The sequence below is a fragment of the Lissotriton helveticus genome, chromosome 10, assembly GCF_964261635.1.
Source record: "Lissotriton helveticus chromosome 10, aLisHel1.1, whole genome shotgun sequence".
Taxonomy (NCBI): domain Eukaryota; kingdom Metazoa; phylum Chordata; class Amphibia; order Caudata; family Salamandridae; genus Lissotriton; species Lissotriton helveticus.
This window is the reverse complement of record NC_136071.1, coordinates 200770262-201058619: the sequence shown is the minus strand read 5'-3', so window position 1 is coordinate 201058619 and position 288358 is coordinate 200770262. Positions and strand designations below refer to the sequence as shown.

At 44.6% G+C, this 288358-nt stretch overlaps 2 protein-coding genes across 4 annotated transcripts; one reads left to right on the top strand and one right to left on the bottom strand.

Moving 5' to 3' along the window:
- Window positions 1–67611: 67611 nt before the first annotated feature.
- Window positions 67612–287250, bottom strand: METTL9 (methyltransferase 9, His-X-His N1(pi)-histidine). Of its 3 annotated transcripts, none has more exons than XM_078665131.1 (6): window positions 286811–287249; window positions 215045–215235; window positions 205356–205565; window positions 138288–138472; window positions 75300–75362; window positions 67612–68317 (listed from the first exon to the last, which is right to left on the bottom strand). In XM_078665131.1, exons 1-6 carry the CDS (start codon window positions 286967–286969, stop codon window positions 68115–68117), a joined length of 1011 nt encoding a protein of 336 aa, XP_078521257.1. In that variant the 5' UTR covers window positions 286970–287249; the 3' UTR covers window positions 67612–68114. The 3 variants fall into 3 exon arrangements, with proteins under 3 accessions (XP_078521257.1, XP_078521259.1, XP_078521258.1); XM_078665132.1 differs by having other exon boundaries at window positions 67967–68317; window positions 75321–75362; window positions 286811–287104; XM_078665133.1 differs by lacking the exon at window positions 75300–75362 and having other exon boundaries at window positions 286811–287250.
- Window positions 80482–119910, top strand: IGSF6 (immunoglobulin superfamily member 6). Its single transcript, XM_078665130.1, has 6 exons — window positions 80482–80617; window positions 99822–100178; window positions 107587–107684; window positions 116088–116144; window positions 116231–116314; window positions 116810–119910. Exons 1-6 carry the CDS (start codon window positions 80563–80565, stop codon window positions 116846–116848), a joined length of 690 nt encoding a protein of 229 aa, XP_078521256.1. The 5' UTR covers window positions 80482–80562; the 3' UTR covers window positions 116849–119910.
- Window positions 287251–288358: the final 1108 nt, after the last annotated feature.

The following is a 288358-nucleotide window of genomic DNA, read 5'->3' as shown; positions in this document are numbered from 1 at the left end:
CTTCTGCAGCCATCTTAGAATGGTAAAACAAGTGGCGGCAACACTAACCCCCTGTTGCCGCATTGAAAGGTTGTTATCAATAATAAACCCAAGATTACGGACTTGGTTAAAAGGTTGAGGGAAAATGCCCATTTCCAGAGGCCAATGTTGAGGACCCCAAAGATGCTTGTGTTTACCTAAAATAACAACCTCGGTCTTGTCTCCATTTAGTTTCAAAAGATTGGCACACATTCACTCCGACATTCGCCGTAGCCTCACCTGAGGACAAGGAACCTTCCTTCGTAGAAGACAAGGAAAAAATAAGGTGCGTGTCGTCGGCGTACGAGTAAAGGGTTAACCCCGCCTCCTCCACTATGGACGCCAGGGGTCTCACATAGATATTGAAGAGCAACAGGCTCAAAGTGAACCCCTGGGGCACTCCATATGCCGATGTCCTAACAGTAGATGAAGATTTAGAGGAAAATACCTGGAATATGCGGTCACTAAGAAAGGAGGACAGCCAGGTTAGAGCGGGCCCTTCAACTCCTACCGACTAACCCCTGACATCAGCAAACCCAATCTGCACACTCTACCCAGACATTTTTAACACATAAGGGTGATAGGCAAGCTGAATGTGAATAACTTTGGGAATGTTCGCGAATACACAAATGTATGAGTGTTCACCATTCTCCCAATGGCTACTTCCCTGTCCCTCAAAAACAAATTGAGAGAGAAAGGGAATTTTAAACAATGTGTAAGGTAGGAACTCCTGGTCCCCTGGTACAGTATTAAACAACAAAAGGAGGAGTACCCCCTGGATTGGTAACAAAGAAAGGCTTTGAACCTGGAGCTTAAGGCTCACTAGGGCAACAGTGTACCCAACTTTAACGCCAGACAAGGCATGTCCTTTCTTGAAGACCCCTCACTCACCAACCTAGTTGGTGACATGCTTCATCATCGGGGTCCCACCCCGAAGGCCGAATGCCAACAGGGTGTGCTGCGACACCTGATTACAGTGGAGCGGGTTTTCTTTCATTTATATGTGCGGGGTGTACCGACAGGAACCAAGTAGGTTTCCAGTCCGATGAGCAGCAGCCACAAGTGACGTGTGCTAGACTCTTGGAACACGGACACCCATGTAGCGGCTTATACCGCTATCCCAGTTTTTCTTCCAGAGTGGGGAGAAGAATATTTTGATAAGGTTCACAATTTTGTGCACCTACATTTCTCACGAGACCGAGGGCAGGGCGCACCTTAGCGTGTGCGTACCACCCAGGTCTCCCTTTCATGGTCCTGACGAAAACCCACAATTACAAGAAGGTTGAAACATGTAGACCTATTTTTTCAAATAATCACATAGCACACTTCGCTATTTTTAATCACTATACGTCTGAGACACCGAAGTCTACTTAATTAGACATAGGTGTCACACTTTATTTTATTGGGGGTTCAATCACTCGAGAATAAAGTCTTGTTGTGAGTAGTTTTGTTCCCTTTTTAAACCACTTACTTCCCTGTCCCTCCCATGTGAACATATATGGTCCTATTGCTGTGCCTGGACGTATAATTATGGAAAATGGTAGGTTTTCCATGTAAGTGACATCTGAGATGTGCAAAGAACTGACATCATAAGTCTGTGCCTCAGCGTTGCATAATTCTGATAATAAATGAAGGTGGGTAGACAGCACAGATGTTTTCAAGAGCTATTGCTTACACTATGCATAAAGTGGGTTTTGGGTCAGCCCCCTTCAATCATTGGTTTATTTGGATCACCCTCCATCGGGCATAGGTATCAAGGTATCAGTCATACAATGTCAATCACATCTGAGATCAGCCCAGAGGAGTATTTCTTTCCCACCATCATGGTGTTGGCTCATTCTCATTCTGCCACCCATGGAGTGCTCACATTGAAAAGCGTGAGGGACCATTTTACATCTAAAAATACACTCCACATCACAGTTCTGTCACAATCATCTATTCACTTTAATGAACTCCTGCATGCATTGTACACAGAAAGCAGCATTTTTTTCTTGATCACACTAGGTGGTCATTTTAGTGTTAGGCCATTTAGATGTGAAAAAATCAATTAGAAGGTAAAAGAAATGTACATGTGTTAATATGTGGGTGCCTGATGCACATACAGTAGGGCAGGGCTATAATGAAGTCTATTGAGAGACTTCAGTACAATTCTGCCAATACCACCGCCACCAATGTCTCTATGACCACAACCAACAACCAATGCCACACCGACAAGTGCTGAAAAAGCAGATAGGGTCACCTTTAAAGCACCATCGCATTGAAAAAGAATTTCTCCATACCTGTGTTTGAATTAATTTTCACATTATACCATGACCTATTGGGTTTGTAATTTTTTGGTTCACTTGCCAGTTTTGTGCACGAGGGTCATTAACAGCTTTTCTCCATCCAACTTCACAGACTTCAATTATCTCAGTGAGGTGATCCAGAATTTACACAACCCTTTTATTATTTCCATGTAGTACTGTATTGTATTGCATTTGTATTTATATAATGCTTACTACCCCTGATGAGGCATCAAAGTGCTTCTCAGTCAGTAGCACGCTACTCCGGAACCCAAAAAGGATTAGTGGTGGATTAGTATAGTGAAATATGAGTTAATTTGAGCGGTGGACATGGTTAGTTAGTTGGATTGAATAGGATAATGGAGGGATAGAAGAGGGAAGAGTCTCGGAAGTGTTTATTGGGAAGATTATAGTAGTAAGATGAGGTTTGGGATGAGCATAAGGAGAGATGGAGGGAAGAATCTCTAGAAATGGATTAGGGAGAACATGGTAGTAAAATGAGGCTTATGACATCATCATTAGCCACTCTCCTGTTCCTGAACACCTCCCGACTGAACAAATTCCCCACCACAGTAATTTTGCACATGCAACAAAAATACATTATTATCAAAACAACTTCAACATTTCAGATGTGCTGCAAATGAACATATGCGTGTACATTTTAACCCACTCGTCCCTACATTTAATGTAGTCTGAAGGTCAAATAGGTGGCACAATGATGATTTAAGAACTGACATTCAAGTTTAATAACGTTTTATTTATTTTATTATGCTTATACCTGCACATTTTACAGTTTTGTTCTTTATGGGGTTTTTTCTAACGCAAACATTTGAAATTCGTGATACCCATGCCCTGGAACATGTGCCTGTTACCACCCAGATGCCATGCTGGCACGTTATAAACACAGTATTAGATGACCTTACAATTTTAGGTGCCCACCAGCTTTCAAGAAAGGCTCCGCTTGGCTCAGGTGGGTTCCTGCCACCCCCTATGCCCTGTGGCGGTGTCTCGGTGCAGGCAGGAGGCTGGGTGCACGAGAAGGGGCGCTCAGTGCTTACCTGCGGGGTGATGAGTGCTGGGACGGGTCTGGAGAGGGTCGGTGCAGTTCCCTCTGCTCTGAAGTCTGAATATCTCTGCTCCACCAGACAGACGTCTATTTACCAGTCCCAACAAAGGCCCAGGATCAAGTGTTCAAACACAAAAATGCCAAGTGAGAGAGGGGTGCCAGGGCTTGGGACGAAGGGAAAGGCAGAGAGAGCAGCGACGGGGCAGAGAAAAGAATGAAAGACAGTCAGAGGGAGAAGGAAGAAAAGAGAAAGCAGTCAAGACTCCAGGCAGGCGATGGAAAACGACAGATTTAGGTTAGATGCAGACAGCGTGTGATTCAGACAACAGTCAGACAATGCGTGCACAGACACGTGCCACATCCACACACACAGTGCCATAGTTCACATATACATACCCGTATGCAAACTGATGAACATATGCACAGATGCTGTTTGAATAATGCTGCAAAGACGCTAAGATCCATTCTTGAAGTTTGATCTTTGTAACCAAACCAGTCACAAAGGCATCCTTTCCAAATGCAATACCACTTGCCCTTATTTCTATCTTATTTCTGAATTACTTGTTAGCATTCATTAAGTGGAAACTTAAAAAGCTGTGTTTGAAATAAATAGTTTGAAAATCCAAAAGAAACAGGTCAAAAGCAGATGGCAGAGAAAGGATTACACGTGTACAGTAAACAGTAAACAGAGCAGGAAAGGTACCAACTCCTGTAAGTTAATATTTGCACTAGTTCAGACATAAACAAAACACTCAATTTGATATGGACATGCTGCATAGGTGGACTAATCTCACATCAATTTACTGTTTTGTTTATGAGTTTTTTCTTTTTTCTTTAAGAGGCTTACCAGTAGTGCATCCAAAACTACATTTAAAATGACCTCCACAAGATTCGGCAATCTTCCACAATCTGTACAACTAAGGTAGAAAATCTTTATTTGGATAAAAAGAAAAATATCCTTAAAAGCATTTCACAGTAAATCCTCAGGTCAGTACATTATTTTTTTTTTATTAAAAAAAAAAAAAAAAATTCGAAACATATTTTTGCCACAGTTGATCCGTGAAATCGACCGACGCCTGTTACTCAATTTATGTTGTACCTTAAAATTTAGAACAATTGTGTAATAGACAACAATAACACTTAATAAAGGAGCAGGAGGATTTGATATACTGACATTTGACGGCTAAAAACTCATAAAACCCCACAATTTTAAAAAATTGGCCGCTAGTGCCAAAACGCAGACCATGAAAGTAGGTCGCTAATCGGTGACACTGATATGATAAAATGCGACTAATTATAAACCTGTTATTGTTATTTTTTTCTTTTAAAACTTAGGACTAAAATACAGCTTAGATTGGACCACTAGGCAAGTCAGAGCGGGGGGTTACTGTTCCTTCCGCCTTTGCTGTAAAGAGGGGATGTATGACGTTATAACGCATACTATTACTCCGCAGACCATTACAACGCGACTTTTACTCCGCATACCGTTACAACGCATAGCGCCTTGGGGCGCTGGATAGTGGTAAGTATAATTTACTATTCTAACTCCAGTCCCCGTGGACCCTAGGGAAGGTGTTGGATAGTAAATTATACTTATTCCCTATCCTAGAGCGCCCCCCAGCGCAATGCGTTGTAATGGTATGCGGAGTAATGGTCGCGTTGTAATGGTAGTGCGGAGTAAAAGATCCGTTGTAACGGGTGTATACCGTAAAGAGGCGGTGTGCATGCCGAATGTATATTGTAAAGGCAATATTTAGAGGTATGTTTTCTGGGCACAGGGAGGTGATAATTGCCTGTCTACAGGTCCGAACACCCAACCTGTTCCACTCTGCTCTAAGTTTTCGTCTGTGTTGGAACATAAGTGCGCGACATAAGCAAACCACGTGCTCTAGCTTTTCGGTTGTCTCGCCGCACCCTCTACATGTTAGGTCTTCCGTGGAGCGCAGCCATGTGGGCTGGTCTTTTAAGAATCGCCAAACCACCAGTCTTATGGCCAGTTCCGCTTTAAATGCAGTGAATAAGTACAGGAGAGGTAGGTAGCGGGAGATATGCGCCCATAGGAATTCATGACTGACCATGCATGTCTGTACAACTAGATGTACTTACATACATAGACAAACAAAACTCGGAATACGTAGTGGCGTTTCCATAGGAAAACATTTTCTGGTTTGCTAATAACATTTGCACCGTTTGGCAAATTTTTACGAAACGTTCCAAAAAAAAGTTCAGCCACCTCAGTTACTTCCTGGAAAGTTTGGGTGATCCATTAAGCTGGGGCAGAAAATGGGTTTGTTCCAAAACATGTTTTTCTCATTCATTTTTTCATAGGTAAATTAGACGCAGCTACTTCTCAAACGGCTGAAAGGAACTCCACCATATTTGGAAGAAAGTAAGATCTTGGTCCAGAAAATGTGCTTTTGTGATTTGGTGTTCTTCTGTTCAGTATTTTCAGAGAAATTAAGATAAAAAATATAGATATTTCACTCTGAGAAGGCTCAGTGGAGCCAACAGATCTCAAACTGCGATCTGATTGGCTGCCACCTCATCAACAAATAATCAATCAATTAGACATTTGTAGAGCGCACTACTCACCCCGAGGGTCTCAAGGCACTAAGGGGGGGGGGCTGCTACTGCTCGAACATCCAGATCTTGAGAAGTCTCCTGAAGGTCAGCAGGTCCTTGGTCTGGGGCAGGTGGATGGGAAGGGTGGTCCATGTCTTGGCGGCGAGGTGGGAGAAGGATCTGCCCAGGTGGTTGTTTGGTGGATGCGTGGAACGGTGGCGAGGGTGAGGTCAGCGGAGCAAAGCTGGCGGTTGGGGGTGTAGAAGATGAGTCGTTTGTGAGGTATGCTGGTCCGGGGTGGTGGAGTGCTTTGTGATGGCAGCCATTTTAGTGCTCAGGAACTCAGTCCCTGTTATAGAAAAAGTAAAACCAAAAACATTTAGAGGGCAGAGTATGGATACACTGACACCTTGGGGCCGAAAGCAGATTTTATTTATTAATTGGCGCAGTGAATCTGTTGAAAATCTGCATCGCCAATAACAAAAAATGGCAGTCTCCCGACTCTGATGGGGTAGGCCAGGGGGGTAACCCAAACACATTTTTGGGGAAGGGGCACGTGACCCACCATCCAGAGCCTCCAAGAAGCCCCACGGACCCCCATGTCTGGGGCCATATTTACAATTAAGGGGATGGGAGCTTCATTCACACCCCCAAGCCTCCACGAGGCCCGAGGACCCCTTCCCTGGAGCCATAATTTATTGAGGGGAGGTGGACATGATGCCCCTATCCCTGAGCCTCTATGAGGCCCCAGGGACCTCTTCCCCCAGGACTGTATTAAAGATTAAGGGGATGGGGCGTGCAGCCCCCTCCCAAGCCATATTTAGGCCCTAGGGACCCATCCCTCTGGGCCTGTATTTACTACAGACGTAGAGGGGCTAGTCTGGCCCCCCTCACAGAGCCTAGATCAGCCATAGGGACTCCATCCCCTGTGGCGCAATACAATCAGTGTCCCAGTGACACTGCAGTTTCCTGCCCCTGCCCTCTCTTGGGCTGGAAACACAAGTTTGCTCCAGACCAGGTGGGAGCAGAATAGAAGCTGCTTTCCCCCCAGGTGGGAGCAAAGGAGAACAGTGCAGCTCCCACCAGCTCCACTATGGGTGCTGGCTGGTAAGACGGCTGGGGCCATGGGGGCCATGGCACACCCCCAGCGGCCCTCAATACATAGATAAATGTAGGTGCCCCAGGTGGGCATCCACTTACAAAATTTTAAAAAAAACAATGGCCATCTCTTGCCACAACGGTGGCTGGGGAGCCGACCAGGGTCAAAGGTGTCTTGGGGCTTTTCCCACAGCCATTTTTAGGTACATGTGGGCACCTCAGGTTGGCACTGACGCGGTAAACATCACAACGCGGTCAAAACACCGCGGTGCCATTATGACGCATCTTTTACAACGCAAGTCGTTACCACGACTTGCGCTGGAGGGCGCTCTAGACTAAGGAATAGTAGATTTACTATTCCAATACCTTCCCTACTGTACGTAGACTGGAATTGGAATAGTACATTGTACTATTCCTAAGTCCAGCACCCTACAGCGCAAGTTGTGGTAACGACTTGCGTTGTAAAAGATGCGTTGTGGTGTACCGCAGTCATTTTGATCGCGTTGTAGCATCATACATCCCACTGACGCACCCACTTACAAAAGGTTTAAAAAATCCAAAGGGCAGTTCATGCTACAGTGGTGGCCGGCAAGTCGGTTCGGTATGAGGGTCTTTGTGGCTTACCTGTGGCCCCCAACATGAAAACAAAAGGTGTGCTTTCAACAGAATGGACAGCGGGCCACTTAAAATCATTTAAAACAAAAAAAGAATAATAATTAATAAACAGGAGCTGGCCTTTATTATTCACAGCTTCAGACAAGGTGCGTCCCCTAATGCCCTGAAGGATTTTTTGTTTATATTTTTATATCCTGGTGGTTCCCTAGAAGGGGTAGGGGCACCAACAGACTTCTTTTTAAAGGTGTGGGTGGCTGCAGGGCATGCAGTAGCCCCACAGCAAAAACAAATTAAAACAGTCTCTTGGGTCATTAAATCCACAACCCCAGGAGAGTGTACCATATTCTTTACAGTACTCTGAGCTGCAGCTGTATGCTCTCCACCTAGAGTGTAGAACCCCATTGTGGCTGGTTCTATGACTGCATTTTAGGGCCTGAAAATGTTAATAGACTCAAATATCTTGTTTAAAAAAAAACTTTTTGAAACCATTTTATCATAATCACTTTTATTAAATTTTGCAATGTGTCAATTTATATAATATACTTCAAATACTATTACTGCTGACTTCTTGACAAATACAGGAGGTGTGCATTATATGTTAATATGCTGATGTCTTAATAATGCCAATAGGCCCACTTTTTATATTTTGGTGTTCTGACCTCTTCATAAAGTCAGCATGTCAGCCTTACTTTAATTGACACCCTTTATATTTTTACATCACATAGTCAGCGGTGCACACCTGTGGGGGTTGAGCGCAAGGCCTGGCTGCAAGCCAGGCCCTTGGCCCAACCTCACATCACCGAGGTGGTAGGCCGCACACAGGGGTTGGGTGCAGGACCTGGCCAGAGGCTATGCCCTGCACCCAACCCCATGCAACGCACAGCTAAAGGTGTACTGCGGGTGGGTAGTGCACCCACAGGGGGTTGAACACACAGCCCATGCCATGCACGGTGATTCCATCTTACCTTACATTAAAAAACCATAGAAATTCACTCAAAAAAAACAAAGGTTATAGGGACATTATAGTTAGCTGAAAATGTCATTTAAAACATACTGTTTTAAAAAAACAAGGCTACTGAAATTCACTAGTTATAGCTATCTCAAGTAAATATAACTCATGCCCTAAAGTAACTATAACTCACACTCTCGCCATGCACTGCTAATTACCTCCAATATTACATCAATGACATCATTGATGACAACACTGGGCACGAGTTATAGGTACTTCAAAAGCGAATAGTAAAGTTTGCATGAGGGTTATCATGATATTTTTGCCACCAAGAATCTGCTTCATCAGAAAGTGTGGTTTCCTTTTCTTGACCGGAATTTTGAGAGAATGCAAAGGATGCTTCAAGTATGCCAGGGTTTAGAGAAAGACAACTCAATAGAATTACTCTGGATTCTTCATCTGGCCTTCAACCTCTGGAGTGAAGTGGACATCACATTTTTTCGATCTATTGCCATTGCACTTTTTACTTGTCTTAGGTGCGTTTTTAACTTTTCCGGAAGTAATGACAGTCCCCAACACATCAGCAGAAGTTTTTGCACCTGCTGATCTTCTCTACTTTTGGAATACCAGATGTTATAAAATTGGAAATGATCCTGTTTTATTTAGCAATAACTTTGCTACCTTGTTTCTGAACATCACAACATTACTTATTTATGGTCACCGGCTAAGGGCATTGTGGAGGATTTTATGGAAACTTTAAAAAAGACGCTTCAGATTGTCACAGACACAAACTTGCCCATCTCTGAGGTTCTGTATCACATTTTATAGGACTATTTTGACGCTCCTCAAAGAACTACAGGTGCCTCACCAGAACAACAGATATTTGGGAGGAAACTCTGGCCGAACATACTACTATTTCCAGAGGAAGGAAATCATCTTATATGTAAAAGTCTGCTTCAGCTTGATTCATTTCAAAAAGATGTGTTGGCTGACCAGAAGAGTAGAGCTCAACCATCCAGACTCCGTCAAGGAGACCGGGTTCTTGTTAAATCTAGGGGCATTCTGAAGGATAATACCAACTTTGAACTACAGCCCTATGTAGTCACTGATATCAAAGGATACATGATTATTGTATGGAGAGATGGACATACTATATTCTGTAATCCTTCATATTTTTACACAGTTGAAGGAGATTTCAGTGATCTGCAATGAACAAAGGAGATATCAGATCTTCACATGACTCTTGAAGAAGAAATCTTTACCTACCTTAATGAAGTGGATGATTCTGTCTTGATATCTAAAAGCCCTCCCTCAACTACACCTCAAGAAACCACTGATTTTGTGGGTGGTCCTCTTTCTCCTCCCCCTCTTAAATGGTCACCCTCACAGAAACGTTAGGCCTTCAGAGAGACTCATCACTGTCATGGATTAACCTCATGTTAATCTTTGAATTCTGGGGGTAGGTGATGTTTTGTCTGGCCTGACGTACACATCATCATGATGTGCCTATAATAACACATTTTTTCCTCTCGTCTCTGCAGATGAATAAGTAGGAAAAAAGGAGCAGAGTAGGTGATTATCTTTCATAATTGGGTTACGCAACCAAGGGTCACTAGAAACATGATACGCATTTTGACACTTATTTTAAAATAGTTATCTCAGAATTACTGAATCTAGTGCACACAATATTGAATGGTAACATCACATAAGATAACATTTAGAAGCAGGTAAGCATTTCATTAACAGCGAAAACAACAGGGTAAAACTGTAACATCATAATCACAATTTGTAGCCCTAACACCCTCACTGTGCTGTCTCTAGGTGCTATGCTTGTTCTGGCAAAATCAATAAATAAAATGCCAATTTCTTCAGTTATAAAGGTGGTGCGCATACCTAGGAAAACAAGATTTGCTCACTGGCTTGAATAGCTTTCTATCTATTTTGAGAGCAAAGGCATTGTGTTTGTTCAGGGATAAACATTGCCCTGGCACCATTCAGTGCAGCCTGAGCCTCGGCAGGGGTTTTGCTGTAACCTTCTTTGGTTAAAGTTGAATCTGGTTCCACACCATCTGGATCTGTGACTTGGGTGAAGTTTCTCAACGGTCAATTCCTGCGGTTTATAAAGGGTATTGACCACCACTGGCTCTTAGCTTATGTTTGTAGAATCAAATGGGGATTTTAGGACACTAGGGGGTCGATTCCGATTCGGGAAAAAAAACGTCCGTACGATTTGTATCCGGAGCCTTCTCCGTACGAATCGTACCTGTCCGTCCGAGTCGCGTAGTACGATCCGTATTCCGTGAATCCGTCCGAATCGTCACGATCCGTACGTATTGCAAGTCTGAAACCGTGAACCGTATGACTCGTACACATGCAGTACGACTCGTACACATGCCGCACGACCCGACGAGTACGATCCGGACCGGGGTATGAGGACGCGATTCGTACGGTCCACTTCAGGTAAGGGCGAGTCGTACGGAAAAGCATACAAACACATACACACCGTACGGTCCGTACACCCCATGATCGCAGGGGTACGGTGCGTACCCCTGCGATCATGGGGTGTACGAGCCGTACCCCATGTACGATGGGTGTACGAGCCGTACCCCATGTACGATGGGTGTACGAGCCGTACCCCATGTACGATGGGTGTACGAGCCATACCCCATGTACGATGGGTGTACGAGCCGTACCCTATGTATGACGGGTATACGAGCCGTACCCCATGTACGATGGGTGTACGAGCCGTACCCCATGTACGATGGGTGTATGAGCCGTACCCCATGTACGATGGGTGTACGAGCCGTACCCCATGTACGATGGGTGTACCCATCGTACATGGAGTACGGCTCGTACACCCATCGTACATGGGGTACGGCTCGTACACCCCATGATTGCAGGGGTACACACCGTACCCCTGTGATCATGGGGGGTACGCACCGTACCCGGGGGGGCCGTTCCGTACCTGTTTCGGCGCGAACTCTGATTTTACGGCTGTTTTCAGCTCCCGTAGAAAAAGGGTCGTACGGTGCGTACCCGACACGTATCGTACTTGCTGGGTCGTAAAAACCAGCCACGAACCGTACAGATGTCGCGTACAGCGGGTTCTGAGGGAGAATCGTACGGAGATTAGAGTCGTACGGTCTCTGTACGACTCGTACGGAGTACGGCTCCTGGTACGAATCGTACGAATCGTACGTACGGGGGATGTTGCAGGGTACGATTCGTACAGGAAAAACGCTCCAAGCGACTATTCGGAGCGGTTTTCCCGAATCGGAATCGGCCCCTTAATCTAACCAGACTAAACTAGTGGGTTGCAAAATACTTCACCTATGTAAAAAGCCCCTATGCATTTGCATCATCTTTATTTCATGTTCTCTTTAAGTGGCTATTTTTAAAACTATGAGATGTAAATAAAGACAGCATGCACTAGACTTGTGGTGCCTGGTGGTATCACAAGTTCAGCGAAGGATTGCACAATGCTGACTGTCAACTAAAAGTGTAGACAGGCTAACTAAAATCAGGCTAACTGAAATAGAAACTGTAGCTAAAATGGAACCTGTCCAGCATGTGTTTAAGAACCTCAAACTTTCTACTAAAATAAAAATAAAGAAGCCTAAAAGCAAGTGATTACAATAACTAAAATAATAATACTAAGAAGGGAAATGTACATAGTGTTTATGACATCCTGGAATAACTTTTAAAGTAAACAATCTACCGACCGAATGTGTTTTGCATAAGCTTGATTATCATAACTTTATGACACCTTTACAGAGCAGACAAATATTCTAGAAACATGCATTTTAGTAGAATCACAGTTTATTGCTGGCTGTACATTCAACAACACATGTTTTCATACTGAAATGAAAGGGGTCTCTGCATTGTAAGATACAGGATCATAGTAAGCTACACATAAATGGAAGGTGAAGTTCTTGAAAGAGTGGTCAAGACACTTCCAAACATACAGGAAAACTGCCAAATACAAAGACAAAAAAGGAGCTGCTAGAAGAGGATATATAGTGACTGATGGAAAAAATGACAAAAGCATAAAACTGACCAGGAAATGCCTCTTGGAACTGTAGAAGTAAATGACTTTGATTTGATCCGTTCCTGCTGCACAAACTAGTCTCAGCCACACAAGTGGTACAGCATTTTTTTGGGCACAAGTTGGGTAACACTGGTTGGTAGGATTTTTGTGGATTTATACAGATTCTGGAAGTTTCCATCACAGAAATGTAAGGAAAATATGTGATTTGAAGCATAGTTTGAGGTTTTCGGGGCATTGTGGGTAAGAAAACATCTTGGGATCCGCACAAGGCGCACTATACCACCCTGGAATCCCCTGGCTGCCTAGTTTTAAAAAATGTCTGTGGTTCGTAGGTTTCCATGGGTGGCGGCTGAGCACGTCCCCAAATACCACAACTACACATATTGCTGATCTCGCCACATAGCGCTTTAGGGCCTTCTGTGTCAAGGTCACTTGGCTCACCCACACAAGTGAGGTACTATTGTTATCGGGAGATTTGGGTGAATGCTGAGTGTTAGGAAATGTGTGGGTCCCTCCAGATTCCAAAAGTTTTCATCACAGACGTGTGAGGAAAGTGTGTGTTTTTAGTCAAAGTTTGCGGTTTGCAGGGCATTATGGGTAGGAAAATATTGTGGAATCCACGCGAAGCACACCACCCTGAACTCCTCTTGGTGTCTGCATTTCAGAAGTGTCTGGGTCTGATAGGGTTTCACAGATGGCAGTCTACCCAAGCCCAACAAGTGCAGTCATTCATCATTGCAAATGGGACAATATTGGGAGGTAGCCACACTAAACAGGCTCATATGTAAAAACTACAGCCAAAGGAATTAAATGTCCTCTCATTTGAAATAGGGATGGGATTTTTTAGTCCACAGGGGAGCAGAAAGACTGTTGAGGCTTTAGGGGTGAGGGTTGGGTGGATGTTAGAATGAGCCAGACTCACTCCATTATTTTATGAAAAAATATATTTCTACCACACAGTGGGCTTTCTCGCCTCCAGGGTCAAAGTTAGGTAAACCTCCTGCCTGTCCCAGGAGGGCTAAAAAGCCGGGTTGTCCCTTTTGTGGGGGTGAGGGTGTGGCCAATGCCAGAGTGCAACATCTATACCACTTTCTTTTGCTCCAAAGGTAAAATCCTTGGTGTCAGATGGACTTTCTACCCACCGGGTGAGCATCTTTGGGGAAATCTTCTCAATTGGGACAAACCTGCTACCTGCCCCCCGGGGGGGGGCAGAAACCCACTATTGCCCCTTCTGGGAAGTGGGTATGGATTGATGCAACCATAGGATACACCATCCTTTTGTTTTGGCTTTGTTTTTAAATGCATGGTGTTTAGATTGCCTTTCTGCCCCCTAGGGGGACAGATTGGGGGGTGAATACACCTATCCAACCCTCAGGGGGAAGAAACCTATTGGGTCGCGAGGTGGGAGAGACTGTGGGCTCTTGACCAGTGGGTCTGCTGCCTCCAAAACAAAATACTGCATAAATGTAGTCCCTGGTGTCTAGCGGGCACATTTAGGGTAATTGCCCCAATCCACCTCTGAGGGGGGCATAAATACTGTTAGTACACTTTTGGTGTAGGGGGCATGGACATGCCCATGGTATATGGCCCCCACCCGTATATTGTTGTTTTGGTTTTTTAATTCCATGGTGTCTAGTGGGCTTTCTACTCCCGGAAGGGCAGATTGGGGGTAATTTCCCCATCTGTCCTCAATGGGCGGCAGAAAGACTGTCACCAGATTTTTGGGGGGTGGGGGCACAGCCGTGCATATAATGACCAGCCCCCACCCCTATATTTATTTTTATTATATATCCTGATGTTTAGTGGGCTTTCTGCCCCTCACAGGGGGGAGATCAGGGGTAATGATCCCCACCCTCCCCCCAGGGGTTGGCAGAAAGACTGTCTGTCTTCTTGTTGGGGGTGGGGACATGACCGTGCTCATGGTGGGCAGCCCCCATTCCTATACTTTAAAATAAAATAATTCCCTTGTGTCTACTGGGTTTTCTGCCCCCTGGGGGGGCATGTTAGGAATGATCACCCATATGTTCTCCTGGGGGGGCAGAAAGACTAACTATATTGTTTTGGGGGGTGGGGCATGGCCATGCTAATAGTGGGCAGCCCCTACCCCTATATTTATTTTTAATATATACCCTGGTGGCCAGTGGTAACTACCCCATCCGCCCCCAGGGGTGCAGAAAGACCAACAATATTTAAGAAGGGATTGGGGGAGCCAAAGCCCTTGCCTAAGGGACCTTGGGATAGATGTAGGTAATAGCAAATTACCGAATGGTAAATACCGAATTTTACCGATTCGGTATTTACTAATCGGTAATTGCTATGTAGGAAAAAAAATCGGTAAAAATACAGAATCGGTAAGATTCGGTTATTACCGATTCGGTAATTACCGAATCAGTATTTGCCATTGATTCCTATGGGCCTTGAAGCCCATAGGAATCAATAGCAAATACTGATTCGGTAATTACCGAATCGGTAAAAATACCGAATTTCCAAGGGGGACAGGGTGTCACTTTGACACCCTGTTGCATCCCTGTTTCTGGCTTGTGTGCCATGTGGCACACATACATGCCCTAAGGGCATGTATGTGTGTCACATGGCACAGGTGTACATGCACAGATGTGCATGTACACTAAAATTCGTTATTTACCATGCAGTAGTATTACATGTACAGGGCTGTTTGCAGCCGCCATCTTAGGTGAGTGAGGGAAGCCAGGGAGCGCCGAATTGCGGGCGCCATTTTGGCTGGGGGGTCTAGTGCTCGCACTACAGGACTGCAGAGTCTACGGCTATTTAATATGGCTAACATACAGGCGCGCAGCGTGGGCGCGCAGCGGGAGAGCTGGCGGAGCGCCGGAGGTGCGCCAGAGGTAAGCCCGTTTGCGCCCGTTCGCGCACGGGTCGCACCGGGGGCCGGACGGAATGCCTCTGGACACATAGGTTCCCCCCCTCTCTCGTACACTTGCGCGGAGCTTCTGAGTGTTAACTCTGGTCAGGCCAGCATTTTTAGGGACAATGCCTTTACCAAGCATCCAGCTGTGGTATCCTGCGGACTGCTAAATGTGCGCTCGCTCGTTAAACACTGCGATGAGATTGCGCTACTTATAGAGTCACGGAATATGGACATATTGTTCATGACAGAGACGTGGACAACATCTACCAGCTCTGTGGAATTGGGGTCGGCGTGCCCCCCGGGCTTTAAAATAGTGCATACTCCTAGAGCGGGAGGTAGAGGAGGCGGAATTGGCATCATATTCAGGCAGACTTTACATCTCGTTCAGCATAATGTGAAGGTTATTGCTGGATGTGAATCGCTGGCCTTTTCTATCAAGGATCCAGGAGGTGTGCTACTTACAGGTCTATTATGTTATAGACCTCCAGCTGGCCCGCTAGCGGCCGTTCCTGAGCTCATTGACTTGATATAAGATCTCGCCCACTCCCACATCAAGATGATGGTGTTGGGGGATTTCAATTTGTGCTCAGAGGGTTCAACTAAGTCGGCCTATGAAGATCTGGTACAAGCCTGTATTAACATCGAGTTACAACAACTAGTGCTATCTAAAACCCATGTAAAGGGTCACATACTTGACCTTCTTTTCGCGGACCCCGGCAATACTTCTATTCGGGATGTTCAGCCGCAGTGTTGGACGGACCACGCCCTTGTTCAATTTTCTCATGTGTGCACCAGCACCCCTCCGAAGAGAGAGAGTATGATGGGCACGAGAACGGGGAGATTGTGGTCCAGGCTCCTTAGACAATCCGCCCGCCTTCTTTGTTGCCGGACGGTTTTGTGCTGGGAGAGAGCGTGGACGAGAGCTACGAGACTCTCTGCCAGAAAATCTCCACAGCTCTGGACTCCGTGGCCCCGAAAAGGAAAATCAAAGATAGGCCCAATCTTGCCATGCCATGGTACTCGGAAGATCTCCGGCCGCTCAAGCTACAATGTAAACGGGCTGAGCGAACCTGGAGGAAAAAGTACCTGAAACCGCACAGGGTCCTCTTTAGGCAAGCACTGGCACTTTATAAGATCAAGATCAAGCAGGCTAAAGCCAGTTTTTTAGAAAGTTCTCTGCTGGCAGCGGCCAACAAATCTCAGGCCCTATTTAAGATCGTCAAGGACCTGGCCCACCCCGGATGTACCAAGAATGCCATCCCGCCTCACAGGCTTTGTGCGATCAGCTAGCACTAGCCTTTGAGGATAAAATCACCAACATCTTAAATAACCTCCCTTCTCCAACTGGGAGTACTATAGATGACTTCATCCTGCCCGAAAATGATAGGGAGCGCACTAAATTGGTGGAGCTAAGCACGTTCCCGTTACCATCTTTTGAGGATTTCTGCTCTTTGGCTGATGGGGTGTCCTCTGGCTCACCGCTGGATCCTCTACCACCCAGATTTTGGAAATTCTATTGTGATGAGCTGTTTCCACCATTGTTTCTCACATGTTGCCAGTCCCTCACCTCGGCACGGGTACCAGATTGCTGGAAACTGGCGGTGGTCTCCCCACTGCTCAAAAAGGAAAATCTGGTTCCCACATGTCCAGCTAACTTTAGGCCCATCTCCCTCCTGCCATTTCCCATCAAGATCCTAGAGAAACTGGCCACAAAACACCTATCCAACTTTCTTGAGAAGAACGATTGTCTGGATGTGGCTCAGTTTGGGTTTCGACCGGCACACGGGACAGAGTCAGCTTTGGTGTCCGTTCTTGATGATCTTCGGACGCGGGCCGACATGGGTCAGGCAGCCTTTCTTGTGCTGCTTGACATGTCGGCCGCGTTCGACACGGTCAACCATGTGACCTTGATCAGGAGATTGTCGGAGGCGGGGGTGTCAGGGTCGGCCCTGGAATAGTTGGTGTCTTATCTTGAGCAAAGACATCAGGTAGTTGCACTACCGCCCTACCAATCTAACATCAAGAGGGTAGGTCAGGGAGTTCCCCAGGGCTCGGCCATCAGCCCCATCCTTTTCAATCTGTACCTCCGGCCCTTAATCACACTGATCAGGTCTTTTGGCATTACGGTCACCAATTATGCTGACGACACCCAGCTTATCTTCTCGTTTGAGGGTAAGGGTGGGGTGTCACAGGAGGTGTTCCACCAATGCATGAGGGCCACGGCAGACTGGTTAGGGAATAATTCCCTTCAATTCAACAGCTCAAAAACAGAGGTTTTACACTGCTCCTTGGATCGGATTCCCAGGGCCCTTCCCCAGGGTTTTTGGCCTCCTGATTTCTTGGGCTCAAATCTGCCGGCTGATTCAGTTCGGAATCTAGGGGTGTTGTTTAGCTCCGATTTACAACTGGACACCTCAGTAAACAAGACTGTGGCCACGTGCATGGGCCTACTTGGATCCCTGAGGAAGATTCTACCTCTGCTCCCAGCATCGGTAAGACCAGAAGTAGTGCGGAGCATAGTCCTTAGTCGTTTGGACTATTGCAATGCATTGCTTCTGGGGGCTCCAACTACCGTGCTTGGGAAACTCCAGCGGATTCAGAACTGCGCCGCTAAGTTGGCGCTTTCACGGCGCCGCTCGGACTCCTCCACTGAGGCACTCAGGGATCTTCACTGGCTCCCAATTTCTCAACGGGTGACCTTTAAGGCTCTGTGTATTGTCTTTAAGGCTCTGCACCACCAAGGCCCGGTCCCATTACAAGATTTATTCTCTTGGTATACCCCCGTAAGAACTCTTCGGTCGGCATCGGCATTTCTGGTGGTGGTACCCAAGTTTCGGAGGACTCTGATGGGCGGTCGTTCCTACAGGACGGCTGCGGCACGATTGTGGAACTCCTTACCATTGAGCCTCAGGAGCCTGGAAGCTCTTTCCATCTTTAAAAAGGAGTTAAAAACGTACCTGTTCCCTAGGATAACGCAGTAAGAGCAGTAGTTGGTATAATCTTGCTTTGTGTCAGAAACAGTCATAGCGCCAGGATGCCCGGTGGGTGACAGTGATAGCGCTTTATAAGTACGCCTATACATATACATACATACATGGTAAATAACGAATCGGTAATGGCCTGTGGCACTGTTTACAGTGCCACCTACATCTGCATTTACCGATTTGGTAAATTTACTGATTCGGTATTTTACAGAATCGGTAAATTTACCGAATCGGTAAATATACCGATTCTGTATATTTTCAGGCACCTACATCTCCATTAGCAAATACCGGTCGGTAACGGCCGAAATCGGCCGTTACCGACCGGTATTTGCCGACCTACATCTGGCCCCATATCCCCTATCCCTGGTACCTTGTGGCTGGACCTCTGCTGGGGGTCGCCCTACTGTGGCTATCCTCAAGCAGAGATCCACTGGGCAGAGGCACCATAGGAAAAGGGAGATTCTCCCCTTTCCAAACAATACCTTTCCCAAGAGAATCAGTGCTTGGGGGGCTGAAATATGCCCCAAAGTACTGGTTCAATGAAAGTAAAATGGGGCCATTAGCTCGTTTTACTTTCACTTTCCTGCATGACGTCAGCATGCCCTGCATGTTGTTCATCATTACAGTAAAGGAAAAAGAAATACTCAGGCTAATCAGGATGTCTTCCTGAGCAGCCTGAGCTAAAAATAAAATAAAGGAATCCCTCTGGTACTGAGCAACAGAGGGGCCTTTATACCCCTCCCCAGTGTTGGGCAATGGCCCACAGATGCACTAGAGAGTTAGTGCGGGTGTTGGCCATTGGCAGACACCCACACCTAAGTGGTCAGAAAGTAATTTTGGTTAAAATATAACTAAAATGTTTTCTTTAAAAATAAAAAATGCATCCAAAAATAAAAAAAGCTGCTACTGTGACCAAAACAATCTGGAAAAAATACAATATACTTAGCCTCACATACCAAACACCTAAAATACAAAACAAACACTATAACAATCATTTACATATATCACTCACATACTAATACTAATAATCAATATAAGTAACAGCGCTAGACCTACTACACTAAAGCCTGCCAAGGGACAGTACATAACACTGAAGCACAACCTAACACTAAAGTACACAACTTCTAGAAGCCAATATAGTACTCCACACTTACTACCCCTACCCATAGCCCTCGCCTCAAAAATTTTAAATAATAATTTAAAAGTTATTTTATCTTATATGTAGACTCGCAACATAGAATCCCGACCAACAGGAACTAAAAATCGCCGAACAATGATGGAAGCAGACAAAAAATATAGTTAGCAGTAAAAAAACATTGCCGCTAAATGAAAATAAAAAAATGGCATGCTTATATACAAATCAATACGAATGTAAAAGCAATGATTGAAAATATAAAATAAATGTATGCGTTAAAAGTTTATACAAATGTTAAACATTTTTAAATATATAATAAAAATAGAAAATTATTTGCAACATTTTTAAAAAGTGCGATAAAATAAATATTATTCAATAGTACTAATTAATAGGCCACCAGACTGCTTAGCGGCACTAGGAAATTCGACCACATTTCTCCACACCTAAAAGCGCTGAACTGGCTTCCTCTTGAGGCCAGAATACAGCTTAAACTGGAAAGCATCACACACAAGGCCTTATACTCTAACTCCCCTGCATCTCTTGCTCAGAAACTTGTGGTATCAGGAGGAAGTAGAAACGCCCGGTCTTCCAGAGACCTCTTGCTCCAACCTGCACGTTTTCGGGGGAATAAAATGTACAATCAGGCTTTCTCTAGGGCCGCACCAAGAATTTGGAACTCTCTCCCACCCGCTATAAGAAGAAACCCTTCTCTGGCACACTTCAAAAAAGATGCCAAATCCTTCCTCATGGGTAAATTCCTCGTTTAAAATGTGTCTCCAACCACCACAGAGACCCTGAACAACTCCAGACTATTGCCTCCCCCGGATTACCGCAAACACAACAATGATGGACAGAATGTGGAACAATGTCACACATTCACCCCAGTCAAAAGATCTGGGCCGAAATCCATCGTTTTTCCACTCCACACCACCCTGGGTTAGACAATGGCGATATGCAAATCAGCGCTGACCCTGTTGCCCCATGGGAACAGTCCAGTCCGAACTACAAAAGCCATGTCCTTCCCAGAACGGAAACAAGCATCCGAGGACCGGCCCGGTTTCGAGGTAACACCTCTCATCAGCCCGGCTAGCTTGATTCCAGTGGTGTGGAGTGTCTGGGACTCACGTCTGAGCATCCCCAGTACACTTAGAGCGGTAACTGCAAACACAACAATGATGGACAGAATGTGGAACAATGTCACACATTCACCCCAGTCAAAAGATCTGGGCCGAAATCCATCGTTTTTCCACTCCACACCACCCTGGGTTAGACAATGGCGATATGCAAATCAGCGCTGACCCTGTTGCCCCATGGGAACAGTCCAGTCCGAACTACAAAAGCCATGTCCTTCCCAGAACGGAAACAAGCATCCGAGGACCGGCCCGGTTTCGAGGTAACACCTCGGCTAGCTTGATTCCAGTGGTGTGGAGTGTCTGGGACTCACGTCTGAGCATCCCCAGTACACTTAGAGCGGTAACTGCAAACACAACAATGATGGACAGAATATGGAACAATGTCACACATTCACCCCAGTCAAAAGATCTGGGCCGAAATCCATTGTTTTTCCACTCCACACCACCCTGGGTTAGACAATGGCGATATGCAAATCAGCGCTGACCCTGTTGCCCCATGGGAACAGTCCAGTCCGAACTACAAAAGCCAGGTCCTTCCCAGAACGGAAACAAGCATCCGAGGACCGGCCCGGTTTCGAGGTAACACCTCTCATCAGCCCGGCTAGCTTGATTCCAGTGGTGTGGAGTGTCTGGGACTCACGTCTGAGCATCCCCAGTACACTTAGAGCGGTAACTGCAAACACAACAATGATGGACAGAATGTGGAACAATGTCACACATTCACCCCAGTCAAAAGATCCGGGCCGAAATCCATCGTTTTTCCACTCCACACCACCCTGGGTTAGACAATGGCGATATGCAAATCAGCGCTGACCCTGTTGCCCCATGGGAACAGTCCAGTCCGAACTACAAAAGCCATGTCCTTCCCAGAACGGAAACAAGCATCCGAGGACCGGCCCGGTTTCGAGGTAACACCTCTCATCAGCCCGGCTAGCTTGATTCCAGTGGTGTGGAGTGTCTGGTACTCACGTCTGAGCATCCCCAGTACACTTAGAGCGGTAACTGCAAACACAACAATGATGGACAGAATGTGGAACAATGTCACACATTCACCCCAGTCAAAAGATCTGGGCCGAAATCCATCGTTTTTCCACTCCACACCACCCTGGGTTAGACAATGGCGATATGCAAATCAGCGCTGACCCTGTTGCCCCATGGGAACAGTCCAGTCCGAACTACAAAAGCCATGTCCTTCCCAGAACGGAAACAAGCATCCGAGGACCGGCCCGGTTTCGAGGTAACACCTCTCATCAGCCCGGCTAGCTTGATTCCAGTGGTGTGGAGTGTCTGGGACTCACGTCTGAGCATCCCCAGTACACTTAGAGCGGTAACTGCAAACACAACAATGATGGACAGAATGTGGAACACCAGCATAAACAGCCAAGAAACTTGGGGCCTGCTGGAGCAATTGTAAATGCAAACTGTACATACGTGTCCTTCTATCCCTTGTATACCCCCTCCTAATTGTTGTGTACTCTTTGATTGTAAGCCTATTGCACATTGCTATGTCTCCTGTAAAGCGCTCTGATACCCTAACGGGTCACGTTCGCGCTCTATATAACACAAAAATAAATAAATAAATAAATAAAATATTTTAAAATTATGTATATTGATTCAAAAATGTTCATTTTCTATTTACTTTGAAATAAAAATGTATATGTGACAATTCAATTATGTAAAATTTGTATAAAACATGTAACTATGTGAACAGCATAAATATGTGTTATGAAAAATTACAATGCAACATGTTTGAAATTATTAAAACAAATATATAAGTGTATAACAAAGCAGCAACATGTGAAAAAATGTATTAACCTCTTTTCTGTAAAAAGAAACTATGTGTGCAACATAAACTACACTAATCTATGCCAACCTAGAATGAATAAAAGCAACCCCTGACACATGTTTCAGCAGGCTAGCTCATTAGAGAGGTACAGCTTTGTCCAGACTCCCTTGTGTCTGACCAAAGCTGTACCTCTCTTATGAGCTCTAACAAGAGCAAAATCTATGTGTTAAGAGTTGCTTTTATTCATTCCAGGTTGGCTTGGATTATATTTTACTATTCCAAAGCTGTGATATTGTGCCTGGAGTGGTAAAGGCTTTTGTCTTTTTTCAGCTTAATGTGGATGGCACTGTGCCAATCCCATGCTTAAAGACTTTGCTTTAAAAATGGCAAAAGGCTTTGTCCCTTTCTAGCTCAGCTTAGATGGCACTGTGCTAATACAATGCTTAAAATTCTGCTAGAAAAATAGACATTTGAGGTGAGCAGATACAGAGTGTTGCCGGTGCTGTAGGGTGCTCCATACAAAGGAGCTGCTCTCCGCCTAAACTTTTTGGGGGGTGAAGGCCTGGCTATGCCAATGGTGGGCAGCCCCACCCCAATATTTATTTTTATTATCGACCTTGGTGTCCAGTGGAGGAGCCACAAACCCACGGCAAAATAAAACATTTTAAAAAAAGAAGCAGATTCTTCTGCCCTTCTTCTTTAAACCCCCTGGGGTGGACTAGGGTCCGGGGAGAAAACGCTTTTCATTTTCTGGGGGAAGGAGGTCAAGGTTGTCCCCTTTTGGCCATAGGGACCCCATCCCCAGCGGGCTGAAGTATTTTTGTAGGGGGTGGGGGCACACAGCCCCGTCCCCTAGCTGATTTTCAGCCCCAGGGACCGCATCCCCCAGGGCAACATATTTTTTTAGGGAAGGGGTGTGCTGCCCCCATCACTAGGCCACATTCAGAACTGGGGACCCCATCCCCTAAGGCCCACTGTATTTTTTTTTAAATGGTGGAGAGCCACGCTATCTACCTTCCTTAGCCAGTAACGGCCCTGGGACCCCATCCCCCTGGACCCAGCTAACATGCTGTGTCCCGGGGAGCCCATCCCTGGGACACAGCAGGTTCTCTGCCTGCACTGGAGCGGGCAGGGGAAACTATGTTTGCTCCCATCATGCAAAGCAAACACAAAGTCTACTCTCAGCTGGCAAGAGCTTTGAAAATCTGCCACCAGCTGGGAGCAGACTTTTGGTCTGTTTCCCTGCCCTCACTGATGGGAGCTGGTAAACAGATCAAAATATTGCTCCCACCCAGAGGGAGTAGCTGCTTTCTGCAGGTGGGAAAAAATGCCGTCTCCCGCTGCATGTGGAGAGCCAGCTGGGGCCTTGGGGCTACCCCCACAATCCCAGAGTGTATGGTGGGTGTCCAGGTTGGGCAACAGGGCACTCAACTTTAATGCAGGTCATGGGAAATGGGGTCCCCGGGCCCATAATGGCTTCGGAGGGGGCCCTATTTTTCAGGAACCCCTCCCATATGGTACAGGGTATTCCTTTGTATTCCCACTGTTTTGATAGGCTTTACTTTATTTAAAGTGGAAGAAACCTTTCAACTCAGATATCTCTCCCAATGAGTTCACAATTAATTCACTGTGCATTGGCCAATCTCTCAGATATCTACTCCTGTGTGTTATTTTGAGTGTATCCCCTACAATATTGCCCATGATGGAGACACACTTTAACATATGCCAGTTTTTTTTGTAAAATGGTTCTAACCTTCCTTGATCTCCCAAAATAAGTGGAGAAGAATTTGATTTCCACATCTGCTGTTTCTTGAGTCTTTGCAGTCTCACTGAACAACATAGGACCTCTTGTCTTCTTATTCATCCTGCGTCCCGTCCTGTGCAGCCTCCAAAGTAGAGCTCTGAATGAGCATGAACATTATCCAGAGAGAGCACATATAGTAACATATCTAGTTTTTAACAAGAACTCAGCTTTGAGTGACTCTTCATTATCAGAATCAGAGTTCCACAAAACTCTAGATATTTGGAAGAATAAAACCACTGTTCAGATTTTATTAAAAAACACATGTAGACCTTTATAAGGTCATGGCACAAAACCTTGCTGAGCCTGTTCATTTTAAATCATTAAACAAACAAGAAGCACAACAATATACTCTCTAAAGAACTATAACACCAAGCTTTCAATATTACTCTAAATGAGCACAGGCAAAAAGTAGGACCTAATGCTATTTAAAATACAGATATGCAGATAAAACTCATTAAACAGATTTCTATGGTGAATATATTGGATAAAATATTCAGAGTCTATATTTGATCTGCATCTGATATTTTGATTGTCATTTTTCCATAGCACAATATTTCACTACACCATTACACAACAGTAATATAAGTCATTGTTTTTAAAAGATCTAGTGTTCCTCGCGGGCTATTATTTGTCCTTACACAGCATGTATTGGAATATCTTTTGTTCAGCTTTTCTGCCATGCCTATACTGTTTATGCTGGTTGCTCGGACTACCACCTTATCACATAATGATTCAAATGGACATACGTTGGATATGAAATCCTAGCCGTGGTTTCCCCCCAACTTTTTGCCATCCAACCTCCTGTTTTTGATTACTTTGTTTAGCTGGCTTTAGGACCCTATACACTTTACCACTTCTAAAGGGATAGTGCTCTCTCCTTTAAACAGGGTAAAACTGGCTTATACCCAATTGATATATTTAATTTGCTTGTAACTCCCTAGTAAAGTGGTACTACAAGTACCCATGCCCTGTAAATTAATTGATGTGTTACCCACTTAAGTGGCCCTTAAAACATGTCTCAGGCCTGCTGGAACACCACAGGCTTTGCAGCTCGGCGCATGTCCACGCAAGGCCTCAGAACCACGGCTGCGTGACGCATCCCAGATGCAGAGCCTCACATCGCAGCCTATTGAAACCACCACTGCATGAAGCATCCTCGATGCAAAGCCCCACATCTTAGCCGCCTTTCCTTGGAACAGTCGCTGAGTTACACATCTTCATCGCCGGACTTTGCATCACAGTTGCAGCATGTCATAACCTCCACTACTTGTCGCCTCTCAAACTGCAAGACCTGGCATCAGAATTATCACTGTTCAAAGCATCCTTGTCGCAAGTCTTCGCATCGCCACTGCAGCTCTTCGGAACCACTGCTGCACGACGCATCCTCGACGCAGGACCACACAACACTGCACAAATCAGGATTAAGGTACTTTGCTCAGCCGGCCTAAGTTGGTCCTTATTACAGCCCTGCATGCCACTGTGGTTGACCTGAACTTGTGACTTTATACAAGTCCAGTTTGACCAGCTTATAAGGGCTTTATTTTCACTGAAATCTATAAAATTGCATATCTCCGGTTCTGCTGATTGGATTTTTATTGTTTTGGTCTCAAATAATTTATTAGATTTTACTCTATTTTTCTAAATTGGTGTGGGATTTTTCTTGTGTTGTGTTTTCACTTTATTACTCTTTGTGTGCTGCATAAATACTTTACATGTGCCTCTAAGGCGGAGGTCTTCAAACTTTTGGATGCCGAGACCCCCCTGTCAACATTTTCAGGTGTAAGGACCCTCTCATGACAAAAAATTCCAAAGCTGTTGGCAGAATCTGCATATTTATCAAACTCCAGCTCTGGTCCAAGCAGCACAACAAGTTTTGGTTCCAGAGCAGGAGTGGGCAAAAAGCCTGGATTCATGGCTCTGCCAGTGGTTAACAAACGGTTTCCTAAGCCTACATATTTAAGGGCAGATTTACGTTACTTGGCACATCCCTGGAAATCAGCAGGGATGCGCCAAGAAACGTGCGACACGCAATGCCATTGTTGCGCCACAACGGATGTGCCGCATTTACAATGCGGCATGCCATGGCGCAAGGATAGGCAGATGCGTGTCGCATCTGGTGGCTTCAGGTTGGAGCAGTGCTGGAGTTGTGTCGTGGGCGCGACGCAACTCCAGCACTGTGCCAACCCGGCCTATCTTACACATAGTGCCTCAGACCTTACGCCTGCTTCAAGCAGGTGCAAGGTTTTGACGCAGCGGGGTCGAAAATGTGACAGAGTGAAATCTTGTAGATTTCATTCAGGCACTTTTCCGAGGTATTCTAGCGCCGGAACGCCCACCCTGCGGCGGTATGCCCAGATGAAACCTGATGCAGTGAGAAGTGACGCAATGGCTGCGCAAAAGTGGCGTAAGTGCTTGTAAATCTGCCCCTCAGTGCTTTCATTTTTTTACATCTCCAGCACATCCACAGGACCAAATTCTCATGAGTTGGAGTGCTGAGATACAATGGGACTTCTATATAATGTTTTTATAAGATAAATTGTTCTTACAATAGAAATTGGCAAAAGTGAAAAACATTTTGGGGCAGATTTACAAGCCCCTTGCACCACTTTAAGTCACTTTTAACATGGGAAAAGGGACGCAAAGGTGGCACAAGTGGCTTGTAAATCCGCCCCTTGGTGTACAGAAAAAAACCTTTTAAGATGTATGAATGTTTTTTCTGTTCTTAGTTAATTTCATTTGTTGAACTGTGACATTCTTCACTTCCTGGAGTTTTATTCACAGCTGCGCTTGATAGAACTGTTTAAATGTAAGGAATAGGCAGAGTGGGGACCCAGGGGGTACTGGAACCAGAAAAAAAACGAAGTCTTGGTAACCTGTTTACAAAGGCATGTAAATACACAAATGTTCTTTAACGACCTGTGAAAAACTCGGGTGTGCCGGAGATAAGACTTCAGACACTGCCCAGCCGATCCCACAGCAGCTCGAGCTGCGCTGCAGCAGCCCGGGCTGAGACACAGACGGAAAGGAGGGGGGGCTGAAGCCCTTGGGCCTGGGCAGAGTGACTGGGAAGGCGCAACCCCCTTTCCATCGCTCCGCGGCCCCCCTGGGGGCTGCGCCCCACAGTTTGAAGACCCCTGCTCTAAGGTAAGCCTGGCTGTTTTTGTGCCAAGCTACCAGAGGGTTCAGCAAAGGTTAATATGGGATTTGCACGTGTTGCTACTTGGGTAGGGTTTCACCCCCTACACCTTTATCCAGTAATCCAACTTGCAACAGCATATCACAGTTTTTGGAGAGGAATGGGCTGTGTTATGATGATGGGGAAAGTAGAACAACAATTTATTGTGAAGTCCCGATTTCAGTAGTATCAGCATTAGAGATTCGAAAGCATCTATGCATTGTTCAAAACAGAAACTTGGGTCAAAGAATCTACCTCAACCATGGGAAGAGATAATTTTGAGTGACTATGTCAATTATCAGGATCATAACATTGATGGAGGCTGAATATGATCAGGAAGAATGTGCTTCATAAAGCTGGGTATTCTAAGCAGCAGAGTTTGGAGTAATTCTCTGTATGAAACCGAGCACAGAAAAAATCTGGGTATGAATAGAAGAGCTCTGAACAAATCTCGTTTGTGCATCCCGCAAGGTTCAGCTTGGCTGCCACATTTCTAACGAGCCATTCTTGGAATGCGATGCACTTGGAAAGACTCACTTGTACCCACTGTGCATCAAAAAATGTCACCACGCTCCTGTGGAAAGGATTTCCACGTTCCACGGTTACTTGTACAATGACACCTTAGTTGATCTTGCATAACACAGGGCATAACAGCCAGCAGCTGTCTTAACGATAATGTAAGACGCTGAAAACACATTTCATAGAACTTGCCCTTTATTAAGATAGGAATTAGATTGCAATAAACGTCACATTTCTTACTTATAAGCATTAATATGTAGAAACATCATGTGGTATTAGCGCATTGGTGTTGTCTGATTCTTGCGGTCAGTGCGCCCTCTAGCGGATCTGAGAAGAACTATGTTGACTTCCAAGAGAACCTTCGTCTACAGTTCAGATTTATTCTCATAGCGTCATTCAGTGATGAAGAAAAATGAGCCACAGCCCACAGATATAATCAGGGCTTTAAGTTGGATGAAAAAACTGGGGGGTTTCTCAAAGGGGCGTGGGCAATGTAATTAAGGGTGTGGCTTAAAAACACGTGAGCTAAAGATCTGTGTTTAGCATAGTGTGCCGCCCGACTTGTTTTTTTGCTGTCTCTGTCATTGCATACAGGTATGATACAACAAGTAAGTAACATCATACCTACAAAGAGTCAGGACTATTGGCTTTGTTCAATGGTTGTAAGTTGCACATAGGGTGACCAACTGGCATAGGTGCAAATTCAGGACGGTGAGTGCAAAAATTCAGGACAAAGGGACTAAATTCAGGACAAAAATTCAGGACCAAAGGTCAAAATTTAGGACAAAAATTTGGGACAAAAGGTAGGTTTTACAGACACGTCAGAGGTGGTCGTGCAATAGTATATAAGTAAGTAAATAAACAACCACCTAAGTACAAGTCAAAATAAGTTTATATTAGGTTGAGACAATCGTGCACTTTATGGTTTTTCAATATAGCCGCAGATTGCTACCTTAGACGATTCAAAATTTGCATCTCGCTCCAGCAGGTACATTAGCCACCAGCCAATGATGAACCACACCTGAATATAAGTGAGGCCGCTTTTATTGTTGATTAAAAACTACTGGATATATAAGGAACTTTGCAGCGCCAGCCCCCAGTGACAAACCCCCCCCCCTTTCCAGCCTCCCAGGAAAACACCCGATGCCCGGTCCGGCCTTGCTACCACCCTCCAGTGGTGTCCCTCATCTTCACTTAGACCGTCTCTCATGTGTATTTAATTTCTTTTATAGTGTTACTCATCCCAAGTATGTAGGGCAGGGTGTCGGAGTGCGTTACATCACACACACATTATATAGAGACAATGATTCATATGAATGTGAATTTTATTCAATTTGTATAGGAAATGTTACTTAAAATAATGGGTGCTACAAGGTGTAATCATTCTTTCATCCATCATTCAGTTTTTCACCATTCATTCTGTCCTTCCATCTATCCAAACATATTCATCCATTTGCAAACCTATCCACCATATATCCTTCCATCTATCATTTCACTCATCCATCCCTCCATCCACCCTTTCACTCATCCATCCATTATTCATCTACCCACCCTTTCACCCTATCCATCCATATAGTCATCCATCCACTCTTCCACCCATCCATCTATTCACTCATCCATCCAGCCATTTACCCTTTTACCTATCCAGCCATCCATTCACTTACTCATCCATCCACCCAATCACTTATCCTTCCACCCATTCACCCTTTCAGTCATTCATCCTCCCTTTCTCTCTCCATTCATCCCCCTTTCACTTATCCATCCATCCACTCACCCGTCCATCTACTCATCCATTCATGAATCCATCCATTGATCCTATTACTCATCCATCTTTTCACTCATCCATCCCTTCTCTCATCCATCCACCCTTTCACTTCACTCCTCTATCCATCCTTTTGTCCATCTACCCCATTTCACTCACTCATCAATCCTTACATCCACCCTTTCACTCATCCGTCCATCCATTCACCCTTTCACTTATCAATTCATCAATCCATCCATCCTCTCACTCATCCATCCACCCATTCACTAGCCCATCATCTACCCTTTCACTCATCCATCCATCTATCCTTTCACACACCCATTCACCCTTTTACCCATCCATCTACCCTTCCACCCATATATCCATTTATTTACCTTTTCTTTCAGCCATACCTCCACTCATTCACTCATCCATCCATCCTTTCTTTCATTATCTATCCATTCACCCTTTCATTCATCCATTCATCCTTTCAGTAATCCATCCAGCCATTCACACATTCCTTCACTTGTTTACTCACCCACCTTTTCACATTATGAGCTGAGCCTTTGTCTGCAGAGTTGCAAACAGAAGAGGCCCATCAAGAATGTCACCTTGCTGTAGTTCCTGAAGCAAGGGGTGGGGTGCGGTGGGGGAGAGTTCACTATGCCCCTGCACATAGGCAGTGTGAAAACGTAGAAGTCATGAGTCATGCATGATGCACAGTGCCAGGATGTGAGGTGATTGTGAAATGGTGTTGTTTCCAAGGCTTTAAGTGGTGTAAAAAAACTGGGGGGGGGGGGGGAGCTCTTCAAAGGGGTTGTTGGTGTAATTAAGGGCATGGTTTAAAACACCTTGGCTAAAAATCTGCGTTGAGCATAGTGTTCCCCCCGACTGGTATTATATTATTTCTGTCATTCCATCCAGATATATAATACAGCAAGGGTCATTACACCAACAACAAGCCAGGACTATTGGGTTTGTCAATGGTTGTTAGTTCCTTAAAATAAAAAAAGCAGCAACCATGGCGTTGTTGAATATAATATAGAAAATACTTCAGTTCTAAAATGACGAGACAGTGAAAGCATGATAACCCGTTCTTTTTAACTTGTTTTACAGTCTTCTTTAAATAAACTGTTCCCCAACATTGCAGCATGGACGTTTTACCGTTTATGTTAACAGAACGCTCAGCCCTACACTGAGGCAGTAGGAGGCCACCACAAGCTTGAACACCTCAGACTGCCCCTTTGACATTCTGTATAGGGCAATTACCCAGCATACAGAATGACAATGGGCGGGTGGGGCTACTCTTGTGCTCCAGGAGGAACGCGAGGCGCCCCCATCAAGGGGGGGGTGAGGCCTCTCACAGGGAGCAGTGCTGCTCCCTGTGATGGCCAAAATTACGGACAAAAGGTGTGCGTAAAAGGGATCCTCACGGACAAAGGACGTGAGGCCCCAATTACGGACGGTCCGTGAAATTTACGGATCGTTGGTCACCCTCGTTGCACAAGCTAAATAAGCAGCAACTATGGCTTGCATATAATATTGAAAAAGCTTCCACTTAAAGCCCTGGTGACACCATGACAATGTTGCTGCTCCTGCGTTTCAAAAAGAGAAAGGAAATCCAGAGAGAAAATGACTCTCTTTAAAGGATTTCGCTTCCCCTACAGCGCTCACCTGGCATGTCCTCATGCCATAACTTCTCCAATAGTGAGAAGTGAGCAGGCGCACATGATGTGCCTACTGTCACTGCAGTCCAGAAAAAAACGGACCACCTGTGCCAGGGCACAAAACAGAGCCTGATAGAGACCCGTTTCGAGGTCCCCTTAAAAAAAACTGCTGGTGCTCAGACTCGGCCCACTTAAAGCCCCCGCTCATGCCGTACCTTCTTCACTAGTGAGAAGTGAGCACACGCACATTGATGTGCCTGCTGTCTCTGCAGTCTGGAAAAAAACGGACCGCCTATGCCAGGGCACAAAACAGAGCCTGATAGAGACCCGTTTCAAGGCCCCGTTTAAAAAACCCGTCCCACTTAAAGCCCTGGATATAATATTGCGGGTATCCGTAAAATAAGTATTTAGCAAAATAATGCGCAGACGTTTAGGAAAATAAATTATCATAAGTCACTGAAGGGAGTATTGACATTGCCACTATAAGATAATATTTTGGGCTAAGATAGATCTTCCCATTTTTAGGTCGAGTCTGGCCAGCGCATGCGCTGCTCTGCGAGGCATGCTGTATTAGAGTATCGACTTGAAGGCCCGCCCACTCTCCGCTCATATTGGTCATTGGCTTGTGTCAATGTCCTTCGTAAATGCTGGCTTCTAATTCGTTAATAGGCTTGTTAGTCCCTCCTTAGCACTTCCTTGTCTTCATTGGTAACCTTCCATGAGGACTGGCCTTTTTACTTCTGTTGTTACACAGGATGTCTTATTTAGTCTGTAAGCAATATTTTCTGTAATGAGTTTCTCCTAATGCAGGCTGCCTGCATGCTTTCCTGCAACATCGAGCGCGCCATGCGCGCTTTTACTTTCCAAGCATCCTGGGACAATAACGGCCGCTTATTTGGACTCAAATGGGTCTTGAATTTACAAGAGTTTGAGCTATTGGCATTGTAAATAACTATGCCTTTTATTCATGTGTTAATTATAACGACAGATAAATAAAAGGTATTGTCATATACAATGTCAATAGCTTAAACTCTCGCAAATGTGAGACCTATTGCATTGCAAATACTTGTTAAGTCTTACCTACGGCTGTCTTTTGTTGGAGACCTCTTGTAGATCATACAAAAACTAACAATCGGTTGCTTTCTTGTCACCCTAATTTGTTTACTTATGTTGTAGCTATCCTTTCACTGCTTCGGTTTGTGCAAACCCACAGCATAACTAACTTTTTTGCCATCCTTCTGATTGGATGACCTGTATCTTTTCACTGCTCATATGCAGGGAACTACACTTTTCATTGTCTTTCAGCATTCCATGAGAGTGGATGTGTTTTCTTGCTCGCTCCCTTGTGTGCGCTTCCCCCTTCGAACAGGGCCCCCATGTGCCCCATGTTGCTTTCTCTTTCACTAGACCTCAGCTCCTCTATTGCTTCCCCACACCATCTTTGTTGCTTTGCATTTTTTTTTATTGATCTCTCCACTGCTTTTAAGTACTGTAAGTAAAAAAAGTAAATGCAATTAGAATAACTCAAAGTTATAGTCATATTATGTTTCCATGCAGCTTTGCAGGCAGGTGGGGCTGCTGCTCTGCTCTCAGAGCAGGGCAAGGGAGGAGTGGTTTGCCCAATCCAAGTGAGCAATGACTTTTTGGCCGTCCCTCCGGGGCTGGCTAGACAGTCATGCGCACTTCGTATGTTTATCTTGAACTTTATGTAGCATATCGACAATGGTTGTTTGTCCTTTTAATTCTGCACAGGACACTATCTTCCCATGAGTCTTTTTGAAACTGGGGAGCCAAGAGAGATACCAAAGAGAAAAACTACAAAAATCATTTCATATGGCAACCTCATGATATATATGGTAAATATACTCTTACATGTCCTCACACACCATTCTCTTGGTTTCAAACAGACTATAGATCCCTGATTTTGTGCCCATTTCTGCCTATCATTGAACATATAGTGACGCTTTATATGGACGCCTGCTTTTATGTGTCTCTTACCATTCGGTCAAGCCGGAGAGGTCATACCTCAATTAGTAACTATTCCCTGCATTACAGCCTGCGTGGAGAACATGCCCAGGCCCCCAGTCCCTGTCTGAGCACGGAGCCACGGCACTCAGGCCAATCACAATACTGTATTGCAGCGATGTGATTGGTCAGGGGAGCCTGGGTGCTACCTAGTTCCTGTTCAGCCGAGTCCTGACACGGAGGAGAGACGCAGCAGCTAAAAGGTAAGCTATTTTATTTTTGTTTTGTTATATCCCCCCTCGCCCCTGCCCCCGCCCCGCCATACCCAATCGGTGCCGACCGCCACTGTATCGATCCCCTGCTTCAAGCTCCTCTGTTGCTTAGCCAGCCACTCCTCCATTGCTACATGGCAAATGCTACAAACCCGTAATTATCCAGCAATTACTGCAGCTACTGAATATACAGCAGCCACTGAATCTCCAAAGTCCACTGATTGCCCTGGCTGAATGGAGTAAAGTCTGCAAACACGAAATCTCTCCTTAGTTTTGTAAGGTGAAAGACTGATCGTATTTAAGAGAATTTTTTTTGGGGGGGGGGGGAGATGAAAGACTGCCTTTATTCAAGAGGAATGTTTTGAGTAGTTCCCAAGTTCTCGTTAATGTTAACATCTATCCTTCTACATTTTTAGGTCGAGCCTGGAATTTCGCATCCGAATGATGCGTCCAGGTGGAGACTTATAGTTAGCTGATTCGGGGGAATGAAGGACAAGAGGGTGTTACGAGCTTGAAAGCCGGATTTGGGTGCGCGCACGCCCAGCCCGGCGCCCCCACCCCCACACACAGGAGCGCACCTACACACACACACACACACACAGAGCCCCCCCCACCGCCACCGCCACCGCATACATACAAGCGCCCCGCCCGCCCCCCGCCACCGCATACATACAAGCGCCCAGCCCCACTTACCGCCATTCTAAACTCTTGTGCTTTATTCCCCTCATTTTACCGTGTGCTGCTCTCAGTCGCAAAGTTGTCCATCATTTATTTCGACCGCCCTTTCTCCGCCGCTCGTCACGAACACCTCCCACTTTCGGTTCGAGTCGCACTCAGTTGGTTTTGTTTCATTGCAATGGTCGCTACCTCTGCTCCTCACCTCGCCTTCCCCTTCAGTCCCAAGCTTTCGTCATCTCGTGTCTTTGACACCCGCCCTGTTTCTGTCTTTGTCGCTTTTCCTCCCCCTAGCCCAGCCCTCCAACTGCCATGTCTCTCGCCCGCCCCTTCAACTCTTTCCTCCCACTTCCGGTCCTGCTCTCCCTCCCCCGCCTTTCCTTGCACTGGATGCTGATCTTCTTCCTTCTTCGTCTTATTGTGCGGGGCGCGTGCGGCTGGGAAGCCGTGACAGCACCCGGGCTATGGCAGCGAAGCCCAGGGGGCGAGCGTCGCAGTTCACGGATTGTGGTTTGTGGAGACAGCCAGTTGTCGTTGAGTTTGCACTGCTTGTATACATACTGATTACACACGCGTGTCTTTGAATGGTATCCGTGTGAAGTAGTCGGTCTGGTTCAACTCTTGTATCCTGTTTGCTCTGAAGTTTTTTTCTGTGGTTTTATTTTTTCCTTCCGCGCTTTTTCTGCCTGAGATTTCACCTCGTGAGCGCGCCTTCACTGCTGTCTGTGTGGGCACGCTTACGGTTTCGTAGCAGGCACACTCACACGCACGCAGGCAAGCAAGCACACACACACGCAGGCACACACATACAGGCACACACATACAGGCACCCCCCCACCCCACCTAACCGGGCTCGCACCATCTGCCACAGACACACACACAAGCGCAGACACGCACACACACACAAACAGAGACACCCGTCGCACACACACACAAGCGCTCCTCCCCCCTCCAACTAAGCTCCACTTACCGGTTTTCTGGACGTCTTCAGACTCCGCGGGTCTCTCCCTCGGGCATGGGAGCCCCGCGTCACCAGTACCACTGCTCCTCCAAGAACTGCGTGGGTGCGGGCTTCAGAAGACGGAAGTCCCGCCCCACGATAGGTTTCGTTTTTGGGAGTGCGCGCGCACTCCCAAAAGCGAAACCTATCCCGGTGGATTCGTGCGAGCGCCATCAAAGCTTTCTCTGTTGATTCCTCTTGTTGTACTATTTCCTATAGACATATTTACACAGGTAAGATTCATCCCCTCTGTATAACGCGTATATAATGTGTATTGAAAACGTTGGAGGGGTAAGAGGAAGCGAGGGAGGTTGAGGGGTTCCACCAGACGCAAACCGAAAAAAACGAGGGTGCGGGTACCCACAGTCTTCCTAAGAGTGTTTATCCAAGGTTTTTTTTTAGCTACGTGGAAGGGAGAGAAATGCATGCAGCTCCTGTGCACCTCTGAAGGCCAGCGCATGGGGCCATCTCGTCCATGTTGATTACAGGGGCAATGCAGGCTAGTAACACATTGAGAAAGTAACATCGGTGACATCCGTGGTGAGATGATCACCTGTGAATAGTACCTTGTGTGTGAAACTTTGTGACATCGTGCGAGAGCAGCCTGGTGACACCACGAGAGTGACGACTAATTATTTCACGAGACACCACCATGGTAAATAGTGCATCACCGTGACTCAGCACAAGAGCTTCAGAGATGAGAGCTTGGAAGGTTGCCAGAAGTGGATTAAACTTGCATTACTGGCTACTCTCCCTCGAAAGCCAAACAATTAGAAATGTCTACAAATTAATAAAGAATCCTTTGCGTTGCTTCTATTGGTCTCACCTCAGATGCCTTAGTTGTTTAAAAATGTATAAAATCCCAGGAGGCAATACAGGCGCACACTGTGTAGTTAGATGAATTAGAGAGTGTGTTATCTTATGTGTACATTCACATCATATTAATAAGACAGCATGATAGCGGCTTATCACACCGAAATGATTGCCATGGTGCTCCCTGGTGAGCGAGCGCATGCGGAGTTGGTTGTCTCAAAGTCTCAGCATTATTTGGTCCATTTTGTCCCACCAGCTTACCCCCCGCCCAGCTGAGCTGTAAGGCACTTCGTGTCTGAGGTCTGATGGGCTGTATTTATACAGAGTGAAAGGCGTGTTGCTTTGTTTGATTGAATAAAACTCTCTGAACATAATCTTCACAAAAGTTATTTACAAATGTTTAAGCTATTGCCATTATAAATTACAATAACTTTTATTTTATTTAAGTATTAATTATTTAAAAACATTAAAAGCCATAGTTATTTGTAATATCAATACATCTAAGTCACGTAAAGACAACACATATTGCATTACAAATGCTATAGGTGTCACATTTGCGAAAGTTAAAACTATTGGCATTGTAAATGACAAAGCTATTCATTTCGCTATTTTCAAAACCAACACAGAAATAAAAGAATTGTCATTTACAATACCAATAGCTCAAACTTTCTTAATGCGAGACCTATTGCATTGCAAATGCTTTTTTTGTTTGACTCTGCTTGTAATAGCTTGAGAAGATCCTTAGCTATGCAGATGCCCTTCACATAACTCTTAAAGAATTTCTAAATTGTAGCTTGTAGTACGTTTGACCATAAAAGTAATTCTATAATAGATCAAACATAAAAAAATATTTATTGGTTGAGGAATTCCAGATTAGATGAGAAGTGGAGATGCAATAGTAGATCAAGTACAATGAAAGGTTGTATAGTTTGTTAAAATCATCATACAGCAACTATCCCCCTTTTTGAATTATATATGCTTATTTATTTGGGTGTAGGTTTTAAATGTATATGATTTTTTGATTAATATCCTTATTTCTTACAGCGTGATAATTCAGTCTGCTTTAATATATTCATGTTTTTCTGCATGGTTTGAATTGTTTAAATAATTAAGACTTCACAGAAACTCATATTTTGACTTCTAACTTATTGTTTTTAGACAATAAGCCTCGTTGTGCAGAATGTAAGTGAAAGGCTGCAAGTGCGTTACTACAAATTGTTTATTTTGTAAATGTTAATCAGTGTTGAGACAAAATATATAAATCAGAACAGAGGGGTATATAAATAAGACAGGAACGTCGTACCGCAGACTCAAGGCTAAGAGTTATACAAAGCAGTAATCACGTTCCCTTGCTAAAGTCAAAGGGAAAGGAACATACAGCCTTCGCTCCGCTATCAGCCGACTTGCAGATGTAGACCGCGACAGTAGCTGCTGCTGTCTTTTCACTGAACACTGGTTCCACTGTTCATAAACGATATGTGGGTGTGAAACATATATGAAATTCTAAATAGGCCCCTTTTGGTGCTGAGTTTAGCATAAGTTAGATGCGAACAAGCAGAGCGGGAACTGTTATGGGGATTGTTCTATAAATGGCTTAATATACGAAAAGTGTTTTCATCCTGGATTGTCATTAATCAATGCATCGTTTTGCTGACTGTATCAATCGCTTTTTGGATTTGACTGCCAATAAAAAAAAAAAAATTCAAAAAAAAAGTTAGATGAGAACAAAAGTATGGCATGGAACATTGATTTAAAAAAAGCCATATGATACTGTCATAACATTACAATGTTTTTTACTATTTAATCTCTTGATTGATAGGTATTATTGGTAGTATCTTGTTTGTTTATCTGTTACCATTCAAATTGTGTGCACTAGGATTTTTTTTAATGCATCTTGAAAATATAGCCTTGATTTCCTAGTGTTCTTAAATTTGCCTATCTATGATGAAAGAAAGTTTGGATTCCATAATACATTCATAAGAAATGTTGCAGGGCTGATTGTTATCTTGAACGCACCTCACTCAATGGTCCGTAGGTGGTTGCAGTCCACCAGGTTGTGTGTCTCAGATTGGCATTTTGACTGGGTCAATAGTCAATAGTGCCAAAAGGTCTAGAAAACCCTATCTTGTGTTCGGGAAAGAAATCCAGAAATGTATCACATTTAACTATATTGGTACAATGCCTTTTGAGCGGTGCCTTCAGAAACACTTCACTTGCATATACACTAGTCATAGATCATGCAATCAGACAGATAACCTAAAGGCAACACACTACAAGCATTCATATATACAGATGAAAGGGTTTGAAAGCAAACAGTTCTTATGCACACACAGTTATAAATATACAAACGCTAACAGAAAGATACCTATAGATACCAATGTATATGCAGGAACTGATGAATACACAAACAAGCATTCACACAAGTCCCCAGTTGTCAAAATACAAGTTGACTAGCAGCATAGGCTGAATTTCAGGAATTAATATTTATCCACCTACAAATGTCCATAAAATATATAAACTCCTACTTCCAGAAACTCCAGATTTACTTCTACATGGAGCAGGAATTATGTGCATTTAAAACTTCAAAACAAATCCTATGAAATAACCCAGCATTCACATACAACCACTGTATAATAGCAGAGATAGAGGCAAAAGCTTTGGCACTGCGTACACCAAATCTTTAGACATAATCGCAAAAGGTGACAGTGCCACGTTCTGACTCAGTCACTCAAAAAAAGTTTATCCTGTCCAAATGTTATCCACTCTTTTCAAGCCGGACCGGAGGGTCCTATGATAAATGGTATCAAAAGTCAAAGAAAGGGTTAATAAAATAGGGCATCCACATACGGTATCAACTATGTTCTGCAAATCATCTAGTACTGAAATGATATGCAATCCCCTTCATATATCTACAGAGGAAACACATGTACAGTGAAAACATACACAAATACATCCATGTAGAGACGGATGATCAGAAAGATGATAGACACATGGATGCCTAATTGGTCCTGGAATTTCTTTAACCCATCCGTGAACTCTCTTGTATAAGCACACATCTGTAACACTGCAATCCATTACTTGTATGAACCTGGCAAGAACACGTGTTACGTTTTGGGTTGCCAGATTGCTCCATGTACTTTGAATATCACGTATACAGTAGTGACTTTTCTTTTTACAGAGCACTGTCCAATTGATGCAGCAGAAACAAACCAAGAAGGCAGTAATCTGTTAAATGAAAGACCAATGGTGTTTGGTGTAATGTAGTAGGGCACACCAGGCCTAGAAACGATGCTAGAACACCTTTTAAGTGTGGTGGGTATTTATTCAATCATCCACAAATCAAGTCTGAATTACATTGCAGGAGCGCCGGTTCGGGCTGCTGCTGGCATCGGAATCCGCGCGCCAATGGTGACAGAATGGCCGTTGCCGGATATCCGCTCACATCCCTCCCGGGGTGACGCGAAGCTAGACCGCAACACGACATCTCCCCCCTTTACACTTTACAATTATAAACAGTCTTACTTGCGCTCCATGTTGAATTCTTCAAACCTCCTAGGTAGCATGATCTTCCTGCCCCTCCGGGTCTGTAAGTCCTGCTGGGAGTTACTGGGTGACAGTCTCACATTTCCCGGACTGGGCATAGCATTCACTGCAATCACCGCTATCCTTCCGTTCATCTTCTTGCACCAGTCTCTCAGGAGTCCAGGTTCCTTGCACTCCCTCTCTCTCCTTCATCCGCGGTGTTTCCCTTTGGGTGACAGTCTCTCTGCTTCTCATCGGGCTCCTGGTGGCTCCTCCTGTCCTTGGCGTACTGCTCTCTCTCTCTTTCACCACGTCCCAGTTCTCTACACGATTGCATTTCGCCATACGGTCCTGCGACCATATTTTGCCATCGCTGAGTAATGCAGACCTGGAGTACGGCTCCACGACTTGGAGTGGGGGGGTGAATTTGCTGTCCCCTTTCTTCCTCTAAATGGGTTGCTTGACTCTCACCCATTCTCCTTTTTCCAGGCTGGTCTCTTGTGCATTGCGTCTTTTATTGTAATGTTCGGTATATATTGCTTGGGCGCTCTCCAGGTTCTTACGGACTACCGCTCTACCAGTGGCTCTGGACTGTGAGGCGCTTCCAGGCAACATTGTCCTTGGTGAACGGCTCACGTCCTCTCAGTATCCTGAAGGGGCTGTAGCCCATGGCTGTAGGTGTTATATGGTACGCCCATATCAATCGCTTCAGCTTCTTTTCCCAATCCTTTCTTTGACTGATAGCTGCTTGGATGGAGCCCATGATCACCCGGTTAAATCTCTCCTCCAGGCTGTTACGTGCCGGGTGATATACTGGTGTATGCCTGACCGCAATGCTATTACGTTCCATGAACGTGACCCACTTGGCTGATGCGAATTGTGGTCTATTGTCGCTTAATATCCCTTTAGGGATACCTTCCCTAATGAAAATGTCCGTTAGAAATGTTAGTACTGTCTCTGTTTCTGTGTCTTCTGTTACATCAATCTCGGGGCACTGATAATATCGGTCGATTAGCACCGTGATGTATTTGTGCGTGCCTTGTAGGTCTAGGACGGGCCCTAGGATGTCTATTGCTACCTCCTCCCACAGATTCTCTGGGTGTTCATGCATGCCTAGGGGAGGGCGTAACAGCCTCTGCGTTTTGTCGGCATTGCTGCAATGTTCGCATGTCCTGACATATCTTTCAATCTGTTTGTCCGTTCCCGGCCACCAATAGTCTTCCTTCAATCTCCATTTTGTTTTGACAATGCCTTGGTGTCCTTCGTGTCCTATGCACAAGAGATGTTCAATCAGGGAGTTTGGTGGTATTACCTTTTCACCTCTCAACAGGAAACACGGGTTGTCCCCAGTTGATAGTTCTTCACGGACCTCCCAGTATTGCTTTAGTTCGTTGTCCAACGTCTTCTTATCTGGCCATCCGGTAGCTACATAGGATTTGACTGCGTCGAGCTTGTCATCTTTGGAATACTCAGCCTCCCACTCCTGAATGCTTATGGCCTTCTCCGGGTCGGCTGTCGTCGCTATTACGTAATTTCCATCCTGCTCCTCTGCTCCTTCTTTGGCTGTGGCTCGGCTCAAGAAATCGGCCACTTTGTTCTTGTGTCCCGGCAGATATTCCACATCGTATACATAGTCAAGAAGCCTCAACGTCATCTTCGCAATCCTGGGGGTTGCCCGCTCATGACCGCACGACACAAGCACTTTTATCAATGGTTTGTGGTCGGTGCGTAGTGTGAACCTTCCTCCCCACAAAAACTGCCTGAAACTCTCCATGGCCCATACCGCTGCCAGCATTTCCTTCTCAATGACGCAGAATTTTTGATCATTGGGGGCCAGTGCCCTTGATGCGAAGCATATCGTGGAAACCAAACCTTCAGTTGATTGTTGTGTGAGTACGGCACCCAATCCCCGGTCACTAGCGTCCGTGGTCAGAATTGTGAGCGCATCTTGGTCGAACCCGTGTATGGGCACCGCACAGATGTTCCGTTTCATCTCCTCGAACTCCCTTTGTTCCTCTTCAGCCCATCGGAATGCCGATTTGTCCTTAAGTATGTGTCTCATGTGGTGGGTCATTGACGCGAAGTGTGGCACAAACATTCCGTAGAACTCTGCCATTCCCAGGAATGTTCTTACGTCTTCCTTACTCTCTGGAGTGGGCGCGTGTTTGATGGCGCTGACATTCGCCGCCTTGGGTTCAATGCCCCGATTGCTTATCTCGTGCCCCAAATAGGTGACTTTGTTCACTCCGAACTTGCATTTCTCCCATTGGGCAGTGAGCCCATTTTGTTTCAGTGTGTCTAGCACGTTTCTCAACTTTTTATCATGGTCCTCTCGCGATGTTCCCATTACCAAGATGTTGTCTTGAAAATATTGGATGCCGTCCTTTTTGTGGAACAGACGATACATCAGTTTTTGGAAGACGGCCGCTGCGGAGGCTAGACCGAACGGCATCCTCAAGAATTTGTAACACCCGAAGGGCGTGATGAAAGACGTCAAGTGGTTGCAAGATCGGTGTAGCTCAATCTGGTGGTAGGCCGAAGTGAGGTCGATCGTGGAGAACCATTCTACCCCCTTGGTCTTTGCCAGCATCTCGTTGATTCTGGGAAGGGGAAATTTGTCCACCACGATGCAATTATTGAGTTCCCGAAGGTCAACACATAATCTCACCTTTCCGTTCGGCTTCTGCGCCACCACCAGCGGCGCCAACCACTCTGCGGAGTCAATTGCCTCTATCACACCATTCTCCTCCAACCTCTGCAGTTCTTCTTGCACTGCCGTCCTGATCCTGAATGGGATGTTTTGCACCTTATGACTAATGGGTTTGGCTCCATCTTTCAGGCAAATCTTGTGCGTGAACTTCGTTAAGCGACCTATGGTGCTTTTAAAGACCTCTGGGAATTCCTCTTTACACATCTTCGCCTCGTATGTTCCGGTTTCCTCCATTGCGAGTACTTGTGTGTCCCCCAGGGTTCAACTGGTCCCTTTTCCGCGACGTAAAACTTTCCTCCTGTTGCTCTGCCCTTGAAGGTAAATGTCAATGGGCAATACCCTACCATGGGGATAGGTTCCCCGGTGTACGTCACTGGGTGAATGTCTGGCGGTAGGAGTTGACGTCCGACTGCGTCTTCATTCTCCTGGGTTGACTCTTGTGCTACGTACTTGACTTCGTTCCTTGATGGTTTCCTTCTGCACACTTTCTCATAGTGCCCTATGAGACCGCAGAACGAGCACTTGGCTACAAATGCCGGGCATCCCTTGACATTTGCCGCGTGGCTGGCAGTACCGCACCTGTAGCTCGAGTTCCTTTGTCCTTGGTTCTTGTATGATTTCTGGTTCTGTCTCTTGTACGTGCGTGATCCTTGTTGTCCCAACTGTTGCTTGGCATCTGAACTTCTTTTGTCTGCTACCCTGCATACCGCTGAACTTTGACTGCTTTCTTGCTTTGCCGCTTCCGCGCACCTTTTTGACATCTCCGCCTTCTTCACCAACGCCACGACTTCTTTCAGCGGTGCGTCGCCATTTACCCACAGTTTTTCCTGGATAGATGTGATGACGGTGTGCATGATTATTTGGTCACAGATCAGTTCTTCTTGCAACACACCGAACTTGCATGTGATGGCTAACTTCTGCAATGCAGCCACGTACTACGATACCGTTTCACCTTTGGGCTGTTTTCTGAAAGAAATTGTACCTGTCAATGGCTGTGCAGACTACTGGTCTGTAGTGGGCATCCAGATCCTCCAATGCGTGCTGGAACACGCGTGCGTCGGTGGCTGGTCTCTCCGGTTTGACTAAGTTCAGGTATACTCTTTGGCCTGCGGGGCCTAAGTTGTGCAGTAGTATCTTCTTGCGCCGTGCCTCTGTAAACTCGTTTTCGCCTTCATCCTCCAAGGCCGAGAGATAATTTAGGAAGTACTGCTTCCAGTCCTCCCAGGGCATCTCTGGTTCGCCCTTCTTTGGTAGGAATGGTACCGGGTTCATCGGTGCCGAAGTTTGTGCGCACATGGTCGGGCCTGTGGTGCTACTGACCGCTTCCCCGTCGCTCTCTTCTGGGGCGGAGGTGCTGGGTGACGCCTCGTCCTGCTCTGCGCCTTCTGGGTGAGCTTGCTCTCCCTCCTGCACTTGGCTTCCTCTTTGGGGCTCCAGCGCCGCCTTCCTAAGGAGGCCTAGTGCCCACATGTTCTTTAGGTGACAGTGCTGCTCACTGCACTCTGGTGCTCTCTGAGGGTGGACTGCTCTGACCCCACTTGCCGCCCGACACTTGCCACGCTCCTGCTTGCACTTGTGGGTGCCTGAAGGTTAATGCCTGGTACCTGTGCTTCTCTGGTGGGTTCTGGACCTTCTCATGGGGTCGAGTCCCGTCACCTCGTCGCCATTGTAATGTAGTAGGGCACACCAGGCCTAGAAACGATGCTAGGACACCTTTTAAGTGTGGTGGGTATTTATTCAATCATCCACAAATCAAGTCTGAATTACATTGCAGGAGCGCCGGTTCGGGCTGCTGCCGGCATCGGAATCCGCGCGCCAATGGTGACAGAATGGCCGCTGCCGGATATCCGCTCACGTCACTCCCGGGGTGACGCGCAGCTAGACCGCAACACCACATTTGGGTGTTAAGGGAACAACCTTGTCTAATTTTCTGACAAGTTCACTTATTTTTGATTCTCTGCTTTTAAAGGCATTAAATGCTTGCTGCAACTACATTTTGAGACAGCATGAATGTAAAACACACTTTCTACAATAGGAATTTAGCTTATGTGTCAAACATTTTCATTATCATTTACTCACACAGAGGGCTTCATACAAATAATCATTTGAATTTTAAGACAAAATGATTCAGTAAACTACTTTGAAATTAATTGTTTCAGTCAAGTGAAGTAAATATATGCATACAGGCTGTTTAGTTAAATGCATGAACCAAAATGCATTCCAGGTGTGTGTTTTTAATAGCATACATTCATGACAATAGAAAAAAGCTGCAATATAATTGTGTAACAGTGAAATGTCTTTCCTTGTGCATCACCCCGTACAAATCTTTGCCGAATGCACCAGTCTCCAAGCCTACTATCTTTACATACTAGATCTCTTTCTTCACATACTTCCCATTCATATTTAAAATTAGTGTAACCAGAGAACCATTCTATAGGCTTAACCCAGAAAGTAGACCATGAGCAGATTCTGGGCAAATGACTTAATCTCCCCATGCCTGAATGTTTTCCTTGTGTAATGTGACAGGTGCTCATGTGAAGCGCTCCAAAACCTTCGGGTCGAGTTAGCGCTTTAGCAATCTGCATACATTTTTTTTTTTTTAAATGATGACTATAAAGCAGGGCCTTTTTGACATTCCCACAAACATGTTAGTGTAATGCAAATTCATATCACTGAACAGATATAACCAATTGTTTTAGTTTTGCTAGTTTGTGGCATTCGTTTTAGGAGGATTTTACTTTAAATCCGCCCCGGCTGTACCTAGTGATAAGGAGACATGAGGTGAGAGAACCTTACACTAAATACCTCATCATCTTAGCCCTATACTGCAGGAACCCCATTGGCCTTCCTGCTTTGCTCTCTGCCCACTCCATTCTTTTTTAAAGATAAGGCTATAGGTAGAGATGAAAATGTCCATGTGAAATTAGTGGAAAAGACACCATTGTGAGTCACTAATTTGGGCACTTTAGATAAATCTAGGTGCAATATGAGATAGTGTTCTTTTGTCAGTGATCCTGAAAGCATCATCAATCAACTACACTTCTGTCCAAGCCGGAGTTGAATGTTTTGGTGACTAAATCAGTAGAGTTGGAAATGTTGGTGACAATAATTGTGATTTTAACCCCTTCCATGCTGCCGTCAGCCATTGGCCGACGCCAACACTACCTCGCTGGTGCTGCCGTCGGCCAATGGCCGACGCGGCCCCGCCCATTTTGCGGAAGTGCCGCACTGCCGCAAAACGGGCGGCTCATGGGAGGGGTTAAAGTTGAATCACTTCAGCTTTTTCTCGATTTTGCACAGAGAGTGATTTAGTGGCGACTGGAAAGTTAGCCCAGTCGGATTTCTTTTTTTTTTAGTGAGCAAGAGATAGTGCTCATCAAGTGTAAGGAATCAACTGTGCATCTGAGGAGGAGAACACTTCATCATACATGGCTGATTCACAGTGGTGGCTCCTGTGTAATGGCAGAGGAGCATCGCCCCACTGCTCAGAGCCAGCAGTTGAAAAATAAAATGATAATAAATTAATCTTATTATTATTTTATTTTTCACTGACTGAGCCGATGCGAGTCTAGGACAGGGCAGGGCCGGGCCATCCTCTATGCCTACAGTGGCAGGGAGAACGAGTGGTGGGCACTTGTAAGTACGCATGTCAGTTTAGCCAGCTGTCTTAGGCTGGCCAAAGCAACATGCGCACTTATATTTCTCCAACCCAGCTGTCTTGCACAGCCGGGTGAAGAAAAGGCACAGGCTCCCTGTCCCTGACCAATCATCAAACTAGCCAGCTCGTGCCAATCCTGACACTTCTCTTCTGTCTGCTTGGTAATAGCATGAGGACAGGGTCTGGATTGGGTGGAGGGTCTGGGAGCCTGTGCTGTGTGGCTCATGGACTGCAAGGAGCAAAGGAGAATTGAGGTGGCGAGCAGCGGCAAGTAAATCCTTTAAAAGAAAATTTATTCTCTCCCCCCTTGCTGCTTCACCACTTTTATTGGCAGCCACCACCACTGCTGCTTCAGTCCATCCATAAGGTAAACAAGGGAGCTGTTGGTCATTGTTAGACCTGACATCATTGGCGTGAGTCTCCCTTCCATTTTTGACGGATTGCCTCCACTGTTTTGATATGTTTTTGCTGGATTTATGCTTTGGGCACTGTGCCACTGCTAATCAGTGCCACAGTGCAAGTGCTCCCCATGTTAAATTGATGTATTAATTGGATTCCATGATCGGGTTATTTGATTTATCTGCTAGCCCCATGTACAGTGCACCATGTGTGGCCAGGGCTTGTTAATCAAATGCTGCTGGTGGGCTTGCAGCACGGGTTGTGCCACCCACAGAAGCAGCTTGTAAAGTGTGTCTCAGGCCTGCCATTACAAGGCCTGTGTGCAGTCTAGCACTGCCATGTCGAACTGGCCAGGTGCACCCACTTGCCAGTCCCTAAACCTTCCCTTTGCTTCATATTAGACACCCCTATGGTAGGCCCAAGGGCAGGGTGCATTGTAAGTATAAGGTAGGACATGCCCTGATGTGTGTAGCATGGTCTAATAGTGAATTACAGCCATTTTCGTTTTTCACTATTGATGGCTACCTGTTCTCATAGGCCAGAATGGGCAGTTAAGATTATTACATTTTTATAATCCTAACTGACTCAGGGAACATGGTTGAAATTCGAATTTAGTATGCCTGAACTCAGAATAATAAAATACATATTTTAGTGAAGTTTATTTTAATATTCTATGTTTGCAAATACCACTTTTAGAAAGCAGGTATTTGCTTGCCTAACCATTTGAGCCTGCCTCTGCTGGGTTGTGTAATCCTTGTCTGGGTCTGTATGTGACAGGGCTGGGGAATTCCAGGAGACAGGCTGGGGCAGCCCAGTGGTGAATAGAGAGATCTGCATCCAGATGGGAGGGAGGAGTTACACCTGGGACCTGAATAGGGCTGGGCCTTCCCTCTACAATGCTGGCTCCACCCCCTGTGGTTTGTCTGATGTCTCTGCCCTGCACTGCGAAAGGAGAGGAGGAATCATGTCAACAGAGTGCTCCAGAGCTGTATCTTCCCTCCCCTGTGCTGGCTCCACCTCCTGTGGGGCGGCTGATGTCTCTGCCCTGCATAGTGAAAGGAAGAAGAGAGTCATGTAAACAAAGTGCTCAGGAACTGGTTTGGACTAGGCAGAGGCCTCTCTGCCTTCAGAGAACAAAGGATTTTGGGGTATAAATATTGGGACCCTGATCCCAAGAGATTTGATCACTTCTGGAACAAGAAACCTTTCTGCCAAGAAGAAGAACCAAGGAAGCTGCAGGAGTTTGGACTGCCCCTCTGCCAGTGTGCTGTTTGCTGGGTTGGCCTGCAGTGGTTGCTTCATTGAGGAGGAACTTTGTAAGGACTTTCATCTACAGAATATTCTCCAAGGGGTTGAACTGTGCTTGCCTCCTGCTGAAGTCTGAGTGACAAAAGTCTTCACCACCAGCTCCCTCCTGAAATTCCTTGCTGGGAATTCTGACTCCAGACACTTGCGTGCCGCTGGGAGCTGGAAACGCGATGCATCGAGAAGAAGTGTGTCGCTGCTGCAGCTGAAATCATCGCAACGCCGGATAAGCTAGCCTTCGTCGCATCTCCCTGGAAGTGTGTGTTCATCGAAGCTGTCTGCTGTTGCATCACCGGAGAAGCGTGACGCCATTGAGAGAGTCGCCATCGCATCACCGGGGAAGTGTGTCACAGGGCCTGTCGCGGCTCCCAAGTACAGAGTCGTCGCAAGGCTGCCAGGGCGTCATCGCATCGCCGCGTCAAGGGCACCATCTTCTCGCATCGCAACTGGATCGTCACATAGCATCAAGGCACCATCTTGTCCATCGCAATGGGCCCGCAGGCCGAGAATCTACGCATCACCTCCGCACCGGTAAGGCTCACGACGAGTCCCCTACTCTGTGCAAGCATTGAGGAAGGACCCAACCATTCCCCCGGATCACGGAACTGACGCATCTCCCCTTTTGCGTGCCTTTTTTTCACTTTGCGTGACGCATCCAGGTACTTTGTTGAGAACTTTGTCGCATTTACCAACAACTTGAACTAAGAGACTTTAATCATCTTTTAAGTAAATCTTAAGTGTAGTATTGTGGATTTTTGTCGTTTGTGGTCTTGTGTTAAGTCTATATAAAGAATACTTGTTTTTATAAAACCTGTGTTGTGTCCATCTGTAGTGTTATCACTGTATTACTGTGTATATTCACAAAAGCTTAACACATTGCCTCTGAGATAAGCCTGTCTGCTCGTGCCAAGCTACCAAGGGGGTGAGCAGGGGTTATTAAGGAGTGCAATCCCCTTATCCTGACTTAGAAGTAAGGGTCCCTATTTGGACAAAGGTGATAACCATTGCCAACTAGAGACCCCCAGATCTAACATTGGTGGTCAGCGGTGAGGATTTGGACTTTGCATTTGTGTTTCATATACAGTGATTGGTGTACACTACTAGTGAGTGCAGACCAAACGCGACCACATACTTTTTTTAGAAAACTTTTTCCGTTGGACTGTTAGTTTGTCCTGAAAAACTCCCAATTCTTACTACCATGAGTAAACCAGCATCTGTTGCATCTATTGATCTTGAGTTTGAGGAAAAGAGGTTGGAAACCTACACTGTGAAACAGCTCAAGTATCTCTGCAGGAAATTGAAAGTTGCTACGCCAGGCATTTCTAAAAAGGAAGACTACCAAAAGGCGTTCAGGGCCTGGGTAGAAGCAAGAAATGCCCCTGATCTTGTGGTGGAGCCTGATGGGGATGCAAATGGGCAAATTGATGGGCCAGAGTTTCCAGCCAGGGGAGGGGTGCCGTCCCCACCTGGCAGCAGCATCTCTTCCAAAGACCTGTCCCCCAGAGAGTTGGAAGACAGGGAAATAAATAGGGCACACAAGCTAGAGATGGCTAAGCTTAAAATGGAAAGTCAGAGGGAAACAGAGAATAACAGGTTGTCTTTGGAAAGAGAGAGTATGAGAATGGAGCATGAGAGAATGTTGAGGGAATTAGAAATCAAGGCCAAAGGCTTAGAAATCAATCCCTCTGGTGGCAGCACACCATCTGTGCCTTCAGAAGGCAGGGAACATATTCCCAAGGATGTCATCAAAGATTTTCACAAAGGTGAAGATATTGGTCAGTGGTTTGCAGCCTATGAGATAGCAATGTTGGCCCACCGGGTCCCTAAGAAGGATTGGGGAGCGGGGTTGTGGGGCCGCTTTCTGACTGAGGGGAGGGATACTTTGTTAGACCTACCCAGTGAGCATAGGATGTCTTATCACCACAAGAAGGAAGCATTGATGACAAGGTATGGGTTAACTCCAGAGCTCTATAGACAGAAGTTCAGGAATTGTAAGAAACTGGAAGGAACCACTTGGGTAGAATATGTGTCTTTCTTTTGCAGAGCTATGATGGTTGGGTGAGGGGTAGCAATGTTGATAATTTTCAAGCGCTCTATAATTTGATTGCCAGGGAGCACTTGTCTGCTAATTGTTTTCCAGAGCTACGCCAGCACCTTATTGATTGCAAGTTGACTAATCCTAGAAAACTTGCTGAAGAGGCGGACCGCTGGGTCAGTACCAGGGTCCACAAGGGTCTTGTGGGGAACTCCACCAAAGGTGGGCAGGGTCCCCAGAAGAAGAGGGGGGGCAAGGGTAAACAGAGAGAGTTCCAACAAGGTCCCCAAAGTAAATCCCAAGGGAACCAAGGTAAGGGTTCCCAGCCTCCCCGTGAAAAGAAGTCAGGACACCCAAAAGGTAAACCTGTTCATAGGGGGCCTGTTACCTGCTTTCAGTGTAAGCAGGTGAGACACTGTTGGTATGATCCCCAGTGTCCTCAGAAAGGGCAGTATGTGCCACCCCGTGCACCACCCGTCAGATGGCCAGTGTAGCCCTGGGTGGGGAGGAGATGGGTGCCCAAGGTGGGTGGGGTCCCACAGAAATGTCCCTTGTCTCATTAGGAGACTTTGAGATGGTCCCTAAAACTCAGCTGCCTGAGAACACTAAAAAATACAGGCAGTGGGTGCCCCTCAATGGCCATAGAGTGGAGGCTCTCAGAGACACAGGAGCAAGTGTGACAGCTGTCAAGTGTCACTTGGTCTCTGAAGAGCAGGTAGTCTCCAATGCATTCTTCCCAGTTGTTGCCGCTGACAACACAGAGAGCCATTGCAAAGTGGCTCACGTTCCCTTTGAGTGGGGGGGGGGGTTCTCTGGTACTCTTAAAGTAGCTGTGAGGCCATCCATGCCTGTTGATTGTCAGTTAGGCATTGATTTGGAAAGCTTCCCTTGGGCTAAGGTGGAGAGGAAGGCGCATTTGGAGATGTTGGGTCTGCCTGAGTGGGCATGTGTGACCACTCGGTCTATGGCAGCTAAGGGTGTTCAAGAGACCCTGGAGCCTGAAAGTATGACCCAGGGACCTGCCTTAAAGAGAAGAGGTAGGGGGCGCGGGAAACCAGCCCCCATTGTTCCCTGGGTCCAGGAGGAGGCAGACCTTGAGGGGGATGCCCTGGAACCTACAGGGGAGCAAGTTTCTTAACTAGGGAACCTTCTTGAGCTGACCCATTGGCAGCAAGAAGGGGGTCCCTCCAGGGAGCAATTTTTTGAAGAGCAGAGGAAGTGCCCTTCTCTTGTGGGTTTGAGGCACCAGGCCACAAACCAGGCAACAGGTGATCAGTCTGGATCACATTGGATCTACTTGGAGAATGGTCTCCTGTATAGCGAGCCTAAGGTTACTGAGCCTGGGTCAGCCCGTGTGCTGGTGGTACTCCAGCGCTTCAGAGCCTTCCTACTGGGTTTGGCTCATGATGTTCCTTTAGCTGGTCATCTGGGGCAGAACAAGACCTTTGAAAGGCATGTCTCCCACTTTTATTGGCCCCAGATGCGGAAGAGTTCAGATACTCATTGTAGGACCTGTCAAACTTGCCAGGCAAGTGGGAAAAGTGGAAGGAGGCACAAGGTCCCTCTCCAACCTTTCCCTGTAGTAAGTACCCCCTTTGAACGGGTGGGCATTGACATCGTGGGGCCACTGGACCCCAAGACAGCCATGGGCAACAGGTTTATCCTGGTCTTGGTGGACCATGCTACCCGGTACCCGGAAGCCATTCCGCTCAGGACAGTGACGGCCCCCTTGGTGAGACGTGCACTGATGGGGATCTTCTCCCGTGTGGGGTTCCCCAGAGAGGTTGTGTCTGACCGGGGTACAAACTTCATTTCCAATTATATGAAGTCTCTGTGGAAGGAGTGTGGTGTTACCTACAAGTTCACCACTACTCACCACCCACAAGGAAATGGGCTGGTTGAAAGATTCAACCGGACCCTTAAAGGCATGATCATGGGTCTTGAAGAACCAATGAGGCGTAAGTGGGACGTCCTCTTGCCATGCCTTCTGTTTGCCTACCATGAGGTGCCACAAAAGTCTCTAGGGTTCAGCCCCTTTGAGCTTTTGTATGGTCGCCCGGTAAGAGGACCTTTGAGTTTGGTCAAGGAAGGCTGGGAGCAATCTCCCAGGAAACCTCCCCAGGATGTATATAGCTACATGCTGGCCTTCAGGAACCAGACTCGGCGTTTCAGGGATCTCGCTCAGGTGAATCTGGAAGCCAGCCAGGAGCAAATGAAGCGGTGGTACGATCAGAATGCCACTCTGATTGAGCTTCAACCTGGACAGAAAGTTTGGGTCATGGCCCCTGTGGAGCCTTGTGAGGTCCAGGACAGGTGGACTGGTCCATATGAGGTGGTGGAGCGCAAGAGTGATGTCACTTATCTGGTGAACTTGTGGTCTCCCAGGAACCCCTTGCGGGACCTGCATGTTAATCGCCTGAAGCCCCACTTAGAAAGGTCCGAAGTGGGCATGCTCCTAGCAACAGATGATGGAATTGAGGAGGAGACAGAACCTCTTGTCTGCAACAGAGCAAGATGGGTCAGTGGATGGTGTCAGCCTCTCTGCCACACTGACCCCTGATCAGCAGCAAGATTGTCGCCAACTGTTGGGGCAATTCTCTGATCTATTTTCCTTGGTTCCTGGTGTCACAGAGTGGTGCGTCCATGATGTGGACACTGGACACAGTCCTCCTGTGAAGCACAAGGCCTACAGAGTGACTGACAAGGTTAGGGCTTACATTAAGGAAGAAATCTCCAAGATGTTTGCTTTAGGGGTAATTGAGTCCTCAAACAGTTCTTGGGCCAGCCAAGTGGTCTTGGTCCCAAAGGCTGCCTCGCCGGGTGCCACACCCGAACTCCGGTTCTGTGTGGACTACAGAGGGCTCAATTCAGTCACCAGGACTGATGCACACCCCATCCCCAGAGCTGATGAGCTCATAGATCGGTTAGGGGCTGCACGGTACCTCAGCACATTTGATTTGACGTCTGGGTACTGGCAGATCACCTTGACTGATGAGGCTAAGGAGAGGTCGGCATTCTCCACACCAGATGGGCACTACCAATTTCGGGTTATGCCCTTTGGGATGAAGAATGCACCTGCTACCTTTCAGAGGTTGGTCAACCAGGTGTTGGCTGGGCTGGAGGATTTCAGTGCCGCCTACCTGGATGACAATGCAGTGTTCAGCGCCAGTTGAGAACATTTGCAGCACCTATGGGAAGTGTTGATGGCACTGTGCAAGGCAGGCCTCACGATCAAAGCAAGTAAGTGCCAGATCGGGCAGGGTTCCATGGTGTACTTGGGTCACCAGGTAGGAACCGGCCAGGTGGCGCCCCTACAACCCAAGATTGATACCATCCTGGCATGAGAACCCTCAAAGACACAGACACAGGTGCAGACACAGGTGAGAGCCTTTTAGGGACTCACGGGATACTACAGGAGGTTTGTCAAGGGGTATGGCAACATTGTTGCACCCTTGACTGAGCTAACTTCCAGGAAGCAGCCCAAGAAAGTGAACTGGACTGACACCTGTCAGAAGGCTTTTGAGGCCCTGAAGATTGCCATGTGCACAGCACCCGCGCTTCAGGTGCCCAACTTCTCAAAAGAATTCATTGTACAGACAGATGTTTCAGAGCATGGTCTGGGGGCTGTTCTATCACAAATTAATGAAGAGGGCCTAGACCAAACTGTAGCCTTCATCATTAGGAGGTTACTTCCACGGGAACAGAGGTGGAGTGCAATTGAGCGTGAGGCATTTGCTGTGGTCTGGGCACTGAAGAAGTTGAGACCATACTTGTTGAGGACTCACTTCGGAGTTCAGACCGACCACAGGCCCCTCAGATGGCTGATGCAGATGAGGGGTGAGAACCCAAAGTTGTTGAGATGGTCCATTTCCCTACAGGGTATGGACTTTAAGGTGGAACACCGCCCTGGTACAGAACACGCCAACGCTGATGGTCTGTCCAGATTTTTCTGCCTCAGTGAAGGGTAATTCTACCCACATTTCAGCTGGAGGGGACACGTGTTAGACCTGACATCATTGGCGTGAGTCTCCCTTCCATTTTTGACAGATTGCCTCCTCTGTTTTGATATGTTTTTGCTGGATTTATGCTTTGGGCACTGTGCCACTGCTAATCAGTGCCACAGTGCAAGTGCTCCCTATGTTAAATTAACGTATTAATTGGATTCCATGATTGGGTTATTTGATTTATCTGTCAGCCCCTAGTACAGTGCACCATGTGTGCCCAGGGCTTGTAATCAAATGCTGCTGGTGGGCTTGAAGCACGGGTTGTGCCACCCACTGAAGCAGATTGTAAAATGTGTCATCAGGCTTGCCATTGCAAGGCCTGTGTGCAGTCTAGCACTGCCATGACGACCTGGCCAAGTGCACCCACTTGCCAGTCCTAAAACCCAAGGCCCAAGGGGAGGGTACATTGCAAGTATAAGGTAGAACATGCTCTGATGTGTGTAGCATGGTCTAATGGTGAATTACAGCCATTTTTGTTTTTCACTATTGAAGGCTACCTGTTCTCATAGGCCAGAATGGGCAGTTACGATTATTACATTCTTATAATCCTAACTGACTCAGGGAACATGGTAGAAATTCGAATTTAGTATGCCTGAACTCAGAATAATAAAATACATATTTTAGTAACGTTTATTTTAATATTTTGTGTTTGCAAATACCACTTTTTTAGAAAGCAGGTATTTGCTTGCCGAACCATTTGAGCCTGCCTCTGCTGGGTTGTGTATTCCTTGTCTGGGTGTGTGTGTGTGACAGGGCTGGGGAATTCCAAGAGACAGGCTAGGGCAGCCAAGTGGTGAATAGAGAGATCTGCATCCAGATGGGAGGGAGGAGTTACACTTGGGACCTGAATAGGGCTGGGCCTTACCTCTACAATGCTGGCTCCACCCCCTGTGGTTTGTCTGATGTCTCTGCCCTGCACTGTGAAAGGAGAGGAGGAATCATGTCAACAGAGTGCTCCAGAGCTGTATCTTCCCTCCCCTCTGCTGGCTCCACCTCCTGTGGGGCGGCTGATGTCTCTGCCCTGCACAGTGAAAGAAGAAGGGAGTCATGTAAACAAAGTGCTCAGGAACTGGTTTGGACTAGGCAGAGGCCTCTCTGCCTTCAAAGAACAAAGGATTTTGGGGGATAAATATTGGGACCCTGATCCCAAGAGATTAGATCACTTCGGGAACAAGAAACCTTTCTGCCAAGGAGAAGAACCAAGGAAGCTGCAGGAGTTTGGACTGCCCCTCTGCCAGTGTGCTGTTTGCTGGGTTGGCCTGTAGTGGTTGCTTCATTGCCAAGTGAAAGGAGAAGGAATATTAGTTAGACAAGGGAAGATTGGGTTTGAATTGATAGAACAGGAAGATTTGGCGCTCTCTGCTGTATGATCTCTGTTAGCGTGACCATCACGCGGTGCAAACAGGTCAGGGGAAAACAAACCCAGACAGCAAACAACCCCTGCACTGGTTTAGGAAACCTATACCAAATTTGAAGAGAAACAAATCCTGTGCACACGCTTAGACAATAAGTGGTCCTGAAGTCAGGACTCGAAAGTTCAGAGCAAATCTTTTTGATGATGAAATGAAAGTCACACACCAAAGGTTTGTGTGTGAATAGGATTTATGAATCAGTTAAGTCAGTACAAATAATAACAGCCAGCCGACACGTGTTTCGTCACACCGTGAAGGAGATGTGACTCATCAGGGCTGTAAAGACTTGAGTGCAGTCAAAAGCGTGGTGGCGGTTCAAGATAGTTTCCGGCCACGTGTGAGCAATGAAAAGTAATCCAGGTGTGCCCTGCTCGTCAGGTGAGCGAGAGAATAGAGTTTGGACGGGTGCGTCCCAGACTCTAACAGGGACCTAGTAAAGCGCACAGGTATGTGCGGGCGTTCTGGGTCCTGACTTAGAAGTAAGGGTCCCTATTTGGACAAAGGTGATAACCATTGCCAACTAGAGACCCCCAGATCTAACAGTCATGGTATGTTGAGAAAGCTGCGACCTACCCCTCTCTTCACCCTGGTGGTAATGAGGGAGCAGAGGATGTGGTATATATGCTGGAGCAAGTGATAATTATCACGAACAGATGTGGTGAAGAGGCACAGGTGTGGGTAATCACCTTCAGTGTCGATCTAGGATGTAATTCTGATGTTCCAAGTATGCCGCCAGATTGCAGAGAGAATGCAAAAAGAACAATTGATGGACAGAATGCTGCACAATTGAATTCACCCCAGTACAGAGATCTGCGCCCAAATCCATCGTTTTTTTGCTCTCCATGCTATTCCAGTTCAGAACCAGCCATATGCAAATCAGTCTTGACCCTGTTCCCCATGGGAACAGTCCAGCCCGAACTTCTAAGCCAGGTCCTCCCTGGACTGGAAACAAGCATCCTGAGACCGGTGTCGGGGCATCACCCCTCATCAGCCAGTCTCTCTTGACTCCAGTGGCATGGAGAGCATGTGACCCACGTCTGGGCATACCCGTCCCATCTTGGGGAGGGCACAAGGGAAATTTGTGAATGACTCTTATTAGTAAAATGCATGGACTCCCCACTCAGGGGTTAACGGGTGCTGGGTGTGCCCTCAGCCTCATTGCAGGGCCAAGCCATGAAGTAAGCGGGTGCGGAGCCTTAACTAAGGGTAATCCCAGCTGCAGTGACGACCATATTGGAATGGTTTGTGTAGGGAAGAATGGAACAGAGCCATAATTGAAATAAAAATAAAAAGAACGCCATAGAGGTAATCTCCTCGAGAAAGGAAGCAGAGTCCCAAAAAATAGAACAAATCCTCATATTCAAGATGAACACCAATATACACATTTGTCACAGGTTGGACCTGTATAGAAATTATTAACACAGGTGGGTGGGTATATTGACAAGAAAATGAGGGGGGACGCAAACAGGTGCACCGCTTCAGTATATCTATATTGGGAGTATCTGTGTTGGAATGCCAGCAATCATCTAAAGACAGGATAGCGCCTCTGTACTCTAGTCAGGGCTTGGTAATATGGGTTCACTGGAGAAAAATGGTACCCAAGAGCAAAAGAGAGCAGGGCTCAATGTTGAAGAGACTATGATGAAATGGCATATATAACTATTGGAAGGATCATGATGGTGAGCCATATATGTAGTAATAAAGTATGAAAAGTACAGACGTATATGTACAGGACCAGGGATGCTGCCTTGTCTCATGGGTTTGTATGACAGAGGGTACATAAATTCTCCAGTTCACACCAGGGAATATCATCATTCAGGTCTGTTCTGTGGGTGGCTAAACAGAATATCTAATTTTGCTCCCTATGAAAGAGGCTTTGTTTGTTCATGTTATGATGTAATTCAAGGATGGTCTAGCATACGTTCTCCAGTGTGTGGTTGTGGATGAGAAAGTGGGTGTACATTTTGGTGGCAGTTTTTTTGCACTGGATACCACGCCAATGTTCAGTAACCCTCACCTTGACAGGGCTGGTGGTCATGCCAATATATCTTTTGGTGCTGGGGGCAAGCGATCATGTATACACAGTTCCTGGTGTTACAATTTGTGTGATTTTTCTGTGTCCATGAGTGGCTCTGATTAAGGGAAATCTCCTCTGTGGGCTCAGTCAGATCACAAACCCCACAGAAGACATATAGATAGGGTCCTGTAATGAGGAGTAGATCCCAGAGGGAACGTTGTTCAGACCTAGGTGTCTATTGTGGTCTGGTATGGACGATCATGTCTTTCAGGTTATGTATTTGTTTGAACGCAAATCGTGCTCTAGGAAACTCGAGTGAGCCTGTTGTAGGATGTGCCCTTTGCTTATGTATGATTTTCTGTATCTGGTTTGAATTAGGTGTAAAAGAAGAAATACAGGTGATAGCGTTGTTTTGCTGTGGGGTTCTACAGGTGCCACCCAATTGTTGTTCCTACAGGTGATAGCGTTGTTTTGCTGTGGGGTTCTACAGGTGCCACCCAATTGTTGTTCCTAGTCCTTTTCTGTGCTATAATGATGGATTATGGTGGGTAGTGGCATGCTGTCAATCTAGTAGTCAGTTATTGTGCCTGTAGGTTGAAGGTAGGAATCTTACTGTAGTTGCAACATAGTCGCAAGAACTGGCCGTAAGGCAAATTGCCCCATAAGGCTTTAGGATGGTGGCTGGCAGTAAGCTGTTGCAGTCAGTTGGCTTTTTGTATGCGGTGGTTGTGAGTTTCCATTAGTGATGGCGATTAGTAAATCAAGAAAGGGAAGACTTTTGTCAGAGATGTTTTTGTAAACCTTAGGAATGGATTGAGGAAATTAATCCATGTATGGAAATTGTGGCATTCGGCAATATCTCCCTGCCAGAAAATCAAAATTTCATCAATATAGCGACGCCATAGGAGTATATTGATAGTGTAAGGATTATTTTCACAATTTTGTTTTTATCTTTTTCAATGATAGCCATATAGAGACATTCCAGACTTGGCGCAAAGGTACTTCCCATGGAAGTACCTTGTGTTTGGTGATAGATTTTGTCTCCAAATTGGAAGTTTTTTGAGAGGAGTGTGTTCACTACCACTTCAAGTGTTGCATCTTGGGGTATATTTGTGTAGAGAGCCTCAACATCAAGGGTCATGATGAGATCAATGTTACTGGTGTGGTTTCTTTCATCAATACAATTATGGACATCCCTAGTGTCCTTAGGCAAAGATGGTGTTTTCATAACCAATGGCTGTAAGAAATTATTGCAGAACTTAGACAGTGGTTCTAGAAGGGAACCTATGCCTGACAAAATGAGTTTACTGAGAGGGGTGTAACCCCCTTGCGTATTTTGGCCAGGGCATAGAAGTGCAGGATCTTGGGGTGGGTTTTAACCAAGAATTCCACCTCATTTTTGCTTATCCAGCCCTGGGTGTCAGCACTAAGGAACTGATCTGAATAGTAAGTTTTGTGGTGGGATCCTGGCTGAGGGGGCCGCAATATCTCAAGTCAGCCAATTGTTGGAGACATTCTTTATTGTAGTTTGGGGTAGAGATAATGACAATCATGCTGCCTTTGTGAGCTGGTTTGGTTGTGATTGAAGAATCATTAGCCAATTAATTTACTGCTGCCAGTTCCTGATTCGACATGTTGTGGAATGGATGCCTAGTTCGATATGCCTGTCTTTGAGGACTGCCTGCTTGAACGTTGGGATTTCATGGGTAGTCATCCCTACTGAGGGAGGAAATCTGGACAGGTGGCGTAACCTGGTGTCTGTCAACTCATGTGTGGGTTTGTCGTGAAAGGCGCGAAGCCTGATTTTCCTAAAGGAATTTTGGAGCTCACAATTCAGCCGGAATCTATCCTCTTTAGGTATGGGAACAAAGCCCAAAACCTCCTCCGTTGTGTTTTGGTAGATAGGTTCACAATCAATGTCTTTTTGTTTGACTCCTTGTCTGCATCTGTGGTTCCGGTTGTCGCCACTGGACCCGTTTTTGCCCCCTTCTTCTGCCTCGGCCCCAACTGTGGTCTATAAAGGTTGGTTAAAGAGCTGAGGGAAAAGAGTATGGGGGTTTTGGGGAAACAAAGGATGATGCAAGGGGGTACATTGGTTAGGGACCCTAATATGGGGCCGTAGGGGACCCATTTAGAGGTGGGGGGGGCCCATCGCCATCACTGTTTGCCCTAGTTGGGCAAACAGTGATGGCGATGGGCCCCCCCCACCTCTAAATGGGTTAGAGATGCTGCTGAAAGAAGTGTTCTTCTTACGTTGGTAGTTGCTAATATCGTCTGAGGAGGTATCACCACCTCCTGCAGAGGAATCCTCTTTAATATAGGGGTAGACTTTCTCCATATCAAATCTTTTGATCAAAAACTCTTTATGGCCATGGACTACTGTGTTGAACTCTGCCAATTTAGATTTGTAGGCTGAGATCAATGTTCCAGTTTTTAGGGCATTGTCTGCTATATTGATCTTATCAGAGAGACGTTTTGCTGTATTGATTATTAAGATCTACCTGTATCTGGTACACATTCAGGTGACCTGGGCTCATTCACGTCTAAAGATGTTGTCTTCTAAGAAGATACATGATGCATTTACCACTCCAAGCCATTGGAAGAGATGACTCTGAGGTATTCAGTCATCATTGCCTAGTGAAGAGCTATTTTTACAAGCTGTGTTTTGAGAGCAGTGATGCAGTTCCAGTCCCGGTCAAAGCTGCCTGATGGGCATTTCCATCTGCTCCCAATAGTGATGGTGTTCTAAGAACTTCAGCTACAATGTCATTGCCGCAGTGGAGGCCCTGGTTGTCATCCATGGGCAGGATGGGATGTGTAAAAACCTGCCTATGGTCTCTGCTCCTCCCTACCACCAGTGTGGCAGAGAGGGGCAGGTCACAACTTTCCTAGCGTGTTGGACAGTGTATTTTGAATAGTTCTTACTTCATGTACCTTTCTCCACTATTCAAGTGCTGACTGTAACTTCTTTCTACTAGTTCCACCCGCAGCTAGCACGGTCTCTGTAATGTGCTTGCTTAGATTGGGTAAATTCTTCCGCTCATGCGGAATTTTACTGCATTATTGCCTCCCTGATTAGCTACAATAGTATGTATGTGGATGATGGGGCTTATGTGTGTGTTTGTTTTAAGTCATGTGTATCACCTGCTTGTTGACTTATTTGTTTGTTCTTATATGTACTTGCATGCTCACGGACAGGCGTTATTCCACCTATGGCATGGATATTTTCTACAATTGCCTAATGCATTGCTATGTGACAACAGGATATAACCTACTGAACACCCGCCTGTTTTTTAATTCTCACTCTATAAATGTTTCTTTTCAATTGCAGGTCAGATTATAGATATCATAAGGTATACCCTACATTTTGAGGGCGACTTTTGAGATTGGGTATTGTTGCCAATTACCACTGATATAACCCCAATCATTGCTAAACTTGGTTACATGGTCCTGATGAAATGCCCAGATCCGCAGAGACTTCACATGACACGAAACATGTTGACAGACGTTCTCACTTCCCCGCAAGCTGTACCGGATCATTGTCTCCAACACAGCCACCCTTTGTTTTTATTTATAATAAGAAGTCCCACATATTAAAACTTTCAGGGTCTCTCTTCGTTATTTTTATGCCGCACTTACATCAATCTATACACACAGCACTGCCACTTAAACTTCATCACTACGTCTTATTTTAAAAGATGTCCGGCAAAGCGCCCCATCGAGCGAGCCACTGGACATTGCAGCACTGGTCCAACGAGGAGCTGCCCCGATGCCGAAACATGATGCCCATCTGGTTGTGTGAGGGCTCTTGCTTCTTAGAAATCAGATCCCACCGATCTGCTTGCTCAGACTCTTCCCGACATACTGCCTTTTCTGATTCTTTTAGGAACTGCATACTCCACTTGTATACCTGTTTTGAACGTAGTAGGGACACTGGAGCCCTGTTTGTTCAAATATGTTTCCACTGTGATTTCAACTCAGATATACTAGTGTTGGGTGATTTAGTTTAGAAGTTTTTATTGTAGAGTGAAGAGTGGCTATGAGTTTACATAGGAGGTGCTGGTATTGGCTGTGCGGGTGACAGGGCGAACAAATGCTCTCATGGTGTTAAGGGGAAAGGCTTTGATTCTGGTGGTGGTTTGTCACTGAAGGCTGAACTGATAGAAGTCAAGAGGCTAGGGAGAAGGTATGTGAATGGTACTGCTGTTTCAGATTTGCTGTGCCCATTTGTAAAGAGGTGACTGGTAAACAAAGACTGTGTAGTGCGCCTGAGGAAAATTTTTGTGAAGAGCAGTGAGCAGGCTTTCTAGTGATAACAGTGTGCTAGGTAAGCCCCATACTGACAACGTGTTTGATGTATGAAAATGTGGATAATTAATTGCAGGCTGGCGTCACTTTTCTTGATGTGTCTTCTGCTTGGAGAATGGGAGAGTGATTTACGAGACATGGTTCCTTATATCCATGTTGAAGAGCAGTGAGTGGTTCAGATCTTTCATGGTGCTTAGTGTAGGCTTCCTGAAGGTAAATCTCAAAAGTCATCTGGTGGTTCTGTGGCTGTGCAGGAGCCAATCATGCTGCAGGTTAGTGGCAGCCACAGGAATGCATGAGGGGGGTGCCTGAAAGAAGTTAGTCTAAGAAAGTAGTAGGATAGTGCTTCCCGGGTTTTTTTAGGAAGTGAGCTCACTAACAATGTGGTTTCTAGGCACTCAGCCAAAGAAAGGAGAACTGTTTGCAACAAGGGGCAAGGGTCATTATGTCTAGAAAAACTGTATTTTTACATCTTTAAAACCAGGAACTTGAGAGTTTAGCAACCTATGGTTAAGAAGTGTCCAAGTTGCAAACAATAACATCTTCTCTCTCAATGTTAAATGTAGAAATGAGGAGTGAAGTGGGTTTGGTGACAGTGGAAGAGCAGGTGTACCTCCTGGGAGCTACAGTAATAGGAGACTTATGAAGAGTGGCTTAAATGATATCAGTTTGACAATTGACATACATTATAGGGGAGGAAGACTCCTGTGATATGGTTATTTCTCTTGAGACAACACCTTTGAAAAATGAAAGGAGGAGACTGATGTAAATACTTTGGCTAACGTGGTCTCAATGAAATTAGACCATTTAATACAATTTTTCTGAGGGTAATTACAAAAGATGCTTGAGTTACATAATTTTGTGTCTTTTATTTTGGAGATTATAAATGGTGCTGCTCTTTCATCATGTTAACGTAGACTGTTGTACACATTACTGAGGGGCAATTGAGAGACGCTAACTGTACACTTCAACCCCTGTCACACCAATAGCGACCCCACTAATAGTAAAACTTCTCAGTGGAATAGTAAAAAAAAAAATAATAATAATTATATATATATACACATACACATACATACATACATATATATACACACACATATACGTGTGATCTGAGCAAGGCCGAGATATACAGGCAAAATTCGTTATGACAGTGTCTGAATGAAATATCACTGTATGTAATTGCCTTGGTGTGCTGGTTTCTAACCTTGGTGGAAAGGTGACTGGAAAAAGGTGGATTTTAATGCCAAGTCCAACTCTGTCGTGCCAGCATCCTCGTTGTTCAGGTACACAGTGGCAGACGGCAATTTGCGGCAGTATTGCAGTATCGGTATGCAGCAGTATTGCAGTATCAGTATGCAGCCGTATTGTAGTATTGGGTATATATATATATATCAGTCACTCCTCTTACTTTTGCGAGTAAGAATTGGGCACTCCGAAGCCTGCTGAAAAATGCTTTTATTCCATATGAAGTGGACAGAGACCACGTCAACGCGTTTCAGCTTTGCAGCCTTAACGGAGTGAATAAGGCTGTAAAGCTGAAAAGCGTTGATGTGGTCTCTGCATTGCCAGTGGAATAAAAGCCTTTTTCAGCAAGCTCCAGAGTGCTGAATTCTTGCTTCAGTCAAATCAAATCTTTCTTTATTCGGCATTTACAAAATACCATAAAAGTGCATAAAAGGCTTAAAAACTTTAAAATACAATTCAATTCATTAGATTTCATTTGCACAGGGTCTTGCTTCAGTCAGTGAAGGATTGAAAGAGTAGTGGCAGCTGTGTAATATATCGAGCACAGCTGGCGTTCCGGTGCCCGACAGCAACCTCTATAAAGGAGAGCAAGAGTGAGTGAGAATGTTTAAAATTAGGGCAAAGAATGGAAAAATATATGTTGTTGACTTCATTGTTCTTAAATACGTAGGATTACGTCTTGCATATTGAACATAGCAATGTAACCACTATTTGCATCTGAAGTGGAATGTTGGAAGCAGGTCAGAATACTTCCTTTGAGGGCTATAATTACTGTTACAGACCCCTTCGGAAGCATTAAAGTGGAAGGAGTTCCCAATTCTTTTTCGGTGTGCTGCTGTGCCCTGCTCCCATGGCCTTATGGTTAAAAGGACTCCTTTGTTTTTCTTTTTCTTCTGCTAGGTGTACCTCTGGTCCTCGGCAATGGGTGGGAACTAATGCTTTCTCCATTTCAGTGGAACGTGTCTTCAGTTCTTCTGCAACCCCCCTTGTGTTCATGAAGAAAACAAGCCCGACTTCCACAGAGCAAATGGGGATAACAAAACAAAAACTAACTGGTATGTTTTTCATTCACATGTTTTCTGGAGGAAAATTCGTGTGTTTTCCCCTTTCACCGAAGTCCCATAATTTATAGGACTGTAGGGCCAAAGTAAATACAAGCTCCTGTGTTCACAGTTTAATATTTGCAAGTAACTTAATTTGATTCAAGACTGATTGTATACACAAGAATTACACTCACTGTCAGCATCCTCATAACAATACTCCATTAACATAATAATAATACTCAACACACATTGTAACGAGTGAGATTTTACTCAGACAGAGGATATCTATTTCTGCTCCCTCTTAGGGTTCTGAAGAAAACATAGCGTTGAAGCATGTTGGCTCTCTCCTCTTCTGTCATAGGATCTCAATATTCTCCTGGAGCTGGAACACTGGGCTTCTTTCAAAGTCGTCTCTTGCTTCCACCAAAACTCAACCTACATATTTTCTCCTTGAATGGTGTAAGTTGTTTATATCACAGGTTTACTTTGACAAAGTTAGTTTACAGACAATTAAGTGTATGTACTTTAATACAGCATGTTTCAAGCAATGAGATTTGCTCATTTTTTCAAGTAATTTTAATTGCTCATTTTCTACAACAACCACCACAGCTCATTAGTGTATTTAACTAGCACCAAACCTTTAAGACTTATTTAAACAATCACTCAGAGAGGACAATAAGGAGGTCAGAATTCTTTAAAAAAAACAAAAAAGTGGATGTGAAAAAAGCTGGACAGGAACAGAAAATTTAATTGGGAGCCTAATAAGGTGTATGTGTGCATATTCATGCATTGTTTTTAACAAAGCAGATGTTCTGGATGGGGGCCAAAGGTTCAGATGGAAAAAGGCCAATACCCAGGGCCAAGAGTTGGGAATTAACACATAGACTTTGCATTTGTGTAGCGTCATGTATTTATTGGATACCCAGTAATGGGTAATAGCTTTGCACTAATGGCAATTGATGCTGGTGAAGTTAACACTTTTAGGTCCATCCTGGCCAGCATCCCTGTATCGCAGGTCAAGTAATAGTACACAAGGATGATTAAGCACATGAGTGCCAATGGTTAAGGACTGGATGGGAGCCAAAGTTTCTTTCTGTCAGCAGATGATCCGACAGATTCGATTTAACTATGGGGCTTGTGGATCGAAGTCAGGGATTTGTCAGTGGAGCAGAGAATTTTTATAATTTGGGCAAAGCTGCTAAGGGACAGGAACAGAGGGGGTTATACAATGACAGAACATTGATACTTTGTCTATAAAGACTGTTAAAGATTTGAAAAGGGTATTTGAAGGGGTTAGGTTTCCTGGACATCTTAATAATGAAATGGGCTTTCTTAATAATCCTATTTTGTAGGCTTTTTTGATTAGAGGAAGGCAAACTTGCAACCGATCAAGGCCGATTCAGGTCTGTGATCATATGGTTTAGTGATCCGTCAATGCCAAGCTACTAGGCTGTATTTCTTCTAAGTGTGGTGCATGAGCAAGAACGTGGGCCCTTCAGACCAGTTCTCTTTAACAAATATAGGTCAACTGCATTTGCAAAGGGCACAAATCTTAAAACCACTGATATTCACCAATATTACAACTACCACCAAGATGCCCAGTAGTTGTTAAGCAGTAGAGGTCCAGACTAGGGTGGGCACCCAGCAGACTCACCATCCTCCAACCACGGTCGCTTCTGAACACTTTCAACCCTGGGACATGCAACAACAAAACTGTCGATGGTGACAGACACTTGACAGAAGCAGTGCAAGGTATGACATCAAAATGCAAGCTAGTAAAGATTATTTGAAGGGCAGGCATAATACAATGTTTATAACTTGTTACAAGTCACAAGGTCACGAAGCAAGCTGACATTTTCTTATTTTTTTTATTGCATCTGCATGAAAACAAATATTCTGGAATAATAAAAATAGCAAGGTTTTTGTTTAGGTACAGGCACTTACATAAATTAAGAAAGAGAGTGCCTAAAATATAAAACAATAAGCTTGAGAAATAGTTGTAGACTAAATCCTAACTTCCAGATACAGGACACAGTTCCATTCTGGCTGGGCTAGAAATAAATAAAGGTTTGGTGTGAACTGAGACATAGGGACTCTCACATGTGACCTGAAATGTTTTTGTGGTTACATCTTGCTCTAACATGAGTTATTTCACCCACTTCACCATTCATAATCACTTGTGTCTAGTGAAAAATCCACATTATCATACGTCTGTAGCCACCATTTACTACTTCCGCATATATTTCTCTCACCCAGTTTCGATCCACGTGCTGTAACACAACAGCATTCTGAACACCATAACAAGAGTAGATGGCAATCACTGCGAAGGCTCTGTGAGTTAATGATCAATATGCAATAAAAGTCTGCACTTATTATCCGCAAAGGAAAAATGTGCTTCATAGCTTCGAATGTATTTTTACTTTTCAATTGTTTCACTTATCTTTTCAATTATTTTTTATATTTCATTTGTCATTTTTTATCATTTTGAGTTTCACCCCGTCCCCTATTTTCCGAATACATCTTTTTTAATTGTCCCTGTTTATCCTCGAGGGTTGCAACTGCAACGCCTTCTTTTACTGTCGAGGCTCCTAGACTGTGCATGCTGGGTCTATTGCAAGGCATATGCCGGCTTATCAATAACAGAGTCTTGGAGCTCGCCCATTGCTTACCATTGGCTGGCTTTCCTGGTCACTCAGATTTTCTTGATTCTTATTCATGTCCTAGCCAGCCAATCTTGTGTTTGTCCCTCCCATGGAGCATTGCCGCTTTACAATCCCTTGGACTGGATGGCATCACTGCTTACACTCCTTGCTTTTCAACACTACCTTTTTCTTTTGTGTGAATCACTCCATTAGAGTGTGTGTTTTTGAGCCATCTCCCTAGTGTACCTCTCCCTGTCCCCCTGCACTTAGTGGTGCTCTGTGTTGCACAACTGCTTATCCCCGCCCTCCTCCCTCTTGCAGCTGTCCATGTGCTGCTACCTGCGGCTTCCCCCAATCGCACCGTCAGTGTTGCTTCCCCCAAATCCTGTGTTGCTTTAGCTCCTGCCCTCCCCCATGATGCTTTTACATACCCCCCACACCTCTCACCCTCCTTGCTTTTGCATGCCTCCCGTGTGGCTTTTGTGCCCAACTCAGATTGGTAACTAAAAAGTAAGAAAAGCCACGTTATTGTGTAGGCACAAGTCGGCCTGGTGCGCGCACCTACAAAACATTACATGGACTAAACACCATTGGCAAAGCCAATAAGTTACAAAGGCAAGACCTATTGGCTATGCCAATGCTCATTTTCTCTTCCCTTCCATTTTATCGGATTTTCCAACCTGTTCCTTCATCTCCTTTGGCTTTTTTGAGCTATTTTTCTTTTCTGCGTTTCTTACAGGAGACCCCAGGCATTCCTTTTTTTATTTCCTCCCCTTTTATTCTCTTTTTCTCTTGATTTCTCTTTTCGGGATGACCTCCTTCCTAATTTTCTGATTAGCATTCATTTTGGTCGAATATTTTGAATTATTTTTTTTAAACATCACTTATCGAGTGTTGGATTGAGAAGCAATATATTGAAAGTGTTGCTGTGATATAATGATAAAAGATGATGATCCAGCATTACCTATTTTTAGAAATTAGAACATTGTAGAGATATTATTGAGAAATGCAATGCATTCATAGAGTAATACCCTTTCAAGTTTTTAAATTCTTCTTAAACCTGCAGGGAACAAAATGATGGTTATATATTTAATTAAAATAAAAACAGAAACTTAAATTTCCTCGTCTCCAAAACATTTATTGGCATAATTAAAAACATGTGCTTGAGAATGAAGATCAGAAATACTACTTTGTAACATGGAAGAACATTTGCCAAAACGCTATATATTCAACAATGCTTTGAAGTAAGTGCCAGTCTTCACTTGTTTTCCATAATAAAAAAAAAAAAGAAAGAAAAAGCAATCTGTCACACTGTATTGATTCCGTTTGGTTACGATCTATAGTGCAGTTAAGTATAAAAAATATGTCCACTATTGTCGGGAGCGCAGTCTGCACTGTCGGGGTGCGAGCTGATAAAAATGATGATTCTTGGGTTTGAATATTCCGTATAAAACAATGTCCTTCAGCCACACTAAGAGGAAACACATCTTTATTTTGGCCTTTGAAATGGTGACATGTTTGCTTAAAAGGATCACCCCCAAGTCCCCTCCCACAAAGTAATCATCAAGACAAATGCTTTACTTCATAGACTGCTTCCGGGTCGTGATTTTCAGGATGCGGTTACACTGGCTTGAGGATGAAAACGGCATCGTCTAATACATAGTAGTCATTATACATATCACCTTCACATAAATAGGGCAGTCTGGTGAGGGCCTCGACGGCGAATCCTGCCTCATGGAAAACTTCAGTCAGGCTGTTCACCTGCTCCTCCCAAACCTTCCCGTTGACTTCCATAACTTCGGACGGTTTCTCCCACTTTCCACCTGTTGAGAAACACACGGTTAGGTGAAATCCCAAACAGCCTTCAATATTTTCCAAATTTCAACAGTACTCTCAAATGTGACAAATCTGGCAAAAGGTTGAGCGACATCAGAAGCAACAAAGATTTCCAACGATTTATAATAATGTCAACTTCCATGCAACCAACACAAGATATGTCATAAGCAAACTCCAAACATATATCAACAAAGCCCCCATATTTACTACAGTTGCCTATCATTGCAGTCAACAGCACTAGACACAAATAGATAACATTGTTCCATATGCCGGGCAATGTCTAACTCTACCGACCTAGACTATGCACAAGCAACTAGTAAGAATCCCAGGACGCAGCCATGAGACACCAAAATCATACACAGACGGCTCATTGTTTAAGAGACTGCTTCCAAATCAGGGAATCACAATGCAATAGTGCCAACATAACAAGGAGAATCACTGTGGTCTGTGACGGCAACGTCTGCATTATCAGAGAAAGGGAACTTGTCTACTGATGACTTCATCCGGCCACACTAAATGACAGTGTGCACACTTTCTTAAACCATTACATTATTATTATTACACTTTGATGCTCCACTTAAGTGTTACCTCCCTTGCTCAGGGGAATACCAGCTGCTTGCCTAACCAGCAGCTACAGGTCAGACTCAAACAAAGGGGGGCATAAGGAAGAGAAATAGAAATTAACTTAACTCCTCGCAATCTTTGGGAAATAAGTTTATTCACACAATGCTGATCAATTAAGGTCTTCACGGGCCTCAGGATGCAGGTCACAACAAGAGAGAAATAATAAGCGCACTTAAAAAGCACACTTACCTTTTGTCTCGTCTCATATATTGGAGTTTTTCCCACAACAAAATATAGCCCTGTCACACAGATCCAAGAAGGTGCTGTCCAAATCGACTCACCTATCTCATGCCACCCAAGCTGAAGCTTTAGCGGTTGCTGGGTTTTGGGCACTCAACAAGTAAGGGGCTGTATGGCTCTACTGACGTACTGAATGATTTGTCAGATGCTGGGGTTAGGGGGTAAGACTGCAGCGGCAGTCATCATGACGCACAAGAAAATTCCTCCTTGTGTATGATGGAGAACCCTGCACCAAACTGCAGGGAGAGCAATGCACGTTGCCCCACTTCTGCCCCTACACTGCACCCAGGTGAAATGCACTTTCACCTGAAAAACCAGGAGATGGAGCGCCTCATGTGGACAGGACTGGATCTGATGAGAAGTATAAATAATTGTTATACTTATCTCCTGGCTTTATTACTCTCATTCAAACATGGCCGGCTTCTAGAAACGGACATAGGTAGGATGCATCTTGCAGTTCAAAGTTGAACATTTATATTCCATACTGATAAAACAGAGACAGCCACCTATGAACATCTTTCCCTGTAGAGTACTGCTCTTGCAAAAAAAAAAACACAGCAGCTTACTTCTAGAGTAGTTTATACACTTGAGACTTTTCATTAACTAGCCCAATCATACACCCCCAAACATCAAGCTCCTACTGTAATATGCACAGATTTAACTCCACGTTCTGGTTCATTTGCCACCACCTGGATTCAGCCTGCTGTCTAACCCTGCCAAATGATAACCTATGTCACTTCCAAGCCACACCCAAAACCATAGGTAGTCCTGGCTCCATTTTATTGCTTGCACTCTTGGGAATCTGTTTCAACACCAAAATGTGATTTTGATTTTTACTATTTGGATCACCACTTGACAAGGTACATTCACTTACCAGCTGTCCAAACTGGTATCAAAAAGTTGCTTTAAAATCTGTCCAAACTTTATCATCCACTATAACAAGATATTGATTTGCAAACTATATGCTGTTGCTGACCCTCAACGTTCTGTCCCATGACTGAACTCAATTCAGCTATTTAGAAAAGGCATAAACGTTGCAATCCATACCAGGTGTAGACTCAAGTCACTCTGCAAATTCTTAAATCTGATTTACAAGTCGGTTCCTAACCTTGCCCTGTCCCACCATGCTCCGAGCAGCTTCCATTACATGATGTTCCACCACTCAAACTTACAAAATGGCCACACCCAATCTTCTAGTGCATGGCCATTTCCTTCCCAACAATACAATACTGGAAGGCATTCACTCACACCAGAGATCTGCCCCTCCATCAGAACTTCCTAAGTGGCCACCAAAAGCCAGCTGGTTCATCTAGCAGTTTGCCCGTCAGCTTAGGCTATGGCTGACACAACTTTAGCAAAGTACCTCTTGCCGATTCCTGCTTCCTGACTTTGTGTAACCAAGCATGGAAAACCTCCCAGGTAACACTTCCCATGCAATCTCTGTATAGCATTTCTGCAAGAGAACTCTACCAAATAACGAAAGCAAAATACAAATACTACTTCGGTTTCCTTTAGTTGCTAAATTAAATGCAATGAATAAAGAAGGGGGAATCAGAAATCTCTTGTAGCAGTGCTGTAGTTTCATTAAATGCACTGAATGATTGAAGGCACACCAAATAAGTCAGTAACGGCGGTGAACTATTTATTGCAAGCGTTCGAGAAAACCTTTCTGCTAAGGAAACTGTACAAAAATAAATGTTCAGTATTTGTGACACTCCTTAAAAATGCTTTTTTTACTTTCTTTTTTCAGAGTAACATCCATCACCATTATGAACAAAATCTTCCATAAATCCAAAAACTCCATGTTGCAAATTAACCTTCAGGCACAATGATTAAAAGATGCTAATTCATGAGATAACAAAGCGCTAATTTACATTTCGAACCATTAAGCGACCTTGATCTACTTCAGACAGCAGGGACGATGAATATAATTTCTTAAATGAATCAGTTGAAAAGTAATTGCTGTTAAAAGAACGCAGCTGAAATAAACCTTTATTCTGATGACTTCCAAAGAAATGTGAAAATTGGCACTAATGCAAGCCATAAAAACACTCGCCTCATCGAGAAGCCCTTGCTTCTGCAGTTCATCTTCTAGATTATTGCACAGATGGCTTTTTGGCGCCATTTGCACGATTATGGAGAAATATAGCTCAATAATCAACATCCAAGGCCTTCCCAATGAAATACTCAAGACGGTTAACAGTTATGGTTATTAACTGTGGTTTAGAGGCAGCAAGTCTTTAATGAAATGCTTGCTCCATCACAACTTACATCTACTTCTTCCTTCCAGGGGTTCGGTCCCAAACCGCGAAACCATCAATACCAAGAATGTATGCGGACTGTTAGTCAAAATTCTAGGTGGTCGATTCACAAAGACCACCAACTACGATTCTCATAAAGTTACTCTTTTCTTGGGACTCACAAAGACAAACTTAAATCAGCACAGAAACTATGAAAATCAAAATATCGGGAGCATGCATTCAAACCGGAATGCACGCTCCCATTGTAAAAATGCAAGATGCAGTTTATCCCTGCACCCCATGGCAGACACCTTAAGGTGCCTGCCACAAGGTGCATGGACCAAAAGGAGGACACCATAGGTGCCCCCTCAGCCTCCAACCGGAGGCCGCAAACCAAAGGGGGCCCTGCTGGGGGCCCCCCAAAGTTGAGTTCAGACAGCCTTTCAGTGTCGGAAAGGCCGGCACAGAAAGGCTGTCTCCACCCGACATTGTAACCCCAGGGCAAAAAAGAACCACTTTGGGATTACTGGCTGCTTTCCAAATGGCAGACGGGCTTTCCGGGCCCGTCGGAAAGCCCGTTCAGATTCCTTTCCAACTGACTACATCAGAATAGGTCGGTCGGAAAGGAATCCGACCAGCATATTACGATGCGGTCGGAACAGTTTCGACCAACGGTCGGTGGCGTTTTCAACCGCATTGTAATTAGGCCCTGGGTTTATAAGTGCATTTTGAGACTCAATTTCAAGAACATTCAAAAACGTTTAAGCAAAATCGAGGAATTAAAAATGTTCATTGGCCATAACAAAGCCAGATGGATCCTCTTCAGCACAACAATGGATAAGCTTGATCTTAGGCAAGAGAGGAAATGTCTTCGTGAGAAGGAAGGAGGGGAAGAGGGCATATGGGTTATTGCTGGGGGCCAGGACTTTCCCTCCTTCATTAAAGGTTTGGGTCATGCTATGAGAGATGACTTGGCAATACCCCAAGAATAAAGAAATACTGACAAGTCAAAGATTGAATACACTTCAGACATCTACTCTTTCCGTGTTATTTTTGTATTTTTGATTCTAACAATTTTTTAAATTTCGTAATCATAACTTAGAACAGAAGACTTTTCTAAATACATTTAAAAAGTAAACAGCCTAAAGTGCTATATCTTTATCGATGCTTACCATTAGAGATTACTTGTGCACTCATTTTACAACTGCAAGCAATCTGTATGAGGTTCATGTGGTCTCAGGGGAAAGAGCGACGGGCTAAGAAATATATGGTGCTGCCCAGGGCAGTGGGTGGCTGGGCAGTCCCTGATTTTCTTTTGTATTATTATGTATGTATGCTGCAGCGAATGAATATCTTATTAACTGGTCAGGGACCCGTGGAGCCAGCACTGCAACCTTCTATATACTCTTTACTTTTAGGGGCTGAAGCTAGGAATCGGCTCTTTATCGACATAGACTGGAATTATTACAAGCGCACAAGGTTTAAGGCGATTGCTGCTGCGTATAAGGTATGGAAGGCAATAAGGAAGCAATATAATATTGGAAGTGTGTCCATTTATACCCCATTAACTGCACCGATCCTGCACCCCAGTATTTGCTGGGATCGCATAGTGGTCAACTGGCGCTCAAGAGGCTTAATAACAGTTGGAGATCTCTATAATACAGATGGGTTAAAATCTTTCTCCCAATTGAAGGAACAATATCAGTTGTCTACTCTGCACTTTTTTAAGTATCTTCAGCTGCGTGAATATCTGACTAAATTGAACATAGTGAACGTGGCTAATCCTCTTATTGAGGCAAATAAAAAACGTGCACGCATCGGGGAATTGTATAAAATAATTATAGAGGCAATGCCCAATGATTTGGAATCACACCGAATAAAATGGGAAGAAAGATTAAGGAACCCTGAAATATCGTTAGAGCTCTCGATTGAATTGGCTGGCCGGTTATTTATGTCCGCCAACTTGAAGACACAACATTATAAGACTTTGTTTTATCTTTATCGTACGCCTGATAAAATTGCTAAGTGGGGGGGAGACCCAGATGGAAAGTGTTTTAGATGTAATACTTTACACGCTGATGTAGTGCATATCTTTGGTACTTGCACGAAATTATTAGAATTGTTCAGACACATAAACGGGTTTCTAACCGAGATTCTGGGTGTCCCTATACAACTTTCAACAAGTCAGATTTTGTTGGGTATAGATACGGGTGGATTGCGTACAGAACACGGCAATGAAGTTTGTTATTTGATATTCATTGCATCAGCAGTGCTAAGGTTGTGTATTGCCTCAGCGTGGCTACAAACTAAGGCCCCTTTATTTGATGTGTGGAAAACTCGTTTTCTCTTTATGTATAATATGGAATACAATCTGTATATTTTGAAGGGGAGGCGGAAAAAGGCACTGGGGCAGGCAATTTGGGGCGCTGTTAGGGCATATGTGGACATATAAGATTGTGAGGTTAAGCTATCCAGTGTACCTACATGGCTTCTGTTCTTTTTCCTTTTTTTTTTATTGTTTTTTTGTTTTTCCTTTATAATCATCTAAGGACAATTTAATATAAACTGATCAGTCATATATTTGCTGTGACTAGGTAGGATTTAATGTAGGTGACTTGACGCTGGTATTTTGACTTGATCTTATCAATACAAGCAATGAATGATATAAGGGAACGGTTTATTTTTTAGTAGCATACGTTGTCCTCTAGTCTTAAACATTGTGTATATATCTGTAATCTCTATGATCCGATCCTGCATTGTATAATCCACTATAATTGAATGTTTGGATATTTTTGTATCTGTGGTCTCTATCTAATAAAGAAATAAAAAAATTAAAAAAAAGTAAACAGCCAGTGAGATAAGCTATTTGGCATTTTTAATTAAATGACATGACCTGGGCAACTAATTACTCCGGATTTACCTATAAGCCTAGATCACAAAAAAATTAGAAAATGTTTAAGAGGAGTTATAATGGTAAAAGCTTGAGTAACACACTGTACAACGAATTAAATGTTGCTACTGCCATAACTCACAGCAATCAAAGAGGAGTCAAAAAGATTTTCTCAAATGTTATAAGCAAACACAGTGTTAACCCAAAGAGCATCACAATTCAATCTTTTTTAGAAAAATAGGATTTTACACCTTTGTAGCTGAAAAATTATCAAGGACTGTTCTGTTTGGTAACACTAAAAAGAAACGATACTCTCACTGTTCCCCTATGTAATCGAGTAAAACTGGTTTCACAGCAGTGTTGTTACCAAGATGAAAACATTTTTTACCCATCTTTCTTGGTAGACGCTAACATACACCAAAAATATTTTAATGTGGTGGCATTAAATGACTGCCACTTCCTAATGCCAAGATCGTTTTTTCATTTTGAGGCAAAACAAAAAAAGAATAAAAATCTCTTTACCTTATTATAAGTAAGGACTCTACCATTCAAGTAAAAAAGTTACATTCTTTTAAAACCATGAGACATTTTCCAATGCAACATCTTCATGTAACAAAATATACTCCTCATACAAGTCACATTTATATTGACTTAAGATTAAATGTTATATTATCTATGTGAAAGCAGATCCTTCTGGTATTTAAACCTGAGTGACAAAGAAACCCATTGTGCTAATGTGATTAGATCACAACATTATGTTAAAACTTCATTTGTCACTTAAAGATTGCCTATTAAAATAATAACAAAATACAAACCAAATGTTCTATACACGACTATCAGTCAGAACTTTAAGAACAATGAACATTGGGGGAATACTTTCACAAGTACTAAAATTCAACACTTCTAAAAAATAAAAAACACAAGATATTAACTTTTTTTCTTTAATTACGTTTATAGGTCAGAAGCATAATTTACTTGAATTTGGAGATGACCCACGTGCAAGTGAATGAGAGCACTGCTGTACAGCTTGTGGTAGATCTGGAAAACGGAAAAAGTGATTATGTGCCGTAACACCCACAAATTGAGCATGATACACAGTTAACATGTTTCACCATAAGAAAAATCACTAGCAACTAATACACAAAATAATGTATAATGCAATAACCTATCAGAAAATTACAGGAAAATACTAGAAATGTGATGTTATTTAACCGCTTCCAGTAGCAATAACCAATCATACTATATCACAGAAGATAAACAGGTCTACAGTAGGAACACATTTTGCCAATGCACATTCTATCAGTAAATAGATCTGTACATGCTCATTAATGAAAAATTACAAGCTTGTTTGATATAAAAATGTACATGTGGAGCTCCACACCATCCTGACAAACATTTTTACCACCATTGCTCCAATACAGAAGAGTAGTCAGATGAGGTACAGAAGAAAAACATTCTCCTACAGCATGCAAATTATATGTTGAATATAGATCTTACAGTACGTGCCCAAAAACACACTCTGTGTCTGCCTTTAACTACAGTGCTCTCCAATCTGTCTGAGTCCCACTGTAAAGTGAATAAGATTCTTCGCTATCCAAGGAGAGAAAGAAAAAGGCTTGGCAAAGCCAATAGGTATGGCATCTGAACAGAGTACCATTGGCTTTGGCCCTGTATGTGTACTATGGAATGAGAGTAGACTAAAGTTTCAGATGCTTTTGCCAGAGCTTGCTTCCCACTGCCTCAAGTGACTCGCTAACTGTAAAATAGTCCCTCGTGCATTGCACTGGTAGGAGTCCTACACAGGACACACGAAAAACCAGCAGAAAAACAGTGAGATAGAAGTATTTATGTGGGCCGAGACAATATTCGATTGCCAATGTCTCAAGCCAAAGGCTGAACGGTCAGGAGCAAAAGAAGCTATTGGTTCAAGGAGGCCTAGCTAAACCCTTAAAGTAATTATAGAGTACATTATGATTGCCATGAATAGCACAAGTGTTGTACATGACACACATAAAAAAGGATACACAACACAATTACAAACTGAGCATTAACCTGGGGATAATCACATCGCCATTCACACCCTTTGAACATTTTGCCTGGTTTTCAACATATACAGAAATGGAAGAATGTTTAAGAGAGATTTTTGTTAAGAGAGAATAGAGTGGAACTGTTGAATGAGGGATATATAGGTGAACATTGCAGTAATGGGTTGTGCCATTATGAGTTGAGCCTTGTCAATAAAGCTGGGTGTGGGGGGAGAGTAAGGCACGTGCAAGATAATGGCAGGAGCCAGGGTGCTTTGGGGTCTCTGTGTATGCCTGACAATAAGATATTATTCTAGCACACAGGAGTGCCCAGGAAGTGCCCAGAAGAAGTGTGTTTATTTATTCACATGTGAGCTAGAGAATGAGTTATAAAGAAATTTGTAAAGAGCAAGGTTCCTTAGCTATAACTTATCCATTATAAATGAACTCAAAGTAACCATATAGGATCTTCTACCTCAATTGATATTCATTAGTATTCATTAGTATTCATTAAATTATAAAGCCATTTTCAAAAGATGATGAATGAAGAATTATTGTGCGTGGCTGGTCCCAGCTAACCTTCTTTTAAACCAGCAACGAAAACTCATTAAAGTACGGTTTCATTAAGGGTTTAACAATGGCATAAATAACAATTATGACACCACTACTAGTTTGTGGAAGAGCCCCTATCAGCCCGGGCTGGCAAATGGTGTTTAAGGTCAAAAGCCTAGATTTAAAATGAGAAATGTATTAAAAGATCGGAGCAACTTATCTAAAAAGGCTCCTCTCATAGCTGGCTATGATTTATGCACAACTTTGTACTTAATTATCTAACAAGCGGAGCTAAAGTTCTTCCTTCTGTCAAGTACATGCCTGATTCTGTCTACCGGAAGAGGGTTGGCTGCACTACACATAGTTGTAGATGCAACTGCTACTTATGGTGACAAGGAGGAGGTTAGCTGGGTACTCGCACTTTTTCTTTCACTTTAAAGAACATCTAGATGAAGAACGCTTCAAAAATACTTTCATAGTGGTGAAAAGCAAAGTTCAACATTAGCACCTCAACAAAGCCAAAAGGAATTACCAGAATTAAAAAGACCACGTGATCAAAGTTTAAGTATGGTGCTATCACACCTTTCGAATGAGAACAATCACTTCTGGCGGAGGCGGCTAATTCAGTAGCTTGGGCCTGAAAACAGTACCACAAAGCAGAATTAAGAAATGCACTGGAAAGCCTTTAAAACAGTAAATCCAGAACCAAAATGCTGGTCTGGGACATGTCCATTAATGCGAATACAACCAACAAAAATCACCTAACAAGCTCTGCAGCAAGTAACTGAAGCAACAAAGAATGTCAAACAAATATCTGCATTAGCAAAGGACCAGTGCAACTATGGCTGCATGTAGCAACACAATAGTAAGAGAGATATACGAACATTATCGTACAACAGAAATGCTACAAGCTTAGGACTTACACCAGTGAATGCATCTGGGTAAATTCATGAAATAATGAACATCGAAATGAATGATAATATCATAATCAGTCCTACTGACAGTGAATGCTGCCTTCCCTTTTCTATAGCGGTCTGGCAATCTTTCCTTCTTGCACTGCGATCACATCATGGGCCCTATGCAGTGTTGCTTTAGCGCACTGGGAACAAAGACACAAAAGAGAGCAGCTTGGATCACTGAAGAGCCTCAGTATTGTTTGTAGCTAATGAGTTAAAGAGCTTACCCTAGTTGGGGTACTTGGTACTTTTCCTGCACAAAGGGTGAGGTCAATACAGAATGACCACTAATAACTAGACAGAGCATTGCACTCCTGACTCGTATGCACTTTTTGGGGAAAAGCCAATACAGAAAATTAATTTGCAATTTTGCGTCATAGAATCAAGATTGGCTGAATTGTACCATAACAAAGTGGACCACGAATTTGGAAACTGAACCAGGTGGAATTACACATTTTGAGTTGGGGACATGTTTGTGGTCATTTCGGTGTGGACCTTCCTGCAAATTGAAAATCTAAGAGCATACCTACAAACCCTTAAGGCTGCCAGTATTCCTTCACCTCTTGCGGGTAAGATCTGATCTCAAAAGCGGTCCTGCAAATGTGTAGATTTCCAAGAGTTCTCTTGAGATTATGAGTGAATGCCAGAAATATGCAGGAGCAATCCAGTGGGAACAAAGGACTTATTTTTAAAGCCAGCGCATTGTAAATTGACAACAGGTTTTCTCTGAGAAACCAACATCTAATTAAATCAAACTTCATCACCAGAAATCATTACAGTTCCATTCATGACAAGACACCTCACTAATCCTTCCACCACAAAGGTGCTCTGCTGTGTTGGAAAGAGATTTTGTGTAGGCAAGGAGTTAAGTAAGCAGGCATTAGTGCAAGCCAAGCATCCAAAGAGTGTGTCATGGAGAACAACTTCTTGAACCTCATTCTCAGCTGAACTCTCTGCAAAAATAAAAGAGAATTTAACATTTTCTGATCAGTTGGAAAAAAGGAAGGGAACTGAAGGTCTTTTTGTAGGGTGTTTCCTACAACAACTAAGTTATTTGCCTGTTTAAAAGTAAGAGTGAAAAGACGAGATTCATCAACTGTGAGAGCAAGCCCTCGGTTTCGTGCACTGGAAAAATTTGTGATACTTGATCAATTCAAGTATTTGAAAATGTGAGATCAATTCAATGTCTTAGTCTCAAATAATCAGCTTCCTAAGAAGAAGTGCAGGTTCTCGCTAGTAAAAGTGTAGCAGCATGATGAGAAGTGCATGCACTGCTGCATTAAAAGCATAGCACACCTACAGTGAAGAACATTGTTCATTTAGTCTAGCAGAGTACGTAAACACTGGCCCTTTGTGTACACCAGCCCTGCTGAGAAGTGTCAGTACTGAGTATAATCTCACTATAGGGGTTCTAAAGGGAGGAATTACCACCATCCACGGTACCACTCCATATAATCTGAACTCAGTTCAGACAAGTGTCAGTACTGCCCGTTGCAAGGGGTATGTTCTTGCCACTTGTGCCATTGTGCTTCATTTGGTCTGCGTCAGTCATGCACACATGTATGCACAGTAGAGCATGGGCCAATAACCGGGATGTTCCCGGGAGCTCCATACGGCTGCTGTTGATAGTACCTCCCTAATCCACAGTCACGGCTGGCCTAAGGTCCACAGTCATACAGAACCCATTGAAAAGTGTAGCAGGCCTCGGGATGTGTAGGTTCCGCCAATTAAAGGTGTCACGCCCCAGCTAAGATGTACCTGGACCGCTAGTGCTGGTTCTGTCCTATGTAATTGCATACCAGCTCTGATGAGCGGGCCACAAACAATATGGTGGAAACAAGACAGGCTTCCCCCTTACATTAAAGGCTGCATGATGGCTACATGTCACTCCCACTTACTCACGCAGGCTACCACACCCATCGTTCACCCCCTTTATCTCAAACACAAAGATTTTCTAGAATAAGTTATCCAGTTCCACCGGTGAAACAACCCTCAGAAGAATCAAGGAAAACTATCCAAGCACGCCATTTTACAATTTATTTATTTGAAAAGTCTTCTATAGCGCGAACGGGACACTTGCGGGTGTCAGCGCGTTTTACAAGTAAATGAGGCAATGACGTACAAATCTTTACGCATAGTAAAAGTAAATATCTGGTGCTAGATAAAGGGAAGCATTCTGTAGCCTTCATATGACTGAATTTATTCATGGAAGTAACAGGCAGACCGAGCCAATGGAAAACACGGAAGCTGGGCACATGACGAGGCAACTGCAACTTCCTCGTCTAGCACCTTCCTATTTTGAGTACTGAGACGGGCGAAGTGAAAACAGGAGTAAAGAGATAGATAACCAGTTAGTAGCTGATGCATTATTTCCTCATCCCTGTACACATAGAGTAAGTATATGGGTGAAGTAAGGACAACCAGAGTCATGAAGATTATCTCCCAATCATAGAGGCATTATCCGACCAGGCTTGTGTCCTCAGTAAGTGAATCACTGTGAAGTTGTCAACAAGATCTGTCCTCTTGACTTGTCACAAGATGAGCAGCTAAATCCAAGACAAGAAAACCACACCTCTTATATGAAGAAAACGGTTTCTGTGCAATGCAGTGTTCAGGAAGTGTTGAAATCTTTTAAACAGAGGCCCTCAGAAGCACATAAACCCAAGTTCCCTGTTTTTTAAAGCTCATAATATCTAGACATGCAGAATGGTACGCCTAGATTTGCCAGCCCTGATCCTTCCTGTGATCCTGTTGAACAGTGGTAAGGCACACTTACTTTTTGAGAAACAATCATTTTATACCAATGTCTTAGTGTGATTTTGGCAATCTATGAACTCGAGGCGACCTCGTTATATTTGTTGTGTTTTCCACTGTTAATGTATATACTATGTGCATATTCTTAGATTGTGGTGTGAAATCCCTCGATAGAGGATCGCAGGGGAGAGTGTGTGTGTGGATTTTCATGTTTGAACGGGGCTTTCCAAGTTACCGTTGCTGTGGATGTGTGGCGCTGGAGTCCTTTTATATATATTTAGATTTGTTTTATTCGACATTTGTCGACACAACGGCAATGCTTAAACACGTTGCTCACGTGCCTTAACAGAAAAAAAACATATCTTTATAAAACCTAGGTGTTCTAATTTTACACCGTAATGTTTCCGCAAACATAAAGCAAAGCAGTTGTGTTGCTTTTAGTCAACTGCCACCAAAATGTCGTATAATTAGTGATCGGAATATTTCCCCTACGCACAGGAGTAATGTTTGTCATTTAAGTTGCACGTTAGTATTGTCGTGTTTGAATGGAATTTGCTATTTTCGGTTTTCAAAACTTGCACGAATCACACTTCTAGTTAAAAAAAATATTATTTTGGAATAGGGAAGGCTCTATAATTTAGTTAACAACTTGATAGTTTCAGGAAACGAAAGCAGCAATCTTTATAGGGAAACATCGTTTGCCAACGTCCTTTACTGGGGGGGGGGGATGCTGCTCTTTTGAAAACTATTTTTGGAAGAGAGCTTTAATACAGGTAACCGTGTGAAACCAGAATAGTTCAATATACAAACCCTCTATGCCAGCGGTTCCTAACATTTTGACTTCTGTGCACCCCCCCCCCCCCCCCCCCCCACCCCACCCACAATGAATCACTACTGGAAGCTGGGGAGCCCCACCTAAACAGTTTCTACGGTATGAGCCTCAAATAACTATAAATAAATACAGAAACAAGTATACATGAAATAAATGAACACATTTTGAAATATTATATTTAATTCACAGACAGAATCACAAAATCGAAATATTAAAGGGAAGGGGAAGGCTTTTAAAAATGCTGTTTTAGTTCTAAGAGCGGAAGATCTATGCTACACTCTTGCATATCACTTTTCTTTTGTGCTTCTAATGCATGTTCTTTTTGCCGCTTACATTTTTTTTCAGCTCCACTTCAATTGAGGTCACTAATCTTCTTGTGCTCTTATGAGTCAAGATGAGGATATCGTTTTACTTTTAGCATCCAATTTCAAATTCCTTCAGTTTTACAGGGCATTTTAAAAAAGTTTGCACTTCATGGGTATAGAAATATTTAATTTTCCAAACAGTTGTGGTCCCCCTTAGTAGGCAGCGTGCAACATTATCCCACTTTTTTTTAATATTTCTTTGATTGATTTTGATTTTACACCAAGTATTCATTTAAATTCTGGGGTATACAGTGAAGTTCTGGATAACAGTTTAACAATTTCTTATCCACCATAATGTACTGTTCCTTCGTCATTCCCATATAGCATATTTTATTATATACCAAACAAAGTGAACTGCAAGTTTAACCCCCCCCCCCTAACTAGGTTCTAATTGCAGCTATTATTTGTTTAACATAGAGTATCTTTTCTAGGAAACATTATTTTATTCCAATATGCATTGCGTTTTCCTCATCCATTGACATTCTGAGTGTTACTAGTATGTTCATTTGTCCTCTAAGCATCCTCTATTTCTTGCTCCTCCCGCCAATCAGGGTCTTGCTGTGTATCTTGGTTCAAACCTATTAATTCCTGTATCATCGTTACCCATGCTAAAAGCACCTTTGGCAGTTTCTCGTCTCTCATTGCTTTCCTCATATGTTCCTCTTCTGCTGTTGCCCATTCTTTAAGGTCAGCCACCCATTTGTCTTTGGTAGGGGCTCTGATAGCTAACCAGTGTATAGCTATCCGTCTTTATGCAACTGTTATGCCCAATACTAAAAAACGTCTGCTGGTTTTAAGCTTTGGGTTACGGACTTCTCTATGTATGCGGGACCAGTCTGCAGTTGTCAGATGTTCCTCAATAGCCATCTTCCATTTCTCCAAGGCCCGGAGTGATTTACCCTGTCTATCGGCCCGTAGCGATCTATATAATTGAGTTACAAACTTACATCCTCCTGCCATGGTAATCATAGGAGCTAATGTGTGCGTATGGTCTGGGGCCTCTGGAAATGTTGGCCATAGTTGTCTCGCTGTGGTTACCAGTTTTGCATACTGCAGGAATTGCCCTTCACCCAGCGCAAACAGTTCTATTGCGCCTTGCAGCGTGATAAACCAACCTTCGGGGTATAGCCCCCGTCTTTCCATTTCCCTACTGACACTGTGCTGTCTGGGAACACTGGGGTACCATCCAAATATCTAATTCTGGCGCATAGGGTACTTTTTAAATTACAGGCCGTACAGTGTGGTCCCAGATACTGGCCATTAGTCGTATTAGTGGAGGGATCGACTCTCCCAGTCCTAGCCCACGTTTCTTTATGCAACAAATTTAGGTGCATAAAAATATCATTTGGAAGCGTAAATGACATATCCTGATGCATTGCGAAAATTTAGCAGTGTTATCTATTTGCAGTAGATAAGAATGTAGATGTTTCTACAGGAGGGTACATGATTTCTTCTAACGACCCATAAATTAGTAGGGTTGTAAGTGTTCACAGGAATTCTCAATGGCCTTTCACGAGTATTGTTCAGACTGAATATTACAGCAAGCCTGTCATTTGTGGTGTAACAGAATTTTCCAAATCTAAAATATTTAAATACGTAATATAGAAATCAAACTTGCACCATAACTCTAATCATGATGGCGAATTCTGTTTTAGGTGTACAGATGGAAACGTAAGATTACGCATACAGCTGTTGAATTCTTATAAATAAAAAAAAAAGTGAAACATTAGAGAAGTCAAGGGCGCAATCAACAAAATATAATGGTTTTTAATTTTTTTGCTTGTGAATTATGCACATACTGCGTGTGTTCCTCTTGTAAACAATGCACAAAATAGACAATATGGTTTTGCAATAATAATATCAACATTTTGCCCAGACTTTAAGTGCTGATCCATCTCTGCTCTCCCCAGTAAACCTTCACTGTGCACTGAGCTCCCTGCTCAAGACAGCCTGATATCTACATAAAACAGCACAGTGGCAGAGAATATCTCAACAGCCACTAGTGGGCAGTGCTAGCAGGAGGCATACAACAGCTTATGCGTATCACAACTTAGGGCTACCAGGGCCACCCACAGCAGGTAGGCTGTCTATTGGCTGCCATATGCCCAGCCAATACAGCAAGTAAATCTGATGCTGATAACATCAGATTCAGGTACTGTACCTACAATCACTGTTGGGGTGCATGGTGGAGTGATAGGCTGGCCAGTTCTCTGCGGGCCAGTGATGTCATTATGGCTTGAGGCACTTCGGATTGCACAATCTGCACAGTAAACACAAGGAGATGATGGACGGAGCGCTGAAACTTTTCAGACACTCATCCCCCATCACTATTAGATATGGGTTAAATCCATCATCGTTCTTCTGCTCACTACGCCACCCCGGGTCAGACCCAGCCATTTGGAAATAAGTCTTGACCCTGTTCCTCATGGGAACAACCCAGCCCAAATTGCCAGGCCAGCTCTTCCCTGGACCGGGAACAAGCATCCTGGGACGCGAGTCCCTTGCTCACTTTGCCACTATTGAAGTTGTTGGCCGTAGTCACTAAATATCTAAACCACTGCAAGAGTAAAGAACAAGTTACTTACCTTCGGTATTGATATATCTGTAAGAGACATATATTAGTTATAGTACAAAGCTTTATTTCGATATCAAATATCTTAAAAAGCACATTTACCGTTAAAAACACAATTAATTTGAGACATACATTAAAAAAGCACTTAAACAAGAATACAATAGTAATAAAAATCTATTAAACCAATTACAGCTTTGGACAAAGTTAAAAAGTGGTCGCCTTATATGGTTAACGTTAGTCTTTCAGTCTGATCACCCACGCCCAACTAAGGAATTTGGCCACCCCACAAGCTAGCGTGGTGTTAGGATCTGTCTGCAAAATTCTGAGGGCAGAAGAGTAATTCTTGGTCTCACGCTGACGGCAGACAGGTTTTAACCATTTCGACCTAAGTGTGTTATAAGAGCGACATACAAAGAAAAAATACTTAGTTCGATTTGTTGTGGGGGCGCACCAAGAAGAAGTCCAAAAAAGAGTATTGCTCGTGTAAATAGAAAAGTTATTTATTTATTTTTATCCGTTCTTTTAAAATACAAGTCACCAGGCACTTTACAAAACAGATCAGCCAACGCGTTTCACTCCCTTCCCGGGAGTTTCTTCAGGGCAAATAGGTGCTTATCAGGACACATATGATTAAATCACTCTACTTCTTGTTTTCGAATAATATCTCTTTTTCCTGCCCGTCTAGCAGTTCTTATGTTGGTCTGTCATGTGAGGCGATGTAGTCTTCCCCACATACGTTTCACGTTCCCAATGTCGAGCAATTATTGATATCCGGGAGGTTAAGTCTCTTCCTCGTCCTGACCGTACGTAGAGGTATTGTCGTAGTGAATCTGTACGAGTAGACGTGGTCGTTTCACTGTGGCGACTTAACTTCCCGGATATCAATAATTGCTCGACATTGGGAACGTGAAACGTATGTGGGGAAGACTACATCACCCCACATGACAGACCAACATAAGAACTGCTAGACGGGCAGGAAAAAGAGATATTATTCGAAAACAAGAAGTAGAGTGATTTAATCATATGTGTCCTGATAAGCACCTATTTGCCCTGAAGAAACTCCCGGGAAGGGAGTGAAACGCGTTGGCTGATCTGTTTTGTAAAGTGCCTGGTGACTTGTATTTTAAAAGAACGGATACAAATAAATAAAGAACTTTTCTATTTACACAAGCAATACTCTTTTTTGGACTTCTTTTTGGTGCGCCCCCACAACAAATCGAACTAAGTATCTTTTTTGATCTGGAAAGCACAGCAACGTCAAACAGCAGCTGACGTTGGGGTTGGCAGCACAAAGCTCTAAAGACTTATTCTGGAATTGGATTTTAGGTGCGGCACCGTAGGGTCCGCTGCTGCATTCTTTGAGATTTCTATATACAAAGAAAAAATGCGGGATAGTTTCGGGTACATTGGTACAAAACGGACAGTTAACAGGTGTTTGGTGGGTGGTTTCCACTTACATGTACGTTGACGAACCGGAAGAGTTCCCAGTCTGAACTGAATGTAAAGTGCCCTATCTCTGGGTTTCCTAATGAAGTCCAGATAGGGTTCCAGACGATGTACTGTCTTGTGTAAGCGGAACTCATCTCTCAAGCTGCCCAAGTTGGTATCTCTGAGATCTTGGGCATCAACCCATGTCCAATAGGCTCTCTTAATTTTCGTTTTTGTCACCGAAACACCTGACTCCCATGCAATATTAAAACCAATAGCCAATAAAAACTTTTTTACCCTAGCAAGCCAGACGATTTTGTGGGACCCCTGCATGTTCATGACTTCTCTTAGGCCATCTGCATAGCTAGATAGCTCGGGTGTGCGCCACAAACGGGCCCAATAGAGAAGCGAGCGCAGAGTGATTAGGTCTTTGATTGATCGGCGACCCATGTCGCACAGGAGTGGCTTAGTTGGAGTACCCCTAGGTAATGAAACGAGCACTCTAAAAAACGTATTTTCTGCCGTAACGATGGCATCGACATTGTTAAAGCCCCAGAGCTCAGCTCCATACAATGCACAACCTACAGCTTTTGCAGCATAAAATCTCCAGCGTAGATTTGGCTTACCTGCTAGGGTTAAAATAAAGGAGCTTGGTTTTGGTTGTTATAATTACCAAGCCCCTCAGATTGCAAATTAGACAGAAACGATCTAAAAGCTTCTGGAGTCTCTAATTCATTTATTGGACTTGACAAATTCTATGTTTATCTTTAGGTGCCCCTCTGTCCTGAGGAAGACCCCGTCTGTAAGGATTAGAACCAACCTACATGTTGCTCTAGGGGTCAAAACGTCGACACACCATTGATGCCAGTATTATCACCATTAAGAATATGTGGAATTTAGTAACATGCCAAACAATTCGATTGCGGTACTATTGATTATTTGTCACTTACCTTCTTACCCCACTCAAATCACTTTCCTCCCCTCCCCCCACCCAGTTGGGCACACCAACGTGACATATGAATGTCCTTTGTGAACTGTTTTCATAAGAGATGCGCAGCATGTGCTTAGTGTGATTAAATAACACTGGAGCACTCATTATTTCTCTGTTTTATTTGTTTAAATAATTTCTTTCACTGTTTTGATGCAACAACACTGGGACCACCACATTATAGACTGTATTACACCTAGGTCCCAGCGATTTTGGGTAGACCCTTCTTTATAACGGCCTGTGGCTCTGGGGGGAACATGGTGGGGCACCCCTTCAGTAGCCACGAACGGAGAGAAAAGCAGACTGCGCGGGGCGAGAGGTGGTAGCGAGGCCCAAAGATCTGGCCGTAGCCCTAGAATCCTTAATGCGCTCGAGCGCGGTGTCCGCTTTGTCGCCAAACAAGCGACGGCCATCTAGGGGCATGTCCAAAAGAGTCGATTGGACATCGTCCAAAAAGCCAGTGGACCTCAGCCAGATCTAGCGTCTCAGAGCTACCGACGATTAAATTGTTCTGCCTAGCGAGTCAGCGGTGTCCAGCCCACACCTAATGGCGAACTTTGCTGCATCTCTGCCCTGAGCGACTGCACGGGAGAGAGTGGTCTGGGCCTCACGGACATGGGACCATGTCCCACACAGAGTGGATGAAACGGCCCAAAAGACATGCTGTGTTCACCGACCGCATTCCCAAGCTGGCAGAAGGAAACATCTTCTTCCCAAGAGGATCCAGCTTCTTGGATTCCCTATTTGGGGGAGAAGTAGGGAATGCGCCCTTAGAAGCAGAGGCTTGGACCACCAAATTCTCAGGGGTAGGATGTTGGGAAGAGAAAATAGAGTTGCCCGGGGGCCGGGCGGTGGCGGCGGCAATCATCCTATCCACAGGTGCCACTGTGCTTGGCTTGGACCAGAAGAATGGCAGTGAGGGCCTCATTAAACGGCAGCAGGGTCTCCGAAGAGGCAGATGCCAGTTGAAGCAACTCGGTCACGAGGTTGGTCCTGACCGCCACCGTAGGAAGCTCAAGGCCTCAGCCGCCCTACGCAACACCACTGCGTATGAGGCTCCCTCCTCCGTAGCCACAGTAGAAAGCATACCAATGTCTGGTAAGGTGTCCAGACCACTGGCATCACCCAACTCCTCTCTCCAGTCAGATCACTCAACTGGTCTGCTAGACGGTCAACAGACCCCTCCCAGTCCTCCTCACCCTCATCTGGCTGGCACTCGGGGAGACAGGGAACACAGGATAGAACAGTGGTACAAAAGTACCTGCCGGCGTTGGATCCGGCGTCGGTCCGGCGCTGTGTCCAGGTCAGGGTGGAGGCCGGGATAGACACTGGCTGGGAACACAACTGGCGTTGGAGGGGGCAGAGGTGTCGTCAATGGACTCGACGCTGGCGGAGGTGTCATAAGGTCAACCGGCGCCGATCCGGATCTAGGCCTGGATTCCTGGGGGCCCTGCAGCACCAGGGTTAGAGCCGCAGGGTTCGAAGGCGCGCCGGCGGAGCCGGATTGCCCAAAGATCGAATGAAGGGCTTTGTAAAAACTACGAAGTTCGGCAGGGGTCGCTCCGGCTCCCGGAAAAGGAGGGAAGCTCGGAGACAACCTAGCAAGCTCAACAGGCGGAGTCTCAGGACAAACACCATCCGCAACTGCATCGGCCGACAGACGGGGTGAACATGATGAGCACCGGTGCTTCTTCGCCTTCTTTTTGTGCTTCGACTTACCTGACAACAAAGACTTAGACGATGAGTGGTCGTGATGGCTCCGCGACCAGTCCTGCTCCCTCCCTCTCGGCCGGGACCTCAAGCGGCGCGGACTGCTGGGCCTTCAGAAGCTTTCGGGACCGCTCCCGCAAAGCCTTTGGGTTCATGGCCCAACATTCGGAGCACGACTTCGGGTCGTAGTCACACTCCACACACCAGAGGCACACGAGGTGCAGGTCCGTAACTGACATCAATTTGTGCCAGGTGTCACAAGCCTTGAAGCAGGTCTGACGTGATATCCCTAAGTGCACTCGAAAAGAGGTTGACAAAAGTAAAAAAAATAGTTAGTCAAACAGTGAGTAAAGGTACCGCTCTCTTTGGAACTTGCTCTAAAAAAATTCTCAGGATCTAGTCTGACGCCTGGGGGTGATTCTAAGGTAAGGAATCTATAACTAATAGTCTCTTTCAGATATCATGTGTAACGTAAGTATGCAGTCTAAAATCTTGTCCAGCTGGTAGATACCTGAATGTTGTGAATATGAAGAGCACATATATCTTGCATGTGGGTGCCCTGTATATGAGGTATATCTCTGGAATTACATTACCAGAGATATTAGGGTACATTGGTCATAGTGTCAAGGTCATAAGTGTGTTCCATGTTAATGATCCCAGATCTACGTGTGAGGTATGTCTTTTCAATATTCATAATAAACACAATTGCTGCATTTTTACCACTCAAAGTTGGTGGCCGTTCATGCACGTTAGTATTCTTCTGGTATCTACCTGGAAGCTACTTCGCCTGTTTACACGTCTTCAATTACCTAGATATTCAACTTAGGTTTCTGGCACCCGGTGCATTAGAGAAATCGGAAGGAAGGGAAGGTGCCGCCACACAAAGCAACCAACAAACAGTGAGTATTGAAAATAGCACCCGTTACTGGGTAGCCCGGACACGCTGGGATGAATTTGTCTTTAAATTCATTTCCCCTTTTCTATCCCAATATGTGACGGTGTGCACCTTTTCGTCGTGACCCATGGGGCATATTCCCTAAACTGAATAGGTAAGAAGATGCATTAGTATATGGCATGATTTACCCCTTCAGAGCCGTATTATGAGTACATTACACTGCCATGAATGATTCAGGGGACATGCAGACATTGTGTTACTTTGTCTCACATTTGTTTTCTGCGCGATGTGATCAAATATATGTAATCATTTTAAACACTCTGTACAAAGATGATAATTTTTCTCATTGATATGCCACAGCCATGATGATAATGAACATGTTTTCTTGAAATTGTTTAACCATGATATGGATCTGTTTTCTTAAACAAACTGCCAGTATTAAGCCAAAACATACCTGAAGCTCCAATAAAAGACCTCACAGAGAATGTGTGTGTCAAATCTCACAAATTTGTAAGTATGATTCATTGCTTGCTATATTTACCCTGCGATGTCTGGTATCAAGTCCAGCGCCAGACACACAGTGGTCCACTCTATGGGACCTTCTTGCTGCCAGAAACATTATAACACTGTGTTTTTTCTTTCTATTTGTTTTTCTTCTTCGTTTTGCGATCTAGGTTTGATAACCAAAGATAAGATTCAATAGTCGGTACCGCCCTATTAGAGGGGGACCTCTCCACCCCACCATTCCGGGGATGGGACACTCAATTTTCACTACATGTAATTTTTCAGGTCCAGAAGAAGCACCAGGGATCTCTGTCCGAGACGAACAGGGGCACGAAACATGTTGACCCATTTAATTTTGTCACTCACATTCCCATCTGACTACTAAGCGACATTACAACCCACAAGTAGCACCAACCCACCTGTTTTTTTAATCTGACAGAGGAATCCACTCATTAAAAAAACATAGTACCGATATCCCCTAGTTAGTTTTATACTCACTCACTTCCTTAAGAGCACTCTCTCACACGCATCATATGCCGAGAATATCAAAAGATCTCTGCTAAAGTGACCCTTCGGGGGACCCATAGGGCACTGCAGCACCGGCCTGACGAGGAGAATCCTCCCTAAGATAAAGCATGACATCCCTTGGGATGTGTGAGGGCAACAAGTAATAGTCTTGTTGACTACCTTATCAACATCCTAGATCCTCTCCTTTCTTTAGATCCTCACTAGGAACAGTGACTCCACCAATTTGGAGAATGATGCATTTGCACATGTCACAACAAATGTAAACAAAATCACACAACCAGCAATAGTGGCTGCATCATTGCGCCTTTTTTGGCCAATGTTGCACATCATTTGAGTCTAGTGATACCAACCACCAGTGACCCAGACCAGCGCTGTCCAATGGGGGGCAAGTCATGGGCACAACTTGCAATTCGGTGCAAATTTCACATGAAGCCCTTGTCTGGGGTGTCAATATGCACCAATCAATACAACAAATCGCATACTTTTACCTAATAAGGTGACAAATGTCCTTTCCACGCCTTTATGCATGAGCAACACATCAGGCTGTTTTTTTTCTTTGAACTTTGGTATTCGTAATTGCGAGGCAAGACTGGAAAAGCAGAATTACAGATGATGGAATACATATTTTTTTGGAGGACCGTACGTTGTTAAAGTTGATCTTCCTGATGAAGCCCCTAGGTATAGATGAGCGGCAAATCGAACAGAGACTCTCGATTTGATGTCACTTTAAACAAGCTTTGGCAAAGCTAAAAAGACTGTCCTTGGCAAGCTGATACAACGGTTAATTCTTTCAATCTTTTCATTGCAAACATATATCAGAAAAAAAAGAAATAAAAAAAGCATGGTGCCACCAAAATGTGGCGACCCTATGTTTGCAATAAACATTTTAAAATGAGACTTTTCAATTTTAACGCACATCACAGGTAAATACAATTCCTACTGATGCAAAGAAACGATATTATTGTTTTTCAATTACTGTAATTTGAAGATCTAGATTAAATGCACAAGGATGGCTAAATATATTATTTTAGAAATAAAGAATGGAACAAGGCAAAGTACAGTATTGGTCCACATGCCTTATCAGTGAAAAGCACATGTGCATAGGTGATCTGGACAAAATGCCTTTACTCACAAGGCAGCCAATGGTTGAAGTGGGCGGACCCAATGGTCTATGTTGTATGCTGTGGCAGGCAGAAACAAAATATGAAGGACAATTGAATAGATCAATGGTTAAAGCGGGATGACCCAAATCCCATATATGTATGTATAAATGTATGTATGTATAAATGTATGTATTTATTATTTATGATCTTTTTATTCTACAAGGCTGGTGAGATAATTAAAGCTGTTTCTAGGCCACACAAAGATAGTGGACACACTAACACACAAAAAGTCCTATTGTGTGCAAATGCGGCAGAGTCTTCCATCGACCCAAATTTCACCATGGACAATTGATGATTTCTAGTAGGGGAGAACCCTGGACAAATATTACATGGTCTACACGTTTTGGAAAAAACTGCTGTACCTTGAACCAAAAGGGGAACCTCTGCGTGGAAAAAACACAAACACTTGATTCACTCTGCAACAAAGTGAGTGTCCTCCTCTGGGGCTGATTCAAGGTGCCAATCAAATCTTTTGTCAGTCCCCTTTCGGCAGACAAATAAAAACACAGAAAGAAGAGCCCCTGTACCCGGCTACATAATTTGGTGGCATAAAATGAATACAATTAATGAAAAACATGCAGACGTTTGGGTACTCAATATCTCATATAAAACTAGGTTTAATTCTATACAGATTTGGCCAATGTTACTTTGCAAGTGTAGCTGCGAAGGCCAGGATTAGTCACTAATTTTCACCAAATATCCTTTAAAGCTTATTTTGAATCCTATATAGTTTAAATTAATATCAGTGACGCCAATGTACCTGAAGATGCACAATTTCCCATAACCGTTTTCGAAACCTTTTTTATGGGTGTCCTGAAGCATTTGTGTAATTAGACCTTTCGGCAGCTTTGACAAAGCTTTATTATGTTCTATGAGCCATGTTTTTTTCCATCCTATGTCACAGACTGGGCAACAAGCTAACACAGAAGCTGTGCTACTGCAACATGACCACACACTGGGGCTACCCCAAGGATCAACTCTTTTCTGACTTTACAATAACATCTTTGAGCTCCCACTTGTTGAGGTGTTAAGGTGCCTTTGTCTAATGACATACAGATCATGTTAGACTACTACGGGTGCTCGCAGTATGATGTAAAGATAGTTGGGTGTCAATAGTCTTCGGAAAAATGAGGACAAAACAGTGGTTCAGCTTTTTGGCTACACTGACTTTGACACCTTGTCCTTACGTTGACCAGTACATCTTGGCTCTGCTTGTGACCTTCTGGAATTAGTCGGGAATCTTGGGTTGATATTTGAAACTCAGATCAACATAGTGTAGGAACAATGCAATAACATCAAGTGCTCTAGGAAAAACAGCATGGAACTCTTCCTGCCATCAAAAAAAGAGGCCATTTTCTGGCATTTCCATGAAATTTGACAACCAAAGTCTAACGCCTTAAATCTATCTTTGTAAATGCTGGCACTAACTGTCACAGATCAATCTTTGACAAAAACCATCTGCTTGAACAAGGTCATAAAATATAAGGTGACAACATGAAATGTCCGTCTATACTGACATCGCAAAAGGTAACTGTTTAGACTTCAAGCAGTATACAGTATACAGCTCAGCCACCGATGCAGCAGCAGCCTCCTCCGCTGCACCCGCCATCTCCGCCGCACACACCAGGGGTGCCGCTCACTGACCTGCTGATTCTGTGACCTAAGGAATCCCTTTCTTGCTCTTGTAACACACCGCATTCCCTGTGGCAGAGGTCGGCTGGTGGGAGCGTTACTGCAATCGGCGGTAAATCACCGCGCTCTCAGCGCGCCCTGCCCAGGTTGTAGTGCTTGGGCTGTGTCCAGGAAAAGCCTACCGGGGGACTGCGAGGCCCAGAAACCACCGCTCTTTGGAGCCGGCGCCTCTTCCCCCGGCGGCCACGCCCTTAGAACCTCCCCAATAAACAGCCAGCCTCTAACGTGCCGCGGGTCGCAGCCCGGGGCGAAGACCGGGCAAAGAGCGGGCCGTTTAAGGCCGTTAGAGGCTGGTAGAGACTGGACTGGGCCACCCCTCTGATATTTTCATCTGGACTTCTCCAATTTATCACTACTCTAAGAACCCCCTCTGACTCATAGCCCAAGAAGAATAATAATGGTTCTCACGAGAGGATCCAAAATTAAAACCAAAGCCCCTAGCTCAGTGGGTAAGTTGCTTGGCCCTATGGACGACTTCCTAACGAAAGCTAATACATTTATAGATCAAAGTATTTCAATGATGGAAGAAAGGGTCTCTTTAGATCTGGCATTTGCCAAAAGATCCTCACTGGGTATCCTGGCGCAAGCCAGATCCCCAGTACTAGGAGCTTCAAACGCTGAGGTAGTGCCAACTCGAGAGAGACGCAGCTTGCCAAACACAGTAGACCTGTCAGTATCCCAGCTTGCGGACTCCCAGCTCAGCTTTGATTTAGAAAAAACACCAGATTTACTTCCGGTAACATCTCCACAAACTTCCTCCACAGACAAAAGAATAGAAAGGGGTAGGAGGGAGGGAGCTATTAGTAAGAAAAGGGCGCCCAGAAATCCTATCACACCAAGAAGCCTGGTGCTGCCATCCAGCATCTCACAAAATCAAGACGATAGGTTGGTACAAATAGAGATTTTAGCATCAGTCCATCAGCCAGAAAAGGAACCATCTACTCCGAAAGTCTTGGACCCTCACCTTCTCACACAAGCCCAAGTGGACTTGAGTGTTACGGAGGCCCAGGAATTAACACTTTCCAGCATAGCTAGCATAGTTAAACAGGCACTCCAACCCTTAGAACACCGATTAGTAATCCTAGAGTCGCAAATCTCAAAACTCCTAAAAATCCAACAATCAACTTTCTCATCATGCCCACAAAAAACAGGAGGAAATAACACTAATAAATGAACTATTACCAACTCAGCCAACGCTAATCCATCTTTGCCCAACCCGCAACAAAAAACTCTCCGGATAACCATTCCAAATGTGCCCGCTAATAAGAACACCTTAAATTCGACTGAAACATCAAAAACTGCTGCTGCTCTGAGTACTACTAATAACTCGCAACAGGTAATCACCTTAACCTCCCCAGGTGCGACACCTACAACTGCAGCCACCCCGGTCGCACCCAGCAGCTTCGCTAATAAAATTCCTGGCAAAAATGTAAATAAATTAACAACAAAAACTTTAGTCCCCTTAGTCCCACCACCAAAAACCCCCTCGGATAGGCCCAAGAGAAATACTGCAAGGAACCCTGGCCCCTCACGACTCCCAGCAGATTTTCCTCCTGAGGCCTCACCGTACGTGGTGGTTATGGCCGGTGTACCCGAATTAACAGATCTCAATTCGGAACCGGCTTGGTCCTTAAAAAATAAGGCCCAGCATTGGCTCCAGACTAACCGCCCGATTCCATCTACCTGGCACGGAAGAATTAGATCCGTAGCAAGGGTACCGTGGGTGGGCAGTACTAGAAAAACCATTCCCGGGGATTGTATAACGATCACTTTTGAGGACCCACGCGTAGCGGACTATGTCTGCGCGTGGGAAGATATCACCTCAAATGGAGGAATTAAGATCAAGTCACTTTCCTTCTTTTATCCTTTTAGGCAAGTGGACCGCTTCATACAGGAGCAGGAGCCTCCCTGGTCTGTTCCATTCCCCAGGCAGGACGACCTACCAAACCCTAGATACCACGCTCCCCCTAACATATATGAGCCAGATTATTCCTGGCACACAGTAAGACAACGCCACCAGGGTGGACGATGGGACGATAGAAAACCCCACACGCAATGGCCCCCATTCAGAGGTCAATCCCGGTGGGATCCATGGCATAACATCCCGTTATACAATAGGTACAGTGGCCTAGAAATGGTCGACTGACCATTAACAGAGATCCCTCCAAACGAGCTTCACGTATTCCCGTCACCACAGCTCCCTATTACTTCCTCAGATCCCAGAAACAAGGAATTCATAACCTCAATAGAAGAATTAAATGATGACTTTTCATCAATTACAGTTCTTTACTGGAACACCGCAGGCCTCCGAAATAAAATCGAGGATGGATCCGCGCAGAAGTTCCTAAACCCATATCAAATAATCTGTCTCCAAGAGACATGGTCACTAGAAGAACTACATCTACAAGGTTATAAAACCTTCTTCATTCCAGCATTAACCAGCCTAATGGGCAGACCGAAAGGCGGATTAATAATTTACATTGCAAACACCCTACCACTTAACAAAGTGGTTACACTCTCTCAGGATGCTAACCACCAAATCCTCTCACTAACCCTGGCAAATAAAGAAATAATCATCTTGACCAATTTATACAATAATTTACCGGAAGAAAACTTTATAACTCTCCTCACAACCCTATATGATAAATTAAAACAAGTTCATCACTGGAGATCTGTAAATAAGGCAACCAACCTAATCTGGGGAGGAGATTTTAATCTCCACCCCTGCACAGCGACCAACCTATTGTGCTGCGGGATAGTGGACGAATTTAATGTACCATTACCGCACTTTGCTCATAATAAACTGGGAAATGCTATTAACACTGTCCTGTCGGACTTGGATCTGCACATTGCAAACCATCCGGAGGCAGACCCAAATAAATTCACCCCGACTTATGTGGGCAGAGGTCATCAAACTACAGTAGATTTTATACTCCTTTCCCCAAACCTTATGAACAAAGTTAAAGATTTTGGGGTCATTGCTAACCCCCTCAGTGATCACTCAGCCTTAACAATTAAGATTTCTATGCCATCCAACTCCTTCCATAAATTGGAGATGGCGACCACTCTCATACAGAACAAAATCCAGGTCGGTAAACATAACGGTTTCACAATTAAATGGGCAAAAATTAATCCTCAAGATATAACGAAAAAATTAATAACTCGGACCTACCCAAATATTGTAAAATGCCTGGACCTTGCATCAAATCATAAGGAAGTTCTGATAAACTTTAAATCAATTTTAGATTCCATAAAGGACCTACTCACCTCAAAACCCAAATCAAACAGTTCTATAAAACCAAAATGGTTTAATCATGATTGCACAGCCGCACTAACAAAATTAAAATCTGCACTACATAACAAACCGCGAAATACAGCTCAGATCCAACTCTTGAGGCGTCAATATATAGGGGAAAGAAAGCTGAGAACTGCTCAACTCAAGCAAAAACTATGGGACGACCTCCATAAAGGCGCAGTGTCAAAAAACAGCGAGCTTTTTTGGCGCACAGTCAGAACTCCATATCTCACGGAAACAGGTATCCCAAAAATAGAAGTCGCGATTGACGAAAATACATGGGTTTCTCACTTTGAAGTTATCTTCAAAAATACTTCATCAACAGAACAACTACCCCCAAAGGCCCAGTACCCCATCCTGGTGCCTTTTGACATCCCAGATCTTTTGGAGGCACTGCAGAACAGCAAACTTGGCCAGGCACCAGGACCCGATGGGGTCCCAGTGGACCTTTTTAAAAGCAACCTAGATCTTTGGGCCCCCATCTTAACTAGAGTCTGTATAGCGGCCGCGAATGAGGGAATCCTAACTTCTTGGACCAAATCAATAATGGTCCCCATTTTTAAAAAGGGGGACCGCCAAGATGTAAAATGCTACCGGCCTATTTCACTGCTGGATTCGCTCGGGAAAGTAGTGGGGAGAGTGATCCTAGAGCGTCTACAGCCGTGGAGCGAGGACCGGGGCATAATCTCTGACATTCAATTTGGCTTCCGCGAGGGCTTTGGCACTCTAGAGCAGGTCCTTAACCTCACCCTAATAATGGGCAAATACACCCAGGCCATCCCAACTAAGATCTATATGGTCTTTGTCGACCTTTCCGCAGCTTTCGACTGTGTTTCACATGCAAAGCTGTGGAGGGTCCTAGCCCAATTAGGAGTAGATCCACCTCTCTTGGACTTTCTAAGAGAGCTTTATACCGGAGCAACGGCAAGAGTGCGCTTTGGCGTAAATGGAGAGCTGACGTCGCCGTTTAGCGTAGGGCGTGGGGTCAGGCAGGGATGTGTCCTGGCCCCCTTCCTCTTCTCACTCTATACCAATGGTCTGGAGGGGGAGATGTTGGAGGGGGCTCAGGACCTCCCACGCATAAACCGCCGCCTGATCCCAGCCCTGCTCTACGCGGATGACGCTGTTATCCTCGCACGAACACCTCGCGAACTACAGAAAGCAGTGAGTAGGTACACGACCTTCATGGGCAACCTAGACCTAATGGTGAACGTGAAAAAAACGTTCGTAATGACAGCTGGTAGAGGCCAAAAAAGAATAAAACCCATACAGCTCAATAACCAAAAGCTTGAAGCTACCCCCCAATATCCTTATTTGGGGGTTATGATAGACGACCAACTTAGCTGGAAGCCAGCAGTGAACACAAGGGCTCATTTGTTCAAGAGGTCAATCGCCGCCCTAACAACTTTTTCTCAGAGACTAGGCAAAAGGGCACCAGTGGAGCTCCTCAAGATCTACAACGCCAAATGTCAGGCTATCGCAACATATGGTGCGGGAGTCTGGGGTTACACCGACATTAGTCTTATTCAGAAGGCAGAAAACGCCTTTTTAAGATTCCTGTTAGCCACCCCCAAAGGTACCTCAACCTATGCAATGCATTTAGAACTAGGCATACCCTACATAGAGGACCTAATTAAAATAGAACCGCTGATGTTGTGGCGCCGCATTTGGATGTCAGACAAAAACGCATTGACACAAGCCATCATTGCAGACTCAATGAACTTGGACAATTCCACAAAAATAAAGTGGCTCCTATATGTTAGAAACTTTTTTAATGATCTAGGCTCAGTGAACTATTACCTGGATCCGGTAACTATAACAGACATCTCGAAAAAAGACCTCAAACAGAAAGCACTAAGACATCTGGAATCCTTAAGACTTGCATCTAACGCATCAAAAACGGCAGTTATCCATGCAAATATGATTCAACTAGCCTATGACATTCACCCGTATCTGGCACTTCAAACATCAACCTACGAAAGAATGTTAATCACAAGATTTAGGCTAAACACCTTCTTTAGAATGGTTACCTTTCCGTCACAAAACTGTTGGAATGTCATTCTCCCGCCCTGTCCATGTGATGGTTCATCAACACAGTCTAATCTGCATGTGATCCTGCTCTGCAAATTCCATCAAGCCCATAGAAAGATCTGGCTATTACCGATATTAAGATCTTGGGGGTTGAGACAATGCAGACCCGCTCTTTTAAGACTGCAAATGCTGGAAACGGAAAATGTCTGTTATTTTGTTAGTAGTTTCTTAAAATCCATTATGAAACACAGAAAGAACCTTTAAAAATCCTCGTCAAGTTCACTTTGAGCGGCTCCCTGCACATTCTTGATTGACTCTTTTTTTAATTGTGAAATGAATTTTATATGAAATATTATGTAACATATGTATTTTTGCATTGTATGATATTTTCTGCTTCTTTTATGGTTTTTCCATTGTGAACAAGCCGAATAAAGATTTTATATATATATATAACCATGACATGACTCATTCTGAGTTTTAAAAAAGTATGATCCCAAAATCATTCTGCAAGAACCGAAATGACTTTGCATTTAATTTCAACTTCAGGGCATTTAAATCTAATGTGGAAAATTATTTCAGCCCTCAAACTATTACTTGGATGATTTAGAGCATACTGCAGGTGTGGAAAGCTGAATACCTAACCAAAGTTTAAGGCTCCTAGAGGATTCTAGGCAAACTTCTGAAAGGTTGGGGTGCAGGTATTTAGAATGCTGTCTCAAAAACCTTTGACATTTGCAGTCTTTTGGATTTTCAAAAGACATTTTTTACAGACAGGTATTTCTATCACATGCTGAATAAATATGGCGATTCGGAATCTGTAGCTTATGGCTAATTGTACAGTGTTAGGCCATGCGAGTCTCTCTCTTCGTTTAAATATTATTTGTGGATTGTAAGTAGTGTTTTATCAGGTTTTTGTATCCATTTTGAAAAAATCATTTGTATTGTATTTGGTGGACCTTGAAGCGGGTATAACACTTTAATTTGTGTTTTACAAATAATAACAAAATAGCTCCAATTACCCTGTAAAATTGTTCGTGGACAATTAATGGAGTAACTATGAATATGTTGTAAGTAAAGACCAAACTATATTTACTAAATAAAAATGCATACACCAAGAAGGTACTGTTGGTGTCAATGTTTTCATCAGCATGTTTAGAAATGCTTTAGTAAACAATCTGTAAATAAAACCTTCTCATATTTCCATTCAGTTGTTATCACAGACACATGCAGTATTGCTGTCCATCAGGAGAGGTGGATGAAAGTGGAACCAACCAGCAGAACAGCAACTATTACCTGCAATATTACTGCAACTGCCTGTCTCAGCCAACCCAATATCTACTGGTTTCGCTACCTCGAGCAGTACCATGAGGATTTGTGCACACCGAATTGTAACAACAAAACTTTTAAGTTCAAAGCAAGTCCATTAAAGTCAAACTGTGCGTCACTTGAGATCAACGAGTTGAGCCCCAATGACAGTGGCATTTATATCTGTGGCGTAGCATTCACAGACCTCAATGCAGCAACAAACAAGCAGACAGGACAAGGGACTATTCTTATGGTAACCGGTGAGTAACGTTGAGTTACATATGAAAGGTGGTTACCACTCGGCTGACACTAGCTGATTGGTAGTTTAACTTGCATGTGATATTTCTGTGCAGAAACAAGTGCGAGAGAGCAGTGGAAACCCGTAACAAGCAAGCTAATATTATGGCTTCTTTGTCCCTGCTGTATCACTGTAGGAGATGGAATATACACCTTTGACAAATATACCCCTAGCACCTTCATATTATACAAGAACCCTTCACACAATCAAATTACACTATGTACAGGAAGAAAGTACAATATGACAATATTGATTACATTAAAATAATAACGACAATCCAAATCATAACATTAGTTCTATATGATGTGCACACAAAATTATTATCTCGTCACTTAAATAAGACGTTTTACCACAGTACCCATTTTATAAACCTCAGTGCGTATAAACTGGGTTATTCCTGCCAGGATCCGTGGATTGGTTTGTTGGTTTACAACCAAGTTCTGCAGCAGGTCCTCAAGTTACTATGATAGCTACTGTGATATCTTACAGACTTAATTAACTGATGTGTATAGAAGGCAAGAGGAGAAACAAGAATAGGCAATTGTTCCTTTTCAAGGGCAGCCGGATATGAAAGTATGTGCCCGATATGAATGTGGGTGTTTATATTTACTGAATACAGAACACATGTTGTGAGTTATCCCTGAAGCACAGTAATAGATGTACTAAAACCCATGCAAATGCTCATATTACTAAATGGCTGTGGGATCACAACTGAGCTGCAGTAACATTGTGCAATATTTCAATTACTATATCACCATAAAGTTAGCAGCCTTAGTTTTCAAGCATGTTTTACCAAGGTGACCCTATACCTTTAGAGAATCTGGGGTAATAAAAAGCGCTAAAAAAAATGGTTCACTGGGAATTAAGGGCCAGATGTATGAAGATAACATTTTGCGATTTCCTAATTGCGAATCACAAGGATTCACAATTAGGAAATCGCAAAATGGAACGTATGAAGTTGTGTAGTACACATTTTGCGATTCCTAGGGGGTTGAAAATGACCTACTTAATGAATATTAATGAGGTAGGTCGCAATTTGCAACCCATTAGGTATCGCAAAAATCACAGAGATGGTGGCCTGCTGAGATCAGCAGACCACCATGTCTCTGATTGCTTTTAAATTAAGCAATCTATTTTTTTTGTAAAGCAGCCCGTTTTCCTTAGAGGAAAAGGAGATGCTTCACGTGGGACCACTGCCTGCTCTTAAAATGGTTTTACAAACATTCACAAAGGGGAGGGAGGTTCCTTGGGGACCCTTTCCCATTTGTGAATGGGTTACCACCTACTTGAAGTAGATGGTAAAATGTGAATGTTTCCCGGCGTAACGGGTGGAGCTCCAGTCCTTGGACTTCCCACAGCTTCAAGCGTACTTGTACGGAGCCCCCATACCACAAACCCTCCCTACTATCACCAGGACGGTCCTATTGGCTTGGCGCACTGCCCTGTGACACACGAAATGGGATAAGAAACTTACCCAACACACGCCCCTATGGCATGGTACTTGGCTGCGTGAAACTTCAACTCCCCGGGGCTTTTGTCAATGGGACCGCATAGGGATCTCGCCTCTTGGGGACGTCTGGGTTGGGGACCACATCCGGGTCTTTTCAAACTTGCAGCAATGCTATTCCCTCGATTCCTCCCAGTTTTACAGATACCTGCAGCTTCGACACGCCCTAAAGGCGCACATTACACATCCCACCTCCTTCCCTGAATTCAGTCCCCTCGAGGCCCAGGTGATGATGGGGAACTTAGGTAGAGGTGGGGTGTCGCGGATTTACCTCTCCGTGGTGAATAACGGCCCGCGTCCCTAGACCCATTGCGTGCTCGCTGGGAGGGATGGTTGGGCCCCCTGGGGGAGGCAGACTGGCGGGACGCCCTTATGGCCCCCAAAACCTTGACAACCTCCTCCAAACTGCGGCTAATTCAACTCTATTAGTTACATATGGCCTACTTGACCCCTGCGTGCTTGCATAGAGTCCGACTGCGACCCTCCCCGGCTTGTACAAGATGCAATCACACCCCGGCTGACTTTTACCACATGGTCTGGCAGTGTCCAGTCACTGCGTCATTTTGGGCAGGAGTGGAGTTGGAACTTGCACAGGCCCTGGGGTGGGAGGTTCCCACGACCCACCATGCCTACTTTTAGGGCTGTTCGACTGCTTGGACGGCTCTCGGGCCGATAAGCGCTTTCTTGGGACTGCAGTGGTGGTGGCAAAGCGGGACATTGCAGCACTCTGGTCACAGGCTAAGCCCAGACTATACGGCGTTGGAGGCGCAGGGTGGATTGGTGTGGGACCCATGGGGAACCCCTCTTCGAAGCCCGGGGGTGTACGGAACGATTTGAAAAGATTTGGGGTAAATGGTTCAACCTATCCTCTTGAATGGTGTGTGTACTTTTATGACTCATGATAACCTTGCATGTAATTTTACTCTGAAGCATGATACACAAGTCTCTGTCACAGTCTTTGATGCTGTTTATCGTCAAGATAATGTGCCCGAGTGGGCTGCTAATGTGAATTTGTGGTTTTTCCTAAATATCAATAAAGTTGATTATAAAAACCAAATGTGAATGTTTTGCAACCACATTTATGGTCACAAAACATTCATACATACTGGTGCGATTCGGTATTAAGAAGGAACGCCCTAAACACGCCCCTTCCTAATACTGACTTTGCAATTCGGGTTACCGAACTTCAAAATTAGGTTTGCTACATAAGAAGAGCATTTTTTTGCATTTGCAAAGAGGCAGATTCCGCGAATCTGCCCGTTTGCAAATGCAAAAAGGCTTGCTACATCTGCCCCAAAATCTCTAAAGCGCAGAGTGCAATCTTCCGTAGTCGAAGACAACAAACATATACAATTTTAAATTACCAAGGCATATAATAAACAGGCTAAAAGAAAGAGATTAATTTATTCAATGCATGCTTTCAACAATGGTATACTCATTTTCATAATGAAGATATGGTGCTCATGCTGTGCTCATGCTATAAGTGAAAGAGCGGTGCAGTGGAGGGTGCTGGACAAGAAAAAGAAACTGCATCACTGCTAAAAAGTCACATGACTCCTTTTTATACACAATTATTCTACCGTAAATGGAGTTTATACAAGTCTGTTGTCGACAACGTTTCAATCTCTATTATTGTGAGGTCCTCATCAGTAAAGGAGTGAGAGCACCCACTATCTGGTAATTGATGGAATCAGTTACATGGGGCTATCCTTCTATCGATGAAGAAGTGCGGCAAAGGTGTCAAAAATGTGACATGTTGGAAGCGAATCCGAGGGTAACGCACTCCCAATTGAGAGATGTTTTGTTTTTAATGTAAATGTGTTTTTCTTGGGGACATAAGATGTTGTGATTGCAATGATTTTAATTAATCAAGCAATAACGATTATATATAGGGCACTCCCAATTGAATGGGCTGGAGTGCAAGATGAGTTGCTGGGGATCCTGTAACTAGTTCGCATGGGGAGTCTTGTTCGTTATCGGTATTAACCAGACAAGTTGCTCCACCAACCAAGAACGGCCATGCACCACCACCCACAGAATCGAGAAAGAGCTATCAATATGTCAATCCTTTCCGTTTCTGGGCCGAGTGAGGTTTCCCTCGACCCCAAGCAATTAGTGGTGAAAATGTAATAAACAATGGGTATGTAATGACTATCTCTTCCTAACGAAAAATATTGCTAATGTAAGATGATATTTTGTAGACTTCTTTATGTAAAGAGTTACATTTTTGGACAAGTGACAAAGAACACTCCAAAAGTATTCTTCGCAAGTGATGATTTAAAAACACAAGGCACATAGCAAAGGACCAGGACATTGAAATTAAACCGCTGCCATTTATGCCATGTTGCCACTCTACAAAACCTTGAAATATAACCATAATGCTTAGATTTGAGGCTCAGTCTCAGATGGAAAAGTTGTAACTAATAATATATTAAAATAAATTTGTAAAACACACATTTTGTCACATCAGTCTTATGTGGCCTTTTTCATAAAGGTTGTTTTATATTTCATAAGGAAGTGGTTAAGTGTGGCTGGAGTATCTCATATTCAATTGTATGTCATGTTTAAGATAAATGAGATAGATTAATTTTAAAAAGTCCGATTAGGATTCAAACTTAAAAACAGAACAGTCTTCAGATACACATATTATGAATATATCAATCCTCTAACCTAGCAGCCACACCTTTTGGGAAAGTAGAACCCATTCAAAGGGGAATGAGTTGCGCTTTGTCCAGTCTCCGGCACATACATTTCATCATGCTCTTAGGGTCCATGGTCCTAATGTGATCCAGTTAGTCTGGTAATCACTAGACATTTATGGAATCTTTTGAATTTCTCATGCCTGTTGAGAATTGTCAATGCCAGAATTCTCCCCTGACCCTCAGAGTCATGCCTGCACGGCAGTGCAAGCAGCGATTTTCATGGTTTCCTTAACAGGCTGAAAAGAGTGTAACCCATTAAGGGGCTGTGAATGCAAGCTTAGTGGTGACTGCCTGCCACACCGAATATCAATATTACAATAGTTCTGCTGTCATGCTATTGTCCACATATTTTTGAGTACAGTCTAGTCACCACTGAAATAAGAACCAGAGTGCAGTAACAGAACGGCACAAAAATACATAAAATAAGAACATTAAAATAAATAAAATGTTTGGCATGGTGACAATGACTTGTATTAATATCCAACTTCAATGCAACTCAGACTATCATGCAATATTAATAAAACACATAACATTCAAATATCTCTAACACAACCTTGGTCTTGGGTCTAAGAGTTGGAAAGGGACCAGAGTAAAGACTCTAGGGAAAGACCTAATAAAATCTCTTTTTTCTTTAATTATACACTAAAACAATCATATCTACATTGACGCTGATGACGAGCTCAGCTCGTCATGAGGTACACCTCTCGTACGCTCATGACGAGCTGAGCTCGTCATGAACTGCGGGATTTTCAAATATTCAGCGCACAGCGGGATAATGCGCCGCACCGATGCGGATATAAACTCTAGAAATTTCTACTTCTAAGAATATGAAATCCAGTTTTAATATTATGGACGAAGAACGAACATAAAAAGATGTGTATATTTAGGCCCTCATTACCTACATAAGCGACTCAATCAATGAAAAGCACCTAAAGGCCATTAAGCAATCTATTTTCAAACTTCGTTTTTTCTAAATTACAGTAACGGAGTCGATCCCTTTCAATTGAAAAACAGTACAAATTGTAGGTAAATGCAGGTAAAAGAAAGGGGTTGCAAAACTGATCAATGACAAAACAAGATTTGAGGAAACTGACTTTGGGAAAAATAGCAAATTGATGTACCATGTATAATCTACTCCCAAATGGAGTTTAAGGGGAGCTTTGTGATACACGGTAACAGTTAGAAAAGGAGAGGTGTGCTAGTGAATGAGAGCCAGAACAACTTTAGCAGAGTTAGCTGGCTTGCAAGGAGGAAGACGAATTCATTCAATAAGGGGGGGGGGGGGGGGGCAGCCAGTGGAAGAGTATGTCAGACAATAGACAGAGATGAAGCTTTTCTAAAAAGCTGCAAAGTGTTGCAAAACCTGGGGAAAAAAAGGGAAAACATACTGCTGGTCTGAGCACAAATAAGTTGCTTTTGAATTATTCTCTAAACCTGGAGACTTCTAAAATTCACTTCTCTCGCGTTTCACTAAATTTACTGCATTAGGACAAATTGCCCAGAAACTAATAGCAGATGAAATTGGCAGATTACAGTCATAATTGCATACTGATGCAGTAGCTCAACGGCTCATTTATTTACACTTGAAAGCTACCACACTACAACTTAACTGCAAGAGAAGGCCAAATGCTGGACTCTGAATGTGCTTAGATTCCATTGGTGCTTCAATACTCACCGTTAAACTCCAGTTAGCAAATAACTCAGAGACCCCATTCTCCAATTTTGGGCTTCCCTTTTCCATAATTTAATAATGCAGTCCTTTGGTTTAACTGGTTCGATTTACGTTAAACATGACCCCAACTTTCGAAAAAGAATGTGGGTACTATTTAAAACTGGAATGATGGAAAATGGTGCCTCCAAAATGCAATCGTTTACTAGGAAACCAACATTACATTTGCATCCAACCTAATAAGGACTCAGAAGAGGTATCCACTCTGATTGTAGGAGTAGGCTACTTTACACTGTACTGTGTTGGGGGGGGGTGTAAGGAGCTGAAATTTCCCCTTAGGCAGAACCACCTATATGTACAATGTATTTATTCTTTTCGGATGTTTATAGAACCCTAGACCTTATCACAGCAATAGTAGAGCGTTTGACAGAGAATAGAAAGTGTATATGTTAATGGACATTAGGAACAACAAGCACTTCCAAATGTTAGCAACCCAAGAGAACAGATAAGTATCAAACTCACTAAAACATGTAAGAGTCAATTCAGAAATAATTTAACATGTCCTACCAACTTAATCCCTGCTGTAGTGGAATGGATTTGGAGGGGACTGGACTGCATGGAGGAGAATGGGTTCTATCTTCCCATTTAATAGTTTTCTAATAAAGAAGCAAATGCTTTGAATTCCCTGGCTGACATGAACTTTGCAATTTGTAAAGAAGTTAACTATTGCCTTAGTAAAGTCGATGGAGAAGTGTGGCTCAATGGTTAGAGCGGCAGACCCTGATGTAGAGGTCTAGCCCGGGACCAGGGTTCAATTCCTCGCCTCGGCGGGTCTTGGGCTCAAAAAAATTCCACGGACCTATAATTCTCGCCTCGGTGCCTATTCCAATCATGGAGTCCCACTCTGCAACTCTGGGCAATAGCTTGCTTAATCTCCACAACGGCCCCCACAACGCTAAGGATGCCTGGCCTCCACCTTGGGGTGCCCAGGAGTGGACACCTCACAGGGAAAGCCAGGATGGGTTCCACAGCGGTATTCGTACAAGCGCCTTGAGACCCTTGCGGGTGAGTAGTGCGCTATACAAGTATCAATTTACATTTACATGTGCACTGCATATCCCAAGGATATTACATTTTCAAGGAAAAAAAACTCTTTTTAATGGTTGTAAATATTTCTAAATTACAGCAATCCATTCACGGTGCAGGCAACTCCATTGCCACTGCCAGCTCTACTATGGCACATCTTAGAGAGCAGCAAGAAGCCCAAGAATCAGGGAAAGGGGAGGCAATATTGTATCTACCAGGGACTACGAATAAAGGCTCCTTTCACTTACCAGCGTCATGCTCCATAAACCAGTTTTTAATTTATAGAACCCAACACAAAGGCGGTGCAGCAAAGGGAAGATTCAATGCATGATTGGTGGGAAGCAAGAATTTACAAACATAAAAAGTTACTCCATGATCTAACAACGTTTTCTCATTTTGAACCTAGAGCCGCGGAGTCCAGAGGTCACGCTGTTGATAGTTCTCACTGTGCTGCTGTTTTTGTACATCCTTGCACTACTTTCCATTTGTCTCTGTCTTTACAAGGTAAGTAAAGATGTGTACAGTTGAACTCAATGTAGGTCCACTCTCCCCAACCACATTATCAGCTGGGTTGTTTGTCTAGAACGTTTACATCCACTGGTTCCTATGGTGTATTAACTATGATCACATAACATTATCTAGAATGATTATTTATGCATATATATATCAAAGAACAAAGAATATCTTCCAAGAAAACAATCATCAACCTTCATGATCTGAATTTTTGTAACTGCTTACTCTATAACATGGCTCCTGCCACTCACCCACAGGATTTTTTTTAGGGCTTTTACTGTTTCTTTCTGAATGCTATTTCACTGCTCATTGGATTTCTGGCTATAGTGTGACCCACAACTCCCAATTTGGTTTCGCGAATTATTACACTTGTGTACAGTTGCCAAAAAACCTGCAAAGGTTTCAGGTGGGCACTTCTAATTGGTCTGGGTGTGCTCGTATATATGTTGGTTAGCAGGACGCCTTGCAGTGCAAGACAGTTTACAATGGTTTTAGAAATTAACTGCTCCATAAGTTCCAATGGGGCATTAACTGATTTATATACAAGTAATTTGGCCACTTAGAGACATCTATATTATCATTACGTCCTTTGGAGGTCTGGGAAGCATTCTATGCATTTGTAAAGCTGGTGTGTGTACATTTCGCCAGCCAAGTCTTAGGTGGAGCCCTGACATTTAGTGAACAACCTGTTTTTCACGGTATTCTGTACTCCTGTAAAATACACCAGCAAGTAGATGAGTATGTGGAAATGGAGTATTGTCAGACAGAACTGAAGAACGCTTGCAATTGTTTTACATTCTTTGTGGTAATATTGCACAGTTAAGACTAAATGTTTTTTCACCTTGTTTACCAGATCGCTAGCACAGCATTTAAATCCACTATTCATTCGTGGATGTCAGCGCCACACTCTAATAAATGGGGTTAATGCCTGACCTCTACAATTTCAAAGAGTCTTTATTTCGATGCACATATCATAAAAGACAATACATTAGAATTAAAAAAGTTAAGAAAAGTGGACATTCCATTCTCGTAAGAATAACAAGACTAACACAGCAGAAGAATACATCATCAAGTTACTCCATCCATATACACAATAATTTAGTCTAAAAACAGGATGAGAACTATAAAAACGTAGAAAATCCCGGCCCAAAGTACAGTGAGCATCACAGAATTAATATAGCTGTATTGATGTATGTATATAATAGACGCTTTTCGTTCCGGCTTAGCTTATGCGCACAAATTGCCCACATCCAATGTAGAAATTTAGCAACAGCAATGGCTGTAGATTCTGAACAATCTGTTTTGAGTATCCTTAACGCCTCTGTACCAGTGTTAATGCCCTTCAACAGGCAGATGGGCTTCAGCCAGGTGTGCCTAGGATGTTTATACACTGGACAGAATGTGTGCAATACTTTCCGGCTGAGACGGACAAAATGGACAGCTTGTGCTAGTTTAAGCATGCCATTTGCCGGTAAATGAATTGACTGGAAGCGTTCCCACCCTGAATGGGTGGTACCGATTCCTATCGCAGGGAAGCGTAATAAAATCCTAGTACCCTTCAAAAGCATTATCGTGTTTTAACTCCAGGAAATCTCTTGTAAGAGATGGACTGGTAAAGATCCTGAAATGTTTCATAGAGACCATGTTCCAGTATAACTCCTTGAAGGCCTTTCTGGGCGGGAAGAGATTAGCTGTGGGGTTCTCCCACAGAGAATTTAAGCCCATTGCGGTGTTAACTGCCTTGGCCTCTTTCATCCATGGAATTGTACAAGCGCTATCGGCATCTCTAACACAAGATTAGCCTGAGCGTACTGGGAGAGCTCGGAGGTAACCCACAGTCTCCTCAAATAGGCCACAGGTCTAAAACGTGCTACTTCCTCTATGCGTTGGCATCCCAGATCATAATAGAGGGGCAATGGTGGCGTAGATGGAGGGAAGCAGGTTATTCCCCTCACAAACTTATTTTGGGAGCTCGTTAGTGCTGCTAAATTACTAAACCCCCAAAGTTCAGCCCCATAGAGGACTGACGCACTAATTTTAGTATTATAAATTTTAAGCACTGGGGCAATCGGCTTTGTAGCTGAGAGGCGGTGTTCCTTTGTTAAGGCACCGGCTAGTTGTGCATGTTTCATAGCCAACTGGTTAGTATGTGGTTTCCAGTCTAGTTTACAACCTAAGGTTTTACCGAGGTAGGAGAAAACTTGGGTCTGCTCTAGCATGACATCATTCATAACCACCCTCCCTCTTACAGACTTGTGCTTATGTAACACCATGAACTTTGTCTTATTGACATAAACAATGAGACCATGGTCCTTGTAGAACACCTCAAATCACACAATAGCCTTCTGGAGACCTTGCTGCGTTTTGGAAATTAACAAGGTGTCATCTGCAAACATTAGCAGAGGGAGCTTCCCACCATCAAGTGTAGGGGCGTCAGTAGGATGGTTCGTAAAATACTGAATCACCCTGTTAATGTACAAGGAGAAGAGTTTTGGTGCAAGTACACAACCTTGTCGGACCCCTCTGGCGATGGGAACTTATCAGTTACTTTCCCTTGCTGACTCCAACGCACTTGAGCGAAATTTGCATCATGGAGTTTAATTAGAAAGGCCAATACTTCGAGTGGCATACTCTGTTCAGAAAAGACGCTCCACATCTTGGCACGCGGCACTAGGTCAAATGCCGACTTAAGATCGACAAATGAGGCATAGAGCGTACCTCCTCTAAGGATTACCACCCGTCAGTAAATTAAAACAAATCTAAAAACCTGATCAATAGTGCTCGTGTGTGAGCGGAACCCAGCCTGTAAAGGAGACAGAATATCCTGCTCTTCAATCCAGCCTTGGATTCTGCTCAGCACAAGCCTAGCGATCACCTTCTGGATGCAATCAATTAAGCTTATGGGCCTGTTATTTCCAGGATCTGAGCGATCCCCCTTTTTAAAAATCGGCATGATCTCAGCACCCTTCCATGTGTCAGGTATAGGGGAGCCTTGTGCGATAGCATTAGCCAGGGACTGAATATAAGTCACCCATATTTCCTTATCATGTAGAAACAGGTCAGCTGGTACACAGTCCAACCCGGGCGCTCTACCCCTCGGGACCGTGTTGAGCGCTCTTTCGACCTCCATCTTAGTGAAGTATAGGGGTGATATATCTGTGGGAATATTGGGGAAACCAGGGCACAGCTGTCCAAGCTTTCTTCAGGACCGGATGGTAATAGCGTCCCTCTCGGACGGCGGCCCAGAGGTACCGACGGACAGAGCGGGGCCTCCTTCTCCCCGAGCGGGTGCCGGGCGAGGTGAGGTAACTTCCCACAGAATGCTGGGAGAGAGTGAATGATTGGATATCCGCCAGAAAACATTTGGGCTCAAAGTATCTGGTAGGAACTATCCATTATATCTGTGCATAATTACTAGCAAAACTTCCACAAATGCAGTCGCTATTACCATCCGGTCCTGAAGAAAGCTTGGACACTTTGTCCAATTGAGCTGAAACATGTTGACCTCACTGCACTGCGCCATCAGATAGTTAATATTTTAAACTATCAGGCGTTGTTTTAAGTTTTGACCTTAGGACAATACCCATTAAACTTAATTTTTGGCCCAAGAGCCAATTTTATCTTCACTTTATTTTCCACTGGCACTGCACTCCATTAGCACTATCTGAAGAACACTGTGGTCTAGAAGAATACTTTCAAAATCCATCTCCGCATCATCACCAGGTGCGTTGGATGAGATCTGGATTTATGATATGTATCCCACATGACGATATTCCATCATAAGGGTGGGCTGATGGGATTTATTTCAGCCCAGTGTTACTCCAGTTGTGATCTGATGGACTCACGGTTCTAGTTCTGACACGACACACACACAGTCTTGTGGACCAGGCATCTCTTCTTGTTTTTCTAGTATCTGTAGGGGTCTGAGCTGTCTGGTCATTAAACAACCCCTTGAGACCCTCCTTACCTTATTTTTTCAGTAGGAATAACTTTAGACACCATATCCTGCTGCATAACACAGTTTTGGAGGTCTACTATAGCCTCGGAAGCCAGCTTACTCAAAGTAGCTAAATGGCCCTCTTTGAGAAGGCAGTTCGCCGATTTTACTCTCCTTGTGTCGTTGCTAAGGTGTGTGTCAACACCCACTGAGCAAGTTTCTGGAGGGTAACTTCCTAGCAGGTGAAGAGACAATACAAAGGGGTTGTGGTCACTTTCCACCCTTTCCGTTACGACCATATCCTTGATAAGGGACCAATTTTTCCTTTTAAAAAGTATGTAGTCTATGCGACTATTACGCAATCCATTGTTGAATGTGGGAGCACCCTGCCTATCGTATTCCATTCTCCCATTCACTGCCCTGAACCCCTGTTCCAGGCATAGTACTTTGAGCTGCATTGCAGCCTCTGTCCACTTCTTGATGGGAGGTAGGGACAGTTGCAGAATATCCTAAGAAAGGTCTTCCTCAAGGGTAAGATCTACATCATTACTATCAAGGGGTTCAAAGCAGCAATTAAAATCTTCTGCTACTAAGATATTCCCCTTTCCATTATAATGGTCAAGATACGAATCTAACAAGGCAACAATGTCCGAAGCTTTGCCCCCGGGCTTCCCCCTTGCGTAGATGTTAAAAATGAATAGGTCCTTAGACTCCAGGATTTGGATTTTAATTATTAAAATGTCGCTACTCTTAGAGTCCATCTGTTTAACTTTATACCTGTCATCCTGTCTCACCCAAGTGGTTAAACCCCCCATGGGTCTGCCCCGCTGGCTGGGAGCAGCAGGCTTAAAGAAATTTAGATAGCCTTGTCTGAACTCCGGCTCCACTAACCATGTTTCCTGAAGTACTATACCGTCATTTTTATCAATGAATGAGAGCCAATCAAGTGACGTTAGTTTAATTTTTAACCATGCAATGTTCCATGAGACCAAAGACAATTTCTTGCAGCCAGGGCTTAGATTGCTACATTGATAATGCCCGTTAGCACCAGGGATTGCCCTGGGAACAGTTTTGCCCCCCAGCACTGGACACACAACAGCCTTTGTGACCTTATTTGTACTATTGGCCACCCCTGAATTATCTTCCCAATTATTAATGCCCTTTGGTGCATCGGTTGTTGTTAACAAGTGGCCCCCTTGGCTCTGGTTATTCATAGTATTTTTATTCTCATTTAGGCCCTTGGTTTTACTTTCCCCATGTTTTTTGAGGTCTGTTTTTGGCCTCTGTACTAATCCCAAGGGGGGCTGCCCGATCCAAGATGCACCGAACCATGTTCGGAGACCCGAAACCTAAGACTACACAGTCCCCATCCAAACCTTTGTGAGAATGACCTACCCAAGCAACCCTTCTCACCATCTTAAACTCACTAAAGAGATGGTTCTCAAGCCCGGTCTTAGTGTTCAAAAAGTGGAGGGCCTTATTCTTAAGTGAGGACCAATGCGCCTCCTCTTGAAGTTGGAGTTTCGGGACATTTGCTAATATAATGGTGTGTGGGGTTGCCTCGGGTGGAAGATGTAAGGAGACTGCTGCTGGCGGAGCGCCTCCCAAGCCTTGTAGTCTCCCTACTGGACCCTTTGGCCCTTCCCTGCCAATCGATGCATGTGATGTAGGGGGATTCGGAGGGATTGCCACGGAATATGAGGGGCGGGCCACGTTAGAACGTGGGGATCTAAATAAAGTTCTCGTCTCACTACCGGCTAAATCTTCTACTGCGCTTTTCTTTTCTTAGACTGGTCATTGCCTTTAGGGGCTTGTGATGACCTTTGCTGCCTAGTACGGATTATCGCGGGGAGGGTAGGGTTGAGCAAGACAAATTCATCACTTGGGAAGGATGGAGAATGCCCTGCTCAGGACTAGCTGTGATCCTAAGAGAGGTGTGAGGGCTCATCGCTGCAGTGACAGTAGACTCTGGCACTGGAACTTGCTTTATGAATGGATGTGATGGATCTAAAGGAAGCCTGCGTTCTGTGAGCTCAATCTTGTGTATTAACAGAGATTCGGCCCGCAAAAGAAAGGCATCTAGAGTCCCCGCCGCTCTTGCCTCTGCCCCCCCCTTGCGTGTAGATTTGCTCATAACCTCAGGTGTAAACTCGATGAAAATACAATATGGGTAATTGACGTTGATAACAACGTATTCCTTCAACAAATCTCTACTTACAGTACGGAAGAAAACCCCCTTATGTCCAGAGTCAAAGTCAATTGCACAGGCTTGGGTAAATTCCGGTGAAGATGTTGGAGGGGTGGCCCAGCCCAGCCTCTTACAGACGCTGACAGGCGCTGACAGGCGCGACGGGCGCGGACGGGCGCGGACGGGCCCGGGCTTGGCCCGCGCGCTGCAGGAGTCTCAAAACGATTTTAAGCGCCTCCTGGCGCTTAAGAGTGACGCCGGTAAAGGGCGCCTTCCAGGAATGCCGGAACTGTAGTTCACGACCACCTGCGTCCGCACCAGCGGGACGGTCTCCCCAGCGGAGGTGGTAGGGTAGCGTAGGAATCCTAAGGAGACAATACCCGGTAAGTGGAGTTCCGGGAAACAAAGGCCAGCAGTAGACACAAGAACCCGCGCTGCGGGAGTCTCAAAGCGGTTTTAAGTGCCTCCTGGCGCTTAAGAGTGACTGATCTCTACTTTAACTGCATGGTCAAGGGCATTTTCCTCACTAACATCACTCTATTCGATATAGCCACAGGGAAGAACATAATGTGGAATAGTGGGCAACATAGAGGTCCATACTTTTGAATTGATGAGGGATATGTGAATTCATAAGAGGATAACGGCATCAATGAATCCCATCATGGATCACAGACTGTCAAAGCGAACCACTAGAGTAATGGTGTCAAGGGCTGCTCAAGGGTTTGGCGAATCAGAAGAACAGGGTGTAGAGATTACAGTTAAAGATCTCTGGAGAAGGCGATAGATGGGTGCAATGTAGACTCAAAGCTGTAAATCATTGCTTTTTCATGCCTTCTCCAATCAAAGGACATAATAATGGGATTAAATTGTTGGAGACTGACTGAGTCTAGCACTGGGTGAGTTGGACCACTTTTATAGATTGTGAGGCATTTCCACTGCAAGTAGACAACACTGTAAGAGTAGCCCTGGTGGGCAATTCGTTTTTAACAAACATTTACTGGAGAAAATAAGCAGAAGCATTTATTTTATTTTACCTGGGTTAATGATTTTCGACTAACAGGTGGGTGTCCGTAAATCTGGTTTTAAAACTGTACACAATGTGGAGGGAGAATGAAATTAATTTATCTGTGCGGGCTATGGTAGCAATTGTTGCCTAATGTCAACAACCTTATCACAGAAGATGGAGGAAAATCGTGAACATTTTTTCTACATTTAATTGATGTATTCTTAAGACATTTTGAAATTTGCTATGGTGAACTGCTAAATAATAATTCACAGAGTAGAAAAACATTCTTTGAGGGACATGCGTAAGAGGGTGTGCATTAGCAAGTAATCTAAATTACTCTTTAAAACCTACAATTGATAATCACACACTTCCTCTTTTTTATAGTATGTTAGCATGCTGCTCAAATCTACTGTTCCCGCTACTTTGTGTTTGGAGTCATGCGAACATATCCAGACTTCACTGACCCCTGCCCAATTCATTAGTTACTAGTCTGCCCCTAACATGTCTACAGCTCTGTAAAGCAACAAGATCTTCAAACATTCAATATTTCTAAAATACAATTAAAACAGGCAATACATTATTGCCAATTGCCTTTTGATAGACTACAACTACTGACTCACGCCTATAAACTTTACAAATTGCAGATACTCTATTCATATTACACAGCAAAATATTGATGTGCAACGATAAAAAAAAAATTAGAACAGGCAAATCCCACTAGTTAATCTTATTTCACAGACATGCAATAAAGAAGACAGTTTAGAGTAGAGAAACACATAATAAAAACATATGTTAACTTGAACAACTACACAATTAATTAATACAGATACGTTCCTGATAACTGTATTGACAAATTCCAGAGCTAGATATATCATGCAGGTCATTTCAAAGAATTATCAAATGACAAATTCGAAAGTTCTGAAAGATGGAATTCTGGAAAACCAGTTTACAAAATGCAATGTCACAGACTTCCGAGACAAAACCATCACCCGATAGTGATCTTGAATAAAATTCTAAAGTACATTTAGGACTATAAATGGAAAATAGAATATAAACAAAGTTAGATGCAGAAGCATGCTACAAAAATAATTTGAATGTATCATTCAGCTAATTTGCAAATATCCAGGGAAATCCACTTCAAAGGTCCCTTGCACCTAATTACAAATTCTGTACCTTCGGTCCATTTAAGTGTTTATATAGGTATGCCTATTTGTGTATCCTACTTACACCATATAAGCAAATACATATGCTTTCATTTTCTAGGCAAAAAACAAAGAAAAAAAGCATTTTGACGGACAAACTCCAGAAGATGAAGGCAATGTAAATATCTACTGTGAATTTCTTTTTTAAACATATAACAAATATCCATGCTGCGTCCTGATTTTTATTTTTATTTTTATTCTTAGAAAAACCATAAAAGACGTATATTATTTCAAGAAGTTGTCCAAGAAATGTATCACAAGAGACGTGCCTGGAAAGCCCGCCGGCCTGTAAGAATTTTTTTAAATACATTTCAATATGTCACACTCAAAACAGGCAAAGAGCCCACAAGCTTTGATTTCAGAGTGAATTAGTAACTCTAATGTTTTCTATTACTAAAATACAAATGTCAGGTTGTTTAATTAATACTTCAAAGAGACCCAATTAATCAATTAACTTTCTTTTCAGAAAATATATTTTAGAAGTATTTTTCACAATATGATAAAAGTAAAAAACAAGAATAAAAATCATAATGTAGGAACCTACTGTCCAAAATGCAGCCTGTAAGCTGAACTCTGCCTAAAGTTTGGTGGTCTTCCTGTAAAGTTGCATTCTGGATATATTAGAAATAGAATTGTTTCTATTTTGGTTTACTAGATATTGTTTCTAGTGTATGGTGGACCAGCAGAATGAATGTGCTTGGGGCACATGACTTTGCAATTGCCTTTAGCAAGTGATAAGGACAGAGATAAAAATCAGCTATTTTCATTTTTTTTTTTTTGCAGGATAACACAATCGATGAAACTATCTATCAAAACACTTGAAGGTATTCAGTCTTCACTGTATGTGCTCAGAGAAATGTCAGACCCAGATATGCACATCATCAACCACGTTAAAAGGGATTCTTCATCACCCGCTATGGTCTGCAGATTACAGTTCACCACATATTACTGGACATACAATCTCACCGAAATAGGTGCCTGTATGCTGGTGTTGTACTGTAGCGGTATTAATGTCCCACTAAGAGACATATTGCTGGGATCAGAGTAACTACAATGTTTTTCTGTCAAACTAGAACAGTTTAAAGCCAATTAATGTGTTACAAGGTGCTTTCGAACAAAGCAAAGACAGAGACTTAACAATAAATTTAATCTTTAAGGCTATCACATGATTTCAAACCTAAATGGCACCATCCGAAGCAACTTGATGCTTTAAGGCAGGAAACGCAAAACCCAATTCATCTTATTTACAGCAAAGTTATGAAACATATCTTATTTTCCCATGATGCGTAATGTTGTGGGTCTGGAACACCAAAGACTTCAGGTGGGATGGTGGAATCATGTTTTAGTGACAACTTCATCACACTGCTCTATTACTGTACTTTCTAGCTTGTCATTTTATCAGAAATTCAGAGCACATTCATAAAGGCAACCATTCAAGGAGAGAAGTGTGTGTGTCTCCTGAAACTCTATTTGATTCAAATGCTCCACAATTTTAGAAAAATATATCCCTAATTTGTTTCAGTCCACCGTTTCCATGAGTGTGCGACTAGTAACAGCGTGCTGAAAAAATACCGCTTATGTGCAATTCTCAATGGTTGCATTATTGAGTTAGCGCACTACCAACATCAAAATAAACCTAAATAGAAATGTTCAGATAAGCAGAGTGCACCCTTTTTGAGTAAATGAGAACTACAAATAACAAATTCAATAGATGTTTATTCTTAGGAAAGAAAAGGAACTGGAACATTGCCATTTCTAAATTGTTTTTATTATTAAAAGGAGATGACACTGCTCTCACGACATCAATAAATGGATAGTTAACATTTTTCAAGGATGATGCAGTTTTCACAGGTGCAATTTCATTAATTTGGTAGATGGACCACCTCAGGCATTTAACATTTCACTGCATTTTTAATTCTCTGACATAATTGCAGGAGTTTTTCCATCAACGAGTCAGTTCTCACCAAGGAGGAAGTAACTTTGGTGAAAGCCTTTTGCTGAACATCCATCAATTTTAACGGTGGATTGTAGAATTTCTGTCACCAAATATAGCCCACGGCTATGTGGGGCAAAAGCATTGGTAGTTGCATATGTAGTATTCGTAACGTGCAGGTCAGCTATGCAGCCTTTCATGGACATATGTTTTGATGAAAACAGTAGAGAACCTTTTAAGATTGCACTGTATTGCAAAATTGATATAGTGCTTATTACCCCTTTGTGGGGCGCTGAGCACTTGACTGCATGGGTAGCACGCTACACCGTGTAGGGGGGTGTGTATGGAAGAATGTTATATTTGTTTTGTGTTGTTCATATGTTGAAGTACTTTTATGTCGTGAGTGATGACCACTGAGTTATCGTGCTATGAGACGCAGTGCTTAGCAGTGTGATGGATAAAGAAGTTTGAGAGACAGGTGTGGAGTTTATAGTTTCTAATAAGGAGGCAGCTGTGAACAGCTCTGCAAGTCCCCTTTTCATAGGCAACTTAGCTGGGGACTGCACTGGCTTTTTAATTTTGAGATATCTTGACTAAAGTTTATGGTCTACAGAAGGTTGGATGAGCTGGTGTGGAAAAGGTATGATGTGTCTAGGCCCTTCATGCGCACTTTTTGCTAGCATCTGTGGCCCCATGCCAGAATTCTATTTGAGATAGATTGTCTCTGCTTTGAGCACAGCATCAAGCATCACAAAGGATGTGAATACCCTTTTCAACAGATACAGGGCCGCCTTTCTGCTGGACTGCTCATGTTGGCGATGTTTCCTAGCTACGAGTGAAATGCAAGTGGGATTAATCACCATTAACTTCGAAAATTCTCAGATTTCATTTCAATAAAGTTCTGTGTTGAGGGGACGGTTCCATAATAAAAGTTTTTCTTTCTCCCCAATTTAAAGGCTATTTGTCTACCTACTCCCTCCAGTCCAAACTATCACTAGCGTCCTGCTGCCGAGCAATACAAAACATATCTGTCCCACCACTGAGCTGGTGAAGCAACAAAACTGGACACCATTTTAGTACTTTACTATTTGTGTAGTGCTTCAAACACCTGACAAGGTCGCAAGGTGCTATAATTACCATCTGGTTTCTTAGCACTATTTCAGGTGTATAAATGAAAACGGTGTTGGCTCTAGTCTGACCTGCATGCATGGTGTAGCGTTAAGTGTTGCACAGTGAATGACAATTCATGGAGTTAAACACTTACAACCCTTAGAGTGCTCTGTACCAGATAGTAACAAACAACTGCTAAGGGTTACAACTCTTGGTAATATACTATGCAGTCATCCAGAAGCAACAAGAGCCAAGGACCTGGTGGCATACTAAAGATGAGTAAATATATTCCTGGCAAGTCACTCATTTCTTCTGAGATGAATGAAACCATCAATGTTTTGGAAAGATGGGCTCAGATATCCAGTGAATAATTATAGCTGGAATAAATCAATAAAACTAGTGAACATATTGCTTCATGAGGCAAACGACAGAAAACCATCCCTTTCCAAGAAGTGATTGATATTCCACACTTATCATTTGAGATGTAGCAGTTTAGCAGACACATTTGGTACATATGTTGCCCGATTTCTCTAAAATTCTAATATTTTAGCATGAGGTATGCAGGGACTAAAGTACTCACACAGACCGAGAAACACTATATTTGCCTCTGGTCCAGTGTTTCTGACCAGGGCATGTTTTTCCTTCTTCACTTTGATAATCTGCAAGTCCCCGGACGGTATCGCCTTCAAGTAATACAACTAAACCATAAGCGACTGCAGCCATTAACGCCTCGCCAGCATATGACAATAGTGACAATTGACCGGAAGGTTTCAGCATAAGCTGTACCCTGAAAAGAGGGTCCAACTACTTTTTTGTGGAGAAAATAAAATGTGAGTCCCTATAACTTCTTTCTGTGTATATTGTGAGTTATGAAATATGCCAACTTTATGCTGCATGGCGCGTTTGTGTCTTACATGCATGGATGTACATCTACGGTGTGCATGAATATTCTCCTAAGAGAAGGCGATAACCGTTCAAAATGGTGGTTCCGCTCCATGATGCCGTGTGCATTTGATACCCCTTTAGTATTTTCATCTTGCAGTGCTCTAACGTCTGTCTGGAGTGTAGGGGAACTCTAAATATGTATCCCATTTGACCAAAGTTCTGGTGGAGAATAAAGGTCTCTGCCTCTAGATTTACCCAACATTAAGCTTCTCCTGCTTGGCATGTCTGCACTATGTCTCAGCGAACATACATCCCAGCTGCCTCACTCTTTATCCTGCTCTGGCTCAAGATTGAAAACAGAGAAGCAAGTCTAAGGAAGCCTGGTATTCCTTTCCTGGGAAACACAACTCTGACATTTGGTGAACATTCCTTAGCTCCAATGTAGAAACACCAGGCTGGTTTTGATTAGTTATACACTACACACACAATAACCTCAGCAGATGCCAAGGGTGGGAACCAGAGGCTCGGGGCTAAGGGGCAAGCCAGCCTCTACTCTACTATGAATCCACAAAAGAAAACTACCCCTAGATTGTGTTCCTAAAGGTATCTAGAGAGTTAGGGGGAGATGCGTTGCCAATGGGGGCATGTAGGCTAGATTATAGAAGTCACTCATTAGGTTACTACACTAAGAGGGGTACTTGTAATTCACAGCCCCTTCACACATTAGTAGCAGGTCCTTTTTTTTTTTTTACACTAGGTGCCGGGAAGTGGACCTCTAGGTAATAACCTCCCTTTGGTCCTGAAGAATGCTGCGTACCCTTCGGGGACACTTGAGCAGAGATGTCGATTCTTTATAACACGGTGAAGGGAGATTAATGTCCCATATCACCGACCACTTCTTTTAACTACCATACCTTTGATCCCTGAATAAACTTAGAATATGGACAAGGGTAATGGTTTTTAATAGACTTTTTCACTCCCCCCACGGCCATCACTTAGATTTAGAAGTGCATCCCTGTCTCCAGGTGTATGTCCGCCCTCTATCAAGCCAAGTTTTTAGAGGGCGAGGACAGTCGATGATGACGCATGACACCGGGCGGTGTGTGAGGCCAGTCCGTAACTTTTTATGAGATGCCCCCATTGGCAACGCATCTTCCCCTAACTCTGAAGATACCTTTAGGAACACAATCTAGGGTCAGTCTTCTTTTGTGGATTCATTGATTAGTTATAGAGATGCCAAATGGATTTTTGCAGCAGAGAAAGACCAATCTGTGCGGCATGCCTGACAATTATACAGCAAGAAAGAGCAAATTCTGCAACACAATGCAGCACATCGCACAGCAGTGTTATTGAACATTTGTGGCATTTTAACACACATTAATGCAGTCTTCCCAAGTTTTTACCTTATCAGTACCAGTTTTACACCTTTCTACAGGAATTAGCAGTTAAAGGGTGACCAGTTAACCATCGAAAGAAGTCTGCCAGTGCACCCTACCACATGCAGAACTTTTTTTCAATTAAGGTCTGATCTCTTTGAGCTAACGACTATCATTTTTGGTGAAATCTACAAATTATGCAGCAGAATGTGGATTATGTGGCAAGCGTGGTAAACCTATAACAGTGCATAAAATGCTGTGGCTGCCGAATCGCATACATTCAGTATCCCTGGCGACAGGTATGGGTTTTTAATTACGTAATCCTTTGATTGACAGACTGACAACCTGTTCCCCTAAACTCAATAAGACTAGAACCTCGTAAAACACTCTGAAAGATGTTGGAAAATAAGACTCGTTATTTTACCTGATTGAATATACCTGGGCTAATCAGGGTTCGGCCCTGGCATAAGTATCTCCTTCAACCTAAAAAGTTCATCATCACTGCTAAACAATCTCTCAGTGGATTCTCAGTTGCCAAACATACTCTTGATCGACATGAAGAAAGCTTTTGACAGGGCCCGTTGAGAATTCTTATTCACAGGCCAGAAGAAATTGTCTTGAGAAATTAGAAAATTGCCTAGATTAATTTATTGCACCTGTAGCCCATGGCCTGGGTTCGTAATGGTTGGATATAGCGATCCGCTGGTCAGTGCTCAGGGTACGCAGCGGGCCTGCCTCAAGCCCCCTCTTGTCTGCCTTAGCATCAAAGCTTCTGGCTGCACACGTGTGCAGGGAGGATCCCAATAGGGTGAAATTACTAGATGGACATACTTGTGCAATTTCATTACATTCAACAAGGTTCTGGTATATCTTTGAGATGCTTCCACTGACCTCTAACATGTCACAGACCGTGTAGAACATGTGGGAAACTAGCTTGTCTGCTAGTGAACAAAGTAAAATCCTGCCTGGTCAAACTATGCCCAGTTAATTAAATGAATGCTGACAGTATCCCTATAGTGTCTCTCACATGACAAACAAACATGGAGGTACATAAGGGTTCACATTTATCGCATCATCCCAATGATCATATATCAAACACAGACGAGGCAGGTACTGCTACCCGACAAACTCATTCTGGACGAGATTATCCCTCTGAAAAGTCAATAGAATAGCATTATCAAAGATGACACTATTGCTGAACTTGTTTGCAAATATTCCATTGATACTACCCAAACAAATGTTGAAGTCTCTCTATTTATTACTGATTGACCTTGTATGGGGAAGTAGCAAGAAGAGTACTCTTTCAAAAACCTCTATTATCAATGCCAGAAGGAGGTCTGGGAGACAATGATCATGAAGACTAGTGCCTGTCAGTGCAACTGCAGTGGGTATCTTGATTCTACACAAACCCGGGGGCAGAAGAACCTTGCTTACTGAAAGGTTCAGCAAGTGATTTGATGTTTCTAGAATGTGATACCACTAAAAAACATCAACTTAATAAATACTGCAGGCCATTGATGAACGTGCTGCCTCACACACACCAAAACCAAAAATAACTTATGAACCAAGCTTACTGTTGTACTCCAAATCTAAGGAACTGGTAAAAATCACCAAGGCCACGATACAGAATCCCTATACACCTGGAAGTCATCTATCAAGTATCCAGAATCATGTTATGCTGATCCAACGACAGAGTCCCAGAAAGTGTTATCACACACTATTAGGGTTAGAACTCACGCAGTGCGGCAATTCGAATTCCCACACGTGGTTTGAAGTGTATATTAATATGCTCCCCTGTCCCACTATGATACTAACTGCATGGCTACAAGCGGTAATAATATAGGACGATTGACTCAACTACTTACTATTCAATAACCAATTGCTTCTTTTTACTGTCACTGTAAAATACTTCACTGTTGTTTATGGTCACCACACTGGGGCACATCAGTCACGTTTGTATCTTGTATATAGTGTGAATAGACAGTATATTTCTTTTTTTAAGTATTGTTTTTGCAAATAAAATGACGCCCATTTTCGGCTGAAGTGGGCACCACAGAATTTCTGTTGTATGTAGGCTTTTTTATTTCTGTGATTGATTCGTTACAACAAGCAATGAAAAAATATTGTTGGAATGTTATACTCGTTTACTCCAACTGCATTTCCCATTTAGATGCGAGAAAAAAATACTTCTTGCGTAATCTCATTTTTTGTGGAAATGAGTTCCTTGTGAACAAATGTTCATTTTGGCTGATTAGCTCTACCCAGTTCACAGGGACATATGGGTCTCTCTTGTTTTTGATATAAACGATACAGAGCGCAGCAGGAATCAAAATAGTGGAAGATTTCCTCTAGGGTGGCACACTGCACACTTTTGACAGCCTTAGGCAATCAAGCTCCTTTTGCTGCACGTCCATTTTTAGCATATGAGCCAGAATGGTTTATCAGACGATGGGCTGCGATGACACACAACACCGAAATACAAAGTGCTGCGTACAGTTTTTAATTTAGATAGGGCACGAAAAGTCAGTTTTGCAATATACGGGTTCTTTCAAGAAATTACATTATTGATACTTGACTCAACTGACACTTGAGCAGAAGTCCTGAAAAGAAAACGGATAGGCTTGGAGTGGGCATCCTTACATTTCCAATTAGGGTACCTAGAAATACTTGGTTCAAATCTATACAACACAATGCCCTACTCAGAAAAAAACAACACAGCAGTGATAAAACAAAATATTTTGCAGCAGTGAGGACCAAAGATGCATACTTTCTTCATATATTTTTGGTGTGTTCTTCTATCCCAGAATAATGGAACACAGTCACAGTACAGTTTAAAAAACTAAGAGAGGAATGTAACATATGCACACCTTATGCATGCTTACTTGGCCGGAGGATCAGAAAATAAAAATAAAATGGAATGCAGATTTGTTAACTTGATTCTCATCCTGGCTAAAAGCCAGATAGTCATGCTGTGGAAGTCCTTGCCTGCCCCACAGTTTAACACAAGTAGGAGCGAGCTACTGAAATGGGAATCAGCAAAAACTACAACTAATTCTAACTAACTGAAAGGAACACATGGGGAACAACTGTCCCTGCGTGGGACACTATTCTATCTAACGCAATAGTAAAGTATGATAATAAACCACCAAAGACTAAAGACAATTTAGGCTCTATTACCCTGTTGTCACATACTTCATTTAAAAACACCTCTGAAGACCACTCTCAATGTAGATATTGAAATAACATGGCACGGACAAAACAAAGATTTCAATAGATGGTGTCACACCAAAAACAAAGTCCAACTGTTTACAATTCAGGAACCAACCTGCCCGACTATGTAAACACTTGTGTGTAGGAAGATGGTTCTCTATATAGTGTACCAAAATTAAGTGAACTGTGTAGAGTCCAGGTATCCCTTACTAGTGTACAGGGGCTTGCTTTAACAATCCCATGGTTCTCTATTTGTGGTAGTGTGGTCGACCAGCATTAGGCTTATCAGAGGGAAGTGTTAGGCATATGTTGCACACACACAGTCAATAAATGAGACACACACTCAATAAGGAAATCCAACACTGATTTGTAAAAATAACACAGATTTGTATATCATTTAAGACACCAAGATGGGATCAGGTAAGTCCTTTTATGTTAGCCATTTTCAGAAACAGAGAAAATACAGCTGTCCAATTTGAGGCATGAGCCTCAAAAGCAGTAATGTTATCCTTTAGGAGTAACATACACTGCATAGGGTCACTTGCAAACAACTTGCAGGACTGTTCTTCTGGACTTGAGATAAGAAAGGACCAAGGTCCAAGAGAGCGCCAACAGTTCAAGTTTACCTACACTGGGGTGTACGGGTGCAGAGGTGCTTTATACAGTCGTATCCTCGAATGCTACATGTTGAAGTCAACGGCGACAAGTACCTGCAAAGAAAGACTTCAAGTGGGGACCAGACTGGAAGAACCCAAAGTGGGACTCAGCTCTTAAGGGTCTCAGGACCACAGAGACACTGTCGGTTTCAATGGACTCTGGCCGTGGGGCTTGGGTGGATAGGTGTTTTGTCCACCGGGTCAGCAAGAGTCTCTCACAGTTGTTGGTGCACCTGCAGAAGAGGGAAAAGAAACATAACAAGACTACTCCTGGCATTGAGCAGGCCTCTATCGAAGTCCTTCGCTGTGCAGGTATGTTTTGGACTGAACACAAATAAGCCTTGGTGGTTGCAAAAGGCTCCGGTACCCCAGGTATTGGTTCAGTGAGCCTCCGGGGTGGATCAGTGTCTCAAAGTCTGGATGGATCGACAAAGGCTGACCTACTGAACACCCTGTGACCTCCTCCTGGGCTGCTGCTGCGTCAGTGAACTCAGCAGTCAGCAGATGGGTGAGCCAGACTGAGTGGCTCCTCCACTTCAAGGAAGATGCTGGCTGGTTGGCGAAGTGCTGGCAGCCCTCCGAGGCTTTTGAAGGATGCACAGCTGGAGGACAAGTCAGGTCTTTGCAATTGTCAGGACAGGAGCCTGCATGCAGGGTTTGGCACCAAGTCCACAGCTAGTCCAAATTTCTCACATTTTCTTGTCCTCCTTTTTTAGTTAGACGAACATGAATTCCTAGTGTCAGGGGCCACCAAAATACAGAGTTCAGGGGCGTTAAGGAGAGTGAAGGTAGTTGCCAATGGGCTGCATGTCCATTTCCAGTGGGGAATGGGCATAACCCTGTCCCAGAATTCCTAATTCCACCAAAGACAAAATAGTGGAACCCTTCTTTTGCGGAGCACATCAGGTAGCCCACTTTAGGTGTGTGACTAGCCAAATTGGCCTCAGGGCAGGAGGTGGCATCTCCCACATCTGGGGGAAGCTAGGATTGCAAATTAATGGCGGCAGGGGCTTTGAAGCCTCAGCCTTGATATGCTAAATCACTGGTCATCCTGCTGGAGGAGGTGTGAACACCTTCCCACAAAGCAGGCATTGTTTTTGGCCTCCAAGAGCATGGGCTCTCACCTGCAGGGGGTCAGAAACTGGTCTGTGGTGGCAGGATGGATGATATCAGTTAGCCCACACCAACTACTGGTAGGTTTTTCAGGGGTCACCTAAGTGCATGTCATAACAAATCTAGAACTGGCAACAGTACAGATATATTAAGACAAGGTGTTTGAAACCAAACAACAGTATTTACAGTGAAGTCATCATTCAGCTGGGTAACCCATGATGACCAGTGCATGTCTTAAGATGCCTTCTTTGAGCACTTGCAATATCTAGTAATAGAACTTGACATCACAGGGGTAGATCTGCTCATGCAGGTATATCCTCACATATACTATAATGCCCCTAGCCTTATGGCTCCGAGGCCTGCTGTAGGGGTGACTTACTTATAGTACTGGCAGTGAACTTTGGCATGGCACATGGTGAGTGTGCCATGTCATGTCTTCAGAATGGTTTGCGCCATTTCATGAAGTCTGCATGTTTGTGGGCCCCTTAGGGTGGCATAAGACATGCTGCAGACTTTAGGTACCCTCTTTAGTACCTATGCCCAAGGTAGCAAGGGTACCGTTTACTAGAGACGTATAGGGGTGCTACAGTACTTGCCAAATGGGTTGCAATTAGACTTCAACTTGTTTTAGGGGAAAGAGCACCAGCACCGAGATCAGTGCCCTGTCAGAATTTAAAACCAGCATCTAGTAGTCAAAAAGGGGGCAAAAAGTGGGGGGACAGCTGCAACAAACGTTTAGTTTCCTACACTGTGCCTTAACAGACAGTATTGCTATTCAACACTGATGATGAGTAACAAGACAAAATAGACCTAAGATTGTTTATATTGCTTTCTTATTTTTCATTAGACAGCACTAATTGCATACAATATTATGATTGCAACCTGAAACTGATTAGGCACTGTTGCTCTTTCAAGGGAGTAGCTAGAAACATAAAACACTCCTCAGTTTGAACTGTACTTTCGTTGACAGTGAGAGAGCGAGCTAATCGTTGAGGCAAATGCTTTCCTCAAAGGCAACCTGAAATTCCTTTCTGTCCTTTCATCCTTCTTTGTCTTTTTTCACCTTCCCTACTTTAGTTGTTTCCATCTTAACCTTCTTTCTTCATTCTCTCACCTGTTCTTTCTGTCCTTTTATCCATTCATTCATTCCTCCATCCATTCATCATTCCTCCCTCCCTTCCTTCCTTCCTTCTTGCCACCTTTCGGTTTCATCTATCCATTATGCTCTCAGCCCTGGTTCCCTTCTCATGCTCTCTTGTTCTGTTTGTTGCCTCGTTCCACACACAGCTCCATTAATACTATTCTCTTGCAGTGGTATTTATAAGCTTCTGCTTGGAAGCAATCACTGAACAAAGTCAAGGAAGCTGTACACTAAAAATTTACAGGTTTAGATTAACCAGAACTGCTCGGTGGTGCCCACCCCGCAGAAGGGGGCAGGGGGTGCTCCTGTTTTCTGTTCCCTTTACTGATGAAACCAATAAAACTCTAAAGAGAGAAACAAAATGGGCTTCCAGAACTATTTTCCCGGATTTGTCTGCACCTGCAAAGAAGCTTGACAGCACCAGCATAAGCCTAGACAGGACCTGGTGGCTCCATGTTGCTTTCTCTCCACTAAGGCTGTGACTAAGTCAAAGATATAGAGAGCCTCTGCTACTGTGGCCTGCTAGGTAGGGTGGAGCTGTAGGGCCTTGCAGTGAGAAGAGCTGCCTGACCCGCAGAGCAAACTCACAGCCCACCTGGCTTAATTTGTCATGGAGGCCATCACATGACCGTCAGATGATCCTGTCCATGCAATTGTATACAATTCTAGGGGTCGACTGGCCTTAATTTCAAATCAGCTAATTTCTGTGGGCTGGCTGCTTTAAAAGCTGAACTGAAGACCCCAATTTGTTTGTGACTGCTTCTCTGTATATGGTTTGCTCTATATTAGCAAGACTAAAGGCAGTCATTTTTTCTAAAGTGGAGTTCTTCATAACACCACTTATGCTGCATCTCTTTCCTTCCAGTCAGTCTCGTGTGCATTCAAAAGTTGGCCACTTACAGGTATCTCTAGACAACTTATGTTAAGTTAAAAAACACACTCTGTGTTTCCCAGGGGCTAGGGACAGTGAGGAGGGCATGTCATGGGCTTCCTCCTAGTCTTCTCCTGTATAACATATTGTTATACTGCTAAATTTGCACAACTAAACGTATTTGCAGGAACTTTGTATCCTACTGAGCTATCATTTGAACATGTGCAGTTTAGTGTTTAAAATGACTGATTGTTACACTGTAAAGTGGCAATGCCGAAAGCTGGGATGGTGAAGCTACTGAAAAGGAAAACAGACAAGCAAGGAAAACAAGTAACCAACCTCACCCATGGATTGGGAAACTTGGCTACCATTTTAGAACTGTATGGACCTTTCATCCCCACACAGGGACCTTGAATGTAAATGATTATGACCAGCCCAGTCACCAGCAGAGTTTATTAAACTGGTTTTAAAATATTTTCTCAGTTTATTAATTGAGAAAATGTCTAATTTAAGTAACAAAGGCTTCATCTTGCAACTCTAGATGGATGTTAGGAATGCAAATGGACGAACTGAGGAAGCATGCATAACTGGAATATAGGACTACTTAAAATGAACAATTGCAGATCTCTCGCTTAGAGTGAATGAAGCAAATAAGTTAGGATTGCACGCATTGTTTTTCTTAAATATCTTATTTTTTGTGCACAATATATACAACTATAATTTAAGCTTGTTAATGAAAGCAAACTTTATATAAATCTAATGGGTTTCTTACATTGCATCTAGGTAAATAGCTTGCAATTATTCGTTCTATTGTATGCATTTCCTCAGGGTTTCTATATTTAGGGTCCACCCACTCTCTTGCCTGACAAGGAACCCACCCCATTTCCTGTTTTGCAGGATTGTCTAAGCACGTTCCCTGACAGATAAGTCTATTGCTGCAGTACTTCAAAAGTAGAGGCACACACTAAGACGGATCACAGCAATACACAATCTCCTCAACAGTGGCCATGTTGTCAGGAACACTGCAGTGCTTTGCACATCAACGCAAAAAAATTGCCTGGTGTGAAAACTCACGCTGCACCATGATGTGAGGGCAAACACCATGTTAATGGTGCAATCACTAATCTCTAAAGGTTATGAAGACATTTGCATTCTTCTGACTAAGACCAATGAGAAGCAAAAATGACGGCTAATTTGCATTTTATTAGCGTTCCAGAGTACTACTTTTTTGCAATGACATAAGCACTGAAGAGAGAGTTAAGGTGGTCTCTGGAAAGATCAAAGCAACAAGGTCCTCAAGTGCAGATCCTAAAAGAACAAACTAATGAGGACACCTCACTTTTGAGACTGTGCGGCAGAGTGATGGGGCGGCCAATGTGCCTTCTTGCAAACGTACAGGAACAAAGCCACTTGCCCAGGAGGTTGCAGGTGACATACGCCTGAACCCAGCAATGTTAGAACTGGTGAAAATGGATCTCTCCAGAGCAGTCGCACAACACAGGCAAGATACAGCGTGCTTGAAATGGGAACAATGCAGAAAGGGGGAGGTTGCAGTGAAATGAGAAGAGGCAAACATTCTGTGAAATTTGCAACAGTCACAGCAAATACCTAGCCTTATCCTTCTTGAAATATAATGTAAAAAAAAAAGGATTTGAAACCCATTAATCAACCAGGGCCTAATTCAGTGTGTCACGCATTCAGCATGAGCTTCGCAAAACAAGGACAGGTGCCTTAGGAAGAAGCTGCTGAGACGTTCCGCAAAACACATAGAACATTCTCATCCATGTCTTCGGGCAATGATATGGATGTTCTTTTGCGCAATACTGTGAAACAATTCCCATGATGTTCTGCAATCAATGGATGCAAAGCCATACTTCTATTTAAAAAAGCACGCCAACACTGTGACGAATGGGCAATTACTACTATTCTCAAGGGCTGAATCAAGTCTGCCAGAAATTCTACAGCCAATATTCAGAACATAAACGTGCAAACCAATGGATAACTGTGAATGGTCATTTTCATGTTTACTAGTATTATACAAAAAGACGCTGGCACAATGTGAAGCTCAAATACCCAGTGTATACAACATTACCTTAAGTTAGACAGGCCTGGTGTCACAGGGTGCTGACCTTAAAAAGCAGCAATTTCAATGTCCTGTCTATAAACTACACTGGTCCCTCACCAAGTCTGAAATGATAGACCCAGGGTCACACATTTGCATTTGTCAATTTGTTCTTAAGAATGTGTCACTTGCTAAATGAGTCTATGGGTTTCTTCACAGCCTGTCGAATTCATCTTTTTTCATTTATTTGAAGCATGCACAATGCCAGAGCTCTTTGAGCTTTAATATGCATGTAGAACATGAAAGACTCGCACCTCGACAGGAATAAGAGAGCAGGCAGAGTGTTTTTCTGCAAGTGCTCTAAAATCCCTGTGAGATATCAAAATCAATAAATGCCACCCAAAGTAGGAAAAAAAGGTTTCCGTTTAACCCCTTCGCTGCGGGGATAATTCCCCCGCTGTGCTGGGGGGAGGGGGTGCGCACAGCGCCCCCATGCTCATGACGAGCTCAGCTCATCATGAGCCACGGCGCTCCTGTGCGCATGACGAGCTGAGCTCGTCACAGGTGCACCGGCTCCCGTGGAACGCTCAGCACAGCAGGGGAATTCTCTCCGCACCTGAGCGTTCCACGGGCCATGACGAGCTGAGCTCGTCATGAGCACCGGAGTGCCGTGGCTCATGACGAGCTCAGCTCGCCATGAGCATGGGGGGGCTAGAAATAACAAAATCTGAAAAATAAGCAATACTCAAAACGTTCTATGCAGGAAAATCAGTTCTCCTCATGTGTAATGATAAGCATAGATCAACGCGTATTTGTGTAGTGGCAAGACAGAAAATGTTTTTGTAAAAATGTAATGTTACTGCAGGTGCTCTTGCTTGTTTAGCAGTACACAGATCATGCAACAGGGTATTAAGTCCAGTCTGGTCCAGATGTTTCTGTCTGGAAGATAAGGACTACTTTGGCATGAAGCCAGTGAAAAGCATAAAACGGGGTAGTATGCCTGCCATACTGACTCCAAAATGAGCACCTACATTGTGGCATAGTTCAAGTTCAAGTTCAGAAATTTGTATAGCGCACTACTCACCCAGAGGGTCTCAAGGCGCTTGAGGGAGGGGGGGTGCTTTATTTATCGAATATCCAAGTTTTAAGTTGCTTTCTGAAGGAGAGGTGGTTTTGTGTAAGGCGGAGGTGGGTGGGTAGAGAGTTCCAGGTTTTGGCCGCTAAATAGGAGAAGGATCTACCCCCCATGGTGGATTTATGAATGCGCGGAATATCGGCGAGGGCTTGATTGGACGATCGTAGATGGCGGTTGGGGGTGTAGAAGGACAGTCACGTGTTGAGGCATTCGGGTCCTAGGTCGTAGAGGGCTTTGTGTGCGTGGGTAAGAAGACGGAACGTTATTCTCTTGTTGACAGGGAGCCAGTGGAGGTCTTTCAGGTGACCGGAAATGTGAGCTTGACGGGGGATGTCCAGTATGAGTCTGGCTGAGGCGTTTTGGATGCGTTGGAGTTTTATTTGTAGTTTGGCTGTGGTTCCGGCGTAAAGGGTATTTCCGTAGTCCAGGCGGCTTGTGACCAGTGCGTGGGTGACCGTCTTTCCTTGTTTCGGTGGGGATCCAGCGGAAGATTTTTTTGAGCATGCGTAGGATGTTGAAACATGATGATGAGACGGCGTTGACTTGTCTGGTCATCGAGTGGGAGGAGTCCAGGATGAAGCCCAGGTTACGTGCGTGATCCGTAGGTATGGGTGCGGTTCCCAGGGCCGGTGGCCACCATGAGTCGTCCCAGGCCGAGGGGGATGAACCTAGGATGAGGACTTCCGTCTTGTCTGAGTTTAGTTTTAAACGGCTGTTCTTCATCCACTCGGCTACTTCTTTCATTCCTTCGTGTAAGTTGGTTTTGGCGGTGTTTGGGTCTTTGGTGAGTGAGAAGATAAGCTGGGTGTCGTCTGCGTAGGAGATGATGTTGAGGTTGTGTTGTCGCGCGATGGATGCGAGGGGACTCATGTAAACGTTGAAGAGGGTGGGACTGAGTGATGATCCTTGTGGTACGCCGCAGATGACTTCGGTGGCCTCTGATTTGAAAGGGGGGAGGCGGACTCATTGTGTTCTTCCGGCGAGGAACGAGATGATCCAGTCTAATGCTTTTCCTTGTATTCCGACGTTGTTGAGGCGTTGTATGAGGGTGCTATTACAGACTGTGTCAAAGGCTGCGGGGAGGTCAAGTAGGATGAGGGCGGCAGTTTCTCCGTTGTCCAGTAGAGTCCGAATGTCGTCTGTTGCTGCGATGAGGGCGGTTTCAGTGCTGTGTTTGGCTCGGAAGCCGGACTGTGAGGGGTGGAGGGATTTGTTGGATTCAGGGAAGGCGGCGAGCTGATTATTGACGGCTTTCTCAATGACTTTGGCCAGGAGGCTCCAGTTGTAATTCTTTTTAGGTTCACGCTCTCTCTCTCACAACTGGAGCCTCCTGGCCCATCATATACTGTAGACGGTGCCACGCGATCCGGTGTGGTGTTTTAGGTAATATGGTGTGACTGTTACAGCCTTTTTAAGGAGTAGCATGTGATATTCCCCATACTGAATAGTTTGTTTTGACTCATAGGTGCCCTTCCTCACTACCTGGCATCCCACCCCCACTTGTCCTGATGAAGACCCCGCAGTAGGGCAGGAATCAGCCTACACCTTTGGGGTAGAAACGTCGACACGCCCTTTTTTCGTCCCTACCCATCAATAACAGATCATTTTTGGCTGTGTTAGTTTGTAATTGGGATAGGAATAGTAAATATATGAAATATCTGAATGGCAATGTATATATGTCAATGTGGTACTGGACTCTAAATGTATATGAGACCACTTGTAATTTACTTTGAAACTTATCTTATTTCTGCACTATCCTGATCACAGTCCCTTCCCTTACCTGTCCTTCCTTTCCCACGCCCCTCCTTTCTTGGGCAATAAGAATAAGTCCATTACTGTTTGTGTTGAATGCTTTGACAACTGATCTGCAATTGAGGATGTGTATTAAATAACATTTCTCAGAGTAATTTGTCCCGAAAGTTTCTTTTAAAATAATACCTATTTCATGTGAATTGTGACTGAAGGCAATGCTGCCACACTGCAGCACCTGAACTGTTATGCGTGCAGTGTTACCATGCACCATGTCGTGTATGGCACACAGTGATCGCACGACAGTGTAGCAACAGGGGGGCACAACATGTGCCCCCAGTCACAATGAGCGAAAACGCATGGAGACTCTGTTTGGGGCTCCTGCCTTGCCATTTTGCCAACCTTTTCATGACAGGATCCCTGCCAAAAAAAAGGATTGTCAGAAATGCAACTCGTAATATGCACGGCAGTGCCGGCATTGGCACTGCCTCCATTCCTTGCCGCTTTACATACCGCCACGGGAACCAGGATCCTGGATGTTAGGTTGCGGCAATCTTATCAGGCTGGTTGCGGTCTTGGGACCGCTGTACTCGTAATCCGGCTCTTAGTGATTTTAAGGTGTATTTTCATTTTAAGATGAAAAGCAGTTACATTCTAAATAATATTAGTGCATTTTAAAACAACTGCATATTTTGATCAAATAAAAAAAAGATCTATTACACCTTGGCTCTGCTGTGTTTTCTAGCAAAAATCGCAATCATCTGTGACTCTTGGTATCTTAGGTAACTGCACCTTACATATTTTGGTTGCTTTCATAGTCGTCCTTCAGCTGGTTACGACACTCTTGCCTTTATTTATAACTACTATTATGATTACTGTCACGTCTACCACAGCCTTTACAAAGCCTTACCAGTCAATTCTATGCATTAATGTAAAATCGCCACGGTGGCCTAGTGTCCGGAGGATCAATTAGTTTCTGTATCATCATGCCAAGTTTGCCAAATTTAGAAGTGTGACTGTGTTGATAAGGAACTGCACTGGTAACAGCACTCATAACCAAAGGTGAAATATAATTTAGGAGTATGAGAAGAAAGAATTTGTGAGTATTGGCGGCCGGCTTGTTTGAAAAGACAAGACAGCAGAATGACGAGAAATGGATGGAGGAGAATGGATTCAGTTTATAGTGCACGGAAATGTGTAAGGGAGTTGTAAATGAGACGAGGTGATTGGATTCAGGTAGATCTGGCAGATATGATAATAAAAATGCCATTTGTTGCATTCAGAATTTAAGATAATGAAGCAACGTACCAAGGGAGCTGTGAGGTATGATGATGGATGGAATACATGCAGTTATTCTTGCATGGTCTTGTTAAAGAGAAAAAACAGTATTGTTGCATGGGGAATTGGAAACAGGAGAATAATGACCAGGAAAACAAGCATTTGCAATGCAATAGGTCTCGCATTAGGAAAGTTTGAGCTATTGGTATTGTAAATGACACATTTTTTAGTATGTGTTGGTTTAGAAACTAGCAAAGTGAATAGTTTAGTCATTTAGTTTGGCAATAGTTTAACATTTCGTAAATGTGACACCTATCGCATTTGTAATGCAATAACTGAGGCATAATAAGCTTGTCATACTGTTTTTTTCAATGTGGGTTGTTGGCACAGTTGCTGTGCAGGCAGTTGTCGTGAACAAGATGGAAAGGGAAATAAAGAAGGGCATGTAGAGATAGTGGCCAGGGAATGTAGAATTAGAAGGTGTGCTGTTTTATTAGGCGAGTTGGTGCTAGCGTGCATTTGGTGTTGATGGCTGAAGGACATGAAAGGGGGCAGGCGGTGATGCGAAGCAGCTATAAAAGTTTGCGTTAGGCTTGCTACACATGCAGGAAGAGAGTATTGCTGGAGTTTGCTAGAGAGGGTCATGCTGAGCGATATGATAAAAGACAGATGTTTTGGGAAGTCTAGCTGCTTGGTGAATGCTACGGATATGGGGCTGTTGCTGAGGAGCGCATGATGCTGTAAAAGTAGAGAAGGTGTTCATCCTTGTAGTTCGAAGTGTATGTTTCAGATGGGGTGTTGTAGAGGTGACAAAAGCGTTTAATGCACTACAGAAGATAGTTATGAGCAAGGTGTCCTGGAGTGCGAGGGGCAATGAAAAGAAAGGATGGCGGGGAGGAGGCGTTATTGAAGATGACGTAGCGGTAGAACAAAGTTGCTGTAAGCTGGAGGTGTACTTTATGGCAAAAGTGCAGTAGCAAGGAAGCACGAGAGACATATGTTTGTGTTGTTGTATATGCTGTTTTGTCAAGTAATGGGAGGAAGGGTGTGATTTTACTTTTTAAGTATTGTTACTGATGAAATGCTGATTAAGATTTGGACTGTGCAGTTACTTTTGGGAAAGAAGACACTTTACGGGCTAGTTTGTGTCATGCATACTTTTGCAATGTTAACAGATACATTCAGGTACTGCAGAGTTGTTATGGGACGCGTGAGAACGTTTCTTTGAGCACACAGTAAAGATGGTGAAAAGTGCATTCATTACGTAGTTAATAATTAATAGTGTGAGTATTCAGAGTGAACAATAGCAGACGTACGTAAAGCAAATGCAAAGCTTTTGTGGCAAGAATAGCAGTGCTGTTTGAGAGGCAAGAGACTATGTGCTGTACACGGGCAAAGACATTGCAAAGCTGCATGACGGAGCTGACTTTACGGGTTTGTCTGGATGCAAGTTGGGGGGGGGTGAGCATTTAATTAAGTGTGTTAGATGTTTTGTATACAGTGTAAGATTATTACTAGATAGTGGTGTGCGTACGGACGGGGCAGAGTTGGTATGGCGCTTATAACAGCAGAAGGAGGTGGACGAGCACTAGGCTGTTAAGTGCGAAGTCTAAGATAGGTAGGCACGTGGAAGGAGTTGACTGTAGAGAGTGGCACTTGTGAAAAGAACCCCTGCCCCTACGCTGCACAGAACTAAAACCACCTTTGCCCATGCGTCACCTCCACCGTCGTCATCATGTGTCAGCAAAATCAGCAAACTAAAGGCGTCTGCAGCTTATCTATGTTCTGCAAAACACATTTGCAAAAGTCAATGTAAACATCGCAAATAAATGCTTAAATGCGGGTTTACAAAGTCATCGTGGTAAAATTAGGCAAGGGGCTCCTATTGTATTTGAATGACATTAGCATGAAGCGTAACACAAGGCAGTATGTGACAAAGTGCATCTGAAGCTGATTGGGGTGAGGCTTACTGCTCACTGTTACCTGGCAGCGTAGACTGCCTCTGTGCTCACACAAAGCGATACACGAGCGCAGGCGGGCCCGCGGCCCTTGTCCTTCTTCTACTTCCATGGCCCTGGTCTGCTCGCTGTTCTCAGCCTCGGGTCGTGCGCAGCTGATATTAGACCCGGGTCCTTATCCGCACTCTCTTTCTGCGGCGGGCGGGCACGCGCGCGCTCGCTCAGTTCGTATGTGGGATGCACTGGTCCTTGTTCTCTTACGCATCTGTATAGGTTGCCGAAAGGGGGCACGCGCCGGCAGTCAGACAGACGGACGGACCGAGCGCCATGGAGCTGCCGCTGCTGCTCACCGCCTGCCTCCTGCTGCTCAACAAGGCCCGCGCCGACCTCTCCGGTGAGTGCGAGGAAAGAGGGGGGGGACATCTCACCCTTGGGGGGTGGAGGCGGCTGAGGGGGTGTCTGTATGTGTGCGTGTGTGTGTATGTCTGTGTGTGCTCGTGTGTCTCTGTGTGTGCTCGTGTGTGTGTCTCTCTGTGTGTGCGCGCAAGACGCGTTGACGCCAGCCCCTTTGAAGAACAAGAAATCGGAGCCGGGGATGTGCACGGCACGGCGCGGCGCTGGACGTGCGCGTTCGCGCACCCAAATCCAAAAGGAAAAGCTCGTAACACCCTCTTGTCCCTAATTCCCCCGAGACGGTGGTCTAAAGTTGTCGAACTGGAGCATCCTATCGGATGCACTCCAGCTCGACCTAAAAAGGGGTGTGGGTGTGCCAGGAGAAAGAAGAGGGCAAGTACCTGAGAAACTACATTTAATTATGTGCAATAAGAGGACAGAGAGAGAGAGCGGAGAGCGCAAGAGAAAGAGTGTGTGTGTATATTACGTGGATATGGATGTGTGAATGGGGCGGATTTAAGTGTGAATGTTTTGAGTAATGGGGCGTTACTGATGCTTGTGATATGTAGATTGTGGAATGCAGAGGTGAAATCTAAGGACATGACAATTTGCATGTTAGGCTGAGTAAAAGCCAACTCCCCACACACCATACATCATTTCCAAGAGTTCTGAGCCAAAACATCACACACTTTTGTTGTACATCTGCAATTGAGGACATTTTCGTGTTAAGTGATACACAACTCAAACAACTTGAGGAACAAACATCATAGGAGCTCGGAAGGTGGAAGAAACCGGATTAAACATTTTTAAAAAGGTAACTTGCAGAGGAAAGGTGTCAAATGAAATCCATCAGTGATGACACTAGTGCAAGGACCAGACAGGATTCTTAGGTCATATGGAGATGTAGTGGTACAGAAGACCCCTACTTTTATGAATTATTTGGGCAGGTGTGGAATTGCATGGGCAGGGTTGTTTCTTTTGTAAACTACATTTATTTTCAAATGTTATGGGGTTTTCCTTCTGAAAGTCAGTAGATTCAAGTGAGTAAGCTCAAAAAGAACATTTGCATGGAGAGTGATAAAAGACGTTACATACAGATATAGGATGATGCAAAGAAACTTTGTTCCATACGTATGGCTAGAAAATAAGAAAGTGGCTGGATTTATGGTTTATCTCCTGTGATCTAATGTTTGGCAAATGTGGCTTGTGGTTTGCAATTGTGTCAGGACTCTAGCTGAAGGTATGCAAGGGAGCCATACAAGAGCAATGCTAACTATGAATATGAATACATATCTTTAAAAAACCCACATCAACAAGAACATGTTCGGAGCGAGACAGAGGGACAATAATTGAATTTAAGTTACACTAGGCTACATTCCTTGCCTACGTACCATTTTCCACATATGGGTGAAAGGGAAGAACCAGTGCAAGAATGACTCGGCCCCTAGTTGGCTCCAGTACATTTCGGATTTCTTTCAATAAAGTCACAGGTCGATCGCAGCGATCGAGAAGATTCAAGCAGCTGATTACATCATATTGGAATCCTGTGTTCTGCCATTCGTCTATTTCAAGTACCCTAGAACAAAACCCAGAGAGTATTGTTTTTCATTAGGTTACATTTAAGTCACACATATAACACAAACAAAATCAAACTTCCTTGTTCAAGCAAGTAAAATCAAGTAAAAAAAATATTTTGAAAAACAGTATTTATGTCTATATAAATATAACAAGGAATGTGAGGTCTGAATTCTAGAAAATGAAAGATAGGGACATTTCACGCTCAAGGATTAACCTTTGCAGTAGAAAAAATCATAACTAATGGATATCGAATCATTGTCGGAAAAGAAGAAAAGTACATTTGTAATGATTATACCAAGCTCCTCATACAAATGTAGGGTAACTAGACCCCGAAAATCTGAGTTTAAAATGCAGCTCTTTTGAACAATAAAGAAGAATAAAACTGTGAGCAATGGGAACAGAAGCATACCAAAACAGAATGGCTCAAGCTGCAGAATGTTTCTTTAAAACGCTAGGTCAGTGGTATTTTACCTTTTGTGGACCTCACTGAGCCGCCTTTAGAACCCAAGGTTCCCCATACTAGTTCTACAATTTGTCTCTCAACAATAATACATAACAAATACACACTATATGAACCAGGCATATGTACTCCTATGCAACTGTAGGTTTAAAATGTAAGAGTAACTACACACTGGAATAAGACCCAGTTTGTATTCACAAATCAATAGGTAATCATGTGAAATGAGCTCTCAACAGAAGTGGTGGGACCGGAGTAGGAACTGGAATGAGAGGGCCTCAGACAGACTAAGGGAAGCAAATGTGGTTGAAATGGGGAAAGCTTGCAGGGTCTTTGTCCCACAAGGTGTCAATGACTGAATAAAAGCAATAAGACCAGGTGTTCATTATACCAGACTACATACCAAGTGAAAAGTGGTACTCTGTTTGTGGAAGTATTTCAGTTCAGCTAAAAAAGTGCAGCAAAGCCACTTTCCAATACAAGTGTAGGTGCTTAGAGTCTATAAGTGCCTGTAAGCAAGTAGGAGAAAGTAAAGCCTGGAAGTGCCTTTTGAGTGGTTTACCTGTGTACATCACTGAGCGTTTAGAACACCTTCTCTCCAAATATGCAGATGTGTATGGTTTTCTAAAAAATTATAAGCAATTCAAAACAGTAGCGGAGTGCTAGTTCAAGTTGCAGCTTGTTTGAATGTGAATAGTAACTGTGCGCATTCACGCATGTTCCATCCCAAACTACCAATCAGCTTCTGGCTAAAAAGAAATTAGAATGCTTATTTTTCTTTCTAAACATATTGTTATTCATCGCACTAATACATGCTTCAAATACGGTAGGGAGGCAATAAAGTATGCTTCAAGTAAGTATTATTATTAGTTGATGAAACTATTATCCTCGAAAGAAGGAACTATCTTTATACAGTGATTTAGTTTTCAAGGCTTATGATTATTCCGAAAATAATGTTTAAAGGTTGTATGGGTCCACAGACCCACTGAATAGGAGCCGCAGACCCCCAGGGCTCCGTGGACAACAGGTTAGAACCTCAGTGTTAGGTTAATTTAGAAAGCCTTCTATGGGACAGTATTATCCCATTTGTCAGATATCGAGAGTCCTCAGCAATTTAAGTAAAATTAAGAGTCTCAGCTGTATAATAAAGGTAATGTTCCTCAATTAATTATAGGTGTCGAGAAATATCTTTACTAATGTCTCCAGTCTACTGTGATATGTCTAACCTCTGTCAAGTATCTCAGTTGCCGTCAGTGCAAAAGGTGGGGTGTCAATTTAGAAGGTTTAAAGCTAGACAGTGGAAAAACTGTCGAAAATCCTCAAAACCTACCACCCAATACAAGATTGTCCAACACAACAAGATTTCTTGTATGCAAAAGCAATTGGTCCCAAATTTGAAGTTCGGGTTGTCAATCAACTGGAAAACCTGACCAAAGGTCGGTGACAGGGTGGTATCAAGCGCAGTTTTAGGGTGACCACTTGGAGTTCAAAGTAGTCTCCACAATAATGTTCCAATTTCAGGACTACTGGTACTCATGGTGTGCAAAGGTTTAGGGGCCTGCATCAAACAAACAACTGGTTATCCTTTAAATGTTGGAGGGTCACCAAATGGACCCATTTGTTCTGAATTGCAACTGTAGACCTGGGATGTAGGCGCAGGGACTTCTAAACAGCAATATCTGAGGAGCAGTGAATGGGTGTCGGAAGAGTCAAACAAGCCTCAGTCAACGGGGTACACTCAAATTACTGCTGGCAAAATGGAAAAATATCTTGACTGGAAATTGAGATCTAGAGTTCCGCAACTTCAAGAAATCAGTTGGTAGACTCAAAATTGGATGCTGTCCTTTGACATCTTAGTTTTGAACTGAGTCAACTAGTTGCACACTGCTTTTGTCTTGTTCATCAAGGTCAGAAAGCATCTTATTTCTATACAGCAGTATAGCACCAATCTTTTCAGCAAGGAACAAAGCAGGGAATCTGACTAGATGTGGGGCTTTGGTGGACGAGATTCAGGGGAGAAACAACAATTTCTAGATTCACGTTTCTTGTCAGACATCTCTCTACATTCCGTTTACGGAGATTCTCCAGATGAACACATGGAACTGTTTTCTAGTGCAGCATACTGGCAAGAAGCAAGGGGCAATCAAAGGCTGTGCATTATTTAAAATACATACTTATGGCCACGCCTGCTTAGCCATTTTCCCTGTCATTTCAACAAGGAAGAAAGGAGGATTTCACCAAAAGATCTAGCAGAGTTTTAAACTTTCCCAGTGGAGTCTCCCATTTCTAGGTCACAGGACAAAAGGGGCAGCACTGATGGCCTCAAGGATGTGGATTCAGGAAGTAATAAGGGGGTTGCTCAGGGTTTGGCATCTGAGGGCACAATTCTCCAAATAGTCACACTGGTTGTCATCGATCTTCTACTGTCTCAGAGCTTTCATCTGCGATATAGCACCATTAATTCACTAAACCGTCACTGAGGGGATAAAGGGTTTTTAGGCAAAAAGAAACATCATGTTAATTTGCTAACCAAGGTGATATGGAGAGCAACCACCATCACACTGCACAACACAAAACCTACCCCATGCATAAAGACAGGACCAGAAATTAGGTTTTTACGTGTGAGCATTTAAATTCATACTTTTCGAATGCAGAGATAAAATGATTCCTTAGAAGATAAAAAGTGAATCTTCATTTTTGATGCACGTATAGTTTGAAACAAATGTTGAGAAGCCTCAGTGGACTTGCAGACTACAGAGTCAGAGTGCAAAAATAAACCAGACTGGCCAAAAAAAACATAACGACAAAAGGGAAGGATGGCACAGCAGTCCATATAGCGCGCGCGAGGACTTTGATCTGCACAGTCTACAAATCCAAAAAGTGGATTAAAATAAGCATCCACGAGTAAGGCAACACTACTACCCATCACTACATTACTCTGACACTTAGGTAACAAAGAACTATATAAATGGCAATTGTATATTTTGTTAGTGGTAGATGCTAAAGGTTGCCATGGTTTATACTGAAAGTCAAGGAGCATTTCAGGAAGCAAACGAAAGAATGAGACCAATTTTCATTCATTTTCTGTTTTAAGTGCTTTATTTTCTACTGCCTTTCATAAAGGTTTGAGAGGGATCATGTGATTTCCACCATTAAGAATGTGAGGCGTACTTCATTGTGTAGGACCACTCATGTAGAGCTACACAAATGCAGCCAGTGCTTAAAAGGTACTAGAGTTTAAATGGCCGAGTCATCACTTTAAAACACTCACATAGTGTGATTTGTGTCCTTTGAATGGAATACAAACTGGCCACAGTAAAGGATGCAGCTCTAAGAAGCATTTCATTCATAGTTTTGCTGATCAAGTTTGAGCAGTCCACAGCGGTTAGCCTGAAAGAAAAAACAGAGCAAGACGAAACAGCGAAACAGAGCCAGATGACAGATTACTCACCTGTGTGCCAAATCTTGCATTCTTAATTTACAACACTGTATGTGTGAATTGTGAGCTTGTGTGGCCGATACACAATTGTGCACAACCTGTTATGTGGTACAGTGAGGGAGTAGGCACATTCGCCCACGTGCATCGCAATCGCCCCATCGTCTATTTATGACTGATACATGCATCTTTCTCTGCTTGTATACTACTGTTAAGGAGTAGACCTGATACAAAAAATATATAGGCTGTTATACAAATCATATATAGGCCTGGGTGAAAATTAATTTAAAATTTTCAAAGTAACCCCATTACGTCCCTTCTCGTAATCCCGCACCATTTGCGGTAAAAACATTGGCTGGGGGAAGCATCATGAAAGGAGTTATAACTGTTGTAGAGAATACTACAGGATAGGATTAGTCCAACTGGATGTGAAGAGTTCTTCTTTCACTGCTGTATTGGTCCGAAGACTGTAGCACAGCTCAATCTAAAGGGTTTGGTTTTCAATGTATTTCTGATCTGCACAGCTGTTCAAGAATCTGGTACTCTGGACACCCACTGATCTGCCTCTATTTTTCAATTATTTAAAGTTCAGTTGTTGGGTAAAGTGAAAGTTGGACAATCACAGGTGCTTTACATGGCGTACTTTGACGAAGCCAGATTTCACAGGTAACCAGGTCTTTTATTCCAGCAGACCGTTTTTGCCCTATAAGAAATTTAGATTAGCGCGAACCCCCTGATAAATGTGGCATATACTATGTGTTCAAAGCAGGTTGGCTGCCCCTTCTCGGTTCTCACAGCTATGGCCTGGAACACTCTTCTTCTGTATTCGAGAACAAATTCTAACCTTAACTCCTTCCATAAAGCCTTGAAAACTTGGCTTTTCAGGCTGCAGAATTTACTTTCTTCGCCTGTCTTTTCTTAGTCATCCTTTCCACTTCCAGACACCTCAGTGAGATGCTAGACCACCCTTTGCAAGAACACTTTAATTTGTTTTCATCTTTTAGGAATACAATATAGAATTTCAGAGCGTTAAACTGAAATAAAGGGGGCGTGTCCAAGATGGCGACCTGGTAGGACCTTGGTCCCCGCAGCTCCCCGTCCTAAACCTCCGCCGAACGCCCTAGCAGTCAGCTTCTCGGCTCCCCGGCTTCATAACTGTCCCTGACGTTGGTGCCTGGCATCGGCGGTGCCCCCTGGGTGCCGGAGCGACATTTCCCGACCGTGGGCCGGCTCTTCCCGGCGACGGCGCTCAGACGGGGCTCTCCGGTGATGGCGGCCGACTAAGCAGGTGGAGCGCCCAGCGGAGCCCTCGCTGCCCCTCCGGAGCTTCGGCGCCCGGAACCACTGCCCACACCGCCTGGAGGGTAGGCGACTGCTGCTGCGCTGGATCGGGACCCCTCCTGCCGGACGGACAGGCCCCCGAGCCTCGGCCGACGAGGACGGCTGACCCGGCCGGTAGCCGCGAAAATTGAGGCTTCGGCTTCCGGGCCTAGTGGCGACGCTACGATCAAGGCGGCCCCAACTGCTGCATACCGAAGCCGGACCCCCTGCCGTTAACAGCCGCCTGGTGGAGACGCGGCGCCCGGCGAGCGACGCGAGGGGGCCCGACCGGAGATCACACGGCCCAGGCCTAGAGTCAGAGGCCTAGCCGACGGAGGTCCTGAGGAGGCGGCCTGAGCGAAACAAGAGGTGAGGGGAGAGGAGGTGCGCGCTAAGGGGGAACTCGGGGAGCACACTCGAGCTCCCGGTGCCTGAATCGACTGAGCCTGATGGCGGTGCGGTGCAAAGGGCCATTACTGCAGCTCGCCGCCTGCGGCGGCGCTTCACCCCCGAGCGCAGAACACAGGACGGGTATCTCAGCTGCATGGAACCCAGACATCTGAGCAGACCTCCCGGGCCCGCACGATCACACTAGAGCGGGTGCTCCTCCGACCTCCCTGCACAAGCCATTGGAATCGCGGGACGCTTTCCGCTTCGTTTTGGGGGACCCCCTGCTACCCGACACCCCCGGTGGGCCCTGACCTCCGACGGGGCGAGAGATAGGCGGCGGCCTGCCTCTCCCAGGAGCCCTGCGGGGCCGCTGCGTCCCCCCCCAGTAACCTCCACCCTCCAGCGTTAGGGACCACACGGGGCCCCTCCACATACCAGACAATGGCAAGCCAGAGAGGGAAGAAAGGGACCCAGACACTCCCAGAATTGCTGGCCAAATCCCAACCCCGGTCCAGCAAAGACCCTCCATCTCCAAAAATCACGGTAACACCGCCAGAACCAGCCAATGACCAAGCACCTATCACCAGATCCTTTCTGGAATCAGTGTTTAATTCCCTCAGAAAAGACTTTAAATCCTTGAAGCAGGATGTAGCGGGGGAGGTCCGGGAGGTCCGGCGAGAGGTGGAGGGACTCGGGGAGCGGGTGGCGCCCGGCGGTCGAGGAGGCCGACCAGACCAGGAGTGCCGAAATCGAGCAGCTTCAACAAGAGATCATACGACTTACTGATCAACAGGTGGACTCCAGGCCCACGCAGAGGACCTTGAGAACCGTTCCCGTCGCAATAACATACGGGTTCGGGGAGTACCTCAGAAATCGGAGGGATCGGACATCACCGGCTACCTGCAGGATCTTTTCCGCGATATTCTGAGGGAACCCGCTGACTTCACCATCCGCATTGACCGAGCTGGGCCTCCCCCGGAGAGCGTCGGCTCCGCCACCTGACATCTTGGCGTTCCTTCCGGACTTCCCGCTCAAAGAAAGAATTCTCAGAGAAGCTCGACTGGCACAACCCCTTCACTTTAAGGGCCACCCAGTCGCCCTGTACCAAGACCTGTCGGCCATCACTCTGCAAAAACGGAAGGAGTTCAAACCCGCTACGGACTTCCTAAGGCAGCAAGAAATCCCGTACTCCTGGGGCCACCCGTTCAGACTGATCTTCAAATGGAACGGCGCCTTGCATCAAATGCGCTCACTGAGGGATACTTGCACTCTCCTTGGTCTGGACTCAGACGCAGACGAGACTGTAGTGAAAGAACCGACAGGGCTTACCAGGGGAGGGTGGCAAACGGTACGCCGCAGGAGATCCCTGTCGCATCGCCAGAAACCCGCCGCCTCGGTGGTCGCCAAGGAGAGAGCGACAGCGGTGGCCGAGGTGGCTCAAAAGACGTCCCCTTCGGAATGAACAAGGTACTCACTGGGGAGCCGACACTTGGCGCACACGCTACTTGAATGGCGGGGGGGTGAGGGGAGGGGGGCTGCAATGGCCGCTGCTGGAGATGACCCCTACAAGTAACTTTACCACAGCCCTGCAAGGACTGGCAGGGCTGGGACTATTCTTTGTTCTGATTTTGGGGTTACGGGGGGGTGGTAGGGAGGGGCCCGCCGTCCTGACCTGTATGTTGGGGCCTGGTGCAGGGGAGACGAGGCCGGAGTTCGGGGTGCGGGGGGTGGATGGGGAGGAGGGGGTGCTGGGAAGGGGAGAAAGATGTTGTTTGTTCTGCGGTTGTTTGTGGGAGGGGGAGGAGGTTCCGGTTGGGGCTGGGGATGCGGGTGGGACCCAGTGTGCCAGGGAACTGTTTGGGGCTACACCGCCCCTTGTTTCGTCGTTGGCCGTACCAGGGGAGGAGGCCTTACACAACTCATGATTCTGGGGATCTCTCGCTATGGAGTCCACTTTGAGGATTTTGACTCTTAACGTCAAAGGCCTGAACAACCCGATCAAACGCAGGGCGGTGATCTCATACCTAGAGAATTCGGGCGCTGACATATGCTTATTGCAGGAAACCCACCTCTTACCCAAAGACTGGCATAGAATGGGCTCACGCGCTTTCCCCCAACAATTCTTTTCCTCGCTGCCGACAAAGAAAGCGGGGTGGCAATTCTGGTCTCCAGGGGCTTCCGGGGCAGTGTGGGAGATAGGGTGGGTGAGATTAACGGCAGATTACTGGCATACACCTTCCTGGTGGGGGGACACGGCTTCACAATTGCCTCATTGTACGCACCGAACACCGGTCAGGAACACTTCCTGAAACAAGCTACTTCCGAGTCCCTACAGGCCAATAACTCGCCTCTGCTACTCGGGGGAGATCTCAACTTAGTGATGGACTCACACATAGATAGATCAGGCCACCGATATGGGGTTACGGGCGCTATCTCGGCTGCGGGCAAGAACTGGCTACAGGAAGAGGGCTTGGTAGATCTGTGGAGGTCTCGTCACCCCACCACATCTCAATACACGTTTTACTCCCACGTTCACCACACATACGCCAGATTAGTTTACTTTTTGGGCTCTTCGTAACTGCTCCCTACTCTTCAAGATATCACTATCACGCCAGCGGCACTCTCTGACTGCGATGCGGTGGAACTCACCCTAAGGGTCCCTAGGTCCACCCGCCCACCTGGCTCTTGGCGGCTCCGCGAGACCATGCTACACCGCCCGGAGGTCACCGCTCAATTGCACGCACGCCTTACCGACTATATAGCCACTAACGACATTCCGGGGACACATGTCACTGCCTTATGGGGAGCCTTGAAAGCGGTGACCAGAGGAGAACTCATAGCTATCGCGGCAGCTGAGGCCAAGGACCGCAAAGAGAAAAGACATGACCTCACGGCTCGAGTCTCTGAACTCGAGAGGGCTCATAGCCGTACTGGCGCCCCGAGGATCTGGAAACAACTGAAATCCGCCAGGGCCCAATTGGCCAGCCTAGATACTGACCGGGCGGAATTTGACGCCCTGCGCCTCCGTCATTCTTACTATGTAGGGGGAAATAAAACAGGCCGCTTGCTCGCCAACGCCCTGGGGGCGAAAACCAAACGATCCAAGATCTCTAGCTTGACAGATGACTCCGGCCAGGAAATCACTGGCGAGCCCCAAATAGCGGAGGCATTCAGAACATTCTATGCCACCCTGTACAGCGCGGATATTCCCTAACCCCGATCTCGTCGATCGGGGTTAGGGAATATCTCGAGACGGCGAACATTACGGAACTGTCGCAAACCAATGCAGACTCTTTGGATGCCCCCATCCGCCTAGATGAAGTTCTAGCCTCTATCTCTCGCCTCCGTCCTCTTAAATCCCCGGGACCGGATGGGTTCTCTTCCGGGTTTTACAAAACCTTCAGTCAATTGCTGGCCCCGATTCTCACCCAGCTCTTCAATTCTTTCGAAGGACCGAGCTCTATTCCCCCAGACATGCTAGCGGCCGAAATCGTGGTGTTGCCCAAGCCAGGCAAAAAGCCTACGAGCTGCTCCGCATTTCGCCCCATATCTCTACTTAACCTAGACCTGAAGATTTTTACAGGGATCCTAGCCGCGCGCCTAGGCCCGTGCCTGCCGGGCATTCTGGAGCCAGACCAGTCAGGCTTTGTCCCCAATCGCCAATGCAGCGATAACACTAAACGCATTCTACACCTAATAGATAAAGCCCACTATCAGCAATCGGACTCTGTGTTACTGGCTATCGACGTGGAGAAAGCGTTGGATCGCGTAGACTGGTCCTACCTACAACAAGTCTTGCGTCGCTATCGGCTGGGGGACCGCTTTCAGGCATGGATCGCGAGTTGTTATCACCACCCGCAGGCCCGTGTCCGCATTGGTGGCCTACGATCTGACCCCTTTGAAATACAACGGGGCACGAGGCAGGGGTGCCCCCTTTCGCCCCTCCTATTTGCCCTTTACGTAGAACCCCTGGCGCAAAAAGTCCGTGATAACCCCGACATACTCGGAATGACCTTCGGGCGGGAACCCCACACTATAGTGTTATACGCAGATGACATCATCGCAGCCCTGGACAACCCGGCCCGCTCCGTCCCGGCCTTCTTGGGCGAACTGGAGACCTTCGGAGCCATCTCTGGCTTCAAAATCAATAGAGGGAAATCCCTTATCTTGCCTCTCGGCGGGAACGCTCGGGGGCATGATACCCTGCCCACATACAGTGGCGGACTTCAATCAACGGCACAGCTTCCATACCTAGGCATCACCCTTACGGCTTCCACGGCCTCAACGCTGACCCTCAATTACACGACTTTGTCCTCCCGGATTCGCTCCGAACTCGCACGTTGGACTAAACAACCCCTTTCCTTATTGGGCCGCGTTGCGGCTATTAAGATGACGACCCTACCTAAAATCCTATACCTTTTTCAGACACTCCCGGTATCCCCCCCGGCAGGCACCATTCAGACTCTACAATCTGATATCCAACATTTCATATGGGGCGGCAAACGAGCGCGTATACACAAACAACTAGCATATAGGAACCCGGACGAGGGAGGACTGGGCATCCCCAATCTTATGCAATATTTCCAGGCAGCGCAACTCCGCTATCTGGTGGAGTGGTTCAGGCCAGAATCTGAAAAACGCTGGCTATTCCAAGACAGAGCCATGGCGGGTACCCCCCTTTGGAAAATCCCGTTCCTCCTTCGACAACACCGGCCACGTTATCTCTTGAGGTCTCCCATTACCCGTACTGTCCTGCAGGTTTGGAACAAAGTAGCGACCGAGAGAGGACTCACCACCTTCCCATCCCCTCTGACACCCGTTCTGGACAACCTGGAATTCCCGCCGGGTAATGCTCCCGGGGCCTTCCCGCAGTGGCGCACCATCAGTAACTTTTTAGCGGGTCATCTCTTCGACCTAAAAGGCTTCCTCACCCTTGCAGACATTACCCAGGGCTATGATGTCGTCTCCCCGCACCTATTTCAATACTTCCAGCTTCGACACTGGCTCACCCACACAGACATCGTGACTCTGGTTGGCAGACCTATGACTGCCTTTGAGAAAATGGCTGGTGAAGAAAGACTCTGACAAACACCTCATCACTGACCTCTACAAAATGCTCACTCCACTTTCTCCCCAAGGTAAATCAGCGGGCCAGAGGAGATGGGAGGCAGAACTGGGGAGGGCCCTCTCGCCACAGGAATGGAAATCAATATACTATAGGGCGGCCCATACCACACGCAACAAGGCCTCTAGAGAAGCAGCAACAAAAATTGCTATATATTGGCATCTCACACCAGTCCGGCTCCACAGGGGTAATCCCGCGCAAGGCAAACAATGCTGGTAGCTAGTTTGGGAAGCCTACCATCACAAACTAGCCATTTTCATAAGAACACATGCCCTTTTCCATCACAATGAATGTGTCAATCTGCAACGCCACTGGTACTCATGTAAAGCCCTCTCGTCTCATACCTTCAGGTCGTGTTCGCGCTATATAAAACTCCCCCACCCCCCTATAAAATGGGTGTTGATGAGGTGCCATGCTCCTTAGAAAACACAATCAATCAATGGTCTTGTGATTAAATGACCCATAAGTTTCCAATCTGTCTTAGTGGCTTTTTGATTAGGGTTCCTACGTGGTTAGAGCTTCTAGCTCACATACCCTGTGTAGTGATGTAACTGCTACACAGGGTGTTTTTAGGTAGCGGAAATGTTGTCTTGTGTTCTACTGTCAATAAAATCCTTAGTTGCACCACAATACTTATCTCTTCCATTTAGATGCATAGCTTTCCTCGTGCTTGGTCTTCTAGCTTCCCTTAGAACTATCAAGGCTCCCTTCCCAAAGCCCAAAGTCTTCAGGAGCCAAGCTGCTAGGCTGAGGCTGGTTGGCTCCAGATGATAGACCTTGCCCATTAGCATCTTACAGGGCATTTTGAATTTACCTGCACCTCTGTACCCTTGTGAAGGTTCCTGGTGGCATTTTGGTCCCTGCTGCTGCCACACACACCACGTCCCTGCCGCTAGTCTCCCCCCACCGCCGCAGCCTTTCTAAATCTCGGCGCGGCCGCTGTGACGGGGGGCTTCATTTCCCAGCTTCCCCAGGAAGCCGCACACGCCTCCTACGTGCCCGGAGGTGCTTAAAAATCATCGAGAGCCCCCGCGTCGTGGGAGCGCCCCAGGAGAATCCTGGGACAAGGGCGGGACCGTCTTAGGCCGTCAGAGGCTGGAGGAGGTCGGGCAGGGCCCCTTCTCTTGGTGGTTACGTGAGAAAAGGTATTCTTGTAAAACACCCTTGGTGACAACCCCTAGCACACCCCTGTATTCACGAACATTATTGACTTCCTTGCCCATTCTCAAACTTACATTGTCCATCTTCCTGACTGCTTGGGTTACTGTAGCAATTTGATTATGTTTAATTTTACCATGAGTAAAAGGAAGGGAACAGCGGGGACATTAGACGATTTCATAACAAGAGCTGAACATGTATTGTCATGCGGCAAATAGGGAACAGCTCCCATCGAAAATCATGTCCCCTACAACTAGCCTAGTTAACCAACAAGAGAATGATAGCATCCTATTAGTTCACTCTAATTCTTCAATTGGACCAGTTGATGAAAACCCTAGAATAAGTCCCGGAATTTCGAGTAGACTACGGGCACAAAAGGGAGCGGGACCAGTGGCACCACATAATGAGGAAAAAAGCGAAAAATCATTGAGGGGGAAGAAATCATGTCAGAAGAAAGGGAAAACAGGAGGGAAAGGGGGAATTTCCAATTCTCAGGTAAAGGAAACTGAACTCATAAGCAAGATTTCTAGATCAACAGGGACACAAACCGATGATAACGAAAATAATGGATCAGGAAGGGACAAAGAGATAATAGAAGGTCTTGAACAAACTGTGGCAGACATTATTAAAACAACCTTAACTTCTATTCATAACCAAATAAGTAGAAAAATGGATACTAAATTAAGGGACCTGAATACTGAAATTGCCCAATTAAATGCAGCTGTACTCCACTTAGGGAAAAGTATAGGTGATGGGAGAGGAATAATTGTAGAAGGGGCAAATGTAATATCTAAATTGAAAGCATCACTGGAGAAGCATACAGACCTCACTGAAGTTGAAGGAATATCGGAATGCTCTCAGAAAGTGGGTAGAACAAGTCCAGTTAGAGCTTGTTTAAGAAACAAAGAATCTTCTGGTCTACCCTTGCAAGGTAAGGGGGCCTCTCCTGCCACTAAAAATGTAACAACTGGACCAGAGTCCAACCATCGTAAGGAAACACAATATAGCCCCAAAGGGACAGACTTGATTCCTAACATGGATATTTTGGATCTCCTTCCTGCTACATGTCCATATGTTCTAGTATTAGCAGGTGTTCCTGTATTAAAAAGGGACCAGAATGAATCCTGGTACAATTTAAAGAATAAAGTTATGGACTGACTATCCAAATATAAAAACTTCAATAGGAATAAGGCAGATGAGATCTTAATGGTGCGCATGGTAGGGTGGGTGGGGAACTCTCCAAAAGACATACAGGGAGACTGTATAGTCGTAAACTTCAGACACCCCCACCTAGTTCGTTCTTTGCTGAGACCCCACGAAGAAACATTCATAAGCAACACAAACATCTATGCACTCCCACTAGGATACTTTTATAAAACCCATCATAATATAGCGGCAAAAAAAACCTAACGCTCTGTTCCCCGCGGTAACTCCTAATAGATTCCAAGATTATCCGCGTTGGAAGCAGTGGATTTACTGCATCAACCCACTGTATTGAATAGCCCAGTTATGGAAAAAGGAAGGATAGATGCAGGGCTTACTATGATTCCAGGTAATTTAGGAAAGGGAGATGAAAGGGTTGGCAAGAATCATGATGAGGCATTGCCTACAAGTACTATGGTCTTAAATTCTAGCGATAATACCCTAACATGTCGTAATCAAAATACCAGCCCTGGTATAAATATTATTTCGTGGAATATTGCGGGATTAAAGAAGATTACCAGAGATCGGGAGTGGAACGAATTAATCAAAAAAGGTGATATTTGACTACTACAGGAAACCTGGGCAACCAAGATTCTGCATAGAGTAGGTTTTAGAAGTTTTTTTATAGCAGCAGTCAAGTCAAGGAGAGGAAGGCCGTCAGGTGGCTTAGTGATTTGGATAAAAGTCACCCTTAATGGAAGCATAAAACAAATAGAGACAGACTCCCGAGATATCCTTGGTATAAAAATAGTGACCAATGATAATAAGGTTCTGTATATTTTTAATGTTTATAACCGGCCAGGCCTGACATCAAAGGAGTCACTTACATTCAATCAATTAGACTCCGTTTTAAATAGAGTGGAATTGGGTACAGTTATAATTATTGGAGGCGATTTTAACTCTAACTATGAGTCAATAAAGGGGCTAGAGGCTATTCACGAAGACGAGGATGTGGCAAACGAGATTCCTCCACAATTTGGCTTAAAACAGGTCCCATGCACGACATTAGCACTCCAAATAATGAGCCTAATGATGACCTATGGCTTAAGATCATGCAATGGTCGCCTCCCCTCGGACATCCCGATGGTTCCCACATTCTGCAGAAATAGTACCCAAAGCAAAATAGACTATGTAATACTATCTCTTGATTTATGGCAATATGCGATTGACCTTAAGGTTAAGCCTAGAGTAGAGAGTGACCATCGGCCACTTGAATTAATACTAAAAGGTGAATTAATACCCAGCCTATCAGATTGTAAAATTGTCCCATTAACGAGTACTGACAATGTAATAATGAGTAACAACCGCCGCGCAGCTAAATGGGCACACACACTGGAAAATGATGAAAAATTGGCAAATATTTACAGTATTTTTGCTAGCACTTTCTGTATTTATACACTTCCGGAAGCGGTAATTGATGGGGACTCATTTTTAGAATCACATCAGGGATTCTTCAGAGAAATAGTTCCCCTAGTAACCAAGACAATTAAAGTAAATACAGATAAAGGAAACCAAAAGCCGATGGGGACACCTTGGTATGACAAAGTTTGTCGTAGTGCTAAAACAGAACTAATAAATGCCATGAAAAAACAAGAATAATAGTGTTACGATTAAGGAAGCACAACAAAATTATAAGAAGGTACTAGAACATGCTAAAATAGTTTGGGACGAAGCAATCTGGTCAGATATGCTGGCCGCAGCAAAAAATAGGGATTCCATGGCATTTTAGAAAATAGTTGCCAATGGGAACAGGAAAGAAATGGGCTCTAGAGAAGTCTATTTGGATGAAATGACATGGATAGACCACTTCACAAAACTATATACAGCCCCGGGGACTGGCGCCGGGGAAGACGATCTGATACCAACTAACTCGTGTGAATGTATTTTAGAATTTAGTCTCCATGAAAAAATTTTGGCTATTAACTCTGTTAAAATTGGCAAAGCTCCAGGATTAGACACGATCCCGGGAGATTTATATAAGCATGATGTGGGTGTCTGGGGACCGTATCTTAATTATTTGTACAACTTTATAGCTGCTGGAGCAGATATACCGGACACGTGGAGGGGGGCAGAAATCATTTGTATTTTTAACAAGCATTTACAATGCAACGGTTTCGCCTTTGCAAAAGTTAGAGCTATTGGCATTGTAAATGACAAAATTTTCATTTATGTGTTGGTTCTGAAAACGGATAAATAAATGGCATTGTCATTTACAATGCCAATAGCTTAATCTCTCGCAAATGCCACACACAGACCCACACCTACACACACACAGACCGACACCTACACACACACACACAGAGCCCCCCACACACACAGAGCCCGCCCCCCACACACACACACACAGAGCCACACATAGCATGTGGGTGGATAAAATGAGGCCCTCATTTGGGCCACGGTTGTCTCTGCGGACACATATGGCTGGCTTCCACACTCTTGGCTGCTTTTTGTCTTAATATTTAGATGTTTATGGTAGATGCTGTAAAACCGATATGGGACCCTTTGAAGTTGATTTTCTGAGGCTCACTATTGTGCTCGGCGCAGGTGAGGGGGGCGCAGGTGAGGGGGCGCAGGTGAGGCAGCGCTTTGTTGAGGGGGTGGCGCAGGTGAGGCGCCAGCCAGGAAAGGGTGGCTCGGTCCAGCCCTGCTTTCATTCTCCAGTAACAAGGTCGTTGGCGAGGTTGGGGGCGCAGGGCTCATCATCATCACAGAACGAGGGAGGAAGAGAGAAAGACGGAAACGGACTTCCACGGTGCGCATCACCACCAAAATAACATATGAAAGAGGCCATTTTACGGGTCATTAAAACACAGCAAGGGAGCGAGGGGAGTGAAAGAAGAAGACGGTGCAAGGGAGAGAGCCTGGACAGAGAGAGGCGGGGAGGCGGTGGGGGAGAGGTAAGGAGAGATACAGTGAAGAGGTCCGGGAAGGAAGAAACAGACGAGGGGGCAGAGTTAGATTGGACGTCGAGGAGGGAGGGGGCGGAGGGGGGCCGGGAAAAGCAGAAGGGGGCATTTTATGGGTCATTAAATTCAAAGGGGAGACTGAAGAAAAGACAACATTGGATTTAAAAAGAGAGAAGGGCTTGTGGTGAAGGGGAAAGAGATAACATGGCAGAGAGTAGACCGGAGACAGTTTAGAGAGGCGGAGAAAAGAGTCAGGGAGAGGCCGACAGTATGGCAGGACTTTGCATCTGACCTGGTTTCCCCTCTGTGCGTCATCTTACTCGCTAGCATTACACAATCTCCTTGGATACAGCAGGTTTGGACTGGGAGGAGTCACGTACATTGCCGTCAAAGCAATTTTATTAAACACGGAACGAGAAATGGGCCTCGTTATTAGCGTCATGGGGACTACAATGTACAAAAAATGCAAGTAACAGCAACATTGGAATCTTCGAAAGAAAGGGTCCCACTGGGGACTGCGCGAGGAAGTAATCCCGTGGAGTCTGTAGCAAGCACTGGGAATTGCCAGATTATTGGGGCGCAGCATTCCAAACTAATGGGACTACAGAGAGCCCGAGGCACTGCGAGATTGAGGTGACTACAGAAAGCACGAAGAAACGTCAGACTCCTGTGGATAAATGGAGTGTGTGCAGCATGAGGATATGTGAAACCGAGGACTGTGCAGCATAAGGAGATGTGAGACCAAGGACTGGGTGCAGCGTAAGGAGATGTGAGACCGAGGACTGGGTGCAGCATAAGGATTTGACACAGAGGATTGTGTGCCGCATAAGGAGATGGGAGACCGAGGACTAGGTGCAATATAAGAACGTGAAAGCAACTGAAGTAGAGGAGTCGACAAACACAGACAGTGAGAGAGCCGCGCGGGCACACAGACAGCGGGAGGGGGGGGCGGGCGGCCACACGGACAGCGGGAGGGGGGGGCGGGCGGCCACACGGACAGCGGGAGGGGGCGGGCACACGGACAGCGGGAGGGGGGCGGGGGGGCGGGCACACGGACAGCGGGAGGGGGGCGGGCGGGCGGGCACACGGACAGCGGGAGAGTGGTCAGGAAACAGCCAGCGGGACAGGGACAAGACTAACAATGAACACAAACAGCGGTGGTAAAAAAAAAAAAAAAAATACACGCCCACAGTGGCCACGTCTTCATGACGTTGCGGAGAGGGAAAGAATCGGCGGGAACGCCCACGAATCGCCTCTCAGAATGACGGACGCCTCTCTCTTCCAATGGCTAGCCTCCATTTATGGAGCTAGCCAATGGAAGACAGAGGCGGGAATAAGCCACATACTTGTAAACAAAAGTTTTTCGCCTGCGCGAAACGCTGCTTGCGCAGCTGTTCGCAGGCGAAACCTAAAAAGGGCAATAGGAGCGATCCCGCAAACTATCGCCCGATTAGTTTAATAGACGTTTTAAGAAAAATTTATGCTAGGCACATTTTAAATCGAATTAATGATTGGATCGATGAAAGAGAGGTTCTTACTAAATTCCAGGCAGGATTTAGAACTAAAACTAGCACCATAGACCAAGTATTCAGATTCTGCTGTATGAACTGGAAATATATTAACCTGAGAAAGGGCCATTTGTATGTGGCATTTGTTGATTTAAGAGCCGCATTTGATCTCATCCCCAGGCATCTTTTGTGGAAAGCACTTGACAACCAGGGACTACCGGCAAATCTCTTAGACCAATTAAAAAGATTACACCAAAATAATTTTGCTAAGGTGAGGTGGGGCCTAGGTGGCGAACTATCTAGATCTATCCCAATAGAGAGGGGAGTTTGCCAAGGGTGCGTCCTGGCACTAACTTTGTTTTCTTTATTTGTCAATGACATCCCTTCTTTTTTAAATAATTGTAGAAACTCGTTTAGGGAAAACTTGGTCTTGAACAATCAAAAATTGGAATATGTCCAAAGTTTTAGTTACCTGGGCGTTTCACTTGATTACAAAATGCAGTGGAAAACTCAAATTGAAAAGAGTAAGCTGCTGTTAACACAGAACACTCGTCCAATACTAAAAAGACATGGAAACAGCCTCAATAAAGCGGTGCTTCCTGCACTCGAGGTGTTTCGGGCTAAAGCACAATCGGCAGCTTTATATGGGGCGGAACTGTGGGGCCCGTCTTGTAAAAAGACGTTTGAGGTGAAAGAGAATATATTCTACAGAGCCCTCCTAAAGGTCCCGGTACGCACTCCCGTAACTCCGATTATACTTGATCTCAACATGAAGCGTACAGATCACCATGCTATACTTAGACCCTTAGTTAGAATTTGGACAACACCAGAGCTCCTACATTATAGAGAGGCTCTAGTGGAGATAAAAGATCTAGATGTTTCCAATTGCATTACATGGTTACAACATATTAGAACATGGTTAGAGAGGGTTGGACTATTACACTTTTGGAGTAATCCATCTACATTAACGCCTTGGTCAAAGAAGATTTTAAAAGTAACCTTTTGGGTTTACATGGACGATCATAGAACCAATGACATTCCTTGACTAAATAATTTTTTCGTTCAAAGTAGGCCCAAATTTTTTAACTTTTCTAAATGAAGTAAATCCACCTTTGGCTAAAACATATCTAAAGTTTAGATATGTAGTACTAATGTTAAAAAGTTGTTTAACAAAGTGGACTAAAGATAGCAATGACAAATGCACGATGTGCAGTGAGGAAGTTAGGGAAGACATTGTGCATGTTTTATTTACTTGCTCTGCTTACATAATTCCAAGGAAAAGATGGATCAAACCCCTCTGTGTAAATATTGGTGTGCGATCGTGCAGAGTAGCAGAAAGAATCCTAAAATCTGACACACGCCAGGTCTTTGTTTTTGGCATAAGTAGGTTCCTGCTAGCAGTGTATTTTCCTAGGAAAAAAACTGCTGAAAAATTCAGAAATTTTCATGAGATCCAATATATTTTTGTATAAACTGCTTTAGAATGTTAAAAATTGATGTATTTTTTTTTAAGATAATGATTTTATTGTGCCTTTTTAAACTATTTATGCATTTTTTAAATGATGATTGACTACTTCCCCTTATGATTATCTATGCTCGTATTTATATCCACCTAGGATTGTGCAATGATGCAATGTCTCCTTACAAAATTTGTGTTGTTCTCTTCTTGTAACTTTTATGATACTGTGTTTCTAAATGAAATGATTTGCCCAGAAGCACAGGATGTTGAGCGTCCCTGTGGAGACTCGAACAGGGTTCCTCAGTTCTACCGCTCTATACACCATAACCTCTCTACCTTCCTTCAGATGTACCATTCCAACGACCACTGCTAATTTGAGGAGTATGTAATCCAACCTTCTATTGTCTCCATTTGCACAGTTCATACCACACCCTGAATGTGCCATTTTGGAGACTCTGCATTATGAGTTAAGACCGCTACTTGGAGAAATGTGAACCCTCACTGAGGCAAACAATGCTGGTAGCTAGTTTGGGAAGCCTACCATCACAAACTAGCCATTTTCATAAGAACACATGCCCTTTTCCATCACAATGAATGTGTCAATCTGTAACGCCACTGGTACTCATGTAAAGCCCTCTCGTCTCATACCTTCAGGTCGTGTTCGCGCTATATAAAACTCCCCCACCCCCCTTAAAAATGGGTGTTGAGGTGCCATGCTCCTTAGAAAACACAATCAATCAATGGTCTTGTGATGAAATGACCCATAGGTTTCCAATCTGTCTTAGTGGCTTTTTGATTAGGGTTCCTACGTGGTTAGAGCTTCTAGCTCACATACCCCGTGTAGTGATGTAACTGCTACACAGGGTGTTTTTAGGTAGCGGAAATGTTGTCTTGTGTTCTACTGTCAATAAAATCCTTAGTTGCACCACAAGCATATCTCTTCCATTTAGATGCATAGCTTTCCTCGTGCTTGGTCTTCTAGCTTCCCTTAGAACATTCAAGGCTCCTTTTGCAAGGCCCAAAGTCTTTAGGAGCCAAGCTGCTAGGCTGAGGCTGGTTGGCTCCAGATGATAGACCTTGCACATTAGCATAGAACGTAGGTCCTACAAGGCTAGGAACTTTATTTTCCCGTGACATTTACATTTTGCCTGAAACCCATATTTCTCTTGCCGTTTGCGGGGCTATCACGATACGCATCGTATCTTACTGTTTGCACTTGTTTGATTACTACAAGTATCAGTAGTATTGGTGGAAAAGTGCAGGCCAATTTCTCTGGCAAGTTTATCAACAGGGCATTCCCCAGTGACAGGTGGTGTGGGTGCTTAGCCACAAGGCTTTGGCATTATGTGTTTCTGGTGTAAACAGATCTACTTTTGGTGTACCCTATTCTTATAAGCCTGTTGTAACACTTGCTTTTTTGATCTCTCATTCGACGAAGACAATTGTTTTTCTGCTTTTTTGTCTGCCTCAATGTTTTGTATACCTGATAGATTTATTGCCATCATGTTTTCCGTTTCTTGATGACTGCTTTACAAATCTCATGGGTTAGTTTTGACAGTGCATATGGTCTTGTCCAGCCTTGCTTTTTTGAGGCAACTTTGCCATTGTGGTGTCTGTCTGAATTAGTAAAGTCCTTCCCCTTACTTGTGTTTGGAAGGCCATTAAGGGAAGGAAAACTGTCTTTAGCCCTAGCACGTTTATGTGTTATACTGCCTCCATTGCTTTTCAGAAACCCTTCAGGATCAAGGTCCTCATGAGTGCTTCAATCCAATGTGGAATACATTTGTGGTTATGGTCACTGATGGTGCTAGTTGTACAAAAGGTCTGCCAGCTGATAAATTCCTCATGCCCCACCATTCCATTTCCTTTTGCACCCGCTGTGTGAGAAGCAATAGATCTTCCCAACTATCCATTTCTTGTGACCATTGATTTTGTATGTATTTTTGGAATGGTCTCATATGTAACCTGGCATGTGAGATTAAGTGAAGGTCATCATTGTAGGAAGGTAGGATGTGACTGCATACCTACCCCCACTTTTTTCCTGGTGTTTTGCTGGTTTGTGACTAGTCTGACTGAGATCCTGCTAATCAGGACACCAGTCTATCTGCTTTCTCCTTAAAATGGTATGCCATGTACTTTGGTACACTCCAGATTGGATATTGGGGTTCCCCTTATAAGTCCATAGTATATGGTACCCATGTACCCAGGGCATAGGTACCCCAGAGGCCCCCATGTGCTGAGGTATGTATTATGCCACCCATGAGAGGCAATGCAAAATGGAACTACAGGTCTGCTACTGCAACTTGTGTAAGCTGGTGCTTGCACCACTTACTTTAGATATAGTTTCACTATATCTATAGATCACTACACTTAAAACGTATAAACCACCGCTATAGCAGGCCTTAACAATCCTGAGGCAGGATGCTGGGTTTTACGTGAGAGGGTGCCCCTGAGCAGGGCCCCTCGGCAGCCTTCAGAGACCGTTCTCCTGGGTTGTCTGTGACTCAGCCAGACATATAGGTAGAGATCCATCATAACTTCACGGTAAATGCTATCTCTAAAACGGCTGAAATAAAGTATGTTGTGTTTGGTATCACACACCTTGGAATCATACCTCCACACCGGTAACCGGTGTGGGAGGTATGATTTCAGCCTTCTGAAGCAAGCTTCGTTGGGTCACTGGTCTATCCGGTGCAAGCCTTCTCGACCCGGTCAGCTCAAAATGGATGCTGCCGACCAGAGACACATTTCTGCACTCTTGCTGCTGAGCCAAGCTCGAGCAGAGGAAGGCAGCATAATAGGCATCCTGTCACAGGGAGGGGGCTGGGTGAGTGCACTTCCAAAGTGCCTGAAAGGCTGCACCTGGGGCACATTTGGTGTCCCTGTGCATAGTCCAGCTCAAACCAGTTCTGGGAGCCATTGGCTCCTGCGCGAAACTGGTCAAAGGACATGGAACTAACCTCCCCTCTGTCCTGACTCTATCCTAGAAGGGTCCCCAAAATCTGTTCAACCCTCTCCCATGGGTACAAAAGGGCTTACCTGGCTGTAAGACTTTAGATTTTACGTGGACAAGATTCTACAAGAAGAAACCACTGACCTTCGACCGTCTGGACACTCTGGACTTTGCTGGACCTCGACTGGTCCAGAGTTCGCCCCCCTCTCCGTCCAAAGCTTTGTCTCTGCCCTTGCTTCATACAGGCTCCGTGCAGAACCTGTGGTGCACTAAGGACAACTGAAGAATCTCCCTTGGGGTGAAGGAGTCACTCCTCTGCATTCACAGGCACCATTACGCAACTGACCGGTCTGCTGAACCTGAGCTACTGCAGACTCCGAAGGCTCCAGCAACACAGGAAGTGGGTTCTGAAGTTCCTGGAGGTCGAGCTGCCCTCTCACTGAGTTTGAGGCCAGTATCCCTCGTGGGGACCGCATAACCCGAACCCCTGTGCACTGTGTACTTTTGCAAGTGCATATGCTCGATTCCCGAGCTTGTGCATTGGACTCCATGTAGTCCTGACTCTGAGCAGTATTTCCACCAAAGAACTCTGGCCTCTTCGCACCAAGTGCTCCGTGGGCTGGTACTTTGGGATCTTGCTCGAGGTCCCCTCGCGACTCCTGGTCATTCTGCCTGTGGGTCCTCCTGAGGGTCATCATGAATTTTGTTGGGCTTTCCGGATTGCTGCAGACGTGCCCTGACTCCCCATTGCTTGGTGAGTCCCCTGGACATTGCTGGTCCACACCATAACCTGCTTGACCTTCCTGTGTGGGTAGCTTTTGCCAAGGCTTGTTGGTGCTCCAGCCAGACACCGACCCCTCAGCACTCGACATCCTTCGTGGGACAGCTTGCATCTGTCTCCTGGTCGTCGCAAACGTCTCCTGGTCCTCGTGGCTGCTGAGTCAAGCATACCTTCTTCGCATCTGAAGCAGCCGACATCGGTCGCCATTCGTTCACTGAGCCCCTGGTCACCCTGAAGTGACCCAGACTGTGTCCCCTCTGCTTTCAAGTTCCTTCCATCACGAATCCACCCTTGGATTCCAAAGGACACTTTCTTACTTCCCGGCAGCAGCTCTTCATTGCAACCCTCCATTGAAAAGAAGGGCTGTTTCCGACACCACTCCAGACATATGCACCCGGCTGCCCTAAGATAGGTAACTCAGGTACTCCGGTATCCACGGGCGGGGTGGCTCTCCAACCTCTGAAGTTCCAAAGGGTTTCCTCGAAGTCCACCGAGAAGGGTCCTTAAACTTTAAAACTGCAACCGCGACTTCCCCATAGAATTGTATGGAACCAGCGATCGTGTTAGCACACTCCACCCGTCCTCCGTGAGGTCCCTTTCTACTCACCTTGGGTGGTTCACGTTAGAACCAATTAGTCCACCACAACTCACGCCGCTATAGCACTTGAATGCAAGGCTGCCATTCACCCTTAGTATCCATGCCTTAACACTTCAAGGTCTTGATCCATTGTTGCACCCTGAGATAGTTGTTTTACCATTCTTCACCCAGCATGTGTACTGTATTTACATCTAGCACACGACGCCTGGATGGAAGAGTTTTACCAACTTTTCCCTCACTAGCACTATGTTATAGACAATTTCCTCTACCACCTGCCTGATTTACTTACTTGTTCCTTTTGTTCCTTCTACCTTTTACAATTGTCTTCCAGGCTAAAATTCACTCAGGCATGTAATTTTTACGTCCTGATGATGATCCCAATATTGTCCCTACGGGATCGAAAAGTCGTCGACCTTATATGCACCATAAACACAACTGAAATAATCACTGATGTGTACTTATTGTTTGCTTGTTGCATTACTCTATATAATTTACAAGCATTTCTTGTCCTGCCTGAGCCTTTTTGTGAATTTCTGTTCATGTGTGTCTTTGTTATGTGTGTTGCGTTGGACGCCGGATTGTGTCCCACTGTAGTTTTGTGTTTTTTATGATTTGATACATTATAAAATGTTCTGTCTTGCTGGACAGCTTTAATATATCACTGATTTCAGGCCTATATTCATAGTTTTCTGTGCGAATCTCCCTTGTCAGGGACTACTCTGTATGAACATTTCCATGTCCATTTCGGACAAAGATTATACTCCAAAAATGTCTGGCAGGTTTGTGTTGTCATAGTGTCTGTAGTGAAGGGGGCGTGGTTTGGGCGCCGACTGAGCCTGAAGCTCCGCGCCTGATCCCGGAACTTATCCTGCAATCCGCCACACGAGCACCAGTCGGGGGCCGGAATTCCTGCCTACGGCGTCCTAGAGGTGAGGAGCCGAGACTGCGAGACAGCGGGGGCCGGAGGACGGTGTGTAAGGCAGGGATCGGGAGTCGGACGGCGCTGCCGGGATGAGCTAAGATGGCGGCGGCCCGGACCCACGGCGGCTGAGAGGAGCACAAAGGAGCTGCAGCCTGCAGCGGAATAGCAGTAGCGGCAGAGGCGAGCCGGGAGCAGGAGAGCCTGGCAAGCCGACCTACAGTGGTTGTGAGAGCGACAAGGAGAGTGCGGTGCCGCGTTCCCTCCCGACGGAGGGGACGCCCATCCCCCACCATTGCCGAAGCGGTCGCTTATGCACGGCCCCGCAATCGAGGGGCGCCCTTGGCACACCGAGACCCTCACGTGAGCGGTCCTCTGATCTGGTGCTAATCAGGCGAGTAGGGAGTGACACGTGAAGGACATGGACTTGCACCTGAGGTAGGAGCTGCCTGTATTGGCCGAGTAGGAGCCCTGAGGGGAGGAGAGGGGACTCCTGAGCAGGCAGTCGGCCGTTGTGACTAATTCTGGAGGGGGGGGGCGGCGCACTGAGCACAGACTTGGTGGAGGACCCTGCCTGGGGGAGCCCGGCGATCCTGGTGGCGCACGGGCACTGCGGCGGAGGGGCGACTCGTCGGACTGAATGTGAGAAGGTCCGAGCTGCCGTGGGTTGGTGCCTGGGTGGGGGCCGCACATTGGCGCCCTTGGACGCTACCGGTTGCTCCGGCCCCACGCAGTAAATCTTTCCACGAACGGAAACAGAGCCCCTTGCGACCCCCTTGTAAGGTTGAGAAGTGACCAAGCTGGTGATACCCCTGGGGCTACAGGGAGGCTGGTCAGACGACTGGGTGAGCTGGAACGTAACGAACGGCCATTTTGGGGAAAAAGGCACACCGGATCAGTGGCCGCTGGACACCTGGAGGGAAGATGAAGGCGAGGAGGGACAGTATCCATACCTGCAGACACCGGGGCCCGTTGCTCGTAGGGTGGCTGGAGGTGGGGGCGAGATTCCTCCGGGGACCAAGCAATTGCGGGTGCGCACTGAGCCCAAGATGGCGGCCAAGGGGGGCGATCTGCCGGGGCAGCAGAGCATGGACGCGACACGCGCTCTGGAAGCGAGCGGTGCATCACAGGAGGCCCCGGATACAGATGCACAGGAACAGCGGCTGAACAAGAGACTGGATGGGATACTGGAAGCCATAGCTGCGACCAAGGAGTCGTTGCGCAGGTCGCCACAGGATTGGGCCTACTCAAAGCAGACCATGCCAAACTCTTGGATAGGGTGAAGGACTCTGAACAGCTGCTGCAGGAGCTCAAACCAGCGGTGGTGACAGCGGAACACAAACTATCGGATATCCTGGGACGCTTGTCGACGCTGGAAAAACGAGTGGAGGATTCCGAAAGTCGCAATAGGAGAAATAACGTGAGGGTCGTGGGCCTGCCGGAAAAAGTTGAGGGGGAGGATGCAGTGGCCTACATGGAAACTTGGTTCAAAACAGTAGTGGCCCCGGAGGGCCTCTCGCCCTTCTTTTCCCTGGAAAGGGCACACAGGGTCCCGGCCCGCCCACCCACGCTGGGTGGCCCTCCCAGACCAATGGTGGTCCGACTGTTACACTTTAAGGATCTAGATCTGCTGATCCGGAGGGCACGTTCAGAAGGCCCCTTCCAGGTGGACAATAGCTCTGTTACGGTTTTCCCGGACTACACTCAGGAGGTCCAGAAGAACAGAGCGTCCTTTTTGGCCGTCAAAAGGGAACTGAGAGAAGAGGGTATCCAATATTCCCTTCTTTTCCCGGCTAGGTTAAGAGTGATTGTGGATGGCAAGACCCAGTTCTTTCAGACACCTAACGATGTGTGGTCGTGGCTTGAACTGTACCGTGCTGGCACGGACCGACAGAACAGGGGTGAAAGAGAGCGTCCGAAATCTGTTCCTACTCGAAAATCACAACGCATCCGCAAGAGAAACAGGCTCATAAGAGCGATGCGGGACGACCAACTGGCTGCGGACAGGAAGGGAGCGGTGGCGGCGACAGCAATCATCACGGGGTCGCAACAAGGGAGTATATCGATGGGCTCGGACTCCGAAGACGACAGCAGGAAGTCGGGTGGTGACGTCTCAGAAGTGGACAGTTCTGTTGGTCCCAAGGTCACCCCACAGACAGCGGACGGACTGTTTAACGAATGATGTCTGGGGGTGAGGACTCTGTTGGTGGGTCCGGTGGGACTGGCTTACCTTGAAGATTGGCGTGTTGACAGGTACAGTGTTGTAACAGCAGTATGGGATTGTGGGCGCGGGTCGAGGGCCTGGTTTGCCCTTGGTCGGCCCTGAAGTACCCTCCTGTTGCCCATAAGGCTTTCTGTAGTGGCGACTACAGAATAGTAGAATGTGTGTTGTGTTACGGGTTTGGATGGGGGCTGATGCTATGTTATTGGGTCCTGTTCTGGGGTGTGGGGTTGGGGAAGTTTTATGGGGTGTTTTGAGTGGGGGTTCAAGCTGCTTTGATATGGGTGTTCAACGGACTTGGCGTAACTGGTGGGGATTTTACTGCTATGGGGACATTACCTAATTTGAAGTGTGTCACATGGAACGTCCGCGGGCTCCGGACAATGTCTAGACGATACAAGGTACATGCACATTTGGTGAGGCGTGGTGTCCAAATAGCAATGCTGCAAGAGACTCATCTAACTGAACAAGAATGTACGGCATTACAGAAAAGGTGGCATGGGCAGGTGTTTGGCACCACATACTCGGCATTTGCTAGGGGGGTGCTGATATGGGTGAGAGCGGGGATCCCGTTCGAGGCCACGAACCAGCTTGTGGATCCTGAGGGGCGGTATGTGGCAGTGGAGGGGAGACTATATGGTAGGGATGTGGTCTTATGCAGTCTGTATGCTCCCAACGTTGATCAGGCCCGCTTTTTTGATGGCCTCACTGGTTCGCTTGCACACTTCCTGGCAGGTCCTGCCATTATAGGGGGGGACTTCAACTCGATAACTGATGTGGCGCTAGACCGGTCGCATCCACCATTGACTGATTCCCCGGTTCGCAGATTAGCCACACACAGGAGGGACTGGCAAGAGAGGTGGGGCCTGGTAGATGTATGGAGAACGCAGCATCCGGACATTAGGGACTACTCCTTTTATTCGGCTCTTCATGCATTACATGTCAGGATAGATTCGGTACTGTGCGTTGGGCCGATAGCTGCCCTGATCACACACACGGAGTATTTGGCCAGGACCATCTCGGATCACAATCCTTTATTGGTGGGGATACAATGGCAGCGGGCAAGGTCGGCGGTCCCAACATGGAGGCTGCGGCCAGACACGCTGGAGGACTTGGTATTTAGCGACACGATCCAGCAGGGTATAGAGCACTATTTTGTTGAGAATGAGGGTTCGGCTGCTACGAGGTCGATAGAATGGGATGCGATGAAAGTGGTGGTGAGAGGTGTATGCATAGGCAGGTTCTCGAATGCTAGGACAGTGGTCGTGTCAGATCTGGAAAAGGCGGAATGCAAGCTGAGGGAACTGGAGAGGCGTAGACCTGAGAAACCGGAATTGCAGGATCAGCTGCTGGAGGCAAAGGAATTGGTGGCAAAGGAGACAGAGCAGCTGCGATGTTATGACTACAAGCTTTACAATATCAAGGTGCATGCAGAAAGGGATAAGGTGGGCACATTGCTGGCGAAATTAGCTACGCCCGAACCCAGGGGTTGTCCTGTTTTAAGCCTGAGAGAGGAATCAGGGGAGATGGTCTACTCTCAATCAGCTGTTCTGAAACGCTTCAAAACGTATTACACCACACTGTATGAGAGTCAGCTTGGGGTGGAGGTGGCGGAGATAGGTGAATATCTTGGGACAGTCCGTCTCCCGGTGCTGGATAGTGGGGACGCGAAGGCTCTGGGAGGCCCAATTACCCTGACGGAGATCCGAGTGGCCGTTAAACACATGGCTAGGAATAAGACGCCGGAGTGGATGGTCTCCCGATCGAGTTCTATGTGAAATATATGGATAGTCTGGCACCCAAACTACTGGCGGTATACTCTGAGGCTATGGGGTTGGGCCGTTTGCCTGAGTCAATGAGGGAGGCCCTGGTAGTACCGCTGCTGAGGGCCCGGCAAGGAGGCTTCGGATGTGAAATCCTATAGGCCCCTCTCCATGTTAACTGTGGACTATAAGATATTAAGTCGTATACTGGCTACTAGGCTGCTCCCACACATGACCACTCTGATCCACGAAGACCAAGCGGGGTTTATCCCGACAAGGAACACTTCCATAAACATACGCCGCCTGATCCGTATTTTGGATGCAGCCCAGGATTCGGAACATAAACCAGCAGTACTGTCGGTGGATATCGAAAAGGCCTTCGATAGCCTCGAATGGAAGTATCTAGATGAGGTCCTGCAGGAATTCGGACTGGGGGAAGGATTTGGGCGCTGGACGAGGGTTTTGTACTCCTCGGCAACGGCCAGAGTGCGATTGGGTTCAGTGGTTTCCGATGCCTATCCGGTGTGTAGAGGGACGAGACAGGGTTGCTCACTGTCTCCTCTGCTGTTCGCTTTGGCGATGGAGCCGCTGGCGGCTCAAGCGCGGACGGGAGCGAAGTACGATGGGATTAGTTGGGGCGAGGAACAACATTATATTTCCTTGTATGCGGATGATCTATTGCTCTACCTAGAGAATACGGAGAGGGCACTGGAGGGGGCAGTGGACATGTTGTCCAGCTTTGGGAGGCTTTCGGGCCTCAAAGTGAATTGGAACAAGACTTGCGTGTTCCCGTTGCGAGTGGGTGTGCTGTACCCTCCTCTGGCGGTGGAGGTGGTCTGGGAGGGCACGACCTTCACGTATTTGGGAGTTCGAGTTTACCACGACGCCGCCAACCTGTTGGAGGGGAATGTAGGACGTAGCATAAGGGCATTGAAGGGTAGCATGTCCTTCTGGGCCTCCCTCCCCCTCTCAGTGCAAGGCCGAGTGGCATTGTTGAAGATGGTGGCGCTACCGCGGCTACTATACTATTTCCGTACACTACAAGTCTGGATTCCTCAACGGATTTTTGGGGAGCTGAGGTCAATGATTATAGAATTCCTTTGGGGACAGGGGCGCCGTAGGGTGGCTTTGGACACCCTGATCAGGCCCAAACAGGAAGGGGGACTGGCGGTACCGGACTTTGAACTATATTACCTGGCAGCACAACTACAGGTATTGACCCAAAGCATTGCTAGATAATTTAGAGGCCCGGACCACTTGAAGGGGATAGGTATTCAGCGGCATGTATTATCGTATATCGTACTGCAGCAGAAACTAGAGTTGGGAGCCCTCACTATGGAGGAAAGGACGCTTCGGCTGTGCTGGCAGAGGAGTCTGAAAAGGGCGAAGGTGGCCAGACCGTACGCTCCGGAGATCCCTCTTGGGATGCTGACGGCGCTTCCACACGGGGGTGATTGGTCTCCGTTATTAGAATGGGAAGAGCTGGGACTACAGATGGTGGGGGACCTTTATATAGATGGGGAGCTGGCTCCCTTCCGGGAACTGAGGGGTCGGTTCGGTCTCCCGGAGGGGCACTTTCTCCTGCATGCCGCGATAGTTGCAGCGATCCGAAAGCACTGGAAGGGTGGGCTGGCTGAACCGGTGGTGACTATGGCTTGCCAGTACGTGGTGATGGCGGCGGGCACATATAAAGCAGTGACCTGCCTCCAATCCCGAATGCTGAACGAGGGCCTGGAGCCGTTGCACACGCTGAAATCGAAGTGGGAGGAGAGCATAGGTAAGCCCATACCGGATACAGTCTGGGGCCACATATTGAGACGGACATGGAAGGGTAGTAGGAACGCCCGCTTCCAACAGATACACTTCTTCATACTGCATAGAGCCTATCTGACCCCGGGGAAACTCAGGAGACACTTTCAGGTGCTGGGTGCGGTCTGTCCGAGGTGTCTGGCATCGGAGGTCGAGCTGGATCACATGCTATGGGGGTGCCTGAAGTTGGGGGATTATTGGCAGGAGGTGGGAGAGCTACTGAATGCAGTTACTGACCGGGAGGTGGAATTCGATATGGCCGCCTGCTTGCTGCTCTGGTTCCCCCACACAGCGAAGACAAAGGTTACGAGTAAGTTTATTGACCTGGGACTTCTACTGGCCCAGAGAGAGATTACTTGGCACTGGAAATCTAGAGAGGGACCATCAGTGCGGAGATGGACGAATGAATTGTTGAAGTGGGCTAGTTGTGAGGGTGTGATCAGAATGCGGCAGGCTACTAGAATGGACAATGAGAAGAGCTTGGGGATGGCGAGGGCATGGGAGGTAGTAGTGCAGGCATTGCGGGACTACCTGATTGGGGACGAGGAATAGGCACTATCGGGGCTTGGAGTTCTGTGGAGACGGAATGATAGATTGCACATGCCAGACTAAGGGTAAACCCTTCATTCACGCTTGCCAGTTATAACCAGTATCAGCAGCAGGGGTGCTACTAGAATACCGTGGGGCCATTAGGAGGAGAGCCTGTGGAGAGGGTTGGGGGGTGGTGGATCTGGGAGATGGGGTTTTGGAGCGGCATACCGGGAATGGTAGTGAGTTACGGTTGGGGTCATCGGTACTAACCACTGCTGTACGAATTGGACAGGACCCGCTCCAGTGAGCACTGGTGCCACAGGGGGCTCCACCGACTAGGTCAACGGCTAGTGGGGGGGGGGGGGGAGTTTGGGGTAAAAGCAGATGCTAGACTGTGCTGTCACCCAGACAACTCTAAGACATTCACTATGATGGATTGCAGGAACGAATTGGTGCGCCGCCCAGCCTCCGGGATGTGGGCTGAATGGCTGTGTACAATATTGCCAGCAAATGGATGTGTTATGCAATACCATGAGGGAAATGGGTGACCTGTTTCGATGTTGAGTTTGTAATTCTGCAATAAAAACACTTTTATAAAAAAAAAAAATAGTGTCTGTAGTGAACTTAACAGAAGAATGAGGAAAGGCAGTTGTTGTAGTGGCAGGAAAAAAGATTATTTCAGCTAGATCTACTGAACTTGAGTTAGGGAATAACCACTCAGTGAGAAATTGCTGTGAGGCACTGTGATATTTGTTAGTCTACATAAGGGCTAAACATAAGCGAATGAAAGAAAGATTTTCATCATCAATTGCATATAGATTATAGGAAAAGCCAAAGGAAGAAATGATGATGCCAAGGAAGGATCTGTAAAGCAGGGGGCATTGATGGCCTAGCACTGCACACTGAGGTATGCCTACTGGCAGAGGTGAGAAAGAAAGATGGCAATGAGCACCAAGAAACTTAAAAGGAAATGTATGATCTGAGTAATAGGCTGTGGGCCACTCCGGTGGAAAGTCAGGGATACCAAGGTTAATTAAAAGTATATCGCAATGCGAGTGATCAATTACATCAAATGCTGTGGGGAGTTAAAAAAAATATTAAACATTAGGATGGGCATAGAGTGATTTCAGCACAATCCAGTGCTAGGAAAACAGAATGAATGATAAATTAGGTTGGGAGAGGAGTGTAAGGTGGTATGATGAGTGAATACTAATTGCTAAGTGAATACTAATTGCTGACGAAATATTGAGAAAAAGGATTTGAGAGATACAGTCATACTTTGTTACAGATAAAGCGTAAGCAGTGTTTTTTTGTTTCTTTGGTAATAAAGGGAGGAACAATGCAGATATGAAGCAATCAGCATTTGTCTCTGTATAATGGGACTCATGGCTTAGAAACTTTGAGAATGCAAATTAATTTAGCAGAAGCTTTTGTTGGTTACGTTTCAATAAACACACCCACACATCAAAGGGTACCTAGCCAGTATACTTAACTTTCAAATCACCACTTTAGGAACATCATAAACACCAAAACAAACTAATCATTTTTTCACATAGCTTGAAGTGTCATTGCAGATATAGCACTACAATGAAATGATTACGCTCTTGTATAGCGCACGACTACCCGTAGGCATCTCGGCGCTTGCTTAGGGAACCCGTCCGGGTATTCCCCTGTGAGATACCCCGGCAGGGTGTCCACAAGGTGAAAGCCAGGCATCCCGCCGCGAGGGGCCGTAGTGGAGATTAAGCAAGCTATTGCCCAGAGTCGCAGAGTGTGTCCCCGTGAGTTGAGTAGGCACCAGAACGAGAATTATCGAGCCCGTGGAATTTTTTTGAGCCCGAGACCCGCCGAGGCGGGGAATCGAACCCTGGTCCACAGCTGATCTCAGCTTCCAGGTCTGCCGCCTCTAACCACTGAGCCACGCTTCTCCACAATCTCAGAGATACCTTGCTCAAGCACACCAGAAGTCAGTGTATTCTCGTTCTTAGATCATAGGAAATAAAATAGCTGTCCCCTATTTCAAAGATTAAAGTCTTTACCTCCTCAGTACAGTAAAAAAAAAAAGGATTCCATTTAAAAGCACTCGTATGACCAAGCAAAACCTGGACCCAAATATCTTCAAGATGTTCATCACTTGGTTTTCCAAAGTTGTAGAACATGTTGAGGTACTTTTGCCTATTTACACTGTCTTCCACAGCCTGCATTATAGGGTTGAAGGTGTAGATGGCATTGTACCATAGCTGCCCCATGCAACACATGGATTCTATTTCAGTCCCTAAATCTAATCCTAGTCTCACTAATTTGTCATTCCATGGGATTAATTGACTATGGTTCACATGGGATAGCATTAATCTCAAGGAATGAAGCTATATAAATAAATTAGTGAACATATTCATTAAAAAAGTAACTTAACGAAGGAGCATGCCTAACACCAAAACACACCCCAATAAAACAAACACACAAGAAAACAATAATGCCTAATAATCAGACAGTAAATCAGTCTGTATTACAGAGTCCAACACAACATTCAGAAGTCCATATTACATATATACACGTCGACGTTTCAGCCCAAAGGTAAACTTCACCAGGGCCATCATCAGGACATAGTGTTGCATAATAAAAACAATAAGCTATCTGTACAATTTATCACAATTTAGAAGTCATTTTAAGCACCATCGAAATTTGCAAGGAGCTCCACAGAACAATATGACAGGGACCAATCCCCAGAGAGGCACACTTAATAGACTGACAAAACAGCAGCGAACTCAGGAAGAGACAAACCAGACAACCAAAGGAACCAATCTTGCAAAAGCACACTTAAGAATACGTGGACTTCAACAGAATATGGGTTGAAAACTCAAGGGGACATCCAGTGTTAAAATAAACAACTGCTATTAAAGGCACTGCGTAGAATAATCCTAAAGTCTTAATACTTGAGGCAAGCTTGATCAAGACACCATACAGCGTAATGCAAGCACTCCTGAGAAACCCACAGTAAGTCAGAGTCTCCGCATATTTTGCGGGTTCCTAAAATTACTTCTAAATTGTGATAAATTGTACAGATACCATCTTGTTTTTGTTATGCGACACTATGTCCCAATGATAGCAGTGGCTAAGTTTACCTTTGGGCAGAAACGTTGACCTGTATTTATGTTATATGGACTGCCGAATGAGGTGTTTGACTCTGTAATCCAAACTGATTTACAGCCAGATTCAACTAACTGTGTTCTTTTGCTGGAATCAATGACAGCTTATTGCTCTATATAGCTAATATTAGCATTTCTTGTGTTGCTTTAAAATTATTTTGATTACATTTTTCATTTGACCAAATTTCAACTACTCGTATTATAACTTTTTATAAGAAATGTTCCAGTAGTCATCAGTGGTATAATAGGCATCATTGTTTTCTTGGGTGTTTACATGTTTTCTTGGGGTATGTTTTGTTGTTAGGCTTACTCCTTTTTTATGTTACCTTTTTAATCTGTTCAAATTCATTTATATAGCTTCATTCCATGTGGTAGATGCTATCCAACGTGATCCATAGTCATTTGATCATACACAATTACCCTGGTTCTTGGGGTTACAGGGGTGATTCCTTAAGTTTGCATTACTCCATTAGATTTGCACCTCTACTCTGACCCAGAACAAGAGTGACATGGAAGCAATTCAGTCAGTGTTTATGGAACCAATTTACATCCTAACATAACCCACAGGAATCTCGCTCGGAGGTCCATGACCTGAACTGTCCGTAGAAAGGATCATGCTGCCTAAACAGCATCACAAATTAATGACCATATTCTAGAGGTTAGTTAATTTTGGGGAATTCAGTAAACTGCACTTTGCACACTCCCATAACTAGTCAATACAGCCCTATTCACTTCATTATCTTGCCTTTTTTACATAGTCTTCCATTTTTAACCAACTGCATTCTTAGATTTCTTTCTACAATAATCATCCAGTATGTAAAACTCTAATCCAACAGCACAGTCCCACTCCAATGACCATGTTTTATCTTATCAACATTCTTGGCCTTTTTATTTTTATTCTTCCTTTTTGCTTTTTATTTAGATAGAAGTTATATGCATAAAAGCAATAATTATATGCTTTTATTTGACCATTGGTGATGGTACCTCCCTTCTCTCTCTTTTTCTTTATGCTTTATCTACATAAACAGCAATATCAGAGTTGTTACCGATTCTTAACATAGCGCTTCCAATACTCTTTTAGCTTATCATTACAGATTCTGATTTTCGATGTTCTGGTCTATTGCTACCTTGCATCTAATATAAGACTACTAGCACTTTAGGGTATTAGTCGTTTTTTGGACCTTATATTTTTGTACAACTACTCCTAAATTGTCCAATTTTGATAATTAGCATCGGTTGAATAGGTCCGCGGATAGGACTTGTTTGTTCAATACACGCTCGGAGACTGCTCCAACATGGCCACCACGCTCTTTAGTTATAACGCGCTTACGGTATATATACAGCATACCATACTACAATAGCTTTAATTTTACACATACTATTGTGAGGCTAGTTGTTTTTCTTATAGATATACACCAGCATTGATCATTTTGATGTCTTTTTAAAGGCATTTTCTGGTACTTTGCTATCACGCCTTCACCTTATTCACCATGTTAAGATGGCCGCCGTCGCACGCCACTTTTTCATGCTTCAGTTCGACTTCATAATCACACAGGTGATTTTAGTTAAATAATTTAGGCAGGTATAAATACCAGCATAGTTATGGCTCGTTACCGTCAGGCGCTATACGGACTGAGGGGACTCCACGTTTGGGCGTACACTTCCCGCGTTGACTGCTTAGTCCTTGGTAAGTTATATCACCCGGCTCCGCTTTTTTCCCCCCGTTTTTCACTGATTCTTCGTTTTTTGCTTTCGGTTTCTACATTATTCGAACCATAACCCTTTACCATCTCTACTTCTTGAAATTGTTGTCGTTCCCGGCGAAATTACTATTGTGGAGTTTTTTCACTCACTCCCCAACATCACCTTCAGGGCTTTTCTTAATCTGCCCTAAGTGATGCTGGCTACCTTAGTCATTGCATCATTTGTCGGGTTTGGCGAATCAGACACCACTCAAAATATTCTTCAGTATTTGATATTCTTAACTAAGTTGTTGATACTACCCTATAATTTTTTGCCCGTTTCATGCTTTCTCGAGTATTCTTTGGGTTAATGAATTTTACAACTTTCATAAATATCATGTGGCCCGCTCCATTCTCAGCAATCTATTATATAATTCTCATTTGGTAATTTTATCTTCCCTTTGCACAATTATCTTATAATTACATATATCCTTATTGTTGTTTTTTGTTATTGCAAAACCTTGGAGGAGGAATCATGAGAGACTTTTTTTGACTTCACGATTACAATTCATGAGGGGTATTTGGATATTCTCAGGTGAATTCTATCACCCTATATAATCTCCCGTAGCCTTATTTAAATGACGTAACCTAGATTCTAATATAAGCTGTTTCCCCTTTTTGTTTCTTTATTATTCAGATTAAGGTGCACATCACATGGTTGGTGCACCACATAGTCATTTCTGTTTGCTATTGGAGTGAAAATAATTCTCCTTAGAAGCATTGATAGCTCATTTTAGGTAAGCCGGGATTACAACATCTTCATAATTTACATGTGATAGGTGTGTTTTCACATATTAGTAACTTCTCACTTTGTTGAAACAGTGCCCCAATGAGAGGACTTTCTCTACTTAGTCTAGTCTGCTTAGCAAGGACTTTACATACCATTCTTTGGGTTTTTTAATATACTGTTTATATCTCTTTTAACAGTATTTTGCCCAGACCAGCTGCATATACGATACCTCAGGATTGAATGCATTTAAGACTATCTATTCTTACGCTTACTAAAAAGTAAGTTTCATTTTTTAAGAATATTTGTATTGATATTCTGTGATATTGACAGTTTTGGCTAAGTTTTGATTTTGTATAGGTCTTTCCAAGTGAGAAATCTTTTCCTCTCCCTTCTCAGTTTTTTTTTTCTGCTTCATCTTTTCTAGTTTTGTAATAGAAATTGACAGAGCGGACTGCAATGCCAACTGGCTCCTACACACCACCAAGGATTTCCACTTGACTCTTGGTAGGTGTGGTTTCTTTTTCTCTAGGTGCCTAGAGGTTTTCCTATAATACTTCACTTGTCACCTTCCCATTATTGTCAAGAGATGCTGGATTATTTAATCCTCATTATCTATCGACACGATTAGACTGTATCTAGGAATGTACTGTAAACGGTATATACGTTTGAACTGTATATTTTTCTCCATTAAGGAATTTCACCCTTTTAAGCGTTATAATTTCACATCATGTTGACTTGGGGTAGTGTTGACTGGTTAAATCCAGGAATGTAGCAAATCGAGATTTTTTCTTTGTATGACACCTTTACAGTGTTGATTCTTTTTAAAATAATTGTGACCATTGTATGCTCGGCTGAGTTATGTAATGGTCCAAGTTTTAATTGTATGTTCATGTTTTTGTCTTTTGTAAACACAGCCCTGAAGAAGTCCCGTCTGGGACGAAACGCGTCGGCTGTCCTTTTTCTCTCTGTTGAAAAATAAATCATCCAAACAAAACGGACTTCTGGACAATCATATTTGTGCTTTGGATATAATTGTGTTTGAGAACTTGTTCATTTTATGGTGCACCTGTGCTTTCATTTAACTCATGTTTTAAGTTCTGGCTAGAACTGGCATTGTGTTGGCGGGTGTCGTATCGGTGTGCACATAATTCCCACCCAAGGGTTTAGACAAGGGAAATTTTAATAATATTGGCAATTTATGTATCAGGTGCATCTTTATCAAGGTTCCGCCATCTACTATGTTCTAGCATATTCTAGAGGTTAGTTAATTTTGGGGAATTCAGTAAACTGCACTTTGCACACTCCCATAACTAGTCAATACAGCCCTATTCACTTCATTATCTTGCCTTTTTTACATAGTCTTCCATTTTTAACCAACTGCATTCTTAGATTTCTTTCTACAATAATCATCCAGTGTGTAAAACTCTAATCCAACAGCACAGTCCCACTCCAATGACCATGTTTTATCTTATTCATCAATCACCAAGTTTCATAGAAAAATAGTATACCTTATATATATATATATATATATCGCCAAGTTTCATAGATGAAGATTACAAAATGGCACCATGGTTTTTAGAGGAGTGTAATCCTGATCTTTGCTAGGTTTCGTCTGTTCACAAGTAGGATTTATTCATCACTACATTGGAGGAAATAACAACTCAATCTGCCTATCGCTATAACCTTCAACTTTCCCACTGCCATGTTTATTTTTCCTATTCTAAAGAGTGATAAACTGCGGATTACACAGTATTGGGTTACTTTTCTGCTGTTCCAAGATTACACAGCTGAACCTCCTCTTGCTATCCTCCATTTAACATTTGGAGAATTTAACAAATTGGTGACCTAAAATCTTGTGCAACTGTATAATTTTCTTGTTACTGTATCAAATCACCGCACTCCTCATACAGGCCTCTACTATTCTTTTAAAGTTGTTTGGTCAGCATGCTTGACAAATAGGAACAAAAGTGCAATTTCTGATCACAGACATCTATATTGTCTTGTTTCATGGTAACTTTGTGGCCATTGGGGGAATAGTGGAGGTATTATTATTTTGGTTAGATGCGGTGCTTGAAGTAATTTTATGAATATCTTTTCTCGATGTGGGAGAATTTTTTGTTGACTAAGTGAAGCATTTAATGTTTTACAGCTTTCTTTTTAAACTATTTTTTATTTTGCTATTCCAAACAAGACGTACAAAGAAGATTTATAAGAATAACGAATGCAGAAAATCGCTAGCGATTCAGGAATACAATTTACATAATTCATTGCTCATTTCAGACCACTTCCAATAAATGAATCAAGTTCGGATTAAAAAACGATATCTTACCACTGCCAAAAATCAATCGACCAAGCAGTGGGATGGAGTAACATTTAGAAGGATTAAACACTTAATAATCACAAGAAAGTGAGCATCACAAATCCTAAACATAAATCACATTTTAGAGGTACAAAATAAAGGAATATTACATCTTATTACATTCATACCCAGTCTTTCAACTGGTTAAGAGACATTATTTTCCAACCATTCCAGGACAGGAGCTCATATCCTGACCACCCTCTTCTTTGCAGCCCCACCCTTACAAGCATACAGGTTATCCTCAAGATGGAAAATGGAAAGCAGTCTGGACAGCCATTTTTTATATGTGGAAGGGTATGGGCTAAGCCAGAACGAGGTGATACAAATCCGTACAAATGCCATCGCCAAAACGACAAAATATTGAAACTGACCAACTAGCTAACCTTCGTCTATCCCCAGTAAACTGAGCGGAGGTGAAAGGCGCATCTGTATATGAATGAGTTGTTTGTTTAAACACTAATCCCCTTTTTCTTTTAACCCAGCCAATTTAGGACAGTTGCTAAACATATGAGCAAGATCTGCAGTTTGAATGCTACATCGCGGCCAATTTATGCCTGCAGCTTTTCCTCAGGTAGCTAATTTTGCAAGGGTATAACAGAGGTTAAAAAGCATTTTGTAGTGCTGGGCCTGTAACCCTGCTGATAATAATGCCCGCTGACCTATCTCCAAGGACTTACAAAATTATACTTAATTAATGCCCAGCTGCGAGCACCAGTTGCCCGATTGTTTTTCCAAATCATCCTGTAAAAACCCCATTAAAAATGTATATATACTTTGACAAAAAAAAATGTATATATTTGACTAATCTTACCATCTCCTGTTCTGCCAAGCAGGTCAATCAATGGAGTTTTCTCCTATTATTAAAAACGTAATATTTTGAAGGGCTGCGGCCCAGTAATACAACCTAAAATTGGGTACAGCCCTCCCCCAGTTTGCCCTAGGCAGCATTAGAAATTGAAGGGCCCTTCTAGTTCTAGCATGTGGCATAAGAAGCTACTGGCAATATCCTCTTATACCAGCAATTATCACATTTCAAAAGAATAGCCCTAAAAAAATAAAGAATTCTATGCAGAAAAAGCATCTTAATATCATTGCACTGCCCGACTATTGACAAGTGTAAATTGTCCATCCACTGGAAATCCCTCTTGGAGTTCTACAGCAACTGGGCCAGGTTCAATTCCACTATCGTTCTCCACTTTACTTGAAATGTCAATTTTCAAATACACAGCCTGTTCAACTCTCCTAGTATCCTCCAGCTGAACCCACGCATTAGTCACTATCTGACTTTGTCTGGTAGCCCAAAACTTTACCAAACCATAATGCCTTGCCCTCCACTTCCTTCACGCCGATTGCAATAACATACAAATAGGAAAAGGAGGTAGCAGAAATAGAACGTCCCCCTCAAGAAAAGGCAGAAGGTTTTTTTTTTTTTAATGCCTTTATCCACTATTAGTGACATGCTCCATCAACATCTCTGCGCAGACCAACGCCTGGGATGGAGCAAATGTTAAGGGGGAGGACAATACACACATTTATAGGGATCCAACGTACAGAAAAAATCTCATTAAAACTACCTCAGGAACGTCCCTGCTTCTGGTAATATTGGGCCCCCTGGGTAGGATTAAAAATAAATAAAAAACAGTGACGAATAAGGGATATTAGTGCCGTTCATCCAATTTGTCTGCTATTTGTCAACATGTTTTGGCCTATATTGATCACCCCAATAGGCATCCCTGCCTCGTTCCTCTCATTATCGGAAAAGCCTCAGAGTCTATCCTTGCTATTTGTATTCTGGCCTCAGACTTCCTATAGAGTACCTGCACTTCTCTTAGAAATCTAGCTCCTACTTGGTTATATCTGAATATGGCCCAAAAATAATCCCTTGCCACCCGACCAAAGGCCTTATTAGCATCAAGTAATATCAGTGACATGGGATACTCTGCCACACTGGGCTAATCAAATAGTGCCACTACACGTCTAGTGTGGTCAGTTGTCCCTCTTCCAGGGATAACCCCATGTTGCAATGCAGAAACAAGCTTACCAATCATCTTGCTTAGCCGAAAAGCTAAGATCTTAGCGAATAATTTCACATCTCCATTTATTAAGAAATGGGTCTGTACAACCCAGGAGGCTTAACCTTCTTAACTATTATAATGTGAGTAGAGGCCCAAGATTGCATCCCACCTTGCAATTCGCTGAGTAAGCTACTTAAATCAGCTCTAATTCCAGAAAAAATACTTTATAAAATTCATGTGGAGTTTTGCCTGGGCTCGTCGCCTTCCCGGATGCCAGTGACCCCTGAGCTATTTCTATTTCTTCTGCTACAGATGGAGCATCTAGAGAAACATTTGTATCTATATCTAACTGGGCTCCTCTAAACAGTCCTAGATATTGCCTTATCTCATCCTCTGGAGGCGACCTTTGCACATTACAGTTCCTTATAATACGCCTTAAATACTCTCAATATCGCATCTGGAGTAGCAGTCACTTGCCCATACTTATCATTAATTTCCTAAATGTTACCTTGAATAACCTGTTGCCTTGTACAAAGTGCCAGCAATTTGGCAACCCTCTCACTATACTCATAGCACTTAGATCGAAGGGCCAGATATTTTTTGTCTGTCTTTCCCACATGAAGATCATTAATCCTAGCTTTCACCGCTGAAATTTTAGATAATATCTCCTGTACTGCCCTCCTTCTGTTGCCTGTTGCCCTTTGCATGACTTGCGTCTCCAAATTTCTCAACTGGTCAAATTTATCTTTTACCTTTTGAGCCGGAGTATGCGGTCTGTGCAGGCTAAAGCTAAGGGTTCCCCTACCCATTCCAGCTTTAAGGGCATACCACACCACATGACATGGGGCACTTCCCCTATTAAACTTTAAAAGCGTGGGGATCCACTTCTTCATATGAGCAACATAGACAATAGTCCCCAATCAAATGACCATGATTGCAGCCTAGGCTGTTTTGCCAAAGTTCAGCTTTCAATCACTAAGGGATTATGATCTGAGAAAGTTTGAGGGAACTTCTAATTTTGTAACCCTTTGAGAAGATCAGATGATATAAAACAAAATCCAGTCTGACACGCTTTTTATGAAGGGCTAAGTAACATGTATACCCCAGATCTGGGGCCCTCAATTGTCTCCATACATCCACCAGCCCATGGTTTAATTTAAGCACCTATAATGCTCGATAAACCCTAGGCTTACACCCCTCATACTGACCAGTAGATACAACATCCGGGGCCATAGTTTATATTTATGTTCAAATCCCCCCCATACATGATGTTTTGAATCATGATTTTTTTCAGGTGTTTATTGTACCCGTAATGTATGCATTATGATTCTTGAGTAAGAATGACGTGATAGATGTGGTGTGTGTGTGTGTGTGTGTGGTTTGGTGTTATTTTCAATTCTTGAATATTTAATATATTAATAAATAACTATTTTTGTATTTTTCAATATATACATTTTTGTCTTTGTCTTTCCATAAATTAGAATGATTGTTATTTAGTGTGGTATTAATCAGAGTTGCCCTAAGAATTCACATTGTATATTATTTCCCTGCCTAGAGGAACTCCCTATTAGTAGTAGGGGGCCCTTTTCATTTACGCTTATTTGCCCGCAGCCTGTCTGCGTGGGGTTGTTCTATGTTATTGTTATTTATGTATTTTGCTTCGTAATTTGATTCATAAAATCTTTTCATTTACTTCATTCACTAAGTTGAAATATTGATTTTCTCTCTCTCGCTTGCATGCTTACATCTTTCTGTGTACTGTAATAACATCACTATACTCTGTGCCATGCAACCTCTCCAGACGTTTGCGGTTTACAGGCGTGCAATATGCTCTACTCGTAGGCAATCAAAGTAATTTTGACCAACAAGCATCTACAAACATGACCTCTGCTAATAATGAAGACATTAATAAATTGCGGTTATTAAAAAAGAAAATTAAAAGAACAGAAATGCATGGACAATACAAGCTAGAGTATCTTAAGGCATGGGTTATGCCCCAAGGTCCTAGAGTCCGTAACTTGTTCTTGAATATTTCATATATCAATAAATAACTATTTTTGTATTTTTCAATATATATATTTTTGTCTTTTCTTATATTAGCACGATTGTTATTTAGTGTGGTATTAATCTGAGTTGCCCTATGGATTTACATCGTGTATTATGTCTGCCCGACAGCCAGTCTCCCAGAGGAGTGGGGACATCACCTAAAGTCTGCACTTTCTGCAGGAAGAGCTGAGGATTTGCCTAAAGATCCAAGAAGCCAGCCTGCCTGCTGAGGGGAAAGTGTATGTCTGGCCCTGCAGGAAGACAGATTGTCCAGGATGAGAGGCCAAGCATGCTCCCAACTTGCGTTGCACCCAGACTAAGCTGATGAACAAGGAGAGTGAGCTTGGAGTGCCTATGCTGCATAGGGGTCCCCCAATTTCTGTGAGAAGTTCCTGAGTGAACTGTGTTGTGATTGCCCCATAGCGAAGATTCCTACTATGCCGGGCGGCCCACTGTGGGCTTGAGATATTGGTGCTGCTGTTGTGGTCATAGAAAAATGAAAGTCAAGTCAAAGTAGGAAGCCAGGATAGGGCTGGAGACTGCAACTGCTAAAGAGACATAATTGTGAGGATAAACCGCCAGGAGGCTGCAATGGCTATGTCTAATCACTGGTCTACAGTCAGCCATGAGTGCCATTGCTGGTGAACATTAGTGTGACCCTGCAAACTGACCCAGTGAGTCAGCTTGGCAAATTCTGACTCGAAAAAGGCTTCTGTTGCAGCCTCCCCACCCCCAAAGAAAGGCTACCGCCATAAGGCTGGGAAGATGTCCATGGCTCCCCCCTCCCCGGTACAGCCTGCACTGCAACACAACACAACCAAGTGCAGGTAAATATGAGGTTTAGTCTCCATACAGGGTCAGAGAGAGGTGCATGGGCAAGACTGCAGCGCTGCTTAAGATCTTATAACCAGGGGTTGAAGAACACAGTGAACCGAGTTGCTAAAGAAATTAGTGAGATTGCTTTGAGCTATATGTACAATTGCATACGCCATATAGTGTTGTAGAGCCAGAAACAACAGTAGCCATAAGGAGTGGGGTGCTAGGAATAAAGGTGAGGGGGACTGGTTTATAGTAGGATGCAACCGATTACAACCCTGTAGTACTCTCTCTGCCAAAAAAGATTGGGCTAGATATTCTTTTACTGAGTCGTCTGGTTGTCTGCTAAGTTCTGAGCTCTTGCCCCTCACACTGCCTTCCAGAGAAGCCTGTGACTCTTTGCCTTCCCTACCTTGACAGGCAAGTGCTTAAAGGGTCGTACTTGGCCCAGTTTTGCAGAGTGGTATAGAACGGACCCCAGGACACTAGAGGTGAATGACCTCAACCACCAAAGTTGGGGCCTAGCAGCCCTTGTCTGCCTTGTGTCCCCCACCAAAAGGGGTCTGACAGTCAATAAATTACATGGGAGAAACTCATACGATGCAAAGATTATTTACCATACCTTTAGACTCCAGGATTACCAAGGCTAGAAGATACTGCTCAATGGGGTTTTCACCATTATATTAGATGTGTAGTGTAAGAGGAGAGCACAGGTTGCTGAGCCTCTGGGCGATTCAAGTCCATCCATAGCAGCAGAGGGTGGAGCCTGAGGCCTGGCGAAGTGTGGAGATTCATGCATAGTCTCAAGAGAATGTATTCTTTGTTCTTTGTGGGAAAGATTGGGTTTTTTTGGGTTAAGAAAGGATGCGGAAAGTTGCAGACTCAACTTTTCTTCTCCAAACACTCATCTCTCCAGGTCAGTGTTGATGTTGTTTCACCCGATCTCAACCCGGACTTCTGCATTCCAAGACACCGCTTTCTCAAATCAGCTTTGAGAGGCTTTTTTACACGAATACCAGATATATGCGATCAATGACGGGTGCCAGTGAGTGCTGCAAACATCTAGTCAAAGGGTTATGCAGCTCCACTACCTGGGGTGGCAGGAACACATTGGTTGGGAACATTAATTCAACAGGAATGCAGCATTCAAAAATTAGATAGACATGGAGTAACCATATGGATTAAAAACAAGATATTGAACAGGCCACGCTTATACACAATCAGCGGGCTAGTGAAGCTGGGCGGTATAGACTCTGTATAGATAATAGACAAAATGATCAAGTGCCCTGATAAGTGAACTAGGAAATGCTAGGTGTAACCAACTACATATAGAACCATGAAGTGCTCAGTAGAGATACTTCCAGTCTAGGGCCACAAAATCGAAGGACTGTATTAATAACCCTGACAATAAGTTCACAGACCTTAACCGAGCTCTGGAGAAAACCTTGAGGATGGAATATATAAATAAAAAAAAATAAAAAATCACGGACCAGGAGGACACGATGTGTAGACCTCTAATCTATGGGAATCCTGAAGCAGAGGGTAATGTTTTATTTAGAACTAAAAAAAGGAGATTTTGGATATACTGCAATTGTTTTCTGATTAACAGAGCCCAATCAGGGTCTCATTATAAGGTCCTTTTTAATTTTAATAGGTTTGATATTGGCAACTACTGGCCCATTAGAATTTTGAGATCTGCAGGAACAATGCAGATTGGTTTTGTTTCAATAAGAAATTTTCCAGATGAACTCCGGGGCGAAATGAGGGATTACCGGGGCTAGGGGGTTTGTGGTGGGAATGGCACCTCCAATTACTTACTCCCCCAAGTGATTCCTAATTTCTCAGGGAAATCTAAGGATTACCCCTGTAGTGCCTGTTAACTTCCCCTCCCCCTTTCTGGAGGAACTATTAGCTGTAACACCAGAGGAGGAGGGGGTGGTAGTAATGCAGCCAAATACAAAACACAGAATACAACAACCATATTCTGCAGCAATTCTATGAAATTGTAATTTTACACCCTGAATGCCAACTTTCTTATGGTACAGCAGGTTTAATTCTAGGCAAGAAGAGAAGGCTCAAAAAGTGTAAGTGAGGGGTTATTTAAATCTTTTAGAACTTGCAGACCATCACATTATGAATAAGGAACATTCTTCACATTTTTACAGAATGCTTATGAATGGGTTGCATGGTGGCCACAGAGCATCATCTTTCGATGACAACTTCAGACTTTGGCGAGGTGCCAATCCACGCCATTAGATGCAGACTTTAAGTGGAAATTCTGCTGACAAATAGGGGTACAAACGTAAGCAGTGGACAAGGCTAGTGGGACCTCAAACGTTCATGGCATCGGACTGATGCATTGGTGCGAAAGATACCTTTCCCAGCATTCTAATGCTTTTGTAATGGAGAGTTCTATTATGCCAACTTCTTTAACTTTGTTTATAAGTAACTCAGTTTAGTGCCTGTTGAATTTGTTTGGCGTTCTGTTGATGGCTTCCAAGAGCCTGAATTCAGCCACACCTACAGCCTGAATTCAGCCACACCTACAAAGGAGCCATTTCTAACTTTGGGGCACGAAGTACAAAGCATTTTTCTGGTCGCAAATATCCAGATTCTCAGAATTAGCAGTTTGCAACTGGAAAAAAGCTTTTTCTAATGTACAAAATGCGATTCAGTAATTTGCTGAATGAAAATAATGGTTTATTGGTCAATAAAAAACAAACGTTACAAACGTACATTCAACATTCCTTCCATATAGGAAATATAAAAGTTTAACATCACTTTGAAAACCACTGCTAGTCTTAACACAGGGGAGCCTAGTACACTGCACACTCCCCACTTTAGCTTATATTGCTACAGGGGGTACTATATAAGAATAGATAAACATTGCAAAACATACATTCGACATTGCTTCAATCAATTTCTATTTTAAAAAAAAGGAAATTGCTAATATAAAAATTTTAACATCACGTTAAATACCCCCTAATCATAACACCGGGGAGCCAAGTACACTGCACATTCCCCACAATAGCATATATTGCTACAGGGAATAATATAAAAAGGATTAGTATCACATTAAATAACCAACCCTAATCACAAAGCTGGGGGCCTGAGTTGCTACTTATTTCCCTGCTGTAACTGGTGTTGTTGCCTTATTGACCCTATCCATTGGGTTGTGAGGTAATGCCACTGCAGAAGGACCTGACCTTGCTACTCTATTTGTGAATATTATTAAAAAAGTATGTGCATTTGGCCCCAAATTACTATCAACCAATCAATCAATCAATCAATCACTGCATTTATAAAGCGCGCTACATACCAGTGAGGGTCTCATGGCGCTGGGGGGGAGGGAGTCCGCTACTGATCGAAGAGCCAGGTCTTGAGGAGTTTTCTGAAGGCCAGCAGGTCCCGAGTCTGTCGTAGGCTGGTGGGGAGAGCGTTCCAGGTCTTGGCAGCGAGGTAGGTGAAGGATCTGCCGCCGCCTGTGGTTTTCCGGATACGAGGAACTGTGGCGAGGGCGAGGTTGGCTGAGCGGAGGTTTCGGGTGGGGGTGTGGAAGCTGAGTCGGTTGTTGAGGTATGTGGGTCCGGTGTTGTGTAGGGCCTTGTGTGCGTGGATGAGGAGCTTGAAGGTGATCCTCTTGTTGACGGGGAGCCATTGCAGGCCTCTCAGGTGGGGTGTGATGTGGCTGCGTCGGGGGACGTCGAGGATCAGTAGTGCCGAGGCGTTCTGGATTTGTTGAAGTCGTCTCAGGAGCTTGGTTGTTGTTCCTGAGTAGAGAGGTTTTCCCGTAGTCGATTCTGCTGGTGATGAGGGCCTGGGTGATGGTTTTTCTTGTGTCGGGGGGGATCCATTTGAAGATCCTGCGGAGCATGCGGAGGGTGTTGAAGCAGGACGCGGAGACGGCGTTGACTTGCCTGGTCATGGAGAGGGTGGAGTCGAGGATGACCCCCAGGTTGCGTGCGTGGTATGTGGGTTCTGGGGCTGTGCCTAGCGATGTGGGCCACCAAGAGTCGTCCCAGGCTGAAGGGGTGGGTCCGAGAATGAAGACCTCAGTCTTGTCTGAGTTCAGCTTCAGTCTGCTGTCCTTCATCCAGTCGGTGAGGGATATGATCAGCTGGGTGTCGTCGGCGTAGGAGATGATGTTGAGGTTATGTTGTCGTGCGACGTGGAGAGCGGTGCCATGTAGATATTGAACAGCGTCGGGCTGAGTGAGGATCCCTGAGGGACGCCGCAGATGATCTCAGTGGATTTCGAGCGGAAGGGTGGGAGGCTGACGCTCTGGGTTCTGCCGGAGAGGAAGGATGTGGTCAAGGCTAGGGCCTTCTCTTGAATTCCGGGGTCATGGAGGCGTGCTGATAGGGTGCAGTGGCAGACTGTGTCAAAGGCTGCTGATAGGTCCAGGAGGATGAGAGCGGCTGTTTCTCCTTTGTCCATCAGGATCCTGATGTCGTCAGTGGCGGCGATGCGGGCGGTCTCGGTGCTGTGGTTGCTGCGAAAACCGGATTGGGAGGGGTCCAGGATGTTGTTGTCTTCGAGGTAGCGGGTTAGCTGTTTGTTGACAATCTTCTCTGTCACTTTTGCCGGGAACGGGAGCAGGGAGATGGGCAGGAAGTTCTTGAGGTCCTTGGGGTCCGCCTTGGGCTTATCATACAGGATCAGCACTCCCGACACACGTGCGTTATTAAGCTATAATTTATGTTTTTTGACTTTCTACTTAATAATATCAGCTCCATCCCAAAATATGTGAATGGGGAAGTTAATTTCCCTCAAATGCTCTCTCTATATCTCCCTATTAAAACCTTTCCAAATTGCTTGTATGAATTATTCATTCATTATTATTTGGGGCTTTTGTAAAGTACTGCTAATCACAGTCAGAAGTCTCAGGGTACAAGGTAAAGAAGTAATACAAATGCTGTAATAGAACTGGAATGGTAACCAATCTATGAACCAGTAGGGACTGAGATAGCCAATAAGTACCTGTGAGCGATTACTTCCTAAGAAAAGACAAAAGCCTTGAAGCACAGTAAGAGCTATTAAAGCCAAGCTGAAGAAGGAGGGTCCTTCTTAGGCATATGTTCTAATCCAGAGAGACATGCAAGCCCCATATGGATAGCTGCAGATTCGGACAAATGAGGAAGTGTGAATCGCAGTGAGTTGCGCTTGAGTACAAATTATTGAAGAAGATCAGAGACACAGAAATGGGCTATATGTGTCATAAAGAGACTCAAAAACATGACTGCACTCTGGTTAAAAAACAGACTCTGAACAAATGATTGCCATGTCATTAAAGTGTTGTTGCCATTTACTGAATGCATTTTGAATGTTTGGTTTGTCTGAGTTTCTTGTGGTTTCTTTGGGGTTTGTAGTTAGTATTGTTGCCGGTACGCCCTAAAGCTACCTGCTGCGTGGTTTTGTGCTGGTTTTAAGGTGACTGTGGTTGGTAATTATTCGCAATGCATTCCTTCATCATATGATCTACCTGCTTCACTAAAACAATCTGTTTGAAGTACTAACGTTCGCAACAAAGCAACCAAAATAAACATATAATCAACAATGCTCTTTGTGATGTAGATTTTAGAACTTTGAAATTGCACACAATTTTCTCATTTTTAAGTAATCACTAGAGTGAACCCCAAACGCAAAATAAATATGCCTAAAATGTACTTGCTCTAGACAAAAGCTGGGACAAATGCATGTTAAATGTTCAAAATGTAAAGCAACATAGTTGATATATATATAGAATTCCTGACCTTTGGAAAATCTGCATTTTTTTTGTAAAGTCGGGTTTGAGTTCCTCTGCACCCTGCAACTACCCATTAAATGTTTACATTGTGTTTAAAATTGGTTGTTTGGGCCAAAAGAGACTGCTCTTCCGCTCAACTGTATTTTCTCAGCAAATTAAATAATAGTATTCATTTGGGGCTGTACTATGTGCTGATCTGCAGCTACTATGTAGTTCCAATTTTGAATTATCATCAATATTCTCACATCATATTTTGAAAGTCACCACGTCTGAATATTACTTCACTGGTATATCTTGATATATTAGAGGTTTTGAAAAGCACAATGGTACTGCTTAAGTAGCTTCTTGGCATTAGAAGGCTGACAAAATGTTACCATAGTAGTTTGCCTGGTTTCAACTGCTTACAAACAGCAATGGTTGAGGCCTCATCAAAAGAGGGACTGATATTGTGCAAAATCTGTTAAAGGGGACGCATAAGAGCATGCTCTATGAAATTCCAGCAATACCTAGGGCTGCATTAAAGGGAGACAACGAAAGGTGCAAAAACACACATGAAATTAACACGTAAAGATGTAGAGCTACAGGCAGACCTCAACAAATGGAGAGAATTGCGCAGCTATGTGCTGGTATCTGGGGAGGGAGGGACTGAGCTAAGTGACACTGCGAGCAGCGGGAGTGAACCAGGCTGATGTCAGGGGAGGGAGGGCAAGGTTGATTGATGTAATGAGTGCATACCCAATGCAAATTGTCCATTGTGATGTATGATGCACTCCTATTGGTTAACCATGCTGTTGATTTTAAGACTTCCCATGCCGGTGTCAGCTACGTGAACTGTGCTCAAGGTGCCTACAAACTATTGTATGCTGTAATGTTAGTTTTACTTATCAAGACAAAATGGAAAAATTACGTGTTTTTTTTCTAAGTTCAGCATGACTGTCATGTTTAGACCCAGTATGTTGGCCAACTTGGAATAGTAAAACAATGATTCACTATGGTCAACAGCATTCCATAGTGATTTTACAGAAAGTGGGCAATTGGTATATATACAGACAAAATGAGCAGCAAGAGCGTGGGCCATTAGGACTGCCTTGGGAGCTTTAGAATCCTTTTAAGGAAAATAAAAATAACAAGCATTGGAAATGCAATAGGTCTCGCAATAGAATAGTTAGACATTTTTCGTTTTGCAAATGGAAGAGTGGTGTTGCATGGATGAGTGGTGTTGCGTGGATGAGTGGTGTTGCGTGGATGAGTGGCGTTGCGTGGATGAGTGGCGTTGCGTGGATGAGTGGCGTGTGTGAGTGGCGTGTGTGAGTGGCGTTGCGTGTGTGAGTGGCGTTGCGTGTGTGAGTGGCGTTGCGTGTGTGAGTGGCGTTGCGTGTGTGAGTGGCGTTGCGTGTGTGAGTGGCGTTGCGTGTGTGAGTGGCGTTGCGTGTGTGAGTGGCGTTGCGTGTGTGAGTGGCGTTGCGTGTGTGAGTGGCGTTGCGTGTGTGAGTGGCGTTGCGTGTGTGAGTGGCGTTGCGTGTGTGAGTGGCGTTGCGTGTGTGAGTGGCGTTGCGTGTGTGAGTGGCGTTGCGTGTGTGAGTGGCGTTGCGTGTGTGAGTGGCGTTGCGTGTGTGAGTGGCGTTGCGTGTGTGAGTGGCGTTGCGTGTGTGAGTGGCGTTGCGTGTGTGAGTGGCGTTGCGTGTGTGAGTGGCGTTGCGTGTGTGAGTGGCGTTGCGTGTGTGAGTGGCGTTGCGTGTGTGAGTGGCGTTGCGTGTGTGAGTGGCGTTGCGTGGATGAGTGGGGTTGGAATGCAATAAGTATCGCATTAGAAAAGTTGTAGTTATTGTTCTTGTAAATGACATAATTTATTTATTTTTGCGATGTTAAAATTGCTATATTGATGGCTTTGTCATTTAGTGAGAGTGAGGGTGAGTGAGGTGTTGAGGGTGAGGGGTTGAGGGTGAGTGAGGGGGAGGCTGAGGGGATGAGGGGGAGGCTGAGGGGATGAGGGTGAGTGAGGGTGAGTAGTTGAGGGAGGGTGAGGGTGGGTGAGGGTGAGTGAGGGTGAGGGGTTGAGGGTGAGGGTGAGTGATGGTGAGTGAGGGTGAGTGAGGGTGAGTGAGGGTGAGTGAGGGTGAGGGTGAGTGAGGGTGAGTGAGGGTGAGTGAGGGTGAGGGGTTGAGGGTGAGTGAGGGTGAGGGTGATTGAGGGTGAGGGGTTGAGGGTGAGTGAGGGTGAGGGTGAGTGAGGATGAGGGTGATTGAGGGAGGGTGAGGGTGAGGGGTTGAGGGTGAGTGAGGGTGACTGAGGGTGAGTGAGAGTGAGGGTGAGTGAGGTGTTGAGGGTGAGGGGTTGAGGGTGAGTGAGGGGGAGGCTGAGGGGATGAGGGTGAGTGAGGGTGAGGGGTTGAGGGAGGGTGAGGGTGAGTGAGGGTGAGTGAGGGTGAGGGGTTGATGGTGAGTGAGGCTGAGGGTGAGTGAGGGTGAGTGAGGGTGAGTGAGGGTGAGGGTGAGTGAGGGTGAGGGTGATTGAGGGTGAGTGAGGGTGAGGGTGGGTGAGGGTGAGTGAGGGTGAGTGAGGGTGAGTGAGGGTGAGTGAGGGTGATTGAGGGTGAGTGAGTGAGGGTGAGTGAGGGTGAGGGTGAGTGAGGGCGAGGGTGAGTGAGGGTGAGTGAGTGAGGGTGAGTGAGTGAGGGTGAGTGAGTGAGGGTGAGTGAGGGTGAGGGGTTGAGGGTAAGTGAGGGTGAGTGAGGGTGAGTGAGGGGTTGAGGGTGAACGGTTGAGGGTGAGTGAGGGTGAGGGTGAGGTGTTGAGGGTGAGTGAGTGTGAGGGGTTGAGGGTGAGTGAGGGTGAGTGAGGGTGAGGGGTTGAGGGTGAGTGAGTGTGAGGGGTTGAGGGTGAGGGTGAGGCTGAGGAGTTGAGGGTGAGTGAGGGTGAGTGAGAGTGAGGGTGAGTGAGGGGTTGAGGGTGAACGGTTGAGGGTGAGTGAGGGTGAGGGTGAGGTGTTGAGGTTGGGTGAGGGGTTGAGAGTGAGTGAGGGTGAGGCGTTGAAGGTGAGTGAGGGTGAGGGTGAGTGTGGGTGAGTGTGGGTGAGGGTGAGTGAGGGTGAGTGAGGGTGGGTGAGTGAGGGTGAGTGAGGGTGAGTGAGGGTGAGTGAGTGAGAGTGAGGGTGAGTGAGGGTGAGTGAGGGTGAGTGAGGGTGAGGGTGAGGGTGAGTGAGGGTGAGGGGTTGAGGGTGAGTGAGGGTGAGGGTGAGGGTGAGGGTGAGGGTGAGTGAGGGTGAGTGAGGGTGAGTGAGGGTGGGTGAGGGTGAGTGAGGGTGAGTGAGGGTGAGTGAGGGTGAGTGAGGGTGAGTGAGGGGGAGTGAGGGGGAGTGAGGGGGAGTGACGGTGAGGGGTTGAGGGTGGGTGAGGGTGAGTGAGGGTGAGGGGTTGATGGTGAGTGAGGCTGAGGGTGAGTGAGGGTGAGTGAGGGTGAGTGAGGGTGAGTGAGGGTGAGTGAGGGTGAGTGAGGGTGAGTGAGGGTGAGTGAGGGTGAGTGAGGGTGAGTGAGGGTGAGTGAGGGTGAGTGAGGGTGAGGGTGATTGAGGGTGAGTGAGGGTGAGGGTGGGTGAGGGTGAGTGAGGGTGAGTGAGGGTGAGGGAGGGTGAGTGAGGGTGAGGGAGGGTGAGTGAGGGTGAGTGAGGGTGAGTGAGGGTGAGGGTGATTGAGGGTGAGTGAGGGTGAGGGTGAGTGAGGGTGAGGGTGAGTGAGGGTGAGTGAGGGTGAGGGTGGGTGTTGTGCATACAAAGAAGAATGGTCGGGCTGGAAAGATGATTGACTTTGTACATAAGTCAACCATATTCTCAGAACTATTACAGGGAAGTCGTTGAGCATACGGGAAGGCGACTTGCAACATAAAGAGAGCAGCACGTGAATAGTTCTTCAGGTATGATTGTGGGGGTGAAAAAAAGGAGAAAGGGCAAGCTCACAGTGTGTGATCAATAGTGCGTAAGATGGAGAGTACATGGGTGGAAAGGACAGGTACGATTGAAAATTGGGTTTCCCTCCTTAAAGAAAACACAAATTGATTATTACCACGGCCCATTTGATAAGAGTTGCTGTATCAATAAACCAGTGTTTATTTACCTAAAAAAGAGTTTAGAGATCCCTTTTTATGTTCTTATAACAAAACATGCACACCATGCGTTTCTTTGAATCTGTAGTAGAGCAACCCCAGTGGAAAGAAATCGAAATCAAAAAGATTTAGATGATATGCAGTCTTGCAGCAGAAGTGGAAAATATATTTATAACTTTATTTACAGGAATGGATTAGTGCTGAACGGGGACGATGGGTGAAGCTGATCACATTTTCACGGTATGTTAGCAAAAGGTATTTTGAAAGCCAAGGGAAAAAAAACTTGGTACAAAACGATGTAAATCAGAGAAGAAAGAAAAAAGGCATCTGAGGGCTTACATTGTAGCGAATCAAGACAAGCGGCACAACAGTACGACAAACAGGAGATGGTGACTAAAGTTTCAACCATGAGGTTGGAAGGCAGTGAAGTGAAATGTGAGGAGGCACTCCGATTACCTCTTCAAATTGTAAAACAGACGGAGGGCATTGCTGTGGGGAGGGGGTGTAGGAGAAATGCACACGGCGGGCAGGGGAGGGGGCGGAGCGGGGAGAGCGGCATGTGGGTGTGAAGAAGCCGGGGCCTTTGAAGTGAAGCTAAGCTTCACTTCAAAAGGTGTCGGAGGAATGCGGCTGAGGGAACAGACGGCGATTGCGGCTGAGGGAACTGATGTGCACGCGCTTTTAAGCTCAATGCACATGCGCATTGAGCTTAAAAGTCACGGGCACTGCAAGGAATCGCCACGATTCCTTGCTTGTTAGTTAAAGGTTGTTTAAGCCGCAATAGGCTCGCAAGCTCGATGCGCATGCGCATCGACAGGCGAGACCTAAAAATAGGAGAAACAAAATATGAGAGGGGAACCATAAAAGGCGAACATTTAAAACTAAAGGACTTGTCCACCAGCTGGGACACTGAAACACTCATTTTCAGGTGGATGTGAACATGTGACCAGAAAATGCTATCATTCACACAAGCAGGAAAGTCAGTGACTGATGCGGACTGAAACATCACCCATCCATACTGTGTCATAGATGGAAGTAGCGTGTAAATGACACTCATGGGAGAGTCTAATAAGGATTATCATAGAGTGCACATCCTCTATTCCACTGGCTTGCCTACTGTGGTAATCTGTGAAAATCCACAAAATACAATCTTTAAAAGCCTTTTGCCTTTAACATTTGCTTTTCACAATAAGGCGAGTCAAACGTTTGGAATCTGGCATCCTTTTTCTTATTTCACTGATAAGGCCTATAACCTTTATCGTTGGCCTGAAACCATAAGCAGCAAAAAGCTATTCAAGGTCACATAAACCAGCAATCTCCAAACGAATGTACAACCTCTCTCAATAGGACCTAATAAGAATCTTCACAGCGAAAACAGCAGGGCTTTCCAGAGTCGGTGGCTTACACCTGAATCCTTGTCAATTATAGTAATCTGTGATATCTTATATTACAAAATATCGGTCAATAGCCAGTAACACAACATGGTAACACCATACTGTTTAAGTCCCACTGGCCTTAAAAACACTTTAAACCGTAAATACGGTTTGCCTATTGCTTTTGCCATAGGTTTTAATAATAAGCAGATCAGACCAATGGCTCCGTACGAAACTTTTTCCTGTGCACCAATCTGCCCTATAGCTTCTCACAAGAACCAACTCGGGCCTACTGTTTTCAACGTAAGCTTTCCAACACAGCATCCATCAAGCACACGGTCACAAAATTACCAAAGGGATACAAAATTACAGTTGGCTGAGCAAAATACTGCCTCTCATAAGAGCGCCTATCAAGCATTCTTGCAGAGCAAATCTTCTATATCCATGGTTTGTCACAAAGATAAATCCGCACCAAAACCATTGCCTACTACCACTTATCTGCGAGATTAATGTAACAAAATCCTTCTCTACAGGCTTTCATACCCAGTAAGAACAATCCACCCTTAAATGGATTCATGTAAACCTGCTTTTAACAATAAATAAGTAGGGTCTGCTGCCTTTATTGTAAGCTTTCATAATAAACTAAACAGGCCTGTAGCCATTTTCAATGGCTCGCATCCATAGGTAACTCAATTTTGGGGTCTTTGGTATAAGCTTTGCCACAAGCCAAAAAGTGCAATACAAGCACTCATTTCAGTCGAAGCATACAACTTCGGCCCAATCAAATCCTGTAATCAAGGGAACCAACATGTGGGTGGATCCTAGGCCCCTCTCTCCATAGTACTGTGGCAGCTCTATTTTTTTTAATCACATAACGTAACACAGCAGCTGAGCTATTAAGACGGACCTAAAATAAATCCATTAGGTGTTACCCGTCAGGGTCAATGAGATCCATAGTTGGTTTCTCACCAAGGTCTTCATTATGAGTGGCCTGGATTGGTATCCCCAGGGGCGAGTGGATGGAATGACACATGGTTATACTACTCAGAATCACTGCAACTTGCCAAGTGTCTCCGGGCCCAGAATTACCAGGATTCATTACCTCTAGACCCAGTTATTCCAAGGTTGGGGACGTCAGACCCAGACCAATGTGCAGGCTGCGCCCAGTCCCTGTCCTGCTCCTATGGAATGTAGCTGGGCTGTAGATATTACCTCAAGCTCTCACCCACTCTGTCCTCCCATCGCCACCCATACAATAGATCTCGATAAAGCAACTGTGAGAAGTTGGCCTGGTATATGATGTTCACTATTCTAGTGAGCACCATGCACCAGTCCAAACAACCCTTATGGTGATGGTTATAAGTCACCCTTATAGACCAGCTATCCTAGTGGTAGCGTGGACAGAACAGTCTTAGGCTAAAAGACTCTTGAGGGCGTGTAAAGCCAGCTGTTATACCATATGTAACCCCTTGAATACCAAATGAAAGGACACCACACAGGATACATATAAAATATATATGTATTTATTTACTAACACACTCCTCTGAACTCTTAATGAGATCAGAGGCCAAAGCACATAACAAGTTACTCTTAGAAACACTTTAAATAGCACAATTTACAGTTAGGCCCTAGAGGCGCGTAAAACCATATACTAAGTAAGTGGTATAAGAACCACGACTTGGGAAAAGGAAAGGCCTAGGGCCTAGAGGATCGCTGGGGCTACACTATCTGACCCTTAGGTTAGGAGTAGAAGGCCCACAGGCGGCGCGTGCAGTGTCAGTACACTCACACGAGAGCCAATAGAAAGTCAATAGGAACTTAAGAGGTAAGTAATCAAAGATTTAGTACACTTCCGGTCTAACTAGGAATGTACAACTAACAAAACTGGACACTAGGATAGTCAATCCCTACAGGAGCACCGAAGTACTCGCGTTACCTCACCCATGGGCTGCGGGTGCATAGGTGTCAAAGTGTGTCGGGTTTTCTCGTTGATTCCTATGGACCCTCGGAAGAAGATGCTGGAGGCGACCAGGAGGAAGATGTCCGGGTGGATCCAAGGGTGGATCGAAGATGAAGGAGACCTGAAAGCAGAGGGGACAGAGTCTAGGTCACTAGCCAGTGACCGGGTGGAACCAGGAAGGAACCAGACGTCGTCGAGGAGCAATCAGGTGCTGCCGTGAAGCTTGTTGTTGCAGCCACGCGGACCAGGAGGCGTCGAGGACGACCAGGTGCTGGAGAGGAGCTGTCCCTCGAAGGTTCTCGCAGATGGAGGGGTCGACTTCAAGATCGGAGCCAACAAGCCTAAGCAAAGGCAACCCACGCAGGATACACAAAGAGCTTCTGGTGCAGACCAGGAGGGTCTAAGGTACTTCACCTTTTCAGGGAAGCAAGTGCCAGTCTGGAGCAACCAGACCAGCGATGGATTTTCATAGGATCGTCGTCACAGGGCTACTAGCCAACTGGCCAGCAACCGGGTCAACGCGTCGAGCAGAACACAAGCAGAAGGGCCCCACGCAGATCTCGTGGAGGGTTGGTCTTCGGTGCAGGTGGAGCTCGGTGTCTCAGTCCCCAGTGCACAGCTTCGAGGATGCCTCAGGAGCTGCGCTGTTAGCAAGTTGAAGACTTTCCAAGTTGCCGGGTTCCACTGGTTCCGACGCCTTCCACGGGGCTCAGCTGTGCTGGAGTCGTGCAGTGGGGTCAGAGAAGTCCGGGAGTCGAGGTCTTGTCAGGCTCTGTACTCGGGTTCCGGCGGGAAGGGGGACAAAGCAAGCCGTCGTGTTGCTGGATGGTGCCTGGTTGCCCAGGGTGGTCACTCCTTGGCCACAAGGGAGATTCTTCAGTCTTCAGCTCAGGTGAATGTCGAAGGGTCCAGAGTTTTGTTTCAAGTCGATATCAGGATAAATCTAAAGTCTCCTGGGTCAGCTCCTACCTTTATACAACTAAAGGGGGCTGGTTTACTCACTAGGTCCCTCCTATGGGTGGGACCAGGAAGGGGGGTGGTTACACCCCTTTTCTTTGTCCAGTTTCGCGCCAGAGCTGGGGCTGGAGTGCCCCAGCAACCGGTTTGAACTGGGGTATGCATGAAGCACCTAATGTGCCTCAGGCAGTGTCTCAATCTATTCAGCCCTCCCTGTCCCAATACACAAAGTCCTGTCTGGGGTGGTGCTCGCACCTCTCCAAGCAGGAAACCTATTGTCCAAACCTCAGTGACTGGAAGGACTCCCAGCAGCAGGAGGTCAGAATTGTGTCTGTGGCAGCAGCGTCCATTTTGTGACGCTGGGGCTCTGGTTAACTTTAACCGGGATAGTCAGAACTAACATGTCTTCTCCCTCTAGAAGGGTGGAATGCTACCCCCGACGCCAGAATTGGCGAGGGGGTAGCATTCCAAAGCGTATGACACCTTACACGACATGTTTAGATAAAGCCAAACCAAAGTTAGCATTCAACCGCAAGGATTATAATGCAATTAAGAGTATATGGTATGGCGATATCATAGAACAGCTATAAGGACATGGTTCCGAAAGCTGCAGACAGGCTCAGCTCATGCTAGAGCACCATCTCACACATAACCAAGCACTCTGCCTCCAGGATTGTTAAGGCCTGCCATAGGAGTGACTTATAGGTTACTGGGTGTCTATTTTTAAGGGTAGATATAGGAATACTGTACCTAAGCAAGGGGTGATTACACAACCTTGCCCCAGCTGAGTGATCAGCCAGTTGTGTCAGTTTGAGTGGCCAGCCAGGGGTGGCATAATACATGCTGCAGCCCCTGGTAGGGCTTGGTTACACCTATGCCCTGGGTACCTATAGTACACTGTACAGGGGCTCATAGGGTGACCCAATTCCCAATTGGAGATGTACCTAAGGTACATGGAGTCCATTTTACAGAGGGAGCAGATAGCCTGGGGTCCTGATTAGCAGGATCCCAGGCCAACTAAGTCGAAAACCAGCTAAACACAAGGCAAAAAATCTGGGGTAACCATAGTCAGGTATCCACATTCCTACACCCCCCCCCCCACCCCCACCCCAACGAAAGGAGATATGGCTATCCTTGACCAGGTAAGCTTATATTGCCTAAGTGGCCATATAAGGAAGTACCTGCACTAGCATGGTTACCCCCTGTCTCATGGTCCACTAAGCAATCCCTCACCCTAGGGTTATCAGAGGGTCTCCACCATAGGGAATCTCTACCTGTGGTGTGTTTTGGCAAAGTAAAAGGCTGGTGTTGAGATGGAGTACTGAAGTGAGACTCCTCAAATGTAGGGCTCAGCTTCCTCCAATCACCTTCCACCAAGTGTGCCTTTCTTTCCAGGACTGAGTTGCACTGTGCTCTCAGGGTCAACCTCTGGCTGCCTACAGCTGGAGGCCGGGTCCCTTTTGCTGGCTTACTGGAGGGACAGGTCAGGTTTGGGGCTTTTAGGTCCCAGGGTTGGCTGTGCCCAACAGTGTCCATCTGGGGGAGGTTCCTAACTAAATGTAAGGGAGATCCCTCAGGAGTTTTTAAAACTTTCTCCTTGCTAGCGCTGCTAGCTTTGGTGCCCCTAATCTGCTGATGGGGGAGTTCTTGTGGACAGGGGGCCCTTTGGGGTCCACTGGCCTTCCTGACCTCTACAGCCCTGGGCTGACTGAGGCAGGGCAGAGAGGGGCAGTTTACCTGCTCCAGACTGGGTCCCAACTTGGAAGGGTCCACTGACATCAGGGGCTCTGCCAGGCTAGGCCGGACTACCTCTGGGGCAGTTTCTTCACAAGGGGTAGGGTCAGTTCCCGGAGGAGGCCGACTCTCACCTAATGTTTGGTGGGAGGGAGACTTTTCTTCCTCCCCAATGCTCTCTGTCTGAGTGGAGTGATCCATAGTTTCAGGCTTCCCAGCACTAAAATCTGTCTGAGTTTGGGCTGTTACCATCACAGCCCTGTCAATCTGTCTAGGGTAGGAGTCTGCTTGAGATTGGGCTGAGACTAGCACAGCCCTACCAACCTTTTCAGGGAGGATATCCTGGGCTGTGGCCATCACAGCCCCACTAACCTTTCCATGGAGATTTACCATTTTAGAATGTGTTTCTTGTTCTACCTCAGCCCAGGCTGAGATTTCCAGATCATTTCCCAGTAGACAATCTACAGGCAAGTTTGTAGACACTGCCACTCTCTTGGGGCCAGTGACACCTCCCCAGCTGAGATTAACTACTGCCATGGGATGATCTTTCTGTACTCCATCAATGTTGGTCACCTGGTATGTGGCTCGAGGTAAAAGTTGCCTTGAGGAGACTAGACTCTCAGTCACCATAGTGATGATAGCCCCTGTGTCTCTATAGGCCTCAACTTTCTGACCATTGATGAGGGGCTCCTGTCTGTACTTGTTCAAAGTGTTGGGACAAGCAGTGAAGTTGGCAAACCCCATGCCATCTTCACAGACACGAGTAGCTGTGGTAGGGGACCTGGTTAGACCAGAGTCCACCTGAGTTCCCAAAGTAAACCCAGCCAAATTCTTGGGGGCACTCCCACCACCTGGGGGATTACTGCTAACAGTAACAGGAGGTCTGTGAGTATTACTTGGGGGAATGTTTTCCTTATTGTTGGCCCTTGGGCAACTGCTGTCAGTCTTCCAGTGGCCAGGCTGTTTACAGACATGGCAATAAGGTTTCTTTTTGTTAGAGGAAGGGTTTTGGGACCCACCCCCACCATTGGAGTTTTGGGGCCCTGTGGAGGACTTGTCTTTTGATTTATCCCCACCTTTCTCTTGAGGCTTGGTAGAATCTTTCTTCTGGTCACCACCCTGATTTTTAGGCCTAATCCTGGTTCTGACCCATTTGTCTGCCCTCTTACCCAATTCTCGTGGAGAGGTCAGATCTGAGTCCACCAGGTGCTGGTGTAGAAGCTGGTTTTGACAATTACTAAGGATCTGCTCCCTCATAATCAAATTATACAATCCTGTAAAGTCCTGTACTTTGCTGCCCAATAACCAGTCCTCCAGAGCCTTAGTAGCACAATCTACAAATTCAGTCCAGTCCTGAGTCTGTGTCTTCTGGGTATCCCTGAACATCAACCTGTACTGTTCAGTGGTTAAGCCAAACCCATCAATCAGAGCACTCTTCAGGACAGAGTAGTTTTTAGCATCCTCATCACTAACTGTGAGGAGCTTATCTCTACCTTTTTCAGAAAAGGACAGCCATAAGATTGCTGCCCACTGACTTTGGGGTACCTGCTGCACTTTGCAGGCCCTCTCCAAAGCAGTAATCCACTTGTGGATGTCATCCCCTTCTTTATAGGGGGGCATAATCTTGCTTAGGTGTCTATTCTCATAGGACCTATCTTTATCCTTAGGGATATTGCTGCCACCAGTGGGTTCTAACCCACTCTCTCTATGCTCTCTAGCACGAGCAAGTTTCTCTTTGGCCAGGGCAACCTCAAGTTTCTGTCTTTCAATCCTAAGAGCAGCTTCTCTCATCTTTGCCTCATGTTCCCTTCTCTGAGGGGAAGTCATCCCTCTCTGAGCAAGGCCATGAGAGCCATTTGAAGCATGAGAGTGGAGAGAGTCCCTGGAGTGGGATCTTCCTCTTCTCTGCCTCTGGTTAAGCCCACTTGGGGGTCTGTATGAGGGCTGCCCATACTGACTCCCATGTATGCTTAAGTTAGCCTGGCTAAGTCTTCTGACTGCTACTTGGCTGTTTACCTCAGGATCAGACTCATCCTCTTCCACCCCCTCCTCTTCTTCTTCCTCCTCTGGTACTGAAGTATCAGCACTGTCATCTGTGGAGGGAAGGACTTCATCTGCACTACCTATGTCACCTGTCTTAGGTGGCTGTCGAGCATCATACTCTTCTAAGAGCTCGACCAGGAACTTGAGGGTAGGGTTTGAACCCTGTTTTAGCCTTCTAGAAGTACAAAATTGTCTCAATTCTTGGAAGGCTAAGGTGTCATATCTTGAAGCAGTCCCCAAGTGATCTGCTTCTGCATGCAGAGAACCACTGGGGTTCGCTGAATGAGACATGGTTTCTAGTGAGGTGGGGTGTTGCACTTACCTACACTATGTGTTTTCCTACAGAACCTGTCTAGGAGTTGTAGTCAGGGTGTGCTAGGCCCAGGCTCTACAACAGCTAAGTTCAGTAGAACTTAGTATACTAAGACTTGTTTTATATGTACCTACAGGTATCTATGTGATCTTTCAAATGATATCTCAAGATTACAAGTGGTAAAACAACAGCAAGCTCTAATCCCAACCGCTGCCCACCAATGTGGGAAGTTGGCCTGGTATATGATGTTCACTATTCTAGTGAGCACCTTGCACCAGTCCAAACAACCCTTATGGTGATGGTTGTAAGTCAACCTTATAGACCAGCTATCCTAGTGGTAGCGTGGACAGAACAGTCAGTCTTAGGCTAAAAGACTCTTGAAGGCGTGTAAAGCCAGCTGTTTTACCATATGTAACCCCTTGAATACCAAATGAAAGGACACCACACAGGATATATATAAAATATATATGTATTTATTGACTAACACACTCCTCTAAACTCTTTATGAGATCAGAGGCCAAAGCACATAACAAGTTACTCTTAGAAAGACTTTAAATAGCACAATTTACAGTTAGGCCCTAGGGGCCCGTAAAACCATATACTAAGTAAGTGGTATAAGAACCACGACTCGGGAAAAGGAAAGGCCTAGGGCCTAGAGGATCGCTGGGGCTACACTATCTGACCCTTAGGTTTGGAGTAGGAGGCCCACAGGCGGCGCGTGCAGTGTCAGTACACTCACGCGAGAGTCAATAGAAAGTCAATGGGAACTTAAAAGGTAAGTAATCGAAGATTTAGGACACTTCTGGTCTAACTAGGAATGTACAACTAACAAAACTGGACACTAGGATAGTCAATCCCTACAGGAGCACCGAAGTACTTGCGTTACCTCACCCACGTGCTGCGGGTGCATAGGTGTCAAAGTGTGTCGAGTTTTCTCGTTGATTCCTATGGAGCCTCGGAAGAAGATGCTGCAGGCGACCAGGAGGAAGATGTCCAGGTGGATCCAAGGGTGGATCGAAGATGAAGGAGACCTGAAAGCAGAGGGGACAGAGTCTAGGTCACTAGCCAGTGACCGGGTGGAACCAGGAAGGAACCAGACGTTGTCGAGGAACAATCAGGTGCTGTTGTGAAGCTTGTCATTGCAGCCACGCGGACCAGGAGGCGTCGAGGACGAACAGGTGCTGGCGAGGAGCTGTCCCACGAAGGTTCTCACAGATGGAGGGGTCGACTTCAAGATCAGAGCCAACAAGCTTAAGCAAAGGCAACCCACGCAGGATACACAAATAGCTTCTGGTGCAGACCAGGAGGGTCTAAGGTACTTCACCTTTTCAGGGAAGCAAGTGCCAGTCTGGAGCAACCAGACCAGCGATGGATTTTCACAGGATCGACGTCACAGGGCTACTAGCCAACTGGCCAGCAACCGGGACAACGCGTCGAGCAGAACACAAGCAGAAGGGCCCCACGCAGATCTCATGGAGTGTGGAGGGCTGGTCTTCGGTGCAGGTGGAGCTCGGTGTCGGGGTGTCTCAGTCCCCAGTGCACAGCTTCGAGGATGCCTCAGGAGCTGCGCTGTTAGCAAGTTGAAGAATTTCCAAGTTGCCGGGTTCCACGGGTTCCGACGCCTTCCACTGGGCTCAGCTGTGCTGGAGTCGTGCAGTGGGGTCAGAGAGGTCCGGGAGTCGAGGTCTTGTCAGGCTCTGTGCTCGGGTTCCGGCGGGAACAGGGACAAAGCAAGCCGTCTAGTTGCTGGATGGTGCCTGGTTGCCCAGGGTGGTCAATCCTTGGCCACAAGGGAGATTCCTCAGTCTTCAGCTCAGGTGAATGTCGAAGGGTCCAGAGTTTTGTTTCAAGCCGATATCAGGATAAATCTAAAGTCTCCTGGGTCAGCTCCTACCTTTATACAACTAAATGGGGCTGGTTTACTCACTAGGTCCCTCCTATGTGTGGGACCAGGAAGGGGGGTGGTTACACCCCCTTTCCTTTGTCCAGTTTGGCGCCAGAGCTGGGGCTGGAGTGCCCCAGCAACCGGTTTGAACTGGGGTATGCATGAAGCACCTAGTGTGCCTCAGTCTATTCAGCCCTCCCTGTCTCAATACACAAAGTCCTGTCTGGGGTGATGCTCGCACCTCTCCAGGCAGGAAACCTATTGTCCAAACCTCCGTGACTGGAAGGAAGCAGCAGGAGGTCAGACTTGTGTCTGTGGCAGCAGCGTCCATTTTGTGACGTTGGGGCTCTGGTTAACTTTAACCGGGATAGTCAGAACTAACATGTCTTATCCCTCTAGAAGGGTGGAATGATACCCCCGTCGCCAGAATTGGCGAGGGGGTAGTATTCCAAAGCGTATGAGACCTTACACGACATGTTTAGATAAAGCCAAACCAAAGTTAGCATTCAAGTGCAAGGATTATAATGCACTTAAGAGTATATGGTATAGCGATATCATAGAATAGCTATAAGGACATGGTTCCAAAAGCTGCAGACAGGCTCAGCTCATGCTAGAGCACCATCTCACACGTAACCAAGCACTCTGCCTCCAGGATTGTTAAGGCCTGCCATAGGAGCGACTTATAGGTTACTGTGTGTCTATTTTTAAGGGCAGATATAGGAATACTACACCTAAGCAAGGGGTGATTACATGACCTTGCCCCAGCTGAGTGATCAGCGAGTTGTGTCAGTTTGAGTGGCCAGCCAGGGGTGGCATAATACATGCTGCAGCCCCTGGTAGGCCTTGGTTACACCTATGCCCTGGGTACCTATAGTACACTGTACAGGGGCTCATAAGGTGACCCAATTCCCAATTGGAGATGTACCGAAGGTACATGGTGTCCATTTTACAGAGAGAGCAGATAGCCTGGGGTCCTGATTAGCAGGATCCCAGGCCAACTAAGTTGAAAACCAGCTAAACACAAGGCAAAACATCTGGGGTAACCATAGTCCGGTATCCACCTTCCTACAGCCACCACATCATTTACCACCAATTTCAAGCAGATAGTAAATGGATCTTAATGCGGACTTCGAATTCCCAGGACCGCAAGTTATTTCTCATTCCAAAAGTAATACCTCGTAATCTTCAGTTTTCGGTGCAAGGATACCAGCTGCAATAGGCGACTATGGTTGCCCGTATCTCTGCACCTAGATCCGGGAAACTTGTAATGAGGCGTCAATATTTTTTTCAAGTGTAGAAAAAAACATAAGAGCAAAAAAGTTAATTAAACCTAGAATTTGAGAGAATATTTCATTTTCCAGAGGAGGTTCTCTCCCTTGTCAGTCTTAGGCTCATGAGGAGCCTTAATGTGGCACTGCTTGAAGACAATTTAAAAGCAACTTAATGAAGAGCATGCTGACCCCAGATCAAGACCCGGGATGGGAAGAGTGGAGTGTTGGGGGAGATTCCACTGGGTCTAAAGTTTGGATAAAAAACTAAAATTCAAATATTGATGAAGGAATTACATAATAGTCAAATGTAACAGAATGGTAGAACACCTACATAGGACCTGTATTTTAGAAGATAAAGAGGAAATCATTTGTGTATATTCTAAGTATCCAAACATTCAAGAAAAACTATATATACAACATATCTATGCAACATATTACAATTTAGAAATAGTAAGTAAATTTAACGCCCTTACAGGTTATTCCTGTTGAACAATATACACAGGACCAATGAGGGATAAACTGACTTAGTGGTTACTTTATAGAATTAGCTAAACCAATGAAAGAATGTTGTTGAACATACAGTACAATTTCGAAGTGACTACATTTCGAAACTACCATATGACATCATATTAAAAAATTTGAAGAAGAAACATTAGTGGGGAAATACAACCATCCTCTAATGTAATCTTAAAATCCTATTTGTTGAATACTGGTACTGGTGACGTGCATTTTAAAAACTACCAAAGCCTGTCTTAATACACCATTGAGGAAGAAATCTCAACCCCTGTGAAAATAGCTGTTAAAGTGTGCAGTGGTTTCACCATTCTTAAAGGTACAATGTCCTTTCAACATTTGACACACATTTTTCCAGTACTTCCTTGGATAAGAGACAGCAAGGGGCACTACATACACTCTCGCCGGGGATCCACATATGGTTCTAATGGGAAAACTGTAGTGTGTGACCAGATGACGTTCTTTTACAGTATTTCTTTAGTTTGAGAATAGTAGCAGCGATTTCATTGGGAGATAGATTTTGAAATATTTGCTCCTCTAAGTTGACAATCATAAAGTAGACCAGTAGAGCCAAAGTGATGAATACATTGCAGAAACATATTGCCTACTTTTTGCGAAGAATTATCGGTTGTATTAACTAATTTACTCTTAAAATGACTGATTTCTTGATAAAGATGGCACTGTGCAGAATTTAAAGCGGAGAAAATATATTCTTAGAGTCATCACTAAGTGTCCAACAACTGGGCCTGATGCTCTTGATGCTAAATTGGTATGGACCTTTGTCCACATGAATGATCTGGTCCTTTTTTCAACATTAATGGTATGATTCTTTCCTTAAATTGGGATGGAAAACACTAGTGTTCTTGTTACATCATCAAGAAGATCTCTTAAAGAGTTCTGAAATATTGCTTCTTAATCACCCTCAAATTGTTTGGCGCGATGATGGGCATCTAATAAGTAAGATGCACTGGTTCTCTTGCTCACCTCAATTTTCATGCCCAACAATTGTTGACAACTGTGGTATAGTAGGTTGTGTACAATAGACAGAAAACTCAGTGAAGCCACCTCATTCCTATCTACTTTTCTGGCACAGTCAGCACGAATTGCACTTTTCTGGCAATTCGTTGTCGTAAGAGTTAAAGTACAAGAGACAAACTCATGGCCTTCAGCCGGTTCAGAAACAGTATTTAGCCTAATTTTCTTTATGCCATAAGTGAAACGTAATTTATGCAGAAAGACTATTTTTCTATTCCGATTTTTTTGAAAAAATAGTTCACAGAAGCCTACACAACTTACCTATTCACAGAACGGATCATAAAAACAACACATTTGCTTTTTTGAATCTGTGCAATTTACTTTAACATGCTACTATTATTTTCATGCAAGATTTAACTAAATGTTATATCGGATGCTGTTGGGCCTAACAGTTGCTGGGTTAGTAAGGCTGTCCTGGGGCAGGGAGCTGTCAACAGGCCATAATACAAAACAGTTAAAAGGAACTGAACCCAATTAAACCAGGACGCTCTACGGTTAGTATAGTACTATTTGTTTTTAAGGAGAAACCTATCCAGCGCCACTCCACGGCATCCTTCCTGTACCTGTACTTTTTTTTCTGAAGTTGCCATATCATAGTTTGCGACATCTCTGTTACGTAGATTTCTTCGAAATGAGGGCTCATGACTTTCGTGACTTCTCCATCTCCGGCTCCTAAATCAAGAAGCCTGTAAGATTTCCAGTCTGGGTTTATTTTAAGAAGTCTTTGAAACTGTTCTGGCGAAAACACAAACATTGAGCCTCTTCCAAGCAACCTGAAACAAAAAGAGAGAAACATTTCTGGGGTGCGATGATAACCCTCTTTGAGAAGGATTAGAAAATAACCCAAGTTTGGGAGTTAGAGACCAATATCAAAAGTTAGTGCTTCCAGAGAGGCACTAGGGCATGCACACACAAAAACACACAAACAAACAAACAAACACACACACACACACACACACACACACACACACACGCGCGCACACACACGCGCAAACAGTCATAACAAACAAAATAAAATCTCTCCCTTGCTTTTAGAACTTTTTCATGGCAATTTAGCACCTGAAACGAAAACCTGTTACTTTTCTGATGAGGGTGACAAAACATACTTTACAGAGGAACATTTCTTTCTGGGATGATAACGTCTATGTAATGTTTCGTATGATTTTAATATGAGTTTTCAGAATCATTACCTGTGGCAGAAAATATATTTGGTGAGATAGTGAAGTCATTTTTTTTCACTTTTAATATGCATCCACTGAAAGCAATTAAGTCGTCTCTGTTCTTCTATTGCATTTCTAGAAACATTATTTCATTTAAATTGCAAAAGCAATTTTTTCATTTGTTCTAACGGGTTTACAATTTTCATCAAAAGGGGTCACCTGACGCTTAACTTGACAATGCTATGGCGCATTAGGTCCGGTCTGAATTGTCACGGTTCACACGACTAGAAAATTGGAGGCTTCAAGAACAGTGCAGGTAAATAAAGGGAGAGGCCGAAAACAGAAAATATAAATATATTTACAAGCAGCACTGCCAACACTTTACCTGGTGCAGCTAACTTAATTTATTTGTAAGTAAACACAGCCACAGTACACCAACATCTCAAAGCAAACACAGCAAAGGTGCGGAACAGGATTTCAGCTTATTGAAGTCTGCTATGTCTGATTTTCTCACCATATGAAGTGCACTCATGATCGGTTTTGCTTAGAGAAAGAACTTCAGAAACGACCAGTAACTGATTTGAAACAATTTCAGATAACTGGATCTATAAGCACACAGACTGCATGGAAATACCAGAGGGGTAGAATTTACAAACCCAAATATATTTTCCCATGTTGAACTTCGTAAGAATCATGTACTTTCACCACAGCTGCATTCCACTGTCGCAGGGTGCAGAAACATTGGACACGGTGGGCCCAACCAATGTGAGACCACTTTAAAACGGATTCTAAATGTATGCTTTGCTAAAGTGATCACCTCTTAGTAGTGCTTAGTTTATAAACCAACGAAATGCAGGGGCCAATGATTCATCTTAGTGTTTCACCACCATCAGTGCTGAATGTCAGAGTTGCCGAATATCAAGGCTGCTAAATTTGGATTACACTTCTTGCCTCTGTCTTTCACCCACTGTATACTTCCTGCTTCTTCACCTCCCTTTTGCAGATTCTTCTTCATCCCCGCTTTCTCCCTTCATCACGTTCTCCTATCTTTCTTTTCCAACTTCTTTATCTTTGTTCTACCTTGCCCCCTCTTAATTTGGGTCAAATTCTGAATATCAAAATTAAGGCCCAGTCTCCAAAAATGGGTGCCACCACACACCACCGCAGCAACCTTCACAAATGAAACACTTCATCTGATCACCTCATCAGTGGTTTCGTGTACATAGAAAACGAATAGTTTTCTTACCTGTCGGTGTAGTTTTGCAGCTTGACGATCTTTCTGGATTCACTATGCTGTGCATTATTCCGCGGTCTTGTGGTTGGGTCCGGATTCGTAGTCTTTTCTTTTTTTTTTTTTTTTTTCGTAGCCCAGGTGGGCGTCGGCGTCACACCTCCTCGGGTGTATTTCCGGTGACGTCTGCATGCTTCCTGCGGAAGCTCCCACTCTTGGGCGCCATCTTCGGGTTCTTTTTTTCCGTGTTTCTTTCGTTTCCGAAGTAATGGCAATGTTCTATTTAGGTGATATTTTACCGCTTGTACTTCAAAAGTCTTTTTTTTTTTTTTTACCACCTCTTCTCTCTCCAGCCTCATCTTTCTGGCGGAGGTGGGTGGGTTCGCTAGTGAATCCAGAAAGATCTTCAAGCTGCAAAACTACACCGACAGGTAAGAAAAATATTCGCTTTGCAGCGTGAATCTTTCTGGATTCACTATGCTGTGCATAGATTTTGTAGCGGTTTCTCATCTCTGTGGCGGCTGGGTGGAAGATGAGCATTGGTTATTGAATATGTGCTGGAGCACCTTTTGTCCGACTTGTGCCTCCTTGTTCATCTGTATATCCACACAGTAGTGCTTCGTGAACGTGTGCACCGAAGCCCATGTTGCCGCCAGGCATATGTCCTGTATGGGTGTGTTAGCCAGGAAAGCTATTGTAGCACCCTTTTTCCTAGTGGAGTGGGCACGTGTCCCCTCTGCTAGTTCTTGTCCTGCACGTTTGTGGCAGAGTTGAATTGTCTGTGCGATCCATCGTGCAATAGTCTTTTTGGTTACTGCCTTTCCCATGAAACTGTTGGCGAATGACACGAAGAACTGTTTTGTTTTCCTGTGTCCCTTCGTCCTCTCAATGTAGTGCATGACTGCCCTTCTGGCGTCCAGGGTGTGCAGAGCTCGCTCTGCGCTAGTTGTTGGTTTTTGGAAAAAACTCGGTATCTGTATAGACTGGTTCATGTGGAATTTGGACACCACCTTCGGCATGAAGTGTGGGTCAGTCCTCATCACAACCCTATCATTGTGTATTTGTATGTAGGGTTCTTGTAGCGTCAGCGCCTGAAGTTCGCTTACTCTGCGTAAGGACGTTATTGCAACCAGGAAAGCTGTTTTCATAGTTAGCATCTTTAGGGAGACCTTGTGAAGTGGTTCAAAAGGCTCTTTCATGAGTGTTCCCCATCTGTCGAACAGCCACCTTGTCTCTTGAGCATTGAGCTCCCACTCGTGGGATGCCGATGTCTGTCTGCTGAGCCAATCTGCTTGTATGTTGTCCTTCCCTGGTAGGTGTATGGCTAGCAGGTCTATCTTGAGAGGGATGGCCCATCTCCATATCTCCTGCGCCAGTGTTGAAAGTGGGGCTGACTGTGTGCCCCCCTGCTTATTGATGTAGAACATCGCGGTGGTGTTGTCTGTTTGAAGCAACACCTTGTGCTTGTACAGTCTTGTTTGGAAGGCTTTCAGTGCAAGGAAGATTGTCTTCAATTCTAGGTAGTTGATGTGCTTTGTCGCATCTGCTGGCATCCACAGTCCCCTCACCTTGAGCTCCTCCATGTGAGCGCCCCCTCCCTTCAGGGATGCGTCTGTGGTGATGGTCACTGTTGGCGTTGGGGGCGTTAGAGGCTTTCCCCTTGCTATGTTCTCCATGGTCCACCATGTCATCTCCTTCTGCACTGCGTGCGTTACAACCACTACATCCTCCCAACTGCCTGTAGCTTGTGACCATTGCTCCTGTAGCCATTCTTGAATGGGTCTCATGCGGAGACGTACATTTGGTACCAGGTGGATGCATGATGCCATCATCCCCATGATCTTGCTCGCAGTCCTCACTGTCCGAGCTTGTCCCTTCCGGTAGAGGCGAGTTTCCTTCACCAGCGCCCTCGCCCTCTTCTCGCTGGGGAACACCTTGCCCTGTAAGGTGTTGATCTGTGCTCCCAGGAAGATTTTCACCTGTTCCGGCTCCATTGATGATTTCTTCCAATGGATGGAGAACCCCAGGCTTATGAGCGTGCTCGTCACTGTATGTGCGTGCTGCTTGCATTTCTGGTATGATTTTGCTTTCACCAGCCAGTCGTCCAGGTAGGGGTATACGTGTATTCCCTGCCTTCGTAGGTGCGCTGCGACTGCTGCGAGGCACTTTGTGAAGACCATTGGTGCTGATTTTAGCCCGAAAGCTAGTGTCGTGAACTGGTAGTGGCTTTCTCCGATGGTGAACCTGAGCATATTTGTGCTTTCTGTTCATTGGGATGTGCAGGTAGGCGTCCTTGAGGTCTATCGTGACCATGAAGTCTCCGATTTGCAATTGCGGGAGCACCTCTTGCAGGGAGGTCATTTTGAATTTTTGCGTTCTTATGAATTTGTTCAGGAACCTTAGGTCCAGAATGGGTCTCATTGTCTCGTCTACCTTTGGTACCAGGAAGTACGTCGAGTATATTCCCTTGTTTCTTTCCTTGAAGGGTACCCGTTCTATGGCCTGCTTCTGCAGAAGTTCCTTTGCTTCTTCCTGAAGACGCTCTAGCTGTTTGCTTGTTAGTGGTTTTCTTTTTGGTTTTCTGCCAGTTGGCCTCCCCTCCAACTCTATGCAGTATCCGAATTGGATGATGTTGAGGATCCATTTGTCTGATGTGATTTCTCTCCATTCTTGGAGGTAAAATCTTAATATTCCTCCCACTGGTGTTATGTGGTCGTAGAGTTCTAGCCTGTCTTGACCCATCTGTACGTGCTGCCCCCTGGGATCTTTTCTGTGGGTGGGCACACTGAGTTTTTTGAAGTCACTTAGAGGTGGGCTGCTGTCCCCCTCTTCTATTCTGTCCACGTCCATTTCCTCTCCCTCGAAAGGACTGGCCTCTTTGTTGGTATTGCCAGGGCTGCTTCTGCTGACCTTGCTGAGCCTGCGAGTCGGGCTGGTGCGTTTGTTGGAAAGCCTGGTGTGATGTACCTGGCTGGTTTCCACCTCTCCCGCCAGGCCTCCGTGACGGGGTGCCCCTTCTGTTGCCTCTGAACTGCAATGCTCCCATGGACCTTGCTGTTTTGTTATCTTTCTTCAGTTGACTGAGTTTCTCATCAACTGTTGTTCCGAAAAGCGTATCGCCGTTGAACGGTGTGTTCAGGATGCTGTGTTGCACCTCCGGTTTGAAACCTGAGATCCTGAGCCAGGCGTGTCTTCTTTCAGTGACACCCATCATCATGAGCCTGCTGGAGGTGTCTGCTCCATCCAGGGCCGTCTTAAGGCAAGAATTTGCCGCGTTCTTCCCATCTTCAACCAGTTTTTCTGCCTTCTGTCTGGCATCCTGGGGCAGGTCCTTCACCAACTGCCCCAGCTCCTCCATGATCTGGTACATGTGCCTGTTTATCAGGGCGTTGGAATTAGCCATGCGCCAGTGGGTCGCGGCATTCCGTTCGATCCTTCTGCCCACCAGATCCATCCTCTTGCTCTCCTTATCCGGTGGTGGTCCAGAAGTAGTGGCTACGTTAGCCCTCTTCCTTGCTGTGGCCGTGATAATGGAGTCTGCGGAGACAGTTCCCTGAATGTAGGGCGGGTCTTTTGAGGAATGTTTGTACTTCTTCTCTGTTCTGGGAGTTACTGCCTTACATGTTGCTGGCTCCCTGAATGCTTCCCTCCCTTGAGCCAAGACGCTGTTGAGCATTGGTAGGTACTGGCTCCTTGTTTGTGTGGGGAGCAATGTCTCTAGAAGGAAGTCTGCTTTCTGCTTCTCTTCGTTGAGTTTGAATGCCGCTGCGGCAGACTTTATCACAGAGTTGTAGGCCCCGATGTCGTCCGGCGGCGAGGGCCTCGAGGGATATGTGTCGACCGCCTCCTCCGGGCTGTCTGTGTCGACATCTATGTAATCCACCTCCTGTAAGTCAGAGGGGGCCGACTCTGCGTCCGTCCTGCTGTCCTCTTCTTCCCCATAGTTGTAACGATCGTAGGGATTCTCGTCCTCTTCCTGGTCGTCGACCACCTCGACGCTCGGGACTTGTTCCTCGGCGACCTAGTCTTCCTCCTCGACCACCTCCACCACTGGTGGCTTGGTCTTGTGTGGAATCGTGAAGGCTTTCATCTTTGCGTCGAATTCTTTCTTCCGCTGCAAGAAGTTTTCCATTTCGGCCTCGAGCCGCCTTCTCTTTTTCTCCATCCCGGCTGCGTGTTCCGCGTCGGATGGTTCGGCCGCTCTTTTCGGCGGTTGGCTCGGCGCCGTGCCTCTCGGTGCCGAAGATTTTGACGTCGAACCGTATTTTGGGTCCCTGGTCGGCGTCGGTAGTTTAGGGTCCTTCTCCCTCGGCGTCGATCGGTCTTTTTCGGGGACGATTTTCGACGACTTCTGCTGTTCAACAGCTCTCGGCGCCGGGGACTCCTTCTCAGAGGATCCGCTGGGCCTGCGAGTACTCGCGGACGCCAGTTGTTTTGGCGTCGGCGCTTTCGGGGCCTTTCCCTCGTGTTTTCGAGACTCAGAGTCTCTCGCGTTCTTGGGGGCCGGAGAGTCTCCTACCTTATCAGAAGTCTTCGTGTAATCGGTCTCTACGACCGTGTAGCTGTCGTCTTCAGCGGCAGCGTGGTCCTCTTCCTCGGAAGACATCCCCAGCTCGTAGAGGGACGGAGTCGGGGCCTTCCCCTGCAGGGTGGCGTGCTCTACCCTCTGTCTCTCCCGCACTCGAAGGGTCTTCGGGGCGAAGGCGGAGCAGGCATTGCAGTCCTCGCTTTCGTGATTTACCGGTAGACAAAGGTTGCATACCGGGTGCTGGTCCTTCTGCGCGTACTTGTGGTGGCAGTTACGGCAGAACTTGAACGGCGTGTTGTCCATCATCGAGCGCTCAGGGCCTCCCTGGTCGCGTGTTCGTCGACGTTCGTCGAAGATCTCGATGAATTCACCTTCTCCTTCGCTGACTCCTCGTCGATGAAGTCTCCTGGAGTCTTCAGATGACTTTTCTTTCTAATTTCTGTATTTTCCTTCTTCTTTCTCCAAAAATGTCTGGAGCCCAAACGGGAACGATCCAGACCCGACCGCGGAAAAAAAGAATCTGAAGATGGCGCCCAAGAGTGGGAGCTTCCGCAGGAAGCATGCCGACGTCACCAGAAATACACCCGAGGAGGTGTGACGCCGACGCCCACCTGGGCTACGAAAAAAACAAAAAAAACTAAGAAAAGACTACGAATCCGGACCCAACCACAAGACCGCGGAATAATGCACAGCATAGTGAATCCAGAAAGATTCACGCTGCAAAACTAATGTGTACCAAGTCACTTACAAAACAAAGGTTTTAGCTCCATATAAACTGTGGCCTCTACAGTCCTGTTGCAAAAGCATTTTGCGCTTCGTGTGTGCTTAGCGGATGCAGTCTTTTAATCCTACCCAAAGGCGTCACCACGATGAGATTCTCAGATTTCAACTTCATCTAAAGAACTTTTGATATGGTCACAAACTGCACCACAAACAAAGATTTGCCAATGAGAATCTAGTGCATTCTTTTGCGGAGGGGCAACATTTTAGTTTTGCTAGGAGAGTAAGCCAAGAGAAAAGAACTCATGGCTGTAACATTAAGACCCGATCTATTCCAGAAAATAGACAACACTCAACCATATAAACACTTGTACGGGCTGAAGTTAATCGTAGACAATGCAGGGCATCTACCCAGGAAATAGTTTGGACACAGGGTGGGGACCCCTCTCTAAACAATAGGGTAACATTTCCAAGGCCCTGATCTACTTACATCTGTAGTACTTCCAGTTTACCTCACCGTAAACAGGCTCAAAATGTCACGTCATCGCATTTTCAAGATGCTGAAAGTCTTTATCCACCCTCAACTTGGGCTTTGAGAAGTGGGGGTGCGAATAGGGAGTTTTCTATGGTACCTCTAGTGTTCTCCCGCAACTACATCCATCTACCTACATTTAACCAATACTTAAATCCAGTTTGGGTCAGGCACTGCACCCACAACAAACCAGGAGGGAAAGTGAGGTAAAACAAAAGCACGGTCCTCAGCAACCACACAGGGGATCCACCAGAATTGTCTTGAAATCCTGTTCTCTACTTTTCAAGAGTGCCTCAAATGTTACATGTGGCTCAACTGACCTGTCAAGCAGGATTAGGCACTGTAGTGCCAAAAAGGCTGCCTACAGTCCCCAATCTGCATATTCTGTAGAGTTATGGGGTTATCCCCGCCTATTCAGGTCAGCCGATTGTTTGCTCCTGGGAGGCATTTCACACCTATTCAAGGCTAAGCACAGAATGAGAATTGGCAGAAGCATAGACTAATTGGCTGTCTCACATCATAGGCAGGTAAAGGGCAAATTTCTTCAAGTTGCTTTTCCTTAATATTTATTACAACTCTGACCATATCATTGAATTTGACTTTTAATAACTACTGAAAGGGTGGTTTAATTACTTTCTAGCTGGTCCTATTCCTGGGATACATTATTCATATTTTACTTTGGTTTCCTACATAGGACAGAGACGCCTGCCACAGTTGAAATAGCTTTTGGGCTTTGAGGCATTCATAGAGATTACTTACTAATATTTAAAAGTGACGTTTTTACCTGTCAAAAAGGGTTATTTTAGCAGACGTCAATGTATGAGACAGGACATACAAGGTAGGCCTGAAGATATGTTTGCTTTGTCACACTAGTGGATGGCACAATGAGAGGTACAGTCTATGGGTGACATTTAACTTCAGGGCCCTGGATATACTTTGTATTCCATTTACTAGAGAGTTATAGGCAAATTAAATATACCCATTAGGAATAGGTAAATTCAAAATTGTTTAAAGGGAGACACTTTAATACTGGTTAGCAAAGCTAAAGTGAACAGAATTCTGAAGCCAGCAAACAAAGACCAGTAAAGGCAAAACATCTGGAGGGACCACACGGAAAAGGTGAATTTTCTACACTCATGGAGCATGTTTAAGGAAGCCAGAGGTAAAACACCTCACAAACTAAATTGCTCAAGATTCTGTATAGTCGTAAACTAAACAAACAGAATTAGGGTTGTAACAATGGAAAGACTGGGTTCAAAAGGAAACAACCAAGAGTTTGCAAGTCCCTTGAGCATTTCACTACTCTGCTACCAGTCCTACATTGGTCCTTTAATCCACTAAGCTGTTTAAACAGAACACCAAAACTAGAGCTTCCCGCATCTCCTCATGTAAACATTCCTCAATATTAGTTACATCAATATAGGTCATATGCATTTTTTGTGAGTTGGCTCCCCAATTTGACACGATGAAGAATGTATTGTTCCTCACTGATGGAATATATATATGGTTTATTCACGTACTGTACGCTGAGGCAGAAGTTTTACTTTAAAGACAAGTTTTTTTCAGTTTTTAAATCACACAGCACCACAGATCATTTACCGAATGTATGCTCCTCCACACGGGATTTTGCATTGCCCTGAACTAACTAACCAAATCTTTTCTTTCTAACCTGCCAATAACTGCATCTAATTTTGATTTATGTTGTCCCAGTCTTAGATCTACTTTCTGAATTTTGCTGATATTTTTTCTTAATTAAAAGTGCCCTATAGTCTTTTGTGAGCAAAGGCCAGCAGGCAACTGCACAGCAAAAAAAACGGATATGAAATATTAGGTATTCAAGCTATACATATTTAGTTCAAAATACAAATGAATACTTTTGAAAAGGGTTTCCAAAAACTTTACAGTGCTAATACAAATAAATGTATTGTTTAAAACTATATTTATTAGTGGCTCTGTGTTTAAAAAAACCAGTTTATTCACAATTATAGTAGTCCAATATGTACAAAATAACCATTTGCAATCGTAGAATTACAGTGCAAAGAAATACAAGCGAAAGGTAAAGATGGGGCAGCGCTGCTTACCCATTGATTGAAGTCCTAGAAAGAAACATGCTAAAAACAGATGACATGAAAGAGTGATATAGTTGTATGGACAGCCAGCGGGATTTTTCGATGCTTCTGTTTAGAAAGATCTGTGTTCCGTGATCGAGGAAACTCTGGACAAAGACTGGTCGTAGAGATTCACATAATTTTCCTGTATCACAAACATACCACTAGGGAAAAAGGACAAATAAAAGATCATTTCAAATCTTCTGAATGAAGGAGAAAAAGATGACATTAAATGATTCTAAAAATATTTTTTGATTTAATGTGGTGTACTTACGGAGTTGTTTTTAAATCCTCTTTAATATTCGAAATTAATATTTCTAAACACATATTAAATTAACATTCTTAATATGGGCAAATGAACAGATATTGTACTTGACAAGTTTATTATTTACCTAATTAATTGCTTACTGCTCTATGTAGCACTGAAATTAGACATTAGGCGACAATATTGTACACCTCAAGATTACGGACCTGCCCTTCAGAATGGCTGAAGAATTATTTTTGTTGCACTGAGAGCCGCAGAGTTTAGGCTCTTGTATCGATTCACCCAACAAATAGACATTTGATTAAAAAAATGAATTGTGTAATGAAAAAGATAATTATTTCCTAAATTTGCCCATATATGACATCCCTACACACGGATTATGAAAGCTGGAGTCAAGAACTGTGATTTCAATACAAGCATGGACGTTCATTTGATACCAGCATTGAGAGTTTAAGCATGCAATGACAGAGTGGAGTAACAGACTACACTGTAGCGACTTCTTATTTTTGTTTTCTTTTACAGAATGAAATTTAATTTGAGCTACAAAATCAGTCATAGGTTTGATTACAAAATTAACTATTAGTGTTTCCACCGATTTCCTGAGCAGTTAATCATTCAGCAAATGGCTATCAAGATGTTAAGTATCATTGCATCATACACACGTTTTGGGGGGAACTCAGTTTTTTCCATTTTTAAAGACCAATTGATAGGAATCCCATTTGGATTCCATTTTGCTTTTAAAAGGGGGATGCACACGAATAAGTCTGATTTATGCAAGCTTAAATCAGACTTATTAATGGAGAAAACCATAACAGATGCCTGGTTCAACCAATCAATTCAATACTTTATATTATGTTTGCTCTTTTATGATTATAATCAAATACAGATGGAATTTATTGATTGATGCCTGGTTAAATTATGTGTGTTTCATCTAACAGAACTCGGTTGTAATCTCCTTTTCTGGGTTTTGGATTTCATCCACATTGTCGCTTTAACTTGAGTTTTTTTCAGATAATTTTGTTATGTCAGTATACAACCATAATTTGTCTTTTACAGCGAGTTCCTTTAATTGGAACATTTTGTTCCCTGCCCGCAATATCTGTTTGGCACGGCTGTCATGGCTGGCGCTATATCCATGTTCATAGTATTTGCTGGGTACAGAGCAGGTCTGCTTTCAGGCAAGCGCACTTTATTTATTTTATTTTAAAGGTTTGATATAACGCTGGCTAGACCCAGAGGTATCAGAGCACTTTACAGGAGTGCAAGGAGGTACAGTAAGTGATACATTTGGTCAATAACATCGCCATACAAACCAATAGAACAGGAAAAGCAGATAAATACAAGTGCTATTTACAAGAGTACAATGATATGCTCATGTGGGTGGAGTGTGATTAGATTAGGGTGGGTGTGAGGGAGTGAAAAAGAGAGGAAAAGGAGGGAGATACGGAGACTGGGAGATTAGAGAAATAGGGTTGTGGGAGATCAGAGGGACGCCTTGCTAGAGTCTAGATGTCATACTTGAAGGAAGGGGCAGGGAGGGTGGTATGGGGAGGGGAAGTGGTAGCGTGAGGGAGGGGAGAAAAAGATGGAAAGTGGAGTTGAGAGAGTTGGAGGGCAAAAGAGGAAAGCCTGATGAGGTGAGGAGCGGGAGACGGTGTCTGAGGTAGGTATTATTGACCCCAATATTTGTTGAGGAGGTACAATTTGAGGTCTCTTTTGAAGTTGATGTAGGAAGGATTATAGCGTGGGTCTTTAGGCAGGGAGTTCCAGATGGAAGGAGCGTTTCCAGAGAAGGATCGAGCCTGTGTGCTTTTATTTTTTAGCAGAGGGGGGAAAAGTATGAGGGCGTTGGTGCTCCTTGTCGGTCGGGTGCAGCCTGCTTTGTGTAGTTTGTCTGAGAGGTAACGTGGAGATTTTTGGTGAACTGCTTTATGCGTGATACATGCAATCTTGTAGGTGGATCGGTCTTCGATGGGAAGCCATTTGAGTGTTTTAAGCGCGGGGAAGATGTGGTTGAACCGTTTGTAGTCAAAGATAAGTCTCGCAGCTAGGTTGAGCACAGATTTGAGAGGTACAAGATGGACTTTAGGTGTTCCAGCGAGAATAGCGTTACCATAGTCTATTCTAGACAGGACTAGCGATTGGACAACAGTTTTAAAGTCATCGGCCAGGATGAAGGGTTTAATTTGCTTGAGATGGCGGAGAGTGAAGAGCGCTCCTTTGGCTGTGGATTTTATGTGAGAGGAAAGAGTAAGGTTATAATCAATGGTAATACCTAGGGACTTAACTGAGTTGGTAGTGGTGAGAGAGCAGTTGAGGGCATTAAGGTCGGATATCCAGTTTCGTATGGGGAGAGGGTTGTTTTTAGGGGCAAAGAGAATGATTTCGTTTTTTTAGGGTTGAGTTTAAGATGATTGTGGTGGAACTATGATTGGATCTTGGACAGGGTGTCATTGAGGTGTAGGACATCAGAGTGGGATTTAATCTTATAGTAAAGTTGAGTGTCATCAGCATAGAGGTGGTAATTGATTCCTGCTCGTTTGAGAATGAGGGTGAGTGGTTCCATGAAGAAGTTGAAGAGCGCGGGAGAGAGAATGGATCCCTGGGGTACACCGAGGGCGATTGGAGTAGGGTTAGAGAGACAGTTCTCGATTTTGATTTGTTCGGTTCTGTGTTGGAGAAAGGAGGTGAACCATTTGAGGACATGGCCATTAAGGCCAAAGCGGATTTTGAGAGTGTTAAGTAAGGCAGAATAGTTCACAGTATCGAAAGCCGCGGAGAGGTCGAGGAGAATGTGTAGGGAAGACTCACCATTGTCAAGTGAGTGACGAATGTCATCCACTATATTAAGCATGGCAGATTCTGTGCTGCATTCTTTTCTGAAGCCGGATTGCAGTGAGTCAAAGGCGCCTGGCACAGCTTTTTCAAATGGCACAGCTTTTTCAAATAGCACTAAGAGGCAGAACACAAAACATCAAGCCATGCCCCATGAAGAGTTCCTGTCCATGCACTACGCAACAACAACCCTTCATGTCAGAAGGTCTCTGCCAAAACCAGTAACACTCAGTTGCAAATAGCTGAAATTAGTTCAGACCAGTAAAAAAATCAGATTGAACTAGTAAGAACTATTTACAACCAGTAGCAACCATTTGAAGCAACACTGCTCCACTACTCTAATGAATCAAATGGAACGGGGACCTTTGGCCAATGACCTGCTGAGTAGCAATTCCGGCGTGACAGCTGGACAAGGGTGGTGGCATTCTGGCATGCTCTGTGCAATTTACCCATGCCTTCCTTGCCAGATAGGCACAGCCTAGAATCACACTCTGTGGGAACTCTGCACAGGATGTGCCTGAATACTAACCCCACCCAAATAGCAAGCTGTGCAAAAGCCAGGACTATGACTAGCTTCTATTGGTCAGAGTACATGGCCCAGATCTCTATCCTCACTACCAGCTACACAAAAAGTGTGGCTCTCGATCACCATCCTGATCTCTGCCCTTAGTGCCTGCTGGAGAAACACCATGCCCACTTTAAGCAGACAATGGGCACAAGATGTAGCCTTTGATTATTAGCAATACTTAAGGTCATGCCTGCAGAATTCAATGAGCTCACCCTGCTTCCATGACCAGTGGGCACTGTGCACCGGTAGCGGTAGCGCCCTTCAAACAAATACTCCGAGGGCTCACTCACTTCCATTGCCGACTGTCTGGGGTCATGCTCAACGTCAATGGGCACAGATTCAGGCATGACCTATGTTACACTCACACTGGATGTGGCCTTTAGTAACATCTCCAGGCCATCACTAAACAGGACATGGCAACCCAATTACCTGGCAATATTAAGCTCAGGGCATGGTCTTGAGGCAGTGTTTCTGTTTTTTCGCTTTCCGAGAATTTACTATGGAAACTTTAATGGGAAATGGGACTTTTAAGAAAGGCTTGATAGATTTACACCAAAAAAAAAGCAAAACAAAGGCAGCGACAATCTTCATGCCAAGTTTGGTATTGACCTGCCCAGTAGTCTTTCTGCAATCATTTGGAAAAAATATTCTATGGGAATTTGAATCACAAGCTGTTTGGTTCCTTCTATAATTTGCCTCCAATTGACCAAGATGCAAAAAAGGAACCAGCCTCGACCCTACATACATATATATTTCTTTTACAAATGGTCGGCAGCATTGTCAAAGTGGCTCAAATAATTTGGCAATCAAAATGCACTTTTCAGTGACTGTTGCAGCTTTACCCATACCGGTCAACTCACCCGCATTTAACAGGTGTCCCTCTCTTTTTACTTCTATTCACCCGCCTGACAAACACGTCACTATAGACTTTAAAGGGGTCACCGCTTTTTAAAACCGACATCACCCTCCAAACAAGCATTGGCAATGCAATAGGTCTTGCAGTTACACGAGTTTAAGCTATTGGCATTGTATATAACAATGCCTTTTATTTATGTTTAAAAAAAAAAAAAAGCATTGTTATTTGCAATGTCAATAGCTCAAACTCGCATCAATGCAAGACCTATTGCATTGCATTGCAAATGCTTGTTTTCTGTAGCTGTGAAGATAGGCCCTGAAGTATTCAAGTACTGCAGCTGACATCTCGGGCAGGCCACTGGTGGACAGAGAGGAGATCGGCCCATATTATGTGGTCACTTAACAGGAGCTTCACTAGAGGGCAGTCACAGGAGTCAGATGGACCGCAGAACAATGCAGTGTCTAAGTGAGAGGGCCCTGGAGAACCCAAGATCTGATTGATCTCATGACCGCACGCCAGCCGAAAAAGTAAATTTTGAGTATAGCAAGTCAGTGCAACTAGGAGATGATTACTGTCAGTTCAGGCACTTACTTTTGCAAGGCAAGCTGCACCACGTTTACAGGAGGGCCCCGTGGTGGCTGGCCCGCTAGAACTGGAGGAGACTACCGCGGCAACCAACACAGCATGATTCTGGCACACAAACTGCCTCACAGGACTCTGATGACAATACTCTACTGCTGAACCTCTCGGACGGCCCGGGCTGGTGTGGTTCACATTCAGCAGCCTGGCCGCTGGCGCCAATGGGGCCGGGTCTACGACATCAATACCGCCGTGGTGGTGGTGCGAGCAACTTGCTCAGCCATTGTGCCCACAAGGGGTCCAGAAGGCACACAGCTGTGCAGCACTGCGTACAGTTTCCACACAGTGCCCGATCATCATGCAGCGCCTCCGATCATGCCGCCACCGCGCGACCATGATGCTGCCTCTGTCGCCATTACGCCAACGAAAGCTGCTTGTTTATATTTCGATCGGGCTTTCACTTTTAGTGAAAGCGCAATCCAAATATAAACGCACGTGTCTGGAAGAGACGCCGTGCGTAAGCAAAAGAGACGCCGTGCAAGAGCTGAATCCCAGTCAGGGTAGGCCGGCCTAAGGGAGACAGGGTGGACACAAACCCCACTTCCAAAGAAGTCAGACACAAAACCAACGACAATAGATCTCGCCAAGACGAGCAATGCATGCGCTGCAAAGCAGGCGAGACCTAAAAAGTGTTCATTCATGATTGACCTTAATCAGCACACCGACTTAAACGGCTGACAGCACCTGCATTGATTGACAGGCATGTTTATCACAACTACAGTATCACTAGTTGCATTTTTGTAAATGTATCATAGTCGGTTTTGTTTCTGCTTCAATGGGCGGGGGCTCACAGTCCATAGGCAACAACAGTGTGAAGTGGTAACAGGAAGGAGAGCTCAGTTACAATAAAAGGTAAGGGAGACAGACCACAGAAAGAAGGGACAACAAAAGGGGAGACAAGGGAACACACTGTAAAAGAGAAGGAGGAGAAAAGCAGCCAAACTTGGGGAAGAGAAAAAAAGGGAAGCAAACAGGGAGGTACCCTCTATGTCACACATCAAAGAAAACAAGTAATAACAAAACCAAATGGTCTACTCATGGCAAGCTGGTGTAACGGTCAATTATTAACTTTTTATTTCAAGTGTATTTCACAAAATGAAAAAGAAGAAAATTAAAGAAAACCTTCTCTCTTAAACATGGTGGTAATATGTGATGTATACGCATGTGTCTCCCAGCGTGCTTGGCTTTGACTCCTCGTAAAGGGACTGCCTACCATTTAAGGAGACATTCCTATCTTATCTTTTGTGCAGCATGGCTACACATTACAATAGACATACATACCTACATATAACTTATGTGCATAAACACATGAAAGTTGATTTAATCATATTAATGGTCCCCTAAACATACACATACTAAACAAGTTAATAAAAGAGAGCATAGAACATCTTAGTATATTGTGATTTTAGAAATCGAAAATGGATCTGCACTAAAATGCTACAGTAAACTACTGATTATTGGGAAATTGTATCCAAACTTGGAAAGATCTTTTTAACAATATGTAATATTAAATAAGAATATCAACAATTCAATGCAAACAACAAATATCATGTCTCCCAAATGAATCACGTCGTCAATAAAGATGCTGGAAAAAAATGTTCTCCTTTTATTCTTTCCTTTAGAACCAGACATCGGAGTCGTCACTGGTGGATACATATCCGGATCACGGTTTAAAACATTCCCTCGCTACAACAAGCTTGATATTAAGTACCTGTGTGCCTTATCTGAAACATACCAAGGTGCTTCATTCAAAATTTTAAAAAATTACCACTGTAAGCCTGACATGAAGTGTAAATGTGCCACATTTCAAACTCTTTAAAGCCTTGAAGAAGTCTTGTGTGGGACGAAATGTGTCGCATCAGCTATCAATTCTGTGATGTGTTTTTTATGGAAGAATACTTGAATAAAAGAATAAAGAATAAAAGGAGAACACTTTTTCCAGTATCTTGATTGACAACGTGATTATTTGGGAGAAATTATATTTATGTTATTTGCTTTGAATTGTTGATATTCTTATTCATTGTTACGTATTGTTAGAAAGATATTTTGGGGCTTCCAACTTTGGATACAATTTCCCAATAATCAGTAGTTTACTGTAGCATTTGAGTGCAGAGCCATTTTCGATTTTTATGTTTGTTTGTTTTTTCTTCCTTATTAGGGACACAGGAGGGTCACTTACCTGGCTCATTGCACCATGCCTTAAATCTAACTGCCATTACACTAGACTGACTGGTACAGGCTGACCTTTCATTGTGATTTTAGTCTTTAATCATTTGACTGTGTGAAATTTGGGAAAAATTGATTTTGTTATTCATATTGCTCATACCAAAGAAGAAAATGTGTGTCGGATGCCCAGAGTGGATGTTTTTAATGCTCAACAAAACAGGGACTGCGGTTGGTCAAAACTGGCGAATGTCTGAAGACATCTCTAAAGGTGAAGTAGACTCTGGTTTATGGAAACAGATTATTTTTTTGGGGGGTTTTGTAGAGTGCGCCATCTGCCCGTGGGCGTCTTGGCGCTGCCCTCTGCTTGAAGGTAAGAGAGCTGCGTAAAGTTTGCCTAAAGTCTGACATACAAAGGAAGAGTAATCAGCCACGTTTTAAGAGTTCTCTAAAAATAAGGAAGCTGGGCTGATTTTTCTGATGCCATTGCATTTGATTCCAGAGACAGGAAATAGCATGGGAGAAACGTCTGCCACCCCAAGAGGCTTTGTGACTTAACAGAACGGACACTTTCCTAGCTGTGGATGATCATAGCGATTTATATGGGGTGTATCAGAAGATTTTGTTCTTTTTTTTTTTTTTTTAATCCTCATATTGCGATTTTTATGTTTTTTTTTGGGAATACCAGGGTTCAGCCTCTCAATGTATGTACCAGCACTGCCCCAAAGTACATGTATGCATGGGGAGCTTCCCTTCCGATCGATATTGCAGAGGAATCCCCCTTGGAACCAACACATAAATAACTTTTCTGTTTTTTCGTTAATCGGGGAGAGCTAGCCACCATTGACTACTCGATGAGTATTATACCCATCAACAGATGTTACCATCGCTTAATCATTGGATCATCGTTCCGTCTCGACCACTAGTTAGGGTTAAAATGATTTTCCCATATTCCCCAGAAGTTATTTCTTTTGGTATGCTTTCCCCTTCTATCTAATTTGTTTGTTTTTAAGACTGAATTCATCCATTCCCCGACCGTTGGAGATACTGAGCCAACCCATTTAATACATATCTCCCTTCTTGCGAGGAGGATCAGGACAAAAATCAAGTTTTCTTGTTCTTTTGTTAGCTTACCCGTTCCTATGTTACTGTCAATCCCAAAAAGTACAAGAGTGGTACTTACAGTTAGTTGCTGTTGGAGGATTGAGGTTAAGATCTTACCCACTTCCGACCAGAACTCTTCAAGGGATGGGCACTCTTTAAAGATGTGAATGTCATCTGCCTTCTCCTCCCCACATTTCGGGCATTTCCTGATTTGAGCGCCCTTGAATTTGGACAGTTTTTTAGGGGTCCAGTAGGCTCTATGAGTCGTGAAGATGTGATTTCTTTTTAGAGCTGCTGATTTTAGTGTAGTCCAACATTTCTCGATTGATTTAAGCCAAACCCCTTCGAGATCTGGGACATGCAAGTTCTTCCCCCAAATTAGTTCTGCGATCTGGGCATCTTCCTCTTCTGATGTTATTAGGGTCCAATACCACCTGGCTATCTCTTTCTTTATAAGTAGAACTTTCTGCATTTCTTTCTCCAGCTCTTCAGTATCCTTTTCCTGATGTATGAGAGTCTTTGCCCAACTAGAAAGCTGATAGTACTTAAATTTGGAGATGGCAAAGTTAGTATTGGTTTGAAGATCCTCCCACGAGATCAGTGATGATCCATTTAGTAGCTGACCCCAATACTCGATGTTGGATATTTTTAACGGGATTGCCAAACTGTCTTTCAAACAGTCTGGGGTGCCTGGGGAATCCCATATAGGAGCCAGGGAACTATAGTATGAGATGTTTAAGGTCCCTCTGACCTGGGCCCATATTCTGACCGCGTCCTTCAGGACCTTCAATTTGATTTTTTTGAAGAATTTTGGGTGGCCAAATTTATATAAGAAGTGGTCGGTTTTCATAGTCATTGCCTGAAGATATTCCGGGTAATATTGATGAGCTCAACATTGGTCTCATGTTTTTGAATGAGAAGGCTCTATATTATTCCCATAAATCGGGACTGGCTATCCCTCCTTGTTCTTTTTTTCTTCTGATTTTTTTCCACGATATTCTGGTTCCCTTAGATGCCCAAATAAAGCTTGCAATTTCTCCTTGTAGTTTTTTCAGTGTGTTCTTTTTAAATTCTAAGGGAATTGTGTTGAAGAGGTAGGTATATTTGGGTAAAATAGACATTTTTATAATGTTTGATCTACCTATGAAGCTTAACGGGAGGCTGGCCCAGGTCTTTAACTGTTTTCTTGTTTCATCTGCCACTCTTTTTAGATTTATTTGCGGTATTTTTTCCAGATCGTGAACTATTGTGATTCCTAAGTATTTGATTTCCTTCTTAATACCTGGACTAGTAAAATTGGAGTTCCATGTCATGATTTCAGTTTTGGAGTGGTTAACCTGGTAACCTGAAACTTTCCCAAAGTTCTCCAGAGTGATTTTAATTTCGGGTATGGAGGACTGATAGTCATTGGTAAAGATCATTAAATCGTCGGCATACAGGGCCACTTTTTTAGACCATTCCTGATGTTTAAATGGAAGTATTTTTTCGTTTCCCCATAGCAGATTTGCCAGAGGCTCAATGTACAAATTAAAAAGTAGGGGCGAGAGTGGGCAACCTTGCCTAGTACCTCTTTCAATTCGTATGTTATTTGTTAAACACCCATTCACCAGAATTCTTGATCTCGGGCTTCTATAGATCTCTTTTACAATATGCAAAAAGGAGCCTCCCAAATTATTTCTTCTCATTACCTCGTTCAGAAAAGACCAGTTCACCCGGTCAAATGCCTTTGCGGCATCGAAAGTGAGTATTTTAAGAGGGGGTTTTTCGGAGGTAGCGACATCTATTGCCCCAAATAACTCATGAGTCAAGTCTTGCAGTAGTCTTCCTCTAATAAAACCATTCTGGTCAATATGAATCAACTGGGTCATCATTTTCCCTAGCCTTTTTGCTATAATTTTTGTGCAGATCTTATAATCACAATTAAGCAATGATATTGGCCGGTATGATTCACATAGTGTTGGTTTTTTTCCAGGTTTTCGGATTATAGTAATGATGGCATCGTTCCAAGAATCTGGGATCTTTTCGTGATGTTTATACACCAGATTGAGTAGGTCTGTGATTTGGGGCGACAGCGTTTCTTTAAGCGCCATATATAGTTCGTTTGGGAGGGCATCTGGTCCCGCAGCCTTTCCTTTTTTCAAATCCTTTATTGCTTCTTCTATTTCCTCCTTAGAGAATTCTTCATTTAGGGTACTTTTCTCCTCCATTGTTAAGGCAAGGGTAGGTAGAGTATTCTCCTCCATTGTTAAGGCAAGGGTAGGTAGAGTATTCAAGTAGCGTTCTATTTGTTCTTCCGATGGATTTACATCTTCCGAGTATAACTTGGCAAAGAAATTTGTGAATTCCTTTCTAATTACCGTGTCTTCGTATGACGGGGATGACTGGCTGTCCTGTTGTATACTTACTACCTTGTTCCTGGTTAGATCTGACTTTAATTTCCAGGCTAGAAGTTTTCCGCAACCTTCCCCGTACTCGTGGTTTGCTAGTTTGCTCGCTTCCCACTTTGTTCTTATTCTATTTTCTAAGATGTCAACAAGGCATTCTTTTTGTCTTTGTCTTTCCTTTTCCAACTCCCCTTTTATGTCTGTTCTATGTTCGACCAGTATTTGTGCATCCAGCAGCTTTATGGAATTTTCCAGACCCCTTATCTTATGATTTGTTGTTTTTGATCTAAATGCACCTTGACTTAATAATTTCCCTCTTATAACTGCCTTGTAAGTGTCCCATGTTGTTTGTTTTGATGTGCCTACTTTATTATTTTCAAAGAAAAGTTCTGTTTCCACCCTAAGCTCTTCTATACATGGTTCGTCGAGCAATATAGCTCGTTCAATTGTCGTTCTGTTTTGTGTTTTAACTTCCGTTCTTTGGACCACAAGCTGGACTGCAGAATGATCTGATAGGTGGGCAAGAAGGTGCTCTAGTTTTATTACATCTTCTGTCAGGCTTCTATCTGTTAAGAAATAATCTATTCTCGATCTATGTCCGAGTTTCTTATTGTATAGGGTAAAAGGTTGTCTTTTATCCCCTTTTATTTTCCATATATCCAATAAGTTTAAGTCTCTCTTGTAGATTCCTAGCCACTCTCTCATATTTGGGAGGTTTTTCTGCCTTCCCGGGGGTGATCTGTTTACTTTAGGATCCATAATTATATTGAAGTCACCTCCTAGTATTATTGGGGAGGTGGCTGACAGTAAATGGGTCTATAGCTTTTGTAGTGGTCCTGAATCATCTGTGTTTGGGCCATAGTACCCTGCTATTGTATAAAAATAATTTCCCGTTCTTATATTGGCTATTGCCCATCTACCTTTGCTGTCCACTTCGGAAGATTCTAGCTTGATTTTGAGAGTTTTCTTGAAAATAATTGCTATCCCTTTTACATTACATTCCTGGGTCGTGCATACATACATATCCACCCACCCAAGATTTTTCATTATCTGACTCCATTCTTCTTTCAAAAGATGTGTTTCCTGTAATATAATAATCTCACTATCTGATGTCTTTAAATACTCTAAAATTCTATTTCTTCTATTTTTCACCCTGAGCCCATTTACGTTCCATGGGAGTATATTAAACTTTCTGCTTATTGACCCCGTCAATTATCCAAATTGTATGCTGTGTACTGGTATCCATAATGTTTTTTTACTAGCTGAAACCTTGCACACCCAATTTTCATGAAAGTTTGAGGATTTTATTTTTATTTTTTCCCTAGTTTGCTCCCCACCCGTGTTCTGTTTTGTATGTTTTGATTTTGTTTCATGTGCAACTTGTTTACCCTCCCTGGGGAAGCCTCCTTTTTCTTCTTTTATTCGGGCTATTCTCTTGCCCTTTTCAGGCTCCTTGACTCTTCTTTTTTCGGCTTGCGCCTACATTTACGCTATCTACTTTTTACGTGATATATTCCTTGTATATTTCTAGTGGTTAGTGGAGTTTTCAGTTCTGATGTTGACTCGGGCCATCTCGAGAAACTCTTTGACCTCCTCAGGATCGCGTATGTTTCGCATTTTGTTCCTCCACATGATTCGAAGCGATGGGGGGAACTTCATTTGCACCACAGCCCCCAGGGACTTTAATTCTGTCATGAACTGTCCCAGTTCCCACTGCCGGTCTTGCGAGGCTTTGGACATATCTGACCTTATCCTGAAGGACCAGTTATCTTTGCTGAAAACTCCCTTTTTTAAAGCTTCACCCAGTATTTTCTCCTTCAATGTGTATGTTTTAAAATTTATGAGGATTTTCCTGGGTGTTTTCCTTTCTTTTGCTCTTCCAAATGGATCCCTTTGTATGTCCTCTTCTAGGATTTCTTCGCTAGCCCATGGAAAGTGTTCTGAAAGGAGTGAGGTTACAAATTTTTTAATATCTGTTCCTTCCTGATTCTCCGGAATATTCAAGATCCTTAGATTATTTTTCCTGGCCTGATTTTCCAAAGATTCAAGTTTCTCGCTCGTGTTTTTCGCTTCCTGTCTTAAGGTTCTGATTTCCTTTTGATGGCCGTCTACCTTCTTGCTAAGACCTCTCACCTCTTCTTCCACTGCTGTTACTCTGTTACCCAGCTCCTCCAACTTGCAGTCCAATGCCTCGCATGCATCTTTAATTTTACCCTGATTGGCCTCTGAGATCGCGAATTTGTCTCTCATTTCGTTTAGCATTCTCTCCATAAATTTCTCCATATGGCTTGCTTGAGACTCAGATCCATTTCTGGTTATTTCAGCTTCATCTTCCTCTCCTGTTATTTCCATTTCACCTCTCAATTGTGGTGCTTCTCCTAACCCTGCTTGAATTGTTTGATTTGCTTCCTCCATACTTATCGTTTCACTGCTCTCTAGATTTCTGAAGCTCTAAGTTTTTTGGTTTGAATCTAGCTCTCCGGGTGCAATACAGAGGGTTACACTTGATACACTTGATCCCTGATGGGTAAGTTGTTCTCTCTGAGCCTTGCTGGATGGAAAAATGCCTTGTTGTGAGAGATGTTGGACTTTGAAGAAAGTTCTCAAAGACGGAGTAATTTTTGGCTTCTTTTCCTCTGGGTTTATCTTTTCTGTTCGGGACTTAGGTACGGGCGTATCTTCTTGGGGTTCTTACCGGACTTCTTCGGTGTTGTGCCCTTTGTAGTGGAGGGGTTATAATCCTGCTTGAAGTATTGTTTGCTCCTGAGATTATAACAAGATTTTGCAGGTTTGTTTTGTTCTATTTGGGGGTTGATACCCTTCTTCACCTCCTTATGCGTATAAGTGGCTAAAGAGGCAGGAGTAGTTGGTATGTCAGCTGCCTTCTCTTTTCTGTTCTCAGTTTCTACTCGGGGGACTTCTCTGAGGGTCTCCACTCCCTTGATAACTATTTGTGAATCAGGGTCAGTAGAGGAACCCAATCCCCTGTACTCCCCCTTTCCTCCCCCTTCCCCGTTTACTCTGCTCATGGGCTGATAGACTGTTTTTAATTCTCTTACTTCCAAGGGGTTTGTTTTTACTAACACATCAAACTGATACACTCCCTTGGGGTAAAGCCCACTGGATATTGTTTTTTTCTCTGGAGCACTTACTTCCTTTGCTGTAGCCTCTGCCGCTTTAGGACTCTCTCCGCTCTCGTTTTGACGCTTGTGGTTTCTGAGTTTACTTTCGCGATTCTCTGGAGTAAACAGGCTCCCCTGTGAGCACACTGATTGCGTTGCTCGACCCCAACGAGCTCTGCTGCTTTCCCCCCGGAAGCGGAAGCCGAGTCTTCCTGCAATGCTCCGGAGATTCTTTCGCGCTAGAGCAGCAGCTGCCCAGGACCTGTGGAGCAGCCCGCCTGCAGCGTCTTGCGTCCGCAACTTTGTCCGCCCTTGCAGCGACGAACAGCTTTTCTCTATGTCATCTACGAGGTAGGAGATCATTTCACTCGCCTCACCAGTATTTTCTCGATTCTCGTCATAATTCTATAAAAAATTATGTAGAAAGGCGCCTTTCATGTTAAAGACTTTCCGAATGTAGTCAGGAGCCTCCGACCAGACGTCCTATCCGGCCGCTATCTTCCCCCCGAGGACGAAGATTTTGTTCTTAAGAAAAACAGGGCCAGAGTGTTTAAGTGATTTGTGTGCTATGCAGAGCGATTAGAAAGCTACACTCTTTTTTATGGGTAGTTCTTCCATGGCCTTTGAGAGTAGTTTAAATTTCCTAATATTTTTAAGAAATCTGACTGCGGCATTTTGCAGTCTTTGGTGTCTTTTTTTTAAGATAACCTGCTGAGCACCAACATAAAGGGCATTACAATAGCCCAACTTTCAAAATACAAGAGAAGTGACCACAGTTCTCTGCAGTTCAAAAGGTAAAAAGGTAAGAATTTTCCATAAGGTTTTTAAAACAAGGAAACACGAGTAAGTGAGTTGACAGGTCTGATCTCTAAAAGAGAGACGGAAATCAACGGTGATTCCCAGGTTCCTTGTTTTGGTACTAGGATTGGAAGAGGGACTAGGGCCACCAAGCATCATTCTAAAGGGAGGTATCCTATCCAAAGAGGAGCACCTCTGTCTTTTTTTAATTTAATTTAACACCTTAGCCGCAGTAGGATTTACCGCGGTGCGCTGAGTTTTAAAAACCTGCGTTACATGACGAGCTCAGCTCGTCATGAGTGTACGAGAGGTGTACCTCATGACGAGCTGAGCTCGTCATGAGCGTCGAAGGGGTTAAGACAGTGGGAGCTCATCTAATTGACTATTGCACCTATTAAATCGAGAGGCCTCCTATTTCAAGTTTTTGTTCATAGATACCACAATTTGGGTATAGTCAGCGTTGGAGACAGTGGTGAAGCCATGTGATCTTATAAATTTAAGAAGGGGAACCACATATATATTACATAATCTATCATCTTATTGCGGGGTTTGATGTAGCACAAATAGGGGCAATCTTGGGCTGTGCAGTTTGCAGAACTAAAGAAGCATTGCCAAAGGCAATAGTTCATACCTTTCAAATGTGGGCAGAGAGCCAATGGCTTTGCAAATGTTGGTTTGATTTGGCATGTGTTGTCACCAAAACCATTCCAACTTAACACGCAAAGACGGCCATCTTGGAATACTTTTACTCATTAAGTATAATAAACCATTGCAAGATGGCTGCAGATGCGTAGGCATGCACGAGTACCCTTTGGTATCTATCTTGGAGTGATTTTTTTTAGACTTTGAAACAACCGATTGCAGATCCATACGCATGCACACACAAAAGCAGTCATCAGAATAATTTTTTCATACGCATGCACACACAAAAGCACCCATCAGAATTATTTTTTCAAAGTATAATCAAGATCGTTCCAAGATGATCATCCATGTGCACTCTTAAGCATGAATATTCACCTGCAGTGGCTATCTTGTAGTATTTTGTGTGTTATTCTTTAATCTTCATTTACCATTACAAGATAGTGAACAGTCATTTTAGAATCGTAAATAGAAAACTAAAGTACGTATAGGGAAGTCATACACTAAAAAATACACAAAGGGCCTGGTAACTGTGTGCTGAGCTGGGCACTTGAAAAAAGTAGTTTAAAACATTTTGAAAAAATTAAGCAGGGAACGGGAGAGTAGCAGGCAAGAGCAGAAGCGAGGAGCCTCAAGTAGTATGCAGCTGCCATGACCCTGCAAAAACAATGTAAAAATAGATGAAAATTAAAGAAACAGTGCAGCAGGAAGGAAATTGGTGGAGAGCAAAAGATTTGTCGAGGAGAGGTAGTGTGCATGGGTGAGATCAAGGAAAGTCATCCATGCACTCCCATGGAGTAAAAAAGGCAAATTGAAAAAATTGTTTCCTGATGTAAACTGTAGCTAAATACCACTCATCCAATCAAAATGATTGTTGACAAGCTATTCATCAAGGTTGAGACAAAAACAAGAAAAGTGAGGAAAGTCATAACAATCAGAAGCATGGAGATTAAATAGACAACATAAATGCCAAATTATGAGCAAGGGGTTGACTCAAAGCCGACTGTATTTTACTGTAGAAAATAGGTATTGGATAACAGAGCTGGTGTTGAATGTACGTAAGACTTTAAAAACAGGGCATGATTTTATCACCTCATTCCTAGAAGCTGAAACTATAGCTGGGCACCAAACATCGCTCAACAAGCGTGGATTAATCACACTAAAAGGCAGACTCACACTTTATGGCAAGCATCGCTTCTCTAGTAAACTGTAACATTTTGGTAAAAGTTTATCACATCTGAGATTTCTGAGCGGTATGTGCCATAGATCTCTGAGGGTCAGCTGGTGTAAAAACCTCTACTCCACTTTGGACGACAACCTCCCAACTCCACCAGGCTCAAAGCACTAAATGGCAGTCACTAGGCTACTGAGTAAGCATAACCTCATGCAGCGTTTCCAGAACCTGTGGCCGAAGCAGTAATACACATACCACGGTACAGAGGACGACCGGAGCTTTGAGAGATGTACCTATTCATGCAGGCCCCAATTGTCCTATGAGGTTAGTTGAATGCGTATGACTGGCCCTAGCTCCCGAAGAAAGACTGGCGCAAATTTTAGGAAGCTACTGGGTAAGGGTCAAGCTGTGCAATGCCATCACATGCTGAACATTGCCATTCATGCCCTCATATGCCAAGTGTGTTTAAACTGTTCAGAAAAGGACTTATGGATAAGAACAGGGAATCCAACAATAGATTGGTTAATTCTTGCACATCATAAGAAGAAGAGCTAAGTACTAAGGGCCACACTTATCCTGTTCACAAAATCCATTGCATCATCCGGAACTTGTTGAGCTACCACAACCAGAAACGATACAGCAGTCTAATTGACAACTTAGCAGTTGCCTCCTGCATTCCTGTGCCCCTATGCTCCTCAGAAGCCCAGTAATGAGCAAGCAATATCAGGCAATAATTATAAAACACTGACCTACTATCCCAAAACGGAAGGTCCCCTTTAGATTAATCAACATCTTAATCACCAACCAGTTAATTCCAAGAAAGTAGAACTAATAGGCCAAATTATGAGGCCAGGAACACAGAGGGTCGAACCAGGTCAGAGCAAAAAGAAAGCGATAAATAGATCAACAACTCCAGATATAACCACAGCGATATGCACGTAGGAGGAAGCAATAAAAAAGCCCCAACCCAAAAAGGGAAGGAAAGCAGCCGCGATAAAAGGTGTCGGACATATGATAACGGACTTCCTGATACAGAAGCAAATCAACCAAAAAGAGGCTGCAGACAAGTCAGCCAGCCAAGCAGAAACTCTACAGGGGCCAGATAGCCAATCCTTGAACAAGGCTAAAATGGATGAGCATCACAATCCAAGCACATTAATAGCTCAAGCTCGGGTGCACAAAGTGGCCACATTGCCACCGCTCTCAATACTGAACCTTTCTGCACTCAGTAATTGGGATTCACCGAGTCCATGCCATACATCGGATAATAGCAAAAACACCAAGTTGAACAGCAAATCGAAATCTCACACATCTAAGACTTGTGTGTTCTTTGCCCTCTTTGTGCCTCCCTTCCACTTCTCACTGCATTCTTCATTGTCAATTTCTTGGTATCCCCAATCTTTTATATCTCTGTCTTTGTTGTCTCTCTCTCGCTCACACTCTCCCTCCATAGGTCTCGTTGGCCTCTCTCTTACATCACCCCTTCTATTCCCTTTTACCTCTCTTTACTATCTCTTGTTTCCCCTCAGTGCCTTTAATTCCATCAGTTATTCCTCCCCTTTCAATGTCAAACACTGGATCTTCCTTCATGCTCTCTCCCCTTTCCCTTTACCACTCATTGCTGCTGCTCATTCATCAAGCAGAGTCATGTCTCCCATCACACTTGCGCTCCTGCCCCTCCAGGGATTACGCTACCAGCGCGGTTTACATACATTTACACCTAGTACACGAGTTACGACAAGAGCTGAATACATAGGTTCATTGGTCCATTAGCAAATTTGCATTTCATAAACAACTGCAACAACAATCCTGGCATGAAGAACAGCATCATTTGCAATGTTAATCAAATTAATGCGGAGCCAACGACATACGCACCCCCTCAAGCCCTGGTGCGCGTAACCTGGTCCCACAGGCCCATATGACTGCCACAGCTATGCTCCTCTCTCTAGTCACATGAGCGGGTGCCAAAAACACTGATTTGGAGCAGAATATAAATCCTAACTCGCCACTGGGGTTAACATCAAATATCAAAATTACACTATATACACACCAGATGATGCGACGACTAGTAATATAATAAGTAGGTCTTTCTTTCGAAGTTACCGCAACCCAAACATCACAGCGGACCTAGTGATAACCACATTTTTGGGCACCAACTAAAAAATTATTATTTACAGTTGCCTCAACATCAGTCAGGCTGTTCAATGGGCAAAAAAACTGCATCCTTCAATTAGATGCAGCTTTTCATTCACCTAGTTATGTTAAAACGAGGGCCACTGGGATCATGCATTTCTGTGGCAGCAATGTTTTCCAAGTAATTATGAATTTGTCACATTGGCCACATACTCCATCATCTGCTGCGTAATCTCCTGATTTTAACTTTTTTTTTTCAAACGTATTAGCAGTCACTACAAATGTGGCGATGTGTTCCCACGCAGTACAAGAATCTTTGGACAGGTTGACTGGTCATATTTAAGTGCTTTATTGCTGTATATGGTTGTTAAACTATTGTCAATGAGATGAAATCTCTGCCCAGTGTTAGCATGTGTAAAATGACAAAATAATAAACAAGTAAATAGAATACGTGGCACACTACGCCGCATAATTTGCCTTTTCTTGCTACATAATTACGCCAACCCTGCTGCATAATTTGGCCCTACCCGGTCACTTAATTCCAGTAGCCCTGGTTTTAAGCAATTGAAAAGGCCACCAAGTGCTTCTTCAGACAGCGACAGGAAGCACTCTAGCACGCGCTTACACAGATGAGGGATACGCGTAAGGTGATCTTAAAACTGGACAACCTTAGGGAGCAGGTCGGATCACTTTCCACTGCAATTCAATTACAGAGTTCACCACTATGGGCGTCAGGCAGCGATAAGTGCGAGGCTGTTTTTATTTTATGATGTGACCAGGTGCTAAGTAGGAACAAGAATGAGAAAGGAATCTCATTTTTCACAGGCCACAGAGCAGCCATGAGGGCCAATTACTTTCCGTCGCTGCCAACCTTGGCTGGATAGGATTCAGTGACCTAGAGATGAAAGGCTCTGCCAGTCCCATGCCAAAATGTCCAGAAATCTGGTCTTTCTTTCCATTTTGAGGAGCATGAACTCAATACTGTACTCTGGAACAGGGGGCTATATTCATGGCTCAGTGAACATAATAGTTAGCAATACCAATGCATCACGGAAATGTGGAGGGAATGTCACAGCTCAATTCACCCTCTGGTAACCCAGTTAAATTGTATTATGAGAAATTGCCCTTTGCGACACGCGGCGTGTTGTTGCATTCTTTGGGTGGAAAGAACATGGCTGATTCAACCCGGAAGGTACTGGGTATATCTTTTTGTTCTAGCTGAGGGGTGTGACCTGCAGCCGCTCATTTCATCCACCAGAAGCAGTGTGAACATCAGACATATACTCAATGCAATTAAAAATTATGTGGCAATGAAGGACCATACCGTGTAGCTGGGTTAACTAAGTTATGCAGCAAGAAACGGAAAATTAAATGGAGTAATTCTTAGTATCATTTTAACCCTTGAATACAGCAATGAGCAACTGAAAGGCGACCACTTGCACCACATGTCGGTTTTTAAGTAAATTTTGATCAGCCTAATCTAAAAAAAATAAAAATTATCGAAACCTGAAAATTAAGCTGCAAAAGTGGCAAGAGCGGTAAAACCATATAGAAAATGCAGTGCTTGTAGGATCACATCATTCTAGGGCCCTTCTTATAATTTTACATTACCTGCTTATCTCATGAAGCTAAACATGTAGGGAAACCACCCCGCATAATTTGCTGTTCCGTCATTAACAGGTCATTTCAAAAGATTTTTGCATATTGCTATTTTTTTTTTTGTTAAGAGGTTTTGTGTAGCACATACAACGACGGAGTTTTGAGAGTATTTTACATATGATCATTCTGTTGCAGTCATAAATGTGCAAACATAAGGAGAGATTAAATGCGTGGGTAAACATATCGCAAGTAATAAACAAAGAGCAGCAAGGAGTTGATTCAAGGACAATATACAGTGATCGTAAATGTACATAGACCAAGAGGCAGTGAAAGGAATAAGTGACAAAATCAAGGAGAGAGTAATGAGGGCTACGGAGAGGATAGGGTTGAACATAAAATCTACAGAGATGTACAGCTCTGTGAAATTTAAAGGAAAAAGAGGAGTTAAGGGAAAAACAGTCATCAAGGAGACAATCTTGCTTAAACACTTGGATCTCCAATAAGGACGAAGCATGGTCAGCTTAAGGCAGGACCACTAAAATGATGTCATTGTGAGGCTGCGTTAGTTTTCCGCATAATTATAGATTTGACGCATTTGCCACGTAATCTGCAGATTTTAACCAAAAAATGTGTTTCTAGCTCATACGGTTCAAGAGTTACTAAAAAGCATGTTGCTGAGAAGAGGAAGACGCTTTGCAAGGGGTGACTGGTCACCTTCCTGCTGCTTATTGCTATATTCGGTTATTAAATTGGCACCATTGAGATGCAACCAATGCCCAGACAGTGTTAACAAGTGTAATAGTGACAAAATAATGTAGTACTACTATCCCAATATGTGCCGCATTATGCTGCCAACTTTGCCTTCGCTTGCCGCATAATATGCTCAACCCTGCCGCATAATTTGGCCCTTCCCTGGCACATACTTCCAGTGGCCCTGGCCTTTTGTCCAAGATGGCCGGATCAATGCCATATTATCAATATATTTATTTATTTATTTTGTTTTCTTGTAAAGCGCAGGAATTCGATCTCCGAAGAGATATCTCCGCGCTGTGTTGTTTTGAAGATAGGTGAGAGCAGGAGGATTGTGTGACTTAGCTAGGGTTGCTAGGTGGGAAACAGATACGTTTTCAGATATTTTCTGAAGGTAGCAAGATTGGAGTTCTGTCTTATGAAAAGGGGTAGTGAATTCCATAAGGTAGGACCTCTGAATGCTAGAGCTCGGCCTCCCTGTCTTTCTCTTCTGATCCTAGGGATCTGCAGCAGGGCTTGATTTTCAGATCTTAATGATCTACCTGGCTGATACAGTTGGAAAATTTCATTTAGGTACCTAGGGCCAGTACCATACAAGCATTTGTGGATGGTACAACAAATCTTGAATAGCACTCTCTGGCGAATTGGGAGCCAATGTAGTTTGCTCAGTAAAGGATGTGAGGGAGATCTCGCAGGGGCATTGAGGATCAATCTAGCAGCAGTATTCTGAACAACTTGCAATCTCTTCAACTGTTCTGTATTAGTGGAAATAAGCAATCCGTTGCAGTAGTCTACCCTACTCATGACTAGGGTTTGTACGAGTGTTCTCCGGTGATGGTCAGCTAAGTATGGGAACACCCTTCTGAGTAGGCCAATGACTCTCATGCAGGTTCCTGTGACCTGTGTAGCGTGGTCTTTTAGTACCAGGGATTGATCTAACTTAACGCCCAGATTTTTCACGCTTTCCTTAGGACAAGGAGCTGTGCCCAATTCTGGGGGCCACCACTCAGGTGTCCAAAGGAGTGGTGCATTCCCAAAAAGCATGACCTCCGTCTTGCCCACATTACACTGTAGGCAATTGGAGGTCATCCATCCAGCAATGGCTCTCATTCCAGCAGCAAAGGAGTTCCTTACTGTAGAGGTCATGTTTTGGAATGGGAACAATAGCTGGGTGTCGTCTGCATAGGATATTGGTATAAACCCAAATTTCCTTGCGACCTTCGCCAGGGGGGCCACATACACATTAAATCATGTGGGGCTTAGACATGAGCCCTGTGGAACCCCCTTAGTGAGCTCTCTAAAGATGGAATAGTGAGAGCCCAGGCGAACATTTTGGGATCGGTTGGAAATGAAGCTTTTCAACCAAGATAGAGCAGTTCCTTGCACTCCTACTCTCTTCAGACGACTGATCAAGATGTCATGAGACACCGTGTCGAAGGCAGCGGACAAATCTTATAGCACCAGAATCATAGAGCCTCCCCTATCCTGTGCCATTCGGATGGTATTGGTCACTGAAAGGAGAGCTGATTCCGTGCTATGATTTGGTCTGAAACCAGATTGAGAGGGGTCCAGACCGTCCGCTGCCTCGATGAATTTAGAGAGATGGATGTTAACGTGTCTCTCAGTCATCTTACTAATGTGGGGTAGGAGGGATATGGGACGCAGATTATTGAGGTCTGACCAAGGTAACGTGGTGTTTTTACGGATGGGGTTCACGACCGCCATTTTCCAATCGTGGGGAATTCTGCCTTCCCTAAGGGAGATATTGATCAGTGCTCTAAGGCTTGGGGCAAGAATGCTGCCCAATGGCACAGCCACCGAAGCTGGTAATAAGTCAGTCGGTGATCCGGATTTAATTGATTTAAGGAGCACTTCTACTTCAGCATGACTTATTTCTGGAATTGAGGTCAGAATGAGCCCACATATTCCATTTTGGGTGGGTTCATCTTTAAGACTGTCCATGTCATCTCTATTGTTATAAGAGGTTTTGGTGATTTTGTTATAGATTAGGTCTATCTTTTTCTCAAAAAACATAGAGATGTCATCACATAAGTTTTGGTTAAAATCATCTGGGCTCTCACAAGCCATAGGCTTGACAAAGGATTGTATGACTCTAAACAATTCCCGAGTGGAATTTCCTGCCTCCGTAATTTGAGAGTCAAGTTTATTCCTCCGGGCTTTCCTTATGTTCTTAAGGTAGTTGGAGTGGGCTTCTAAATAAAGTGTTTTACTCATCGGAGTGTGGATTTTTCTCCATTTTTTCTCTAAGTTCCTACATCTCTGTTTTTCGACTCTCAATTCCTCAGTGTACCAAATTTCTGACTTTGGTCTAATACGTTGTTTATGTAATTCTAGTGGTGCAATTTGGTCAATGGCCTCTAATAGTGATTTGTTAAATTTGGCCAATCCACTATCAATGTTATCTTCTTCAAGAAAATTTGGTTCTTTCCATATATGTTGAAGTGCCTCAGGAGTTATTTTGTGCCATTTTCTTTTCCATGTGGGTGGGAGAGGTTTTTGGAGCCGAGGGTGTGAGCCAAATAATTGGAAGGGTAATAGGTAATGGTCTGACCAGTAGACAGAGGTTGGTGAGCTACAAGTTAACCTAGGACAGTTAGTTAAAATTAGGTCTAATGTGTGGCCTCCTATGTGTGTCGGGCCATTGTTTTGAATTTTTAGTCCTAAACTGGATAAATCATCCAGTAGGGATCTGGCATCGGGATTATTAGAAACATCAACATGAATGTTGAAATCTCCGAGGAGAATAAGATCTTCATTGGTTCTAAGGTACGGAGCCAGTAATTCCATAAGATTTAGAGAAAAATCCTGACAGGAGCCAGGAGGGCGATATAGTAGTGCCCCTTTCCACTGTGACTTGTGGGAGGAGGAGAATCTAAAAATCATTATTTCCATCTGGTTGTTGCTACTCTGGTCAAGTATTGAGACCTTTAGATTGTCTTTGTAGACAACAGCTACCCCACCTCCAGTTTTAATCAGTCGGTCTAAATGCAGAATCTTATACCCGGAAGGTATTGCTAACATGATTGTGGGAATGGTATGAGGTTTGAGCCAAGTTTCAGTAAGAAAACAGATGTCAGGCAGCTCAGAATTGATAAGGTCCCACAATTGAAGGTGGTGTTTAGGTAATGAACGTATGTTCAATAGAAAGCATTTAAGTACTGGGGACCCTTTCCTAGTAGCATTAGTGATATGGTCTATCTTATCAGCTACAGTTGGGGAGGAAGTCCGAGCAGGCAGTTTAGTCACAGTTGTAGAGTCCGCATTAGTGGGGAGATCTCTAGTTGGGCATATAATAGTAGTCTGAAAGTGGCAGTTAATGCAGGAAAAAGGACCTTCAAAATTAGGCCACGTGTCCCGTATGCATGTGTCAGTGGAGATATTGTTTAAACAGAGTAGGGTTTCTTTGGAATAACGTAAAGTAGAGCTGACCTGAGTTGTAAGTGAACCAGGAGTCTGCGCCATGCCCCTTGTCCCGTCCTGTCGCGGACGGGCGCAGACGGGCTTTTCTTCGGCGCTTCTTAGGCGCGCTCGTAGGCGCCCCCTGCGCGCAACCGCTGCGCGTTTGTAGGGGGGGCGTTGCTAAATAGCCCTGAGGGCGGTGACCGCTAGAGCGCTGACCTCCGCTCTAGCGGAAGTGTGAATTATGCTGCCTGGTTCTTACCTGGCCGCCCTCCGCTCTACGGCAATATTTGCCGAGTCGGACCGGGGCGGACAGGCTCCAATATTGAACCAGACAATGCGGGGGAGAGTGTCAGGAATTTTAAGCAAGTACAGGTTATGATTGCGGATATATTTAAAATCTATTCCAGCAAATCTTTAAAATCTTTAAAATCGCCGCTAGTCTGCCTGATTCACCCTTAAAAATATCTAGCGTGATGTTGTCTTTCCCAACTCCTCGCAGCCCTCGCAGTCAGGACCAGCAAGCAAGTCTCTGTTCATTAGTATTGTTTTGAGGGATCACAGTCTATGTTAAGGATTTAGAATGAGGTTCATTAAACGTAAATGTATTGGGTGGATATCCTGAAAATGTGGCATGGATCTGGCATTCCCAGATCTGCCTTGGATATCCTAGTGACTAGTTTATTCCAGTGCTAGAGGCCGGTCTTCACTTGCATTGCTGGTTCGAATGGGAGATGGTAATTTTCGATAGTGAATACTTAAAACTCAGGCAACGACCTTGGTGAAAAAGGAGAGAAATCACAGTCTGGTGATATGTGCCAAGTGTAAAGTCACAAACATACCTGACAAGTCACGTTACCCAGCGCAGTTGTAAGATCACAACATGCAGTGAACAGGTTGCAGACCTTATTCTGCAAAAAGGCAATCGCTTGCAGCAGGAGGAACCGCAGCACCTTTAACTGGATGGCTGCCATTTCCAGGCCGTAAGTTATGGCACTTGTATAATTGCATTTAGCCTTTATAATGAACACGAAGCAATGGATCAGAAAGAAGACAGTAAAAACCTAGGAGTCTGATTGGGCCAATAGCCATACTCAATTACATATGCCTTGATGAAATATGTATTTGCAGGGATCAGGGACTCATTTAAAACCACATCTAAGGCTTTCCTCCCATCTCCACTTTGGAATAAATTCTGTAAAGAGAATCGCAGCCTCTGCTGAAGCCGATTACTTTTACAGGTTTTTTACGCGCTTAAGAGGGGTCGGTTCTCTTGCTGTCGCCATTACAGCAGGGGCCAGCGGCTTTCACCTACTCCGTGTGTTCATTAGTATTGTTTTGAGGGATGAAAACAGGTAGAAAAGGAGGTTAGTGTGTTTTCCTTACTGCAATATGAAATTATGAGCTCTACCCCCAGGGTATTCCTCCACTTCAGTAACTAAAAAAAAACAGCTCTCAAGAAAAACATGCATTGTTAAAGCCAACAGATTTTTAGTTTGTATAGTGCATGCACAGAGGCACAAAACAAAGTATGCACAAACACCAACACAGATTCAAAGTCTCACCGACATACTAGTACCTATGCAAAAAGACCCACAAACATGCAAGTAACAATATGCATCCCACATTTGCAAAGTCAATATGTCTCGTCTCTGGGACCAAATAGATTTTTCAATGATTTAGCACAGTTTTACCCTATATACATTGAATATTTTACACAAGTAAAGCCTTTGGATTTGTTAACATTTGTAAACTCTCTTTGTTATAGTCCAGTTTTGTATTTAGATTTACCCTACCGAGTATTGGCACGGCCAACAAGTCTCTGCTTTAAAAGGCTGATCTTTAGGGTGTCCAATTGGTGCATGGAACATGTTAGGTGAGGTGCGTTTAGGTGAGGTGCATTTAGGTGTCTAGGTGAGGTTTGGTTGTGGAAGGGTGTTCATAATGGGGTGTGCTTAACCGCATCAACGCTGAGCAGATTTACCGCTCTGCGCTGACTTTTGCGGATTCGCATGTTACGTGACGAGCTGGGCTCGTCATGAGCGTGCGAGGAGGCTTGAGCGTGGAAGGGGTTAAGAGCTCTATCACCGAGGCTGAAGGCAGCGGGAGTGAATGGGTCATAACTGTTTTCAGATTACATGCTCATCCAATCTTTGGCCTCTCTCTAGTGTGCTCATAGTGACGCTCACATACGTATCCATTTGTAATTACCAAGTCAAATTATTTCCAACAAAATCATTGTTGCTACTACTTTACATCAAACTGCTAACAAGCACTCATAAAGCCAAAAGGCCTTGAGTGAAAAAAGCTGGAGATCTGGATCTCCTGCACAGTGACATCCCAAGGCATGACTGTAGATCCCGGGACTCTTGGGGCCACCACACCCACTTAGAAGTGGAGCAACAGTATTTGTTGCCAGTGAATTTGATCCAAAAGATGTGCTGGTCACTTACAGCCTGGCAAGGCAGATCCAAATATTCTCAGCTTCTCTGGGTGTGAATCACAAAGGGAGAAGCACAGGCGACAGACAGAAACATGGACCACAGGGTGGGCTGAAACCAGTACGGAGGGTGGGATGTGGACTCATGGGTGGAGGGGTGCTAGAAGCAAGAGGGGTGCAGGGGAGGCAAAATAGAGGGCTGGGCGGAAGCAACACAGGGGGTATGGGTAGAGTGGAAGTAGTACAGAGGGTGCACGAAGAGAAAACTAACAGGGAGAGACAGCAATGTGGGGACAGAGGAAAGTGAGAGGATGAGGAGAAGCACTTTGGCAAAAGGGAGAGAGCAACACAAAGCACAGGGGAGGAGAAGCACACATGGACTCTTGTGGAGTGCTTAAATAAAACAAAAAGTAACACCAGGAAAATGAGCACTGGAAGAATACACGTAATGCTGCCACCTTCCTGGGGAGGGACAAATACAAGAAGAGGAAAGAAAGCCCACACAAGCTAACAAATAGGAAGGAAGCAAATGAGAATTTTAACAAAGCCAACCAATGGTAAATAATGGGCTGACTCTAAGCCGACGTTATCCAACAATATTGCTTGCAACAGTGCAAGTACTGTTTATTAGACAAGACCTAAAAAACAGCTGTCATACATTAGATAGCCAAGTGCAGAGAGAGGGGTGGGCTCATGCACATCCACTAAGGACAAGATTATGCACATCCAGGAGCACCGAATGATGTGCATCAAGAAGCACTGAATGAAATCCACTGGGGAACACCGGGAGATGCAATTCCTCAGTGCCTTGACTCTAAATGGTGTATGTTGCATTGGCTTATACCCAAATGACATAAGCTAATTTACCTATAATTCCCTAATATATGGTACCAAAGATCCACATGGTATGTAGGTTAGAGGGTCACACCAGGGATGGCAGCGCATGTTGTGCCACCCTGTGTGTGACACATGTAACACTGGTCTCCCAGTCCACCACTGCTGACTGAAAGATCGGTTTTAAAATCCTTGCACGACTTTGCAGGGGGAGGATTTGCTTCGCCATTGATTTAAATGACAATGTGTGTAAGTCACCCCTATGTCAGGCCTACCGAGCCCCAGTGTGCAGCATATTCCCCAGGCATGACACATAGTTTACATGACCTGACAGTAAAAAGCTGCTGTTTCTACTGAGAAAAGACTTGGTCACCCAATTTGCAAGAACAGAGTTACAGGTTAACCTCCCGGCTGTGCTAACTCTGGAACAGTGCGACTAAAGTAGATACTCCAAGGTATCAAACAACTCATTGTATTAAGCCCAACGTTATACTCAAAATGGAATTAATGTAATTTGTTGCAGTGGGCAACTTTAACGAAGTTGCCACTTGGTCGCCTTTAGTCTGATGAGTTCTCAATGGTTATACATCAGGGTTTGACTCAGAGACAACTTTCTGCACTCATAGGGAGACGTACTAAGGACTCCCAAGAAAGGATACAATAGAAGCTTATACAGGAGAGTGTTATCTCCCTCCTGCAGGAAGTCACACGAGTGTTAGAACAAAAGGGCGAGCTTCAAAGGCAAAGCTGGTTTTGAAGGGTAAATGGGAATCACTTGGGAGAGTTGCCAAACTGGTTTTCTAGGGGCTTGAAGCCCCCTTGGCAGCCACACCTCTGGGTTGTGTTAGGGAGCTCTGGATGCCAAGAGACGGGTATTGCCATGTTGGAAGTGGGCAGAATGGAGCATCTTGGCATAGCCAGATGCAACACTTCACAGGTAGTCACCAGGAGGAAGGCAACTTGGGAGCCTATTGGTAACCAATAGTATTGTACTCTGAGTGCATTTTCTGAGCATAAAAGGGCACCCCTGACACCTTGAACTCAGATCTTAAATGGATTGGAAGATGGGGCAAAGACTGCCCCCAGGGGCCGGCCAAGGGAGGCTGCACCAGCTTGCGCTGCACCTGCTGAACCTAGTGGCTTGCAAAGGAGAAGGGACGGCTCCTGCAGTGACCTGATCAAGGAGACGTCCTCTATGGAGCCCATCCAAAGTAAGAGACTCGAAGGTTCAGTTGGATAACCTCTGTTCGCAGTGCAGGGCCACAACAGCTGAAGAAGTCTGCTGGGGCGAATTGGTAACCTAAATCTTCAAGCCATTTCTAGTCGCCATGCGGCACCAGAGACCAGGACATCGACGCTCAAAGTTGCCCCGGTCCCAAATCTGCCAGACCCGGGAGAGTCTGAGAGCAGTTTGGTCTTCCAGCAGGCAAGCTACCACTACAGGAAGGATTCTCCTGTGCCGAGATACCGGGCAACCAATAGTCCAGTGGCAAGTGGACTTCGACCCTTTGGCCAGGACTGCCGCATGAGCCCATTGGCAGAAGAGTAAACGCAGGAAGACTACCGTCAACCACATCGCATCCACAACATACTTAGAACACCCTCAACATGTTGTATCTTTTGCATGAGGATCACTTCTATAGCAGTATATGGTAAGGAGATAAAGTGCATGAAACTGACTGAAGACTGCTTCTTCTCAGAGATAACTGCTTCTGAGGACCTTGCTGATCCCCCGAACTGTCGGATTTGGTTGCCTAAAGTAACTCTAACCGACCACAATACAACCACAAAAATTCTAAGTATCAAATTTGTTGAATTTGCCAATGCTTGATCGCGTTGAGTAGAAAGTGCATGTTCACTGTACCTTGTCAAATCTATGTCTACAGAACCCTCTGGTGGATCTTTTTTATTGTGATATCTATAAATACATAAAAATACATTCTATTTTTATACATTGGTACCAGATTTCTTGCGTTTCTCAGTTATGTCTTCTTCAATTGTATTGGTGATGTTGTAATGCTTTACACTTGTCCCTTTGTGTAAGCCTTGCAGTTCAGAGCCACAGTTACCCAGAGCTAAACTAGAGGGTTTAACAAACGAAAAATACTAGGCCTAAAGGGGTTAGTAAGTGTATTACACGGTGAGGTCACACAACCACACCATACAGTATACCCCATTTCCCTGCATACTACACAATACACTATAAGGAGCTAGGTCATTCCACTTCAGGCTTTGGCCAACTCCACTATGAGTGGTAGAATTCTGCTCTTTCACAAATTGTACATCTGCACACAACGGCAGTTCCCTTTGGAGTCAGGGTTTACTATTTCAAAGTTTTTTTGAGATAACATATTTCTGTTTTTACCAATTTTTTAGAATGCCGAGGGCCCAACAGCTTGCCCAAAACGTCTGGCAAAAAACACGACAAAATAAGCACCGAGAAAGCCAATACAAAGGCAGCTAACACAGGCCTGTTGGCTTTGCCAATGCCTGTTTTTGCTGTAACGTGCCCTGCATGCCGAATAAAAATAATAGGGTTCCTTAAGTAACAATTCTTCTTAATATGGTTCCTCTCGAACTTTTTCCACAGCCAGTGTTTACATTTCCAAACAGGCACAAGAAGTCCAATACACTACATTGCTGTAGAGGAATGTGAGAAAATAAAATGTATTTCTTTATGCCGTTTTAAATTGCATGGACATGGCCCGGGGGTGTTAGGGCACTTTACCTAGAAAATGTGACCGTTTCATGACAAAGTGAGTCTCCACAGCAATAACAAGGAGATCTGCAGATAAATAAAATACATCACATAAAGGAGGACAATGCAAAAATGAAACACATTAAGATGAAATGTCTAAAAGAGAACAGCCATTTAAGAGAACAATGGTCCTGAACAATTTGAAGAATATAATTAATTACAATATAGACCACAATAGGCGCTATATAGTACTCCTGTCCAGCCGGACCAGGAATTTATTCGAATGACATAATAGAATTTGATAAAAAGACAACAGTCTAATAGTAGGGCACAGTCCTGTACCGTACTAAAAGAAATGAAAAGAGTGATAGGAAAAAAGTATAGACAAAAGGTTTTACAGGCAAAGGGAAGCGAGCAACCTGAACACTTTCTAAATCAGTGTAGGCAGTGTTCTCCAGAGTAAAACATACATACAATTACACAATGGTTACATGTATGTCCACTTAAGAAAGTCGACGTTTCGATCCATAGCTCTATATCACAAGGATCATCATCAGGACTAGAAACAATTATTTTGCCTGGTATAAACAATACGCCTGTTTTAGGAAAAACCAGGGAGAGAAAAACAGAGAAAATGAAGTTTTTTTTTAAAAAATGGAGAAGCGTGAGTGTAAACAAGGTCAGCATTTCAGGTAGTATGTGCACAATTACAATAGTCGGAACCGCAGTGAGCCTGTGACAGGCCTGTGCACAGGTGACTCATGCCTTGATTATTGTATAGAAAAATCGGGTGGCAATACGTTGTGATGGCCAGAGATGACTAATAGGGCTGGAACAGTGAGCGGCGTGAATGTGGCTAGCAATAAGTGTGGGTGGTGAGGGAAACTGGTCGGCCTTTATTTTAAGGGTTGTTACTGGAATACTGAGCTGGCTTATAGGTGCTAGGTGAATGAGCACATACTGGTGCAACTGGGTTCGTGAGGGTGAAAATACCACTTGGATGTGGGGCTTACCTCGTTTTTAGAGGAAACCTGGTGCTGAGCGAAATCGATTACTCAAGCACTTGTATGGGCTGTTTATCGATATAAGCAGGCACTGTGGGGGCAAGAGGTGGAAATTGTTACAAGGTGAGCCGGTTGGAGTGGAACCAGCATCGTCGATCGGATGCAGTTAACATATGACCTACCGGGGGTTTGGCAGTCAACAGCGTGATAGCGTAATGTGAAAGGGCTGCCGCGTGGGCTGGTAGATGGCCTCTTAGCGTGCTCGGTCGCCGTATTTGAAGGGCTGAAATGAGGAAAAGGGAATGAGGACTTGGAACCAAGGGGAGGGGAGCGGGGATCCCTCAAGGGAAACGCTTACCCAATTGCTGAACAATGTCAGGATCTGTAGGGCGCTGGTCCGCCGTGGTGCTCCGGACGTCCGTGTGGTTAGCGGGTACCAACGCGGCCATGCAGTTATCTCATCAACTCGGCGGTCAGGTGATCGCGAGCGTTGTGAGCGCGCATAGCGAGTGCGTGAAGCAAGGCCGGTTGAGCATGCAAACGTGCCGGCCATCTTGTAACGATGTCGGGTGAGGGTGATTTGAGACGTGAATGATTCTAGGGGGTCTATAAGAGCGGCGCAAGTGAGGGACCAGCATTAGTGACATTATTTTAAATTAAAAATTATTTAGAACAACCCATAGTCAATATACACAGAGTAGCAGCCAATTTTACAACCAATTGGGAGAAAAAACGCAATTACTCTATTGTGCACAAGTTCAGTCAGATCAAGGGCAAGGTTCTTTTTCTTTTCAGGCTAAGTTAATTTGTGGATTGCAAACTACAACAAGGTAGTCCAGTCCTCACTCCTGTTCAGCCCAGTACGGATAGTATCGAATTGGATGATGCTCTTGAGTTCCTCGCGGTTCAGGAGCTGGGCCAGGTTACCGCCCCTTTGTGGCAGTTTGATAACTTTAAGGATTGTCCAACGAATCTCATCCTCTGTATAGTTCTGTTCAGAAAAATGTTCGACCAATGGTGCATTGGCAGTCCTGCACCTAATGCGACTCCTTTGTTGACAAATCCTGGTCTTCGCTTTCTGCGTTGTCTGTCCCACATACATTTTTGGGCAAGGGCACATTATTGCATAAACAACATTATTGGAATTACAATTGGAAAAGGATTTCAATTCAACAGTGATACCGTTATGGCTAAAATTACGTCCCTCAATTGTGTATTCACAAACATTGCAGCCACAGCATTTTACATGTCCCTGCAATGGTGGAAGGCCCCAGTTTGATTCAATGGTAGATCTGGATGTCGGTGCCGGTAAGGCCGCCCTAACAAGATGATCTTTAAGGTTCTTTTTTTTCGGAACGCGAAAATGGGTCTCTCTAGATTGATTGGACCAGCGTTAATCGTGGGCCAGTGCTTGAGGATAGATTTCCTAATTTTATGTGACACGGTCGAAAAGGTTGTGACACAAGCTATCCTATCTGATTTGTCACGTATTTTAGGTGTTAATAGGGCCTCTCTTGGGCAGTACCAAGCCCTTTTTAATGCCGTCTTGATTAGCCTTCTCGGGTAACCACGATGTTTTAATTTGTCAGACGCCTATTCAGGAAGCCGACGGAGCGAAACACGCTCCTCAGCTATGATAGTAACCACCCCAGGGCCCTGAAAGATTCCTTGCCATACTCCCAATTCTTGCGGATAAGACGCAATTGCTCATGCAAAACAGATTACTTCAGGGAGGCCAACCTTTTATCTGACAAATTAAAACACGCTGGTCCAATCAATCTAGAGAGACCCATTTTCGCGTTCCGAAAAAGCAAGAACCTTAAAGATCATCTTGTTAGGGCGGCCTTACCGGCACCGACATCCAGATCTACCATTGAATCAAACTGGGGCCTTCCACCATTGCAGGGACATGTAAAATGCTGTGGCTGCAATGTGTGTGAATACACAATTGAGGGACGTAATTTTAGCCATAACGATATCACTGTTCAATTGAAATCATTTTCCAATTGTAATTCCAATAATGTTGTTTATGCAATAATGTGCCCTTGCCCAATAATGTATGTGGGACAGACAACGCAGAAAGCGAAGACCAGGATTTGTCAACATAGGAGTCGCATTAGGTGCAGGACTGCCAATGCACCATTGGTCGAAAATTTTTCTGAACAGAACCATACAGAGGATGAGATTTGTTGGACAATCCTTAAAGTTATCAAACTGCCACAAAGGGGCGGTAACCTGGCCCAGCTCCTGAACCGCGAGGAACTCAAGAGCATCATCCAATTCGATACTATCCGTACTGGGCTGAACAGAAGTGAGGACTGGACTACCTTGTTGTAGTTTGCAATCCACAAATGAACTTAGCCTGAAAAGAAAAAGAACCTTGCCCTTGATCTGACTGAACTTGTGCACAATAGAGTAATTGCGTTTTTTCTCCCAATTGGTTGTAAAATTGGCTGATACTCTGTGTATATTGACTATGGGTTGTTGTAAATAATTTTTAATTTAAAATAATGTCACTAATGCTGGTCCCTCACTTGCGCCGCTCTTATAGACCCCCTAGAATCATTCACGTCTCAAATCACCCTCACCCGACATCGTTACAAGATGGCCGCCACGTTTGCATGCTCAACCGGCCTTGCTTCACATACTCGCTATGCGCGCTCACAACGCTCGCGATCACCTGACCGCCGAGTTGATGAGATAACTGCATGGCCGCGTTGATACCCGCTAACCACACGGACGCCCGGAGCACGACGGCGGACCAGCGCCCTACAGATCCTGACATTGTTCAGCAATTGGGTAAGCGTTTCCCTTGAGGGATCCCCGCTCCCCTCCCCTTGGTTCCAAGTCCTCATTCCCTTTTCCTCATTTCAGCCCTTCAAATACGGTCACCGAGCACGCTAAGAGGCCATCTACCAGCCCACGCGGCAGCCCTTTCACATTACGCTATCACGCTGTTGACTGCCAAACCCCCGGTAGGTCATATGTTAACTGCATCCGATCGACGATGCTGGTTCCACTCCAACCGGCTCACCTTGTAACAATTTCCACCTCTTGCCCCCACAGTGCCTGCTTATATCGATAAACAGCCCATACAAGTGCTTGAGTAATCGATTTCGCTCAGCACCAGGTTTCCTCTAAAAACGAGGTAAGCCCCACAGCCAAGTGGTATTTTCACCCTCACGAACCCAGTTGCACCAGTATGTGCTCATTCCCCTAGCACCTATAAGCTAGCTCAGTATTCCAGTAACAACCCTTAAAATAAAGGCCGACCAGTTTCCCTCACCAACCACACTTATTGCTAGCCACATTCACGCCGCTCACTGTTCCAGCCCTATTAGTCATCTCTGGCCATCACAACGTATTGCCACCCGATGTTTCTATGCAATAATCAAGGCATGAGTCACCTGTGCACAGGCCTGTCACAGGCTCACTGCGGTTCCGACTATTGTAATTGTGCACATACTACCTGAAATGCTGACCTTGTTTACACTCAGGCTTCTCCATTTTTTTTTTTTAAAACTTCATTTTCTCTGTTTTTCTCTACCTGGTTTTTCCTAAAACAGGCGTATTGTTTATACCAGGCAAAATAATTGTTTCTAGTCCTGATGATGATCCTTGTGATATAGAGCTATGGATCGAAACGTCGACTTTCTTAAGTGGACATACATGTAACCATTGTGTAATTGTATGTATGTTTTACTCTGGAGAACACTGCCTACACGGATTTAGAAAGTGTCCAGGTTGCTCGCTTCCCTTTGCCTGTAAAACCTTTTGTCTATACTTTTTTCCTATCACTCTTTTCATTTCTTTTAGTACAGAACAGGACTGTGCCCTACTATTCGACTGTTGTCTTTTTATCAAATTCTATGATGTCATTCGAATAAATTCCTGGTCCGGCTGGACAGGAGTACTATATAGCGCCTATTGTGGTCTATATTGTAAATAATTATATTCTTCAAATTGCTCAGGACCATTGTTCTCTTAAATGACTTATACCCTTGGTCCCTAGCTACCTTTGGGTCCCCCTTGTTTCTTCTAAAAACTTAAGCGCAATCGCTGGATTGCAGGGGTTTGCTATATAAACCAATACCTCGTCCCACGAGGTGGGCTTTCCTAGTGCCCCAAGTACATTCACCCACTCTTTTTTGTTGTATACTGAGAAATGTCAGCTCATGCCCCCTTGTACACAGCAGATTATATCAAACACCTATGCTCAGGTCCCTCTCTCCTCTCTGATACCCCTGATGCACTGGTTTCCACTGATTCCTCTCTAACAGACCAACTAGAGAAATTAAAGAAAAAACAGGTACGGCTTCAACTAATGGTACTAATGCTAACAGATTATCTGAAGGCTGACATCATACCCTTAGGCCTCCAAATCCGCAATATACCAGGGATTTTTACAGATAACCCGAAATACCTTTCTAATTTCAGTTACATCGGAACAACGTGTTCTAGACATTGGTTGGCCCTGGGGATAGACATAGCCAAAGAGACTCTGAAATCACTAGAAATTGAAATTGACGAGATTTTGAAACAGATTAATGACTCAGACCCCACTGCTGAATGTAAGAAATTGCTTGACCAAGTAGAGAAAACAGTAGCAGATTTCTATCGGATTGAGCAAAACAAAAAATCGAATAAGATTAAAAAGGATATCAAGGTATATAACACTGAAAACACCTATCCCTACTTGAAAAAAGATTTTTATACCAACAGATTTTACTCTAACGCTCAAAACACCAGGCCCTGGGGCAGGTATAATAAACGTCAGACCCTAGTAGGATTTTCGGACACATCGGCCGAATCTTCTGATAACTCCGATCCCGACGAAGGTGCTAGCAACCCGAGACGAGGCGGAGGAGCCCAGCCCAATTTTTTAGGCAGAGGTCAACAGCATACCCCACAGCGGGGCAGGGTAAAAAAGCCCCAAAGATGGTTCAATCAACCAGGGGAGCGCAGAACGAGGAACAATTACTATCAGTGGTAGTTCAAAGTGGTATATCAGATCTCCAAGGGGGCGAAACACTTGACGCCACAGATCACGTCCCCCTACAGTCCCCATTTCAGATTATTCCTATTTTTAATCTCTCAAAACATAACCTATTGAACCCTGAACTTGAACTCCTTAAAATGGGCCTATCTTTTGTTCCGACAATACGCCCCAATTATATGGAATTGCACACAGAACTCTTGAGATTCTTTAGGCTGATTCGCCTAAAAGCTTTTTTCCAATTACATCCTACGCCTAGTTCGAACTCAAGCACACCCTTTCGTCCTCCATCAACATTTCTGCCTTCTGCAGGGATGATTCCATCAGAAATCGTGACCTTTGAAAAACTTGTGCAAAAAGACCTCCAAGCTCTAGAAAAGAAAAAACTTTTTATCCCCTACAACATCTCTCGCCAAGAGAAGGATGCCATAAGCACACTCAAGAACAATCTTTCATTGATAATAAAAAGTGCTGATAAGGGTGGCGGAATCGTCATGCAGGAGATTGACTCCTACAAAGAGGAAATTCTGCGCCAATTAGCTAATACCGACCATTACCAAAGATTACCAGGAAACCCTACTAAAGACATCCAGCAGACTGTACTCAGACTCACCTCTGATGCATGCAGTGAAGGATTTCTGAGCAAGAAGGAGTTCAATTTTCTTAACGTAAAAACTCCACGATTACCTGTTATATACACTCTTCCAAAAGTGCATAAAAACATCGACAATCCTCCAGGAAGACCTATTGTCTCTGCTTGTGGATCAGTCCTTGTACCTTTGGGTGCCTTTGTGGACTTCTTTATTAAAGAGTTCGTACCAGGAACCATCTGCTATGTAAGGGACAGTATGTCCATGATAAATCTTGTGGAACACTGTCCATTTGATCCATCAGCCAATACATTATGCACAATGGATGTAGAGTCGTTGTATATGAACATTCCTCAGACAGCGGCTCTACTAGTCATCCAAAAGAAACTTAATTCTCGCCCACGCCCACACAGAATACCAACTCTATTTATTCTCCAACTTCTCGAAGTGTGCCTGACTAGGAATTTTTTCTTCTTTGATAATGTCTATTATCAGCAGATCAAGGGAACGTCTATGGGGGCTATTTTTGCCCCCAACCTGGCCATTTTGTTTATGGACGAGCTTGAGACGGAGTCCATCTTGTCAAACACCAACCCTTTTTACTCAGGGATTGGATTATGGCGTCGCTATATCAACGACATTTTCCTCATATGGAATCTCAACAGCGATACACTGCACCAGTTCATGCACTGGTTGAATAACAATTGCGCTGGCCTAAAATTTACACTTGCATATGATAAAGCAGAAATCGCGTTCCTTGATTTAACGATCTACCAGAAATAAGGTGAATTACTCACACGCCTATTCAGGAAGCCGACGGAGCAAAACACGCTCCTGAGCTATGATAGTAACCACCCCAGGGCCCTGAAAGATTCCTTGCCATACTCCCAATTCTTGCGGATAAGACGCAATTGCTCATGCAAAACAGATTACTTCAGGGAGGCCAACCTTTTATCTGACAAATTAAAACATCGTGGTTACCCGAGAAGGCTAATCAAGACGGCATTAAAAAGGGCTTGGTACTGCCCAAGAGAGGCCCTATTAACACCTAAAATATGTGACATATCAGATAGGATAGCTTGTGTCACAACCTTTTCGACCGTGTCACTTAAAATTAGGAAAGCTATCCTCAAGCACGGCCCACGATTAACGCTGGTCCAATCAATCTAGAGAGACCCATTTTCGCGTTCCGAAAAAGCAAGAACCTTAAAGATCATCATGTTAGGGCGGCCTTACCGGCACCGACATCCAGATCTACCATTGAATCAAACTGGGGCCTTCCACCATTGCAGGGACATGTAAAATGCTGTGGCTGCAATGTTTGTGAATACACAATTGAGGGACGTAATTTTAGCCATAACGGTATCACTGTTGAATTGAAATCCCTTTCCAATTGTAATTCCAATAATGTGGTTTATGCAATAATGTGCCCTTGCCCAAAAATGTATGTGGGACAGACAACGCAGAAAGCGAAGACCAGGATTTGTCAACATAGGAGTCGCATTAGGTGCAGGACTGCCAATGCACCATTGGTCGAACATTTTTCTGAACAGAACCATACAGAGGATGAGATTCGTTGGACAATCCTTAAAGTTATCAAACTGCCACAAAGGGGCGGTAACCTGGCCCAGCTCCTGAACCGCGAGGAACTCAAGAGCATCATCCAATTCGATACTATCCGTACTGGGCTGAACAGGAGTGAGGACTGGACTACCTTGTTGTAGTTTGCAATCCACAAATGAACTTAGCCTGAAAAGAAAAAGAACCTTGCCCTTGATCTGACTGAACTTGTGCACAATAGCGTAATTGCGTTTTTTCTCCCAATTGGTTGTAAAATTGGCTGATACTCTGTGTATATTGACTATGGGTTGTTCTAAATAATTTTTAATTTAAAATATTGTCACTAATGCTGGTCCCTCACTTGCGCCGCTCTTATAGACCCCCTAGAATCATTCACGTCTCAAATCACCCTCACCCGACATCGTTACAAGATGGCCGCCACGTTTGCATGCTCAACCGGCCTTGCTTCACGCACTCGCTATGCGCGCTCACAACGCTCGCGATCACCTGACTGCCGAGTTGATGAGATAACTGCATGGCCGCGTTGGTACCCGCTAACCACACGGACGTCCGGAGCACGACGGCGGACCAGCGCCCTACAGATCCTGACATTGTTCAGCAATTGGGTAAGCGTTTCCCTTGAGGGATCCCCGCTCCCCTCCCCTTGGTTCCAAGTCCTCATTCCCTTTTCCTCATTTCAGCCCTTCAAATACAGCGACCGAGCACGCTAAGAGGCCATCTACCAGCCCACGCGGAAGCCATTTCACATTACGCTATCACGCTGTTGACTGCCAAACCCCCGGTAGGTCATATGTTCACTGCATCCGATCGACGATGCTGGTTCCACTCCAACCGGCTCACCTTGTAACAATTTCCACCTCTTGCCCCCACAGTGCCTGCTTATATCGATAAACAGCCCATACAAGTGCTTGAGTAATCGATTTCGCTCAGCACCAGGTTTCCTCTAAAAACGAGGTAAGCCCCACAGCCAAGTGGTATTTTCACCCTCAAGAACCCAGTTGCACCAGTATGTGCTCATTCCCCTAGCACCTATAAGCCAGCTCAGTATTCCAGTAACAACCCTTAAAATAAAGGCCGACCAGTTTCCCTCACCACCCACACTTATTGCGAGCCACATTCACGCCGCTCACTGTTCCAGCCCTATTAGTCATCTCTGGCCATCACAACGTATTGCCACCCGATGTTTCTATGCAATAATCAAGGCATGAGTCACCTGTGCACAGGCCTGTCACAGGCTCACTGCGGTTCCGACTATTGTAATTGTGTACATACTACCTGAAATGCTGACCTTGTTTACACTCAGGCTTCTCCATTTTTTTTTAAAAACTTTATTTTCACTGTTTTTCTCTCCCTGGTTTTTCCTAAAACAGGCGTATTGTTTATACCAGGCAAAATAATTGTTTCTAGTCCTGATGATGATCCTTGTGATATAGAGCTATGGATCGAAACGTCGACTTTCTTAAGTGGACATACATGTAACCATTGTGTAATTGTATGTATGTATGGACACTCTGCCCGAGTAGCCGCGCGCTATATAAATCACCAATTAACATAACATAACATAACATACTCTGGAGAACACTGCCTACACAGATTTAGAAAGTGTCCAGGTTGCTCGCTTCCCTTTGCCTGTAAAACCTTTTGTCTATACTTTTTTCCTATCACTCTTTTCATTTCTTTTAGTATGGTACAGGACTGTGCCCTACTATTAGACTTGTCTTTTTATCAAATTCTATGATGTCATTCGAATAAATTCCTGGTCCGGCTGGACAGGAGTACTATATAGCGCCTATTGTGGTCTATATTGTAATTCATTATATTCTTCAAATTGCTCAGGACCATTGTTCTCTTAAATGACTTATACCCTTGGTCCCTAGCTACCTTTGGGTCCCCCTTGTTTCTTCTAAAAGAGAACAGCATCCGGTTCCAGTAAGGAACGAACACAATATGTAGAGTCCCTGATATTTAGAAGCCATGGGATGGTGTTGGCATTGGGACATTGACAATTTCAATGCATCTTATGGTTGACACGATGGGATAGGGAAGTAGTAAGGTTGACGACAGAGGAAATTCAAGTGAAGTATGAGGGAGAGAATGGGCAGAGTTGATCAATCCAGGCTTGAACTGATAGGTGCAACTGTAATGACAGAAGAATATTTGTTTCAAAGAACTGAGTTTTAAATGGCGATCTGTACTCCAGTCTTGAATAGTTTGTGGAATGCGCACAAGTAGTACGTCTCCATTGAGAATGGAATCTCCAAGTGGTTATGCATAAAGATTGAAAACAATTCGGGCAACCAGAACAGAACCTTCAGGGGCCCATTGTATGACAGCAACAAAAGTAGAAATGCAGGTGCATTTGAGGTCAATACAAGGAGTGCCTATCCATTGCTTGGAAGCTTTAGGGGTATAGAAAAGTTCACAATATTGAATGCGGTCGATAAGAAGAAGGGAATTGCCAGAATCGAGGGTACAAAGTACATCATCAAGTTGCTGGAACAGGGCGGTTTCATCCTCATGCTTCTCCGCAACCCAAATGGAAGGCATCAAAGAGGGTTATATGTAATAAATGTAGTATGATTTGTGTTACAACACAACTCTTAATAATGTAAGAGAGGGAGGACTCGAGATTGAGCAGAAGTGATTGTGATCACGGGCATACCCTGTACAACAAAAGATTTAAACTAGATCCTGGAATATTACGATTGCGTACCTCATAAATCGCAATACAAGCAACCATACCCAACATCACCTGAGTCCCTTATTCGGATATTTCCAAAAGTATTCGGTATATGAATGCTGCAAGTAAACAGAATAAGGCACCCAATCCATACTTTTTTGTTTGCATATCTGTGGCTCTGTAATAACAGAGGGAATATCAAATGGAGAGGAACAGTTAGGCGCTAGGATTGCACCCTCAACTACGAACCCGCTTCAACTGCTGCACCACTGTCGAAGAGAGACAAACTGCACTGTAACAAGCAAACCTTACCTCTGCCTCAGGGCAGATGAAGGCACAGGTGGATCAACTGGCCTGCTAAAAGAGGTCAATGAATGCAAAAGGAGAATTAACATGGCTGGACTTCATGTTCAAATCACCTATGCACATATGAGGGCCTGCTCAACAGAACGCAGAATCTAGCCATTTTGAGAGCAAGACACTCGCAGGGAAATGGGACACAGCTTGGAAAAAAACAAGGAAAACAACCACAGTTTAGAACAAAACTGCACAGTAATTCAGAGACGAACGAGTAGTGTAAAATAGCAGGGCGCAAGACATTTCAGAATAAAAGTAATACAAAAAAAAAAAAACTCCGCGAGGAAGATCCACCACATAATGAACAAGGTAGTGTTCAACTTCTGATGTCTTCCCTCATTCTTGGAAAGAAGACCCTTTGATGCAGCTAGAACATACAGCATAGCACAAGTGTCTCCTCTCACGAGGATGTAGGTGTACAAGGGTCAGTTTTATGTATAACAGTTCTAATTCTGGAAGAGCCGATTTAAAGAAATTCTCCTCATAGTGCCAATGAAGTCACACAACTTGACATCAGAAAACAACACCTTGCTTGGGCAAACAAATACCAGTCACACAGGCCAAGAGAAATTCACAAGTCTAGTATGCGTCTCTTGTTCACTCACTTTAGCCTGACCACCATGCTCGATTTGCTGTTTCTAGTCCCAATTTTAAGGATTTCCCTGCTGTACATTGGATAAATAGGTCTTTCCTTCATGATGTCAATAAACACATCTCAGGGTGTAGTACAAATACTTTGACATGTTCACTACAGATAAGGTGAGCATGGCTTGAGAGTAACTGTGAGCTTCTGCCTCAAACTACTAAGGGAGCCAATCGGGATGAGTGTGTTGGCAAGCAGACTAAAGGGAGGCATGCAGAAAGTCAACACTCAAGGTTGCCGAGGTTTACTTCTCTGCTGTGACATCACCCAAAATAGACAGAATAAAATCCAAGAACAGAAACATTTCCTTTGCAGAGACAGTCCTGGTAAAAACCCAGCTGAGCACCGTAGCTCCAGTTTCATGGATTTTGTCAATTTTATGGGACTCAGGGATTGGGTCAATTCCGTGAAATTATTCAGTCTCCATGAGAAAATGATCTATTTTTTTCTGTCTGAGCATGATAAATAATGCCGACATAAAAGTTACACTGAATTATCCGACTGTGGCTTAAGACGATAGAATACGCAGTTGCTTGTGCTGCATCGAGTCTAAAAACGTTAAAGCATTTTCAGTCTAAAATTGCCTTTAATTTGTAAGATTTGGCCACAATTCGGGCCATTTAGTACCAACACATATAGGTGCTGAAACTATTCTGATGTGGCATGACCTGGGCCTCTGATACTAAACGAACGCTATTACTTCCTCTGTCAAAGTGTTAGATTGTAAAACCACAGGTTTGACTATTAAAGGCCGCTACTTTGTCTACAGGGTTGCAAGTTACAGGTAGAGACATACTTTGGGAATAAACTGAGCTACTCCTACAAACCACACTGCCAAGCACACAGTTTGCTTACTCAAACAAATAAGATATTGGAAACAAGGATGCAACATACCTTTCTCGTCACAATAACCAAAGAGGAAAGGACACTTTTCACACAAAATAAACAGATCTTGTAGGAAATCTGCCTTTTCTGCATGGTCACGCAAGATTTTTCGCTTTTTGCCGGACCCTATGTTTTTACTGGCCTTAAAATTCTGTGTACTTTCCCCCTGCGAACCATAAAGTACCTTGCTTCACCTTTAAACATGGTTGATTTAGCATATTCCTAATTGTCATATTTGACTTGCCTATAAGTCCCTAGTACATAGTACTAAGTGTACCCAGGTCCTGGAAGATAGATGCCACTATATGACTACAGCAAATATTGTACCATTTACTAAAGTGACAGTGCAAACGAGGCTTCAGTCCTAACTTTTTAGCCTGACTGCAGCAGTGTAATAACCACAATACGACCCATGATCCTGCTTCCAGGCAGGTCGCTCCCCACGCCGGGTAGCTCCATCTGACTGCGCCTGTGCTCCAGCCCAGCTGCTGCCAGTTTGAGGCCCACCTCCACCCGCAGGCTACCACCTGTGCCTCATCCCTGGTGGCCAGTGGTAGGCCTGAGGTTTGTGTTTCTGCCGCTTTTTGCCGCGCTCGCTTTGCGCTTGTTCCCTCTTTATTGTGCCTGTTTTCTGTGCCCCTGGTGTTATCAAGGCTTTTACTATTGTTGCCCCACTGTGTTTACTCTCCTTTTTCGGCCCCTTTTACCGCGCTTGCTTTGCACTTGTGCCTTGTTTATTGTGCCTGTTTTCTGTGCCCCATGTGTTCTCATGGTTTTTAGGTCTCGCCTGTCGATGCGCATGCGCATCGAGCTTGCGAGCCTATTGCGGCTCAAACAACCTTTAACTACGAAGCAAGGAATCGTGGCGATTCCTTGCAGTGCCCGTGACTTTTAAGCTCAATGCACATGTGCATTGAGCTTAAAAGCGCGTGCACAGCCGCCCGCATTCCTCCGACACCTTTGAAGTGAAGCTTAGCTTCACTTCAAAGGCCCGGCTTCTTCACACCCACATGCCGCTCTCCCCGCTCCGCCCCCTCCCCTGCCCGGCCCGGCTTCTTCACACCCACATGCCGCTCTCGCTCTCCCCGCTCCGCCCCCTCCCCTGACCTCGGCTTACACTCACCCCTCCTTTCTCCCCTTTAGGCTGCTTTAATTGATTTTTGTGAGCCTTTAATTACTTGTATGTTTCCTGGCGCACATCCCGTTACGTTGAAATTTTTCTCTTCCTGCAAACTTCTCACCTGTCTTTCTGGTCTTTCTCTGTCTCTGCTCTCCTCCCCCTGTTGGCCTCCCTGTCGTCTGTCCTCTGTCTCTGCATCTCCCGCTCTTTCTCTGCTGCCCTCTGTCCTTGCAATCCTCCATCCCTCTCGCTGTCCCTGCTGCTGTTTCCCTTTCTCTGCCGCTCGCCTGCTCTCTGGCTGTCTCCAGTGACGTCTCCCTGCCTCTCTCTCTTTCTCTGCCGCCCCTTGGCTGCTCTCTGACCGTCGTCAGTGACCTCTCCCTGTTGCTGCTCGCCCCTCTCTCTCTGCCGCCGTCCGTCTGTCCAGGCTGCTCTCCGACTGTCCTCAGTGGCCTCTGTCTGTCTCTGGTCACCCCTCTCTCGCTAACGTCCTTTTACCTGTCTCAGCTGCTCTCTGCCCGTCTCCAGTGGCCTCTCTTTCTGCCTCTGCTCACCCCTCTCATCTACCCCGGACCCTCTGCCCCAGCTGTAGTTATAGGTCCGCACAGGAGGCTGGTGACTGAGTCCGTGCTTGTTTTTTAGATAACTTCGATTGTGACCCGAGCAGATGTGGACAAACATCACTGCCACGACATTCTCACCCTCATATTCGTGAGTGAATCGCATGCTCTGGTGTTCCTCCGTTAACATTTCTTTCCGATCCTTCTGGTTCTTGCAAGTGATTAGTGGGTTTTCACGCTTGTTTATTTTCTGCCTGCACTTCAACTTTCCATCCAGTCAACAAGCAGTACTTTCTTTCTGTTCCACCAGTCTATGTACATTTTTTCCACGTCTGTCGCAAAGCTTTCAGTTTCTCGTGCATGTGTATAGCGCACGTTGTGGCTGTCTCCATAACTGCTCTTTAAACAAATGCTTTTTTTGTGAAATCACCCCATGCCGTGCTTGCACTTCAATGGCATCCGTGCCCCTCCCTTTAGTCGCAGCTCATCGGATTCACTTTGTCGGCGCTGCTTGCACAGCTGAGCACCTCCCTTAAACACATAGGCCTCGGCCCCTGCAGCATTCCCCTCCTCCACCCCTCCCTTTCAGTGTGCTTGGAGTGAGGTCTCGCATTTGTGAAAAGTTTGAGCCATTGGCATTATAAATGACAATGCTATTTATTTATTTATATATTGGTTTTCAAAACAGATAAATTAAAAGGCATTGTCATTTACAATGCCAATAGCCTTAGTGTAAGCAAATTGTTGTTTTATTTCATTGCACTTAGATCCAGAACTGCTAAACCAGCTTTGGATATTTTGATGGCAACAATATAATATTTGAGTGTGTAATTGTAATTCAAGTTATTTTGTAGCTGAGTTGTGCTTTTGTCCGGAATTACTGAACTGGCATGTGTAACTGGTTGGCTGCTTCCATAATCATGGATGGCCCTGGTTACCAAAGTATAAACACAACAGAGACATAAGTATAGCATAGGTTGGACTTGCTGTGGGATATATCATACACAGACAACCTGCACACAGTTGCAATTTGGCTTTAGTGGTCAACATGAGGCTCGATTTTGAAAATGGCGGGAATTCGGGTCCCTTAGTTCAATATGTTGTGGTTAATACCAGATGGATGTGCTGATCTGCTACTCTCTTCTACCCGCCCCATTCTCTAACTCCCTGTTCTCTTCTCCGATGCTGATCTGCTGTTCTCTTTCACCCCGCCTCCTTCTTTAACTCCCTGTTCTCTTCTCCTGTGCTGATCTGCTGCTCTCATCCACCCACCTCCTTCTTTAACTCTGTGTTCTCTTCTCTTGTGCTGATCTGCTGACCCTCACCCTCACTCACCCTCACCCTCACTCACCCTCAACCCCTCACCCTCACTCACCCTCAACCCCTCACCCACCCTCAACCCCTCACCCTCACTCACAACACATATTGTGTTACAATAGGTGTCACATTTGCGAAAGATAAAACTATCTAGAGATGTAGCATAACGACCAGAGCTGCCATATAAGTCACATAAATACAAAACATGTTGCATTCCAAATGCTATAGGTGTCACATTCGCAAAAGTTATAACTATTGGCATTGTAAATGACAAAGCCATCAATTTAGCAATTTTAACAACGAAAAAATAAATAAATTGTCAGTTACAAGACCAATAACTACAACTTTTCTAATGCGAAACCTATTGCATTCCAACCCCACTCACCCACGCAACGTCACACGCAACGCCACTCTCACACGCAACGCCACTCTCACACGCCACTCATCCACGCAACGCCACTCATCCACGCAACGCCACTCATCCACGCAACGCCACTCATCCATTTGCAAAACGAAAAAAGTTAAACTCTTCTATTGCGAGACCTATTGCATTTTCAATGCTTGTTATTATTGTTGCCCCCCTGTATTTGTTCTCCTTTTGTCCCTCTGTGCCCGCTCTGCCTCTGTTCCCGACCCCACTTCCCGCCGCTGAGTTCCCGCCCGGCTCCCCCCCCCGCTCCCATTCGTTCACTCCCCCCTCCCAGCTGCTCCTCCCTCCCACCTCCCCTCCTTATGGCAGCCGCTGCACGGTGAAGGTCGCTCCCCACGCCGCGTAGCTCCACCTGACTGCGCCCGTGCTCCAGCCCAGCTCCTGCCAGTTCAAGACCCACCTCCAGCCGCAGGCTACCACCTGCGCCTCATCCCTGGTGGCCAGTGGTAGGCCTGAGGTCTGTTCTTCTGCCGCTTTTTGACGCACTTGCTTTGGGCTTGTGCCCTGTCTATTGTGCCTGTTTTCTGTGCCCCTGGTGTTATCACTGCTTTTATTATTATTGCCCCACTGTATTTGCTCTCCTTTTGTCCCTCTGTGCCGCTTTGATTCTGTTCCCGGCCCGCTTCCCGCCGCTGCGTCCCCTGCAGCCCCGCCCCCCCGCTCCCATTCGTTCGCTCCCCCCTCCCAGCTGCTCCTCCCTCCCACTCTTATGGAGGACGCGCGCCTAAGGCAAGCCCGTCTGCGCCCGTCCGCACCTAGACCATGCCCAGCGTCAGGACCCCGGGAACGCCATGATGTCCGACACCGCTACGATGCAAGCACCCTCCACGCACTCAACACCGGTCAATCACACACCTGCTACCGAGCCACCCCGAAGCTCCCCCAAGGACCCTTCAGCTGCCGGACCTGCAGCTTCACCAGCATCCGGCCAGCCAAACCGCCAACCAAGGAACCCAACTACCTCAACTGCATCCTCCTCAACACCCGCTCCCCCCGCAAACACGCCCTCGAACTCTGAGTCCTTCTCGACTCCACCACCCCGGACATCGCCTTCCTGAAAGAGACCTGGCTGAACCCCGCCTCAGCACCAGACATCGCCATAGCCAATCCGTAAGGCTACAATATCACCCACAGGGACCGCACCAACGGAGTAGGAGGAGGGATCACCATCGTCCACAGGAACACTCTCAGAGTCTCAACCAACACCGACGACACCCTCAGCACCGCCGAACACATGCACTACCAGATCCACACCGACCCCAACACCACCCTCAGAGCAACCCTCGTCTACAGACCCCCCGGACCCCGACCCCAGTTCAGCGACTCCATTGCCGACTTCATCAGCATGCATGCCCTCGCCTCCACAGATTACATCCACCTAGGAGACCTGAACTTCCACCTCGAGAACAACAACAACGCCAACTCCACCACCCCGATCGACAACCTCGGACTCAGACAGCTCTTGACAACACCCACCCATGCCGCTGGCCACGCGCTCGACCCCATCTTCACCGCAAGCCCCCACGTCTCCTTCAACCACACCACCGAACCCCACTGGACCGACCACCACTGCATCCACTTCACCTTCAGGAAGCCCACCACGCACCATCGCACTCAACAGATGCCTCGACGCCGCTGGAGCTAAGTCACTGAAGACCAGCTAACCACCACCCTCACCCAGAACCCACCTGCCGACTCCACCGATCCCGACACCGCCGCCCGGAACCTCAGACAATGGATCGACGACTGCGCCAACACCCTCGCCCCGCTCAAGTCACTCTCCAACAGCCACACCAGCAATAAAGCCACCTGGTTCAACGAAGACCTCCAGGCCTCCAAACAAACATACCGAAAATTGAAAAAGAACTGGCTCCGCGAACAATCACCAGACAGCTACACAGCCCACAAGAACGCCCCCCGCAGACACCATCAACTCATCAGAGCCGCCAAGAGGGCCTCCTTCAAGGACCGCCTAGGTAACAACGCACATAACAGCAAAGAGCTCTTAAACATCGTAAAGAAACTCTCCAACCCCAGCTCCAACACCAATGACATCCCGCCTTCTCAAGACTTGTGCGATTAACTGGCCACCTTCTTCCACCGCAAGATCACCGACATCTACAACAGCTTCAGCGCCACGACCACCCCGACAACCACCACCCCGACAACCACCACCCCCACGACCACCACCCACACCAACCACCCACACCAACCACCTGCTCTCCTGGACCAGCGTCAACGACGAGGACACCAGCAAGATCATGAACACCATCCACTCCGGATCACCGTTAGACCGATGCCCTCACCACATCTTCAACAAAGCAAGCACAGCCATCGCTGGAAGCACGCCAAAATCAACGCCTTACTCAAGAAACCCAAGGCAGACCCCAAAGACCTCAAGAACTTCCGACCCATCTCCCTGCTTCCGTTCCCGGCGAAGGTCACAGAGAAAATCGTCAACAAACTGACCCGCTACCTCGAGGAGAACAAAATCCTGGACCCATCCCAGTCCGGTTTCCGCAGCAACCACAGCACCGAAACCACCATCATCGCCACAGATGACATCAGGACCCAGCTTGACAACGGAGAAACAGCGACCCTAATCCTCCTGGACCTGTCAGCCGCCTTCGACACAGTCTGCCACAACACACTACGAACACGCTTACATGATGCCGGAATCCAAGACATGGCCCTGGACTTGACCACATCCTTCCTCTCCGGCTGAACAGAGAGCATCCGCCTCCCCCCTTCCGCTCAAAGGCCACCCACATCATCTGCGGCGTACCCCAGGGCTCATCCCTCAGCACGACACTGTTCAACATCTACATGGCACCCCTCGCCCAGGTCGCCCGACAGCACGACCTCAACATCTCCTATGCCGACGACACCCAGCTGATCATCTCCCTCATCAAAGACCCCCACACCACCAAAACCAACCTCCATGAAGGAATGAAGGCCGTCGCCAAATGGATGAAGAGCAGCAGACTAAAGCTGAACTCAGACAAGACGGAGGTCCTCATCCTCGGCTCCACCCCCTCAGCCTGGGAAGACTCCTGGTGGCCGACAACACTGGGAAAAGCACCAACACCCACCAACCACGCACGCAACCTAGGGGTCATCCTCGACGCCACCCTCTCCATGACTAAGCATGTCAACGTCATCTCCTCATCCTGCTTCAACACCCTCCGAATGCTCCGCTGGATCTTCAAGTGGATCCCCACCGAAACGAGAAAAACAGACACCCAGGCCCTCGTCACCAGCAGGCTGGACTACGGAAGCTGGCTGTAACGCATCCAAAACACCTCGGCACGACTGATCCTCGACATCCCCCGCCGCAGCCACATCACACCCCACCTGAGAGACCTGCACTGGCTCCCCGTCTACAAGAGGGTAACCTTCAAGCTCCTCCTCCACACGCACAAAGCTCTCCACAACCCCGGCCCAGCATACCTCAACAGACGACTCAGCTTCTACACCCTCACCCGCCAGCGCCGCTCCGCCGGCCTCGCCCTTGCCACAGTCCCAAGCATCCGAAGAACGACTGCCAACGGCAGATCCTTCTCCCACCTCGCCGCCAAGACCTGGAACACCCTCCCCACCAACCTACAGCAGACCCAAGACCTACTGGCCTTCAGAAGACTCCTCAAGACCTGGCTCTCCGATCAGTAGCACCAGCGCCTTGAGACCCTAACGGGTATGTAGTGCGCTTTATAAATGTCTTGATTGATTGATTGATTGATTGACCTTACAAAAACACTTTTGACAAGTAAAAACCATCCTTTTAAATATTAATATGTCACCTCTATGTATGCCATGAAGCCCACAAGGGGAGGGTGCATGTTATTAAAAAATTTGAAATGTAATGTTAACTTATCCTTAATATGACTAGCACCCAAACACTATTGTCACTGTAACAGGCCTTGCAGTCCTATGGAGGACACCAGAGTACTGATTAAAATAGTAATACTGTACCTCAGGAACAGGACTAGCTAAAAAAATAATGAAACTATTTTAATAGTTATGAAAAATCGAATTCAATGATTTGGTGGAAATAAAGTTTTAATAAATATTAAGCAAAATTAATTTTTAGAAAAATTAAATTATCTGTGCCTGAAGTGCCTGGAGACTAATTTGCATTGGCACACCAGTTTCTTCCAACTATTAATTAGCCTTGAATATGTGTGAAATGCCTCCCAGGAGCAAACAATGGGCTGACATGAATGGGCAGAGAGGACTCCTCAGAGCTGCACAGAATATTCGGGGTAGGGGGGCTATGGGCATCCTTTTTGAAAGTTGTAGTGCTCAGTCTACCATTCCCTGTGTTCGCCCTAAGTTGGCAGGGTACACCCAGACGTGGCTCACTTTGCCACTGGATTAAAGCTAGCCTGGCAGATGAAGGGTCCCATGATGCTTGTTTCTGGTTCAGGGAAGGCCTGGCTTGGCAGTTCGTTCAGGACTGTACTCAGGAGCCGCTGGGCCAAGACTGATTTGCATAGAGCTGGGTCTGAACTGAGGTGGCGTAGTGAGCTAAAGAACCATGATGGATTCGACCCAGATCTGTTACTGGGGGTGAGTATCTGAATAGTTTCAGTGCTCCGTCCATCATTCCTTGTGTTTGCTTCATCCTTTTTGAAACTACAGTGTCAAATCCTGTTTGAGTGACAAATGCTGCATGGCAGGCCAGCTGGGTTCGCATAGAACACAAGCAGCACACTTAAAAAGAGTGATAACAGGATGTCAACATAATTCTTGTGGATTCAATGGTTGCTAAAAGACCCAGCTTTTGTCAAGCAAGACTTCTGTATCTGGGTTTACTCTGGGTACAGCGACTACCTCAAACTGGATGCTAACGTTAGATGCAAGAAGACACTAGGATTACTATAGCACACACCCCTAACCCCAGAGCTCACATTTTTTATGCCTGATAATGCACAAAGAGCGTAGGGTAGTCCACCAAAACGTTTATCTCATTAGTTTGGGAGTGTTCAAGAATCATTCCAACCCGCCAGGCATAAATGTAGCACCTCCAGGCACCCACTTCAGAACACTTTCAGAACCTGAATAAGAACAGAAGAAGACTGTACCTACTCTTCCTGACCCGAGAGGACCCCAGAAGGACTGGACCTGCTCCTTCTTGTACCTACTACAAAGAAGTGGACTCAAATGATCATAGGGCTAAACCTCTGTTCAAGCTACAGGTATACAACAAACTACAAGAGGCATTTTCCTTGAAGTACCCAGTTGACCAGTGTCAACTGGACATGGACCCTGCTGTTGGCCTCTGACTAACTGACACCCTGTGAATTTTCTATGTGTCTCCCTCAGTTCCTGTTGGGCTTTAGAGGTGTACTCCTGTTGTGTACTGGAATTTGATAGACTAGGGCAGAAGGTAAAATCTTTAAGCAGGACAAATCTGGTTGGTGCATCGGACTCGTGCCCCATAGCAGTCAGCCTCAAATTATTCCTAGGTCATGGTCTACTGTGACTATAATTGGATCTTCGTGCTTTTTGGTGCCATTTCTAATGGAATCTTTAAATTATATCTCCAGTTTCCCCTACTGGATTTGTCATTTTGTTTGTTAAAATGTACTCTATTTTTCTAATTTGGTTTGGGATTTTTATTGTTTTTCATTTTTACTTTATCAATATTTTGGTGCTGCAAAAATACTTTACACATTGCCCTAAAAAAGTAGCTTGTCTGCTCAGTGCCATAACTACCAGGTGGCTGAGCTTCGGTTAATTTAGTGACTTTGAGGGTTCACCGTGGCAAGTGTTGTGATTATTCCTTACGGTTGACAGTCACTCACCCCAATTTCTTACAGAACTATACGAATAGGATATGGCCACATCTCCTCTGTTCTGTGGACTCTAAAATGGCTTCCAGTAGAAACAAGAAACGTATTCAAATTCATAAAGTGGTGTATCCAGAGATAGCAAAATACCGGACAGTCAAACTTGCCATTTACAAACTTCTGGTCACTGACGAAGCAGACACTGTTCACCTGGAAAACGCTCTATTAATTAACTTCCATGCTAATGACAAGGTCAGCTCGTCATGCAGTTTACTGGACCTGTGCTTATGACGAGCTGACCTTGTCATGAACAATGGGAAAAGTCCAAGTTCAGCACCCAGCGGGAATTGCCTTAGCATTCAAGGTGTTAAAAAAGCTCAAACTCCGAAGCAATCTTACTATGTGAGTGCTGCCTAAATTTGAAACATGCCTCCAACGATAAGGCCAAATGCTTCATATCAAAAATGCAAGAAAGAACGAACAGACCTAGTCTTCCAGCGCCATTACAACTAAGAACTGGCCCATGTAAACCACATCAGATTCCATGGTCTGTTCTTTTAGCTATAGAGTCCAACATACTATCTGTAAATAGTATAAAGTATATTCTTGCCTGTTTAAGTAGATCATGCATTAAACTTTACATTGTAACTATCTTCTATGCTTTTGATTATGCTCTTAGGTGAAGCAGCGTACTGCCCTGTAGGTCTGGTTCACGCCAAGATTGCAAATAGGTAAACCTACAAATATACTTCATAGAGCTAGAAAGACACTGTACATTTCTATTCTGCTTGATTAAAACCAACTAAAGTATTTCAGACAAGCTATACCCACAGATAACATAACAACCACTTACACATCAAGGATCACAACATACCTTGACAGTGCAAAGTATCCACACAGAACAGTTACCTACATGGAACCAGAAAAGCACCATTCTCTGTGTTGAGAAGTATAAAGCCACTCTGAGAAAACAACCCAGCCTTTTATGCAAGTCATTACACTGCCTATTCCAAATATACATTAGAAGACAATCTTACCCGTGAATTCTCTCTAAACTCGGCAAGTGCATCATTCAGCGAAATATACACAGCAGAAAAAACTCACAACCAAAGACAAGTGAATGCATCTAGTAAAGGACTGATTGCATGCCAGAAGAGGGTCCGGTTTTTGAAGCCCTATAACTTTTGTCATGGTGCCAGTAACTCAAGCAAGTGCCCAGCTATAAATTTCTTTGCACACTTTTTACCTCTAAGCAGTACTTGGATGTCTATTAGAGATGACAGCGGAGAGCCAGTCAATGGAGAACAAGTCTCTCTCTTCTATTTTTCCTTCACTCAGGAGTTCTAAGATGGCACTTAAAAACGTAAAAATTAACTTAAGAATTTCAAGACACTTGGAAAAATGTATTGATTTCACAGGCCTTCAATAGATAATAGACTCTTATCCTCATCACTAATCTTATAAAGGAAAAAATATAGGTTGGTGGACTTTCTGTATCTTTGTTGCAGAGCTATACTCTACTGGAAACAGCACATACAGATCAGATCAGATCAGAAGCTCACCCACCTGCATGAGCCAAAACGTTACCTACACAAAACCTATCCCTGCCATACTAGATTGCTCCCCTCAGGCCAGGGTTTAACTCAAAATATGATATTTTGCGTAAAAAGATCAAGTCAGAAAATATTTCCAACGCTAAGAAAATCTGGAAGTTACCCTCTGTGGTTTGGCCAGGTTTCACCTACAAATATTCAGTTCTCTCGATTGGTCAAACATGGTCATCTTTTCTCCTGCAACTGTAAGATTTTTCTACCTATCCATCTCTTCTGAATACGTCCTCTGTGCCCTGGACTGTGAAATGCCTCAGCGTCGTGTTTCTGCCCATCTTCTTATGTGCAGTGCCCGACTGACTACAAAAATGGGATATGCTGTGAAATTAAAAAATGAACCAAAGAAAACAACAAACATTCAGGAGAGTAGAACCATTATAGGATATTTTAATTAGCTAAACTGATTTTCTTTTTCTTTGTCCGTGTATTTGGACAGTACTTCTACATTAGATGTACTGGTCTCCAAGTGCTTGCAGGTTATCAAATAAAAGCACCATTATTGCTTCTTTATAACCTCTTCAAGAAGGAAAATAAAAGCTCACTAAAGGCACAGCTTGATTTTTTTCTTGCTCCTTCTCAGCTAGTATAGATGAATCGTTACGCCATTAAGACAACCACATTTCCCGTTCAGAAATGATAACATCAATATTCATGCCCCATAAAAACAAGACTCCCTGTGATGGTGATTTTATGGCTGAAATTCAACAACATTTAAGCCTGCTTATTGGACTTATTTCTTCCTCAAGTTGATAGGAAGACAACACAGATTTCATTGGCTCCATTTGAGGTTAATGAAGCCGTAATTTCAGTTTTGATCATGAAAGCTAACAAGGACTTTTTGTGTTTATCATATCACATTATAAGCCTGTTAAACATTTATTCCCAAATCCTATGTGAATGAATGTACATGAAGCTGTGTTTTTGACACCTATTGGATAAACCAGAGGGAGCTGATCAGTGGTTTCCTGCAAAGACTAACCCGATAGCGCTGCATCAGGTACCTTCTGATCACACCATGTTCAGTCCAACAGGGCAGTCCTTATGATGGACTTGCAAAAAGTGTTTAATGTAATAACACTGGGATATTAATTGGATTTTCTAGAGAGGATACTCTGTCAACATAGGTAGTTTTAAAATGTAATGTGTAGAGTTAAGTGAGTTAGTCAATTGGAATATGGATAGATGTTCCATGTTGCATCTTCCATTTATTGCTGTAGTGGAATCAAGACTTTTTATGTACGGTACATCGAACTTGTGAAATTAACACAGAAGATTAACAACTGCGCAGGGTGTTTTCCATTTAGATCCTGAGCTTTTAGAGCCAATGAGTGAAATTAAGACAATATTAGTAAGTTTAACAGCGGGGTGGGAAGCAATGTGTACTGGTAAGACGCTACAATATTTTTCTACAACCACTTCAAGAAAACAGATTGATAATTGGTCAGAGTTAACCAGCCAACCTTGGCCAAGCCACCTTTATTAATTTTCAGCCTATCCAACCTGTCAGACAGGGAATAGCTGGTCTGGGAACACATTTGCAGGCAAAGATAATGCCCTATATTTGAGAATGCTTCATGGATCTAGTTTTTCAGCTACATAAAGAAACAGGTTACACAAATTAAAGTGGTGCACAACTCACCATTTATTCGAACAGGCACTCTGCAATACACAGAGGACTCCGTGTGGTGCACCAAATATTCAAGAATATGCCATAATGGTCTAACTTGATTTATTTCATCATATATAGAAAATAAAGTTGTGAAGTGGTGTATTTTCAAGGGTATGGTGCTACAAACATATGGTGGTATTTTCAAGGACCAGCAGATGTTCTGATCACGTGAAGCTTCATAGTTAGGTGTAGGGTGCTATAACAGTACAGTAATATCATTTAAGAGTTGTGTATATGCCAATTAAGAATTTGTGTATATTCAAGAGAAGGTCCACTATTGTGAACCTCTATATTTAACATAAAACATAAGTTATAGCTAACAATATTCTACATTTGTAATAAAAAAAAAAAGGTAAAAACAAAAAGAACTGATAAATATTCCATTCCACTCCACAGTGATTTTCAATCGTCCTGTAGCTGACATCACTGAATATTTTGGGTGAAAAAAAGAGGAAGCGTGGGTGCAGTATCATACAGCTAAGCATGATGTCGAAATGCTGTCAACCCAGGGTTCAGCATGCCCATCAAACCAGTCACCTGAAGACTCTGCATTTTTCCCGCAAAGGACACCATTTGAAAACCATTGTCTTAAGCGCGTTCCCTCCGAACAATCCAGAATTCAGGCGAAGGGTTTAGGTCACATGACTCTCTCTAACGAGCCAAACAATTCCCCCAACAGCTTTCCCACCCAGGCAACCATTATGACAACAGTTTGTTGTCTCCCCGATCAGTCTCCACACAAGCTCAATAGAAGGTCACAACCTTCCCATTAAATCAAGGGGGTCCCTATGGGAGGGAAACATAGTTACTTCTAACAAACAATAAACAATAAATGTAATGTTTCCCAAAAAAAATCCATGAATTGATAGTGGAGTAATCCTATGTCACCTGGCTGTTGAGATCTAGACAACTTAAATAATCAATGGAAAAAGAAATCCTAAAGTTATTTGTATGGAAGGTGCACTGTAGAAAAACTAAAATAAAAACCTTAATACTGTGTGTCTATACATACATATATACTTACACACACACACACACACACACATATATATATAACATGTAAAACATACACACACACATACAAAAGCTTGATAGAATTAACCAAGACAACAAAATTATGTTTCAAAATATAACACAAACCTTTATTAAAAGCAACCAATCCAAAAACAACCAATCCCTACAACGATCTATATAGTGAAACAGATTCCTCTACTATTGCCGTAACTTGGTAAGCCTACTACTCTTCCACTAAAATTACCGTTCAAAACAAGTGCACATCACACAAATTAAATTAAACATAAATGAAATACTTTCTGATGTTGGTAACTCAGTAGGATGGAATCTATAGGTTTCATACAAAGCAACTCTATGGTGTAAATCATAACCAAAAAAGAACTTTCTTTCCCCATGATGAACACTAGTAGGATTGAATAGAACTGCCCACTATCAATTTGGGGAAGCTCCTTTGGGAAACATTTCACAACCTTCCATTTGCCAGTCAACCATAGAACTAGGCAGCTTTCCTCCTCTCATACTTCTAAACCCTGGGGTGTCCTCACACAGGTATTCTAGTAACGGCAGACAAAGGCAAGTGTGATTTCTATTTAGTCATGTCAGGACCTGAGGGTTAGAACCAGTCTTTCATGAATGTGAAGGCTTTGCCATCATCACACATTCCACCATGCCCTGTGAGCTCTGGAATCCCTCCAAATTCATGTGACTGGAGCTCCTCACCTCTACTTCTCCCTCTCAACTACATAGACAACCTTTTATGTGATGTACTAGTCACACCAGACATAGCAAAAATGTAATTTAAGAAATTGCAGCCTTTATGACAAGGGTATTCATCAATCATTGAAAAACATCTTACTCTTGAATCTCAACAACACTGAAGACGCCCCAAGCAAATCCTTTCGAAAGGATTCCTTGACCCACTACCTATACTCAACATCAAACAACCCATCACCACACCTTGCATTACAAAATCCGCAGCATCTTCGCTCCCATGAAAAGCAATGAATGTCAGCAACTGTTTCTGCTAATTGGATCTAGGAGTGCTGGTATCTCAATATAACACTAAAAGTGGCAAAAATTACATCCATAACCCCGCAGCTAATAAGGACAACTGCGTGCAGTGAACATAAACCTGAAGATCAGTGCTGAGGCTCGAGCCTTCCTGAAAGTGCACTTATCAAAACAAAAAACTGCATAGTCAAGAATATAAACAGAGCAGACCCAACTTCAAGACAACTTTGCAAACAAGCAAATATCTCATCACATGAGCAATAGTCACCTATTATAGTCAACTATCACGGAAGTGCTCAATAGAGGCAAATCCCACCATCAAACACTAAGGCAACATCTGACAGACAACTCAACAGACAAATGCTACACCTTGAATTCATTCTTCAGCTACAAGCTACACAAGATTATGCAGCACACGGACATCACCAAACCTATATTCAACATCCCGGGAACACCCCTTCTTCTAACATTCCAAATTGGACCTCCTCCAAAATAGTAATACACAGTCAGATCTAACCAATAAACTTGCCTCCATCAATGGCATCCTATGGGAAGATGATCTCTGTTCCTCCACTATCAAGAAAAGCCTTGCCAGAGAAATGTTACTACTACTACTTCTCAACATACGCAATGTCTCTCCACGCAACGTTGCATCTTCTGCACACATAACTTTACAAATCCTCATCCTAAGTCAATGAATGCCATGGCAATCTAAATCCCAGCCAGCCACACCACTACTTTTTCTTTAAAAGATCAGCAGTCCATCTGCAATTATACAATCAAATCATTGAAAATGTTAGCTATAACAACTGTCAATTAAGCTTCAGACCATGCTGTAATGATGAGACAGCTATGGGCCGAGCTGTAGAAGATAGAAGATGTCCTGTTGAATGGCAATAGGACCATTTGGTCCTACTTAATCAATTGGAAGCCTTCAATAAAGTCAATCACCACATCTTAGTAAACATCCTGCCAAGCCACATGGAATTCACTGACTCTACATAACAGTACGCAGTCCTGCTCCATCTCCGATCAACATCTTATCAAGACAGCACACTAGATCATAAAAATGACCTTCCCAATTTTCAGCATTTCAAGGATCTATCCCCTAAAAGACTTGTTCGCTGGCATCCAGGCTTTAATAGATTTGACTAACATCATTAAAGAATTAATTAATCTTCTTTACCAACAACTTTACCAGGTCCAGGATTAACTCAGAGATAAAGTTTGAGAACTTCACACTACAACTTACCAAAAATGTGAAGAACCCTAGATATAGTCATAGTCACCTACCAGGTGGGCACACTGCCCTGTATCAAGTATCACTCGCTTGCCAAGTCAAACTAAACTTCCCAGAAAGTGACAGCAGTACAACCGTCCAAGCATGGGTCATTTCCCATCTGCATAATAGTAGCATGCACTACTTGATATCATTCCCAATATCCACCTGCTCCCATGAACCAAAGAAATGCCAATGAGGAGAGGGTGGGGGAAGCAACAGGGAGTGAATCGGAGACGAAATTTAAAATAAAACTAAAGGAGAATGGGGGAGATGGAAAAAGAAGCGCAAAAGGAAGGGAGCAACATGAAGAGAGTGGAGGAGCACACAATCAAGAGAATCCCTGCCGGGACAAGTGGAGAAGTACAAGAGGGACTTACAGCATGTAGCGTGGGGAGAAGCACATGGGCGAGTTCTGAACCAATGGCAGTATAATCAGTTCACAGACAATTTCGTAGTTGGAAAAAAAGTCAAAATTGCTAAGTTTGGCCCAGACAGAATTAGCACTTGGCCAAAATCGTTCACTATGACCCACCCTGAAAATGCAATATGTTTCTTGCTGACAAATAAATATGCTCTTGAAAGCTTCAGATACTTGCTTCTTTATTAAAAAAAATTGTGGGGAATACTTTGATTGCGATCGTTATAAAAAAGTATCCACCTCAAATTGCTGTTGTTGGAGATGTATGGGGAGACGATTCTAACAGTTTTGGAAAAGCAGAGGGGATAGGGCAGAGTGAACCTATCCCTAAGATGAATGCTCCGGTTGAGCGCTGTTGTGGAGAACACCTAGGTTGCCTTCATATAACTGAGCTACAACCAAAATCGCTGGCAGGAACATGCTATGATTGTCAAAAGACACTACACTAGTTAAGGAGCCCTGCTCCTCGGCATTGGCATACATATCTATGTTGACAGTCCTGTCACACAGTATAACTTGATAGCTTGACTCAACAGTCACCCTCTTCTGCCTGCACCACTAAGCCTCATACTTTAGTGAAAAATAGATTTAATTCCTACTCTGCCAAACTTGCGCTGGGTGTAGTCATCATGTCTTGCCTGAAAATCTGCACAGAACATTGGCCTGACCTAAACAGTAATGTAATATGAAAAGATATGCCCTTACTTCAATCTACTCCTCCTCTACCCAAGTGCTCATTGGGCATGTTACCATTACTTCTGCTAATGCAACTTTCCTCCTGCGTACCGCTTGAGAACCTGTGTGGGCCTTTCATTGCTTTACTCATCGAGTAAAAATGATTGCACCCTATGTGTCATTCACCAAATTAGATCCACTATTTCTGCTGGAATGAAGATACACACACATGAAATTACCCTGCCCTCTAATGACAAAAAACTTGGAGTAATCCTCAAATCAGGAATGACACTCCATTCCCAAATTAGGTCACTGGTCAGCACCACCTCAGTCTCCACTGATGGCTAACCCTTTTAATGCCTCCAAATAATTTGTGGCTGAAGTTAGAAAAACCTTTAGCATCCATGACTATGAAAACTCCTTCAAACTGGACTCATCAAATTATGAAATGCCAAACATCTTTGCACCGAGCGGTCATGAAGACAAATGCTACACCAATTAAAGAAAAAGTATTTCTACAGTGGAATGGAGAGCACGAGACCCACGCCTGGGCATACCCGTCCCACTCAGGGTGACAAATGCAAAAAGAACAATTGATGGAAAGAATACTGATTAGTGTTCAACATTCACCCTAGTACAGAGATCTGGATAGATTATATATATATATATATATATATATATATATATATATATATATATATATCTCTGGCATATGGCAAGACGAGGGGCAAAAAAGCAAACGAACTAAACGAAGTATATGTGATGACACCTCGGGATCGAGCTATCACATTAAAAGATAAGGTAGCCAAACGATGTATAATATCTCGGAACGTAGAGATGCAGCGGGTGGAATGTTTAAGAACAAGAACCCTGATATCACCAAGCCACCTGAAAAAATTGTTAAAGAAACCGGCAATACGTTGCACGCACAGTACATGAAACTTGAAAAACTTTACGAACGCGAATTGCGTAAATGGTGGGAAGGTACCTCCCTTCAAGGATATTTGGAGGTCGAGAGAGTCCCGAGGGGCTTACGTATTTTTACCATCCCAGCATACGAAAATCCAGACCCCTTACTTTTGGAAGCTTGGGCCAAACATATAGCCCTGTCATGTAAGGGCATGTTGGAGATATTGGTGCAATTCGCATGGAGCGACCGTGACAAGACTATCAAAGAGATAGAAATCTTGGAAGAAGAGCTGGCGAAAAATAATGAGAAAGAACTACAGGAACAGCTAAGAGTAGAAATGAAGAAGAGACTTACAAAGTACGAATTGAAGATCAGAACACGTAAGCAAGAGAAATTTGAAAGAGATGAACGAGATTACGCCATGGGGAGGGTGTTAACCTTCGCAAAAAGATACGACCAGACCCGGAAAGATATGGCCAAAAAAGCACAGGCTCCTGGAACAGTAATGTGACCAACTGAAGAGACCTCAGAATCAAGTGTTACTGAGGGGGAAGAATCAAATGAGGAAGCTGCTGGTCCATCAAATCCAACGACCAAAACTCCTTTTCACCAGGAATTCAATCTCATAAGGCAGAACTGGTTGAGGGGCGGAAAGAACAAGCCCCCCGAACAAGGAGACAAACAAGGAGAGGTGGTTGGAAGAGGAAGAGCGAAAGCCAATCTAATCTCAAGGGTCACCAGAAGCAAGAGGGGAGGCAGGTGGTAGATAGACAAGATCTACTCACCATAGTGAACCTCTCTACAAGAACTCTAACTTCATGCGAAGAGTCTGTCCTGAGATTGGGACTCACCTTTTGCCCAAATAACACCTTGGAGTACACACAAACAAGGATTGCCCTGTTTAAGTTGATCCGCAAAATCAAGTTGCATAAATACTATAAGGTTAAACCAACAACAAAAGAGACAAGATTACTAAGAATGGATTCAAGGGAAACAGATCTTTTGAACATTAATGATCTAACAGCCTACGAACTTCTAGAGGATCTTCGACGAGAAAATATTACACCTACACCAATGGTGGCACACACTCTTAGTCAAAGATTGATGAGACTCGAGATATCACAGGACTCACCAAGCAGTGGCTTACGACTGGCATCCAAATGTGTCCCTACAGGAACAACAGATGCTATAGACACCTTCTCGGAGACTGTCATCAGGGATCTGATGGCACTAAGGATGAACAACCAAAGAAAAGGTCATCTAATTTGACTAAGGAACAACGAGAGGCAGTGAAAATCCTGGCTGATGACACGTCAATTATTTGCAAGCCCTCAGACAAAGGAGGCAACATCGTCATCCTATCTAGGGATCAATATATAGCGGAGGCCATGCGACAATTGAGCGAGGTTAAATGTTATGAGCCCTGCACAAAGAAAACTTACCTAGAAAGTCAAGTGAATTTACATCAATTACTGAAAAAATGGCAAGATAAACAAATGCTGGATCTCGAGGAATACCTCTTTTTGAAAACAATGGATCCTATACTTCCTACATTTTATCACTTACCCAAGGTGCATAAAAATCGAGCCAATCCCCCTGGAAGACCAATTATTTCCTCAATTGGTGGTTTGACTGAGAACTTGTCGAAATTCTTGGATCATTATCTTTTTGAATTTGTACTCTCTTTGAAATCATACGTGAGAGACACTTCTGACTTCATTCAAAAGATTAAGCACGTTGAATGGGACTCTGCATATTGTCTTATGACCTTAGACATAACAAGCCTCTATACATGTATAGAACACACACAGGGTATTGGGGCTGTAGAGTATTTTCTGAAGAAACGCACATTAAATCTGGCACTGCATAAACAAATGCTGTTGGAACTGATAGAATTCTGTTTGCGAAATAACATTTTTCTATTCCAGGATAATATCTTTAGACAAGTATCTGGTACGGCGATGGGCTCCTGCTTCGCCCCCAGCTACGCAAATCTTTTCGTGGGCTGGTGGGAGGAGCAGGTAGCCTGGGCCACTGGTAATGCAATCTGGACAGAAAAGGCAATTGCCTGGTATCGATACATTGACGATCTGTTTTTGATCTGGAATGGTCCAATAGCAGAGGCAGAACAATATATCAGATTGTTAAATGACAATACCTGCAATCTCAGATTTAGCGGAGATGTCAGTAAGGTAGCGGTTAACTATCTTGACCTAAGGGTGGAGGTGAAAGATAACAAAATAGTGACCTCTCTCTATAGGAAACCAACTGCGGGCAATAGTGTCCTACATGCCTCGAGCGGACATCCTAGAAGGCTAGTTAACAGTATTCCCTATGGGGAATTCTTACGCATCCGCCGCAATTGTTCACTTAATAGTGATTTTGAAAAAGCGGCGGACGCGTGTACCGCAAGATTTATTGAAAGAGGTTACAAACCGAATCTCCTTAAAGATGCACGGAACCGAGTGAGCCGTTTACCTAGAAACGTGCTCTTTGAGAAGAAGGTTAGAACTGAACATGAGGGTGGAAGGTTTCGGATGATTACCCCATACTCCTCCAATTCTAACAAATTAAGATCGATCCTACAGAAACACTGGCATATCCTAAAAACTGACAATATAATTGGTATGGACATTCCTAGGGCCCCTATGATAACATTCAGAAAAGCCAGATCATTAAAGGATCAGTTGGTTCATAGTCACTTAGACCCAGTGATAAAATCAAAGGGCACATTGAAAGATGCCAAAGGATTCTTTCCCTGTGGACGTTGCAAGGTATGTGCTTTTAGCAAACGTGTCTTAACTTATGATGTCCGAGGAGTGAAGGGAGGCAAAAAACGGACTAAATTTATGTCCTGCCATACTGGATATGCAGTATATTGTCTGAGCTGCCCATGCAAACTTCGGTACGTGGGCAGCACTATCAATCCAGTTAAACTACGAATCTTGGAACATATGAGGGCAATTGCAAACAAAGACTTCTCTTATCCTGTTGCTCGCCATTTTGCTATAAAACATTAGAGCAACAGAGACCTCCTACAATATTTTTGTCTGGATTGTGTCCCAGAACATGCTAGGGGGGGGCAATAGACTCCTCAAACTCAGGAGATTGGAGTCACGTTATATTGTTGACTGAGAAACAAAGGCTCCGGGAGGTTTTAATATTGGAGAAGAATTGTCTGCGCATTTGGGATAAGATAATTACGTAATTAAAGTCTGTAAAAAATGCAACTTGATGAAATTATGAGCATTTACAACTGGTCCGAAAGTACGTGCAATGTTTTCTCTCTTCTCTCTCTTTTTGTAACATTTACTGTGTGACTATGCTAATGAAGGGTGATGATCAGGCGATTATTAATATTGGAAAATGTTTTATTTTAGAGCACGGGAAGAATTGAATTACATAGTAAATATGATTGAAGTGGTTATATATATGGGCAACCATTGGGTTGCCATTGCCGATCCATGGCAAGATTTGGACAAAGGTTAGAAGTCAAATGAATTATGGGTTCAAAAATATTGGTTTAACTATACACATAAATGTGAAGATAATATACGCAATCTAATAATAGTAGGTTTGTGTTATGACAATTTTATCACTTCAATGTATCATGTTATACTATGGGATCGGGAAAGTACATTTGAAAAAGTGGGAAAATGGGCAGCACGATTGTGCTGCAATGCCGATCCACGGCGAGATGACAACTCTTGGGAATTGTATGTAGTATGTGGTTACATGCCCCTTTTGAAAGCTATTCGCAGTATGTAAACTGTGTGAGAAAAACATTCTCAAAGATGGCGCCCGTATGAGAATACGAGGCTTAGTCCCCTGTTTATGTTAATTCCCGACTACTCTCGCGTTTTAAAAATGGTGCCGCAAAATGCATTCTCTGTGATACTGACGAAGGGAGTCTTTCCCGAAATGCGTCTGTTGAAATAAAGTTTGGCGTTCGACGCTTTGTGACCCCGCAAGTGCTGTGTGTCTCTCTTGGGCAGGATTCAGAAGGACACTCTTTGGAGCGTAATATTGGCGTGGTACACCGCCGCGCTACAGCACCCGTCTTTGGAGTGACTCGCTATCGGTGAAACCCTGGAGCGAAATATATATATATATATATATATTATTTAAACCCAGCCACATGCAAATCAGTTTTGACCCAGTTCCCCATGGGAACAGTCCAGCCCGAACTGCCAGACCAGGTCCTCCCTGGACCGGAAACGTGCACCATGGGACCAATTTTGGGGCATCTCCCCTCATGAGCCAGGCTAGCTGGTCTCCAGTGGTATGGAGAGCACGGACCCACATCTGGGCATACCCGACCCACTTTGGGTGACAAATGGAAAAAGAACAATTGATGGACAGAATGCTGATCGATGTCAAACATTCACCCCAGTACAGAGATTTGGGCTTAAATCCGTCGTTTTTTGGCTCCCCATGCCATTCCAGTTTAAACCTAGACACATGCAAAGAAGTCTTGGCCCTGTGCCCAGTGGGAACAATCCAGCCCGAACTGCCAGGCTTGGTCCTCCCTGAACCGGAAACAAGCACCCTGGGACCAGTTTTGGGGCATCACCCCTCATGATGATGATATTGGAAAGAGTCGCTTTCCAGTATTTTTATTCTTTTTAAGTGTTTTAATATCTCCCTTTCTATTTCGGTTTACTTTGCTTTACCAGTATGACTCAGGGCATAGGGATGCCTGTCCTCTGAGTCCGGGGTTGCTGGACCCTGGTTAGAAGCCTGCTTGTTTTGCCCAATTCGACTACTGCCTTGCACCGTCAGTGAGCTGGGACATGCCCACCCGGCCCAACTGGCTTTGCATAGGGGCTTATTTAAAGCCTGTTAAAGTGCGTTCGGGCAACGGACGTGTGCAGCAGGCACGCCGTGCTCAGCGCCAGCCCCCCTGCATCTTTTAAGATCAAAAACAAGGCTTACTAGAAGCTACACTGGGCCCAAACTACATGTCTTAAATACCGGAGGTAAGGATCAAGCCCGCCTGTGTTTAACCTTCTACACGGTCCCGAAGCAACCGCAAACTATTTGCCACTACTGTAAGGTATGTGTACCGAAGATTGATTATTTAGGAATCATCAAGCTCCATAATCCTGCTAGATCTGTTAGTTGTGCTAAGTTAAATAACAAACCATTGCGATACACCCTCTTAAAGCCAGATCCCTAGTAAGGCACAGTATGGAGTTAACTGAATTTATTGAAAGCCATAAAATAAAGCGGTCTTTTGTTACTGAATCTTGGACTAATGAGGCAACGGGACCCGATCTAGTTAAAGTCACTCCACCCGAGTTCACCTGTCACCTTCTGAATTGGCCCATCGGGAGGAGGGGGGCTCGCGGTCATCTATCATAGCTCTGTGTCTGCCGTACTTGCAACACTCTCTACTACGACTTGCGAAGCCATGTCCTGTTTTCAAAATTCTCACCATCGCTCCTTTAAATGAATATTACTCTACAGACCTCCAGGCCCCAAAAAAGTGTTCCTGGAAAACATAGGCGCCCTGTTAGAGGATGGTCTCTGGGCAAACAACTTCACCATACTTAGTGATTTCAATTTTCATCTGGAATCCTCTAGGGATACAGATACAGCTGGCCTGCTGGATGTCATGGGCAGTACAGGATTTATACAATTAGTACAAGGCCTTACCCACGATGCAGGTCACACTCTGGACAGCATATTTTCTAATCATCCGCACTTAGCCTTACAGGTTCACTGCCCCTTACAAGGACTGACCACACAGTGATCCTATTTGAACTGTCCTGGTCAGCAGCATGACCATCATGCCCCTAAAACTGCATTCACGTAGTGGGCATGGAATAAAATTAAGGGGCCTCTATTTGGAGACTATATCTCCTCCAACATGTCACCTTTGCCTATTGACTTAGAGGCGGCCACAACGTGGTATCCAGACTGGATCGAGGCAACATGTAGGACTGTGGCACCTGAAAAAACAACAAAACCGACACGCTCTCATCCAACGGCACCTTGGTACTTGGATGAAATCAGGGAACAAAAACTCATTTGTAAGTGCCAAGAACTTAATTTGAGAAAGAGCTAGAATTGCTCAAAAAAAGAGAAACATAAACAAAGTCTCATCTCATATCAGACTTTGTTAATAAAACTAAAAAATTGTTTTTTGCCAATCAGATCACAATGACCAAACACTCTACTAAAGAACTTTACAGACCGGTATCCAGACTAGCCTCCCCGGCCCCGCCAAAGATTGCAAACAGCCAAGTTTTATGCAATGTATTTGCATCTTTCTCTCTACATGAAGCTGAACAAATCTTTCCTACTTTCGATATTTCCTCGCTGGTCGAAAGAGAGGCCCTACCCAGCTGGAGCAACTTAAATAAACATATTATCTCGGGTTCCTCAAAGCCTCTGGTTGCTTTATCAGAATTATCCCCGCCTTCTCAAAAACAAACACTCGATTTACTTATATTCATTAGATCAGGCTCTCCTTTTGGTCCCTGTCCGGTTTCAGTGATCAAACTGGCTTCTGCGCCTATAGTAGAAAATCTATGGTTCAACTCTGCTAAAATAAATGTATGTACAGAATGCTGAACAATGTCATACATTCACCCAAGTACAGAGATATGGGCCTAAATCCATTGGTTTTTTTGCTCCGGATGTTCAACTCTGGGCACTTCCCTGAAGCATGGAAGGAGGAAATCGATTCTCCCTCTGCTGAAAAGACAAAATCTTGACGACCCAAAAGATCCCAAAAAATTTCGATCTATCTCTCGGCTCCCTCTCCAGGCAAACTGATATAAAGGGCCATGAACTCTTAACATACCTGTTTTTTTACAGGAAAATCATATTCTGGACTCATCACAGTATGGCTTTAGGGAAGGCCACAGCACAGAATCAGCGCTTATTAAGTCCACAGAAGAAATTAGGAAGGCATTAGATGCTGGAGGCACTGCAGCATTGATAATGTTGGATCTCTCAGTAGCCTTTGACACGGTCTACCATGATCTCTTAATGGACCGATTGTCGGTGTGCGGCCTTCAGTGTATGACCTGGAAACTACTGCGCTCCTTCCTCACAGATAGAAATCAAATAGTTGCCTCAGACATGCTCAAAGTCCTGTGCACACGTATATAGTGAAATAAGGGATAACTGTCAAAACAAACGTATTAACCACTGTTCATACCACTGCGGTGTGTGTATCAAGCGGCTCGCGGAACGAGACGCTAGATACACACACCGCTACGGGAGCCAAGATCTCCCCAGCACTTGGACTCGCCCAGCCTTTTGGCAACATTTCGTCTAACTACCCGTTTTACCAACACCAGACCGCGACCGGGTTGGAAGTATCACCTGTCTCGCGAACTACCTGATTCGTTCTCCGCAATAACAACCTTGAAGAGTCACTTCTTGACATGGTGTGACGAAACACGTGTCGGCTGATTTATTTTTCTGTTGTACTGATCGAGTTGAAATATATTGCATCTCACATGAAACCATGGATGTCGACCTCCGTCATTTCTAAAATGAACAGTGTTTAATACGTTTGTTTTGACAGGTAACCCTTATTTCAACATATACGTGTGCAGAGGACTTTTAGCATTATTTGTTGTGTGGGTCTTGACCCACGCACTGGCAGGGGTTGTTTTCTCCTCTGGGTTTGTTCCCCCTGACCTGCCTGCACCGTGGTTTTACGAGCTGTGTTCTTTGACTTATGAACGTACACGCTAGAGCGCCAATTCTTCCTGCACCTAATCCAAACCCATTACATTGACTCATCCCAGTTGCCTCCGACATGTTTACTTCCAAACCATTTCTCTCCCTTGTGGGGTCCTCACTAAGTCCTGCGCTTTTCAATGTGTATGTTTCATATTTGGTCCCATTGATTAGAACTTTCGGCTTTCACTTAACTTCTTATGCAGATGACACCCAAATAGTGGTGTCTTTGCTGCAGAATCAGAAAATAGAGAGCAGTGAAAAATTCCACAATTACATGAAGGTGGTAAAGACTTGGATGAGTGAAAACTGTTCAAAATTTAACTCAAGTAAAACCAAGGTGATCATTTTTTGGAAACAATGCTAACTTCTAGTCAGCTAGATGGTGGCCCGAGGAATTAGGTATACTCCTGATGCCCGCCAGGAAAGCAAAAAACCTAGGAGTAGTAATTGACAACATGCCAACCTTTGGGGAATCAGGTGAATAAGGTCAATTCCTCTACTTTCCTACTGAAAAGGTTGGAGACCCAGCCAGACTCTTGAAATGATAAAAAAATACTACACTTATTACCCCAGGAAAGCCAACGAATAGTGATAACGTCCCTCATCTTATCAAAACTAGATTACTGCAACAGTTTACATCTGAATATCCAACAGCAACATATGAACAAACTGCAATTATTGCAAAATGCGGAATCTGAGTTGATAAAGGGTACTCCTAAATTTAAAGGACTGGGGTTCAAACAAGAACTTTTTACAAAAACGTCCTCTGTGAATGTTTTGTATCCACACCTTACCTCACACTCGTGGTCAAAGTCAAATGCATTTAGATCCAATCATACCGACCACATCCACACCTTGAGTAGATGGTACAGCCCAAACAGAACCCTTTGCTCCTTAGGAGCAATGATGGTGGTAGTGCCTAAATTCAAAAGAGCCAATTGGGGCAGCAGAAGCTTTGTTACCTGCACTGCTAGGGCATGGAATGAACTTCCTTTCCACATTCGGGCCTCTCCCCCTGCTGTCATTTAAGAAAGCACTGAAAACTTGGCTTTTAAGCAATTTGTTTTTACATGTGTCTTCATGTTACTCAGCTATTGCAACCGTTTGAGCTAAGCGCCAGGACACCTTCGGGTAACTGTTGCGCTCTATTAATTTATATAACATAATATACACACAGCACTAAAAGATTTCCCACACTGAACATCATGCAAATACAAACTGTTTTCCATCTATGCACTAGTCTAGTAAGTCTAAGGATATTATCCCTCACTCTTTTCTCTTCATGACACACCAAGGCACAGCAACAAAAACAAAATAAAACCACAACTATGGCCATCACGCAATACATTAAAGGACAAGATACACTAGAGGCCCACACACTTCACTTCCATCTCTGCAGAGCTACTGTGCGGCGTGGTATCTGTCCACAAATGTGTCCGTGGTATGAAGTATTGTAGAAATACAACTACTATGCAATACTTAGTGTCCTAATGCATGGAGTCACTTGGTATCCATACCATTTTGGAGCACATAAAAGTCACAGAATCAATGCAATGCAACGCTCAGCATCTCTCTACAGTTAGTACTACGCAATCTGAGCTTCATAAACCAGAGGTATGGTCAGGTATTAAAACTTAAAACTGACTCTTAAAATTGTCAGAAAGGAAACTGGGTCAGCTAACTTGTTATAATACTCAGTTCAATATTGCATGCGACATCAAAAAAAAGTGTGTCCTATAAAGGACAGGCTGCAGAAACAGAAATACTACTTAACGTGTAAGGTAGGTGCTCGAAAAAGGCGGTTCTATTATTATTCCATGTGTTCCTAGTTTTGTTAACAGCAAATCGGTTCACGCCCAGGAGAGCTGATCATATCTCTAAAAACACTGGACTGAGTTACTGGAAAACGGATCAATCAATTGCAACACAACAGGTGTAACACAGACTCATAAAGTGCATCGACTCTACACGGGAAGGGGAGAGAGGGCCGTCACATGTCATGGTTCTTCAGTCGTTGGCCCTGCTGCAAACAGTGGCAGGCAGAGTGCCAATTATAACGAGTTTTACTTAAGTGGACGCCGGCATACTGTGTAATTGCGTGAGATCACCACCTCAATTCACAAAGGCCTCAGTGTGGGCTGGCATACGAAAGGACTTTCAGTGCCCGTCAATTAGCAATAACCCAATGGCCTAGAAAGGTGGAGACTCCTAAACGCTGGTCAAAAACGGGTGATATCCATCACACATACAATTCAAAAAAGCACCTGTCTAAATAGCTCTTTTGAACTACAATTCTACACATAACAAATAGAAAGCTTCCCGAGGTATACAAATTGTGTCTTTTTTATAATACTTAGATGAATCCAATCTGTTTTGAAAACACAACATATTGATGCAATTTGAAGAACGGTAATTTCGAGCATATTGGTGCAAAAGTGCGGCGAAATACAGTTGATTCATTCTGGGTAGTGGTAAAGCTTTCGCGGTTAAAGGGTGTCTCAAATCTGTGCCACCGTGTTATTATGCCCCTGGCGGCAACCAAAATCATGGGTTTGCAAAAAAATCAGTAGGAGGCACGGGTTTAACAAAAAAAAAAAAAATACACCCAGTCGGCCGATCTCCGGTCTGTAAGACAAAAGAACCGAAGGGGTGTCCTGAGCCACAGCACCTCTGCCTAGTGATCAAACACTGCACCACACAGCAATCCTGGGCTGGCACCGCAGACACAGCCAGTGCCAAACAAAGTCGCCTGCATGCAAGCAGCAGTCTCTTTCTTCCCTCCCAGGGCAAAGAAACCAATGCTCCCCAAACCCCTGCAACCCGGGTTAACACGTCTCCGTCATCTTTGTTTCTTGAAGGAGGTTTATTCAAAAACATGACCCAGAGAGAGGGTCGGCCCCCATGGTAAACCCCGTCTCTTTTTGACCAGGGGTGCTGTGTCTGGTCTGGGTCATAAAGCATTTCCCAGACAGCACAGGCTATGCTTAAAAACAAGAGGCTGCAGCGTTAAAAACACATTTTGTTACCAACATCGGGCATAAGCCGGTTCTAGGCGCTGACAATACAATACCTCCTGGTTCTCCTTCCAGTACGTGGCTTCGCTGTGGTTCATCATATTCATGTACATGGACCGGGTTACAGGGCTCCTCAGGTGCTGGCCGGTCCACATCCTTTTCAGGGCCAGCAGCGATAAAACATAGCCGAGCAGCCAGCACAGGAACAATTTCATCTGTACAATGAAGGGCAGGAGCAGGGCGGCATCCCGAGCAGGCAGCCAGTCTGCCCCATTGCACGGAACTTACACATCAGCTTGCAGCGGGGAGAGGGGGAGGGAATGGCACAGCAGCAGCAGAGCGGAACCTTCCTGCCCGCGCCGCCGTTTCCACCCGGACCGCTTCAGGCGCACACCCGCTGCCTAACAAAGACCATAAGCCCAGCAGAGAGAAAGGAGGCGCCGCAGCTCCGCGCGAGCAGGGGGTCCGCGGCCCTGCAGTGCGCATGACCGGAAGTGCCTTTCTTTCGTGTTGCTAGTCATCCTGCTTCCTGGCTGGGAAGCGTCGCAGACAGCCGTGGCTGCACATTCGTTACTGAAGCGCAGACAGCCAAGCAGACAGACCGAGCAGTCCATACGTATAGAGTTCATTCGTTCGCAGCCTCCTTCCCCACGATATGGTCCTGTAATGAATAACATGCACGATATGGTCCTGTAATGAATAACATGCACAGATCTTCAAGCCATAGTTTAAAATTATTAAGCCCCTTCCAAATCTCCCATGTGTACATACAATGTTTTCTGAGTTGTTTATATTAGGTGATAACTCACAAAGGTATTACTGAAGTAAGTTTTGCAAAATGATACATCTCGGTAAAAAACAGTGGTTTATATGTCAATAGATTTTTTTAGGCGGGCTACATGTATAATGCTGGGTTCATTAAAATTGTTCTTTTAGGTCTGGCTGCAGACATCCGTAGCATTATGCTATACCTCAGCACAACACTGATGATACAGAAAGGGGCCACTGTTTGTTTGTGCTTTTTTTAAGCATTAGCTGTCTGGGTTGCTTGTCACCTGTATGTATTGTCCATTCCATTTTGCAACTGTGTATATTTTCTGCTTGAATACAAAAATGTCATAGCTATTGCAACAATAATTTTCAGTTCTATTAAGGACATGGACGAGGATTACGCTTCTCTTTAATTGCTGACAAAAACAGCAGCCAATAAGAAGTTAAATAAAGAACTGCAAATCTCCTGAACATCAATAACATAACATCCCCTTTCCACCAATCACTGTTCTTATAAGTCCTCAAAACCAGAAGACACCATCTTGGTCCCTGTTTCTTTTCCATATAACATCAACTTTTAATAAAAGTTCATAAAGATTACTCCATCATGTAAAGAGCCAAGCTGCCTCTTGACCAAAGCCTCTTACGCTGTCTCTGGAAATGTATTATCTGTGATCTGGAGACTACTCTTGCTAATGATGATAACCTGCAACATAAATTACACATATGGTTTTATAAACATTTAGTACAATCTATTTTATTTATTTTATTTTAAAAGTATTATATAGCGCTAACTTGACCCTTAGGTATCAGAGCACTTTACATACACACAG

Coding starts and splice junctions, on each gene's coding strand:
- IGSF6 (XM_078665130.1), top strand. CDS start 80,563: ATGGTACGCCTAGATTTGCCAGCCCTGATCCTTCCTGTGATCCTGTTG. Junction 80,618..99,821: donor TGTGATCCTGTTGAACAGTG/GTAAGGCACACT, acceptor ATTTCCATTCAG/TTGTTATCACAGACACATGC. Junction 100,179..107,586: donor GACTATTCTTATGGTAACCG/GTGAGTAACGTT, acceptor TTTTGAACCTAG/AGCCGCGGAGTCCAGAGGTC.
- METTL9 (XM_078665131.1), bottom strand. CDS start 286,969: ATGAAATTGTTCCTGTGCTGGCTGCTCGGCTATGTTTTATCGCTGCTG. Junction 215,236..286,810: donor ACTGGAAGGAGAACCAGGAG/GTATTGTATTGT, acceptor CTTTTTCCCTAG/TGGTATGTTTGTGATACAGG. Junction 205,566..215,044: donor TCTAGGACTTCAATCAATGG/GTAAGCAGCGCT, acceptor TTTTTGTTTCAG/GTTGCTTGGAAGAGGCTCAA.